This window comes from Eubalaena glacialis, chromosome 2, assembly GCF_028564815.1.
Source record: "Eubalaena glacialis isolate mEubGla1 chromosome 2, mEubGla1.1.hap2.+ XY, whole genome shotgun sequence".
Classification (NCBI taxonomy): domain Eukaryota; kingdom Metazoa; phylum Chordata; class Mammalia; order Artiodactyla; family Balaenidae; genus Eubalaena; species Eubalaena glacialis.
In genome coordinates this window covers 140,825,612-141,113,969 of record NC_083717.1, presented here as the reverse complement: position 1 = coordinate 141,113,969, position 288,358 = coordinate 140,825,612, and the positions used below count along the sequence as shown (strand labels likewise).

Here is a 288,358-nt window from a genome sequence, read left to right as displayed (position 1 = left end):
AAGAATATACTTACATCAATAGTTGTTATTTAGGCAAGTTTAGGTATTGTTATTGACATTTTATTTTGCAACGGAAGAATTTAGCACTCTTTCAACACCTCACTCCTTCACTAATTTATTCATTCTTCTCTAATTTATTCTTTTTTTTCTGTTTCCCATTTCTTTGTGGAAGGTTTTCCTATCTTTATTTCCAACCTTTTTATTAAACTTTAATTTCAGCTGTTGCACTACAATTTTTATTCCCAAAGGCTTTTTCTTGATCTCTTTTTAAATAACAACCTGTTTTTGTTTCACGGATAAAATATCTCCTCACATTCCCGTAAGGTTAGAACTATATTTTTTAAATTTTCTATTGCTCACTGCTTTGTTTCTGTTTCCTCTAAGATCAATTTTTTGTTTGTTATGGTCCCTCTTTTTAATGTAAGAACATTTACTTAAATATTTGGTGCTCTTTGCTGTCCATTCATGTTTAAAAGTGAGAAACTAAAAGACATATATGCATGGTAGGTCTTGTCCACTGGGGACTTCATGGAGTACAATCCAGTGGCAGTTGGCCATATTGATGATAGTTCCAGCTGCTGGTATGTGTATTAATCAGGATCAGCTATGACTAAAAAACACCCCAAGTTTCCATTGCTCAACACACTGGAGCCATGTGTCTACTATAGGTCAGGTGGTCTCTAGGGTAGCTGTGCTCCTCGTGGTAGCTCAGCCAACTAGGCTGCTTCCAGGTTGCAGTTCCTTAATGCCAACATACAGCTTCCAAGGTCACCACTGAAGAGTGATCCATATCACTTCCCTTCATAGCCCATTGGCCAGAAACAGTCACCTGATTCCATATAACTGCAAGGGGGTGGGGAGCATATGATTATTTTGTGAGGGGCCTTTCAGCTTCTCCATTGATCTGACTCACATGTGCAGATCTTAAAAATGAGTAAAGCATGCAGAAATGGGGTTTTAAATATTAGAAATGTTTAGAACATTCAACAGGAATATATCTGCCTTCACTCTCACCCAATTTGACAATTCTTTGCTTTTTTTTTGTTCCCTTAGGGTTGGAATTGCTCAGGAGAGGGGAGAAAGGAGAAGAAGTTCATTTTGTCTCTTTATTTGTATCTCTATACATGGAATTGCCTTTAGAAATTCAAATCAATACAGAGATGTGATTAATGTGGCTGTGACATCAAATGGATTGCTAAGGAAAGGGAAACAATGTTTTTACATTTTCAGACATATATTTTTATACCTCAATCACTACATTTATAAAATTCACTACCTTTAAGATGGAAGAATAGACATTTACAATAGTTATGTATTTCTTCTTAACAAATCACCCCAAACTTAGTGTCTGTGATGGCTAATTTAATGTGTCAACTTGAGTGGGCCATGAAGTGCCCAGATATTTGGTTAAACATTATTCTGAGTATGTTTAACATAATTCTGAGTATGTCTGTGAGGGTGTTTCTTGATGAGATTAACATTTGAATCCGTAGACTGAATAAAGCAGATTGCCCTCCTCAGTGTGGGAGGGCCTCATCCAATCCACTGAAGATTTGAATAGAGCAAAAAGGAAGAGTAAAGAAAAATTTGCTTTCTCTGCCTGACTGTCTTTGAGTTCAGACATCTATCTTCTCCAGCCTTTAGAATCCGACTTTTAGACTAGATTTCCTTCTTGTGGCCTCTCTGTGCACCTGAACGCACTTCCTCGCAGCCTGGTTCCAAGAGCAAACATTCCAAGAGAACAAGACAGAAGTGTGCTATGTTTTTATGACCTAATTTCACAGTCATCTAGTCTCACATAATACCATCTACCTTTGTGGTCAAGGCCACAAAGGCCAACCCAGTTCCAAAGGTGGAGGACATAAACTCCATCTCTTGATAGGGGAGTGACAACGTTCTAGGAAAGCATGTGAGATGAGAGATATTGTTGCCTAAGATAGAGAAACAAGTGTTTACCATCATAGTCCTGCCTAACAACTCATACAAGAACTTTACTAATGAACAGACTTTATTATCATTTACACAGTCTCACCATGTCCTGCTGAGTGGAATATTTGAAGGCCTAGGCTTCCAGAAATCAAAACCCAGCAATTTAGGGGAAATACAAAGCCAAAACTCACTGGAAAAGTGAGGGGTAGCATGTAATACTCAAAAGGTGGCAATGTTATCCATCGTCTCACTCTGGCAGTGACTAGGAGAGGAAGGAAGAGACAAATCTGTGTGTGTGCCAAGTACAGATATGATCTATTTTACCAAAGGAAGATCTACTTTTTCCATTTCCTCCAATGTCTAAAGGTCACCAGGAGAATAAGATGAGGAAAAGGATTTCACATACAGATCCTTGAGTGGAATTTAGTTGCCAAATTCATTCATTAAATTAATTTTTTAATGTGAGTTTCTACAACATAGCCATAAATATAACAGAAATAAGAGACTTCTACTCTAGTAGGTAAGACAGCAATTCATTGTAGTAAGTGCTATGCGGATAAGCATGGGGGCTCCTCAGCACAGGTATTTAGCTGGCTGCTGATAATCATTATCTATTCTGACTGGGCTGTTCTCTGTTTTGATTGCTTGGTGCCCATACCACAGCAGGTGATAAATATTTTCAATAGCACCCCTGGTGCTATTATAACAAATGAGAGGGGCACCTAACTGAGTGTCCAGACTGTTCAGGGAAATGCAAGTAATACACTAGAGCTGTAGCCTAGAATGCAAAGTGAAGAATGGGGATAAGGAGACTGGAGAAATAAACTATGATCAGCTCCTAAGGGTCTTCTTAGGAAGATCTTTATATGGGGGTAAATGAGGAGCTATTGAAGGGATCTTAATCAAGAGAGCAAGCCAATCAGATTGGCCTTTTGAAAATATTATTCTGTCTGCCTGTGAAAAATGGAGGGGCAAGATGGTAAGCAGATACTAGGAAGCAATTTCAGAATCAAGGGAAGAGAAGAGCAAAGTTAAACATGATGAGGATGGAGGAAATTAGACAAATTTCAGATATTAAGAAGGTGGAATCTAAAGAATTTTGTGATTGATGTGAAGGAGAGAGGAAGGTGGGGGAAATCAGTTTTCAAGGATGACCTTCAGATTTCTGATTTGGCGACTAGGATAGCTGCTGCCACAGGTACAACCCTGGCTGACCTATGGCCACTGGCCACTGCAAGGCAGAAAAACAGCAGTGGCAGCTCAGCTCCAGCTGAGACATCCAAGGATGACAGGAAATCATCAGGATGGTGCTCAGGTCTGGCTTGGATGGGGAAGGGAAACCAAGAAGTTTAGGCAGGTGGGCAGGATATTGTTCCCTCTTCCCCTCCATCTCCTCTGCCACATATACCCTGCCATATACAAAAACCTGAGTATTACACTTACTGTAAGAGGAAAGTGTTGGGTAAAAGACATGGAGGTTTCTTTAGGAGAACTTGTGTAGATGGGACCAAAATGTGGAGAGATTGAGCCCAGTTGGAAACAGCACCAAATTCACCAGAAAGAATAGAACCTAGGTCCTAGACATTATATCCTCCCTCAAGGAATACTTTACTAGCCCTTCTATGCCAAGAAAATTGTACTCAGTGGAGCAAGATTTAAAGAGAGGCAATAGGCTAGCATGTCCTGACCAGGAAATTAAAATTTTTATAGTTCCATTCCTTTCAACAATTGAAACCTCCTGAAATTAAAAATTCTCAGGTGGGGTTGTAGAAGTTCAACCATAATAGAGTCTTCAGGGAAGAGCTTGCAGAAAAGTATTGTCTCAGGTCTTAGAGAAACATCAATAATGAGGTTCCTGTGTGGCAGTTGCTTGTTCAGGAATTGTTTCTTCTGGGTCGTCTCTAAGTTCTAGAGCCATCCAAAATGCAGTTACATCATCATGGAATAGCATCTGATATTCTCTCTAATTCTGCAGGTTTCCCTTGAAATTATCTGATTTGCAATGCTTTTTCTTAAGTAATTCTTGGTTATATCCCAGTTCCAAATCTATTTAATATCTAAAAAATCTTCCCAGGGATTTTGCCATTTTTAGAAGAGGTCATTCTGAAGCATTGTTTCAAAGTCTCTCCAAAATTTCTGCTTAAGTCATTCACCAGATATTTCCTTCCAGTATCACTTTAAATAACCTATACAGATTGTATTTAATGTCTTTTTCATAGCTTTTGAGCAAGTACCATTACAATTTATCAAAACATCCCTCTTCAGAGACAACTTGGGCGTTTTGTGTGTCTTGATTAAGATGTGTCTCAATTTTGAACAAGAAAGTTTAATATTTCAAAAGCAAGACACTCTATCTAAGGTATTAAAATGTAAAGTGTGTCTAAGAACATGTTATTGTTTCACAGAATTGTAAAACTAGCAGTGTCTAGTACCCCAACCACTTCTTCTCAACCTCTCCTCTGATTTCAGCTGTGTATGAGGGGCCTCCACGGGTGGCTTGGACTTCACACTGACAGTATCTTACCTCAAACATGTGCTATACATCTTGGCTTTCTGCTCCCTGGAAGTTCAATTCAAAAGCTTATGTGTACAGCTCAGAAGTGCAGGGGAGGGGAGTTTCCTGGTGGTCCAGTGGTTAGTTAGGACTTGGTGCCTTCACTGCCATGGCCCAGGTTCAATCCCTGGTCGGGGAACTAAGATCCCGCAAGGTGCAAGGTGCAACATAAAAAGAAAGAAAGAAAGAAAAGAAAGGAAGGGAGGAAGGGAAGAAGGAGAAATGAAAACAAAGGAGGAAGAAAAAAAAAGAAGTACAGGAGAGGAAGCACCCCCATGAGCAACCCCGGCCTAGTGGGAGATGGGGCTGTGGATAAATGTTCCCACCTCCCTTCCTTTGGCAGACAATTCTTGGAGGGAACCAAAACTAAGACAGCTATCCTCTAGTGAAACCCATTCATTTTAATGATGAGGAAACATCTTGTACAAAAGTACAATATTTACTCACAACAGAAACTAGATCTCAAATCTCCTGGCTCTCAGAACGGGGCATTTTATTTTATTGCCTAGGGCTCCATCGAATGTCAAACAGTATGAGACAATGAGTGCTGACTTATGGTGGAATAGAACTTCAGGGCAGCTGGCACTCAGAAGGGACTGCCATCAGTGAGCACTGGTGCAGGCAGGGAAGGCTTCACAGAAACAGAAATTAAGTTGGGCCTTAAATAATTGCATAGGCATGTGTGGGACACTTCAAGAAAAGGCAAAGATGAATGAAAGTTTTAAAGTCAAAATGTGTGTATTCTTAGGACATTTTGTAGGTTAGCCTCACAAATCGCATTGAGGTATAGAGGAAATGTTGAATAGGTAAGATGGTGCCAGGTTATAAAACTTTGCAAGCCAAGCAAAGGAATTTAAAGATCGGCTAATCAAATCCTTTAGTTTCACACTTGAAATGTCAAGACATCTGCCCACCAACACTGAACTAGGAACAGGTAAAGGTAGAGGCTGATCCAGAACCCCTGTCTCTATACTTGTAAATCTTGCAGCTCTTTCTTCACTGTCCCACTCCATCAAAGTTAGCTTGACACATCTAAAAGCTAAGGATACTTTTTGTATCCTTTGTAATGTGAACTCATGGGATAAATCCAAACTCCTAAGCCTAGTTTATTAGACTCTTTGCCAACTGGACACTGTTTATCCCTCTTGCCTTACTAAATTCACTCAGCCCATACCCTATATTCCCAAAGTAGTCCTCATGGTCACTTAACACCCTCAGAAAAATTCCTTCCTCCCTTGAGGTTGTGCCATTCTGTTTTGCCACATCATTCCTCTCCTTCTTGCTCTCATTTACTTAACTTCAGCTGATTCACCCTCATTGATTGAGAACTATGACCTGGGTTCCCAGGTTCTTTTTACTTCCAATCTTCCTGAGATCCTGTACAACTTTAATACCCATGCAGAAGACCTATATAATACCATGACCTCACATCTTCATGACCTCCTGGATTTCAAGTATCTTCTACCCACTTCAACCCCAGCCTGGATGTTGTCATCAACCAGAACTGCATAATCTCTGAAATCTTAAATTACAAACTCATATTCTTCCTTCTCTTTCACTGTCTTCTCATACTTATTTATTCATTCAACAACATTCAATTCAATACCTACATGTGCCAGGTATTGAGTGGGACACTGCAGAAACAATGATGAATGAGACAAGATTCTTGTCCTCACAAAGCTGGTAGCCTGGTGAGAGCAACTAGCCAAGAAATTAGTAGAAAGAGCTATGAGAGAGGAAGTACAGGATACTATGATGGTTTATATGGGGGACACCCAACCCAGACTTGGGAGCTACTGGCTTCTCAGGAAATAATATTTAGGGTAGGCCTTCACCAAGGCTCTTCAGAAGTTCCATCTCTCCATTTTATCCTCAATTTATCACCACACTCCATGGCTTTACTTCCTTCCCTCACTAACCTAAACTCCATAATGCAATCTTTTAACTAGCTTTTAAAAGAGCTAATCTTTTAGCTCTTTTCCTAGAGCTCTCAATATACTAGTCCCTTAGTATATTTCTCCCATAGCCACTCTGCAAAACTCAAAAATCAGCCTTCTCTGATCTTATACCTGGGATGCTGAGAGCTTCTAGAGAGAAAACACACAAATATGCAGAATGAATGCACTGTACTCTGTCTCTGATCTCTGCTGGGTTCCTATTCACATGACCTTTATCCTACTCAGATTCTCTCTGGTTCCAACAAGTATTTCAGTAATTCACTGTTTCACTAATGCTGCCATCACACATATGCCAAATCCTAACAACTCATTGCAAACTTCATGTTCTATAACCTCTTTGGAGCATTTAGACACTTGGGACTTCTCCCATCTTCTTTAAACTCTCTTTTAATTTTATTTCAATGACATCACTCTCTGATGGTTCTCTGACTGTGTCCATCTTAATATTCTGTTAAGCTTTTACTCTTCTAGCCATTCTTAAAATATTGGTATATTTCACAGTTATATCCTTGGTCCTCATTTCTTCTCCTTTGACATACTGCCAGAGAGACTTCATCTGCTTTTATAACTGAATGATTACATATCTAGATCTTCAACCAAGGCATTGTCCTGAACTCCAGTCCAACAGCTACAGATGTTTCTGCTTGATTCAACATGTGTAAAACTAAGCTTAACTATCCTTATTATTTCTCCCCAATCCAATATCACCTGTTTTTTTCTCTCATATCCACTCTCTTTCAATTTGCAATCAGCAACTGCCCAACCGATGAAGACAAATCTAAGAATTATTGTATATTTCCCTCTTTCCCTCACTCCCACATTCAATGATAACCAAATCCTATTTATTCTACTCCCAAAACATTTCTTCTTCTCCATTCCCTGAAAAACGATCACGTCATTCTCTATACCTTAGTCGCACATAATTTCTGGATAATGCCTCCAAATCCAGGCTATTTTATATCTCCATAGCTTTTCTCAGTTTGTTTTATTATCTGGAATGCCCATTCCTTCTTTTTTCTATACCCATTTTTCAGGACTCAGAGAGTGTCATCTCCTCAGTTAATCTTTCCTTAAGCATCCACTGACTCCCCATACCCACCAAAACTTTATCCCCCTACTGAGTCCCACATACATCCTTAACAAAACACCTATAATACACTTATTTATTTAGGCCACTGTTTTCAATGTATAACCATTCTATTAAACCAAAAGCTCCCTCTGGAAAGAGACCATTTCTGAATTTGCTTTGTATCCCTAGGACCTAGCACAATGCCTGACTCAGTAAATGTTTGTTGAATGAATAAATGAATGAACTAGTTAATTAATTAATTCAGAACAATGTGCAGTTCCTGTAATAAATCATTTTGTGCAGCAGAGTAGACATTGAGATCATGGGCTTTGTAGTCACACAAACATAGGATTAGGTTCCCAGTTTAACAATGTGTAAGTTGTTTGTTCCTGGCAAGTTAGCCTCTCAAAATTTCAGTTTCCCATCTATAAAACAGGGATAACACTACTACCTCATCCAGTTCTTGTGAGGATTAAATGGGGAAATGTATGAAAAGAACCCAGAAGTAAACTGACATATAGCAAGGACTTAATGCATGTTAGTCATTATCATTATTATCCTATCCTCTTGCCCATACTGTTCCCTCTGCCTGGACTCTCCTCCCCAGGATACTCTTCCTTTATTTTTTAACCTAACTAGCATCTTCTCTTGTTGTAAAAGTCAAGTAGGCTATTGTCTCCTCTAGAAGTCTTCCCTGAATGCCCCCATTCCATGTGATTTAGGTGGTATTCTTCTTTTTCATCTTTCTCAAAGCACCTTATACTGTCTCTCCCACAATACACATCATACACAGCAAGTGTCTGTTTGCTTGCCCAACTCTTGCATTAGACCATGAGATTGATAAGAACAGGAACTGTGCATTTTACCCACAGAACCTAGCAGTGTACATACAGATACTTTGTACTCAATAAATGATCACCGAAAGAAGAAATGATGCCTATTAAAATACCATGAACACAGTGGCCACGCAAATATTTCTTGATGACTTGATGGGGTCAAATGTGCAATATAATGTTACTTGGAATAGATTAAATCAATTCCAGATTAATTTAAATGATGCCACCTATTACAGAAAGAAATTGGATGGTCAGCTATGATATTTCATTTCAGTCTATATGGGGATATTGCGTGTAGCACATGGTATCAAGACCCCTTATGAACAAGCTCTCGTTTGGATATATTTGCAGCTCTACCTTACAGCTAAGTTCAAAAAGTAACCAGAGAAGTCTAACTCAACATGAAGTAGAATAAAGCTTAATAGAAAACTCTTTCAGTAGCTAAGGCTAGGTACTGAAAAAGTACCTAGCTTTCTAGGCTTTTTAAAATTTTTAAATGTTTATTGCTTTATTTTGTAGTCTTCTTAACACAAGTGAATTAAGACTATGACTACAATGAAACTTGCAGAAAACAGCAAATTTTAGTTAATGTAATTTAAGGTTTGATTTCTATTTGATGAAAAATAATTCTTCCTTGAAAACAGCATGGAATCCTAAGATAATGCCTTAAAATATTTATTTATATTTGGGAAGGCAGACAGACTCTTAATCATGGCATGGCTTAATTATAGCAGCATAAGCATAATTAGCACTGTTGTAATATATTACTAATTTGTAAGATGAATGACCTTTCTCCGGTTTTCAAAATAGAAAGAGTTCTACATATTATCATATGAATACTCGGTTTAAATTATTTTTCTTCTGTATCTTGTCCAGTAAACATTAAAAATTTTATTTCTTTTCTATGCATTAAGTTAATATCTCAAAGTTGAAAGTAGAAAAGCCAAGAATACTAACCTATTAGCCATTGTAATTTGCATTATTCATTTGGCATCAACTTTCATAATCTATTTATTCACCAATTTTTTAATTTGTTTCAAATAGTTATCAATACTTGTTATCCTTGTCATTTATATATGAGCAGAAATCAGCATTATGGATTTATGCCTAAGGTATGGTGAGGTGCAGTGAGAGGAGCGGAGTAATGCCTTGAAGATTATACAAGTTAATGACTAAAAAGGTACTTCAGAGTTAATTCTAATTCTTCAGAAGAAAGTATCATTTGGTATTATTATAACAATGCCTTGCCTTTATTTTTAGGCTTAACGTTTAAAATTTATTTTTAAAGTGGCATAATTTTCTTTTAGCCATCATGCTTTAGAAAAGAGACCATGAAAGCAAAATATCACTATTTTTAATGTCACTTACTTCCAAGAGTTTTTTCCCTTCATTACTTTGCCATTCACTATAGATTATATTCCAGTAATAAACTCTAGGCCTGACATACATTGTTGGAGAAAGACGGCTATTTTAAGTTCCTTTTTCAATATGATTTTTTTCCACAAATCCTAGGCATTTTTTTTTCCTTTTAAAAAGACAGAGCTTGGGGAAGAAGAATTTGCCAATGTTGATCAGAGACCAGAAAGTCTTTACAAAACTAAATAAAGGATTAAAACAAATTTCAGGATTACCTGTATTCCAGTATATCCAAGCAAAGTGGGTTTAAGGAGTTTGAATTTGCCTGAAAGTTGACTCAGTCTTTCCAACTCACTTTCAAATTGTAGGGGTCAATATATAATGGAAGAGTTTATATATTTAAACCTTGAGAAATTAAGCATATAAGTTTGGGGTTCCGAGGTCATTTTCTGAAAACAGAAGTGTGATCACCTCATTCTGGTGGAGTCTTCATTGCCAGTCTGCCTCAGTTCAGAACTGCTCATCAGTTTCAGATCAGCTCTGCAGATAAACCTGATATATAGGCTCATCACAGATGTGTCTCAGATCAGCATTAATGAGATATTTGCCTCTGGCAGGAATTCAAGAATCCAATCTCCATGACTCAGTGCTGAAATAATTTGCTACCATGGAGATACCTGGAGAACCAAAGGAGAAAAACTGATTAAGAAATTCCATTTGAGATTAATTACAGAAATTATAAAATTAACAGAGATTAACCTAATTAGATAGTTTCTTTGATTTTTTCCTAGAGTAATATGCCATGACCTAGCCTAATTCTTCTGCATATTCTCATGACAGAGTAATACCCACCATTTACTGTAAAAAAAAAAAATGTAATTTCATCTTGAGGTACAAATATCAATTAAATATTTTCATTTGAAGACAAATTGAAATCTGTATTATTATTGATCTTTTACTTAATCTCCTCCTAGACAGTCTCATGGCTTCTTCTTGACAGTACCACTCTCAGAGGCATCAGTTATAACATCGAAGTCTAGCTTACATGGGTGAGGAAGAACATAGCTTAAAGTTGACATAGTCATATCATTGACCTTGAGTTGCTCCTAAAGAAAATGAATTGGCTTACTGAGGCAGTCAAGTGGAAAGCAAAAAACCATCATTTTCTAAAGGTTTTCAAGGTAGAAATCCGCAGGGACAATCTTTCGTCAGTGTCTAAGGCTTGATTAACTGTCTTAGTTCACTATGATTAATGATTTTTAAAACTCTGGGACACCAAGTTTCTTGTATATTGTATTATATAAACCTTTAAGTGGGATGTCCTTCAAATGAACATCATAACCTACACACAAACCACATCAACAACTGCAACAGATAATTATGCATTATGTCACTCTGTTAGTATGAAAGACACTTCCAGGTGAGGGCCCTCATTCATTTAAATAGAGATGTCAATTTCTCACCCAAAATACATATCTCATCACACAGATAATTTTCCTTTATCAATAAATGACTCTCCATTCTTGCTGTTTCCACAAGTGAAGTAACTATGTCACTTGGAAAGCCCACTAATGATTCATTTTCGTCAAACTCAGATTCAAGTCATATCATTTAAAAACCTCTTTATTTATTAACTGCTAGTGACTAGAAAATATGAAGCTGAAGAAATGAATATGAATGCATATGGAATGTCAAATCTCTGCATATTCTTAAAGATAATAAAGTTCAAGTTCCAACATACAATGCAAATTACATAAAATTTGGTGGACTGCTATTATCTAAAGTGGATAGGACAAAGTCTTCTGTCTTTAATCGAAAGTAGGATCAATCACAAGATTTTGCCACAAAACCTGTGAAACTGGTAGAAAAGTTGTATTAAAATGTCATAGTCTTTCTCTGTGGGATGGAGAGAATGAGAACCTAAAACTTTCTTCAGGCTTCAGTAGAGTCTTCAAAGAGATGCCAACAGTGACCACACTGTGGTGAACCACTTGGTCTGCCACTTTAGTCTCATTTACTCTCAAAGAGTAATTTTTTAGGTCCACAAGCACTGGGGAAAAGCAGACATGCCTCATGCTTCCAGGTTCTCCTAAGTATATCAGTATTACACAACTCAAACTCTAGGACTTACTTATCCTCTCATGCTTTAAGATAAAGTCATATCATGACAAGCAACCAAAATTAGTCAGGCACCAAAGCATTACCCCACTGACACTACTGCCTTAAAGGATTTGTTCCAAAAGCACACACTAACTTTAGAGAGAAAGGGTTGTGTCCCACTTAGGTCACAACTGGTATGATGTGTATATCAGATGATCATAAGAAGCTTTCAGAAGTTACTAAGATTGAAAAACAAAGACAGGGGAATATTTTAAAGGAAATAAAACCCTCATTCCACCAACCTCCTTCCCTTAACAAACTTAAATAACTCTAGATAGTGAAATAATTATAAATTATAACACAATTTTGATGAGTCAAGTAATTTAAATAGAAATTACCTCCTCTCTGAAGTTTGTGCATTTCATTCTAGATACAGAATTCATCATTTGAATTATTTTTCTTCTTCCAGAGTGAAATAATGAATTTAATTTTACATGTTTACATGTTTAAGATAGCTTAAAAATACCACAAGAGGCCTTTATTCATGGAAAATGAAAGTGTTTCACAGAATATATTGGATGGTCATTAGTTTTTTCCCTACATTTCTTTTCCATGTTAAGCTTACTTGATAATGTAGCTCAGCTCTTAGTAATGCAAAATTTCTTTGATGTCAATTAAAAAAGACACAAATGAATTCACTGGGGAAAGAAATGAATACACATACACATGATCTTTAGGGTGTTGATAGGTGGTCATTAATCATTCTAGGAAGATTAAAACAGTACAGCTCCCAGTAAAAATCTGCAACATTTTCTTTAGCACAAGGTCTGTGACAGATGAAAAATCCATTCTATTTCTGCCCTTGTTAATAAAATGCATGAATTATACTTCTGAAATCTTTATAGCTAAATCTTTAGTGACTGATTTTCTGTACTGTACATAAAGAGAAAATGTACAGAAGTGGAGCCTTGAGAGTAGATGACCTTGAGAAGTTTATTCATTGGATTATCTCACTCTTTAAGAGTATCATTTTGAAGAAAGTGAAGGTCCATGTTAAATAAATGTCTCTCCCTTTGTGCAAAAACCTATATAGCAAAAACGCTTATGTTAATAAAATAATATAATCCCCATAAAATACAAGATGTAAGGGACAGTTACTTTATATATTTTATTAGCTGGTAAAAGATACAAATGGAGATTATCATTCTTGAATTTGTTAGCTATTGCTAGGTTAAAAAAACCACAACAAAACTCAGTGGCTTATAACAACAATCATGTATAATTATAGTTCACATGTCTGTGAGTTTCCTAGAAGTTAGCTCAACTCAGCTGGGCTCATCTATGCATCTGCTGTGCATGATTCATGCAACTAGAGGTTGTCTATGGACTCTGCTCTAGGTCGGCCTTGTCTGAGGCAATTTAACTAGTGCAACTCTGCTCCAATTGTCTCTGATCCTCCTCCAAGGACCAGCAGGTGAGGCTGGGCATGTTCTTCTCATGGTGGTGGCAAAATTACTAGAGAACAACTGAAACACACAAGCACTTTTTCAATCCCTTGTTTATATCATGATTTCTAGAGTCCCATTAACCAAAGCAAGTAATATAACCAAACACAGATTCAATGGAAAGGGAAATATATTCTGTCGCTTGATGGAAGGAGTGATAAACTCAAGTGGCAAAGAGCGTGGCTAACAAGGAAAGATGAGGAATGGGAGTCTTTAAAGCAATCTACCACACAATTGATAAGAGCCATGGACAATAAATGGGATTAATATGAAATGTACAAAGCAAACTAGCAAACATTTAGAAAATACTGAAAATTAAGCAAATTTCTTTTTTGCCTGATCGTAAGAGTTACACCACGCCTTATAACCTCTGAAGTATATATCCCTCATTACATTACTTCAGAGAGTAACCAACAACCCCTGAAATGTAAATTCTGATTAGGGCACCTCTGATGTTAACTAACAGCTCCTTAGCTATAAAACAAAATTAACTTACACCATGTACCGCACAGTTTGTACAGAAATATTTTAAAGTAAATTACAGGCAATACAAGATATAAGGAACAATCTTCAAAATAAAGTCTGGCAGAATAATTGTATAACATTCAATAAATCTCTCCTAATACTGCTCTTTTTCATCTTTCAATACTCAGAGTCTCAATTTTTAAGACTGGCTCTTATGCTCTATGATTCTATTTATTTTGTTCATTTCACAAGCTCTTCAAACTGCTGATAAGTGCTATCTTCATTTCTTCAGTGCCCCTCAGTTCCTTAAAATCTTGCTTTTACAGTCTGAAACTGATATCTAAGATCCATTCTTTTTTTTTTTTTTTTTTGGCTGCGTTGGGTCTTAGTTGAGGCATGCCGGATCTTCATTGAGGCATGCAGGATCTTTCATTGCGGCGGGCAGGCTTCTCTCTAGTTGTAGCGTGTGGGCTTTTTCTCTTCTCTAGTTGTGGCGCACAGGCTGCAGGGTGCGTGGGCTCTCTAGTTGAGGCATGTGAGCTCAGTAGTTGTGGCATGCGGGCTTAGCTGCCCTGCGGCATGAGGGATCTTTGTTCCCTGAGCAGGGATCAAACCCGCGTTCCCTGCATTGTAAGGTGGATTCTTTACCACTGGACCACCCAGGCAGTCCCATAAGATACATTCTTAATTCTCAAAGAGAAATCTCTCTGCAGCATTTGATATTGTTGATCACCATCTCTTTTTCAACACTGTCTCCTCCAGACTTCTAACCTTCTCTAATGGTTCTTAAACTAGCTCCTCTATCTTTACCTTCCTTCATCTGAATGCCTGCACACCCATGCAGACCTCAGCACATTTGCCTCTTTGGAGAATTTTTCTCCAAATTCACTTTCATGGAGAGTTCATCTGTCTCCTCAAAGCTTCAACTATCACCACAATGTTGAAGACCACTAACTTTGTCTCTCCCACACTGACTGCAATTAAACTTCAACCCCATGTCTTCAAAACATCTTTTCTCTTGAATCCTTCCCACCAAATTAGCTACCATCCAGTCCTTTGCTGTCCTTTCCAACTGTGCCAATTCTCATTGCTCTTTACTGTTTTAATAGTTTTTCTCCTTCTCTGTCAACACAATCATTTGACAAGTATTTGCAGAATACTCACTACATGTCAGGTACTGCTCAAGAGGCTAGAGATACAGCAATCGCAATTAATAAGATCAATAAGATAGACAACTTCTCAAGTTTGAATTCCCTCCTTCACTGAGATTTTCCAGTTCCTACATTTCTTTCAAAGTGCCTTCTCATGTCCAGAAAGCTATCCTATTCTAATTCCACACCCCAGTGGTTTTTTAACTCATTCCCATTTTTCCTTGTATACAATCTGTACCTATCATCTAGTCCTTGAGTTGCATGATTTTTATAGCTGATGCACACATATATAGTCTATTTGTACATATGTATACATATTTAATATATACATTATATAACATAATATGTATAAAGGAATATGGAAAATTTCCCAACTATTTTGTAAGTTTCTTAATGGGTGACGTATTTCCAGCTAATGTTCCTAGCACGCAGTAAGAACGTTAAAATATTTAAGGAATGAATCATTGAGAATACTATAAGAGAATATCCATTTGTTCATAAATGGAACAAAGGAAAAACATCAACTTAATTCTCTATAATAATAATAAAAATAATAATAATAGGTAACTCTTATTGAATGCTTATTTGTGCCAAGCACCACTGTAAGAGCTTTACACACAGTTAATCCTCAAAGAAAAAAATCCTATGAGAGAGGTACTATTATTATCCCCATGTTTAATATGATAAAACTGAGGCAGAGAAAAGTTAAACAACTCTTCAAGGCCAGTAAATGGTGGGGTCAGAATTCAAATCCAAGCAAATTTGATTCCAAATTCAGTACTTTCATCTACACTGTTATACTGTCTTTCATGATTCTGAATCTACAGATTTAGATTTTTGGCATTATCAAATGCTTCTGTCCTGATAACCTTCATAAGTGTCTGCATATTAATGTCAAAGTGAAAGCTCCAACTGTCAATAGAAGAGAAAAATCCCTAATAAGTTCATGAATTACACTTCTGTTAATATATCAGATTTACATAAGGTGACTACAATTTTTCATCTAAATCAAGACACTTTTGGGAGTAGAGGGGTGCTGTATTTATTATATATTGCTACCTAACAAATTATCCCAAAATTTAGCAGCTTAAAACAACAAATACTCGTTATCACACACTTTCCCACAGTCATAAATCCAAGAGAGGCTTCACTAGGTGTTTCTGTCTCAGGATCTCTCATGAAGTTGCGGTCAAGATATAGGCCCAGACTGTAGTCATCTAAAGGCTTGTCTGGGCAGGAGGATAGGCTTCCAAAACTCCAAATGGCTGTTGGCAGGAAGTTTCAGTGCCCCATATGACCCTTTCCATTAAGGCTGCTCCTGAGAAGGCATCAGGCTTCCCCAAGAGTGAATGATCAGAGAGACAGAGAAGGAAAGAGAGAAAGAGAGAGAGAGAGAATCTAACCTCAGAAGTGACATACAATCACTTCTGCCTCAATTCTACTGGTCAGACAGACCAACTCTGGTGCAATGTGGTAGGGGATTACACAAGAGTGTGAATATTTGGAGGCAGGGATCATTGGGTACCATCTTAGAGGATGGCAACCACAGGTGTTATTAATAATTAAGCCAGGCCAAGAGACATAAATGAGGATGGCCCTTGACAAATCAAGGTTTATGGTCACCCTAACTTTACTCTATGTCTTCATTTACATTAATTATATCAGGAAGAAATTTTCTATCTATAAAATTATTTAGTTCTATTATTAAGCTCCTGAAACCCCATAATATCAATAACTGCCACAACCCTGTTCTCGCTCCCACCAAATCCCTCTCATGACATTGCTGTGGAAGCCACCAGGAGTCAACAACCAATAGCTTCTCAACTAGCTCCCTTTTCTACTGAAATACTGGATTGTTGCTCCTCTCAGTCCCTCACAATTTCACCCAGGCCCCCCAAACATCCATATATGTTTCTTCAACAATCTGGTTGATTCATAAATAATACGAGCTTCAGGGACCTTGCACAACATTAATAATATTGAAAATAAAGTACTTTATAATTTAAATAGGTCTCGATAAGACTAATCCTGAAATTACAACCATGATATTTTCTATAACAGATCAATCTACTGGGAGAGGAAAGCACTGAAATCGCAACAGAATTTGCTAATAATTATTGGTACTGCCTACCCTGAGCATTTTCCTTCAACAGTTAACCCGGCCATTGTGCTATCTTAATAACTTTCAGTGAACTTGGCTCTGGTGCTAAAGTCAACTCTAACTCACCTTCTGAATCTTCAAAAACAAGAACTAAAGCAAAGGGAACATAAGAATAATAGTGAGTGGCACTGTATTATTCTTCATTAGAACTAAGTTAAGTAAACCAATCAGGTCAGAAAACAATTTTTTCCTTCCAATAACCATTAGAATAAAGGCAACAAAAATTTAAAATTGTGTACATTAGAATTATTTGGGAGGAACTCAAACTATTCTTTTCCACCCTGTGCATATTACATAAGACTATCTATTCAGAAGTGAGTCCATTAAAGCTGGAGATGTGGTGGCTGTCTGAAATATAGCAATAAATATCATCATATCAAAGTCAGAGTCATAATTTGGGAGCCAAGCTTAAAACCAGAGATTCTGTTAATGACTCAGTGCCATTGATATGTTGATAAGCTGAAAAGATAGAATGATTGAGAGAGAAAGAGAGAAAACAAGCAGAGACTATACCTCCTTCCTCCTAATTGTTTTTTTCAACCTCCTGACCAGGAAGGTCAGGAACTGACTATGTGAAGAATGAAAATGACTGTAAACTTCCCATGAAAGTCAAGCAAGAAACAATGAGCCAGGAGAAATGGAAATAAAGCATTTCATGAATGTCTATCATGATTCATTACTTACATTCATCCAATTTCCAGACCATCTTGACAAGCCCTGTTAGTAAGGATAAAGGAAAGTAACTGTTTGATCAGGGTACATTAAATCGCTCTCCTTCTTCCTCCTTTCAGATGTGTTGGGGAAACAAGTTGGTTGCTATTTTCTGATTTTTTTCCCCCTGTTGATAATATAGGTTCCCATCATTTGTAAGCCCAGGTCCTTTTCCTCATTTCAGTTTTAAAACAAACCTCCTGCCAGTTGAAGCCTTGCTAAAGGCTGGGTAATTCCTCTAGGCAATAGAATATCTCATTAGTTACCTGAATGTTGTTTTCCTTAGTGGAGTCCTGTCAGCTAAATTTTTTTCTTGCTCATCTATTCCCCTCCAGTTCAGGGACCACTGTCAACTTACCCTAAGTTAAGTCAATTTACTCTGAAATTTTTCTAGCTGTGATTTGGGAATATTCATTCAGTTGCACAGAACACCCGCCATGAATCACATTTACATGTGTCTTTAATCTTAAACCTTTAAGCATCTGCTAGAGTTACTTCTGCTTCTCTCTTGTTTGCAACACACACACACACACACTCACACACACATACACACACACACAAACACGTTATTTAATGGAGAAGTAAATTGTAAACCTTCTCTTTGTCTAGAAAGGGTAATAGGTTAGACATTTCCATGCCAAGAAAATGTTTTGTTTCTTTAAAAACTGCATAAAGGAAAAGAGTATTCAATCCTATTTGAAAGAAACTGCAACTAACATTATTCCTTAGACTGTGTTTTCTAATCAAACTGAAAGAGTTACTTTTCTAGTCTGTTCTAAATTGCTCAGTTTTTCTGTTTAGATTTCCTGGACTTTATAATAATATAGCTTATTCCTAGACTGAATTTCTGATTATGGGCACAAGTCCAATAAAATTAGCTGCTGCCCATCAAACATAGTGCACTTTGCTCCTCACTCCTGGCTATCACCAGCTATATAGAATTGAAACCTGGGCATATCAACATAGAGAGGGTGCCTTGTACTTTTGCATTTCATTCCCACATGCACATTACAACTATTAGATTCATATAATAAATATGTATGGAGTACCTGATATACGCCACACAGTAAAAAGAAAAAGACACAATGTCCTTTCTCACCAGGCAAATAAAATTTCGGGAATTTTCAGTTTATTTTCCTTTCAAGCTTAACCCAGTGGTTTTCAAACTATTTTAGCTGGATTGCCATTTTTTAAAATCTAATATTACTTAATATATACAACAGATATAAACTGAAAAGCTGGGTTAGTGGCAGGCTCAGTGGAGGGCAGCCATCTGGAGCCCTGACACTCAGCCTTCAAAGCAGACAATGAAGCACCTCTGAGAAACCTGCAGCCTCATAGAGCACCTTTAAATCCAGGGACATAGCCAATTCACTTATTTTTCGGGTTATAAGACGTGACTTAGAGGCACTGTATGAGTTGCCCAAAGTCATCAGCCAGCCAGAGGCATACCCAAAACTATCCGTGTCTCCTGATATGCAGGTTCCAGGTTCTTTCCAGGGAGCCATAACCACTTCTTGCTTTAAGTAATGTAGATACTTTGTCAGAAATATTTCTTCTAAGGCTTGCTGAATTCTTAAGACAGATTTGATTACATCCTAGAAGCAAAAAAGAAAAAGCCTCCAGAATTGCTCATCTCTGATGTTAGACCTTAAAAATTGATTTTTAAAAGTCTTCTCTCCCATAAAGCAGATGGATGAGAAGAAGGTAGTTCACCAGCCCCTCACAAGTCAGAGCACTAACCACTATAGCTCAGAGGAAAGAGAAGATTTATTCACCTTCGAATCACTGGAAGAAATTCCTATTACTAATGCCTCTCCTAGCAAATAGCAATCCTACATACCTCCAGGAAAATAAAAAATTGTAGTGGTAAACACTGTTGCACGCCCAAGGCTGCTAGCCATCCCAGCCTATTTCTCTTCTTCTGTTGCTTTGCCCTTTTGTATCGTTGCCCCTAGATGCTTCCTCACATGCTCTTTCAATACTTAGAGTGAAGTTATGAAGTCACAACATTTGCCCCCACTTGCCCATGTCATGTGCCCCACTGCTAATAATGCATTCCCATTGTTAAGAATACAGTGGCAGCTACAGCACAGTGGTCAGAACAGGAAAAAAGCCTCCCACTACATCATTGTTCATTATTGATCACTGCTATGCGTATACCTGAACTACTCTAAAAACTAATTTGGGCTGGCTTCATCTCTAGCTCTTAATCACAATAAAACATTCTTTCTCACCTAATCATTTAGTATATATTCAGAGCCAGGAGTCTAGCACTTTTTCTAAAAAGTTAATTCCAATCCTTTATTTAAAATAAAAACATTAACTGTTACCCCATGCTATGCTGGTAAAACATTAAACCCAAGCTCCCGAGGTACACTGCTTTTATATTGCAGGTATTGAAATGTGACCCTTACCATTACAGACTGATTAAAAGTGAAATTTTATGGCATCCCAGCATGCAGTCTGCTTTTAAAGATTAAAAAAAAATGAAGAGTGAAGAATAATGAATTACCAAGGCAGTTGAAACTATCAAAAAGTGCTTAATTTAAAAAGCATTTCCCATAGCAGTGGTTCAAGATGTTGATGCTCATAGCTAAATTAGTTTACAACTCACCTGCATTAAATTCCCTAATTATTCAATTATTACCATATATACTGTTTAAAGAGGCCAAATAGCTTTCAGGATAATTGCTTTCCTTTTGTTTTCAATATACACTTAATTCTTTGAAACTGCTGATCAAGTATATCAACAGATTTCTTCAGTAAAGACCTTGGTTTTATGATAAAGAGCCAATATATTTTGGAAATTTTTCCAAGAATATTCAGAAGTCATGTACCTTAATACCCTTTGATTTATTATCCTCGTTGCACAATTATCTGATGTAAGGAATAGCCTGTTGGTTTTCATATTTGTATAAAATGAATCATAACATCATTTTATCATAAAAGTGTCCTCTATATTAATGACTTTGGTTTTTAACTGCATACTTAATTTTTCATGATTTTGCTACCCTTACTGGTTTAACCTCATATACGTACAAATTAGGTCTCTCTGTTTTTGATATAGAAAAAGAAGATATGCAATGTTTCACGTAAACAATTTTAAAATAGACCCAACCTATGTTATTATGTAAAGTAGCCTTACAATAAGATAAAAAGAATACAGAGTCATCCAAATGCTTTGAAAATACTATAGGCCTTTTTCACACAAGGATATGTCCTAAGACCTTCATGAATCCCAAATTTGTGAATATACTAAAGCATATCATTTCCTTCATAAAATTCAATGAAGTACAATGAAGATTTTAGGTGATTACTTCAGACTCTCAATGATTCTCATAAATATAAGACTGGAGTCATTTGTAAAACTATTAAAATGAATTCTGCCTCTAAAACTCAGCACTACATTACATCATGTCATTACTATAACAATGTGACACAAAATTAACTGAGTCTCTACATTCTTATAGCTTAAATTGGGCCTTGCCCAGGCATGCATAGCCAAGTGCTTGGGTGGGAGATGAAATCCACTTGCCAGGCTGAGTATTAGACATAGAGCTGCATCAGGCCAGCATCAGCTTACTGGAAAAGGATACTTTTTCTAATTCTCACAAAGGCTCTATAAATTCTACTGATGATCCTTCTTCTCCTACTAACACTGGACAAGCCAAAGTTCAGTAATAAATCACATAGTTAGAGCCTAGATTATCTTTCTTAGTCTATCTGTTAGCATTATTGCTTACAAGGAAACACGAAGTACCTGGAATCCTGGCCTGAGGGAAGATGACTGCTATCTGGCTTACTCCTGTACAAGGATTCAGAACAACCTAGGCAGACAGATGCATGGATTGTTCATCCTCCATGCCCCAAGGAAGGATGGGTGAGTCACTCTATATGGTACCAGGTAACACAGCTCACTAACCTGCACTGAAGAGGATGGCAGAACTAGAACAGTGCTGGTATATTCTCTGGGATGGAGTTTCTAAAAAAGATAATGCTAACTATAGGCCATTTTATATTGGATCTATTTGAGAAATCACCAGGGGTGAAGCAGTGAGGAGATCAGGGGAGAGAGTCTTCTCAGGTCCCCAAGGAAACTTTGGGGGAGATATTCAAATAATGAAACTAAAAGAGTTTTCCCCAGGGCAGGAAAAGAAGAAAGGCTCAGCATCCAGGTGCCCAAAGCACAAAGGTTTTTCTGCAAGCTTTGCCCATGGTACTGGCCAAAAAGATAAAGGCTTGGAAGGCAGAGAACCAGGAGTCTTTTTCCAAGTTTTGGCCATGGTAAGAGCCAGGATAGCTGGAGAATTAGAACAAGTGTAGAAAATCTGAAATGTAATGAGGCTGGGACAGATAATCCCTGTGCACTCTTGGCCCAAACCATTTTGACAGCAGTAATGAAAAAGCAACAGCTAACCCTGCTGAAGAGGGAACTGTGCCAAACCTCAAGGAGATCAGGGAGGACAAAATGAGAAGGAGCTTCAGGGGAAGCTCAGGAGAGCTTTTCTGAGCTCTTTCTGCTCAGGGGAGAGGGTGACTGTTATCACTTTGGGTACTGGGATGATGGGGCAGATCTCCAGGTAAGGTTCCCAGGGGTTTCCAAGTACACCTGGCCACCAGTCCAAGGTTGATAAATCATTATTCCAGGAAAAATGATGTCACAAATATTAGAAGGCTAGAGAGAAACTTGAGGCAGATTACTTGAGGAGTGATCCCCAGGTTCTGGGTTCAGTGCTTGATGAAGGAGGAATGAGAGAAGAGGGAGGCTAAGGTGGCAAAGAAAATTTTCTGATTTTTTTCAGGTAACTCTGCCCTCAGAGACAAATGGGAGAAATCTCTGTAAATTGTCACAGATACAGAGGCCCAAAGAAGCACTGAATAAATGCCAAATGTTTCAAATGGAGGAAGTATAATTAAAGCTTTAAACAAAAGCTCTATTTTACTGATGTTTTCTAAGCATAAATGAAGTTTCCAGGTAAATGTTTTTATCTATGAGCAAATCTGTATTAAAAATGCAGGAACTGACATTTAAGAAAGATAGACAAGACGAAAGGCAGAGGGCTATGTACCAGGTGAAGGAACAAGACAAAAACCCAGAAAAACAACTAAATGAAGTGGAGATAGGCAACCTTCCAGAAAAAGAATTCAGAATAATGATAGTGAAGATGATCCAGGACCTTGGAATAAGAATGGAGGCAAACATCGAGAAGATGCAAGAAATGTTTAACAAAGACCTAGAAGAATTAAAGAACAAACAAACAGAGATGAACAATACAATAAACAAAATGAAAAATACACTAGAAGGAATCAATAGCAGAATAACTGAGGCAGAAGAACGGATAAGTGACCTGGAAGACAGAATGGTGGAATTCACTGCTGCAGAACAGAATAAAGAAAAAAGAATGAAAAAAAATGAAGACAGCCTTAGAGACCTCTGGGACAACATTAAACACAGCAACATTCGCATTATAGGGGTCCCAGAAGGAGAAGAGAGACAGAAAGGACCTGAGAAAATATTTGAAGAGATTATAGTCGAAAACTTCCCTAACATGGGAAAGGAAATAGCCACCCAAGTCCAGGAAGCACAAAGAGTCCCATACAGGATAAATCCAAGGAGAAACACTCTGAGACACATAGTAATCAAATTGGCAAAAATTAAAGACAAAGAAAAATTATTGAAAGCAGCAAGGGAAAAATGACAAATGACATACAAGGGAACTCCCATAAGGTTAACACTTGATTTCTCAGCAGAAACTGAGATATTTAACAGCAGAAACATATTTAAAGTGATGAAAGGGAAGAACCTACAACCAAGATTACTCTACCCGGCAAAGATCTCATTCAGATTTGATGGAGAAATCAAAAGCTTTACAGACAAGCAAAAGCTAAGAGAATTCAGCACCACCAAACCAGCTCTACAACAAATGCTAAAGGTCATAGGAACTTACATATTGATAATTACCTTAAACGTGAATGGATTAAATGCTCCAACCAAAAGACACAGGCTCGCTGAATGGATACAGAAACAAGACCCATATGTATGCTGTCTACAAAAGACCCACTTCAGACCTAGGGACACATACAGACTGAAAGTGAGGGGATGGAAAAAGATATTCCATGCAAATGGAAATCAAAAGAAAGCTGGAGTAGCAATACTCATATCAGAAAAAATAGACTTTAAAATAAAGAATGTTACAAGAGACAAGGAAGGACACTATGTAATGATCAAGGGATCAATCCAAGAAGAAGATATAACAATTATAAATATATATGCACCCAACATAGGAGCACCTCAACACATAAGGCAACCACTAAGAGCTATAAAAGAGGAAATCGACAGTAACACAATAATAGTGGGGGACTCTAACACCTCACTTACACCAATGGACAAATCATCCAAATAGAAAATTAATAAAGAAACACAAGCTTTAAATGACACAATAGACCAGATAGATTTAATTGATTATTATAGGACATTCAACCCCAAAACAGCAGATTACACTTTCTTCTCAAGTGAGTATGGAACATTCTTCAGGATAGATCACATCCTGGGTCACAAATCAAGCCTCAGTAAATTTAAGAAAACTGAAATCATATCAAGCACCTTTTCAGACCACAATGCTGTGAGATTAGAAATCAATTACAGGAAAAAAAAACGTAAAAACACAAACACATGGAGGCTAAACAATACGTTACTAAATAACCAAGAGATCGCTGAAGAAATCAAAGAGGAAATCAAAAAATACCTAGAGACAAATGACAGTGAAAACACGACGATCCAAAGCCTATGGGATGCAGCAAAAGCACTTCTAAGAGGGAAGTTTATAGCAATACAATCCTACCTCAAGAAATGACAAACGTCTCAAATAAACAATCTAACCTTACACCTAAAGAAACTAGAGAAAGAAGAACAAACAAAACCCAAAGTTAGTAGAAGGAAAGAAATCATAAAGATCAGAGCAGAAATAAATGAAACAGAAAGAAAGAAAACAATAGCAAAGATCAATAAAACTAAAAGCTGGTTCTTTGAGAAGATAAACAAAATTGATAAACCATTAGCCAGACCCATCAAGAAAAAGACAGAGAGGACTCAAATCAATACAATTAGAAATGCAAAAGGAGAAGTTACAACAGACACCACAGAAATACAAAGCATCCTAAGAGACTACTACAAGCAACTCTATGCCAATAAAATGGACAACCTGGAAGAAATGGACAAACTCTTAGAAAGGCATAACCTTCTAAGACTGAACCAGGAAGAAACAGAAAATAGGAACAGACCAATCACAAGTAATGAAATTGAAACTGTGATTAAAAATCTTCCAACAAACAAAAGTCCAGGACCAGATGGCTTCACAGGTGAATTCTATCAAACATTTAGAAAAGAGCTAACACCCATCCTTCTCAAACGCTTCCAAAAAATTGCAGAGGAAGGAACACTCCCAAACTCATTCTATGAGGCCACCATCACCCTGATACCAAAACCAGACAAAGACACTACAAAAAAAGAAAATTACAGACCAATATCACTGATGAATATAGATGCAAAAATCCTCAACAAAATACTAGCAAACAGAATCCAACAAGACATTAAAAGGATCATACACCATGACCAAGTGGGATTTACCCCAGGGATGCAAGGATTCTTCAATATACACAAATCAATCAATGTGATACACCATATTAACAAATTGAAGAATAAGAACCATATGATCATCTCAATAGATGCAGAAAAAGCTTTTGACAAAATTCAACACCCATTTATGATAAAAACTCTCCAGAAAGTGGGCATAGAGGGAACCTACCTCAACATAATAAAGGCCATATATGACAAACCCACAGCAAACATCATTCTCAATGGTGAAAAACTGAAAGCATTTCCTCTAAGATCAGGAATGAGACAAGGATGTCCACTCTCACCCCTATTATTAAACATAGTTTTGGAAGTCCTAGCCACGGCAATCAGAGAAGAAAAAGAAATAAAAGGAATAGAAATAGGGAAAGAAGAAGTAAAACTGTCACTGTTTGCAGATGACATGATACCATACATAGAGAATCCTAAAGGTGCCACCAGAAAACTACTAGAGCTAATCAATGAATTTGGTAAAGTTGTAGGATACAAAACTAATGCCCAGAAATCTCTTGCATTCTTTTACACTAATGATGAAAAATCTGAAAGAGAAATTAAGGAAACACTCCCATTTACCACTTCAACAAAAAGAATAAGATACCTAGGAATAAACCTACCTAGGGAGACAAAAGACCTGTATGCAGAAAACTATAAGACACCGATGAAAGAAATTAAAGATGATACAAACAGATGGAGAGATATACCAGGTTCTTGGATTGGAAGAATCAATATTGTAAAAATGACTATACTACCCAAAGCAATCTACAGATTCAATGCAATCCCTATCAAATTACCAACAGCATTTTTTACAGAACAAGAACAAAAAGCTTAAAATTTGTATGGAGGCACAAAAGACCCCAAATAGCCAAAGCAGTCTTGAGGGAAAAAAACGGAGCTGGAGGAATCAGACTCCCTGACTTCAGACTATACTACAAATCTTCAGTAATCAAGACAATATGGTACTAGCAGAAAAACAGAAATATAGATCAATGGAACAGGATAGAAAGCCCAGAGATAAACCCACGCACCTATGGTTAACTAATCTATGACAAAGGAAGCAAGGATATACAATGGAGAAAAGACAATCTCTTCAATAGTGGTGCTGGGAAAACTGGACAGCTACATGTAAAAGAATGAAATTAGAACACTCCCTAACACCATACACAAAATAAACTCAAAATGGATTAAACACCTAAATATAAGACCGGACACTATAAAACTCTTAGAGGAAAACATAGGAAGAACACTCTTCCACATAAATCACAGCAAAATCTTTTTTGATCCACCTCCTAGAGTAATGGAAATAAAAACAAAAATAAACAAATGGGACCTAATGAAACTTCAAAGCTTTTGCAAAGCAAAGGAAACTACAAACAAGACAAAAAGACAACCCTCAGAATGGGAGAAAATATTTGCAAATGAATCAACGGACAAAGGATTAATCTCCAAAATATATAAACAGCTCATGCAGCTCAATATTAAAAAACAAACAACCTAATCCAAAAATGGGCAGAAGACCTAAATAGACATTTCTCCAAAGAAGACATACAGATGGCCAAGAGGCACATGAAAAGCTCCTCAACATCACTAATTATTAGAGAAATGCAAATCAAAACTACAAAGAGGTATCACCTCACACCAGTTAGAATGGGCATCATCAGAAAATCTACAAACAACAAATGCTGGAGAGGGTGTGGAGAAAAGGGAACCCTCTTGCACTGTTGGTGGGAATGTAAATTGATACAGCCACTATGGAGAACAGTATGGAGGTTCCTTAAAAAACTAAAAATAGAATTACCATATGACCCAGCAATCCCACTACTGGGCATATACCCAGAGAAAACCATAATTCAAAAAGACACACGCACCACAATGTTCATTCAGCACCATTTACAATAGCCAATAGCTTTGGACATGGAAGCATCCTAAATGCCCATCGACAGACGAATGGATAAAGAAGATGTGGTACATATATACAATGGAATATTACTCAGCCATGAAACGGAATGAAATTGGGTCATTTGTAGAGACATGGATGGATCTACACACTGTCATACAGAGTGAAGTAAGTCAGAAAGAGAAAAACAAATATTGTATATTAACTCATATATGTGGAACCTAGAAAAATGGTAGAGATGAACCAGTGTGCAGGGCAGAAATTGAGACACAGATGTAGAGAACAAACGTATGGACACCAATGGGGGAAAGTGGCATGGGGCAGGGGGTGGTGGTGTGATGAATTGAGAGATTGGGATTCACATGTATATACTAATAAGAGCCTGCTGTATAAAAAAATAAATAAAATTAAATTTTAAAAAAAATGCAGGCACCAAATCTTTCTCCCTTAGTCTCTGAGATTGCACTGAAAACCAACTGGTTTATATGTGTCCAGAGATTCCAAAATTTGCTTCATTGGGAATATATCTTTCCTTTGATGAAATCAGAAACAAGCTTTTTGAAATTTCTGCTTGTAATAGAGATATGCGGTATATATGGGGCCTGACCAAATAGACTGTTTAGATATTTCGTCTAGGTATATGGGACAGTGAAGATCTCTACATTTAATTATTTCCAGGATGGTTCACTTTCCCATGTATACTGAATTGCAATGGGCTTGAGCAAACTAAATTGTTGGTAAAAATATGATTGTTTTAAATTGCTAACATTTCTCTTTCAGGGATAAAGGGTTTTGACTTAGACCTGAATTACACACAACAGAAAGAGATAAGAGAGGATATAATTTGACAGTAATATGCCCAGAACCAGGATTTGCAAAATGTTCTTCCAGAAGCTAAGATACTACCTCCACAGCCCTTCTTTAACAAAGAGTGATTTGTTAAAAAGGATTACAGTTGTCCCTCAGTATCAGTTTGGAATTGGTTTCTGGACCCCTTGTGGACACCAAAATCTGTGGATGCTCAAGTCTCTCATATAAAATGATGTAGTACTTGCATATAACCTACCTACAACCTCCTGTATACTTTAAATCATCTCTAGATTACTTGAAATACCTAATACAATGTAAATGCTATGTAAATAGTTGTAAATATAATGTAAATGCTATGTAAATAGTTGCCTGCATAGGGACTAAATTCAGGTTTGGCTTTTTGGAACTTTCTGAAATTCTTTTTCTTTCTTGAATGTTTTTGATCCATGGTTGGTTGAATCCGAAGAGTCAACCAGGTTGGCGGAACCCGGGGATATGCAGGACCGACTGTACAGTTAACACATAGAAAGGTTTTCTACTTGAACTCTTTAGTATGAACATTTTTTAATATAAATTAAGGATAAAAGATGTAATAAAAGTGAAAAGGCAAAACTTTTTACTGCTGAGATTTTTTTTTACCCTGTCCTCCAAACTTAAAATGGAATAAAAATATTGTTGTATTTGACTCTTTCATCCTTTAAATATTATTTTCTTTTTTTTTCACTGAGTGACTATGCAATTACCACAAAATATAACATTGAGTATATGACATTTTTAGTTAAAATTATATGCATATATGTATATTTTATATTATATATAATATGTTTTATAAGGAAAATAAATTCAAATAATAGAATACAAATAGAAAAAAACTGGGAAAAGATATTAAGTAAAACTTGAAAGCCAGTGTTTGTCTTATTTTACCTCTTATTATTATCTTTTATTCAGTGTGCAGGGGCTCTGTGAAACTGGGTGGTGAAAGACAATTCTACACAGTCTCCTGCATTTCTTGTGAGCAAGGGCGCTGACAGCTTTTGCTATGGACTACCCTTTCAAGGATGCTTGTATAAGAAACATGCTGTCCAGTAAAATAAAGAGATCTCCCTCTAGGGCAAAGTTTGGGCAGGTTAGCTTATAGTTCTTTACAAAAGATTCAGGTTTCTAAACTCACATTCCTCAGCTCTGATACAAAGCACTGTCTATGCAACATCCATGTGGGCCCATCTCCATGTAACCCCCATGGGATCTGGGGGGTAAGGGGAACTGAGGGGAACATGAAGCTCATGCTGACAGCTGTGCTATAAGTAACAATGTCCTTTGTATCTGACTCAGGAAACCTGTGCCTTCTGCCAGCATTGCTAAAACTGTGCAGGCTAACCTGTGAGTTTGCAAACAAGGTAAAACCTTAAAGCCTGCACAGTTCTTGATACTGGACACACTATACTTTGGGGATTCTCTTGTACTCACCTGGAGAGAAGTTGGAATTTTTTATTATTATCATTATTTCAGAAAGCTTAGACTTGAATGATGTTGACAAAATGTCCTTGGAACCACTTCCAGGATGCTGGAGCCAAGATTCAAAAGTGAAGAAAAGAAAATGGAGACTTCAAAGCTTAAAGAGCAATACAGTAATTTAAACTTATGAGTTGAAGAGCCAAGAAGTAATATACTATATATTAAAATTAGCTGACAAGGGAAAAAGCAGTAGTTCATAAAAGGAAAGAAATAAATAATAAGCTCTTAAACTTAGTAAGAGCTGGGATAAATTGGACCCATTTATCTCCAGTCACACATGTGATCTCTTTTCTTTGAATCTCACTCTTTGTCTCATTGGGCACTGGTTTCTCTCTTTGTGATCTGACATTCCTTCTAGGCTCACAACCTTACCTAGGGACTTGAACTGCCAGCAAGAGATCTTAAGATGTCACAGGGTCAATAGACTTTCTTTGCCTGTTTGGTTAATGTGTATTTCATTTGTTTTGATATGACCTTGATTTCTGAGCTATCAAAGAAAAGTATAGAATGTGATGGTTAAAAAGAGAGACACAGAGAGCGAGAGACAGAGAAAGAGGACAGATTCATCAAGTCTACACCTCTCATTATAAAGATAAGGGAAGTAAGATCTAGAGAAATTAAAGTATATTATTCAAGTTGATATTGCTGTTATTTGAAACTCATTATGACAATCCAAGAATCCATATCGTAGAGCTCTCTGAAACAGGGGAAAGCAAGATATCATTTCCAATGTCTTTATTTAACAGTATCACTGAATTATTTTTGCAAATATTTCTTTTTTCTAATATTGTCTTCAGAGTGAAGTTGCTTACATTTGAGCTACAGAAATTCTGTTTAAGATCTTTGAGATTTGAAATGTTTTTGAAAGAGTTTTTGTTTATGGAATTATTTATTCTAATAATGAACATTGTAAAATGGTAAATTTCAAATAGTTCTTAAACTGTGCTAAAAATTGTGAGAAATTTTTAAAGGTTGCCATTGGGTCAAGAAGGAACAGTCCTTTAAAACAATGCCAGGTTATTGTTTGAATCAGCCCCACGATTGCTCTCACATCCCAATCTCCCTGAACCTTGAGAGCTTTAGGTGTTTTCTAATTCTCTTCTGGTCTACAGTTTTCAGTACATCACAGCATCTACTTATGCTCTTCAAGGTCACTTTATTTTCCCATTCACCATCTTACCTCCAAGATCACAAAATAAACCTATCGCTCATGCAGTAATTTGCAGGGCTGATACTTTGCACCAATGACTGTTAACAAAGCCAGGTCAAACGTCTTTCCTAGCTTCTCTTCTTTCTATTCTTTTTCTGTCAATGTCTTTTGTTTGATGCTTCTGACTAAATCTACCAACTATTCAACCTTAGCTCAAACTCCAACCTATTCGATTGTTTATTCTGCAGTAATACCTCCACTTTAACTTATTCAAAGTCCTCCTGCCTTAAGAGCAGCTATCACTAGTGAATTAAGATGCACCCCAATGTTCATTGCAGCACTATTTACAATAGCCAGGACATGGAAGCAACTTAAATGTCCATCAACAGAGGAATGGTTAAAGATGTGGTACATATATGCAATGGAATATTACTCAGCCATAAAAAAAGAACAAAATAATGCCATTTTCAGCAACATGGATATACCTAGAGATGGTCATACTGAGTAAAGTAAGTCAGACAGAGAAAGACAAGCATCATATGATATTGCTTATATGTGGAATCTTAAAAAAAGGGTACAAATGAACTTATTTACAAAACAGAAGTAGAGTCACAAGTGTAGAAAACAAACTTATGGGTACCAGGGGATAAGAGGGGGAGGGATAAATTGGGAGATTGGGATTGACATATACAAACTACTATATATAAAATAGGTAACAATAGGAACATACTGTATAGCACAGGGAACTCTATTCAATACTCCGTTAACAGCCTATATGGGAAAATAATCTTAAAAAAGAGTGGATATATGTATAACTGATTCACTTTGCCGTACACCTGAAACTAACACAACATTGTAAATCAACTATACTCCACTAAAAATTTTTTTACAAAAAGATATCAAGACACCAACAGCAGTTTAGTTCCTAGTCCTCTCAAGGTTATTTTGGAAACTGAATTCACTTGAAGACAAGTAGGCATCCTCTTACAATCTCTTCACTTTCTTAGGCCTTTAGATTACTCCTTCAAATATTTGTTCTATCCTTACCAGTTATAACATCATTTTCCTCACAGAGAAGATAGAAGCAAAATTGGATTTGTGAATTCTTTTTCTTTTTCATCCATCAGCTTTCCCATCAGTCCTTGGGAAAGACATGTCACTTCTTTGACTTTCTTACACCTTAAGTTTCTAAAAAGCTATTTTAGCTTCATCATATTTTTTTTACAAGACTCAACTTACTTGAAGATACAGTCCTTCCAATTCTATTCTTAAATGTCTGAAACAGTCTCACATTCATCCTCAGTCATGTGCTCTTCTTTCTCTTTTGTTCATGGCTTTTAAAATCTGAGCTCATTAGAGAATCCTCAGTGTATCAGTGCTGATTTCTTTGGGTCCTTCTTCCTCTTCTTCCTCATTTGTAATCATGTGGCAAGAATTGCCTCCTTGATAATATTCTAAACCTTTAGCTCATTTCTCTTTCAGGGACTCATGCCATGTAATTATGCCTATTTTTTTCCTCTCAACTTTGTAAAGTCTTGCTCCTAAAATCTAGGCTGTTTTCATGCCCAGTCTTCCTCTCACTGGTTATCATTAACTCTGCAGTCACTGTAGTCACAGACAATTGGCTTAGAGAGAGAAAAATCTGGATTGTAACCTCATGGTTTATTCATATCATAACTTGACCATGGAGACCAGTTCTATAACTTCTCTGAGCCGCAATTTTGTCATTTGAAAAGTAAAGCTAATATTCTAATACCTACCTCATAAAATTACTGGGAGAATTAGCAAAAAAAATATAGTGTATGTGAAGTGACTACAATGTTGCTTGTTAAATATCCTCCCTTACTCATCACCAGAAATTTTCTCTTGTTGATCAGAATTAAGTTCCCACTAGCAGATCTCTTAATTAGTTAAAGTTATCAGTAAAGCCAGTCAAGAACATGTCAAATGTTCCTGGTTTATAAGAGGCTTAGAATATTTTTAATAGCTGAAGATGCCCATCACTACCACAGGTTGCCTTTATGGATGTTTTTTGTGATCTGATCATACACACCATCCATTCGGCAATGTGATAGATCGACAGTAAAATTTTACTATAATATTATTTCTCTTCTTTTTTTTCATGGATCTTGTCATGGGTGTATTTGTAATTGCTTGCAGAAATATTTTTCCTCCTCTTCCTAATAGTCTATTATTTTAATTACATATTCTGTTACCTGACTATATTTAAGTCCTGAGTTTCAAATCACCAATGTTTATAATTTATAGCAGGCCCTCCAAATACACTGTTTTTCTGTATCCCCAGCTCTCTGCGGATTCAACCAACCACAGATTGTGTAGTACTGTAGTACTTACTATTGAAAAAAATCAGAGGTTTCCCTGGTGGTCCAGTTGTAAAGAATCCACCTTCCAATACAGGGGACACGGGTTCAATCCCTGGTCGGGGAACTAAGACCCCACATGCCACAACTACTGAGCTCACGTGCCTCAACTAGAGAGCCCATGTACCACAAACTACAGAGCCCACTCGCCCTGGAGCCCATGTGCCACAACTAGAGAGAGAAAAAAACCCCTGCACACCACAACTAGAGAGAAGCCCACACGCCACAACGAAAAGATCCCCCATGCCACAACTAAGACCCAACGCAGCCGAAAAAAGAAAAAATAGGGAAAAAATCAGCATATAAATGGACCCACGCAGTTCAAACCCATGTTTTTCAAGAGTCAACTGTATTTTAATCCATAGGACATATATACAACTCCTATTCATGATATGCGTATGCAGCTATTTACCTCCCCGTTCACCTTCTCTCTTCCTATGTATCAATATTAAGTAGGAATAAGTGTATAAATTAACAACTGAGCTCCTAATCCCTTCTGCTTCTATATGGTTAGATATTTTACAAAGGGGAAATTTTACTTTTATAATCAGGAAAATGTATAAATTATATTTAAATTTTAACTCTAAGGACTTTAGAGAAATAATCCCCTTAGAAAAGCAAAAAAGCTTTGCTAGAAAGCAAAAACAAAATCCTGTCCAGTTGAAAGTTCATGATTTATCTTTGTACAGCCACTCATAAATCAGCAAAATATCAATACCTGCAGGAACAGTTGCTGATTATCATTTTATGTTAATATACAAAGAATAATGAGAATGATAATTGGTAATATACCTACTATTTAGGTCTCATTATCTCCAATCCTCACTCAACCCCAAATGGTGGATATCATTCCCCTCATTTTCAGCTGAGGAAACTGAGACTCAGGAACATAAAGGGACTTACCAGTTGTTGCTCAACCAGTTATACGCAGAGCCAAGATTTGAACCAGGTTTGTCTAACTTATACTCTCCCCAGAATGTCACCATGCCTATCTGTGTATTGAAATGTAATATAAGATCTTGTCTGACTACTACAGACCCATCTTTTATGAGGCTACCAAGAAGTTTCATATTAAAAAAATCAAGAATCAGAATAGACAAGCTTCTCAAGTGCCATACTAGAAGCTAAAGGTCAGTGGCACAATGCCCAAAATTATTTCCAATAATTTATTTATTACTTCTTAAAATTATTTGCTAGAATTCTATAGCAGCCAAACTTTCAGTTAGATGTGAAAATAGAGCATATTTTTAACCCTTTGTGTGCATCTTCTTAAGAAGATGATATAGATGGAATACTTGATATGTTTGAACATGTTTAGAGGAGATAAAGTTATAAGTACAAAGAAAACAAAACAAAACCAAAAATGACAATTATTAACCTCAAGGAAAACAAAAAGTTGTGTATTCATGTCTACTGTATGGTTTATCTTTCAATAGCATATACAAGGTCACAGCAATGTAAACACCAAATTTTGAACTAGCCAAAATTACAATATAGCTCTATGGAGAGGATGAGGGAAAAGAAGTGTATGAGAGTATATGTACACACTAGTTAATGTGTGTTGGGGGTAGGGTTTTTTGTTTTTTGTGGGGTTTTTTGGCCACACCACGCAGCTTGTGGGATCTTAGTTCCCTGACCAGGGATCGACCTGGGCCCTCTGCAGTGAAAGCATGGAGTCCTAACCACTGGACCACCAGAGAACTGGGTATTTTTTAAAAAACAAAATCCTTCATTTAAATAGCTATCATCTTTCATAGGAGGGCGTCAATAGATAATGCCTAAAACTGAAAAACTGAGAAGTAACAAAATAAGTTTATTTGGAGAAAAATGATAGAAATAAAACGGTTAAATTGTTGAAAATGGTTGACTATGAAAGTGGTTGAGAAGCAAGAAGATAGGGGAGTGTGCTCTTTTTTGATGCAAGCCTTGGTTTACTGTTTGACTTTTTAAACTGTGTGGTTAAAAACAAAAAGGAAACTAATAGGAAGGAAGGAAGGGAGGAAGGGAGGGAGGGAGGGAGGAAGGAAGGGAGGAGAAAAGGAAGGAAGGGGGGCGGAAGAAAGAAGTAGTTGCTCTTGCTCTCAAGGTATCCATGATTTAATGGAAGACATCAAATGGTAATTGGTTTAGTAGTATTAGAGGCATGTACAAGATCTTTGGGTAGAACATAAGAAGATTCGATCATTCTTCTTCTTTGGGCAGAAACACATGGTGAGAGGCTGCACATATATTAGGTCTTCTTTGGTTAGAACCTTATAATTTTTTATTAGTGATTTTCCAGTCAGAATAAGAGGGAAAAGATATTCTAAACTAGCCAGGGAAGAATAGCATTACCAAAGGCATTGAAACATGAAAGTATTTTCAATTCTCAGGAACTCTGTGTCATTACTATAGCTGGGGCTGTGATGTAATCCAAATAAATGGCAGGTGATGGGGTTAGAGAGTTTATTTGAGTGTAGATTGCAAAAAGCCTTATATATCAATTTATAGAAAAATATTATTAAAGTCACAAATCCAAGTATGTATGATGAATGACATCGCCATCTATCTAGTGGCTTAGTCTATAACTCAGGAGTCATCCACCACATTTCCCTGTCTCTTAATCCACATTTCTCATCTATTACCAACTGGCACTCCCTCTGAGTGGGTAAAGCTTTGTGGGCAAGTGGAGATGGGAGCTGATGTGCAGTGCATTATCTACACAACTGTAGGGGGCAGCCTTGTCCACCTTAGTCCAAATGCAAACCCTCTCCTACCTAAACACTCACAAGGACTTCCTCACTAGCTTTGAAGGATGACTCCTTCTCTTTCATTCTCCACTGTCACACAGAGTGATCTCATCAAAATGCAAATCTTACCATGTCAACCTTCCTACTTAAAATACTATTGTGACTTTTCATTTCTCTTAAGATAAAGACCGATATCCTTAACATGATCTTCAAAGCTCTGCAGGGTCAGGTCTGAGCATGATCTCTACCATGTCCCCTCATGATATGGATCTCTGTCCTCCATCCACAATGGGCTTCCTCCAGTAATTTTAATCTTACATATGTCCTCAACCATTGGTCCTTTGCGTGTAAAGCTCCCTCATCCTTGAACACTCTCTTTCAGTACCTCCCACCACTCCCATCACCATTTTCACATTTGCCTCATTAATTTCTCCTCATTCTTCAGATGTGTGCCCTCAGGCACCATGTACATATTTGTGGCACTGATTATGATTGTAATTTTAAATTCACTTATAAGATTATTTGACTAAAGTCTATTTCTCTTCTTGACTATAAGTTTAAAGTGAACAAGATACGTATTTGTTTAATTCATAAATTAATAAATAGCATGCTTACTGAAATCTACAAGAATTTTGTGAAGGCTTTAGAGAACAATAGATAAATTTTTCCTACACAGCAACAATTTCACAGAAAACAAAAATGGCTCTCCAATGCCATGAATGCAAACTAAAGGGACAAGTTGTTCTGAAATAATGTCAATATAAGAAACACAAGAAAATACACAAATAAACATAAGATATAATCGGAAGTGAGCTCTGAAATGGAACACTTAAGATTTTATATCATCTAAGAAATGCAGCAGATTTTTACCATACTATAGGTGACCTACCCTTAACACTCTCTGATTTTTATTTTTGTTTTTTAAATATCAGCACCATGCTGAGAACAGACTCTGAGGAGGTTGATTAAAATACAAAACCTATTCAATAAGTAGTCTCCTCTTCCATTTTCTTCTGAGTAAAAAGAAGTGTCATTCTCACAAAGCTTCTAGCCGTCAGCAGGCCAGATAATCCATCTGTTTTTTCAATTAAACAGACTGAACATTGCTTCATTTGAATTGGACACTCTCCAATCTTTCTAAAGTTTTCCTATCCACGGAACAGCTTATCTATTAAAAGAAATCCATGAATGATACCTCATTTTTCACTCTTTTACCAAAATTAGACACAATGACTTGCCAATATATTTATTTCCTTAACCCATTTTCAACCAGATGCTATCTCCAGAAAAACAATGAATAATGTTTTAATTTAACTAACTATGGGTATTTAAGTGCTATTATGTCTTACATTTAGAGCTGAGTAGCAAGAACAAAGTTACAAACTTATCAGTAAGTAGCAGGAAAATTCCTTTATTCTATTAACAATAACTCAATAAGTCACATAACAGCTGTCATGTTCATAAAGGAATTAATTGCCCACCTTCACTCATCCATTTGTACAAAAAAGGTTTATATTAATGTCAGGCACTCTACTTAACTAGGGGAAAAAGATGAAATAACTTCCCTGCCTTCAAGGAGCTCAGAGTCTAGTCAAGGAGAAAGAAAATTAATACAGATTGACAGGTGCCAGGGCAGATTTCAGTCATGCCAGATGAAAGAAAAGAGTTGTCTTAACAAAGGAGGAGATAAGGGCAATTTAGGCTGAGGAAACTGCATGAATCTTTGAAAACTAAAGAACTATAGCAACTGTAAAAGATGAAAGTAAAGGCTGAAAAACTAAGTAGGATTTATGTAAAAAAAAATTTTGTATATCATGCTGGAGTTTGGATTTTATCCTGAAATTGAAGAGAAAGGATCATAAGAAAACCTGTGACATCAAATTTCTCATTTAGAAAAATTATATTTGCAGCTATATGGAAGATGAACTTGAAGGGAGAAAAACTTTCCATACAGTCTAAAAACAGTGGCTCCTAAAATAGAAGACAGTATCATATTACCATTAAAATAAAAAGGGTAATATTCCACTTAAGCTCACTATCTAGAGGTTTGAAATGCTCTTCCTTGCTATACAAATAATTTGCTATAGAAACTTAATAACCCCAGCTCTTTAAAGATTGAAAACTTAATCTGAAAATTATCAACAGTTAAAATCTAACTTTATTTTTGTGTGAACAAGAATGCCTTAACATTCCCTTTAGTAGGTTTCTTCCTGAACTTAGGCCCCTGACCTCTCTTTTTCTTAAGAGTATTTACTTTAGGATACTTGAAATTGAAATTTTTTTCTCTGCCCCTTTGATCTATCTTCTCCCAGCCTCTTGCCAGTTTTATAACCCAGGAACGTCTTTCTGAAGGATCTGAGAGCCACCCTTTGAAATGTAATCATCGAGAAAGATAGTACGCCTATCTCCTAGACTCTAAGGGAGGGTAGCCTAACTTTGAAAAGTACCAATTAACAGACAAAAATGGCCTAATCATAGTGACCAACTTCTACTCGAATGTCCCCCAGGACTTTTCCACTAGCTCACCCTCAATGCTTAAAAAACTCTCCTGCTTTTTGTTTCAGTGGAATTGACTCAATATCTCTCCCCTATTGCTCTGCCAAGAGCATTCTCCATATCTTCTTTGTTTTACTAATTCCTAATCATCCTTCACATCTCGGCTTGAATGCCACATCCTCTAGGAAGTCTTCGATGTTACCAGCCCTCCAAGTCCAGGTCCAGTACATTCCTCCATTTTATCTTATATCTAGAGTATTTGTTATGAGCTGAACACTTGTGTCCTCCCAGAATTCATTTGTTGAAATCTCACTCCCCAGTATAATGATATTAGGAGCTGGGGACATTTGCAAGGTAAATAGAATTAGGTGAGGTCATAAGAGTGGAGCCTTCTGAAAGGGATTAATGCTCTTAAAAGAGTTATGAGAGAGCTGGCTCCCCCTCTCTGCCACATGAAGATACAATGAGAAGTCAGCATCCTGGAAGAGAACCCTCACCAGAACTGCATTTGTCACACTTCATTAATCGCCCATTTACTTGCCTCTAGCCCCTACTAAATTAGCAACTCCATGAGGACAAGGAGCATATTTGTTATGTTCTTTTTAGCACATATAATGTTAATGAATAAATATCTGTTGAATGAAGTAATGAATGATTATGAAAATGGTCCAGCCTTCCATTCAAGCCAGGGCACTGATTAGGCTCCTGAACTTTCAAAATAGAATGTTAATTATGTCACCTTCTTGTCTGTTTTCATGCTATGTGGTCTTGCCTTCAATATTTAATAGAAAGCACCAGCACTCTATGCCGTTGTCAAAAAATACAACCTCAGATTGTCTGTTGTCCCCTTTCTTTAGAAACTTAGCCAAGAGAATTTAAGACAAATAGCCCTAGGAGCAAGCAATCTCCCTCTTCCTTTACAAGCTCTAAACTATAAAATCTAATTGAGGAAAACAGTTTCACATTACTATAAAAATAAAAGAGGAATCAAGTTGAACCACCAGAAGTCTACATATTTGGACCATACTGCTTTAGTACTTCAAAGATTCACCTGAGGCCATTGCATTTGAAAACCCCAGGGGCACTATGCACTTAGAATTCTGTGTGAAAGGCACACTCCCTCCCTGCACTCTCCTCACACACACTTTATAGTTTATTTGAATAACAACCTGTGGAGTTATATAAAGCAATGTCCTAGAATCACCTGTATTGAGTTACTCTTTGTGCTAACCCTCTGGCTTTTTTAAAAAGCTGGAAACAGACACAAGAAATTCACTCCTGCATTTTCAGTAAATATATTGTTAAGGATATTGTGCTCTTCAATAACCAGTACCCTCTACATGAAGTTCCACAAAGAAACGTGTTTAATTCATTGTATGCACAAATCCAAAGCTAGTTTCTTCAAAGAAAAGTAGTAAAATAAACAGAAAACTGTAGATTCTAAAGTATAAGTGAGGGCCCACTCACTATGTCCCTAAGGAGGAAGAATCTTGCTCTGGATTGGATTTGGATCAAATTCCAAAGTAATCTTTGGGTTACAGTTAAGTACTAGGTATCTTTGGGGAGTGTCTAACTTTCATGATGCTGGAGACGGAGACATGAAATCGAGCCCAAATATTTCACTTGCTTGGGAAGAAGTACTCTCCCCACCTATACCTCGTTGCCTTCTTCCCACTTAGAAAGCCAAGTTGGAACCACAGTAAGCCTGAGGGTAAAGGAGTGTACTTTGACCTGCCTATTCTAGGAAAAAGAAGTCCTCTAGAACTAACCTAACTCATCAGCACTCAGGACACCATTAGGTTTTGAGTCAACGCTCAGGTTAGAAAAAAATTATATTCTTTTTTTCTGGTATTGTCCTCTATGGATGTATTTCCCCTGAGGGGTGGCAATGGAAGGATGGATTGAATATTTAGTACACTGCTTTATTTCCACAGAAGTATCCATTTTGACAGATTTAGGGATAGCTAAAATTTTTCAAAAGAGAAAATTAATGAAGTTTTAAATATTAAAACATAAAGCTATAACTGTTAAAATGTGGGATTTCCAAACAGATAAATTGAACACAATAGTTTTAAGCAGGGGGGTGACATAATAGATTTGCATTTTTAAAGAGAATGTGGAGAACAGATTAGAAGAGGGCATGAGTGGACACTGGGGTAACACTTTTTAAGCTTTTGTGGTAATCCAAGGAGGAAGTGATAAGGGCTTGAGCAACGGAAATGGCAGAGGGAATGGAGATAAATGTACATATCCAAGAGATAGTTTAAAAATTAGAATCATCAGGAATTCCCTGGTGTTCCAGGGGTTAGGACTCAGAGCTCGGAGCTTTCACTGACAGGGCCCAGGTTCAGGGAACTAAGATCCTGCAAGCCATGCAGTTAGGCAAAAAAAAAAAAAAAAATAGAATCATCATAATTTGCTAGTTGATGAGATGATGGAGGTAAGAGAGAGGAAAGAGGTGATAACGGTGGGGACCTTCCTAAATTCACCACCTGGTGGATAATGGTGCCATGCACAGGGATTAGAAACATAATAGGGGTAGAAAGTTTGGAAGGAAGATCTTGAATAGGGTTTTGAGATATTTTAATGTAAGATAACTGTATAAGAAACAAATAGAGATAATGTGGTTGTTGGGTTTGAGTTAAGAGAGACTTGTAGCCTGGAAATATAGATTTGAGAGTCAGCAACATATAGGTAATTCTTAAAGCCATGATAGTGCTGAAGCTGAACAGCACCCAAAAGAATGTGTAGAATGAGAAAAGATGGATGACAAAGCTTTGAGGATTACCTAAAGAATGGTAAAGATTGGTCAAAGGAGACTGAGAAGGAGCAAGACAGAGAAACTGGATAAAAAATGGAAGAGTGATGTATCAGAGCAAGTAGGGGAAGAGAGATTTTTCAGAAAGGAGTGAGTGGGACAATGGGTCAACAGTGTCAAATGTTACTGATAGGTCAAGTAAAAATAAAAAGAACTGAAAAATGTCCATTGGATTCAGCAACAAGGAAGTCAGGACCTTGACAAGAGTAGTTTAATGAAATGAAAGGATGCTATCTGGCAAGAGATTGAGAAGTGAATGCAAGTAAGGGAACAGTAGCAGGAAATGTAAACAATAGTTTTTCAAGAGTTTCAAATATAAAGAGGAGAAAAAGGGAGAAAAAAAGGCAAGATTAGAAGAAGTTGTACATTACATGGAGGTTTTATTGGATATGATTGTTTAGTTGTTTGGTTAGTTTTTTATTGGTGGTGGTTTTGTTTGTTTTAAATGGGAGAAAATTGAATATGTTTAAATGCTTATGGAAAGGTATGGTAGCCAGCCACCAAGATGATCCAAATAATCCCTGCATCCTGATATTCATATAGGGTCTTCCACACACACATTGAATAGTACAGATCTGTGCAAGTAATAGGAGAGTGTGGAAATACTGGTGTGTGACTCTTAAAACTAAATGATAAAAGACACTGTGACTTTGCCTTGCTCTCTTGAATCACTAGCTCTGGAAGAAGCCAGATGCCATGTTTTGAGGACACTCAAGCAGCCCTATGGAGAGGTCCATGTGGCAATGAACACTCATCTTTCTTATAGCTGGCAAGGAACTGAGGCCTCCTGCCAATAGCCATGTAAGTGAGCCATCTTAGAATAGATTTTTCCAGCCCCAATCAAGCTTTCAGATGACTGTCAACTGAGGCCGACATCTTGACTGCAACCTCATGAGAAATTCTGAGCCAAAATCACTGCATTTAGCCACTCCCAGATTCCTGACCCACAATAACTGTGTGATAATAAATGTATGTTGTTTTAAGCTGGCAAACTGTTAAGTAACAATAGATAACTAATACAGAACTAATACAGAAGGTTATAGTATTAAACAGGAGAGGTTTAAAAATATAAAAGAAGGAAGAGATCATTGATATGCAAGATATAGAGGTAGAAGACAGTGTTTCCTACATGAAAAGACCAGCTTCACATAGGAGGAATGATGCCTCTTTCACTTCACAGGAAGGAAATAAAAGGATGGCTGTATGAAGTCAAGCTGTTGGTCAGCGGCAGGGAATGAGGAAGCACGCATCTGATGTTCTCAGTTTTCTCTGATAAGAAGAAAATGGGGTTATCTGTTAAGAGTGATGAAGAGGTAGAGAAGTTTAAAAGTTTGAAGAGGATAAGGAAATTTTATGTAGCTGCTGTGGAGAATTGAAAAGAGGTGACTAGGGAAATATAGAAGGATTTCTCAAAAGCATTGAGAGCCCAGCTGATGTCAGAGATCATGAATTTTTTATGTAACCAATCTGTGAATTTTCTCCAAAATAGAGGTGAGCTACAGGAGTACCTTTTGGCAAACTCTCACAAAGCAGCTTTGGATCACACTTCAAATTGAGATAAAGTTGCCTGTTCTAATGGTCTAATCACAGCTTGATGCTTAAAAATGGCAGGTGTGATTGAAGAGAAGCCCAGTGCTTTACATTTGAAAGAGATGGGAAAATTGCGTGGCTAAGGAAATTAATTAAACCCCCCAACCACTGTTGTACAGAGCTATGGCTATTTAAATAGCTTTTTTAAAAGGTCAACCAATCTTATAGTATAGGAAATTATTAGAAATATTTTCTGGGTATTATTAATGATTTATTATTTCTCACTTTTCCATATAAATACCTTTCCCTTCTCTTCTAGCCTTTTCTATTCCTTTAATATGCAATTATTAATCGAGTCTAAAGGAACTCTCTAAAATATAAGCCAAAATTACCTCCCTTCATGCTTATATGTAATAAACTGCATTCTTCAGAATTGGCCCATCAGATATGTTTTACCCATTGAACACAACATATACATACATACATACATACATACATTTACATACATATACATAAACTTAATCTAACAAATAATTTGAGAAATAATTGCTATGATTTAACCTACAAAGTAAACTTTTCTCCCTAAAATAAATACCTCATTGGAATTCAAATAGCAGAGTCATAGTATACAAACCAACTTCATTCTAACTAGTTCTAGTTTGCCTCTTTAGATACTTCTTTTAAATTCCAAGATAAACCAGGCTTAGAAACATTTATACAATCCCACCATGTATTAGCCGAACAATAAGCCATGATACCCTAAATATGAATGCAGCTCTCATGTATTAATCATATTCATTAAAGGATAAAATATTTCATACAAATAAAAGTTTTTAGGCCCCAAGGTATGAAATGCAATACTTTTCAGCCATGAATATTTTTAAAGAGGCATATTTCTGAAAATACCTTGGGCTTCATTTCAGTAAACAATAACACACACTAATGCAAACAGATACACTGCCAAGTCATTATTCTCATACTTATTAAGGCAAATAGGCAGCACCACAGACAAACCTGAAGCACTGTAAATAATGAGAGTGTTAAACTGAACCTAATGAATGATTCATAAAACCTAATTCTTCCAGTTTCTTTGGCACTTCTCTCACAGCCAGCTGAAACAATGCAGAATGATTACAAAGATGTATCATCTGTACTGCTAGGGTGTACGCCTTATCTATTAAGCTAGCTCATTTATTTAAAAAATTATCATCATCTCATGGCTACTTTGCATTCTAAATGTTTGTTTTTGTAGGATAACGTGATGCAAATGTACCTTTCTGGAGTTTAAAAATGAGATAATGTCCAGAGGATGTCTGCTTCACACTTGAGACCTGATTTACGGGTGAAGGGGAGCTCCAAGAGTAAAATGGCACAGACTGTGACTCTCCGAGGCACTGTATTGCATTCCTGGTCCAGCACTTTACCAACATGAAGGACTAGAATATCATCAAAAGGATCCTGGAGCTAAGTAAGCTGAAACACTGGTTCTATTTCTGGATCTGCCATGGCTTGATTTGACCTCAGTCATGTAAAAAAACTTCAGACGTCTAGACTCTCTTCCCTTACTTTATCACATTAGAGTATGGACTGGAATAACTGTGAGGTTCCTTCCATTCTTCATATTCAGCAATCTACGTCACCAACAAACTGATATCCCAGCTTCCAGACATATTCTACTAGATAATAAGAATCACGAAGGCACAACTAGGTCTGCTTTGTTCACCGGTGTATCCTCAGCACCTAGCACAGTGCCTGACCCATCGGAGTATTTCAATAAATACTTATTAAATAAACAAATGAGCCTATTCCAATTGAGAAACACAGTATTAATCATAAGTTTGCTTCCTCCTTCACCCAATATTTGATACAGCAAAAGTTTGGGATAGCCAAAGTCCCAAATTATTGACAGCAGCTAAAGATAAGAGAATTATTACATTCAGCAGCAAACACAGCATTTGGTTTTCTCACCAAACTACCGGAGCAACATATTTTCCAAAGTTTATTATGGAGTAATGATTGGAATATGTTTTTCTATTACTCAGTGTAGCTAGGTTTAGGACTAGCATTCTGATTAATCAATGGGCTATCGTTTTCTATAGTAATCCTATTGTAAAGGAACAAAAACTCTCCCTCTCCCAATACACACATATAAATACATATGCACATTTAAGCCTATATCTCTCCTCAAAACACAGACTCAAAGACTATACACACTAAGGAGAGATTTAAAGTAGATACCATGGAAGATTCTAGAAGGGAATATTCTGTAGCTTCTACCCACTTCTTGCTTTCCACAGTCTATCTTGTGTTTTATCCCCATTGTTTGATTCAATCTCTGTCTCATGGAATTTTGGCATTGCATCAACAGTTGAGGACTAGCACTCTGTTCCCTCCCTGAGGATTCCTTCCTGACTTAGGACAGAGTAGACGAAAGAAGCATTTTAAGTTTTGGATTCCAATATATCTGAAATTTATTCAAGCATACTATTATAACCATTCAAAATATGAAAGAAAGACATTTTATATCTAATAAGCCTCCGTAACAGATGCTTTGTACTATATTGTGCTTTGTATAATAATGATACAGTATGAAAAACTATACTGTAAGCCATAAAGTACAGCAGATAACCCCAGAACAATTTAATAAAGTAATTTTACTGACCCTTATAATATTTAGATAATCAATATTTATTCTCCCATTTAGTAATAGAAATGTGGTTTCAGAAATTTAAGCTCAGATTTGCCAATGGTTGGTTCAAGAATGAGTATGTAGTATAATTATTATCAGTTAGACACAAGAAGAGAAATGCTAGAAGTTTCTAGAAATATTATTCTTTCTTTCCAAGGCAGTGGCAAGAAACTGGTATCTCTCTATAGCTGGACATGAATAAGAAAACATGTAGCCCAGATTTCAGTCAATTAAAATCACAAACGGAACCAGCCTTAGTTTGAAGTCTGACACTACTGGTAGCATAATGGAAAAACAGAAAGAGCCTAGGTCCATGATGACATTAATGAGCACTAAAGCAGTTAAATCTATAGCCTACTCTACTTCTGGATTTTCTTTTATTTGAGATAATAAATGTTCTTATTGTTTACATTAGCTAAGTTAGGGCTTCTGTTAATTGCAGCTCAAAGAATCCTGTCTGATACACTTAGTTATCTATTTGTGGAGACCATCTACTATGTAATTTTTTTTTATTGGAGTAAAATTACTTTACAATGTTGTGTTAGTTTCTGCTGTACAATGAAGTGAATCAGCTATATGATTCCTATACCTATACCTATACCTATATCCCCTCCCTCTTGGACCTTCCTCCCCAACTCCCCCACCCCCCATCTAGGTCATCACAGAGCACCGAGCTGAGCTCCCTGTGCTATACAGCAGGTCCTCACTAGCTATCTATTTTACACATGGTAGTGTATTTATGTCAAACCTAATTAAGGTGATTTGAGACAATTTTAAAAAAACAAACAGAATTTGAAGTCCCAGTATTGGAAGTCCACACAGTATTGGTAGTCCTAGCCAGAGCAAGTAGGCAAGAAAAAGAAATAAAAGCCATTCAAATTGGAAGGGAAGAAGTAAAACTGTCACTATTTGCAGATGACATGATACTATATATAGAAAACCCTAAAGACTCCACCAAAAACCTTTTAGAACTAAGAAACAAATTCAGTAAATTTGCAGAATACAAAATCAATCTACAGAAATCTGTGGTGTTTCTATACACTAATAATGAAATATAAGTAAGAGAAATTAATAAAACAATCCCATTTACAGTTGCACCAAAAAGAATAAAATACTTAGAAATAAGTTTAACCAACGAGGTGAAAGATCTGTACACTAAAAACTGTAAGACCCTGAAGAAAGAAATTGAAGAAGACATAAATAAAAGACATTCCATTCTATGAATTGGAAAAATTAATATTGTTAAAATGTTCATACTATCTAAAGCAAATGACAAATTCAATGCAATCCCAATCAAAATTCCAATGGCATTTTTCACAGAACTAGAACAAATAATTCTAAAATGTGTGTAAAACCACAAAAGATCCCAGATAGCCAAATCAATCTAGGGAAAGAAGAACAAAGCTAGAGGCATCACATTCTCTGTTTACAAACTTTACTACAAAGCTATAATGACCAAAACAGCATGGTATTAGCATAAAAACAGATACATAGATCAATGGTATAGAGAATAGAGAGCCCAGAACTAAAAGCACACATTTATGAACAATTTACAACAAAAGAGCCAAGAACATTCAGTAGAGAAAGGACAGTCTCTTCAATAAATGGCACTGGGAAAACTGGGTTGCCATATGCAAAAGAATGAAATTGGATCACTGTCATACACCATTCACAAAAACTAACTCGAAATGGCTTAAACACTTGAATGTAAAACCTGAAACCATAAAATTCCTAGAAGAAAACATGGTCTCCTTGACATCAGTCTTAGTGATGTTTTGTGGCTCTGACTCCAAAGGCAAGGGAAACAAAATAAAAAATAAACAAGTGGAAGTACATCAAACTAAAAAGCTTCTGCACAGCAAAGGAAACCATCATCAATGAAACAAAAAGACAACCTACTGAATGGGAGAAGATATTTGCAAATGATATATCCAATAAGCCATTAATATCCAAAATATATAAAGAATTCATACAATTCAACAAAAAAAATCAATTAAAAAATGGACAGAGGATTTGAATAGTCATTTTTCCAAGAAAGCATGAAAAGATGTTCAGCATCACTAATTACTAGGGAAATTCAATTCAAAATTGCAATGAGAGGGACTTCCCTGGTGGCACAGTGGTTAAGACTCCACGCTCCCAATGCAGGGGGCCCGGGTTTGATCCCTGGTCAGGGAACTAGATCCCACATGCATGCCGCAACCAAGAGTTCGCATGCCACAACTAAGGAGCCAGTGAGCCACAACTAAGGAACCCATGAGCCACAACTAAGGAGACCGCTGGCTGCAACTAAGGAGCACATGTGCCACAACTAAGGAGCAGGCAAGCCACAACTAAGGAGCCCGTGAACCGCAACTAAGGAGCTTGCCTGCTGCAACTAAGACCCAGTGCAACCAAATAAATAAATAAATAAATAAAATTGCAATGAGATATCACCTCACACCTATTAGAACGACTATTATCAAAAAAGACAAGAAATAAGTGTTGGCAAGGATGTGGAGAAAAGGGAACCCTTGTGCACTGTTGGTGGGAATGTAAATTGGTGCAGCCACTATGGAAAATAGTATGGAGATTCCTCAAAAAATTAAGAATAGAACTACCATATGATCCAGCTATTGCATTTCTGGGTATACATCCAAAATATACAAAAACACTAATTCAAAAAGATATATGTACTCCTATGTTCATTGCAGCATTACTTACAATAGTCAGGATATGGAAACAACATAAGTGTTCACTGATGGATAAATGGACAAAGAAGATGTGGTATATATACACAGGCATACCTCATTTTATTGGACTTCACTTTATTGCTCCTCACATATATTGCATTTTTTATAAATTGAAGGCTTGTGGCAACTGTGCATCAAGCAAGTCTATCAGTGACATTTTTCCAACAGTACTTGCTCCCTTCATGTCCCTGTGTGACATGAAATCTTACCATTTGCAACAACATGGATAAACCTTGAGGGTACTATGTTAAGTGAAATAAGTCAGACAGAGAAAGACAAATACCATGTGATTTCACTCATATGTGAAATTTAAAAAATAAACAAACTCATAGATATAGAGAACAAATTGGTGATTGCCAGAGGGGAAGGGGGTGGGAGTGGGCAAGTAAGTAAAGGGGTCAATTGTATGGCAATGTTGTACACCTGAAACTTATAAAATGTTATACACCAATTTTACATCAATTGAAAAATAATTATACACAATAGCCCACTCTAAGAACATAGTATACTGAGCAAATATTTCCTATTTGATTTATCAAGTTTTTTATTTGATTGTTCACAAGGCACTTTTTTAGAAAAGTTAAACATTAAAGGCATCCTAGGAATAAAACTTTATGTTAGTCTGTCACTGTGGAAAGAACTTTATGGAAGTAACAGATAGAAAAGGCCTTTCTGATTTGTCCCTTTGCCAAGGCATGAGTTTCTTACAATATATTTTCTCATTAAAATTATACAAAGGGTCTCAATCCTGAGGTTTTAGTGAATAAGCTGACTTCTAGCTGGGATTGAAATGAGATTTTTTTTTCCCCCTGAGGAACAGTACTACAATTGTGATCAAGTGAATTACTGAGGGATTTCAACCTCCTCTATAAGACTCCTAGTCTGTTCCAGGGTGATAATTTCTAAATACAGAGAATGGGGAAAGGGGAAATGTTGTGTATCTTTAAGAGTAAACTGGAAACTCAAAAGAGAAATTAAGTTCAACAGAAAGAGTAGCTTAATGCTCTCAGCTTCCCGCCACAGCCATGGACTGATACAGATTCTGTGTGGAAGCAGACTTTCTAAAAGATCATTCCAATTATGAGGGCCATAAAAACAACCTCAATAATCTAACTTGGCCTCACTTCCCTAACACATATCAATCACACAGCAGTAGTCAAGCTTCACAGTTTCTTACAATATATTTATTCTTCCATGTTTCTGTTTGTGAAATCTCCTTTGTTTGGGATGAACTCCCTCTCCCCCCATCTCTTCTACCCTTTTCTCCTCTCCTTCCTCTCCTCTGTTCTTCTCTCACCTCTTCCCTAATCCTCCATTTCTCTTTCCCTCCAAATTCCCATGCATCATTTCAGGTCTAATTCAAGTCTGACCTTCTGCAGGAAGCCCTCCCTGAGCATTTCTCGCCTCTGAATTCCTATGAAGGAAAGTCTGCTGCATAGGATTCTAACATGTCCTGATTTAATGAGGAAAATACTATGATGAAGAGCATAGTCTTTAAGAAAAAACAGAATTCAAAGCTCAACTTTGACACTCAGTAGCAGACCCTCAATAAAATAGTACTGATTATTATTAATAGCAATAACAATGAACAAATATTAAAACTTGATTCTGCTATTTAGTAATTTTATGATCTGAGCAAGACATTTAACTTATTAGAACCACAGTTTCCCTATCTGTAAAATGAATAACATCTGCCCCACTAACCTCATAAAATTGTGAGAATTGAAATGAGGTCATGTGTGTGATAGTAACAATTGTATCAATTGTAACAATTATATAAATATCTACATGATAGAGACTAAGAGAGCTATTAAATATATTCATTAAAAGATTATTAATAATGGGGAATGCTTATGTTGTAATATCAAATGGACAGAAAAAAAAGACACAATTGTTCAACAATATGATTAAAAACTACATTAAAAGTGTATTTTAAAAAAGATTCTAAGGAAACATACCAAATCATTAAAAGTTTTCAGGGCAGGGACTAGGGTGAAGCAAGTGAGGTGCCTAGGGCACAAAATGTAAGGAGGCACTCCCTTACCTCCTGTAAGTGAAAGGTCAGCCTCCTTACATTTTGTGCCCAAGATAATACTCTGGATACCCAGATAAAGTTGCAATGCTGGGGCAACACTGATGGGGCAACAGCAAATAGGAAGGAGCAATCACTTCTCCCCACCTCCTGCCTTCCAATCTCCCTCTAGCACCTCTGCATCCTCCAGCAGATCCTAACAACTGAGGGTGGTTAGGCAGTCCCAGTCCCAGCATTACCAATCACAGAGGATCAATTTGGGGCTGAAAAACAATGGCTAAATAATTGGCACACCAATTAACTGAAACTTCCAATAGGAAGGCTATGTCTTAATTGCTGTCTTGTAATCAAATAGTTTCTAACGATAAATTCTGACAAAGGGCAAAGTCCTAACTCCCAGCTAGAAGAGAGCACAGAGCAAAGACAGGGGCCTCCAATGGATTTTAAGGCAGTCAGAGGGCTTGCCTTGAGTTGGAAGCAGAGCCTGCCTAGAATTTTTCTAGTCAATATATGATTTCATGGACATAGCATGATCAATTTTCCAAAGAAATAACTCAATGACAATACAGTTAGCATAATGTTGTGGTTGATAGCATGAGTGCTAAAGCCAGATCTCCAAGTATCAACTCCCAGCTCCACCATTTACGGGCCTAGTGACTTAAGGCAAATTACATAATTTCTTTGAGCTTTAGTTTTCTCAACAATAAGATAAATATAATAATAGCACTTACCTGATAGTGCTACTGTGAAAATTAAATGATTTAATCTACATACAGTGATTAGAGTAGTGCATGGAACATAGTAAATGTTTAATAAATCTTGGCCACTATTGGTAGTTAATGATCAAAATTCTTTCTTTAGTTTATTAAAAAAGCATAAATGCCCCTGGGGATAACACTCTAATCTATGATTGGTTATTTATATTAAAGTGTAAATAAAAGATCTGAGGGCAGATTTGGAAGAAAACATGAGTAATCAGGAGTGGAAATTTAGGAAAACATGAGAGGACTAGGTTTGTAAAAAATAAATGGTAGAAAGAATACATGGTAAGGTCAACAATATTTTGTGCATGGTTATATCCCTCACATAATGTCTGACATACAACAAATCTTACTAATCATTTGCAGAATAAATTACTTGAATGAATTTAATTATTAAGGAAAATTAAAAGTAAACAATGTAATTGACATTTCTGCTTCAGTTTAAGCTAGAAGGAAGTTGTTCAATGCTTGAGGTGAGTCCCTAATAGGTACTATATATCATTGTAGGTTGATTGGTTTAAATGTGGAACATAAGGACCTAATATTCCTTCTCTCCCTTCCACTAAATCAAATAGTAAGTATTTAGAGGAAATCTAATAGTTACCTAGAGCTATGCAAAGAATAAAAAATAAATAAAAGGTGCTCTCAGGAAATTCACTGTAGGAGACACAATTCATAATCATGAATTAGAGATTATCAACAGAGAGCATATAGCAAAGAACTAAAATGTCTTAAATAAAGAGTAAGTGCCATAGAAGTTTAGAGGTAGAAGAAACAAATCATCTACCTTACTGAGGCTACAAGGACCCATCTCTCCTGCCCCATACAACACTCCCCTGTAGCAATGGCTCCAAAGGTCGTTGGGCAACATAAATTAAGTCAGAGGTAATTTGGCAAAATCTGAGATTTTATTGGCAACATAGCATACTTCATACCATGGAGATCAAAGATGTAGCCTGACACAGACACAGAGAGAAACTTTCATGAAGATCTTCTAACTCCCCACATTACAATAACTTTATAAGTTTTCCCAATGCCCCCTCCTTTCACTATAACACCAGCATCCATGTAACATGGAGAGGGGACGAGAAGGAGGAGAAGAGGGAGTTTCGTCAGGAAAGAAAACTTACTGTCTTTTCTCCAAGAGGTTTCTAAACCTGTCTGGCTCAATGGCTGTATCTTATTCTTTGATCTTTCAAATAGGCCATGATGAGACTCCTTGATCTCACAAGACAAGCCTCACAAATCTTAAATGTATAGATAGTGAAGGAAATCAGTCTTCACCATTCCCACCTTAGCCTTGTTTTCAGAGGAAACTATAACTGATCATAGGAAAATGAGCCTCAAGATCTCAGCTAACTGGTTTTAAATTAGTAAAGTGTTTTTCAAACTGCTTTGCAACTATTTAGTGGATCATGAAAGTTGTTTTTTAAATTACATGATGTATTTGTATTTAGGCTTACATGTATTGGGTCATGATATAAAATTCTATGAATCACAAGTCAAAATATTTGAAAAACACTGGTCTAATCTATAACAGGGAAAGAGACGAACAAAGAAAATTCACCATATTGACACCTAGCCATAGTGACAAAATTTTCAGCAAACAAGCAGAGGAGATCATCTGATCTTCCAGACCTCTTTATAATATCAGAACATTGTCAATTATTAATATGATAGTTCAACTTGCCTTGTCTCATAGAAGGATCTGGAGAAAACTCCAGACTTATATGTTGGGTTCACTCTCCCACACCATTTACTAATGTAATGGTTGTCATTTTCCCAGATCTGTAAATAAAGGTATATGTCTATGGGTGCTAATGAGTTTATGTGTGTCTATATAGAAAATATGTAGGTGTAGAAGTTATGTATCTATGTACAGAATGTGTAAGTGTAAAATGGTATTTCTTGTTAATATGGGCAATACTGGATCTGCCCATAATGAAGTTTGTTAAGGAGACTTTATCTGGTGGAACACATGCAGCATAGGCATGTGGGGGAGGATGCCCTAAAGAAACAAGCTACAAGTTACGATGAGCGGTCTGTAAGCACTGGATAAAAGGCCGGCAGCCAGGTGCCCAGTAGGATAGCTGACAAGGAATACTGAGCAATGTATGTGTGAAATGGCTTCCTCGTTCATTCCTACTCTGCTGTTTCTTGCTTACACACCCTAGAAAGGTCAACCCCACTGCTGCCCAAACTGCCCTGAATATTAATCCAGGAACAGGTGGAGCAGTTGTCTTCACTGCCACTTCTGCTCATTATTTTACCTTTTGTCTTTCTCCCTTCTTTTAGATGATGTGTATTATATGTTATATGCATATATGCCAAAATGACAAATTCATAAAATTGTTTGCTACATTTTCAGTCTGTATGTATAAAGTTATTCAAACAGCATCTTCATAAAAAAAATCATTTTCTCATCCACACAGTTTTCATCCACACAAACTCTAAATCTAAGGGAAATGGAAATGCTAAGGGAAGCATACAGAACTTCCCACAGAGCAGAATAAATCGATTTCACTTTAGTCTCACCTTTTTATCCCCAAATATGGTCTATTACACTACCTAGAACTGACATAAATAGGAGAAAGAAAGGCACGAGGGAGGAGAGGCTGGGTGGAAATACTACTAAATGCAATTTTCATAGCTCTTAGCAATTTTACAAAAGCACTTACATATACATCATAACATTTAATTCAGACTACATTTTGGCTCTGTAGACAATATTATTTGTCTTCATTTTTCAAATAAGGAATGGAGGCTCAGAAATGTAAAAACAAAGCCAAGATTCAAACACAGTCCATCAGATCTTTCCATTTACACACTGCTTCTCTACTGCCTCAAGACGTTTGGAGCTTGTTCAAAATGGATGAATTGAAATCCTTAAAAAATAAAAATTAAAAAAACGTATAGGCTAATATATCCTTTCAATCCCCCATTTGACTTTACCTATAATTCTACATAATGTTACAAAGGCCTCATTAATAGCTGCTCTGGTCACAGGTCTCTGCTAACTACTAATTATCATCTTCCATAGCCATCCAAAGCAGTAGTAATAACTGTCTAGAACAGGGCCAATACTCTACTTTCCCCTGTTCTCAGCACCAAACCTAATTTCTATATCTGAACCTAACAATTAACTAGATATAATATTCAAAATTCAGGGTCAAGGGACTTCCCTGGCAGTCCAGTGGTTAAGACTTCGCCTTCCAATGCAGGGGGTGCGGGTTAGATCCCTGGTCAGGAAGCTAAGATCCCACGTGCCTCACAGCCAAAAACCCAAAACATAAATCAGAAGCAATATTGTAACAAATTCAATTAAGACTTTAAAAATGGTCCACATCAAAAAAAAAAAAATTCACGGCCAAAATCAGGAAATTTTCTCATGTTTATTCTATCTATAAATATAAATACAGGGTAACCAAAGAACCCAAGTTAGGGTTGCCCTAAGACAATCCTCCTACTTACATGAGTTTATTTACTAGGAAAATCAGTGTAGATGTGAAAAGAAACAGCTTCCCCAGCAACTCAATCTTTCCCAATCTCCTATGTCCAAGAATGTGATGGAAAGGTGTTAAGCTATTGAAAGAAGATCGCTTTGATGAATATGGCATTTTACTTAAAAAATTATTGAACATCTCTAATGTGTGTGTAAGGCTGTGCCAGTCACACCACAACAAAAATAGTGAGGGTGGTAGAGCTTCAGAGATTCTGTGGTCCAAGCTCCTGGCAAATGGACAATAAATGTTCTTTGATATCTTATCCTGATGCTCCCTTTTTTTCTCATTCTCTTGCTTTCTTACCCAGAATAACACACTATAAATCTGACTCAGAATAAAACTTCCTATTTGGGACCACTCATATGCACAGTGTCACAAAAAGAGCAACTCTGAATCACCCCCTTGCCCTGATTTAACAGGTAACATCTCCAAAGGGATTTTAAATTATGTTCAGTTATCCCATTTGGGGGGCATGGGAGGTTTGTTTGTGTCTTTGTTGTTGTTGTTGTTTGCTTTGATTTTTGTTTGGTTTTGTTATTGTTTAGTGTTTTTTTTTTACAATTGGAACACTATACAATAGAATTTAGTAATAGAAACAAATTCCCAAGAATGACATATGAGATTCCATACACACAAAATATTATAAATTCAAATTAATCAAGATCTAAAAGCAAAAACATAAAAGAGACATCAGAGAGTAAAATATACTTGTCATTATAATTAATAGAGTCTTTATTTTTTCTTTCTTACCATATTGTTATTTTCTGTCATATTAGGGATTATTCATCCTGTGATACTATTTAGTCTTTAACAAACAGAAATACTATTGTTCAAAAGCAGTTTTTATTGTGCATTCCAAACAAATTTTCTATTCTAATCATTTTAAATGAATTAGGAACACAATACTTAAAGTTATCCTGTGGTAAATATTTTTGCAAAGTGAATATTTGTAGCAAGGCATGAAGTTGAAATTTCATATATTGGATTTCATGTTGACTGTGTTCATAACTGACGGGTCATTTTGAAGTTCCATATTCACAACCAGTTGCTACACTACAAATAGGGTTGACTGTGTGTCCATAAACATTTCATGTTAAATTGACTGAAAACACCGCATAACTGTCTTGATCTATCTCATTATTGCTCATTCCAAGTGGCCCAGTGATGCGTTACAGATGCAACAAGGACTTCAACAACTCAGTATCTGCTTCTTACAGATAGTACGCCTCACAGGAAAATAAAAACTGACAACCTAAGTTGGTGTGAAAAGGCACAACCTAATGGTCTGAGATACTGCTCTTTCTTTCTGACCTCAATCTATCATCCAAAAACATTATGTTACCATAAGTGAACCAAGACTGAGATTTATGCATATTGAAAATTGCTTCGCATTTCTGGAACAGCACATGCCATAATGATGTGCATGCAAACTTCTCTGATTTAGAAGGCTCAACTTAGAGAGTTACTCTCATCAGGCTTAGGTAAAGAGATTCTAACCCATCCACACCTTATTAACTGAAAGTCTCAAAAAAACCAGCCACTTGTTTTCTTTCTTGATTCTTTCCAGAGAGGGAATGAGAGATAATAAAAGGAAAAGGGAATGGGCTATTAATCTCTCCCTTGACGAAGTTCCTCAGTGGTCTAAAGAGAGGCTGATTTTTATGCTTTAAATTCTGCTTTCCCAGGGCTGAAGGGAAAGCAAAGAGAATGAGAGAATGAGAATGAGAGAAAGCATTTCATGAGAAGATGGGAAAATTCAGAATTCCTCAGAAGGTTTCCTACTTCTCTAGGTCAAGGTCAGATTAATACAAAGTGATCTTAAATTAGAAAGGGAAGAAATCTAGTGTTGGAGAAAAGACAGAAAGAGAGACCCTAACGCCAAAAGAGAATACTCCTCCATCGTTCAGCTCCTCTTAAGGCCATGGCACATGCAAAGCCCGCTGGGCCAGCAATGAGGCAACATCCCAGAGTCGCATCTGCAAGGGGAGCTCAGGCCCTGACTTGTGCCTGACCTTGCCTCAGTGCCACAACTGTTTGTCTCCCAGCCTGAAGTGAGCTGGGCTGATATGTTTTACTAAGTAGCAGTCCCACTTCTTCAAATGAGAAAAATCTGGCATTTGGTGCCTAAACCACAGACACCAGATTAATGACAAACGTCTCGTCTCTGCTCTGCAGGCATTGCATACACTGCAATAATTCCATAAGAGCTTTTCAATCTCTCTCTTTCAGTAAGACATAATTATAAATTTAACAAACAATTATAATCAAATAAATCAGACTCTCAAACTTTTTGTTCAAATAAGGAATCCAGTAGGTTTTATGTTTTTTCTCTCAGTGTATGAGAGGTGAAGGAAGTACCAATAATTCCTTCTGATGTAACCTTTTCAAGCCTTTCAATTTTCAAGTATTTTTACCTTTCAGAAAACAGAAATGTTGGTTTAAATATTATCTTCAGAACAACAAATTCTTATGTAAGATTAACAACATAATTACAGACTTTCTAGAGGTTTACTTTCCAGAACAGAGCAACAATGCATGAAATTCAGACATTTTACAGGACTCCTTTGTTAGAAATAAAATTTGCAAGGATAGTTTTATGGCAAAAACAAAATTCTGTGTATGTTTCTGCAGATATAGAGGAAGAGGGAATATTTTATCCTTCTTATCTTGCTGAGATTTTCACCAGCTGTTAGAAGTCTCTACAGTTTTATTGCTAGTATACCAGAATTTCATTAATTAGCATCAAGAGAAAAATAAAGACTAGGGTGAGAAGCTCAAAACTTACAAAATGGAAAAGGGAAAGGACTGTATAAGATTATTAATAAGTGAAAATTGGGGCATGTAATATTTTGCATCCTCATTTGGCAACTCGGTAATATTATAGTTAGAAAAATAAAATAATAATAATTTCTCATATAAAGGGGACCCTCTTACATGGGAGAATTATGATAATTTGCATGGATATCTTAAGCTTCAAAAGTCTGACTTAACCACAGAATCTGAAGTTAACATATTAACACTAGACATCTTTTGTAAAAAAGTTGGTAAAAATACATAATGCCCTCATCTGAAATATAATTGAATGTTTAATTCCTTAAAGGGATTCTGAGTTATATAAAAGGAATTTGAGGATTAGTATGCAATTCTGAGGATCAAGGCCCTTTCTAGAAGCATAAAATATTCAATTAACTATCCTGTAGAATTTTTAATTGTGACATTGAAATGCTAAGCAGAGCATTAACATCTATTATTCTTTATGAATTAGTATTTTCCAGGACTACACACAACGTTGGTTTACAAAGCACGTTAGGGCGCTATTTAAGGTTTTGGTTACATTTCTCAATCCATGTGAAAGGGTAGTATTTAATTCTTACTAAGCTATCTTTCATAACCAATGAAGCATTGTTTCAAACCAAGAAAACATTATATATGCTTAATTTTAAAGGGGGAGTATTTTTTAATATATTAGGACAACTTCTTACAAAACTTAAAAATCATTAAGATATTCCAAATTCCCAATGCTGTGCTATAAAAAACTATTACTATAATGTGCTTCCTGGCTCATTTGTTTCCTTCACAACAAAAACAACAGGTCCTCTACCCCACTTCCAGAGGACAAGCCAGTTCTGCATAAAAGTGTAATCAGCATAGTATGGAGGTAGACTGAAACAGAGTTGTTTGTTGACACACCACCAAAAACTTAAAGTTGTTTGGTGTTGACACTCCACCAAAAACTTAAATGAAAAAAGTAATACCAAAGAGAAGAGCCTGGGCTGTGAAGGCGGAAGGTCAGACACAGCTGATCTCAATACTGGCACCACCAAGTTACTAGCTTTATAACTTTGGGCAAGTTTACTTAACACCTTTAAGACTCAGTTTTCTCATCTATGAAATGGGAATAATGATAATACCTATTTCACACGGCTGCTGTAAGAATCATGGAATAATAGTGCAGGTGTAACACTGAAGCCAGTGTCTGGTCCCTAAGGAGTGATCTGCAGATGTTTTATTTTTATTACATTAAACTCTGACCAACCATCTGGGCATTTCTAAATTCAGTGTAACTCCAGGATAATAAATATAATAGGTTTGAACTTATGTATAGCTGCCCTCAATTGGCAGCATCTGCTTGGAGCATTGTATTAAGAATAACCAATAAAAGATAGTTTCACACCAAGGAAAGGTTATATTTGCTTAATAAAAGAGCAGAGTATTTTTAATATATTATAACAACTAATTACATAATTTCAAAATCAATACGATTCTCCAAATCTAAGTCTGGACTCAGGGAAAAAGAGTTATCAATTAGTACTCTCTACTTAATGGCCCAGAATGGGGTAATAGCCATGCTTCCAACCGCAGTATAGCTAAGTATGTGCTGTCATATAGGTAATATTTCCTGTTGATGAACATTTTTGCTTTCACTTAGTTTACCTTCGTGTGAATAGGAAAATCTATCCACAAATGTAAACAAACAACTGTGAGCAAATCTGCAGAAAATTACTAAATCAGCTTTAGTCCAGGATATTCCAATTCAACCTGCCAATAAAACTTGCCAAGAAGGTTCAGCTGACTGACAAATCATCACAATATACGATTATATTTTAAAATAAATACATATGTATAAACATTAGGTCAAAATGTACACATTGAAAAATAATGTGTGTGTTCCTTTCTGAAGTGTGTGAGGGAAGCTGGAGATCACTTGCATTAAGGTAGTTTTTGAACAGTGGTGATTTTTTTCAAGAAATGAAATAAACATTTGAAAGAGATCAGCCATAAGCTCCACATTCTACCACCCTACTGCCAACTTCTTTAGTTTAAAAATAGGTATGATTTTAGAAAAGCAAGCAATGCAGAAGAGAACATAATTTTTAAAACAACTTTAAAAACAGAGCTCATCTGCTAAACTCATATTAAGTTCATTAGATTTAGAAAAAAGACGTTTTCCAACAGTTCAAATTGAATCCTGTTCAATATTTATCTTCAGCTACAGAGAATGTATCAAAATATGCATTGTGTTTCCATTAAAGTAGCACAGTTAATTACACCATCCAGTAAGACATGAAAGATTAAGCCATGTTCCCACAAAAATCTACATAAACAAAAACTCACATACCATGTTTAACTTATCAACTGAAAGTTACTGCTAATTCTAACGCCACATCCAGTATAATACAGGGGTTTTATTACAATACAATGCTACCACCCCCAGTTTGGCTAATATGCATTTTCTTTTCAATTTTTCTTATGTTGTAACATCTTTTTTGGTATATGAGCAGAACATTTCTACTATCACCTACAAATCTATATTTTCTTCATGAATGGCCCCATGAAGTACTTATTATAAAGCAAGTGGTCTAAGGAAATTTGTATGCAATGCTTTTCACTAAATTATTATTTTGAAGAGAAGAAAATTCTTGTATATTAGCATTAGAATAGATATTATCTAAGAATCATAGAATCTTAAGGTTGGAAGGCTGCTTAGAGCAGGGGTTGTCAACGTTTTTGCCACTAAGGACCCCTTTTTAATTTTATCTAATATAACTCATGTTTGAAAGCTTTCCTATATCCAAAAAAATGCATTTAGAGAAGTGATTAATTTTCCCACTCTTAATAAATATATGGAGCTATAAATGTCCACTTTCCAGTGGGCTTTAGGAAAACTGAACATAGCTCATGGGCCAGTGTGAGCATGACATGCTGATAAAGGGTGTGATTTCTGGAACCAGATGCCTAGGTTCAATCCTAGGTCCACTGCTTACTAGTTGTTATCTGTGCTTGTTTCCTTAATAGTATAATGGAAATAATAAGAGTAACTAGGTCATAGGAGTAAACACTAACACACGTAAAGCCCTTAAAACAATGCCTGGCAGGTAATAACTACTCATTTATTATTATGTTGATATTACCATTGTAATCCCTGAGAAGGGAACTGTCTTTGGAATTTATTAGTCTAAGATCAATCCAAGTATCCTTTTCTATAGCAATCTTGACAGACAACCAGCCATCCCCTTCTTGAACATGACCAACCAACAGAGAATGTGTCAGCTATCTATTACAACAATAGTGCATAACAAACCACCTAAAAATACAGTGACTTAAAACTATAAGAATTTATTTAGCTCATAATAAACAACTGGGACAGCAATTTAGTCTGGGCTTGTCTGAGCAGTCTTGGACTTAGTTGTATTCAACTCAGATGTCTGGCTGTCAGCTGGCCCTCAGCTAATTTAGGAAGCCTCAACTGGATGACTAGGATGACTCACTCTGCCTATGTGTATCTCATTCTCCAATAGTCGAGCCCAAGCATGTGCTCATGGTGCAGGCAAAGGTGCAGGAGAAAACAAACCCAGTGTGCAAGCCTATTTCAATCTTCTGCTGTGTAATGTCTGCTAACATCCCATTGGCCAAGCAAGTCACATGGCTCAGCCCAGAGTTAGGGGGCAGGGAAGATTAACCTTCCCACAGTGGGAGGAACTGCTAAGTTACATGGCAAAGGGTGTGGATACAGGGAGTAGTGAAAAGTTAGGTCATCACTGCTATCATACACAGGGAGTTTACTAGATCAAAAGTCAGTCCTTTGCAATTATCAGACAGTTAGACTTGGGGCTGAGCCAAAACTTCCCTCTCTTTAACTTCTCTTATTTGTTCTAGTTAATTCTCCAGAGCTACAACTATGTAAGTCTAATCATTCTTCCACATGACATTAAGTACCATTAAAATATTAGATCAGGTTCCTCATAAATCATCTTTTGCAAGCTAAAAAATACCTACCATTCAGTTCCTTCTATTGTATTTCATATCATTTGAAAAATGATATTGCTTATACCATCAATATTCCCCTTTAAATCATAGTACTTTCTAGGTGTCAGATATGGTCTTATGTTACTTCCATTGTTCTCATCATTCTCATTTTAAATGCATTTATTGTTTCATTTTTTAAAGCATAGGGTTTTTTGGCTGCCATATCACACTGTAAGCTCACACTAAGCTTGCAGGCAAATAAAGTCCCCTGGTGTTTTGCATGAACTGTTGTTAAGGGAAGATCCTCTTACTACAGATTTTCCACAGACTGACCTTAAAACACTTTCTTGAGTATATGCGTTAGTTGGCAAAAAAAATCAATACAGCATCATCATGATTTTCTTGTTGCCAATTTGAATTGTTTGAATTGTTGCATGTTTATAAACTCACTTATCAGTCTATCCCAAATGCTGACCCCTAGTCAACTGCCTACCATCTACTGCCAAAGCACTTACCATGTTGTGCTGTGAATTATTTTTCTATATTTCTGTCCCCGTAAGAATATAAGCTCCAATAGGCAGGAATTACATCTTATTCATCTCCATCGCCGGTACCTAGTCTAAGATCTCATACATGGCATTTTGTTGAATAAGTGAATGAATGGAAGACATTCTACACCACCCTGCATCATCACCCTGCTCTTCACCTCAACCCCAGCCTGCCACATAGGCTGACTCTTGGCAACAATCGCATAGGCGAGAGTTTGACTTGGTGCTGTCTCTTAGTGCTTTCTCCTCCTGGCACTATTTCTCCCTAACTCCAAGCCCCTATTTTGTGTCCCACTATTGACTGGCACCTCAGTCTCCTTTAAGATGTGTATTCACAACAGTACAAAGCATTAAACATAGAATATCTTCCACAAGATCCCTGACAAGTAGTTGACAAGTCTCTGTGTAAACACTTGAATTTTTAGTGATGGCAGACTTTCTCCTAAAGCAACACCTCCATTTTCAGATAATTCTTTAACCAAAGTATCCTTCTCTCTCCAACACTCTCTTGTACTTCTAGGTCTGCCTCTGAGACTTCCCAAAATAAATTTAATTCTTCTACATGACAGTCTTTCAGCTACTTAAAGATAGAATCAAGTCCATCTAAGTTTTTCTCCTCCGTTGTGTACATTTTTCATTCCCTCAACTATACCTTGTATGATGTAGTTTTAGCTCACACTTCTCTCAATGTACTCCTGTTTGTCAAAGTCATTTTCAAAATATGACACCCAGAACTAAATACAATCCACCAGATGTGAGCAATTTACAAGGTAGGGAGGGTATTATTTCCTTGTGATAGGACCAATGATTACTAGTTTGTCTTGTTTTGTTTTTCTGCAACTACATTACACTGTCAACTTATTTTAAGCTTACTGTCAACAATACCCCTCATGTGCTACATTATGCACAGGGTTTTTTGTTGTCCCTTTTTTTGCTTAAGTGCAGCACTTTACATTTAGTGTTAGGAAATTTCATTTTCTTAGACTTAACCTCCCATCTCCCATTCCAACTAGTCAGGATCACTTAGATTTTAATTCTATCTTTTGACATATTAGCTGTCTCCCAGCTTCATCATTTGCCAGTTTAATGAGTATGTCATTTTAATAAAATAATTCTAAAATATTGAATCCAACATTTTAAAAGGCACATTACCAGAGATATACCTTAGGCACTATTTGAGCACAGCCTTCAAGCCAGTTACAAATCCTATCTCTGTGTTTTTAATGTACCATGCCTTGAAAGCATGTTTGTATTTTAGTATAAAACCTTTAAAAAACCAAAAGCCTACAAGGCCAATAGAAATTAATTACTAATGATGAAATTTTAGAGCTGGAGGAGAAAGTTTTCTACTGGGAGAGTTCTTCTATTTTAGTTGTCTGTCTATTCATAAGCCTATACTAGCTAATATCATCCTTGCCTAGGTTGTTAATCCTTCTTTTCACAATGGTAGTTGAATTGTGCTGAGGATTTATTAAAAGTATTGCCATGAGTGAAACTGATTTGGGGGAGATATCACCTAATGATTTTTTTAAACATAAACTCTAATGCATGTTATTTCTCATGCTAACATCTGTGGTGAGCAGCTCCACCCAAAAAATCCCTAAGGGTTCCAGGTAATCATGCTGGCTATAACAATACAACATTAAAATGATTTCCTCATGTAAAATCTGGAAGAAGAGCTTCCAGATACTAGGCTTGGTTCATGGCATACACAGGTTGCTATGACCATTGTCTAAATTCATTTTGGATTCAGCAATTTTACTTCCATTTTTACAACTCTCTTAGTCACTGAATCTTCCCTACAATCTACAACCCTGACTCAGTGAAAACGAGGTGAATCACAAGCTATACTTGTTTTATTTTTAGTGCGAAGCATAATCTTGAGGCAGTTGCAGATGTTCAGAAACAAAAAAAAAAACCTCGTAAGGCCAAAATAACACTCCTTTACACCATAAAGAGAGTGTCTCCCATCGCCTGAATTTTAATACATGTCAACAGAGAGGGGGCAGCATGACACTTTCAGGAGAAACTGTGTACTCTGCACTTTTCTGATGCCTTTTTCAGTGTGACAAAAGGCATAAATGGCAAAAGAAGAACACCACATTCCTGAGCCAGGTGAGGAGTCTACCACACAATTTCATTTCCATTACTCACAGGCTGCCTGTGAGATGCACAGGGGAAAAGAAAACCAGAAGGTCTCCTTTCCAAACCAAACAGACCCTCTTATCGGAGATGACAAAAGTGCGCTAAAATTATGCTAAATTAAAGCATGTCAAAAAATGGGTTCCAAACAAGACTCTAAAGCTATTTTTAAAGTGCAAGCTACCTACTTGGGTAACAAAATGTTTGCCAATAATTATTTCTACTTTAGCTACCTTCTATTTGCCAGACTGTGGTAAGAATTGAATATAAATTAAACCTGAACTTAAAATATTACTGCACAGTTCAAGTGGTTTTTTTCCTTTCAAATGAATTTCATACGGATGAAATCACATAATATCAGGCTTTATTTTTACATCACAATGAATGTTTATTTGTAGGTACCCTGAGACAACTATAGCTCAGTAAAAGGTTTTTCTTTACCTTGGGAAAGTATGTAACTAGGTGGACCTAATAAGTGATGGGGACGGACGCCAAAAAAAGACAGCCTCAGCTGCCAGAGAGTGACATCATCTCAAGACATTGTGGGAGGAAAAAAAAAATCACTCAGTAAAATTAACTTTAGTGTAACTTATAAAGCGAACACAATACTCAGAAGAAAATGGTTCATTTTTAATTTAAATGGCATACTATATCAGTAGCATTTCCGGAGCTACCTGTTGGATTCATGGCTCATCTGCAAGATATGATCAAATAGAAAATTTTTTAATTGTAAATATTCATCATATAATTATAGGAATAAGATATTTGGGTATTTTTACCTGTATCATAGCGCCTTGCTACTCAAAGTGTGATTTGTAGACCAGTAGCACTGGCTTCAGCTAGAAGCTTGTTAAAAATGCAGGATCTTGGACCCCACCCCTACCTCCTGAATCAGAATCTGCATCTTAAACAGATGCCCAGGTGATTACTATGCACATTAAAGTTTCAGAAATACTGTCACAGTAGCCTTTAGAAGTCTCTTCTAGCTCTGATCTCCCACAACCAGAACCCGATACTCCCATTTAAATATTATAACTGGAACACATTAATAATAAATGTGTTGTTGAGTCCTGCATTCTTTTTAAATTAACTGGAATAAAAATTTTTAGGAAGTTGTCAAATAATGAATAACTGATTGTAGTGACAAGAATGAGGGTTACATGAAAATTGTAGTTGACCAGGGAAAACAAATCTGATGGATGTAACATTCAGTGTGCTTACTATTTGTAAGTCGCAAAGGATGCTACTAAATAAGATCAAATGAAGCAGCTATACTGAAATCAAAGAATCACATCAAAGACAAAGGCAAGAAGAAAATCATAATGTCAAATGCAAAGTTTCATTTGAAATAGGAAGCAGAATTTTTATGCAGATTATTGTGGAAATGATGGTGGGATAGAAAATTATGAGGTAAGTCTTACTAACATCCCTCCCTTTTGTGTTTCTGCCTCACCCTGCCTGTATGTTGTAGGGAAAACCCTGTGTCCCAGTCTCCGGGCAAAACTGCTCCGAAACAACCTCAAATAATTGACCACTGCAGGATTTTGTACAAACGTCTTTAATTCTTCTCTATACTATTGCCAGAGTGACTTTTTTACTGCAAAAAAAATTATTTCCCAGATTAAACTCTTCAGTGGTCCAAACCACTTAGCAATTACACAGATCCCTTCATGAGAGGCTCATGACTTTCCAGGCCCATATCCTGTCACTTCCACATGCCCCACCACACAGCCATTCCACACTGCCAACTCAAATCACTGAGCCTTTATATTGTTCCCCCTTCCTCAAAAAGTCATTGCTCTTGCTTTCCTCTAATCTTCTGGGTGCTCCTCCTCCAGGTCTCAGATTTCAGGGGATAACTCTTTCCTCTGTTCTACCAGTGTAGCAGCACTTAATATGTTGTACTTGAATTTACTGACATCTTCTTTTCTTCCACTAGGCTAGTAAGTTCCTTGAGCACAGAAATGCTTTACTGATCTTTGTAACCCCAGTACCTAGTACACTGCCAGGCACTAGGTGTGTGTCTCCATTCCTGGGTCCTCTATTTTGATGAGACCTTGGTGGAGCTTTTTTTCTTTCTTTTTTTTTTTTTTTAAGAAACAACCTAAATGTCCATTGACAGATGAATGGATAAAGAAAATGTGGTATATACACACACACACACACACACACACACACACACACACACACACACAAATGGAATATTACTCAGCCATAAAAAATAACAAAATAATGTCATTTGCAGGAACATGGATGGTCCTAGAGATTATCATACTAAGTGAAGTCATACAAATATATGATATCACTTATATGTGGAATCTAAAAAAATGATACAAATGAACTTACTTACAAAACAGAAATAGACTCACAGACATAGAAAACAAACTAATGGTTACCAAAGGGGAAAGGGGGAGCGTGAGAGAGGGACAAATTAGGAGTTTGGGATTAACAGATACATGCTACTATATATAAAATAGATAAACAAGGACCTACTGTATAGCACAGGGAACTATAATATCTTGTATAACCTATAACAGAAAAGAATATGAAAAAGAGTATATATATATTCTATATATATACATATATACGCATATATATGGACATGTATATATATAACTGAATCACTTTGCTGCACACCTGAAACACTGTAAATCAACTATACTTCAATCAAAAACAAAAAGATGTAGTGGTTAGGAGAATAGGCTCTGTATCAAACTGTCTAGGCTTAATCCTAGACAATTTATCGTGGGCTAATAATTGTTTAATCTCTCTAAGCCTCAGTTTCCCAGTCTCTAAAATGAGACTAATAAAAACACCTAATCTCATTGCTGGGGTAGGGGGAAGTAAATGAAACAAAGTATGAAAAATACATATGAGGCATTTAATGTTTGTCAAATGAATGAATGAACATATATTCTCCAAACAAAACATTTAAACATCACAACATATTTTCCATTTCAGTTTGAATAAGTTGATTCTATATTTGACTAAATTCGTGAATCAGGGTCTTTGTCATTTTTTGATACAAGTGCCTCTGTCTCGTGCAAAGACTAGATTTGAAATAGCAATTTTTTAGCTTGATGAAACTGAAAAATTGAAAGAGAATGCTTGCCATCTAGTGGAAACCTGTTAAATTCTAGTGTTGCTTCTGAGTTCTGGTAAACTCTTGGTTTCAAGTGAATTGTTCATTTTACATCTTTTGTGAGAAACTTCTTTCATATATTTTTTTGCACAGGTTTATAGGGGGAAAATGCTCTGTGGTAGAGCAAAATAACGATGATGATGAGCATCACCATCCGCATCATAAGTCTCAAACTATCCTTTGATCAAACAGGATCTGCTTTAGAAGATAACATTATGTATATTACAGTATTTTTAAGTCAGGCTTGAAAGAAAATTCCAGGAAATAATCAATAAAGACACATACTTGTTTAAGGAGTTACCAGCATTTCTTCCACAGTCCCCACGTAGAAGGGCCAAGAATGTAAGTAGATTTATGCTCCCAGGTTTCTATCTGGTTTTAAGGCCCAGTTTTTCTGTAAGTAGTCTCCATTTTTTTCTTTCTGCACTTATCTTTTTGTGAATGAAAGTCTGATCATGAAGTTCCAACTGATTTTGTCTTTTGAGAAATCACTTCCTTTTACCATCAAAACACACCCTAAATAATTCTTTTTTCTTAACAGATATCATGTTTAATAAGTATTTCTTGGTTTGAGTTTAATATTACTCCTTTAATTACCATAGAGATAAAACCCTGAAGTAGCCAAGTCTTATGAAACTAACTCACATCTCAAGAAACAAATTACACTCGTAGGATCATGAGCTGTGGCAATGATGTACAGTTCTTGGGTCAAAAATGTAATTAATCTACATGTTGAATAAGGTTCCTTCTCTCTAAAAATGAAGAAACTTGACAAAGTTATGGGTGATAATTCTTAAAAGAGGCAAGTAAGTGGATTCCATAAAACTATTTGAAAGGTTAATAGTTTTAAGATATCATGAGGCAGGAGCTATGGTTAGGAGAGGAAAAAAAAGTGCCAGTGAGACAGGTAGAAATGTATCTGTGCAAAGCATAGAGTAGACAATGGTTCCCAGGACCGTCTATCTTTCAGCATGACCTTTAAGTGAGGCTATTTTTTACTTTCATCTGCATACTGAACTGACTTATCCATAAACCAAGCTTGAGTTTTTTAGTTACCCTTCAGGTAGTCATAGAGAATCCCTCAAAGAATCATAGGCACATGATGAGGGAAGGGCACTGATATCACTACGCCATGGGGGGTCTATGATACCTACTCATGAAGCATGTTTATGCCATCTGGTCATGCTTATACTTACTCCCAAATGTACCACTTCCATCTTTCAATGTACTGTTGCTGGGCCTGTCTGACCTTATCATTTGGGGAGTCTGACAGGACTCAATTCTAGACAGAGAGTCACTTGATGCTCCATGGCCAGGCATCCTGCCTCCACCAGGGACCGGGGCATATCAAAAGGCACATAATTCTCCACTGAAAATGGCATGGCCTTGCTCCAGAACTCAAAGGGCTTACATTATGATTTGCCCATGGGGGCCTGCCACAAACTTCATGCAGCATCTTTTCTCACCAACACCTTTAACATCATAGAGTCTGCCCAATTGTATGACCCAAGTGGCAGGGCTGCTTGCACCACAGCCTGGACCTGAACTCTTTCCTACTCTAGATCCCAATTAAAGTTGTTAGCCTTTTATGTATATGGGCCAGAGAAGTATTCCTAGGTATAGAATTATGCTGCCTCCAGAACTCAAGAGCCCACCAGGTACTGGACTTTCTTCGTAATTTAAAGATGCAATAATTTGTCTTTTACTTTGGAAGAGATATCCAGGCATACCACTGATCAAGGATCTCTAAAATATTACAGATGTGGCAGGCATTTGAATCTTCATAGAATGTCTCCCACATTCCCGCACCATGTCTTATCAATGCCCCCACTGTGCTATTTCTTGCAAATCCAATCCAATCAACATAATGTCATCAAAGTAATTAATTAAAGTTGTATAGTGCCGAATGTCAAAATGGTCCATATCTTCTCAGACTATATTATGACAGAAGGCAGGAGACTTAAAACGGCCCTGGATAGGGACTTCCCTGGTGCCTCAGTGGTTAAGAATCTGCCTGCCAATGCAGGGGTCATGGGTTCAAGCCCTAGTCTGGGAACATCCCACATGCTGCAGAGCAACTAAGCCCGTGCACCACAACTACTAAGCCTGCGTGCCACAACTACTGAAGCCTGCATGCCTAGAGCCCATGCTCCACAACGAGAGAAGCCACAGCAATGAGAAGCCCACGCACCACAAGGAAGAGTAGTCCCCACTTGCCGCAACTAGAGAAAGCTGCGCGCAGCAACAAAGACCCAATGCAGCAAAAAGTACATAACTAAATAAATTTATTTTTAAAAAAATCTGCCCTGGACAAACCTATAAATGGATATTATTATCCATTCCATATGAATATAAACTGTTCGATTTTTTTCTGGTTTTTTTCCTGGGTAAAAGGAAATATTTTGGATCACCTTTCGCCTTTGGCTGAATGGATGTTTCTTAGTTCTGTTCCTCATTACACCTGGTCAAAGTGTCATTAATTCTGTGTTATGTAAGTCCCCCTATGTGGGTATCACACTTGCTAATACTACTCAGACCCAATTATCATTCAAAATATGTCAGTTAATCACAAGAGGGACCATCTGAGATTAGGAATAAAATAGGTCAAGTGTATAACTACCAGAAGAAAAGAAAACTCAAAAATATTTCCTCTACTGCAATTATTACCATGAGATACCTCAAGATCTTGAAACTAGCAAAGAAATGTTTCAAGTCCAAACATAACTTTGACCTTTATAAAAAGTATCTTATTTAATTATCACAACAACTCTACCAAGTAGGTATTAACATCCCTACTTTATAAATGAGAAAACAATTTTTCTTTTTTGCCATGCTGCACAGCTTGAGGGATCTCAAATCCCCGACCAGGGATTGAACCCGGGCCACGGCAGTGAAAGCCTGGAACTCTAACCACTAGACCACCAGGGAACTCCCAACAATTTCTCTTTTTGGCAATATGCTATTGTTCTATTGTTTGCTTTGGAAATTTCCTCATATTTTAGTGCTTTAAATTCTCAAATAAACCCATTAATTTATATAGTTGCTGAATTACTTTAAGAAAACAGAATAATTCTTGCTGTTGAACATAAATTAAAAATACAGAACAGTCCAGGGAATGCAAAGAAAACATGACAAAATTTCTGGAAACATTAACAAATATCTTAAGCGTTCAATATACATTTGACATTAGAATTACAGAGAAATTGTACAATATCAATGTTAAAAATGTAAAGGATGTCTACGTGTGTCTTGATTCTTTTTTTTTTTTTAATTTTTATTTATTTATTTATGGCTGTGTTGGGTCTTCGTTTCTGTGCGAGTGCTTTCTCTAGTTGCGGCAAGTGGGGGCCACTCTTCATCGCGGTGCGCGGCCTCTCATTATCGCGACCTGTCTTGTTGCGGAGCACAGGCTCCAGACGTGCAGGCTCAGTAATTGTGGCTCACAGGCCTAGTTGCTCCGCGGCATGTGGGATCTTCCCAGAGCAGGGCTCGAACCCGTGTCCCCTGCATTGGCAGGCAGATTCTCAACCACTGCGCCACCAGGGAAGCCCTTGATTCTTATATGTTTTTCTTTTTTTAAAATTTTTTTCACACATAGATTTCACAGTCAGAGCCTAGATATTAGTGCATGGTTGTTCTCTAATTTCCCAGGGAAATTTGCTCCTCACATGGTTCCCTCTAACACAGCATAATCTAACACTAATCATAATTGTGGGTCTCCAAATTAATTTTTTCCTTGAAGTGGTTTTGTTTTATTTTTTAATACCCCTTCACCCATTTGTCCCACCTCTTCATCCCCTACCTCTGGCAACCAGCAATCTGTTCTCCGTATCTATGAGCTTGGGTTTTTGAGGGGAGCGGGAGGGCAAGGAGGGAGTTTAGATTTCATGTATAAGAGAGATTACATGGTATTTGCCTTTCTCTGACTTATTTCACTCAGCATAATACCCTCCAGGTTTATCCATGATGTCCCAAATGGCAAGATTTCATTCTATCTATGGCTGAATAATATTCCATCATATATATTTGTGTGTGTGTGTGTGCGTGTGCATAATCACAGTTTCTTTATCCATCTATCCATCAGTGGACACAACTCATTTCCATGTCTTGGCTATTATAAATAATGCTGCAATGAACATCGGGTTGCATATATGTTTTTGAGTTAGTGTTTTCATTTTCTTTGGATAAATATCCAGCAGTGGAATAGTCAGATCATATGATGGTCCTATTTACTTTTTAAAAATTTTTTGAGGACCCTCCATACTGTTTTCCATAGTGGTTACTCCAATTTCCCACTAACAGTGCATAAGGGTTCCCTTTTCTCTACATCCTTGCCAACACTTGTTATTACTTGTCTTTTGATAATAGCCATTCTAATAGGTATGAGGTGATAACTCATTGTGGTTTTGATTTGCATTTCCCAGATAATTAGTAATGTTGAACATCTTTTCACGTACTTGCTGGCCATTTGTATGTCATCATTGGAAAAACGTCTGCTTCAGATAGCCTGCCCATTTTTTTAATAGGTTCTTTTTTTTTACTAGTAAGTTGTATGAGTTCTTCGTATATTTTTACTCTTAACCACTTATCAGATAAGTAACTTGCAAATATTTTCTCCCATTCAGTAGGTTGCTTTTTCATTCTGATGATGGTTTCCTTTGATATGAAGAAGCTTTTTAGTTTGATGTACTTCCACTTGTTTATTTTTGCTTTAGTTGTCTTTGCTTTTGGTGTCAGATTCAGAAAATCATCACCATGACCTATGTCAGGGAGCTTACTGCCTATGTTTACTTCCGAAAGTTTTATGGTTTCAGGTCTTAGGTTTAAGTCTTTAATTCAATTTGAGTTTATTTTTGTATATCGTGTAAGATAGTGGTCCAGATTGATTCTTTTGCATGTGTCTGTCCAGTTTTCCCAACTCCATTTATAAACAGACTGTCCTTTCCCCATTGTATATTCTTGGCTCCTTTGTCATAAATTAATTAAACATATATGCACGGGTTTATTTCTGGGGTCTCTATTCTGTTCCATTAATCTATGTTTGTGGTTTTTATGGTGATACCACACTGTTTTAATTACTATAGCCTTGTAATATAGGTTGAAATCAGAGAGCATGATTCCTCCAGCTTTGTTCTGCTTGCTCAAGGTTGTTTTGGCTATTCTGGATCTTTGGTGGTTCCATACAAATTTTAGGATCATCTGTTTTGTTTCTGTGAAGAATGCCATCAGAATTTTGATAGGACCTGCCATGAATCTGTAGGCTGCTTTGGGTAGTGTGCACCTTTTAACAATAGTAATTCTTCCAATCCATGACCAGGAAATACTTTTCCGTTTATTTGTGTCTTCTTCAATTTCTTTCATTAATGTCTTATACTTTTCAGTATACAGGTCTTTCACCTCCTTGGTTAAATTTGTTCCTAGATATTTCATTCTTTTTGATGCAATTATAAATGGGATTATTTTCTTAATTTCTCTTTCTTTCATTTGAATTTTATTTTATTTTTTTATACAGCACGTTCTTATTAATTATCTATTTTATACATATTAGTGTATATACGTCAATCCCAAACTCTCAATTCATCCCACCATCACCACCACCCCCACTGCTTTGCCCCCTTGGTGTCCATATATTTGTTCTCTACATCTGTGTCTCTATTTCTGCCCTGCAAACTGGTTCATCTGTACCATTTTTCTAGATTCCACACATATGTGTTAATATACTATATTTGTTTTTCTCCTTCTGACTTACTTCACTCTGTATGACAGTCTCTAGATCCATCCACGTCTCTGCAAATGACCCAATTTCATTCCATTTTATGGCTGAGTAATATTCCATTGTATATATGTACCACATCTTCTTTATCCATTCATCTGTCAATGGGCATTTGGGTTGCTTCCATGTCCTGGCTACTGTAAACAGTGCTGCAATGAACATTGGGGTGCATGTGTCTTTTTGAATTATGGTTTTCTCTGGGTATTTGGCCACTAGTGGGATTGCTGGGTCATATGGTAATTCTATTTTTAGTTTTTTAAGGACCCTCCATACTGTTCACCATAGTGGCTGTATCAATTTACATTCCCACCAACAGTGCAAGAGGGTTCCCTTTTCTCCACACCCTCTCCAGCATTTGTTGTTACTAGATTTTCTGATGATGTCCATTCTAACTGGTGTGAGGTGAAACCTCATTGTAGTTTTGATTTGCATTTCTCTAGTATTAGTGATGTTGAGCAGCTTTTCATGTGCCTCTTGGCCATTTGTATGTCTTCTTTGGAGAAATGTCTATTAAGATCTTCTTGCCATTTTTGGATTGGGTTGTTTGTTTTTTTAATATTGAGCTACATGAGCTCTTTATATATTTTGGAGATTAATCCTTTGTAAGTTGCTTCATCTGCAAATGTTTTCTCCCATACTGAGGGTTGTCTTTGTGTCCTGTTTATAGTTTCCTTTGCTTTGCAAAAGCTTGTAAGTTTCATTAGGTCCCATTTGTTTATTTTTGTTTTTATTTCCATTACTCTAGGAGGTGGGTCAAAAAAGATCTTGCTGTGATTATGTCAAAGAGTGTTCTTCCTATGTTTTCCTCTAAGAGTTTTATAGTGTCCGGTCTTATATATAGGTCTTTAATCCATTTTGAGTTTATTTTGTGTATGGTGTTAGGGAGTGTTCTAATTTCATTCTTTTACATATGGCTGTCCAGTTTTCCCAGCACCACTATTGAAGAGACTGTCTTTTCTCCATTGTATATCCTTGCTTCCTTTGTCATAGATTAGTTGACCATAGGTGCGTGGGTTTATCTCTGGGCTTTCTATCCTGTTCCATTGATCTATATGTCTGTTTTTGTGCCATTACCATATTGTCTTGATTACTGTAGCTTTGTAGTATAGTCTGAAGTCAGGGAGTCTGATTCCTCCAGCTCCATTTTTTTCCCTCAAGATTGCTTTGGCTATTCAGGGTCTTTTGTGTCTCCATGCAAATTTTAAGATTTTTTTGTTCTAGTTCTGTAACAAAATGCCACTGGTAATTTGATAGGGATTGCATTGAATCTGTAGATTGCTTTGGGTAGTATAGTAATTTTCACAACATTTATTCTTGCAATCCAAGAACATGGTATATCTCTCCATCTGTTTGTGTCATCTTTGATTTCTTTCATCAGTGTCTTATAGTTTTCTGAGTACAGGTATTTTACCTCCTTAGGTAGGTTTATTCATAGGTATTTTATTCTTTTTCTTGCAATAGTGAATGGGATTGTTTCCTTAGTTTCTTTCTGATCTTTCATTGTTAGTGTATGGGAATGCAAGAGATTTCTGTGCATTAATTTTGCTTCCTGCAACTTTACCAAATTCATTGATTAGCTCTAGTAGTTTTCTGGTGGCATCCTTAAGATTATCTATGTAGTATCATGTCATCTGCAAACAGTGACAGTTTTACTTCTTTTCCAATCTGTATTCCTTTTTCTTCTCTGATTGCCAAGGCTAAGACGCCCAAAACTGTGTTGAATAATAGTGGCAAGAGTGGACATCTTTGTCTCGTTCCTGATCTTAGAGGAAATGCTTTCAGTTTTTCACCATTGAGAATGATGTTTGCCGTGGGTTTGTCATATATAGCCTTTATTATGTTGAGGTATCTTCCCTCTATGCCCACTTTCTGGAGAGTTTTTACCATAAATGGGTGTTGAATTTTGTCAAAAGCTTTTTCTGCATCTATTGAGATGATCATATGGCTTTCATTCTTCAATTTGTTAATATGGTGTATCACATTGATTGATTTGCGTATACTGAAGAATCCTTGCATCCCTGGGATAAATCCCACTTGATCATGGTGTATGATCCTTTTAATGTGCTGCTGGATTCTGTTTGCTAGTATTTTGTTGAGGATTTTTGCATCTATATTCATCAGTGATATTGGTCTGTAATTTTCTTTTTTTGGAGTATCTTTGTCTGGTTTTGGTATCAGGGTGATGGTGGCCTCATAGAATGAGCTTGGGAGTGTTCCTTCCTCTGCAATTTTTTGGAAGAGTTTGAGAAGGATGGGTGTTAGTTCTTCTCTAAATGTTTGATAGAATTCACCTGTGTAGCTATCTGGTCCTGGACTTTTGTTTGTTGGAAGATTTTTAATCACAGTTTCAATTTCATTACTTGTGATTGGTCTGTTCATGTTTTCCATTTCATCCTGGTTCAGTCTTGGAAGGTTATACCTTTCTAAGGATTTGTCCATTTCTTCCAGGTTGTCCATTTTATTGGCATAGAGTTGCTTGTAGTAGTCTCTTAGGATGCTTTGTATTTCTGTGGTATCCATTGTAACTTCTCCTCTTTCATTTCTAATTTTATTGATTTGAGTCTTCTCTCTCTTTTTCTTGATGAGTATGGCTAAAGGTTTATCAATTTTGTTTATCTTCTCAAAGGACCAGCTTTTAGTTTTATTGATCTTTGCTACTGTTTTCTTTGTTTCTATTTCATTTATTTCTGCTCTGATCTTTATGATTTCTTTCCTTCTACTAACTTTGGGTTTTGTTTGTTCTTTCCCTAATTCCTTTAGGTGTAAGTTTAGATTGTTTATTTGAGATTTTTCTTGTTTCTTGAGGTAGGATTTTATTGCTATAAACTTCCCTCTTAGAAGTGCTTTTGCTGCATCCCATAGGTTTTGGATCATCGTGTTTTTGTTGTCATTTGTCGCTAGGTATTATTTTATTTCCTCAGTGATCTCTTGGTTATTTAGTAACATATTGTTTAACCTCCATTTGTTTGTGTTTTTACGGTTTTTTCCCCCTGTAATTGATTTCTAACCTCATAGCATTGTGGTCAGAAAAGATGCTTCATATGATTTCAGTTTTCTTAAATTTACCGAGGCTTGATTTGTGACCCAAGATGTGATCTATCCTGGAGACTGTTCCGTGTGCACTTGAGAAAAAAGTGTAATCTGCTGTTTTCGGATGGAATGTCCTACAAATATCAATTAAATCTATCTAGTCTATTGTGTCACTTAAAGCTTGTGTTTGGGCTTTCCAGGTGGCGCAGTGGTTGAGAATCTGCCTGCCAATGCAGGGGACACGGGTTCGAGCCCTGCTCTGGGAAGATCCCACATGCCGCGGAGCAACTAGGCCTGTGAGCCACAATTACTGAGCCTGCGCGTCTGGAGCCTGTGCTCCGCAACAAGAGAGGCTGCGATAATGAGAGGCCCGCACACCATGATGAAGAGCGGCCCCCACTTGCCACAACTAGAGAAAGCCCTCGCACAGAAACGAAGACCCAATACAGCCATAAATAAATAAATAAATAAACCCAAAGTTTAAAAAAAAAAAAAAGCTTGTGTTTCCTTATTAATTTTCTGTCTGGATGATCTGTCCATTGGTGTAAGTGAGGTGTTAAAGTCCCCCACTATTATTGTGTTACTGTCGATTTCCTCTTTTATAGCTGTTAGCATTTGCCTTATGTATTGAGGTGCTCCTATGTTGGGTAAATATATATTTGTAATTGTTATATCTTCTTCTTGGATTGATCCCTTGATCATTATGTAGTGTCTTTCCTTGTCTCTTGTAACTTCCTTTATTTTAATGTCTATTTTATCTGATATGAGTATTGCTACTCCGGCTTTCTTTTGATTTCCATTTGCAACAAAATCTTTTTCCATCTCCTCACTTTCAGTCTGTATGTGTCCCTAGGTCTGAAGTGGGCCTCTTGTAGACAGCATAAATATGGGTCTTGTTTTTGTATCCATTCAGTGAGCCTGTGCCTTTTGGTTAGATCATTTAATCCATTCACATTTAAGGTAATTATCAGTATGTATGTTCCTATTACCGTTTTCTTAATTTTTGAGGGTTTGTTTTTGTAAGTCCTTTTCTTCTCTTGTGTTTCCCACTTAGAGAAGTTTCTTTCGCATTTGTTGTAGAGCTGGTTTGGTGGTGCTGAATTCTCTTAGCTTTTGCTTGTCCGTAAAGCTTTGGATTTCTCTGTCGAATCGGAATGAGATCCTTGCCAGGTAGAGTAATCTTAGTTGTAGGTTCTTCCCTTTCATCACTTTAAGTATATCGTGCCACTCCCTTCTGGCTTGCAGAGTTTCTGCTGCGAAATCAGCTGTTAACCTTATGGGAGTTCCCTTGTATACTATTTGTCGTTTTTCCCTTGTTGCTTTTAATAATTCTTCTTTGTCTTTAATTTTTGTCAATTTGATTACTATGTGTCTCAGCATGTTTCTCCTTGGGTTTCTCCTGCCTGGGACTCTCTGTGCTTCCTGGACTTGGGTGACCATTTCTTTTTCCATGTTAGGGAAGTTTTCGACTAAAATCTCTTCAAATATTTTCTCAGGTCCTTTCTCTCTCTCTTCTCCTTCTGGGACCCCTATAATGTGAATGTTGGTGCATTTAATGTTTTCCCAGAGGTCTCTTAGGCTGTCTTCATTTCTTTTCATTCTTTTTTCTTTATTCTGTTCCACGGCAGTGAATTCCACCATTCTGTCTTCCATGGCACTTATCCATTCTTCTGCCTCAGTTATTCTGCTATTGATTCCTTCTAGTGTATTTTTCATTTCAGTTATTGTATTGTTCATCTCTGTTTGTTTGTTCTCTAATTCTTCTAGGTGTTTGTCCTTTAATTCTTGTAGGTCTTTGTTAAATATTTCTTGCATCTTCTCGATCTTTGCCTCCATTCTTTTTCTTAGGTCCTAGATCATCTTCACTATCATTTTTCTGAATTCTTTTTCTGGAAGGTTGCCTATCTCCACTTCATTTAATTATTTTTCTGGGGTTTCACCTTGTTCATTCATCTGGTACATAGTCCTCTCTCTGCCTTTTCATTTTGTCTGTGAATGTGGTTTCCATTCCACAGGCTGCAGCACTGTAGTTCTTGCTTCTGCAGTCTGCCCTCTGGTGGATGAGCTTAATTTCTCTTTCTTATAGTTCACTATTAGTGTATAGAAACACAACAGATTCTTGTGTATTGATTTTGTATCCCAAGTTACTGAATTCGTTTCTTAGTTCTAACAGTTTTTTGATGGAGTCTTTAGGGATTTTTTACATATAATATCATGTCATCTGTAAATAGTGACAGCTTTATTTCTTCCTTTCCAATTTCAATGCCTTTATTTATTTTTCTTGCCTACTTGCTCTGGCTAGGACTTCTAATACTATGTTGAATAAAGGTGGTGAGAGTAGGCATCCTTGTCTTGTTCCTGATCTTAGAAGAAAAGCTTTCGAATCTTCACCATTGAGTATGATGTTAGTTGTGAGCTTGTCGTATATGGCCTGAATTATGTTGGCATGTGTTCGCTCTCTACCAGTTCTTTTGAGAGTTTTTATCATAAGTGGATGTTGATTTTTGTCAAAAGCTTTTTCTGCAACTATGGAGATAATCATATCATTTTTATCCTTCATTTTGTTAATGGGGTGAGTACATTAACTGATCTGGGTATTTGAACAATACTTGCATCTCCGGAATAAATCGCACTCAGTCGTGGTGTATGATCCTTTTGATGTATTGTTGAATTCAGTTTGCTAATATTTTTTGAGGGTTTCTGCAACTATATACATCAGGGATACTGGTCTATAATTTTCTTTCTGGTGGTGCACTTGTCTGGTTTTGGTATCAAGGTAATGGTGGCCTCATAAAATCAGTTTGGAAGAGTTCCCTCCTCTTCTATTTTTTGGAAGAGTTTGAGAAGGATTAGTACTAATTCTTCTTTAATGTTTGGTAGAATTCACCAGTTAAGCTGTCTGGTCCTGAACTGTTTTTGTTAGGAGGTTTTTGATTACTGATTCAATCTCCTTCCTAGTAATCAGTCTGTTCAGATTTTCTATTGCTTCATTATTTAGTTGGTAAGTTGTATGTTTCTAGGAATCTATCTGCTTCTTCCAGGATGTCCAATTTGTTGGCATATAATTGTTCATAGTAGTCTCTTATGATCCTTTGTATTTCTGTAGTGTCGGTTGTAACATCTCTTTTATTTCTGATTTTTTGAGGGGGATTTTGGTTTGTTTTGTTTGTTTTGGGAGGCTTTTTGTTTTTTATGAAGTATAGCTAATTTACAACGTTGTGTTAGTTTGAAGTGTACAGCGAAGTGATTCATTTATATATATATATATATGTATAACTTTTTCAGATTCTTTTCCTTTATAGGTTATTACAAGATATTGAGTATAGTTCCCTGTGCTATACAGTAAGTCCTTGTTGCTTATTTTTTATATATAGTAGTGTTATCTATTAATCCCAAATTTCTAATTTATCTCCCCACCTCCACTTTCCCCTTTGGTAACCATAAGTTTGTTTTCTATGTCTGTGAATCTATTTCTGTTTTATAAATAAGTTCATTTGTATCATTTTTTTAGATTACACATGAAAGTGACATCCTATGATATATCTTTTCTTGACTTACTTCACTTAAGATGATAATCTCTTGGTCCATCCATGTTGCTGCAAATGGCATTATTTTATTCTTTTTATAGTTGAATAATATTCCATTGTATATATACCACATCTTCTTTATCCATTCATCTGTTGATGGACATTTAGGTTGCTTCTATGTCTTGGCTATTGTAAATAGTGCTGCTATGAACACTGGGGTGCTGTATCCTTTTGAATTAGAGTTTTCTCTGAATATATGCCCAGGATAGGGATTGCAGCACCATGTACTAACTATATTTTTAGTTTCTTGAGGAACCTCTATACTGTTCTCCATGGTGGCTGCACCAATTTACATTCCCGCCAACACTGTAGGAGGGTGCTTTTTCTCCACACCCTCACACCCTCTCCAGCATTTATTATTTGTAGACTGTTTGATGTTGGCCATTCTGACCAGTGTGAGGCGATACCTCATTGTAGTTTTGATTTGCATTTCTCTGATAATTAGTGATGTTGAGCATCTTCTCATGTGTTTGTTGGTCATCTGTATGTCTTCTCTGGAGAAATGTCTATTTAGATCTTCTCCCCATTTTTTGATAAGGTTTTTTTTTTTTTTTGGTATTACGCTGTATGAGTTGTTTGTATATTTTGGAAATTAATCCCTTGTCAGTTGCATCATTTGCAAATATTTTCTCCCATTCTGTAGGTTGTCTTTTCATTTTGTTTATGGTTTCCTTTTCTGTGAAAAAGCTTTTTAGTTTACTTAGGTCCCATTTGTTTATTTTTGTTTTTATTTTCATTACTCGAGGAGACAGATCCAAAAAGATATTGCTGTGATTTATGTCAAAGTGTGTTTTGCCTATGTTTTCCTCTAGGGGTTTTATAGTATCTGTCTTATTGTTAGTTCTTTAATCCATTTTGAGTCTATTTTTGTATATGGTGTTAGAAAATATTCTAATTTCTTTCTTTCACATGTAGCTGTCCAGTTTTCCCAGCACCACTTATTGAAGAGACTGTCTTTTCTCCATTGTATATTCTTGCCTCCTTTATCGTAGATTAATTGATCATAGGTGGGTGGGTTTATTTCTGGACTTTCTATCCTGTTCCATTGATATGTATGTCTGGCTTTGTGCCAGTACTATAATGTTTTGATTACTGTAGCTTTGTAGTATAGTCTGAAGTCAGGGAGCCTGATTCCTCCAGCTCCATTTTTCTTTCTCAAGATTGTTTTGGCTATTCGGGGTCTCTTGTGTTTCCATACAAATTGTAAAATTTTTTGTTCTAGTTCTGTGAAAAATACCACTGGTTATTTGATAGGGATTGTACTGAATCTGTGGATTGCCTTGGGTGGTATAATCATTTTAACAACATTGATTCTTCCAATCCAAGAACACAATATATCTTTCCATCTGTTTCTGTTGTCTTCAATTTCTTTCATCATAGTCTTATAGTTTTCAGAGTACAGGTCTTTTGCCTCCTTAGGTAGGTTTATTCCTAGGTTTTTTATTCTTTTTGATGCGATAGTAAATGGGATTGTTTCCTTAATTTCTCTTTCTGATCTTTTGTTGTCAGTGTATAGAAATGCAACATATTTCTGTGTATTAACTTTGTATTCTGCAACTTTAGCGAATTCATTGATGAGCTCCAGCAGTTTTCTGGTGGCATCTTTATGATTATCTATGTATAGTATCATGTCATCTGCAAACAGTGACAATTTCACTTCTTCTTTTCCAATCTGTATTCCTTTTATTTCTTTTTCTTCTCTGACTGCTGTGGCTAGGACTTCCAAAACTATGTTGAATAAAAGTGGCAGGAATGGGCATCCTTGTCTTGTTCCTGATCTTAGAAGAAATGCTTTCAGCTTTTCACCATTGAGTATGATGTTAGTTGTGATTTTTGTCATATATGGCCTTTATTATGTTGAGGTAGGTTCCCTCTATGCCCACTTTTTGGAGAGTTTTTATCATAAATGGATGTTGAATTTTATCAAAACCTTTTTCTGCACCTACTGAGATAATCATGCGGTTTTTATTCTTCAATTTGTTAGTGTGGTGTATCACACTGATTGATTTGCGGTTATTGAAAAATCCTTGCAACCTTCTTGATCGTGGTGTATTATTCTTTTAATATATTGCTGGACTTGATTTGCTAGTATTTTGTTGAGTATTTTTGCTTTTATGTTCATCAGTGATATTGGCCTGTAATTTTCTTTTTTGCGGTTTCCTTGTCTGGTTTTGATATCAGATTAATGGTGGTCTCATAGAATGAATTCAAAAGTGTTCCTTCCTCTGCAATTTTCTGGAATAGTGTCAGAAGGATAAGTGTCTACTCTTCTCTAATTATTTGGTAGAATTTGCCTGTGAAGCCATCTGGTCTTGGACTTTTGTTTGATGAGATTTTTTAATCACAGATTCAGTTTCAGTACTTGTAATTAGTCTGTTCATATTTTCTATTTTTTCCTGGTCCAGTCTTGGGAGATTGTACCTTTCTAAGAATTTGTCCATTTCTTCCAGGTTGTTCATTTTATTGGCATATAGTTGCTTGTAGTAGTCTCTTATGGTCCTTTGTATTTCTGTAGTGTCCGTTGTAATTTCTCCTTTTTCATTTCTGATTTTCTTGATTTGGGCCCTCTCTCTTTTTTCCTTGATGAGTCTAGGTAAAGGTTTATCAATTTTGTTTATCTTTTCAAAGAACCAGCTTTTAGCTTCATTAATCTTTCCTGTTTTCTTCATGTCTATTTCATTTATTTCTGCTCTGATCTTTATGTTTTCTTTCCTTCTACTAACTTTGGGCTTTGTTTGTTCTTCTTTTTCTAGTTCCTTTAAGTGTAAGGTTAGGTTGTTTATTTGAGATTTTCTTGTTTCCTGAGGTAAGATAGTATTGTTATAAACTTCCCTCTTAGAACTGCTTTTGCTGTGTCCCATAGGTTTTGGATCGTCATGTTTTCATTTTCATTTGTCTCTAGGTATTTTTTATATCCTCTTTGTTTTCTTCAATGATCCATTGGTTCTTTAGTAGCATATTGTTTAGCCTCTACATATTTGTGTTTTTTGCAGTTTTTTTCTTGTAGTTGATTTCTAATTTCATAACATTGTGGTTGGAAAGTATGTTTGATATGATTTCAATTTCATTAATCTTTTCTACTATCTTTTTAGTCTCTTTTTCACTTTTTTCAGCTCTAATCTTTTAAATTTCCTTCCTTCTACTACCTTTTGGCTTGGTTTGTTCCTCTTTTACCCTTTCATTGAGGTGTAGAGTTAGGGAGACTTTTCTTGTTTCTTGAGATAGGCATTTATCACTATGAACTTCCCTCTTAGAACTGGTTTTCCTGCATCCATAAATTTTGGTATATTATATTTCCATTTTCATTTGTCTCAGGGTATTTTTTAAAATCTCTTTTGATTTCTTCTTTGAGCCACTGGTTGCTCAGTAGCATGTTGTTTAATCTCCACATATCTGTAAATTTTCCAGTTTTCTTCATGTAATTGATTCTAGATTCATATCACTGTGGTTGGAAAAGATACTTGATATGATTTCCATCCTCTTAAATTTATTAAAATTTGTTTTGTGGCCTAAATATGACCTATCCTGGAGAATGTTCCATGTGCACTTGAGAAGATTGTGAAGTCTCTTGCTTTTGGATGAAATGTTCTGGATATATCTGTTAAGTCCATCTGGTATAAGGTGTTGTTTAAAACCAATGTTTCCGTATTTATTTTCTGTCTAGACGATCTATCCACTGATGTAAGTGGGGTATTAAAATCACCTACTATTATTGTATTGCTATCTATTTATCTCTTCAGGTCTGTTAATATTTGCTTTATACATTAGCAAACATTATAAGAACTGTTTCTTATTCTCTTTGCTAATTGGAATAGAAAAGAATGCATTTTCCAACTCAATGGCCACTCACCACATACCTGAGGCCAAACTAATCTATTCTAGCAAAGGTTCTTCATCAAGCACATGAAATTATCTTTATATTTATAGTACACTTTGAACCAAAACATACTCACTGTTTCAACTTTGGACAATAGTTGTCTCTGGCTTTTATTTTGCAAGGGAAGAAAAACAACTGCAGAAGAAAATCCCCAGAACTCAGCTGAAATAAATTTTACTTTTGTTCTTTTCTCAACTCCCAAGGTTAGATAATCATAAACAAAACCTAAGGAAATACCTTCTACAAATACTCTTTTTAAGATGACTCAGGTTAAAAAACATGCAGTAGGTGAGAAGTGGGGAGAGGCTTTAAAAAGTAAAACAGCAAAAGATAAGATGTGTTTAAACATTTTTTTAAACTGCACAAGGGCACTGAAATGGCTGAGTGGGACTGTGTTGAACAATTATTTGGGCATGCATAGATATGACAGTCATTGATATTCTAATCTAAACTATTGTACAGACATAAACCATTTCAAAGAAAAGAATTCTCTCACTTTTTAAAGCCTTCCAAAAGAAAAAACCTGTAAGTTTCATGTCATCTGTCAGGAAGCTTCTTTTTTTAATAAGGGTGTCCACTCCTTCTGTCACTAGGAAAGTGTATACTGACCTGTCTGAGTCCATTCCCAGAGTATAAGTCTTAGCAGGAAACAGAAGGGGCACTCAGCTGAGGTTTGAAGATATTTTAATAAAGAGACTATCTACATATGTGTGAAAAGAGTTAAGAGATTCAATAGGCATGTTGAGTACTCTGGGACTGTTACCACTTCTAGGCCTGAAGGGACAAGCTGGAGCTAGAATGATGGAGGAATTGAGGAAACGGAAACCTGTACTTGTAGAACTGCAGCCACAGCCAGAACACAGCTCCAAGGCAGCGATGGAGAGAAGGAAGGAATACCCTGATCTCTCCTCTCTCCCTCCTCTTACCCTTCAACCCCCTGCTGGTGCTTCCCATTGCCCAAACCAACTGAAAGCAAGAGGACAAGAAAGTCTAGGAAATGCAGTTTATCTGGATCCATCCCCAGGGACAAAGAGTAGGGTGGAGAAGTGTGGAAAATAAACCTGGGAAAGGGGAGCAGGGGAAACAGAAAATAACCAACCCAGCACTCAAATACCTTACCTATTAATGGCTAATTGTAGCAAGTATAAAATGACCCATGTCCTGTTCTTAAAAGGTGTCCCTGAGGAGTATCATCTCCAAGGTTCAATGATGCACATGTCCCAATATTGAGTTGCCACCTCTCACTAGAGCAGAAACAAACTAAGTCTCTAACAGCATTCTGACATCCTTTGATTACATTAGTCAACTACCTACTTGCTGCATCTACTCTGCTTCAAAGGGACAAGTCACAACCAACTTTTTTCTGAATCTCTCCACTGCTTTGAATATTAGGTTTTAACTAGATACTCTATTGTAAGCCATAATATTTTATGACAAAGTAGTTATATCAGTTTGGGGAAACTAAATATTTTAGGGTGGGAACTAAATCCAACTCACATGTGAAAACATTAACCAGAGATAAATGTGTATGGATGCCACAAAAATATAACATGAATTAAAAGCATCAGTTCTTAAAAACCACTTTTACCAAAAATAAACATTTCACATAATTTGAAACAAAAGAGCAAAGGAAAATCAAAAGAGCTATTTGTTAGGGAAATGACTCAAATAAACATACTTTAAGACATATACATTATATGGAAAAGAATATGAAAAAGAATATATATATATATGTGTAACTGAATCACTTTGTTGTACAGCAGAAACTAACACAACACTGTAAATCAACTATACCTCAATTTTAAAAAGGCATATACATTATATAAAATAATGGGAGTTTTCTTTCCATATTCAAAAAATGGCACAAAAATGTAAAGTTATTGCCATTTAAGCTACATTACCCATTTGAATTATTTTACTCTTCACATAATAATCACTGAAATAGTACATTCTGTAGGACACTTTTGTTGACAAATTAGCAACTGAAACTATCATTAATTTTGCAAGTATGAAGTACTTGATGGACTTGGGTCCTAGGACAAGCACATTATACTACTATTTGCTTTCAGAAGGCTCCCTGTGAGAGCCCTGTTTGCAGAAAGTGCCACATCATGGTTAAGAGCATGAATTCTGGAAATAGATGCCCAGCTCTGCCAGTTGTGTGTCCTTAGGCAAGGATACTTAACTTCTCTGTACCTCAATTTCCCCATCTATAAAATGGGTAAATAACTGCCTCATGGGAGGTTGTGAAGATTAAATGAGTCAATTCATGTAAAGTGCTTTCAGCAGTGTTGTGAATAAATACACAACACATATTAGCTATTGTTATCATAGTTACCCTCTCCCTCATGCTTAAGACTACTCCTTGGAAGAGCTAAGTGATTATCAGGGGACAGGATCTCTTTTTGCCATACTCTCATTTCTTTATCCTACAAATTAACCCTACTCTCAATACAAGCATTGATTTCAAAGGAGAGCACAAATATTACTAAACAGAAACATTGATTCTATCAGGAACTGCAGTTGGGCGACAATAAACAGACATAAATAAGTTTAAGCATACAAGGACTTGTTCTTTCCTGTAAGGATACAGAGATGATATGGTGGCTCCACAGAAAGCATCAGGCACCTTGCTCATTCTATCATCTCAACCATCCTCAGTGAAAGGCTTTCACCCTCAAAGTCACCTCATGAACCAGGATGACTGCTGAGCTCTAGCTATCACATTCACATTCCAAACAGCAGAAAAAGCAAATGAGTCCTCTCCCAACCAAACCAGTTCCCACTGAGAAACTTCCCAGAGGTCCCACACATCACTTCCACTGAACTTAGTCAGTTGGTCACATCTACCTGCAAATAAGTCTGGAAATATAATTTTTTAGCTGGGTGTATTGCTGCTCTGAAAAAAATTGGGATTCTATTTCCTTGCTTCAAGTATTCATACTGTGAGATCCAGTTTCTCTAATTAGAAAGACAGGCAGACAGAAAGAAACAGCTCTCAAAAATATATCAGTGATGACTCTATAGATAAAGAGTTGATGACAGTAATGCTACATAATACTCAATTTGCTTATTTGGTTGTTAGACATGTAACAAAGATGAAAAGGGAGAGTTAAACTACAAAGTTTAAAACAAGAACATCTTTCTTTTAATTTCATGTACATGTTAGGTGAAGGAGGTTTTATGACCTAAAAAAGTCAAAATTGTCTTTTTTATAGTGCATGAACAAAAGGAACCTAAAAAACAAGATCTACCCTTTAGAAAATCATAGAATTATAGTTGAAAAGGAACTTAAGGTTACCTGGTACACATATCATTCTGGTATTTTATCCTCATGATATCACCTTCTCCAGGTGACCTGGCCTATATTTGAACTTATGTGAGAACTTAATGTTTCTTGAGGCAATGCACTCCATTCTTAGAAAATTCTGACTTTGAACATTTTTTCTTATGTTTAGCCAATATGTCTCTATAGCTTCCATTCGCTAGTTTTAATTCCAACCCTAGGGGCCATGCATAGCCTTGGGGCTACACAAATACTTTTCTACAACGTATCATGTGCTCCTGAATCTCTTTTTCAGTAGACTTTGATAATAAGTTCTTATTCCTTATCTTTTTGTTTCAAAATTGGAATAACTTTGTTTTGCTCAGTATAAAATATATTCTCACTGTAAAAAACTTTTAAAATATAGATTATATAAAATATAAAGCAAAGGTCTCCTTCCTAATCCCACCTCCTTGAAATAACCATAATTAACATTTTAATGTATACAACAGACACAACTGGCTTAGCTGTGCAGTTCATAACTATTACCTCAGTGGCCATGTCCATATTACTGTTTCTTATAGAAGCAGTCCACTCCCCTGACAACAGGCTGGCCAATCATAGAATATCACCCTCATATTAACACTACTTGGTCAAAAAATGTGAGTGTATGACACAAGACTAATCAGAATCTTGCCCTGAGATTTTCACAATGGGAAGCTGAGAAAGAGGAATCCCTTTTGCCACACTGGTTTTAGAGTTGTACCATTTGTATCTGTAGAAGTAGCTGGCAGCCATGTTTCTCACAACATGGAGGAATCCTGTCTGCAGTAAGAGAGAATGAAGCCAAAACAAGATAGAGAGAGAAAGAGATGAAAAAGTAAAAATAAAAGGCTGGCAGTGTTCAGGCTCCATACGCTAGTCTCTGACTTCCCTAAAACTTCTTTGGTTCTGGAAGCAATTTTTTTTAGTGTGAGCTACCTCAGTCGTTTCAACAAATCTCCTTTTCTACATAAACTAATTTGACTAGATTTGGCACCAAAGGAGTTCTTGGCTAATTCAAAGAATATCCTTTCAGGCATCAAAAATATATTCAAATAAGTGGGGCTATAGTATAATTACTGTCCTTTACCTTGTTTTGCTTCTTAACTTTAAAATAGTCATGGATTGGGACTTCCCTGGAGGTCCGGTGGTTACAATTCTGTGCTTCCAATGCAGGGGGCACGGGTTTGATCCCTGGCTGGGGAACTAAGATCCTGCATGTCGCATGGTGCAGCTAAAAAAGAAAAACAAAAAATAAAAAAATAAAATAAAATAGTCATGGTCTTCCTTCTATGGCAAAACCTCTACATGTCTTACCAGTTTTAATGGCTGTATAAACATTCATTTGCATAAGGTACCATTTTTTATTTAATCAATCACATTGAAAAAAAATTAGATAATTTTTCATTTCATTAGTACAAATAATACTGTGCTTATCCTTATATATATATTTTATTTCATACTTGTATGATTATTTATTTAGAATAAATTACTAAAATTTGGATTGTTGGTTCAAAATATATGTACATTTAAAACTTTAATAGTTATCAAATTTCCCTCTAGAAAAATTATAAACATTTCTATTTCTAGCAACTATGTGGACAAGGGTCTACCACTTCACACCCTCACCAGCACTGGACATAATCACAATTTAATCTTTATCTATATGATAGTCAAATGTGCTGTCTCATTGCTGTTTTTATTTTCACTTATTTAATTGTTAGGAAAATTGAGCATTTTTTCACTTTGATCATTTACATTTATACTTCTTTCTCTTCACTTTTTTTTCTTCCTACTCTTCCTCTTCCTCCACCTCTTTCTTTGAAGAAAGAGATACATGAGGCCCAGAACAGGGCAGGGATATCAATCACTGCATTTATTCTAAATACTCCTGAAATTTAGAATAATGCTGCCAAATATTATATGTGGGGTTTTTTCCTCCAGCTTTATTGAGATTTTTATTTGATACACAGTACTATATAAGTTTAAGGTGTACAGCACAATGATTTGACTTATATCATGACCTAAGTTTAGTGAACATCCATCATCTCATATAGAAACAAAAGAAAAGAAAAAAATATTTTTTCTTATGATGAGAACTCAGGATTTACTCTCTTAACAACTTTCATATATAACATACAGCAATTTTTATTATATTAATCATGTTGTACATTATATTCCTAGTACTTATTTATCTTATAACTGGAAGTTTGTACCTTTTGACCACCTTCATCCAGTTCCCTCTCCTCCTACCCCGTCTATGGTAACCACAATTTGATTTCTTTTTCTATAAGTTTGTTTGTATTTTGAAGTATAAATGACCTACCTACAATACTATGTTAGTTCCTGGTGCACAACATAGTGATTAGATATTCCTATACATTACAAAATGATCACCATGATAAGTCTAGTTACCATCTGTCAACATATGAAGATATTACATTATTATTGACTATATTTTCCATGCTGTACATTACATTCCTGTGGCTTATTTATATTGTAACTGTGTTTGTACCTCTTAATCTCCCTCACTTATTTCACTCATCTTCTCCTATCCCCCTCCCCTCTGGCAACCACCTGTTTGTTCTCTGTATCTGTGACTCTGTTTCTGTCTTGTTACGTCTGTTCATTTATCTTGTTTTCTAGATTCCACATATAAGTGAAATCATACAGTATTTGTCTTTCTCTATCTGACTTAATTCACTTATCACATAATACCCTCTAGGTCTACCCATGTTGTCACAAATGGCAAGAAACTGAAGATGACACAGACAAATTTAAAGATATACCGTGTTCATGGATTGGAAGAATTAATATTATTAAAATGGCCAAAATCCCCAAAGTAATCTACAGATTCAATGCAATCCCTATCAAAATACCAGTGACATTTTTCACGGTATTAGAACAAATAATCTTAAAATTTGTACGGAAACACAACCCCGAATAGCCAAAACAATCTTAAGAAAGAAGAATAAGCTGGAGGTATCACACGCCCTGACTTTAAACTATACTACAAATCTACACTATTCAAAACTGTATGGTGCTGGCACAAAAACAGACACATACCTCAACAGTTTCCAGTCCAAAGAGCAAAATCAACCAGATGCTCCACATCAGGGACCAGAAGGAATCCAGAGAACTTGGCATCTCAGTCAGGACTTTTATCCCCTCCTTCTCTTGAAAATGGAAAGAAAGAAAAAGAAATAGGAAAAACAGAGAATTCACTAGAAAAACTGAGCAAAAAGCAGAAGTTCAGAGCACGAATTTACTGAAGATAATAAGGAGAATGTAAGCTCCCCAACCCCCACCTCCCTCCCCATGCCAAAATCCTTGGATTTCCTAAAGTTAAACAATAAAGAGTATAGACTAATTTTATTTGACTGTTAAACAAAAGGGTAACCCCAGAAGGCTGGTGATAATATTTGAGAATATTTAGGATACACATGTTACTTTTATGCCACTTTTCTATCTTACAGTTCTGCAGTTGGTTATTGTTTTGAGGAACTCAAATATAAGACCTTATTTCTACCCCAGTAAGACCCATAACTATCCCATTTAAATTCTATTTGGTTTATTTAGTTCATTACTCAAGCTTTTAGAAGATATTTTGGATCCTAATTTTATCATATAATATACTCTCTACCCTAGAGTCATAGTGATGGCACATTTGATTAGCCTTTCTTTATCATTCTCATCAAAATCTTTAATAAAAATGTTAAGTCTCACAAGGTTGGGGAAGAAAGAGCTGTCAAAATAACCACTAGTGGGTATCATTCAGCCAGTTGTTATTTTAGAAATTATACACATATCACCCCATGTTCTTAAATTTAAGAAGTTCCTGTCAAATGCCCATTAATACTGCTCTAGCATTTTCTTGATCTTCCCGATGAGTCACCCCATCAATTTAAAGATGTTTGAAATTTGTCTGAGAATCTTCTCTGCAGATAATGACTAACAGAAAGGAATCCTGAGCCAGGATTATTTTCCCTGTCAGCATGATGGTTCTAAACCACTTTACAGACTAAGATCAGAGTTTTCATTTAAAATGATATCTTCTTGATCCCAAATAGCCAAAGCAACCTTGAAAAGAAGAACACAGCTGGAGGCATCACACTCCCTGACTTCAAACTATATTACATAGTTATAGTAATCAAAACAGTAGGTATTGGCATAAAAACAGACACATAGATCAATGGAACAGAAGAGAGAACCCAGAAATAAACCTACATACATACAGTAAATTAATTTACAGACAGTCTCTTCAATAAATGGTATTGGGAAAACTGGACAGCCACATACAAAAGAATGAAGTTGGACCACTGTCTAACACCATACACAGCAATTAACTCAAATGGATTAAAGACCTGAAACCATAAAACTCCTAGAAGAAAACAAAGGCAGTAAGCTCCTTGACATCACTCTTGATGATGATTTTTTTAATTTGACACCAAAAGCAAAGGCAACAAAAGCAAAAGTAAACAAGTAGGATTACATCAAACTAAAAAACTTCTGCACAGCAAAGGAAACCATCAACAAAATAAAAAGGTAACCTACAGCAAAAACACAACCAATCCAAAAATGGTCAGAGGATCTTAATAGGCATTTTTTCAAAGAAGACATACAACTGGCCAACAGGCGACAAGATGCTCAATATGCCTAATAATCAGGGAAATGCAAATCAAAACCACAATGAGATATCGCCTTACACCTGTTAGAATGAATGGCAATTATCAAAAAGACAAAAAATAACAAGTGTTGGTAAAGATGTGGAGAAAAGGGAACCCTGTGCACTGTTGGTAGAAATGTGAATTGGTGCAACCACTATAGAAAGCAGTATAGAGATACCTCAAAAAATTAAAAATAGAACTACCATCTGATCCAGCAATTCCATGGCTGGGTATTTAACCAAAGGAAAAAAGACTAACTCGAAAAGATATTTGTACCCCCATGTTCACTGCAGCATTATTTACAATAGCCAAGACATGGAAACAACTTAAGTGTCCATTGATGGATGAATGGATAAAGAAATTGTGGTATATATATATATATATATATATATATATATATATATACATACAATGGAATATTATTCAGGCTTAAAAAGAATGAAACCTTGTCATTTGTGACAACATGTATGGAGCTGAAGGGCATTATGCTAAGTGAAGTAAGGCAGAGAGAGAGACACATAGGTTACGATCTCACTTGTATGTGGAATCTAAAAGAAAAAAACAAAAGCAAAAAAGAAAAAAAAAAAGCTCACAGATAGAGGACAGATTGGTGGTTGCCAGAGGTAAGGGTTGGGGGATGGGCAGATGGGCAAAGGGAGTCACAAGGTACAAACTTCTGGTTATAAAGTAAGTAATTCATGGGTATGTAAAGTACAGCATGGCGACTATACATAACAATACTGTAGTGTGTATTTGAAAGTTGCTGAGAGTAAATCTTAAAAGATCTTATCACAAGAAAAAAAATCAGTAGCTACGTATGGTGACAGATGTAACCTAGACCTATTGTCGTGATCATTTTGTAATATATACAAATGTCAAATCATTATGTTGTACACCTGAAACTAATATAATGTTGTATGTCAATTATACCTCAATAAAATAAATTTATTTATAAACTTACCATTAAATAAATCATATTAAAAACAAAAAACACACAGAGAAATCATATCTTCTTAAAAATGCTCAGCAGTGCTTCCTCTTGCTTATCTCTAAGTTCATCTAGATATTTAGTCTCACAAGACCAGAACAGGTCACACTTGGAGCCAAAAGGATGCAAGGACAGCAAGCGAGCAGGGCAGTATCAGGCATTCTCCTTATGTAGGAGTACTCAAAGCAATCCACCAGCCCAGGTGCTTGCCTTCCCCCAAATAACAGCTCAAGTGGAAGAGAATGTGAACCACATGGACATGTGCAATAGTCATCCTGGGTTAGAAGGCCCATGTCCCAGATAGGAACTAACATTCATGAGCATAGCTTCCAGATCCCCCGCAAAAGATATACTGAGTTATTTAGGAAAGCCCAAAGTTTTGGCTTCACACCAGGAACCTTCCTGGCCTAGCAAAATTACCCCAATCAGGGTCATTTTTACCATAAACAATATTGCTAATTAGACAGCTGACATTCTACTTTATCAGGATTCCAGAGAAACATAATTAGAAAGTTAACCCAAGGTCACATTTGCCCACAAAGAAAGAGAAAAGGTTTTGCTAACCTTTACACATTCTTTCTACAAAGCCTTTCCCAACTTCCTATTTAAAATACCTATGGGAGAATTCCCTGGCAGTCCAGTGGTTACGGCTCAGCGCTCTCACTGCCAGGGCCCTGGGTTCAATCCCTGGTCGGGGAAATAGGATCCTTCAAGCTGCACAGCACAGCCTAAACAAATAAATAAATAAATACCTATGAAATGACCAAAAAAAGACCAAAACTCATCAATACCAAAATCTAAGACTGATAGGTATTTCAATGCTGGAGTCTGAGAGACATCATACTTACTATGAGACAGATAGAATTTCGATGGAAAAAAGCACTTAAATTCTGCTTCATGAAACAGACTGCCTGAAAAGGAGTTAGAATATAATGCATACTTTACCACTGTCTGTTTCTGAAGTCAGGGATACAGGGTCTCCACCAACCCGAAATTTAGAAAATCATTCTTTTAAAAGGGCCAATCCATGAATTGACTCTCTCTTTCTTCCTTACTGTTGGGAGACAATTTTCAGTGGTCTCCTGTATTTCTGCACGTGTTGTAAAGAAGCATTGACAGCTTTTGCTCCAGACTATCTTTTCAAGGATATTTGTGTGGAAAACAGTTTAGAAAGACAGAAATGATGTCTCCCTCTAAAGCAGAAGGCAGATTTGTTTCCTGACCAGGATAGTAAAGGTAATGTTTTTAGTGAAATGTTTTAGCGAAAACTGACCTAGTGGACAGGGGATGTCAGGCACCGAACCTGCAGGGGGAAGGAAGCTAATGAGAAGTAAGTTGATTTGTATTGCAAATCCCAGAAGGTTTCAGGAATTAGAGGCTGCAGGTACATTTGAAGGCAAAGTGTGGAGTCGAGCTGAAAACAGGAGAAATGGTTGAAAGTCTATATTTTAACAAAATAGTTTCCTAGACCTCCTCCCCAGCCTAAGACTTGGGGATACCTATCAAAGCTAAGAGATTAGCTGCCATCTGAAAACAGGAGATTAATTGAACATTTTCACAATGAAAGGTGACATCCCTAGCTCTCTTGCCCCGTTCCTCTCACAGAACACTAGCAGACAGGTTTCCCCTCTGCGCTGATTGTTCTCTGTTAGGTTCTCCTGGTCCTTTACCATTCTCTGCCCTACCCTGGGAGGATAACCTCTATGGACTGCTTCACCTTGGCTTCCTTAGACTTTGGCTTTCATTTGGAATCAGCCAATGAGAAGAAGAAGAACAAAAGGTGGAAGGAGAGAGGAGTTGGGCTATTTATTCTACATCCCCCACCCCCACGCTTTTTTGGCAGTGGCCACATTCCTCTGCTTTCAGACATTGTAACTGTTGGGTGCACTCTCACACAGAGTTATAGATCTCTCCCAGCTCCAAAATGCTGTTCCTTCCCCTTGCCCCTTTAGGTCTAGGGGGGATAAACGCTTCTTTTTTTTTAGTCCTTGGGTATTTCACCATCCCTTGATGGTTATGTTGATAAATATTCCCCTTATTAAATTCTCTTCAAGGGACCCTTCTATTATTCTCTTCCATTACCCCATTGAGTGATTCATCTGTTTCTTACAGGCCCAAACAGATACATACCCCACGGAAATTTTGCAGGATGCCTCTACTGGACCTGAACTACCCCAAGATAAGACCTACAGATGTTTGTTCGTAAACAAAAGGAAACAATATGAACTAATGCCCAGAGCATGACAAAACTCAATGTGTTCCAGGAACTATAAGTGTTACTAGTTGTTATGTGTGAAATGAGGCGTGATTAGAGAGGAGGCTTAAAAGCAGACAAATGCCAACTCACAGGGTACCTTTTAAGACACATCAAGGATCTTGGACTTCACCCTGTAGGCTCTTCGGCGATATTAAAGGATTTCAAATTTGAGTTTCAGATCAATCAAGCTGGAGGTAATATGAAGGAAAATTCTGAGATGGGCAAGGCTGTAAAATGGGAAACATGATAGAGACAAACAACTGCAATAGTTTCAGTGACAAATATTGAAGGCTATAACTCAAACAGTGGCAGAAGAATGTAGGAAATGGACAGGAGATTAGTGGCCATTTGGAACTGGGAGCCAGAAAAAGGAAATGAAGGGGAGGGGGGGAATCTAGAATGGCTTTAGGATCTGATTTAGCAGTGGATAAACAGTCTTTCAATGTGATAAAGAGCAGAGGAGAAGAGAGTTTAAGATTGGGAGTTACTGAGGGGAAGCCTGGGGTGAAGGTAAGGAGGGGGATACAGAAGGGTGAGGGGAAGCAGATTGATGTAGTTCTATTGTGAATATGTTGAATTTAAAATACCTGTGGGAAATCTAAGTGAAATCTAGTCACAGGGAAAGAGCCTCCCTTCAACCCACTGAACCTGGTCAGTGTGGAGGACACTAGACTCAGTTTGCCTCTCTCCTTAACCCTGGAATCCAGATCCAAAACCACAGAAAAAAAAGGCAGATAAAATTGCCCTTACCCTTAAAGCAGCAGACTTGACCAGAATAAAAGGCTCCCAGTGCAGCCACCTATGTAACCACAAGATGGCATGAGAGATAAGCTAAGCAGAGCCCTAGTAAGACCTTCCTTCAATGGGCAAAGCTATCACTTATGGTGTGGTACATTTTGTTTGTTTCTGTTAGCAAGGAAGAGATGAAATTCCATCATCCCTAATATATTTCCTAGGAATAATCTCAGCATGGGGAGGAGATGGAAGCAGCAGTACTAGAGTCAGACAGATTTGGAGGATTTCCCCAAAGACCGGGAAGGGGCTGGGATATTGTGGTTTCCTTTGAGTGGCAGGGATCTTCAAGTGACAGAATGAGGCCAAGATGTTTTCAAGATAGCCACTATTTAGAGAATGAGATATTTGACAGACTACAGTTGGAAGCAAGGATTGGGGAAATCAAACCATCCTCTATTTACTTCATAATAATTTGAGACTCTTTAATAAACTGGCTCCATTTCTGTCTTTGACTTCAAGCAGGCTTCAGTGTAGTTTCTGTACCTATTAGTATGAACTGACAAAGAGGAACACAATACAGCTTATCAAGTCACATCATATTAAATCATAGACACCTCATTTCACTTTTAGCTATACTAAAATATTAATACTAGTTATAACAGGTATTATAGACATAGTTACTAACTGTTAATACCATCAGGCCTCTCATGTTACCCCAACCTCAGCCTACAACCAGCTAGACTATCCATATGAATAACTATTTCCTAAACTTCGGAGTCACCTAGGAATGCCCCCATCTCTGATACTCTAGTATCTCACATGCTTACCACCCAGCCTTCCAGTTCTCTTATTTGCTTAACTCCTATTGTCTTCAAGCTCCTATTGTCTGTTGACCTCTCTAACCCTCCCAATAGCCCTCTTACCTTTATTTTTAATCCCATCCGACTAAAACAAAAAACATAGTCTATCATTTCAACAGCTCTCCTATCAAAAAACATAACTCCTTTGTGTTATTATCATTCTGCTATACCCACTCCAAAATAATCCCAGCCCTGGATTAATATTTTCTCTTACAAAATGTGTTAGAAACAGAAATTGCCAATCCTGCAAACTGGTGTTACTTAAATCTTGACTCCAACTTTAGCTTGATTCTCAATACATTCCAGCAATCTCTCTGTTCTCTCAAGTCAGTTCTCTCATATTTTCCATTAACATCTGTTCCAAAATTTAACCACTCTTCTCACAGAGGAATTATATTGAAGATTAAACACTTCTATACCTCCTAGCTCTTTTAGCCAATGATCTCTTTTCCTACAACAAAGACAAAAATATAGGCCATGAGAAGGTTTTAACTTTAAGACTATTCCCTACCTAAAAAAACCCTCACACCTCTACCAACTGTTCCTTCCTTCCTTCCAGCTAGTTACTCTAAAAATAATATCCCTCCACTTGTACAAGGCTAATAATTCACCAACCTTTGCTCCAAGAAAATAATAGTAATAATAATAATAATAATCCCACCTAAGTCAAAGTCAAGTCTCTCCAACCCTGGGGGGGCTGTAGATTTTCCTGAACCCCAAATGTTCTAGTTAGGGTTCTCTCTCCTCCCCTTTACACATTTCTTAGCAAGGAGGGGAGGGGAGAAATGTCTCTGTGGCTATTTTCAGGCACTCTCTTCCCAATCATTCCCTAACCTACTATAACTGAGCTTCTGCCCTACTAAATCTGTTGTCCTAAGGCCTCATTGTTAAATCTAAAGAGTGCATTTTAGTCCTTATCACATTTGTCTTTTGGGCAGCATTTGACATTAGAGAAAATGGTTCAAAATCACAAATCTATAATAATAAAAACTTCATTTACTGAGTACTTAATATATGCCAGACTCTGCTGCTTTATATATATCACTTTATTTAATCCTCACAATTATTATATTTCATAAATGAGGAAATGGAGATAAAGTAACTTGCCAATAGATACAGAGAGAGTTAGAGAAAGAACGGGGACTTGATATCAAAAGACAAAGACAAAAACAGAATCTTGAAAGCTGTGAAATAAGAGATTTGTCACATACAAGAGGTCCTCAATAACATTAACATCTGATTTCTCATGAGAAACTATGGAGACCAGAAAGCAATGGAATGCCATATTCAGAGAGGAAAAACACTGTTTAAGAAGAATTCTATATCTGGCAAAACTATTTCAAAAATGAAGGAGAAAGTTAGACATTCCCAGGTAAACAAAAGCTGAGGGAGTTTGTCACTAGCAGATCTGCGCTATAAGGAATGCTAAAGGGAGTCCTTCAGGCTGAAATGAAGGGACACTAGATAGAAACTTGAAGCAAGAAGAAATCAAGAACTCAGACAAATGTAACAACAAAGGTGAATATAAAAGCCAGTATTATTGTATTTTTGGTTTTTAGGTCTTTTTTCCCTATATGATTTAAAAAACAAATGCATAAAACAATAATTATAAATCTATGATAATGGGCATATGGTGTTAAATGATATAATTTGTGACAATAACAACATAAAAGAGGGGACAGAGCTTTATAGAAGCAGAATTGTGTGTGCTACTGAAGCTAATTCGGTAACAATTCAAATTAGATTGTTATATATTTAGGTGGAAACAACCCAAATGTCAATGGAGAAATGGATAAACAGAATGTGATATATATTGAATATATACAATGGAATATTACTCAGCCATAAAAAGGAATGAAATACTGAAACATGCCACAATGTGTATGAACCTCAAAAAAATTATGCTGAGCGAAGGAAGCCAGACACAAGTGGTCACATATTGTATGATTCCATTTATATGAAATATCCAGAATAGGTAAATTTATAGAGACGGAAGGGGTGGGGAGAATAGGGAATGACATTGGTATGGGATTCCCTTTGGGGGGTAATACAAATTTTTTGTAGGTGGTAGTTGTACACATTCTGAATGTACTAAATGCCATTAGATCGTATAATTTAAAATGGTTAGTTTTTTTTAATGGTTAATTCTAAGTTATGTGAATTTTGTCTTAATTTTTTAAAAAGAAAAAACAAGCCCTAATCATACAGAAACATGAAAATATTCACATTGTCCTATAATTATACACAAACACTAAAAAACAGGATATATAAAAGGAAAATATCAGCATGCATTGCACACAGTAAGGGTAAGTAATGTTTCAAAAACTTTTTTTAGTTATATGTATTTTTATATTTATTAGGTTACAATGTAAAACATATCTCCTACTGTGGGTTGCAACAAAAAAATTGAAAGCCATTGAAAATAAATTCTGGGACTTCCCTAGTGGTCCAGTGGCTAAGACTCCATGCTCCTGATGCAGGGGGCCCAGGTTCAATCCCTGGTCAGGGAACTAGATCCCACGTGCCACAACTAAGAGTTCGCATGGTGCAACTAATGATCCCGCATGCTGAGGACACTTTCAAGATGGCAGAGGAGTAACACATGGAGATCACCTTCCTCCCCACAAATACATCAGAAATACATCTACATGAGGAACAACTCCTACAGAACACCTACTGAACGCTGGCAGAAGACCTCAGACTTCCCAAAAGGCAAGAACTCCCCACATACCTGGGTAGGGCACAATAAAAAAAAAAGAGACAAAAGAATAGGGACAGGACCTGCACCTCTGGGATGTAGCTGTGAGGGAGGAAAAGTTTCCACACACTAGGAAGCCCCTTCACTGGCTGAGACAGGAGGTGGCGGGGGGAAGCTTCGGAGCCACGGAGGACAGTGCAACAACAGGGGAGCAAAGGGCAAAGTGGAGAGATTCCCACACAGAGGATCAGTGCAGGCAAGCACTCACCAGCCAGAGAGGCTTGTCTGCTCACCCACTGGGGCAGGTGGGGGCTGGGAGCTGAGGGGTCAGATCCCAGGGAGAGGACTGGGGTTGGCTGCATGAACACAGCCTGAAGGGGACTAGTGCCCCACAGCTAGCCAGGACAGAATCCGGGAAAAAGTCTGGATCTGCCTAAGAGGCAAGAGACCATTGTTTCAGGGTGCACGAGGACAGGAGATTCAGAGCACTGCCTAAAAGAGCTCCAGAGACGGGCGCAAGCCACAACTATCAGCGCTGACACCAGAGACGGGCATGAGATGCTAAGGCTGCCCCTACAACCACCAAGAAGCCTGTGTGCAAGCACAGGTCACTATCCACACCTCCCCTCCCAGGAGCCTATTCAGCCTGCCACTGCCAGGGTCCCGTGATCCAGGGACAACTTCCCCAGGAGAACACACAGCGCGCCTCAGGCTGTTGCAACATCACACCGGCCTCTGCCGCGGCAGGCTCACCCCGCATTCCGTACCCCTCCCTCCCCCCAGCCTGAGTGAGACAGAGCCCCCAAATCAGCTGCTCCTTTAACCTCGTCCTGTCTGAGTGAAGAACAGACACCCTCAGGCGACCTACACGCAAAGGCGGGGCCAAATGCAAAGCTGAACCCCAGGAGCTGTGCGAACAAAGAAGAGAAGGGGAAATTTCTCCCAGCAGCCTCAGGAGCAGTGGATTAAATCCCCACAATCAACTTGATGTACCCTGCATCTGTGGAATACCTGAAGAGACAATGAATCATTCCAAAATTGAGGCGGTGGACTTTGGGAGCAACTGTAGACTTGGGGTTTGCTTTCTGCATCTAATTTGTTCCTGGCTTTATGTTTATCTTAGTTTAGTATTTAGAGTTTATTACCATTGGTAGATTTCTTTATTGATTTGGCTGCTCTCTTCCTTCGTTTTTTGTTAATATATATATTTTTTCTTTTCCTTTTTCTCTTTTTGTGAGTGTGTATGTGTATGCTTCTTTTTGTGATTTTGTCTGTAGAGCTTTGCTTTTACCATTTGTCCTAGGGTTCTGTCTGTCCGGTTTTTTTGTTTTGTTTTGTTTTTGTATTGTTTTAAGCGCTTTTATCATTGGTGGATTTGTTTTTTGGTTTGATTGCTCTCTTCTTTCTTTTTTTTTTCTTTTTATATTACTTTTTATTTTTAATAATTATTTTTTATTTTAATAACTTTATTTTATTTTATTTTATTATTATTTTTTCTTTCTTTCATTCTTTTTTTCTCCCTTTTCCTCTGAGCTGTGTGGCTGACAGTGTCTTGGTGCTCCGGCCAGGTGCCAGGACTGTGCCTCTAAGGTGGGAGAGCTGAGTTCAGGACATTGGTCTACCAGAGACCTCCCAGCTCCACGTAATATCAAACAGCGAAAGCTCTCCCAGAGATCTCCATCTCAAAGTTAAGACCCAGTTCCACTCAAAGACCAGCAAGCTACACTGCTGGACACCCTATGCCAAACAATGAGCAAGACAAGAACACAACCCTACCCATTAGCAGAGAGGCTGCCTAAAATCATAATAAGGTCACAGACACCACAAAACACACCACTGGACGCAGTCTTGTTCACCACAAAGACAAGATCCAGCCTCATCCACCAGAACACAGGCACTAGTCCCCTCCATCAGGAAGTGTACACAACCCACTGAACCAACCTTAGCCACTGGGGGCAGACACCAAAAACAACAGGAACTACGAACCTGCAGCCTGCAAAAAGGAGACCCCCAAACACAGTAAGTGAAGCAAAATGAGAACACAGAGAAACACATAGCAGATGAAGGAGCAAGGTAAAAACCCAACAGACCAAACAAATGAAGAGGAAATAGGCAGTCTACCTGGAAAAGAATTCAGAGCAATGATAGTAAAGATATCCAAAATCTTGGAAATAGAATGGGGAAAATACAAGAAACATTTAACAAAGACTGAGAAGAACTAAAGAGCAAACAATGATGAACAACACAATAAATGAAATTAAAAATTCTCTAGAAGGAATCAATAGCAGAATAACGGAGGCAGAAGAATGGATGAGTGACCTGGAAGATAAAATAGTGGAAGTAACTACTGCAGAGCAGAATAAAGAAAAAAGAATGAAAAGAATTGAGGACAGTCTTAGAGACCTCTGGGACAACATTAAATGCACCAACATTTGAATTATAGGGGTCCCAGGAGAGGAAGAGAAAAAGAAAGGGACTGAGAAAATATTTTAAGAGATTATAGTTGAAAACTTCCCTAATATGGGAAAGGAAATAGTCAATCAAGTCCAGGAAGCTGAGAGAGTCCCATACAGGATAAATCCAAAGAGAAACATGCCAAGACACATATTAAGCAAACTATCAAAAGTTAAATACAAAGAAAAAATATTAAAAGCAGCAAGGGAAACAAAACGAATAACATACAAGGGAATCCCCATGAGCTTAACAGATGATCTTTCAGCAGAAACTCTGCAGGCCGGAAGGGAGTGGCAGGATATATTTAAAGTGATGAAAGGGAAAAACCTACAACCAAGATTACTCTACCCAGCAAGGATCTCATTCAGATTCAACAGAGAAATTAAAACCTTTACAGACAAGCAAAAGCTAAGAGAATTCAGCACCACCAAACCAGCTTTACAACAAATGCTAAAGGAACTTCTCTAGGCAGGAAGTACAAGAGAAGGAAAAGACCTAGAATAACAAACCAAAAACAATTAACAAAATGGTAATAGGAACATACATATTGATAATTACCTTAAAGGTAAATGGATTAAATGCTCCAATCAAAAGACATAGACTGGCTGAATGGATACAAAAACAAGACCCATATATATGCTGTCTACAAGAGACCCACTTCAGACCTAGGAACACATACAGACTGAAAGTGAGGGGATGGAAAAAGATATTCCATGCAAATGGAAATCAAAAGAAAGCTGCAGTAGCAATTCTCATATCAGACAAAATAGACTTTGAAATAGAGACTATTACAGGAGACAAAGAAGGACACTAAATAATGATCAAGGGATCAATCCAAGAAGAAGATACAACAATTGTAAATATTTATGCACCCAACATAGTGGCACCTCAGTACATAAGGCAAATGCTAGCAGTCATAAAAGGGGAAATCGACAGAAACACAATCATAGTAGGGGACTTTAACACCTCACTCTCACCAATGGACAGATCATCCAAAAGGAAATAAATAAGGAAACACAAGCTTTAAAGCATACATTAAACAAGATGGACTTAATTGATATTTATAGGACATTCCATCCAAAAACAACAGAATACACTTTCTTCTCAAGTGCTCATGGAACATTCTCCAGGATACATTGTATACTGGGTTACAAACCAAGCCTTGGTAAATTTAAGAAAACTGAAATCGTATCAAGTATCTTTTCCGACCACAACGCTATGAGACTAGATATCAATTACAGGAAAAAATCTGTAAAAAATACAAACACATGGAGCCTAAACAATACACTACTTAATAACCAAGAGATCACTGAAGAAATCAAAGAGGAAATCAAAAACTACATAGAAACAAATGACAATGAAAACACGATGACCCAAAACCTACGGGATGCAGCAAAATGAGTTCTAAGAGGGAAGTTTATAGCAATACAAACCTACCTCAAGAAACAAGAAGCATCTCAAATAAACAACCAAAACTTACACCTAAAGCAAGTAGAGAAAGAAGAACAATAAAACACTGAAGTTAGCAGAAGGAAAGAAATCATAAAGATCAGAGAAGAAATAAATGAAAAAGAAATGAAGTAAACAATAGCAAAGATCAATAAAACTAAAAGCTGGTTCTTTGAGACGATAAACACAATTGATAAACCATTAGCCAGACTCATCAAGAAAAAAAGGGAGAAGACTCAAATCAATAGAATTAGAAATGAAAAAGGAGAAGTAACAACTGACACTGCAGAAATACAAAGGATCATGAGAGATTACTATAAGCAACTATATGCCAATAAAATAGACAACCTGGAAGAAATGGACAAATTCTTAGAAAAGCACAACCTGCTGAGACTGAGCCAGGAAGAAATAGAAAATATAAACAGAGCAATCACAAGCACTGAAATTGAGACTGTGATTAAAAATCCTCCAACAAACAAAAGCCCAAAACCAGATGGCTTCATAGCCTAATTCTATCAAACATTTAGAGAAGAGCTAACACCTAACCTTCTCAAACTCTTCCGAAATATAGCAGAGGGAGGAACACTTCCAAACTCATTTATGAGGTCACCATCACCCTGATACCAAAATCAGACAAAGATGTCACAAAGAAAGAAAACTACAGGCCAATATCACTGATGAAAATAGATGCAAAAATCCTCAACAAAATACTAGCACACAGAATCCAACAGCACATTAAAAGTATCATACACCATGATCAAGTGGGGTTTATCCCAGGAATGCAAGGATTCTTCAATATATGCAAATCAATCAATGTGATACACCATATTAACAACTTGAAGGAGAAAAACCATATGATCACCTCAATAGATGCAGAAAAAGCTTTCAACAAAATTCAACACCCATTTATGATAAAAACCCTCCAGAAAGTAGGCATAGAGGAAACCTACCTCAACACAATAAAGGCCATATATGTCAAACCCACAGCCAACATCATTCTCAATGGTGAAAAACTGAAACCATTTCCTCTAAGATCAGGAAAGAGACAAGGGTGCCCACTCTCACCAATGTTATTCAACATAGTTTTGGAAGTTTTAGCCACAGCAATCAGAGAAGAACAAGAAATAAAAGGAATTCAAATCGGAAAAAAAGAAGCAAAGCTGTCACTGTGTGCAGATGACATGACATTATACATAGAAAATCCTAAAGATGCTACCAGAAAACTTCTAGAGCTAATCAACGAATTTGGTAAAGTAGCAGGAAACAAAATTCATGCACAGAAATCTGTTGCATTCCTATACACAAATGATGAAAATTCTGAAAGAGAAATTAAGGAAACACTGCCATTTACCATTGCAACAAAAAGAATAAAATACCTAGGAATAAACCTACCTAAGGAGACAAAAGACCTGTATGCAGAAAACTAAAAGAAACTGATGAAAAAAATTAAAGATGATACAAACAGATGGAGAGATATACCATGTTCTTGGATTGGAAGAATCAACATTGTGAAAATGACTCTACTACCCAAAGCAATCTACAGATTCAATGCAATCCCTATCAAACTACCACTGGCATTTTTCACAGAACTAGAACAAAAAATTTCACAATTTGTATGGAAACACAAAACATCCCGAATAGCCGAAGCAATCTTCAGAAAGAAAAATGGAGCTGGAGGAATCAGGCTCCCGGCTTCAGACTATATTACAAAGCTACAGTAATCAAGACAGTATGGTACTGGCACAAAAACAGAAATATAGATCAATGGAACAGGATAGAAAGCCCAGAGATAAACCCACACACGTATGGTCACCTTATTTTTGATAAAGGAGGCAAGAATATACAATGGAGAAAAGACAACCTCTTCAATAAGTGGTGCTGGGAAAACTGGACAGCTACATGTAAAAGAATGAAATTAGAACACTCCCTAACACCATACACAAAAATAAACTCAAAATGGATTAAAGACCTAAATGTAATGCCCAACACTATAAAACTCTTAGATGAAAACATAGGCAGAACACTCTATGACATAAATCACAGCAAGATCCTTTTTGACCCACCTCCTAGAGAAATGGAAATAAAAATAAAAATAAACAAATGGGACCTAATGAAACTTAAAAGCTCTTGCACAGCAAAGGAAACCATAAACAAGATGAAAAGACAACCCTCAAAATGGGAGAAAATATTTGCAAATGAAGCAACTGACAAAGGATTAATCTCCAAAATTTACAAGCAGCTCATGCAACTCAGTATCAGAAAACATACAACCCAATCCAAAAATGGGCAGAAGACCTAAACAGACATTTCTCCAAAGAAGATATACAGATTGCCAACAAACACATTAAAGAATGCTCAACAGGGCTTCCCTGGTGGCGCAGTGGTTGAGAATCTGCCTGCCAATGCAGGGGACATGGGTTCGAGCCCTGGTCTGGGAAGATCCCACATGCCGCGGAGCAACTGGGCCCGTGAGCCACAATTACTGAGCCTGCGCGTCTGGAGCCTGTGCTCCGCGACAAGAGAGGCCACGACAGTGAGAGGCCCGCGCACCGCGATGAAGAGTGGCCCCCACTTGCCACAACTGGAGAAAGCCCTCGCACAGAAACGAAGACCCAGCACAGCCATAAATAAATAAATAAAATTTAAAAAAAAAAAAAAAAAAAAAAAAAAAAAAAAAAGAATGCTCACCATCACTAATCATTAGAGAAATGCAAAGCAAAACTACAATGAGGTATCACCTCACGCCCGTTAGAATGGGCATCATCAAAAGACCTACAAACAATAAATGCTGGAGAGGGTGTGGAGAAAAGGGAACCCTCTGGCACTGTTGGTGGGAATGTAAATTGATACAGCCACTATGGAGAACAGTAAGGAGGTTCCTTAAAAAACTAAAAATAGGACTACCATACGACCCAGCAATCCCACTACTGGGCATATACCCTGAGAAAACCATAATTCAAAAAGAGTCACGTACCACAATGTTCATTGCAGCTCTATTCACAGTAGCCAGGACATGGAAGCGACCTAAGTGTCCATCGGCAGACGAATGGATAAAGAAGATGTGGCATATATATACAATGGAATATTAGCCATAAAAAGAAACAAAATTGAGTTATTTGTAGTGAGGTGGACAGACCTAGAGTCTGTCATACAGAGTGAAGTAAGTCAGAAAGAGAAAAACAAATACCATATGCTAACACATATATATGGAATCTAAAAAAAAAAAGTTCTGAAGAACCTAGGGGCAGGACAGGAATAAAGATGCAGACATAAAGAATGGACTTGAGGACACAGGGAGGGGGAAGGGTAAGCTGGGATGTAGTGAGAGAGTGGCATGGACTTATAAACACCACAAAATGTAAAATAGATAGCTAGTGGGAAGCAGTCGCATAGCACAGGGAGACCAGCTCAGTGCTTTGTGACCACCTAGAGGGGTGGGATAGGGAGGGTGGGAGGGAGATGCAAGAGGGAGGAGATATGGGGATATATGTATATGTATAGCTGATTGTTATAAAGCAGAAACTAACACACCATTGTAAAGCAATTATACTCCAATAAAGATGTTAAAGAAAAAAAAAAACAGAAAAAAACAAAAAAAGAGATCCCACATGCTACAACTAAGACCTGGCACAGCCAAATAAATAAATAAATAAATAAATATGTTTTTTTAAAAAAGAAAAGAAACTTCTGTTATGACCTTTTAACTATCCTCCTATGATAGGCATGGAAGTGTGCAATTCTAGTCTCCTTTCATGAAAGAGTGTCACGGCTCTATGAAGAGTACAGCTATCTGACAGACTTTAACTGCATGGACTTCAGAATCTAATAAAGCCTTTGACTTCAATAAATGGTGCTGAGAAAACTGCACAGCCACATACGAAAGAGTGAAATTGGAAGTCCTAGCCACAGCAATAGAGAAGAAAAAGAAATAAAAGGAATCCAAACTGGAAAAGAAGTAAAACTGTCACTGTCTGCAGAAACATGATACTACACACAGAACTCCTAAAGAGGCTACCAGGAAACTACTAGAGCTCATCGATGAATTCAGCAAAGTTGCAGAATACAAAATTAATACACAGAAGTCTGTTGCATTTCTATACACTGACAACAAAATATCAGAAAGAGAAATTAAGAAAACAATCTCATCCACCATCACAACAAAAAGAATAAAATACCTAGGAATAAACCTACTTAAGGAGGCAAAAGACCTGTATGCAGAAAACTATAAGATACTGATGAAAGAAATCAAAGATGACACAAACAGATGGAGGATATACCATGTTCTTGGATTGCAAGAATCAATATTGTGAAAATGACTATATTAACCAAAGCAATCTACAGATTCAATGCAATCCCTATCAAATTACCACTGGCATTTTTCACAGAACTAAAACAAAAAATTTTACAATTTGTATGGAAACACAAAAGACCCCGAATAGCCAAAGCAATCTTGAGAAAGAAAAACAGAGATGGAGGAATCAGACTCCCTGACTTCAGACTATACTACAAAGCTACAGTAATCAAGACAGTATGGTACTGGCACACAAAACAGAAATATAGATCAATGGAACAGGATAGAAAGCCCAGAGATAAACCCATGCACCTATGAGCACCTAATCTATGACAAAGGAGGCAAAAATATACAATGGAGAAAAGACAGCCTCTTCAATAAGTCATGCTGGTCAAACTGGACAGCTACATGTAAAAGAATGAAATTAGAACACTCCCTAACACCATACACAAAAATAAACTCAAAATGGATTAAAGACCTAAATGCAAGACTGGATACTATAAAACTCTTAGAGGAAAATATAGGCAGGACATTCTGTGACATAAATCACAGCAAGATCTTTTTTGACCCACCTCCTAGAGCAATAAAAATAAAAACAAAAATAAACAAATAGGACCTAATGAAACTTAAAAGCTTTTGCACAGCAAAGGAAACCATAAATGAGACAAAAAGACAACCCTCAGAACAGGAGAAAATATTTGCCAATGAAGCAACTTACCTAAATAGACACTACTCCAAAGAAGATATATGGATGGCCAACAGACATATGAAAAGATGCTCTACATCATTAATTATTAGAGAAATGCAAATCAAAACTACAATGAGGTATCACCTCACACCAGTCAGAATGGCCATCATCAAAAAGTCTACAAACAATAAATGCTGGAGAGGGTGTGGAGAAAGGGGAACGCTCCTACATTGTTGGAGGAAATGTAAATTGGTACAGCCAATATAGAGAACAGTATGGGGGTTCCTTAAAAAACTAAAAATAGAGTTAGCATATGGTCCTGCAATCCCACTGCTGGGCATATATCTGGAGAAAACCATAATCCGAAAAGGTACATGCACCCCAATGTTCATTGCAGCACTATTTACAATAACCAAGATATGGAAGCAACAAAAATGTCCATTCACAGATGAATGGATAAAGAAGATGTGGCACATATATACGATGAAATATTGCTCAGCCATAAAAAAGAATGAAATAATGCCATTTTCAGAAACATGGATGGACCTAGAGATTATCACACTAAGTGAAGTAAACCAGACAGAGAAAGACATATATCATATGATATTGCTTATATGTGGAATTAAAAAAAAGATATAAATGAACTTATATATAAAACAGAAATAGACCCACAGACATAGAAAACAAACTTATGGTTACCAAAGGGGAAGGGGGGGAGGGCTAAATTAGGAGTTCGTAATTAACATATACATACTACTATATATAAAGTAGATAACCAACAAGGACCTACTGTATAGCACAGGGAACTATACCAAATATTTTGTAATAACCAATAAGGGAAAAGAATCTGAATAATCTTGTATAATATATAAGAATATATATATATACAAATATATATATGTCTGAATCACTTTGCTATACACCTAAAACTAACACACACACACACACACACACACACACACAAATGAAATCGGACCACTATCTTACAACATATACAAAAATTAACTCAAAATGGTGAAAGACCTGAAAAGAATGGTTAAAGAACATAAGACCTGAAACCATAAAACTTCTAAAAGAAAACATAGGCAGTAAGCTCCTTGACATTGTTCTTGACAATGATTTTTTGGATTTGACACCAAAAGCAAAGGCAACAAAAGGAAAAATAAACAAGTGGAACTAGATCAAACTAAAAAGCTTTTGCACAGCAAAGGAAACAATCAACAAAATGAAAAAGCAACCTACAGAATGGGAGAAAATACTTGTAAATCATAAACCTGATAAGTGGTTAACATCCAAAATAAATGAAGAACTCATAGCTCAATAGCAAAACAAATATGATTTTAAAATCGGCAGAGAAACTGAATAGACATTTTTCTAAAGAAGACATACAAACGGCCGACAGGTATAGGAAAAGGTGCCCAACATCACTAATCCTTAGGGAAATGTAAATCAAAACCACACTGAACTACCACCTCACACCTGTTAGAAATGTTATCATGGGACTTCCCTGGCGGTCCAATGGTTAAGACTCTGAGCTTCCACTGCAGGGGCCTCGGGTTTGGTCCCTGGTCAGGGAATTAAGATCCCACAAGCGGCACACCTGAGATAAGTGTTGAGAAGGATATGGAGAAAGGACAACCCTTGTGCACCCCTGGAGGGAATGTAAATTGGTGCAGCCACTACAGAAAACAGTATGGAGATTCCTCAAAAAATTAAAAATAGTACTATATAATCCAGCAATTCCACTGTGGGTATTTAACCAAATAAAAAAAGACTAAGATATTTGTACCCCCATGTTCACTGCAGCATTATTTACAAAACACAAGACATGGAAAGAACCTAAGTGTCCACTGATGGATGAATGGATAAAGAAAATGTGGTGTATATATATATAATGGAATATTATTCAGCTGTAAAAGAGAAGGAAATCTTGCCTTTGCAACAACATGGATGGAGCTGGAGAGCATTATGCTAAGTGAAATAGGCCAGACAGAGAAAGACAAATACTGTATGATCTCACAATTAATAGTGAAATTAAACAACAACTAAACTCATAGATACAAAGAACAGATTGGTGGTTGCCAGAGGTGTGGGTTGGGGTTGGACAGGTGGAAGAAGGTGGTCAAAACGTATAAACTTTCTGTTATAAAATAAAGAAGTCTTGTGGGTATAATTTACAACATTATGACTACAGTTACAAATATTGAACTATATATTTGAAAGTTGCTAAAAGGGTAGATCTTACAAGTTCTCATCACAAGAAAAACAAAATTGTATCTATGTGTAGTAATGGATGTTAACTAGACATAGTGTGGTGATCATTTCACAGTACATACATATTCAAATCATTTTGTTGTATACTTGAAACTAATATAATGTTATATGTCAATATATCTCAGCTAAAAAAAAAATTTAAGCCTTTGAGCCAAGGCATGTTCTTCCGATCTCCAGAATGATGGATTTCAGGACCTGCCTACTTCTGCCCACTGCGGGAGTCCTCTGATGGGCTACCCCAAAACTCCCTACTGCATTAGCCAACACTGTCAATTTGTATTGCAATCTTTGGCTCCCTCTGCCCAATTCTGCTTCCTTCTCCCTTTTTCTTTCACAAATGTCTGATTTGCATCAAAGCCTGAAGATTTACCAGGCCCAATTCTTTTTCCGCCCCTTTAAACTTTCACAGGCCTTATCTCCCAATAAATCTCTTATACTCCTAACTGCATCTCACCATCAGCTTCCTGCAGGACCCAAACTGAGACATCTTCATAGCACTTATTACAATTTGTAACCGTATGTTTATATATGTTTGTGTGTTTGTATACTGTCTCTATCACAAAATAATCTCATTGGCAGGCTTTTCTACTGAAGGGTCCTCCTCTAAAAAGCCTCAATAACCTCACTGTTGACTCCATCCTCATCCCTCCTCTAAGTCCAGAGAGGACGTAGTGGTTGCACAGTTGTGTCTTACATTGGGAACACAGCTGAGAGAGTGAGAGGCGACTAAAATCCTAATTCAGGGCTACATTTTCCAAACGTAGGATTTCTCAACCTTGGCATTATTGACATTTTAGATTTGATAATTCTTTGTAGTGGAAGAGCTGTCCTGTGCATTATAGGATGTTTCGTAGCATTCCCGTCCTCTACTCACTAGCTGCCAGTGGCACCCTTCTCAGTTGTGACATTTATATTTCCAGACATTGTCAAATGTCCCCTGGGGTGCAAAATCATCCCTGGTTGAGAACCACTAGCCTTGATGAAAGAGCATCTTTTTTATAATTCTCCTCAAAATGCTATATGGTCAATTAGTACCCCTGCTGGAACTTACCATGGTCCTAGGAATATTCTTCCAGGCTAAGCAGACCCAGATCTCTTGGCAGCAACTCCCACACAACATGAGGATTCCAGTCTTCTCCTCCTATGTCTGTCTTCTGGACCCTAAGTGGGTCTGTATGTGTTCCCAGGAGTTACAGATTTAGGACAGGTTACCCCAGGTGCCTGGCTGTGACGATAAGAAGCTCGTCTGCTTGTCTCCTGGCAGACACAAACTTAGAGGGTCCATCCAGGGCAGCATGTTGATGTCCCATTGGACAGATGAACATTATCCCTTGGCCTGTACGTCTTCTCATTGCACTTTTTATCCACAAACTGTTATCCAGTTTTCCTTGGAAAATTATTAGTCACCTTTATGTAAATTCCTGTTGCTGTTCACCCTGGAGCATGCTAGATCCTAGTTATTTCTTACATGAGAAGTGGCTAATTAAAAAAATTAAAGTCTGTGATTCTGAGGGTCTGCCCTTAATATTTCAAGGTTCCTGTTTTGGCTGAATGTGTGAGCCATGGCTATCTCCATCATCAGGAACAGAAACCTTTCATACCTCTATTTCAGATACTTTGAAGTATGAATGCCTGTCTTTTCAAAGTCCCTCTATCTCACAAAGTGTATTTCATAGACGACACTAAACATATATTTTAAGTCTGGTTTTTCCCATAAATTTGGTGCAAATCCATGTCCGGCCATTTTCTCATTATGCTGCACAGACAGAAACTTCATTTGATCTATGATTTGCTTCCCTCCTCCCACCCCCAACTGGTTTCTTTTCCTTACTTGCATTCATTCGATGTTTTAAATTTATATTTTAGATTCTGAATATTCGGTGAGCACAAGACTTAGTGGATACAAGATTTAGAAGAGGGAATCGCAGAAGTCACTTTAAAAAAATTAATCCATCAGTCCAGTCTTAACGGACAAATGCGATACATGACTCCAGGATGTTGAGAATTTTCTTGGATGAGGCAAAAAATAAACTCTCCTGTCCTAAATGCTGACTTGGGGGGGGGGGGGAGAGGGGGGCGGAGTCCATGAACAGAAGATGCAGGATTGGAGCTGGAAGGGATTTAAGGCTGAAAACACTAGTTACTCCTCTGGCTCCTCCTCCGCCAAGACTGAAACAAGGCACCCTACACAATGCTTCCAGCCAGCAACCGCGTCGTGCCGGGGCGCTGAGGCGAAGGATACACAGTACTTCGCGGTGGTTAGTCAGAGCAGAGCATCACTGGGAGTAGCCTAAGGCAGTGATAAGTCTAAACGCGACTGTCACGAACTGCATCGCAACCCAGAGTAGTATTCGAGATGATCAGGTTTAAAAAAAAAAAAAAAAAAATCACACTTCCTGGGGGAATAGCTCAAACTAAACATCCCATTGCAAGTATAACTTTGCATTCAGTCCATTATCCCCTAAGAACAAAACGTTCCTTCTCGGCCTTAAATATCTGACGGTCTGAGAAAACTAAAAGCTCTCTCAAACGTATTCAGCAAGCGAACCGCTAACCAAAAGCTGTTAGCTTTCACACATACAGCAGGAAGGTAGCCGGGAAGGGCCAAACTTCTTAAACTGCAGTAGCGCGGGGGCGCGCAGGCGACGTCTGACGTAGGCCTTCCTGCCGCAGAGCATTTCGGGAGGAGCGGCGGAACGTGGGGCTGGCGCCCCTCTGAAGAAGAAAAGAAGTCCGAGGACGACTATAGGTGCGTGCCCAGTACCCGCGGCAGCTTGGGGTTGCCCAGTTTTTATGCAAATAGCATTGCTCACGCGGAGCGGGGACCGCCCCCAGTTTTCCTGAGTCCCAGTGAGACGCACGGTGACGCAGTTCCTGGGCGCGCCAATCCCGGGCTGGCTGGGAGGGCGGGCTCTTCAAATTTGAATTCCCAAGCTGTTTAGGTGTTAGGGAACCTCACCGAGAAAGTGAGCGTCACCTGGGGCTAGGCCGCTGCGAGCTGGGGCCGACTTGGGCCAGAGGCGCGAGTCTTGGGGCGCCCAGGTCCCCCGCTCCCCAGCACGAAGCCGAGCCCAGACTGCAGCCGTCTCGCCATGCCAGGCCCTTCACCCAAGGTACGGCCACCCCGCCCCTCTTCCCTCGCCTCCTGCCTCCGGTCCTTTCTGGCGCCGCGAGTCTCAGCACTTCAGCATTCTGGGCTCTCGCGGACTTTTGTACATTTCTGGCTTTGGCTGTGGTATCACAACTACTCATTCATTCGGTGTGTATTTGTTGCGTGTCTACTGTAGTTATCAAGAGAGTAGACTACTTTCCTTCAGATTCGTTTCAGTGGTGAGCGCTCCGGGCTTTTCGTCTAAAATCACTTCTAGAAAAAAAAATTTTTTTTTAGAAGATTACCAAGTAGGAGAATTGTGTGCGTCACTGCCCTTGGAACCCAGCATCCACAGAGCTAGAGAAACAATTGATCCATCCAGCTTCTGTTTTCTTCTGATTAAATTACATATTAGTTGCAAATATTTTCAGATGTAAGTAAAATTATTTAGGTAGTGGGAGGCCCCTTCATCAAAGATAAACGCTGCTCTTCAAAGATAAACGCTGTTTACAATTTGGTATACTCACAGGTTTTTCCCCCTATGCTTATGCTCCTGGATGTGTTCGTTTATTTTTGACTTTTTTTTTTTTTTAACAGAAATTCAATTGTACGTCCTGTTCTGCTGCTTTTTAAATTTAGTGTATCCTAGCTACTTTCTATGTCAGTATATGCGTGTGTGTGTATATCCTTTTATTGAATACATAGAATTCAGTTGTATGGATGTAGCAGAATTTTGTCCCATATTGATAGACATCTAGGTTGTTTCTAGTTAGCCCGGTACTTCAGTGAACAGTAGAATTTTGTCCTATCTTGGTAGACATCTAGATTGTTTCTAATTAGCTCAGTACTTCAGTGAACATCCTTGTATAGGGCCTGTTTAAGAACTTGGGCTTTGAAATCAGATAGACTGAGGTCCTGCTCTTAATCATTGTAAGTGGGACCTTGGACTGGTTATTTAACCACTCAATGCCTTAGTTTCCTCATCTTCAAAATGGGAATAATGACAGTATTTAACTCTTAAGAATTGCTGTAAGGTTAAGTAGTATCTGATGTATATGCAGTAGATGTTGACTATTATTACCACATATATATTTGCATTCTTATGTAGATGTTTCTATAAGAAAAAGAATTTTAGGTAGAATTTCTTGACCAATGGCATGCACACCTATATTTTGAAATTAGTCTTTACCAATCTGATAAGCATAAGAAGTCTCACTGTTTTAATTTGCATCTCTTCATTTATTAGTAAAATGGAGTGTCATTTTGACTCATTTATTGGCCTTTTGTATTCCATTAATTGCCATAAATGTCCTTTGGCCATTTTTTGTGTTGATCATTTCTTTAAATTGATTCATTTGGTTTCTTTGAATGTTATCTATATTGGCCCTCAGTGTGTCATGTGCTGCATTTTTCCCCCCAAATGTATAATTTGCCAGTTAATTTACTGTTCCTCTCATTTTTTCCCCAATTCTATCTCCCAGTTTTGGTTAGTGTGCCTTGGGAGTTTTGATCCATTCCATTATAATTATTATTAATATTACCACAACAGTAAATTCCTAGAACTTTTCATGTCTTCTTAGGAAGAAGAGTAAAAGTTACTTTCAGTATCATATCCATGATAACAGTTGTTTAGCCTGCCTTTTACATACTATAAATGCTCATAGCTAGCTTTTTTATATAATGGTTTTCCCACGCCTGAGTATTTATTTTGAATAAATAGCCATTTTTTTCCTAGTACATCAGCATTTGTCAGTTTTCAGAGTAAATTATAAGTATTAGATTTTCCAATAGTTTTAAGCAGTTAATGAAGGCACAAGCATACCATTTTAGAATTCACCTTCTCTTCTTCAGTCCTGGAGTCTGAGCATCATGATTTATTTTCTTTGTTTTGCTTTTCTGTTAACTAGGAAGAGAATGGGGCTTCAGGTGTTTATTGAGTGGCCTCTACCCAGTGGCTTTTTGTTTTTCTTCTGTATCTATTCTGCAAAGCCTCTATGGTCAGAGAAGATCCTGGGTGATTTTTTTTTCTCTATATCCTTCTCTTTTCCACCAACCGCACTGAAACCTGGCAACTATTGGCAACTCTTTTCGCCTCTATTGAGTTGCTCTTTATCACATAAATAAGAAAGAGGTGCTTCTCTTTCTTATTTAAAGAGGAACTTCCTGCATCTTTTGGGGAGGGTGAGTGGAATTTGAGGATTTTCAGAATCTTGACTACACACCTCTCAATCCTACTACATGTTTGAATTGAGAAGGAAGAAGTTGGGCAACATGAAAGAGAGGAGTTGTGTGCTGGTTCTTGGAGACTTTCACTGTGATTGTAATTATCTGCCTTTAGATGAAAACAGTTCTGTGTGTGTACAGTAGGCCCCACCCCCCACCCCCATTACCCGCAGTTTCACTTTCCTCGGCCCAGGTTCAGTTACCTTCAGTCAACTGCAGTCTGAGTATATTAAATGAAAAATTCCAAAAATAAACAATTCATAAGTTTTAAATTGCATGCTTTTCTTAGTATCATGATGAAATCTCACACTGTCCCGCTAGGGATGTTAATCATCCCTATGTCCAGCATATCCTACCCATTAGTCACTTAGCAGCCCTCTCGGTTATCAGATGGACTATCGAGGTATCATAGTGCTTGTGTTCAAGTAATCCTAATTTTACTTAATAATTGCCCCAAAGCACAAGAGTAGTGGTGCTGGCAATTTGGATATGCCAAAGAGAAGCTGTAAAGTGCTTCCTTTAAGTGAAAAGTTGAAAGCTCCTGACTTAATGAGGAAAAAAAATCGTATGCTGAGGTTGTTAAGGTCTGGGTTAAAACCGAATCTTCTATTTGTAAAATTGTGAAGAAGGAAAAAGAAATGCATGCAGGTTTTGCTATGGCACCCCAAACTGCAAAAGTTTACAGCCACAGTGCATGATAAATGCTTAGTTAAGTTGGAAAGGCATTAAATTTGTGCGATAAGATATTTTGAGTGAGAGAGATGACATTCACATAACTTTTATTACTTTTTATTATTTTTTATTTATTTTTGCTGTGCCGCGTGGCCTGTGGGATCCTAGCTCCCCAACCAAGATCGACCCCGCACCCTGCCGCATTGGAAGTGCGGAGTCTTAACCACTGGACCGCCAGGGAAGTCCCTATTACAGTATCTTGTTATAATTGTTTTATTTTATTCTTTACTGTGCCTAATTTACAAATTAAACTTTATCATACGTATGTACGTAAAGGAAAAAACATAGTGTATATATAGGGTTTGGCACTATCCACAGGTTCAGGCATCCACTGGGGGTCTTATAATGTATCCCCCCCTGGGAGAAGTGGGGTGGGGGGAGGACTACTGTGCTACAGATTGGGCCTGTTCTTAGTTCTGCTAGTTTATTTGCAGTTTATACTTCCTGCTGAGCATTTCATTCGGTTCTAAGGAATTGAGATTGTGTAAACCTGCACATACTTTGCCTTCTTTCCATGCAATTGTCCCAGTTTATTCATTTTTGTTTTGAGAGCTTAAAGAGAATGGCTAGTGAGTATTACAACTCTCAGCACAGCGTTCCTGTCACTAGCACATTGCCAAATGCATAAATATATACATTAATACATATTTGCTGAATTCAGTGGTTTTTGTGTCATTCCCAGGATAACCCTTTTTTGTCAGCTCTTGTTATCAAGGAATATTTCCTTCTTTTTTTCTCTTATAAACTATCGGATAAAATGGTAATTCGTATATGAATTTTTAACTTGCATATTTGTTTCTCACAGAAGTTACTGTAGATAAAGATACTTGATGTCTTTGGTCTGATTGTATTTGTATTTTCTTAAATAGGCTTTTTATGTTTATATGATGTCAAAGACTGGTTGGAATAGTTTTAAATTCAGTGATCAGAGATGCTATAAATCTAGATTTTCAAGTTCCGAGCTCCTCAGGTTGAAATATTTTGTTAATTTACCAGGTATTACAGAATGTAACTGTATGGTTCATCACCTAGAATCTTAATTTCTAGGTGTGGGAAATAAAATTTATATGTAAGAAACAAGCTAAAACAAGTCTAAGACCATGTATGCCCAAATACATGATTTCCTCTAAAAATTCTAAGTAGCAGTAAATGTTTAGTAAATTAGAATGAATATAATTTACTTTTGATTTGAGGGTTTTTTTTAAACTGAAACCTCACAATTAAAATGTTCTGCAGCATAACAAAATCAGGATTGGAGATTATTTAACTTAAAAATTGAATGGATTTTTAGCCTTCATTAGGATATATCATTGTAGCTGCTGCCTTAAAATTTAAGTGCCTAAAAGGAAAAACCATATTGGTGAAATTTAGTCTTTTATAACTTAATGTAGTGCCATATGCAAATGTCAGTTAATGTTTTTTGATGCAAATATTAGATTGGAACTTCCAGAACTTGAGGTTCAAATAAATTTCAAAAACATATTCAAAATTCAGCCCCTAGAGCGATTAAGTAGAAGCCTTGGTGAAAGCTGCTTTTTCGTAGAGAAGTAAATTTAAAAGCCAAACTGTTTATCATTGAAAAATAGTAAAATGAGGCTTTAACAAAAATATAAAATCTTAGTCTGATTTGTGAGCTATAGATTATCCAGTGTTGTTATGAACCGATTAAACCTTTTAATTAGTATAATGTTGTTATGGAAAGCAAATAAACTTAACTTTTTCTGTACCAAAGCATGGTAAAGGTTGATTTCACATTGAACTACAGGTTCTTCTGGCCCCCTGCTGAAGGTCTATCCTGAAAATTGTGTTTAAGTGAATATTCTGTTAGAGGAAATTTGTTGCTACTGTTTATCAAGATGATTGCAACACCTTTGAAACATCCAGGAATTCACTTGTCTTCAGAGACATCTTCTCAGAGGAGAAATATGCCCATGCATGCAGTCTTTTTTGACAACATTCCTTCAGGCACACTTACTCCTGTAAAAGATTTGGCAAAATATCAGAAGTCCTCTTTAAAATGGAATGACCATAAAAAGAGTCAGTTCCTAGAAATAACAGTTTTTAATAATAAAAATATATTTCAATCTACCATGCTAGCAGAGGCTACCGCCTCTAACAGTTCTCTTGATATCAGTGCTATAAAGCCCAACAAGGATGGATTAAAAAATAAAGCAAGCTATGAATCACCAGGAAAAATATTTCAAAGAATGAAAGAAAAAGTACTACGTAACAAGCAAGAACAAGCATCAAGAAACAGTTTGTTGGAACCACCAAAAAATGAAAGTAATAAAATTTTCACTCCTAACGGAGCTGAGGAAGGAGTATTACAGCATACCTACCTCTGTGAAGAAAAGGAAAACAACAAATCATTCCAGCCAGAAGACAGTTCACTAAGAGGTTAGTTTTATTACGTGTTGGTTTAAAAAAGTGTTTATTGTGTCTGATACTGTTTTAGGCACTCGGGCGGGATACAGCAGTGAACAAAATGAACAAAAATCTCTGCCCTCGTGAAGCTAGCTTACATTCAGTTGCTGGGAGACAGATCACCAAATAAGTATTTTTTAGGGTATAATAGAAGAAAATGCTCTGGAAAGAAAAAGAGTAAGCATGATGGAGAGAGTTGGAGGAGGTTGTAATTTTCAGTGGGGTGGTCAATGTTTCAATAAGGTGGCATTTGAGCCAAAAATTGAAGGAGGCACTAGATACAGATATCTTGGGGACTGAATGGGGAAGGATGATCCTTCAGCTGGTACAAATGCCCTGAAATAGAAGCATCTGGACTAGCTTTGAGATTATCATGGAGTGAGCAGACAGAGCTGGGAAGGAGCGGATAAATAGAGGGTCAGATAATGCAGGGCCTTATAGGTGGATGTTAGAGTTTGGGCTTTTATTGTGAACAAATTAAGGAGCCATTGGAGAGTTTTGAGCAGAGGAATGACACGATCTGACTTAATTTTTAAATTTGAAATAGTTAATGAAGTAATTCAGTTGAGAGATGGTGTTGGCTTGGTCAGGTGGTAGCAGTGAAGATAATAAGGAGTGGCTGAATTCCAGATATGTTTTTGAAGGAAGAGCCAGTAGCATTAGCTTAGAGATTGGATGTGGAATATAAGAGGTATAAAGGGTGATTTTTTTGTTTGGTTTGTTTTTTTTTGCTCGAGCAACTGGAACGATTTAACTGAGGTGGGACAGACAGAGGTGGAGTGGGGTTGGGGGCTCAGCAATTATGTTTTTTGTCATGTCAATTTTGATATGTCTGTTAAAAATTGAAGTGTAGTTGTGAATTAGGCTTTTGAAAAAAATTAGTTGGAATTTAAGGAAGTGGTCCAGGTGTGAAAAATACACGTGTGAGTCATTAGCACCTAAATGGTATTTAAAGCTATGAGATTAGATGGGATCATCAGGGAGTAAGTGTACACAGAAAAAACATTCAAGGATGAGTCCTGGGGCACCCTGAAATTTAGAAGTTAGAAGAAAGAGTAGGAAGTACTGAAGGCCACTGAGAAGATGAGGAAGAAGAAAAACCCAAGAAAACAAAATGCTTTTGAGGAAGTTGTCATTAGCTGTGTCTAATGCTGCTAATCAGTCAAGAAAGATGAAGGCTGAGATTTGACTATTGGATTAGCAACGTGGAAATCATTGATGACTGATGTGGGCAGTTTTGGTGGCGTGATAGTAGCAAAAACGTGATTCAAGAGGGTTGAAGAGAGAGTGTGAGGAGAGAAATTGATGATGGTGAACATAGACAGTTCTTTTTGAGGGGAGCAGAGAAATACGGGAAATATGGTTTAAGAAGATCTTGTTGTTTTTAATGATTGGTGAAATAACATCATCTTGGTGTGCTGTCGGGAATGATCCACTAGGGAAGGAAAAACTGAGATTTGTAGTATGATATTCTTGAGTAGTTGAGAGGGAATAGAATCTAAAAGTGGATGTTTGGCCTTTGTTAGGAACATAAACAGAACATCAAACAAGAAGGTAAGCAGTGTTATGTGACTTCAGAAATAATCTGAAATAGGAAGTCAAGTCATCAGTTGAGAGCGAGAATAGGTAGCAGGTGTTGAAGTTTGAGGAGGTTTGAATAGTGTAGGAGAGCAAAAGAGTAAATGGCCTAGGCCTGATTTCCTGGGCAATGTTAAGGACTTACTTGAGATTTGTGGGCATGAATTTAGATAAGACCAATCAGTATGGTTGTGAGTTTTCCTCTAGCTGCATAGGTGCTGGTGGGGAATAGGAAGGGGGTTGGATTTTATCAGGACTGTAATTTTGCCAAATACAGGCATCCTCGTTTTATTGCAGTTCACTTTATTGCTCTTCACAGATATTGCGGTTTTTATAAATTGAAGGTTTGTGGCAATCCTGTGTTGTCAGATAATGGTTACCATTTTTTAACAGTAAAGTTGCTATAAAAATAAAAATTGCCTTTTTAGCAATAATTTTTTAAATTAAGGTATGTACATTTTTTCCTAGACATAAGACTGTTGCACTCTTAATAGACTACAATATAATATAAATATAACTTTTATATGCATTGGGAAATAAAATTCCCATGACTCACTTTATTGTGATACTCACTTTATTGCAGTGGTCTGGAACTCAACCCACAATATTTCCAAGGTGTGCCTGTAGGATGATGTGAAAAAAGGACAAAGGAGTTGGGGTGTGTGTGCAAGGGGGTGGTCACAATTGGCCATGAAATTTAAGTTGGTTAGACAGAGAAAAGAAGACCTGAAGGAGGTGAAGAAGTGTGAAGAAGTGTAGGTCTTGTTGGGATAGTCAGTGAATTTGAGAGAATGATCTGGAAAGATATAAGGTGATCAGAAATTGGGACACTTGAAATTGAGATTTTAATGAGTTGCAATAATTGATAAAGATACTTTACATGCATTATTTCTTTTGATTCTTTCAGCAAACACTATGGTTATATGCTCATTTAGTAGTCTAGGAGATGGAGCTTTTAAATATGTCACATCTACTCTGTGTCTCACAGGTAGTAAGTGATGGGCTGAGAATTAAATACAGGTATCTATTAGAAAGCCCATGCTCTTAACTACTACACAATAGATTGTGGATATATTGTTGCATTTCAAAGACAGTGATATATTTTGACACAAAAAGCAGAGTTTTCTAAGGAAGTTTAAGATAGACGTGGGGGAGTATACAAAATAATCTCATACAGTCTAGGAGAAAAGGGAGAAGCAAATGAAATAATGTATATTAAAGCATGTTTTATATGTAAAGTGGAATTCGAGAGAAGTAACTGACTACTTTGAGAATCTGATGAATCTTTCCCCAGAAAATGCACATATATACAAACACAGATTTCGTATATAATTTCAGAGATCTTTTGGAGAGTCTCTGCATGGATCCTTGGACTCTCAAATAAATGGCCCAAGTTCTGTATAGCATGTTATATTTGATTGAATTACCTACTCATCTTTACTACATTGCCTTGTCATTTCTAGTAGAATGAATTAAAGAAATAGAAACTTATCCTTCTTTTATGACACATCATTATAATAGAATCTTTATATTAAGGTTTCTAAGGCCAAAGCGGCATACTTATTAAAGTATAATCACTACCAATTTTTTCAAGTATAATATTTAAAATTAAACATATAAAATAATTCCGTTTTTCCTTCTCTGGTACAAATTAAATCGATTACCTTCCCCTTTTTGTGTGAAAGAAATTCATTTCTGTATTCAAGAAACAAAACTAACCATCTAGGATGTAAAGCAGAATAAAATGTTAAGTAATACTATTAGTTCCTATTTGTCTAGTTGATAAGCCTACCAGATTTGTGCCTTTGAAGACCTGCTAAAGAGATGTCAAAGAAGTATAAATTATGGTTTAGTCTGCTACTGAATCTCAACATTTTGATTTTTAAAGTATAAGTTACAACTTTTCAACTGTTCTTCCACATTTTAGAAATTTCCAGCAACCAGAAGCAAAATCAGAATTTTCAAGGCTGGATGGCACTTCATATATAACTTTAACACTGATTTGTGGCAGAAACAGAATGTTATTCCAGATGTCTAGGCTTCTAAGTTCAGTAGTATACTTTTGTCTAGAGTTGGCAAGTAATGTGGAGAAGTTTTAAAAAAATTCTTTCTCAGCATAATGTAGGTATAGAGAATCTGTTGAAGGCATGAGACAATAATAAAGAGAAAAAACTTAATATAACTGTCATATATTCCATAAGTATACACTATTGGTCGGATCATTACTGAACCTAAGTCTATTCCAAGATTTTTTTAAAAGCATTTTTTTCTTCTCAGTGACTAATACAACTCAACTTCTTTCTTTTAAAAAAAAACCAAAAAAACGCAGCCTCAGTCCAAGAAGTTCCTTCAGAATCATCAAATAATACTTTCCTGTCAGTCAAGCAAAAGATTCAATATCAGCAGGAAAAGAAGGCACCTCTATGCAATTTAACTTATGGTAAAGCACTTTTTGTTTTGTTTTGTTTGTTTTTAGTTTGTTATTTCAATGTATGGCTAAATGTTCTAGATAATTATTTCTCCTGTGTAGGCAACAGGCATTGACTATGGATAAAAGATTGAGTTGTAAAAGCCAGCAGCACTCAGACTGGGCAGGAGGGTGGAACATTTCTAACCTGAAGACTTTTTAATATAAACAGTTTTACAAAACAAATGAACAAACATAACAAAACAGAAACAGACCTATAGATACACAGAACAAACTGGTAGTTGCCTGGGGAGGGGGAAATGAGTGAAATAGATGAGGGAGATCAGTCATACAGACTTCCAGTTATACAATAAATAAGTCACGGGGATTTCATGGTACAGCATAGGAAATGTGGCCAATCATATTGTAATAACTTTGCATGGTGACAGATGGTAACTAGTTATTGTGGTGATCCTATGTAGTACGTTATTTGTAATGTGTAAAAATACTGAATCCTTATGTTATATACCCTGAAACTAATATTTAAGTCAATTTATACTTCAGTTTTAAAAAGGAAAAAATATTAAAAGTTTTCAGTTGTTCTGTTGCTCTCTTTTAATTTCATATTATCCTTCTGTAAATTTTGTTTGGTTTTGTATTTTTTGCAGAGCTTCCAATTCTGAACCAAGAACATGAAAATGATTCAGCTGCAGGAGTCTCAAACAAGGCATTAACTAGAGCTCAGTTGGCTAGACAAGTTCTTCACTCAAAGGAGAATACAGTTGCAACCACTAAGTCCAAAAAGGACACGTTTGTTTTAGAAGGCACTGATTCTACCTGTGAAAAATCCCAAAATACCGCCATTGAGACTCTCTGTGTTCCTTTTAAAAATGGCAGTCAATTAATGGTTTCTGATGATAGTAAGATTACAACAGAGGGCACTTCAAAACAGGAAATTAAGGAAGGAAATGAGAAAACAATGCCCAGAGAGACTGATCTTCCAGGTTCCATGAATGATACATGTAAAATTGTGCTTGCAACTCCAAGATTTCATATAGGAATACCTCAGAGATCAAAAAGCAATGCCTGGAAGCTTTCTCCAAGTACATGCCAAACTATTACAAATGGAGTTAAAAAAAATAAGGTAGGAAAACTTTTAAGGCAGATGTATATTTGTTTTTACCCCCATTCTTCAAGAGCATGAGCTCTTTTGCTTTCTCATTAACAGTATCTTCATTTTGGAGTTTTGTTATTATTTAGTGTAGAGGCAGTGTGGCCTAGTGAAAAGAGCAGTGGATTAAAAGTAAGACCTAAGCATTAACTCTTACTTTGCTCTATTACTAGTACAGTCTTCAACTCCCTTTGGGGATGAACAGTGAGGTATTCTTCTTAAATTTTTCTTTTCCTGATTCTTGGGCTTCTATTAACAGAGCAATTAAAAGAAGAGTTACAGCATCTGAAGATTTGAGAAGTCTTTCTGTTGTAATACAGAGGGATCAATGAAAGACTTTAGACCATCAAACTATGTTACATTAGGATAAGTTCTCTCAAGGAAGTGTAATAGAAATACAAGTTCAAGGAGAAAGATACAATGTAAACTTTCCAATTGGTAAAGGTTTGAGCCTTTATTTTTAAAAGGATGATTGTAGGTATCAGACTGAGATGATATTTGAATTCTGTCTAAATTTTTAAAATTTATTTTTTTATTTTACTTATTTATTTTTGGCTACGTTGGGTCTTCATTGCTGTGCGAGGGCTTTCTCTAGTTGTGGTGAGCGGGGGCTACTCTTTGCGGTGCACGTGCTTCTCATTGTGGTGGCTTCTCTTGTTGCAGAGCATGGGCTGTAGGCGCGCAGGCTTCAGTAGTTGTGGCACACAGGCTCAGTAGTTGTGGCTCGTGGGCTCTAGAGCACAGGCTCAGTAGTTGTGGTGCACGGGCTTAGTTGCTCCACGGCATGTGGGATCTTCCCAGACCAGGGCTCTAACCTGTGTCCCCTGCATTGGCAGGCGGATTCTTAACCACTGTGCCACCAGGGAAGTCCCTGTCTAAATTTTAAAGAGCTATATAACAGTTACAGTTTTGTATCTCAGTGTATTTATTGGAAATTGCATTAGACTTACGAGGAAAAGTTTTAGATGTTGTCTTAAAAATATGAGGTGGGTTAAGTAAAAGATTTAAAGACATCTCTTCTAAGAGACCCTACAGTATTAATTCCATCATCTCTATAGTACTGTTTACCTCAGCTACTACACAAAGTCCAAGCCTCCCAGGTCTCTTATCTCTATACAGTTTCGTACATGCCTTAGTATGACCCAGTCTCTCACTCATCTCTAACTCTCCCAACATTACATTGCTCTCTTGAACTCAAGTTACAGCATTAGCAAAATGTTATATTCTCAATCTTCTATGAACATTTCTTAACTTTGCTCTAACTAAAATTATGGCTGTTTCTCTTAAATGGTGGCTCTTTTTTCTCCCATATCCCATATTCTGTTGGACCTAGAGATGATATAATGTGCGTTCCTCTTGTTCCTCATTCTTGTTTCAGGTCAATTTTCCTTCCTTCTCTCTAAAACCACTCCTTCCCCCTCCCTAACTTTTGAAGCATGTGCCATGAGGCTTTACCACTCCCTCTGTCCTTTTGTAGTCATCTATAGTGCAACCTCCTAGTCATGAGCTGGCATCCTGTTGAAGTGTTTGGACACCTGTTACTTTTTCCTCTGCTACTCTTTCTGTCATCATCTCTTGTGACATCAATATCCATGTAGATAATCTATCCAACCTCCTTGAATTCTTGATTTTCAGAGATCTTCTCCCTACCAATACCCTCAACTCTAGTCATACCCATCCCTTGTCTTTGCCAGTCCATGCACCAGCTTCTCACTTTGAAGCATCCCACTCTCACTATTAAATCCTGTGTGCTCAGATCATTCTACCTCTAGTACTTCTCCCCCATCCCCACCATCAATACTTCACCCCACTAAGACAACCTTCCATTCATCAAATCTTTTCTGTCCTCATTTCTCTTACCTTACATAGAGTCCATGGTCCATCATTATAATCATCCCCTTGACTAAACTCTCAGTTCTGTTTATTGCTTTTCCTTCTGTCTTCCTCTGGCAAAATTGTAACCCTGGTTAAATTTTACTCTTTTTTTTTTTTGCTACATACCTGTACTTGAGAAGTAGAAGATGACTGGAACAAAATGCACAACGATGTTGACTAGTCTCATTTTAAATTTGACAACAAACCTTAAATGGGCTCTCAGTATTGCCCATCAGTCCTGCTAGATTTCACTTGTCAGTCCAGCCCACACTCTGACTTTCCTAGAGGAGTATGCCACTCTTATAATCTCTTAAAACCTCCAAACCTTCTCTTTCCTCCTCATTCTCAGTTCATTGAGAACCTCATATTCCCATCACCAAATCTATCAGTCTGTTTGCTGCTGTATCCACACATTCTGTGTTTCCTTCTGTTAAAATGGATGAACGGTTTGCGTTCCTTTTCAAGGCCAGTTCATTTCCTCCTACCACCTAAAGGACTTCGTCCTTCTAATTATCCCCTCAATTTTTTCCTCTCTTCTGCATCATTCCCATTAGTATATAAACAACCTGAAACATGACCTGCGTTTTTTAAAAAATATGAAGAAAAAGTCTACCTTCCTTTTACTCCATATCCCACTCCAGCTACCACCCCTTTTTTTGTTTGTTACAGCAAAACACCTTGAACGAGGTATATGTATTCACAGTGATCATTTCTTCTTACCTCATTCCCTATTGAACAAGTTCCACTTTGGACATTCATATTCACTACTCCATGAAAAATGCTTTTTTCAGGTTCACCAATGATTTCCATATCATTAAATCCAATGATTATTCTTATTCCTTATTCTGTCACTCATGGGGGAGGTTAACACAGTGAATCAGAACATCCTTCTCAAAATGGTGTATTGCTTTTTTGCTTAGGTTCTAGGAACTCTCTCCTAATTTTCTGCTACCTCACTGGGCATTCTCACTCCCCTTTGCTGCTTTCTCCTGTAACAACCTGTAAATATTGGATTCCCTAGAATCAGTCCTAGGAACTGATTCTCTCTACACATACTCTCTAGATTATTATTATGCAGTGCCATAGCTTTAAATTCCATTTCTCTGCTGATAGCTCCCAAATATATATCTCCAGCCCAGAACATTCTTGTAAACCCTACTCACATATGCAATTATCTGTACAGCTTCTCTATTGATACCTAATAGGCATCTCAAATTTAACATTGTGTCCCATATTGGTACATAGTAATACCATTTCACCAAATACTTAGGTAAAAATTTTAGGTTCATTTTGGGCTTTTTTTTCTATCTCTCTCTTTCTTTGTCTCTCTGTCTCTGTCTCTCTCTCATACTGCACGTGTAAACCATGAAGAAATCCTGTTGTCTCTACTGTCCTGAATATGACCACTCCTTATTGCTTAACCACTACCTCCTAGTCCAAGGCACAGTAATCTGTTGGATTACTACAGTAGCCTTATAGTCTCCCTGTTTCCACTATTGCCTCTCTCCCCTTCAGTCTGTTTTCTAAATAGAGGCCAGAATCTTTATATATAGGTCAATTTCTACCCAGCAGCCCCTTAATAGAATATTAAATCATGTCACTCCTCTGCTCAGAATCCTCTAGTAACTTCTCACCTCAAGAGAAATCACTGGGACTTCCCTGGTGGTCCAGTGGTTAAGACTCCACAGCACTTTCATTGGCTGTGAGTCGGGGATGGGGGGGCGCACGGGTTCGATCCCTGGTTGGGGAACTAAGATCCCACATGCCGCGTGGCGGCCAAAAAAAGAGAGAGAGAGAAAACACTAAACCTTTACCATAGCTTATAGGACTCTACATAATTCAATCCTGGAGATATCCAGCCTCATCTCATCTCTCTTGCTTACTCTTTTCAAGCTACTGTGCCCTCCTTGCTACCTACTTAGGGCCTTTGTACTTGTTCCCTCTGCCTGGAAGAATTACTCCCAGATATCCATATGGCTCATCCCTTACTTCATTCAGTTCTCTGTTCCAAGACCTTCCCTGACTATCCTGTCTAAAAAAAAAATCCTCCATTTATACTTATTTTTAATATTATCACTGCCTGGCATTTTATTATTTATTTGTCCATTTATTTGAATATCACCACCACCACCAATCTGCTTGCTTCCAACCCCATCACCAACCCTCACCACCACCACACATACAACACGAATGTTGGCTCTAAAGAGGGTGGCCATTTTATTCTGTTTCTGGATGAATCCCATGCCTAAACCAATGCCTGGAGCATAGTAGAGCTCAACAAATGTTTGATGAATGAATATTTGATTTTTTTCTTAAATAATTTATTTTTGGCTGCATTGCGTCTTTGTTGCTGTGCGTGGGAATTCTCTAGTTGCAGCGAGTGGGGGTTATTCTTCATTGCAGTGCACGGGCTTCTCATTGCGGTGGCTTCTCTTGTTGCGGAGCACAGGCTCTAGGCATGCGGGCTACAGTAGTTGTGGCTCCCGGGCTCTAGAGCACAGACTCAGTAGTCGTGGTGCCTGGGCTTAGTTGCTCCACGGCATGTGGGATCTTCCTGGACAAGGGATCAAACCCATGTCCCCTGCATTGGCAGGCAGATTCTTAACCGCTGCGATACCAGGGAAGTTCTGATTTTTTCTTTTTTTTTTTTTAACAACATAGTTTGTTTTGTTTTTTGTTTTATTTTGGCTGTGCGGGGTCTTAGTTGCAGCATGTGGGATCTTTAGTTGCTGCGTGAGGACTTCTTAGTTGCGGCATGCAGACTCTTAGTTGCAGCATGCATGCGGGATCTAGTTCCCCAACCAGGGATAGAACCCGGGCCCCCTGCATTGGGAGCACAGAGTCTTACTCACTGGACCACCAGGGAAGTCCCTTGGTATTTTATGTAAGCAGTATGATACAGGATCATGGAGCCAAAATTCCTAGATTTGTAACCCATCTGTGCTACTAACTAGCTCTGTGTGATACGGGCAAGTTATTGAACTAGACTTTACAGAGTTTCTTTATCTATGAAATTAAGATAATTGTACCTGCCTCCTAGTATTATGAGAATAACATGAGTCAATGTATCTTAGGTGCTTGGAACACTGCCTGCTGTTAGCTTTTATTGTTAATACCATCTCCATCTGATAGATTCTTTGATATATCTTATAGTTCCATATGCAGAAGTAGGAAAAAAAAAAAAAAAAGAAATTTTATTGCCTCTTTCCCAAGTCCTACCTGTAATTTTTTAAATGCATACCCTTCCATTTTAGTTTCCTGACTCAGCATAAAACTACCACAGAATAATTTGTCTTTATATGTAAGTTTATAATTTTATATATAAAATAAATGGTGACTAAAAGTATGACTTTTATGGTTGTATTTCTCATCAGAAATAGTTCATTATTAGATTGTTACACAATAAAAGCAATAATTTCATAACACAGTTGTTCACAGAAATCTTCCTTTATAGTACTGTAGGATTTTACTTGTCCTAAAATAAAGAATTCTCTGAGCTGTTCAGATGTTTGCTTTGGAATAGAATACTAAATATAGATTACTAGCAGTCACCTTTATAGGAAATTGAATGCAACTCCAAATCAACTTTGCAAAAAAAAAAAAAGCTCTAATTATATAAGGGTAAGAGTGATGGTGAAATGTATATTACACAACTGTTTTTTTCTCCAAGTTATTGGGTCTTTTGTGAGTTTTGGTATTTTAATGGATACCTTAGGATTTTAGGTGGTTTTTTTTCCCTAGTGGTTAAGGGTATTTGACATAACAATATTTAAAGTATAATTGATTCTGGATTGTAGAGCAAACTCTGCATTACAACCTCAGTTCAGTCTCTCTCCATTCATCTTTTTTTTTTTTTAATTAATTTATTTATATTTTGTTTTTGGCTACATTGGGTCTTCGTTGCTGTGCACGGGCTTTCTCTACTTGTGGAGAGCAGGGGCTACTTTTTGCTGCAGTGCGCAGGCTTCTCATTGCAGTGGCTGGCTTCTTGTTGCGGAGCACAGGCTCTAGGTGTGCGGCCTTCAGTAGTTGTGACACGCAGGCTCAATAGTTGTGGCTCGCGGGCTCTAGAGCACAGGCTCAGTAGTTGTGGCTTAGTTGCTCCGTGGCATGTGGGATCTTCCCGGACCAAGGCTTGAACCCATGTCCCCACACTGGCAGGTGGATACTTAACCACTGTGTCACCAGGGAAGTCCTCCATTCATCTTTTGTTCAATTATATATAAGAGTTTTTACCTTATTGCTATTTAAAATAGAATGTGATTCTTACGTAGTTGAACACTAAGGACTCGTTTGGATTACTCGTATAAGTTTTTTCTTTTAATTTAATGTAAATTGATTTTGTAATGCATATGCTACAAGTAATACAAAAAATAACATACTTCATTTTATGCTTAATTAGGTAGTCCAGCTACAGGAATGGATGATTAAAGTCATCAATGATAACACTGCTATATGTGTAGAAGGAAAATTGATGTAAGTGTAACTTTTCAGTATTCTTTTAATAAAATTTGTGATAAGATATACTTGTGTGTAAGAGCTTAAAAGGAGATGCATGACAAATTGCATCTTGGTACAAAATAAAGACTTTCTAATGAGGTTACAGACTGATGGCAGTAAAGTAAAATGAGTATGACCATTGTGATTGTAACCAGCTTTCTTGCTTTTGTCTGTTAACTCAAATTATTTTTAAAATAGTGACAGCTCAAATTTGTATACACAGTGCTTTATTTTTTTCAGAGGTTCTAATAAGTGAACTGGTATTATCTGCTTAATTATATACGATTAGTTAATATTTACTACATGCATTTCAGTCCAGATTCTCACATCTAAATTGGGACAACCAGATATAAATTACTGATCCAGAAAAGAAATCAAAATATATAACACTTTGCCATACAGCTACATATTAAGTAATCATTGGCACTTTCTGGTTCTCCCTAAAGCGAAAGCATCATCTGGTAAGTGGGCTTTGCCTAGTTCTGCTACTCTATTAGCACAATTTCCTATTCTTCAAAACCAATTTTCTTAGTAGTTAAAAAAAAAATTGTAATAAAAGATTGTAATAAAACAATACAGTGTATCACTGTTCAAGATACTTACCTGCAAGTTTATAAGTTAAGTGTATAGAATCTGTCTTGCTCACTTTATTTCTGCCTGCCTTGCACCCATTTCCTTAATATCCAGAGGCAGCATTGATTGCCTTTGTTGGAATCCCATTACTGCTCTTTACTGGCTATATGAGTTGGGCAAATTACTTATCCTCTTTCAGTCTCATTTTTTTCATTTGCATGATGACAATAATAGTATGACCTACCTTTTGGGTTATTTTGAGGATTAAATGAGTTAATATTTATAAGACTTTAAGAACAGTACTTTTAGAGTACTATTTAAATATTTGTTAAATAAAATAAATAAAGATAGAAAGACCAGAAGACTAGAATATTGTGTTAAAGTATAATGTATGAATTTAATTCCATTTGACCAAACTAAAGAACTTAACTTTCTTATTTATTACATTTATATTTAGAATGTTTCTTATTAGTTATCTAATGAATCAAAGAATGTTCAACATTTATCTAATACATCTCCATACTTTGTTTTTTCTATTTTATATTTATTCTTAGTTTCACGTAAGGAGGTATGAAGAGTAGATTTGTGGGTCAGTGATTTGATATTGCAGCTTGAACCTCTTTTTGGTACTTTCCAAAGAGGAAGGTAAAGACATTTGGCTATATAGTGAGGGGAAAAAACGCAAGATTAGAATAATCCAAACCATATAACTGCGTGAAAGCTAACACAGTATAGCCCCTGAGGAGAGGGACAGGGAAATCATCCTTTGGAAGCTGAGCATTAGTTGTTAGCACCAGATAGAGAAGGCTCTGCTTTCTTGCTAATGATATATTTTATACTAGGGGTATGGTTTGGCCACAATACAGTTTCTTGGTACTCTGAGGATCACATTAGCCAAGAGGTTGAGTTCTGTTGCAATGTTTGGCCCTCAAATGTTTTGTAATTAGATTAATAGTATTGTAGCTGGAGGGCAAATTTATTACTTTCTGTTATAAATTTACATGCTTATATATGTACATTGTGACTCTTGGTAAAATGTGAATGTTTTGGTTTTAACTAAGCTATTTTTTCTCCTAGAGACATCACTAACATATATTGGCACAGTAATGCAATTATAGAACGGATTAAGCACAACAAACTTAGGACTTTATCAGGCAACATTTATATATTAAAAGGAATGATAGACCGGACTTCCATGAAAGAAGCAGGTAAAAACTGTCATTACTAATTGATGAATTAGTTTACTAAGTGAAACAATTAACCATATATCTAACAGTGATATACATTTTTTTGCTTTTTACTAGGTGTTTTAAAATTATATATCAAAACTAAAAATTAAAAATAAAATTGCCAACATTATGTAAAACTGTTATGTATGTTGATCCTTTCCTCTGGTTTAATCACTCTTATTGACAGTTTAAGTCCAGTGATTTAAAAAACATTCAAGTGAAATGTTCCTTGTTTGTGAGGAATTGTAAGAATAAATTATAAGAATATAATTTAGCTCCCCAATTCCTCTCTTTGTTGAACCTGCTCGGCACAACCCCAGTCCTGATACAATCTAATTTTCTGCCTATGCCTTGTACATAGCTAAAGTGACTGAAGAAAAACACATCTTAGTAGTCCACCTTAAATTTATGATTACCAGCAACAAGTTGTGGTCACTTAGTGCCCCTTGGTATCCTACCACAGCTCCCTAATCCATTCACTCTCCCATCGTCCTTGTTAACTATTTCATATTTTTACACATCTCCTACCTCCCTCTCTCATCTGGGGGGGTAGGGGAGCAAGAAGAGGACTTGAGCAATAGGAACAATCAAAAGAAAACTTCTTGGGCTTCCCTGGTGGCGCAGTGGTGAAGAATCCTCCTGCCAATGCAGGGGACACAGGTTCGAGCCCTGGTCCAGGAAGATCCCACATGCTGCAGAGCAACTAAGCTCGTGCGCCACAACTACTGAGCCTGCGCTCTAGAGCCCGCGAGCCACAACTACTGAGCCTGCGTGCCACAACTACTGAAGCCCGCGCGCCTAGAGCCTGTGCTCCGCAACAAGAGAAGCCACCGCAATGAGAAGCCCGCGCACCCCAATGAAGAGTAGCCCCCACTCGCTGCAACTAGAGAAAGCCCGTGCGCAGAAATGAAGACCCAATGCAGCCAAAAATAAATAAATAAAAATAAATAAATCTGTAAAAAAAAAAAAAAAGAAAGAAAACTTCTCTGTCACATTTGCTCACTTGCTTGTATCTGTACCTGCTTTTATTGTGGACAAACTTTCCATGTTCCTGTCTGTGTCCACCTATTTATGCTTCAGCTCCTATCCTCTTTTACTCAAGGATATTACTCCAGTAATTCTCCCTTCTCCTATCAAAAAAAAAAAAAGAAAAAAACCCAAAAAACCCTCTTTTGAGTAAGAAATCAGGTTTGTTAGAATGCATTTGTATTTAAGAGATCATCAACTTAAAATAATTATATATATATATACTATGTAATATGTATATATACACATATATATATAAACCTCATGGTAACCACAAACCAAAAATCTGTAATAGATACACAAAAAAAGAGAAAGGAATCCAAATATAGCACTAAAGATAGCCATCAAAAGAAGAAAGGAACAAAAAACTATAAACACAACCAGAAAAACTGCTAACACAACCAGAAAACAATTAACAAAATGGCAGTAACTACTTTAAATGTCACTTTAAGTGCAAATGGACTAAATGGTCCCAATCAAAAGACATAGAGTGGCTGAATGGATACAAACATAAGACCCATATATATGCTGCCTTCAAGAGACTCACTTCAGATCTAAAGACACATGCAGATAGAAAGTAAGGGGATGGAAAAAGGTATTCCATGCAAATGGAAATGAAAAGAAAGCCAAGTTAGCGATACTTATATCAGACAAAACAGAATTCAAAACAAAGATTGTAACAACACAAAAAAGGACATTACATAATAGTAAAGGGAGCAATCCAAAAAAAAGATATAACAATTGTAAATATATATGCACCCAACATAGGAACACCTAAATACATAAAGAACAAAGCTAGAGGCACCACACTCCCTGACTTCAAACTATACTACTAAGCTACAGTAATCAAGACAGTATGATACTGGCACCAAAACAGCCACATAGATCAACTAAACAGGTTAGAGGCCCCAGAAATGAACCCATGCTTATTTGGTCAATTAATTTATGACAAAGGAGGTAAGAATATAATGGGGAAATGACAGCCTCTTCAATAAATGATGCTGGGAAAACTGGATAGCTACATGCAAATGAATCAAACTAGACTACTTTCTCATACCATGTACAAAAATAAACCCAAAATGGATTAAAGACTTAAATGTAAGACCTGAAACCATAAAACTCCTAGAAGAAAACATAGGCAGTAAACTCGTTGACATATGCCTTAGTATTTTTCTGGATCTGTCTCCTCAGGCAAGGGCAACAAAAGCAAAAAATAAACAACTGGGACTACATCAAACTAAAAAACTTCCGTATAGCAAAAGAAACTGTCAACAAAATAAGGCAACCTACTGAATAGGAGATATTTGCAAACTATATTACTGATAAGGGATTAATACCCAAAGTATACAAAGAACTCATACAGCTCAACATCACAAAAAGAAACAACCCTATTAAAAAATGGGCAGAGAATAAATATTTTCCCAAAAAAGACATACAGACGGCCAACAGATATGAAAAGATGCTTAACATCACTAATCATCAGGGAAATGCTAATCAAAACCATAATGCGATATCACCTCATGCCTGTGAGAATGGCTGTTATCCAAAAGACAAGAAATAACATGCGTTGGTGAGGATGTGGAGAAAAGGGAACCCTTATGCAGTGTTGGTGGGAAAGTAAATTGCTTACAGCCACTAGGAAAAACAGTATGGGAGTTCCTCAAAAAATTAAAAGTAGAACTGCCATATGATCCAGCAATCCAGTTCTGGGTATTTTTCCAAAGAAAACAAAAGCACTAGTTGAAAAGACAAATGCACCCCTATGTTCATTGCAGCATTATTTACAATAGCCAAGATACAGAAACAGCTTAAGTGTCCATAGATGGATGAGTGGATAAAGAAGATGTGGTGGGACTTCCCTGGTGGTGCAGTGGCTAAGAATCCGCCTGCCAGTGCAGGGGACACAGGTTCGAGCCCTGGTCCGGGAAGATCACACATGCTGCGGAGCAACTAAGCCTGTGCACCACAACTACTGAGCCTATGCTCTAGAGCCCGTGAGCCACAACTGCTGAGCCCACATTCCACAATTACTGAAGCCCACGTGCCTAGAGCCCGTGCTCTGCAACCAGAGAAGCCACCGCAATGAAAAGCCCACCTGCCACAACAAGGAGTAGCCCCTGCTCACCGCAACTAGAGAAAGCCCATGTGCAACAATGAAGACCCAATGCAGCCAAAAATAAATAAAATAAATAAATTTATTAAAAAAAAAGATGTGGTGTGTATATATATATATATACATATACATATATATATACACACACACACACACAAAAGAATATTGTTCAGCCATAAAAAATGAGATCTTGCTATTGTGACAACATGGCTGGACCTAGAAGGTATTAAATTTTAAGTGAAATAAATCAGAGAAAGACAAATAACATATGATTTCACTTGTATGTGTAATCTAAAAAATAAAACAAATGAACAAAGCGAAACAGAAACAGACTCATAGATATAGAGAACAGATGCTTGCCAGAAGGGAGGGAGGTCAGGGAATGAGTGAAATAGGTAAGGGAGGTTGAAAGATACAAACTTCCAGTTAGAAAATGAGTCACAGTGATGAAATGTACAGCATGGAGAAAGGACATGTAATCACAGTATTCTAATAGGTTCTGCAGTGAACAATATTCACATTGTTATAATGATGCAAACAATCTTTGATATAATTAAAATCATTGTAAAAAATGTGGGGAGAGGGTGAGGAAGGAGAGGTACAGATGCTAAATCTTCATCTCTTACCACATATATAAATTTTAAAATTGCTTTTTTCTTTTTATTGTACCTATATGAGATGCTAGATGTTAACTAAACCTATTGTAATCATTTGACAATATATGTAAATCAAACCATCATACTGTACACCTTAAGTTTATACTGTAATGTATGTCAATTATTTCTCAATAAAACTGGGATGGGGGGGCCCTCTTTTAACCACACTTCTTTCAGCCACTGTTGCTTTCATTTACAGCAAAACAGCTCAGACGATTTGTTATACTTAGATCTAATTCCTCTTGAATTCTTTCTCATTTTTTCTTGAATTCTCTTTAATCACGCATTAATCCTCAGTTCTTCACCGAAACAGCCCTTATCAAAGTCACTGGTGCCCCCCACATTGCTAAATCCAGTGTACACTTGACACAGTTAATCACACCTACCTTCTTGAAACACTTTCTTTACTTGGCTTCTGGAATACCATATTTTCATGCTGCCTCATTCCCTGTTCCTTCTTAGTTTCTTTGCTTATTTTTCTCTTTCTTCTTTGCCTCTAAATGATGGGATAGACTACGGCTCTTTCTATACTCAGTGCTGTGCTGATTTCTTTTAGGCTTAAATCTCATTCAGATTTTGACAAATGCCAAATTTTATCTGTAACAAAGAATATTCCCTGAGCCACTCAACTCATTTTCTGTCTGCTTATTTGACATCTCCACTAGGATGTCTACAGGTGTCTCAGAGTTAATATGTCTAAAACCTGGTCTTCTCCCTTAAATCTGTATAGGCTACAGTCTTCCCCTCTTTCCATGGTTCCAGTGGCTAGCCAGACTCCTAGGAGACACACTTAAATCCTCAGTTTCTCTCACACTCACATCTAGTACGTCAGTACATCCTACTGGCATTATCTCCATGATGTATTCAGAACCCAGGCCTCTGCTGCACCGCTGTGGTCTGGACTTTCCTCATCTTTTGTCTGAATCATTGCTGTAACCTCCTAACTGGTGTCATTGTTTCTCCCTATGTACTTCCACAGATTGTTCTCAAAATAGCAGCTAATTCAGTCCTGTTAAAGTAAGTCAAATTCTGTGACTCCTCCACTCAGAATTTTTCTATAGCTTCCCATCTCACCCAAAGTAAAACACTCGGTTTATAAAATGACCCCAAGGCTTTATAATCTCCCCCAACTACCTCTGTTACCTATCTGAGTAGCCTCTCCTCACTCCACTTCAACTACACTGATTTCCTTGTCGTTCTACAAACAAGCCAGGCACACTCTTGCCTCATACCCTTTCACTTTGTTCCCTCTGCTTCCACTGCTTTAACCCTATATTGCCACATTGCTCACTCCTTCATGTCCTTCAGGGCTTTACTCAAATGATGCTATTTCTGTGAGAATGTCTCTGTCCTTTTTTGAAAAGCTGCCTGCCCCCTTTCTCCTCCCCTAGAATGAACACACTGCTATCCCTATTCCCCTTAACTGCATAATTTTCTCCATAGCATCGATGACCACCTAACAAACGAGATGTTTTACTTATTGGTTTGCTTTCTGTTTAGAAGCCAGTTTTCATGAAGGCAGGGATTTTTGTTTGTTTTGTTAACTGCTGAATCCTCAGTATCTATGACAGTGCCTGGCACATAGTAAGCAATAAGTATATATTTTTAAATTATTTAATGAATTAATGACATCACTTTAAAATCTAGACTTTCAGGTAATTTTTGTTTGTTTATCATTAAATAGGTTACCCAAATTATCTCATAAGGAAATTTATGTTTGGATTTCCAGAAAAATGGAAAGAGTACATTGATAATTTTTTAGAACAGTTAAGGTAAAGTACCTTTTAACTTTTTAAAAAACAACTTTATTGACGTATAATTTACATTTGATAAACTATCTATTTTAGGAATAAAATTTGATGAGCTTTTACAAATGTATATACTCATGTAACCAGTGTAAAGTGGTTTTAATTTGTATTTTTGGAAATGCCAGTTTTGAAGCTGTCTTTGATCTTAGACTTTCAGAAGGCAGTAACACTTTACTAGAACTTCTGTCGTATGGAATAAATCTAAAAGGAAAATAAAACCTTTGATGTATTTCAAGGAGTCATCCACAATCACTTACCCTTTAAGAGGCATGTAGCTGTTAAACATGAGTCTGAAGTTCTTGATCTTTTTTTTTTTTTTAATAATTTTATTTTATTTGGCCGCGCCACATGGCATGTGGGATCTTAGTTCCCTGACCAGGGATTGAACCCATGTACCCTGCATTGGAGCATGGAGTCATAACCACTGGACCTCCAGGGAAGTCTGGTCCTTTTTTAATTCATTCATTCCCTCAGTAGTTACTAAGTGTCATTTGCTTAGCAGACACTGTATCAGCCTTGGGAAAACAAAGAAGAATTTGATTAATTTTTTTTTTTTAAAGCTTGGTTTATTATTTTTTTTTCTTTGTACTCTTTTTCTTTTATTTTTGGCTGCGCTGGGTCTTCGTTGCTGCGCGCGGGCTTTCTCTAGTTGCAGGGAGCGGGGGCTACTCTTCGTTGAGGTGCGCGGGCTTCTCATTGTGGTGGCTTCTCTAGTTGCAGAGCACAGGCTCTAGGCACGTGGGCTTCAGTAGTTGCAGCACGCGGGCTCAGTAGTTGTGGCATGCGGGCCCTAGGGTGCATGGGCTTCAGTAGTTGTGGCCCGCAGGCTCAGTAGTTGCAGCTTGCGGGCTCAGTAGTTGTGGTGCACGGACTTAGTTGCTCCGCGGCATGTGGGAACTTCCCAGACCAGGGATCGAACCTGTGTCCCTTGCCTTGGCAGGTGGATTCTTAACCATTGGACCACCAGGGAAGTCTGAATTTGATTAATTCTTGCCCTTAAAAACTCATAGCAGATAGGTTGTGTAAGTTGACTAATCATGTCACAATGTAATAAGGTATAACAGGGGCTGGCAGTTTTTTTCTGTAAAGGGGCAGATAGTATTTTCATGGGTATGCTGCCTCTATCACAGCTACTCGACTCTACCTTTGTAGTGGAAAAGCAACACAGATAGTACTGAAAAGAATGAATGTGGCTGTGTTTCAATAAACTTTACAAGAACAGACAACTGGCAGAATTTGTCCTGTAATTTTCTTACAATATCAGCTTAAGTGGGAAATACAAGAACATAGATAAGAAGAACTTAAGAGGTCATTAAGATGTTATACTTAAGTTGTTTGTGGGAGGAAAAGGGTAGAAGCCATGAAAGCTTAAATAATGTAAGATTAAAGGTAATCTGCTGGGGAAAAAAGCTTTATCTGAGGGAGTTTCATTTATTTATTTATGGGTTTAGTTTTTTGCTTTTGTTTTTTGAGAACCAATATTAGAGGAAAAATACTATACTTGTTTTTAGGTCTTGTGAAAAGAAAGAAGGAAAGACCAGACAAAAACAGAAAACTGAAAGAGTTGTTCCTGACATTCGAAAATCAATGAAAAATGATGCAGGGGAAAAAAAAACAGATGTCCTCCAAAGAGCCACTGCCACTTATGACCTTGATTGTGATCATTTGGGTATGTTTGCTCTTTTCTTCTCTGTTGGTATAGTGGTAAATTTTTACCTGAGCTCCACACTGTTTAATTGTTTAAATTTAGTATTGAGTTCTTGACTTACACTGCCCTAAAATTCCTGAGGTTTTTTCACTGCTTAAGAGGAGAAACTGCAATGTAGACTGCCTGTAGTCAGCATTCAGCTTACTTCATTAAATTATACCTTTTAATTAATCAGAATACCAAGAACACTGATCAACATAACAATGAAAAATGATTGTTCTTTCAGTTTTCTAGACGCAAGGTATTTAGGCTGCCAGCTTACCTCAGACCTATATTACAGATACCTATATTTTTGTACTAAATATTATTCCTGTTAATAGACAAAACCAGTTTGCTTTCATGGAGGTAATGGCATGTCTTTTTGAATGACCGTTGCTGTGAAGGTAGCTGGCTGGCAGAACTGTTCTGTGTCAACTCTACCAAAACTATAATCTGCCTCACATCCACCTGACCCCAAGCTGAAAAAAAGTATTTACAGTCCTTTCTAGATAATATAATGAGTAAAATTCCTAGACTCTGTTGTATAAATCTATGCCAATTCTACCTTGATCTTACAATGAAGAGTTTTACAGAACTTCAAGAGTTCAGGACTGCTTCTGCCAAAAACATAGCACCATACTGGATATAAATGTACCTGTATGTCACTCCCCACCCCACCATACCCTATTTCCCTGTCCCCCACCCCCATTGAAACTATGCTCATCCTTTGTAGTACAGAGAAAGGAATAAATATGTGGATGACTGCTTGCATACAGCTAGCAAAAATGCATTCCTTAACTGTTGCTACAGTTCCTTCTCAATCCTTCATTTTATCAAAAGTCATCCTATTTCTCGCAAATTAGGCATACTGCTTGTTGTCATTGCTAGACCTCTTCAGTATTCTGGAGTCCTGGGGCTACAGCACCTACTATATACTTTTTTACTCCAAAATTTAAAAGATCCTTAAAAGTATATCTAACTTTGAATTATTTATTCGTCTTCTTTAGTCTTAGGTCTTATCATCTCCCTACCCCCACTCCTTCCTTTCACTTATAGTACTGTTTTTCAGGAATTTGAGTCAAATTGTGAATATTATTGGTAAAGTATTTGAGAATACAAATGTAAAAGACTAAAGTTTGGTAATTTACATGCCAGCTGTGTCCATAGGAAAATCATTCAACAAACATTTTTAAAGCATCTTCCATGAACCTTGATCTATGTTAGCTGTTAGGAACTTAGAGATGAATAAAACGAGATTCTTCTCCTTGAGAAGCTCAGTTTAGGGGAAGATATTACTGTATTCTGTTTTGGATGTATCATTTTTCCAGTGTGATTCATTAGATCATTGTTTTATGAAACTATTAAGACAGTGAGTGTCTTCTTGTCACATACATTATTTTGAGTGGTGGTATTTGATGCTGTTACTGTTTGTATTATTATCATTATCATTACACTTTCCATGGGAAAACCACTGAAATATAAAGAAAACACATCTAACATTAAACAACTGAGGTTATGCAAAAGTGCCAACCAATGATAATTTAAGATGATATAATTGTGTGGGTGTATTTTAATGATTTACGTAAAGTTTTGTTTCGTATATTTAATGCTATAATCTATATATTATAGTATTGCTCTTAAAGTACTTTATTTATCTCTGTTATTATACTTAACGGTATATTGTAAATGATTATAATATCAGCCTTCCTCACCATACTGTAATAATCTCAAGAGCAAGGAGGACCATCCATTGTGCATCTTCAAGTACAGACTTCTATGAACTTAATACCATAATTTAGTTTTGTGTAAGTGTGGATTTTCAGAGTAATTTCATTGAAATCTTGCCTACCAGAATTTAAAGAACCTTTTCTCTACACATTAGCAAGTTTAAAATTTCATATTGAGTTAAATCCATCAGCTTAATAGCATTTTTTTCTTATTCTAGGTGAAAAGAAATGAAAGTGAGGAACATTTATAAGTGTTTAAAGAAGTAGAGAGGAAACAATACTAACACTACTAGCTTCATACAGCTTAGGTTGAAGTATCCAGAATGGTCTGAATCTTTATTCAAATTATTTAATAAAATGAATAAAAATATTCGAATAAAAAGGTTTTGTTCAAAATTAGAAAGTTCAAAATTTTCACATTTCCAATTGAACATTTGAATCATGTTTATATGAGGAATTAGAAGAAAACTCTTCCTTCATAATATGAAGATACATGATTCCATTGAGAAATCATGTAGAAACTTTCTTGATAACTTTTGTCTAGTGCCACTTCTCCATGAACTATAATTTAGAGGCTTCTTTATTCCCCAGCATTCAGTATTACCCATCAGTCTTTCATTTTGTCATTCATCTTGTAAAATGGCACATAATATGTGTAGGTTGTTGGAGTACTTCACTATGATGATTGGTGTGATAGTTTACGATTTGTATATATTTATAACTGTATAATTTAAAGTTAGAAATTAAATTAGTTTGGCTTCTGGTTTCCTAAGTTTCAAATTGGAGAGTTTCTCTCATTTTAATTTGCTTTCTTTAACCAGTGACACAGTATAATAAAGATTCCCAAGTTCTGCTTTGGTTGTTAGCCCATGATGCTTCATGGAGTTTTGGGGGATTCAGCAAAAATGTATCTCTGTGACCACCGCTGGGGATGTGTATGGGGCCATGCAGATGGAGTTCCATGTTTTCCTAACTCTCCTTAACTAGGATAGCTTCTGTTCCATATATTACATACCTAGTAAGGTTTTAGCAACCCTAGTGGTTTTCCTTATGTCTTCTTAATATTTTACTTCCAAATTTAACAAATATTTAGCATCTGCTATATATGTGAAAGACTGTACTAACTCCAGCAAAAAAATAAATAAAAAATCAAAAATGAAGACGAAATTATTACCATTAAGAATTTTTTTCAGTTGAAAGGTAAGTATGTTAATTATAATGCAGGGCACATTGTCAAACATGATATTATTTGAAAGTATTCTGGAAATTTGAAGGAGAGCTTTCATTCAGTTGAGGGAATCAAGACAAAGTTTGTGGATAGGTGGGTTAGAAAACAGAAATAAAGCAGGTTATAGAACAGGTTATTGAAGCAGGTGGTAAGTGAAGGAAACTTTCCAAGTAGAGTGAATGACATTAATGAAAGTTGAGAAGCAGTGGATTAACAGACATAGAATATCATTCAGATTTGGGTACAGTGAGTGATTAGAACTATACTGAAGACCAAGCAGAGGAACTGTGTACACTAAGTAGACTGTGAGATGTCACGGACAGATTGGTATAAAAATTAGTATATGTTTACAGTTGAAGGGGCAGTGATCTGAACAGACCAGTGCTTCAGGAAGATTACTTTGGCAGTAGTGTTTAAAATGGAGTTTGTGGGGAAAGAAACAGTATATTTTATTTGTGAAAATATTTTTTCTATATTCTGTTTGTAGCTAATTTGAAATTTTGATCTTTGGTTTTGTCTTATGAAATTAAAGAGAGAACTGAAGAATCCAAAGTATCCGTTGATATTCTAACATCAAGGGAACAGTTTTTCTCAGACGAAGAAAGAAAATATATGGCTGTTAATCAGAAGAAACCTTATATTTTAGTAACACCACTCAAATCTAAAAAAATTATAGAGCAAAAATGCATGAATTATAATCTGTCCTTTGGCACCATTAAAGCAGTAACAGATTTTGCAGTGAGAAAGCATCAAAAAGAAAGTAAATCAAACTTAAGTGAACCTACAAGTCCAATCAGCAAGCCCACAAAGACTTTAGAAAGTACATTTGAGTATAGTGTGGGTCATAAAAGTAAAAACAAGGAAGATTGTAGTGAATGTGATTTACTCACCGTCAACCAGAAAATAAAAATACCTAGTCCTAAAAAGGAACAAACAGTCACCTCTGACTTTAAGAAAAATACAAGGTTATCAAAATTGAAGAAAACTGAAAATCAAGTAACTGTGTCATTTTACAAGCATCAGTCTTCATCAGATTTGTCTAATGAAGAGAGTGAAAAAGGAAAGGAATTTAGAAGGAAAGCTGGGGTTGTTAAGAAAACCAGAGCAAGAAATACCGAAGAAATAGTGGTTCACTTGAGAAAAAGCACAAGAAAAACAAGGACAATCCCAGTGATGTCTGAATCTGAAACTGAAGAGAGTGAAAATGAACTTCATGTGAAACAGAAGAAAGCTAGATGTTCTGCTAAAGAAAATCTTCAGAAATCTGATATTAGCAATGAGCTTCCAGTTATTGAGACAGTGGGATCTGGCAAGACGAACAGGTATTCCTTGGCATGTTTACCTGGTTTAATTCAGGATGAGGAATGGAATAAGAAAGAATTACAGAAACTTCATTGGTAAGTAGTTAGATTTGACTCTCAAATATCTAGAGTGGCCACAAAACAGTTTACAACATAAAAACTTCAATAACGGGCTGATTTAATGACTTCTATTTGTTAATATGGAAGATGTCATCCAAAAACACATGGAGAGAAATTAAAATTTATATAAAGAGTAGAGGGAGAGTACAGATAACTTCTAACTAGGTTCTTTGTGGCCATCTATAGCCTACATGTGAGGAAAGTGAAAGTGACCCTCTTTTCTTTTCAGTCCCATTTAATATTTCAAGACAGTCCCCTCCCCCTCCCTCCTAAAAAAGGGTAACTGTGAGGGGACAGATGTGTTCATTAATTTGATTGTGGTAATCATTTCACAATGTATATGTATGTCAAATGATCACATGTACACTTTAAATATATACAGTTTTTTTGGTCAATTATACCTCAGTAAAGCAGGGGTAAACCATTTCAATACAGACAAATGCAGCTCTCTCACTTAGCTTCACATTTTAAGGAATATTTTGTAAGTAAATTTACTATTATAAAACCTTAAATTTGAATCCAAATTTGTAGATTATTTAATACAGTCTTTTCCCCCTCATTTATAGAAGAGAAATTAGTCTCAAAAATTCAGTGATTTGTCCAAGGTTTCTTAATTAGTGCTGCTTGATAAATCAGGTATGATGAGAATTGGATTTAGCTACATAGACTTGAAAAGCAGTTTCAGTAGTGTGGTAGTTAGTATTGGAAGCCAGATCATAGTTGAGAGATGAAGAGTGAATGAGACAGTAAAGACAGCCTAGATGGACAACACAAGAAATTTGGCAATGATAGGGAACAGAAGAATGCATAGTCATAGAAGACAGTGTGAAGATAAGGGAACATGTATGTTTAGTTGCTTGCTTGCTTGTTTGTAAGGTGACTCATGCCAGGGTATAATGGTATGTTCTTGGAAATGATCTAGTAGAAAGACAGGAAGATATGATTGATAAAAGAGGGAAGGATAACATAGAAACATGCCATGTTCAGTGTTCCATTCTCTTGTGTACCCCCAACTTTATAACATTTGGAGTTCATTTTCAACTCTACCTTCTCTTCCTAAGGCATCTTTGTGCCACTGTACTCTTCCTTTCTCGATTTCCTAAATTTTCCTTCTCTATCTTATTTTCAGGCAGAGAAGGTTTTCTTATTCTTCAGACTTATTGGTTTTGGCTGCTTGCTTTCTAGCAATAGTGTATTCCTCAGTGATCTTTTCATTCCAAAGTTCTACTTTTCCTTTTTGCACAGGGACTCCCAAATCTGTTCCTCTGGTCCTGAATTCTTGTACTTAGGTTTGTATTTCCCTTTGCCTGCTGGACATCTCTACGTAAATCTCACCTACAGCTAACTTAATATGTCAAAAACCAAACTTATTTTCCCCTGCCTGTCCACTTTGCCTGACATTCCTGTTTCTGAATATGTAATGCTTCTAGTCAACTAGGTTTAAACTCTTTATTATTATCGATTTTTAATCTAATTTTTTAAATCTAATTTTTTAAAAATTAAGAAACTACCAGCTATACTTAGGCAATATTGTGGGTTCAATTCTGGACTACTGAAATAAGGCAAATATCTCAACAATGAAAGTCACATTAATTTTTTGGTTTCCTGGTGCATATGAAAATTATGTTTACACTATACTGTAGTCTCTTAAGTGTGCAATAGCATTATGTCAAAAAAACCAGTGTATATACCTTAGTTAAAAAAATAATTTATTGCTTAAAAATGCTAATCATTTGAGCCTTCAGCAAGTTGTAATCCTTTTGCTGTTGGAGGGTCTTGCCTTGATATTGATAGCATTTTACCCACAGTAGAACTTCTTTCAAAATTGGAGTCAATCCTCTCAAACCCTGCTGCTGCTTTATCAATTAAGTTTATGTAATATTCTAAATCCTTTGTTGTCATTTCAACAGTCTTCACAGCATCTTCACCAGGAGTAGATTTCATCTCATGAAATCACTTTCTTTGCTCATCCATAAGAAGCAGTTCCTCATAAGTTCAAGTTTTATCATGAGATTGTAGCAATTCAGCCACATCTTTAGGCTCCACTTCCAATTGTAGTTCTCTTGCTATTTCCACTACATCTGCAGTGACTTCCTCCACTGAAGTCTTTAACTCCTCCAAGTCATTCATGAGGGTTGGAATCAAATTCTTCCAAACTCCTGTGAATGTTGATATTTTAATAGACCTCTTCCCATGAATCACGAATATTCTTAATGGTGAATCCTTTCCAGAAGGTTTTCAATTTACTTTGCTCTGATCCATCAGAGGAATCACTATCTATGGCAGCTCTAGCCTTAGGAAATATATTTCTTAAATAATAAGACTTGAAAATCAAGTCTTATTTGATTACAATCAATTACTCCTTGATTCATAAGCTGCAGAATGGATGTTATGTTAGCAGGCTGAAAACAACATAAATCTTGTACATCTCCATCAGAGCTCTTGGGTGACCAGGTACACTGTAAACGAGCAGTAATATTTTGAAAGGAATCTTTTTTTCTGAACAGTAGCTCTCCACAGTGGGCTTAAAATAATTCAGTAAACCTTGTTGTAAATAGATGTGCTGACCTCCAGGCTTTGTTGGTCCATTTATAGAGCACAGGTAGAGAAGATTTAGCATAATCTACCTAAGGACCCTAGAATTTTCAGAATGGTAAATAAGCATTGGCTTCAACTTCAAGTCCCCTGCTACATGAGCCTGTATCAAGAGAGTCAGTCTGTCCTTTGAAGCCAGCCATTGACTTTTCCTCCTTAGCTATAAAAGTCATAGATGCCATCTTCTTCCAATAGAAGACTGTTTTGTCTGCATTGAAAATCTGTTGGGTAGTGTAGCCGCCTTCATTGATGATCTTAGCTAGAGCTTCTGGATAACTTGCTGCAGCTTCTACATTAGCATTTGCTGCTTTGTACTTTTATGTTATGGAGACACTTCTTTCATTAAACCTCATGAGCCAACCTCTGCTAGCTTCAAACTTTTCATCTGCAGCTTCCTCACCTCTCTCACCCTTCATAGAATTAAAGAAAGTTAGGACCTTGCTCTAGATTAGACTTTGGCTTAAAAGAATCTTGTGACTGGTTTGATCTTCTATCCAGATCGCTAAACTTTCTCCATATCAGCAATAAGGCTATTTGTTATCATTTGTGTGTTCACTAGAGTAGCACTTTTAATTTCCTTCGAGCACTTTTTCCTTTGCATTCACAACTTTGCTAACTGTTTGGCACAAGAGGCCTAGCTTTCAGCCTGTGTCAGCTCTTGACATGCCTTCCTCACTAAGCTTAATCGTTTCTAGCTTTTGATTTAAAGTGAGAGACTTGCAACTCTTCCTTTCACTTGAACATTTAGAGGCCATTGTAGGCTTATTAATTGGCCTAATTTCAGTATTCTTGCGTCCTCAGGGAATAAGGAGGCTCAAGGAGAGAGAGAGAGACGGGAATGGCTGGTCAGTGGAGCAGTCAGAACACACACAACATTTATCAATTAAATTCACTGCCTTATATTCGCGCAGTTCATGGCACCCCAAACAATACAAGAGTAGCATCACAGATCACATAACAAATATAATAATAATGAAAAAGTTTGAAATATTGTGAGAATTACCAACTGTGACAGAGTCATGAAGTGAGCAAATGCTGTTGGAAATACGGCACCAATAGACTTGCTCGACACAGGGTTGCCACAAACCTTCAGTTTGTAAAAAACACAGTAAAGCAAAGGGCAATAAAATGAGATATGCCTGTGCAGCCTTTTTCTTAACACTACTCTTTTTTTCAGACCTTTAATGCCTTTTGCCTGAACTGTGGAAGTAGCCTTGTGTTTGTACTTTGTTCTCTTCATCTGAGTAATCTGTTTTATACAACTCCAGATTAGTCTTAATGTATAGTTGTGGTTCTGACACATCAAAAACCTTCACTTGCATTCTTGCTCAAATTCAAATTATATAAAGATTTCTTCTGCCTTGCATTGAGAGTAATAGTTGACCTCAGTTATCCTTTCCAGCTGTATCCCCCATTATTTCCTTTAATAAAGGTTGTCAACCTTTGCTGTATGTTCAGATGATGCAAGGAGATTTTTAAATGCCTGGACTGTGGAAATGCCAGTTCCCAGTAAGATGAGTAAGCATACTCTGCTCTGTTTCTTCTATGCAGCTGTAACACCTGGACAGAATGCTTGGAACAGCTTTTTGTTGACTCAGGAAGATAAATAATAACAGGTTGATTGGGGGAGACTAGAATTTTAAGAACCACCAAACTGGAAGTGAATTTCCAGTTTTTCCTCTAGATATTCCCCCAAGCTAAACTCAAGGCCACCTAAAACCAGGAAGGGGGCATTGAGGCAAGACAAAGAGAGCTCAAAGAGAAGCCCTTCAGTTCTGGCTTGAACAGGAAGGGGGATTACTAACACTCAGGAACAGTAGAAGAAATCTCTCAGTTGTTTCTTTTTCTTTTCTCCTTTCTCTTATAACCCAGTACCCATACAATCCAGCAGGGGCAAGCATCACAGCATCAGTTGGGGCCCACACATACCTGAAACTCTGAAAGTGTAGAACCTTCCTCTCCAGTTCGAGTAGAGGTCTCAAAAGGGTGGGGCAAACCATTTTGCAGTTTTCTCTTTCTATCCTCTGCTTGGCACTGGAGAAAGATACAATTGTATAAAGTGTGCAGCAGAGCTGGGTAACTAAAACCCCAGGTTTCTGCCAGAGAATCAAAAATGGGAACCCTAGGGAACCAAAGATTGCAGAGAGGGAGGACCTAGGGAAAGCAACCCTATAAAGTTGTTTATGAACTTTTAGGCTCACCCTTGAGTTGCCCATTTGTGGATCTGATCCTAAACAGCATACCCAAGACTTTGAGAACTGAACTAAATGGTAGACCACCACGCAGTTTCCAGGCCAGCCACCCAGTGTCCAACATGCAGTATATCCTAATAGCACTGCAAAGCTTTAAAAATGGAACTGACACTGAAACTGCAACCACAGAAGACTGACTGGAATTTATAGCTCAGGTTACAGCCAGGTTGGTTGCCTGCTACAACAAAATATTAATATTCTCTATAAAATATATATAAGACCCAGAGTTTTGTCATTCAAAATGCTTAGGAAATAATCCAAAATTACTTAGCATACAAAGAACCAGGAAAATTTCAACTCTTATGGAAAAAATAATCAACAGATGCGAATGCTGGGATGACACAGATGTTGGAACTATCTGACAAGATTCTGAAGCAGGTATATAAAAATGCTTCAGGAACTAAAAGCAAACATTCTTGAACAGAAATTTATAATGTCTCAGCAAGAAATAGAAAATGTAAATAAGGATCAAATGGAAATTTTAGAACTGAAAAATAAGATAATCAAAATTAAAAACTCATTGGATAGGCTCAATAGCAGAATGAGATGAGATGAGAGAGGAAAGAGGCAGTCAGTATCAGGAATGGAGGAATAGGAAGACAGATGGCAACTCTGGGTAAATACAGTAGACTTCTCTTGAGTTCTTGTAAATATTTCGCGGTTTAAGGCAAATATTACATTGCATGATGGAGTTCTTCAGTATTTATAAATGTGATACAGAAGACAAATGAGGAAGAGGCTTATATGATGGTAAGATTTTACTTGAAGCAGTAAGATACTGATTCTAAGTTGACTGTTCAGTATGTATATAGTAAACCCCAGAGCAGCCACTAAAAAACTACACAGATATCTTCAAACATATAATAGATAAATTAAAATACTAAAAAAGGCAGAAAAAGGAAATAGAAAACAGGAGGAACAAAGAAAAACAATTACATTAATTATGTTAATAATCTAAATGCACCATTTAAAAGACAGATTGTTAGAATGAATTTAAAAACATGATCCCACTGTGTTGTATAAAGGAAACTCACTTCAAATAGGACATAGGGAAGTTAAAAGTGAAAGGATAGATACATACCATGCAAACTCAATAGATAGCTGGAGTGGCTATACTAATACTAATCAAAGATTTCAGTATGAAGAAAATATCGAGGATAAAGAAGGACATTACAAAACGATAGAAGTTCCATTTCACCAGGAAGACTTAACAATCCTAAATATGTATGCACCTGAGAACAAAACCTCAAAATACATGAATCAAAATCTGACAGAACTAAAAGGAAAGTACTGAACTGAAAAGAGTCAAATCCACAATTATAGTTGGAGACTTCAGTGTTCTTCTCTTGGTAATTGATGGCAGTAGTAGACAGATAATTAGTAAGGGTATACAAGAACTGAACAACACCATCAGCCAACTGTGCTAGCTGACATTTTAGAATAGTGTACCCAACAGGGAAAAAACACATTATTTCTAAGGATAGGTGGATCATTCACTAAGAAAGAACATTTACTAGGTCATAAAACAAATCTTAATGAATTGACTATAACTGAAGTTATATAAAGGGTGTTCTCTGGCCATAATTGAATTAAACTACAAGTCAGTAAAAGAAAACAAACAATTCCAAGTGGTTGAAAAATAACACGCCTATAAATAATCCATGGGTCAAAGAGGAAGTCTCAAGGGAAAATATTCTGAACTGAACAACAAAGAAAATATATCAAAATTTGCAGTGTGAGCCCAGAAGTTCATAAACAACATTACAGTTTGGTTTTACGTAGCTCATTTCTCTGCCTGATTTTCATGATACTTTCTTCATAAATGAAATTGTGGTATGATCTTATAGTGAATGGACTACTGAGTAATAAAAAGGAAGAACTATTGATACTTGTAACCACCTGAATGAATTTCAGAGGTATTATGCTGAGTGAAAAATGCCAGCCCAAAAGGTTACATACTATATGATTCCATTTATATTATGTTCTGGAGAAGACAAAACTAAAAAGAAAGAAAATGGATCAGGGATTTCCAGTGGTTATAGTGGTGGACCACAGAGGGGTAGCACTGGGAGTTTTTTTTGGTCTGATGAAACTGTTCCATCTGTTCTGTTATATATCTGTTAAGATTCATAGAACCATACCCAAAAAGACAATTTTACTTAAAATGTTTAGAAAGTGCCTAGACTGCATACTATTAAAATATTCAGGTATGGCAGGTTTGGGTTTGGGTTATGCTTCTCTAGCTTTTTACAGCTTTGACCTGCAGCCATTTCTTTGAAATTTACTGTACTATAAATATGAACTATTTATCATTCCCTAACCATATGTAGTTCTTCCTTGTCTTCATTTCTTTGCCAATATTGTGGCCTCATTTTCACCTGTTATATTTTTATCCATCCTTCAAATTTTATCTCACATGTCACCTCCTCCCTGTAACATTTCCTTGTTATCACCTATTCCTACTTTCCACTCAGTTAGATGTAATGCCTCTTTCTTACAAACAACATAAAGCAATTCTAATGCTGACTTCAAAGCAAAATAATCACATGAGGAGCTTTTGGAAAATGCAAAGGATTGCCGCCCCAGACCTACTGTATTGAAATCTTCAGGGATAGCGTCTATGAATCTGTTTGCTTATTTTACTTGCTTGCTTGCATTTTGCTATAAGCTCCTTAAGTGATTCTTGGTTGCAGCCCACTGTTTTGTACCCCCCATCATGCTTATAACCTAGTAGGGTAGACAGATACTTAGCAAATAATCCCTGTAAGAAGTTTATGACAGTATTAGGGAAATCTGACTTAGTTTAGGCAGATACTAGAACTAAGATTTGAAGGTTAAATAAGAAGTATTTAAGCCAAAGATTCATGATAAGTACGTTTTAAATTAAAACAGTGTATGTAAAAGTAGAAAGAGAGCATATTTAAAAATACTAAAGGCCAAAATCACTGGCATACAGAAAGTGAGGGAAGAGCAGTAGAGGATGAGAATAGACAGGCAAGGAAGAACATAGGTCATATTTCGGTTTTTATGCTTAAAAATGATGAAGTGATTTTTAAGTAGGACTGCAGTGATATGATTACATTTGCCTTTTTAAATTATCTGGGATTAACTAGAGGAGATGTGTTCATTACAGACTAATTTCTTATTAAGTGCATTAAGTATTTTTATTATGACAAAATAGTCCTTTTAGGCAATCATAGACTTGCATGTTAGCTATGTACACAGATAGGGAAGCTTGAGCCCCCTCCCTATAGTTCTCCACTTTAGAACACATGTGGAATGATTAGTTATGCAAGAGTAGAACATTTGTTAAGTGTTCAATGCCCATAAGTATTTGTTCTCCTTTTATGCATCGAGTGAGTGGTATTCTGTAGTTAGATCATATCTGTTCACAAAAGTTGATTCTTAAATTTTCAGGAATTTTACAAATTAAATGTTTCAGAATCATTATTAAAAATTAAATTATATAAACTAAAGGTTAAATAAATTTATTAGAAACAAACTAAAACTCTAAACTCATCACTTCCTAATTATTTTACTATATTTTATTATCTGTGCCCTTGAGGTTCTTTACATCTGTCATATCTGTGTAGTGGAAATTCTATATAATTGTGTGCTGTTGCACATTTCTTACTCCATGTTGGTAACTTGAAATCAGCCACAATAGGAGTATTTACAATATGGAAATTGACAAACACTACAAATCAGGGCTTTTTAACCCCAGAGAACTAGTTGTTAAAAATTTACCAGCATAACACTGCATAGGTTAATTGGTGAGTTAAATAGATCTTTTCTGGCAGAACTATCAGCCTAACCACAATATATAAAATCTCTTGGAGGGGGAGGGCAGTAATATGTATACCAGGTTCTAAATACAGTAAGTCCCCTACATCCGAACCTTCAAGTTGTGAACTTTCGAAGATGCGAACATGTGTGCACATGTCCAGTCACATAAGTTAGTTCACATGTCTGGTGTATACGGTCACGTGTGTGCATCCAATAATTGTGCTTTTGTGTGCTTTACTGTACAGTACTGTATCGAGTACAGTAGTACAGTATCTTTATTTCAAGCCCAGGATGTCCGGAAGCAAGCGTAAAAGCAGTGGTGATGTAGCTGGTACTACTGTACTTTTCAAGGTACTTTAGTGTAAGAGTAAAAATGTTTTCTTTATTTTTTGTGTTTGTTTTTTATGTATTATTTGTGTGAAAAGTATTATAAGCCTATTACAGTACAGTACTATATAGCCAATTGTGTTAGTTGGATACCTAGGCTAACTTTGTTGGACTTACCAACAAATTAGACTTAAAAATGCAGTCTTGGAACGGAACTCGTTCATATGTAGGGGACTAACTGTAATCATTTGCAGTGAGATTTTAGAATGTAACTCGTTTGTTAAATTGGGGAACTACCTTATATTGACTTAGTTTTTTTCTATTTCAATTTTCATTTCCCTCAATTAAGTATTATATCTAAAATATTGTGTTCTATAAATTATAATAGAATGAAAGCAAGCGTAACACTTTTTAATAAGAGTTTGTAACATGGAATATATAGAAACTAGGAGCTTGTCTTCCAATAGTTAGCACCAGTAACATTTGTGCAACAGTATAGAAAAGTTAGTCATGCTAGAGTCCCCCCAGAGATCTAATCACTGATTAGTTGGACTTAGGAAAAAATATAGAAAGATTGGGCATGGTTTTTCAGGTTTAATAGACTACAACAAAATAGAAGGCATCTACTAGATATGTACACTTGCGTCTTTGTATTTTAAGCATTACAGTAAGTTATTAAGTGGAGAGAATACTATCTTCTTCCTAAATAGTTATCTAGAATGATTTTGATAAAATTCCTTCAGCTCAGTAATTCTCCTTGATTTAGTGGTATGCCTTCAGAAGGTTATTTTTTTTACTGAGTTGAATTTCTTGTTCTTTAACTGTTTTTGGTCTTCCATAGTGCTTTTGCATCTCTTCCAAAGCACAAACCTGGTTTCTGGTCAGAGGTGGCTATGGCTGTAGGTTCTCGATCTGCTGATGAATGCCAGAGGAAATACATGGAAGATCCCCGAGGAAAAAGATCTCAGAAACATATCACCAAGAAAAAGCCAGTCAACCCCAAAGGTAACCTTCGTAAGAAATAGTTTTTTCCTAGTTCTCAGTATCGATTTCTTTTTTTTGAGTTTTATTTTATTTATTTTTTTATACAGCAGGTTATTATTAGTCATCCATTTTATACACATCAGTGTATACATGTCAATCCCAATCTCCCAATTCATCACACCACCACCCCCACCCGCCACTGCTTTCCCCCCTTGGTGTCCATACGTTTGTTCTCTACATCTGTGTCTCAATTTCTCCCCTGCAAACTGGTTCATCTGTACCATTTTTCTAAGTTCCACATAGATGCGTTAATATGCGATATTTGTTTTTCTCTTTCTGACTTACTTCACTCTGTATGACAGTCTGTAGATTCATCCACGTCTCTACAAATGACCCGATTTCGTTCCTTTTTATGGCTGAGTAATATGCATTGTATGTATGTACCACATCTTCTTTAATCATTCGTCTGTTTAGGGGCATTTAGATTGTTTCCATGACCTGGCTATTGTAAATAGTGCTGCAGTGAACATTGGGGTACATGTGTCTTTTTGAATTATGGTTTCCTCTGGGTATATGCCCAGTAGTGGGATTGCTGGGTCATGTGGTAATTCTATTTTTAGTTTTTTAAGGAACCTCCATACTGTTCTCCATAGTGGCTGTGTCAATTTACATTCCCACCAGCAGTGCAAGAGGGTTCCCTTTTCTCCACACCCTCTCCAGCATTTGTTTGTAGATTTTCTCATGAGGCCCATTCTGACTGGTGTGAGGTAATACCTCATTGTAGTTTTGATTTGCATTTCTCTAATAATTAGTGATGTTGAGCAGCTTTTCATGTGCTTCTTGGCCATCTGTATGTCTTCTTTGGAGAAATGTCTATTTAGGTCTTCTGCCCATTTTTGGATTAGGTTGTTTGTTTTTTAATATTGAGCTCCATGAGCTGTTTATATATTTTAGAGATTAATCCTTTGTCCGTTGATTCGTTTGCAAATATTTTCTCCCATTCTGAGGGTTGTCTTTTCCTCTTGTTTGTAGTTTCCTTTGCTTTGCAAAAGCTTTTGAGTTTCATTAGGTCCCATTTGTTTATTTTTGTTTTTATTTCCATTACTCTAGGAGCTGGGTCAAAAAAGATCTTGCTGTGATTATGTCAAAGAGTGTTCTTCCTGTGTTTTCCTCTAAGAGTTTCATACTGTCTAGTCTTACATTTAGGTCTCTAATCTATTTTGAGTTTGTTTTTGTGTATGGTGTTAGGGAGTGTTCTAATTTCATTCTTTTACATGTAGCTGTCCAGTTTTCCCAGCACCACTTATTGAAGAGGCTGTCTTTTCTCCATTGTATATCCTTTGCCTCCTTTGTCATAGATTAGTTGACCATAGGTGCATGGGTTTATCTCTGTGCTTTCTATCCTGTTCCATTGATCTATATTTCTGTTTTTATGCACCTACTGTATTGTCTTGATTACTGTAGCTTTGTAGTATAGTCTGAAGTCAGGGAGTCTGATTCCTCCAGCTCCGTTTTTTTCCCTCAAGACTGCTTTGGCTATTCGGGGTCTTTTGTGTCTCCATACAAATTTTAAGATTTTTTTTGTTGTAGTTCTGTGAAAAATGCCATTGTTAATTTGATAGGCATTACATTGATCTGTAGATTGCTTTGGGTAGTATAGTCATTTTCACAATATTGATTCTTCCAATCCAAGAACATGGTATATCTCTCCATCTGTTTGTATCATCTTTAATTTCTTTCATCAGTGTCTTATACTTTTCTGCATACAGGTCTTTTGTCTCCCTAACTAGGTTTATTCCTCGGTATTTTATTCTTTTTGTTGCAATGGTAAATGGGAGTGTTTCCTTAATTTCTCTTTCAGATTTTTCATCATTAGTGTATGGGAATGCAAGAGATTTCTGTGCATTAATTTTGTATCCTGCAACTTTACCAAATTCATTGATTAGCTCTAGTAGTTTTCTGGTGGCATCTTTAGGATTCTCTAGGTATAGTATCGTGTCATCTTCAAACAGTGACCATTTTACTTCTTCTTTTCCAATTTGGATTCCTTTTATTTCTTTTTCTTCTCTGATTGCCATGGCTAGGACTTCCAAAACTATGTCGAATAATAGTGGCGAGAGTGGACATCCTTGTCTCATTCCTGATCTTAGAGGAAATGCTTTCAGTTTTTCACCGTTGAGAATGATGTTTGCTGTGGGTTTGTCATATATGGCCTTTATTATATTGAGGTAGGTTCCCTCTATGCCCACTTTCTGGAGAGTTTTTATCATAAATGGGTGTTGAATTTTGCCAAAAGCTTTTTTTCTGCATCTATTGAGACCATATGGTTTTTATTCTTCAATTTGTTAATATGGTATATCACACTGATTGATTTGCGTATATTGAAGAATCCTTGCATCCCTGGGGTAAATCCCACTTGATCGTGGTATATGATCCTTTTAATGTGTTGTTGGATTCTGTTTGCTAGTATTTTGTTGAGGATTTTTGCATCTATATTCATCAGTGATATTGGTCTGTAATTTTCTTTTTTTGTAGTATCTTTGTCTGGTTTTGGTATCAGGGTGATGGTGGCCTCATAGAATGAGTTTTGGAGTGTTCCTCCCTCTGCAATTTTTTGGAAGAGTTTGAGAAGGATGGGTGTTAGCTCTTCTCTAAATGTTTGATAGAATTCACCTGTGAAGCCATCTGGTCCTGGACTTCTGTTTGTTGGAAGATTTTTAATTACAGTTTCAATTTCATTACTTGTGATTGGTGTGTTCTTATTTTCTATTTCTTCCTGGTTTAGTCTTAGAAGGTTATACCTTTCTAAGAATTTGTCCATTTCTTCCAGGTTGTCCATTTTATTGGCATAGAGTTGCTTGTAGTAGTCTCTTAGGATGCTTTATATTTCTGCGGTGTCTGTTGTAACTTCTCCTTTTTCATTTCTAATTTTATTGATTTGAGTCCTCTCCCTCTTTTTCTTGATGAGTCTGGCTAATGGTTTATCAATTTTGTTTATCTTCTCAAAGAACCAGCTTTTAGTTTTATTGATCTTTGCTATTGTTTTCTTTGTTTCTGTTTCATTTATTTCTGCTCTGATCTTTATGATTTCTTTCCTTCTGCTAACTTTGGGTTTTGTTTGTCCTTCTTTCTCTAGTTCCTTTAGGTGTAAGGTTAGATTGTTTATTTGAGATTTTTCTTGTTTCTTCAGGTAGGCTTGTATAGCTATAAACTTCCCTCTTAGAACTGCTTTTGCTGCATCCCATAGGTGTTGGATCATCGTGTTTTCATTATCATTTGTCTCTAGGTATTTTTTGATTTCCTCTTTGATTTCTTCAGTGATCTCTTGGTTATTTAGTAACGTATTGTTTAGCTTCCATGTGTTTGTGCTTTTCACGTTTTTTTCCCATAATTCATTTCTAATCTCATAGCGTTGTGGTCAGAAAAGATGCTTGATATGACTTCAATTTTCTTAAATTTACTGAGGCTTGATTTGTGACCCAAGATGTGATCTATCCTGGAGAATGTTCCGTGCGCACTTGAGCAGAAAGTGTAATCTGCTGTTTCTGGATGGAATGTCCTATAAATATCAATTAAATCTATCTGGTCTATTGTGTCATTTAAAGCTTCTGTTTCCTTATTTATTTTCATTTTAGATGATCTGTCCATTGGTGTAAGTGAGGTGTTAAAGTCCCCCACTATTATTATGTTACTGTCGATTTCCTCTTTTAAAGCTGTTAGCAGTTGCCTTATGTATTGAGGTGCTCCTATGTTGGGTGCATATATATTTATCATTGTTATATCTTCTTCTTGGATTGATCCCTTGATCATTATGTAGTGTCCTTCCTTGTCTCTTGTAACATTCTTTGTTTTAAAGTCTATTTTGTCTGATATGAGTATTGCTACTCCAGCTTTCTTTTGATTTCCATTTGCATGGAATATCTTTTTCCATCCCCTCACTTTCAGTCTGTATGTGTCCCTAGGTCTGAAGTGGGTCTCTTGTAGACAGCATATATATGGGTCTTGGTTTTGTATCCATTCAGCAAGCTTGTGTCTTTTGGTTGGAGCATTTAATCCATTCATGTTTAAGGTAATTATCGATATGTATGTTCCTATTACCATTTTCTTAATTGTTTGGGGTTTGTTTTTGTAGGTCCTTTTTCTTCTCTTGTGTTTCCCACTTAGAGAAGTTCCTTTAGCATTTGTTGTAGAGCTGGTTTGGTGGTGCTGAATTCTCTTAGCTTTTGCTTGTCTGTAAAGTTTTTGATTTCTCCATCGAATCTGAATGAGATCCTTGCCGGGTAGAGTAATCTTGGTTGTAGGTTCTTCCCTTTCATCGCTTTAAGTATATCATGCCACTCCCTTCTGGCTTGTAGAGTTTCTGCTGAGAAATCAGCTGTTAACCTTATGGGAATTCCCTTGTATGTTATTTGTCATTTTTCCCTTGCTGCTTTCAATTCTTCTTTGTCTTTAATTTTTGCCACTTTGATTACTATGTGTCTCAGCGTGTTTCTCCTTGGGTTTATCCTGTATGGGACTCTCTGCCCTTCCTGGACTTGGGTGGCTATTTCCTTTCCCATGTTAGGGAAGTTTTCGACTATAATCTCTTCAAATATTTTCTTGGGTCCTTTCTCTCTTCTCCTTCTGGGACCCCTATAATGCAAATGTTGTGTTTAATGTTGTCCCAGAGGTCTCTTAGGCTGTCTTCATTTCTTTTCATTCTTTTTTCTTTTTTCTGTTCCACAGCAGTGAATTCCACCATTCTGTCTGCCAGGTCACTTATCCGTTCTTCTGCCTCAGTTATTCTGCTATTGATTCCTTCTAGTGTATTTTTCATTTCAGTTATTGTGTTGTTCATCTCTGTTTGTTTGTTCTTTAATTCTTCTAGATCTTTGTTAAACATTTCTTGCATCCTCTACATCTTTGCCTCTATTCTTTTTCCGAGGTCCTGGATCATCTTCACTATCGTTTTTCTGAATTCTTTTTCTGGAAGGTTGCCTATCTCCACTTCATTTAGTTGTTTTTCTAAGGTTTTATCTTGTTCCTTCATCTGGTACATAGCCCTCTGCCTTTTCATCTTGTCTGTCTTTCTGTGAATGTGGTTTTTGTTCCACAGGCTGTAGGATTGTAGTTCTTCTTGCTTCTGCTGTCTACCCTCTGGTGGATGAGGCTATCTAAAAGGCTTGTGCAAGTTTCCTGATCAGTATTGATTTCTGATCACTCATTAGATGTATTTTCTATTTATCAATGTGTTTTATTATAGGTATTTTTTGTTTTTGTTTTTAAAATTTTAAAGCTAGGAAGAACTCCAAGGATCATTTGTTTAATTTTTAAGTCTAACCTAGCTACTTACTTACATCAATAGTAGCCTTAGCAGCCTTGTGCTTTGAGTTTTTTCTAGGAAATCTGCAGTTGGATCCAGAGATTTCAATAACTGGATTATTGTTCTAAGGGTCTAAGTTAATTTGAGGCCACTTGGGTAGGGCCCCCTAGTAATTCATAAGAAAACTCAGAATAAATTTAGTTTTTATAGTCCCCAGGAGTACACACTCCTGGCCAGGGTTTCTGCCAGAGAAGTCCTATACCAGGCTTTAGGGAATATTCAGTATCCCTGTCCTAATTCAATAAGGTTTATATTTTAGCAAAATCAATAATTTAGGTAGTCAGCAAGAGAAGTGTGAGAGGTAACCTCTCTCACAGGTAAAGAAGCTTTTCAACCTCACGCTACCTAATCCTAATGTAATTTCTTCCTGAGTAGTCTTGTAATCTAATCACATTGTGCAGATCCCAGTGTAGAAAGAATCATTTGTTATATCGGAGGCTTGGAAATATTAACAACAGAGGCTGAGTTTATTTAATGTGAATACACAATTCAGAATTTGCAAAGGCTGTTCACTTTATAGAGCAGTTACTATAAATGACTAAATCCTTATCAAAATGTTTTGCTGACTCTTAAGGCAATATCAGTGATTCTGATAAGAAGCAAACTATTAAGATAACTGCCAAAGTGGGAACTCTTAAAAGGAAGCAGCAGATGAGGGATTTTCTGGAACAGTTGCCAAAGGATGACCATGATGATTTTTTCAGTACAACACCTTTGCAGCATCAAAGAGTACTGGTAAGTGTCTTAAATGTATGAAATCATTGTTTTCTTTATATTGACTTTTGTATATTTCATTTGATGTATGGTTAGTGTTCATCCCTAATATTTAGGCCAAGGATTGATAGCCCTCACTGATATGCCACAGTATAGTATAGTAAAGTATAGTATAGTATAAGAAGCAGTCTGATGCCATTCTCATCGGTGGCCAGAGTCTCCCCTTCAGTGGGGTTCAGAAGTAATGGTTGTAGAACCAAATAGAAAATCCAGAGATAGACCAAACACATATATTTAAAATTCATATGCAGTGAGGCAAGCTTAAAAAGGGGGGGTGATAAGAAAAGATTATTACCTACTGCATAGTAAATTGGGAGGAGGGATTAAGTGACAGCATAAAATTGACAGATTTGAATGTATACAAGAATTTTTGTAGTATGAAAAATCACAAAACTAAAAACTTCAGTGACTGGGATAAAATATTTGCAACAGATAAAGACAATAATATGTATAATATGAAGAACTCATTCAGATGTTACTGGAATAATAAAAAGTATCAAGCTCACAGGAAAAAAGCAGGCAAGAAAAAATTCAAAAGGCTGAATGAACACTTAGGGTCATTTTAACTAGCTATCAAAGGAAAACAAAGTAAATTATATGTATACCTTCTAAATTACAGAATCTTTTAAAAAAATAAGTTAAAATATTCACTAACAAAAAGCAGTAGGCATGTTGATATAGTCATATGTCAGTGTATACATAATTGAATCTTACCTTTGGGAAAGCATTATGGCAATATATGAGAGCCATAAAGATTATATCTATTCATGGGAGTTTATCCTAAGAAATTCAAAAGAAGGCAAAAATCTTCACAAAGATATTCCTTGTACGTTTATCTTCACAGCAAAAAACTGGAAACAATCTATATATCCAGTAAGGATGTACTTCATAAACACAGTTAAATATAGTGCAAATATTAAGTGCAAATCTGAGACTTTCTAGACTCTAAATATAAATGTTAAGAATATTAAGATTAAAGTAATACAAAAATTGATGGATACAGACAACTGGACTTTTAAGCATAAAAACTGAGATTTGTTTTAGTGAGCTACACTTAAGGGTAATTTTTTTCATCTACCCATTTCACAATGTTGTTAAATCATCTCCAATTTTAAAAGGCTACACAGTGCTTTAAGAATTTAGTAATAACATCATTATCTGGGCTGTCTTTTTGCCTACACAGGTTATGAAGGGAAGTATTTTAAGGGAGCCATCTGAGACTCTTACTGTGTTCTCTGCACAAAAACCATGGTCTTTTAGGCATTGTACCCTTTATATTATTCCCCCATCATTTCAGGTTCTATATATGTTTTGGCCTAAATGCAACAGTAGCAACATTTTAAAAGCAACAGAAATAGAAAGCAGTGAATTAGTTCATTTTCTGTGGCAAAAGTCCACTTTTTCTAAGGTTTTAATATAAAGGTAAGTAAAATCTTAATTAAGGATTGAATTGCTGTTTATTGGAAATATATGCACACAAAAAGTTTAATACTGCTTGAGTGTCTTTTTAGTACCAAGAATAATAGTAAATCAATTACAGTTTCGTTTTGTTCTGTCTACACAGAGGTCAGTATACTTGGTGCATAGGCCAAATCTGGCGTATCACCTTTTTTTGTAAACAATATTTTATTGTAACACAGACATGTTAGCTATGGCTGCTTTCCTGCTTCAACAGCAGAGTTGAGTAGTTGGAATAGAGACTGTATGGACCACAAAACCTAAAATATTTTCTATCTGACTCTTTACAGAAAACATTTGCTGACCCCGGTCTACACAGTGCTAGAAATGTGTGTCCATTATCTCTGTTTTACACAACAGAAACTAAGTTTTTTAGAGGCCAAGTCTCTGTTCTCTACCTACTACTATTTTTAGTTACTCAGTTGTGAAATTATAAGACAGAAAACAACTTATCATCCCCCCAAAAAAACAATTTGTGATAATGAGGAATTCCGTTTTTAGGAGTGCCTGTCAGTAATATATATTTGCTTTCTAGTTACCAAGTTTCCGGGACAGTCAAGAAGAGGATGATGTTCTGCCAAATATGGACAGAAATCCAACAACTCCATCATCGGTTATCTTTCCACTGGCAAAAACTCCTCAGTGTCAGCATGTCAGTCCTGGCATGCTAGCCTCTATAAATAGGTAAGTATTTGTGCATATGATACTGTAATTCTCTGCATCAACTTTTAACATTCCATGAGTTGAAGAGAGTAGATGTCAGTAATGAAAGGAGTCATCATTATTTTAAAAAAATCATGAAAGAATAGTTCCTAGAAGTCAAGGATGGACAGTTTCCACAAGGAGGGGTGTTATTCAATAGTGTCAGTACACAAGTGACACTTTACATTAGGATAAATTCCAAATGGGTCAAAGTTTTGCCTGTAAAGAATTAAACTATAAAATATACCTTAAAAACACCTTAGAGAATTATTTTATAACCTCAGAAGAACCAGAAGCCACTAACAAAAAGTATGATAAAGTCAACCATACAGAAAATAAAACATTTTACCTGGTACCAACCACCATAAACAATCAAAAGACAAATGACAGTCTGAGGAAAGAATTTGTGGGACTCATCACAGGAAAAAGGCTAATTTCCCTGTTATAACACTCCTACAAATAAACAAGAAAAGGAAAGCCATTCTCATGCATTCCTAGTGAGAAGGTAAATTAGTTCAGTCTCTGCAGGCAGTAATTTGTTGATATCTATCAAAATTATAAATGCATATGCTCTTTGACTTAGCAGTCCTACTTCGAGTATTGTTAGTGTACAACTAATTCATTGCAGTATTGTTTATAATGACAAAAGACTGGAAACAAATGTCCATCAATTAGGGACTAATCAAATAAATTCTGATACATTATGTAGCCATAGAAATTAATGAAGAAATTCTTTATGTACTTATGTTAAAATGTCCAAGGTATATTAAATGCAAAAAGTTACATGTGGTTAATTATGTGTTACCATTTGTGTAAATCGGGACTGTGTGTGTGTATATACTTGTGATTGCTTTTATGTGATTAAATATAAAACATAATTGCTTTTATGTGATTAAATATATTGCTTTTATGTGATTAAAATCACGTAATTGCTTTTATGTGATTAAATATCTCTGAAGGGATACATAAGCAACTGAAAACATTGGTGATCCTTAGGGAGAAGAACTAAGATAGCTTGGGACAAATAAGAGGAAGACTTTTTTGAATTTCACACGATTTGAATATAAGCATTATTTTGAAATATAAATAAATAAAATTAAGAAAACATATGGGTGGCCAACAGTCATATAACACAGAGAAAAAAATGGAAAATGGTAAAAATGAGGCCTGAAAATAGGCTATTCATTTGGCAATTAAGCAGGCCAGTGCTGATCTTAAGAGCAATTTCCATGGGGTATGAGAGATAGAAGCCAGGTGATCATGACTGAAAAAAAAAAAGCACTTAGTACTCTCATGAAGCTTAGTGAAATTTTAATTTGCATTTATTCAGCAAAAACATAATTTTTCCCTAGCAATCCACAAACTATTTTTTATTTTTAATTTAGTATTTAGTGCAGGTGAAAGTATATTAAGCATATAATTTTTTTAATTTTATTAAAGTATAGTTGATTTACAATGTTAATTTCTGCTGTACAGCAAAGTGATTCAGTTATACATATATATTTTCTTTTTCACATTCTTTTCCATTATGGTTTATCACAGGATATTGAATATAGTTCCCGGTGCTATACAGTAGGGCTTTGTTGTTTATCCATTCTATATACAATAGTTTGCATCTGCTAATCCCAAACTCCCAATCCATCCCTCCCGCACCCCCTCTCCCCTTTGGCAACCACAAGTCTATTCTCTATGTCTGTGAGTCTGTTTCTGTTTGGTAGATAGGTTCATTTGTGTCATATTTTAGATTCCACATATAAGTGATATCATATGGTATTTGTCTTTCTCTTTCTGACTTAACTCCACTCTGTATGACAGTCTCTAGGTCCATCCATATTGCTGCAAATGGCGTTATTTCATTCTTTTTCATGGCTGAGTAGTATTCCATTGTGTATATGCACCATATCTTCTTTATCATTCATCTGTCGATGGACGTTTAGGTTACTTCCATGTCTTGGCTATTGTGAATAATGCTGCTATGAACACAGGGGTGCATGTTATCTTTTTGAATTATAGTTTTGTCTGGATATATGCCCAGGAGTGGGATTGCTGGATCATATGGCAACTCTATTTTTAGTTTCTTGAGGAACCTCCATACTGTTCTCCATAGTGGCTGCACCAGTTTACGTTCCCACCAACAGTGCAAGAGGGTTCCCTTTTCTCCAAACCCTCTCCAGCATTTATTGTTTGTAGGTTTTTTGATGATGGCCATTCCGACTGGTGTGAGGTGATACCTCATTGTAGTTTTGATTTGCATTTCTCTAATAATTAGTGATGTTGAGCATCTTTTCATGTGTTTGTTGCCCATCTATATGTCTTCTTTGGAGAAATGTCTATTTAGGTCTTCTGCCCATTTTTCGATTGGGTTGTTTGTTTTTTTGTGGTTGAGTTGTATGAGCTGTTTGTGTATTTTGGAAATTAAGCCCTGTTGGTCACATCATTTGCAAATATTTTCTCCCAGTCTGTAGGCTGTCTTTTCGTTTTGTTTATGGTTCCCTTTGCTATACAAAAGCTTGGAAGTTTGATTAGGTGCCATTTATTTATTTTTGGCTTTTATTTCTGTTGTTTTGGGAGACTGATCTAAGAAAACATTGGTATCATTTATGTCAGAGAATGTTTTTGCCTATGTTCTCTTCTAGGAGTTTTATGGTGTCATGTCTTATATTTAAGAGTTTAAGCCATATTAAGTTTATTTTTGTGTATGGTGTGAGGGTGTGTTCTAACTTCATTGATTTACATGTAGTTGTCCAACTTTCTCAACACCACTTGCTGAAGAGACTTTTTCCATTGTATATTCTTGCCTCCTTTGTCGAAGATTAATTGACCAGAGGTGTGTGGGTTTATTTCTGGGGAGCATATAATTTTGGACAAAGTTTTTGGTAAGCACTTTGGCCAAATCATTAGCTTTAAAATAGTCATCCCTTTGGCCCTTGAATTTTATTTCTGAGGAAATGTGAGGTTTGGGCATTTATGTATGCATATTTGTATGAACAAAGATGTTCACCACAAAACAATACTGAAAATTTGGAAATGACCTAACTGTCCAACAATAAGGAAAGTCAAGAAATTAGGACTTGTCGGACTTCCCTGGTGGCGCAGTGGTTAAGAATCCACCTGCCAGTGCAGGGGACACGGGTTCGAGCCCTGATCCGGGAAGATCCCACATGCCGTGGAGCAACTAAGCCTGTGTGCCACAAGTACTGAGCCCACACTCTAGAGCCCGCGAGCCGCAACTACTGAGCCCATGTGCCACAACTACTGAAGTCCACGCGCCTAGAGCCCCTGCTCCGCAACAGGAGAAGCCACTGCGATGAGAAGCCCGCGCACCCCAACGAAAAGTAGCCCCCGCTCACCACAACTAGAGAAAACCCGCATGCAGCAACGAAGACCCAACGCAGCCAAAAATAAAAAATAAAATAAAATAAACTTTATAAAAAAAGAAATTAGGATTTGTCCATATAATAGAATAATATATAACAATTTAAAATGATGCCTTCAAGAATTTTTAATGACATAATGTTCAGTGGATAATTTTTAAAAGCTAAGAAAACTACATACAGTATGATCCCAGTTTACATAACATGTATTCATAAGAGAAAGGAAATTTCTTGACCAAAAACATCACCAGCCATTATCTCTGTATTGTAGAATTACACTGATACAGGTTGTGATGTTACTTTTTTATATGTATCACTTTTACAATTAAGGAAAATGGCTTTTTTTTTCTTATAGAGCATATGATGGGCTCATTTATATCAAGAATATATTTCCTAAAACTTCTTTATTTTTAAAATATGAGTTTCCTAGACCTCTTCAATCTCTTGACTTCACCAACTCTAGCAGTTAGTTTCCTTTTCATAACAATATTAAGTAACAAAACAGTTTTTTTTATTAATCCCAAAGTCTCTGGTTTGTTCAGGACAACAGACTCATGAGGTGCTGATCCTGAACCACTGGCTAGGCTTATTCACTTGCTATTCAGCAGAGTTTGTGGTTCACATTAATATCTTAATATGTCACACATTTACACATTTCTACACATCATACCTTTAAGGTTGCTCCCAAATAGTCATAAAGGAAAGGATAGTCAATCATATAGGATCTTGAAGCCAAAAGAGAGAATTAGAATTAGTGTTCAGCTGGATTTACTGTCATAAGTAATTGTTGGGGAAATTGAGAACAACATTCCATGTGGCTTCAGTTTTCATCTGTAAATTATGAGTCAAGCTTATTTGCAGAGAATGAGAAGGGAGAGAGGTAAGGTAAAAAGAAATGAAAAAAAAGTCTTAGTTGGTATGGGGGATATAAGAAAGATGTAACTATGTAGAAATAAAAGGCTTATGAGCTGAACTGAAGACTAAACACAGTTGGAAGCCATAAATTAATTGAGGGCTTTCATCGCCAGACTTATCCTTAAAATGATCAACTTTTAAGATTCAATCTGGAGAGGGAAGGAAGACATGAATAAGAGAAAGGAGTGAAAGGTATAACAAAAGCGAATCAAGGGACAAGAAGTCTCTGAGTTTTAGAAAAGACAGGCAGCAAGATAGAGATTGGAAAGAGCACAAATGGGACAAAAGACAATGGGTAAACCATCATTTTCCAAAACAGTCTTAGATTGAAGCATTTTGTCTGTTTCCATCGGTACATGATTGCCTTTTTAAAAATGGAAAAGAAAATGTACTTTTTAAATATTGAAACATTTTAAATTCATTTTGTCAGTTGCTGTTCAACTTGTGGATAAAAGTATGGTAGTTAATGTTGACTTGTTATTTTATATTTAAACAGGGCTGACTGTGATAAATATGTTTTTCGTATGCAAAAAACCCATAAAAGTAAAGGTGGCACTGTCTGGGGCAATATCAAGAAAAAAACAGTAAGTATTTTTATTCACCATTCATTTATTCAACACATACCTATTGAACAACTATAATATATGGCAAATTGTTGGAGTTATAAGTTATATAACAGTCCCTGCCTCCCTTGCTTACAGCCTAATACAAGTAAATTATGAGGCTATGAGTGAGGTAAGTACGTAAGTGCTGTAGGATTACAGATGGCAGCTCATAGACTGAAGCATTTGAGCAAGGTGAGAATTTTCATTTGAGGAGTCAGGCAGAGTGGAAAGAACACATATAGGTTAGAGACATTTCACACAAAACACAAAAGCATATCTATTCAATGATTGGGGAATAATCCACACTAACTGAGTTGTGATTGTCATAGAATAAGAAATTTCATTAAATCCTCTGCAGATTCAAAATGGTTTCAAATTTTTTCAGATTCAGCTACTTGATTTTATGTATGTGTGTATGTCAATAACAGAAAAAATTTTAACTCAAAATTGCCTTACAGAGATCTGTATCCCTTTGAGAAAAGATTAGGAGAATCCTCTTGAATTAATTTTTAAATTTTTAATTTCTGATTTTAATCTGAATAATTTATATCCAGATAAAACTATTAAGTATTCTGGAAAAGCTAATTCACCTCAAATTTCCTCAAAGTAAATAGCCATTCTTAGAGAATGATAATTTCTGGATGGAGGTAAAATGGGAGACTACCTTATTGCCTGAGGGTATATTCCTTCTGACCAGGTTATGGCCATCTTTCTCCCTCACCCACGCTGCAATATTTATATTGCACACCTGCTAGAGTATAGTTCCTCTCAGAGAGTCTCTAAACTTAACATTAGGATTACCTAATCAGACCTAATCTTTGTAGGCTTTATTTGTCCATAGGAAATGGTAGATACCTCTGGGAACCCTGGTTTAAAATCAGCCTGGAGACTAAATTCTTCAAAAGAAACCTCTACTCCATAATTGAAGGTGTGGGCAGATGCCCTCTCAGTGTTTCTCAGATTTTCTTTTTCCAGTCCATTCCTTACAAGAATGAAATTTTGGTGTCATTTGTAGCCAGTGAGTGTGTGAGGATAGAAAGAGCAAAGGATTTAGTATTAAAACTTCTGATTTCAAGGTCTGACTCCATACCAGCTTTATGACAAGGCAAGCTACTTGAGCTTTCTAATCTCATTTTATTCATATGTGGTATGAAGTGGGGATCATGATGATATTGTATCATTTAGGATCTCTGTTGCCTTATTGATTTTCTGTCTTGAAGATATGTCCATTGATGTGAGTGAGGTGTTAAAGTCTCCTACTATTATTGTATTCCCATCAGTTTCTCTCTTTATATCTGTTATTATTTGTTTTATGTCTCTGGGTGCTTCTATATTGGGTGCCTATATATTGACAAGTGTAATATCCTCTTCTTGTATTGATCCTTTTATCATTTTATAGTGTCCTTCTTTATCTTTCTTTATAGCCTTTGTTTTAAAGTCTGTTTTGTCTGATAATGACTATTGCGGCCCCTGCTTTCTTCTCATTCCTGTTTCCATGAAATATCTTTTTCCATCCCCTCGCTTTCAATCTATGTGTGTTCTTTGCCCTAAAGTGGGTCTCTTTGTAGGCAGCATATTGTAGGTTCTTGTTTTTTTATCCGATCTGCCACTCTGTGTCTTTTTATTGGAACATTTAGTGCATTGACATTTAAGGTAATTATTGATAGGTATGAATTTACTGCCGTTTAAACCTTGTTTTCCCATTGATTTTATATTTCTTCTTTGTCCCTTTTTCTTTTTGTTTTTCCTTTTGCAGTTTGATGGTTTTCTTTATCCTTGTGTTCTTTTTGGTTTTTGTGCATCTATTGTATGTTTTTGATTTGTGGTTACTCTGTTTTTCAAGTATGTTAACCCCTTCCTATATCTACTTGCTTTAGACTGATAGTCATATAGGCTCAAACACATTCTAGAAAAAAAAATGTACATTTTCTTACTCTCCTCCCCCACATTTTAATGATTTTGATGTCTTCTTTTACATCTTCATGTTAATCCTTTTGCTGTTCATTGTGGTTATCATCGCTTTCACAGAAATTTTTTGATGTTTTTTTTTTTTTAATCTGTGTCCTGGCTTATTTAATTGATTTACTTTCCAATTGTGATTTTCTCTTTCCTATAGATTCTTGCTTCTTTTCTATTTAGAGAAGACCTTTCAATATTTCCTTTAGGATAGGTTTAGTATTGCTGTACTCTTAGTTTTTGCTTGTCTGAGCAATTCTTTATCTCTCCTTCTATTCTAAATGATAATCTTGCTGGGTAGAATATCCTAGGTTGCAGGTTTTTCCCTTTCAGGACTTTATATCCTGCCATTCCCTTCTGGCCTGCAATGTTTATGTAGAGAAATCAGCTGATTGCCTTATGAGGGTTTCCTTATAATTAAATCTTTGTTTTTCTCTTGCTGCCTTTAGAATCCCCTCTTTAACTTTTGCCATTTTAATCATGTCTTGGTGTAGGTCTGTTTGGGTTCATCTTGTTTGGGACCCTCTGTGCTTCCTGTACCTGGATATGTTTCCTTCTTTAGGTTTGGGAAGTTTTCAACCATAATTTCTTCAGATACATTTTCAATCCCCTTTTTTCTTTCTTCTCCTTCTGGGATCCCTATTATGTGTAGATTGGCATGCTTTATATTATCCCATAGGTCTCTTCTGTTGGTTTCATTTTTTTTTCATTTGGCTCTCTGCTGTTCTAATTGGATGATTTCTCTTATTCTTTCAGATCACTTCTTTGTTCCTCTGCATTATTCATTCTGCTATTCATTGCCTTTAGCTCAGCTTTCATCTTGGCAAATAAGTTTTCCAATTCTTCTTAGTTCCTCTTTATAGTTTCTAGTTTCTTTTTACAGTAATCTTCATTTCTATCAATAGCCCTTCTTAATTCCTTCAGTATTTTCATTATTTCCTTTTTGAACTCAGTGTCTGTTAGACTGAAGAGGTCTGTTTTGTTGTTTGTTCTTTCAGGAGAATTCTCTTGATCTTTTAATTGGGAGTGGTTCCACTACTTCTTCATTTTACTTTTATTTCTCTGACTCTGTGAGCTTAGGAGAAATATTTATTTACTGTGGCCTAGAAGGGCTATTTTTATGTCGGAGCATCCCTGTGTAGCCTGCATGAGTCTAATATTTTTGGTGCACAGGCTGTTTCTAGTAGAGATGCCTGCTGCATTTTCCTTCAGTGTGTGCTGGCCGGTGTCCCTTTCATAGGGGGTATGACTCGTGTGGTGACCAGAGCCTGCACTGGATATTGAGCAGGGCCTCTTCTTTGCTCTCTGGTTGTCACAGCCCTGTTGGGGGCAGCATCTGCTCCCCAGTTGTTGGAGTAGAAGCCCCTAGATCCGTTTCTGAGCTGCAGTGTGAGGTAGGTGAAACTGGAGCTCTCCCGCTGAGAGAAGAGCCACTGAGTATTCCATTGCTCGAGCTGTCCACTGGGGAGTACGCTCTGTGTGTCACCTGTGCAAGCCCACAAAGTACACGGTCACTGGCACTGCCCTTGGCCCCGCCTCCACCGTGGGAATGCAGGTAGTCGGCTGTGGTGTCCCTCAGACACTGTTCACAAAGCCGCCAGCACAGATCCACTAAAGTTAGGTACCAGGACCGCAGCAGTCACATACCTGGACCCACCATGGGAGCTATGGAAGCAGCCCAGACCCCAGCCCTGCCTCTGCATGCAGTCACACACAAAGCCTACAGCTGCGAGGCTAGTCCCATCCCAGCCACAGGAGCACCCATTGTCCTGCTCCCAGAGCCCAAGAAAGAGGCTGCTATGGCAGGCCCCGCCCCTCTCTTCCTTCATGCACCCCACCCCTTAGCAACAGTGCTTTGCTTCTGTGGCAGCCTGGGCTTCTTCCACATACACCCTCGGTTGCGGCCCTATAACTACTCTCCAGCCCCTTCAGGCTGTCTCCGTGCAGCCAACCCCAGTACTCTCCCCAAGTGTGTCCTCTGAAGCCCAAGTTTCAGCACCCAGTCATCCCATTGTTCACCCCCCCCACACACACACACACACCCCGACAGGCGACCATCTCAGGCTGGGGATTGCAGCAAGGTAGCACAGATCCTCTGTGCTAGTCTCTGTCTGTTCTGCCTGCCACCAGCTGGCTGCTGTGCTCTCTTCCAAGCCTGTGACGCTCCTTTCTGTCCCAGCTGATCTTCCCACCAGTTAAGGGGTTTCCCAGGGTGCGGGAACGTTTCCCCTTTTCCAGCTCCCTCCCAGCGCCGCAGGTCTCATCCCAATTCCTTTATTTTTTCTTTCATCCTACTGGGTTATATGGAGATACTTCTTGCACTTCTGGGTGTCTGATATCTTTTGTCAGTGTTCAGTAAGCTATCCTGAGAAAACTGCTCCCCATGTAGATGTATTTTTGATGTATTTGTGGGAAGAAGTGAGTTTCATGTCCTTCTATTCCCCCATCTTGGTTCCTCCTCTTGATCATGATGATACTGGTTTATCTCATTGAATGATTTTTGAGGGCTAAATGTTGTAATCGTGTTTTGACTCATTTCACAGGAAAAAATACATTTCCGTGGCAATCTATGAACACTAGTTTGTATATCAAAAGTTTCTTTCAATAATACTTATCCTTAGTACAGTGGGTATACTCTGTCATATTTTCTCTTCTATTCTATTCATTTTCAGTTTTTAAAGATAGCCATGGCCAGTAGTTTAAAAAGCACTGATGTATATATAAGCATGCATTATATACTTAAAACTTGCCATATAATTTTAGCCAAGAATTTAAAGTACAGAGAATTCAAATTTTGCTAGTGTAATGGAATAAGTACTCAGTAGATTTTGGCAACTTTCAGAGGCTGTCCTTTAACCACTGTAGCATTAGTTTGTAATGTTTTATTGGGATAAAGCATGCTGAATTTTGTCTACATATGAAGCAGGCTTCAAAGGAGGCATCACTTAGCTAATATGAACTCTCTTGTAGATTGAAAGTGATTTTTCAACTCCACCATCAAGAAGAAAAACCCCATTTAACAAAGGTAATATACTTATATCTTTCTTTTGTAGCTCTGTTCTATTATAGGGTAGTCTCTTTATTAACATAGTATTAAAATTAATTGCTCACAAGTGGGCAGATCTACCAATTGGTTTCCTGTTGTTATTTTCAATTTCATTGAAATTGTTTTTAGAAATATATTAATCTTTTTATTAAACTTCTCTTTACAGAATTAGCAGAAAACTCTGGTATTGGAAAACTTTTCACTAATGCTATGGAGTCTTTAGAGGAAGAAGAGAAAGATTCTTATTTTTCGAACTCTGATTCTGCATAGTAAAAATGAGAATATTTCGAGGATGTTTATCAAGAAGCAGATAGTGTATTTGTATCTTCATTTGAAGGATGTATATTTTTTTTATAATGTAGCTTCATATGATATTGCAGACTCTTTTTCAAAGGTTTCATGTGTTATATATATAGATGTCTCTCATAAGCATCTTAGTCTGTTTACTTTAAGAAAATCATGTTCCATACAGATTTTTTTTTTTTTAGAAGCATTCAAGAAAATGTTGCTATCCTTAAGGGGAGAGGTGGGGGAGAATTAAAAAATAGATGGTATTGGTAGCTACTGAGTTCATGAAAACTTTAGGTTACCAGTCGTCACCACTTGGTATAAAAGCCAGAGTTGATCTAATGTTTCAGTTATCAGTACATGTTGTTTAAACCATTTGACAAGCTTTCTCCTGATTGTTTTTCTTAAAACTTGTGATTGGCACATCCATGAAACCTATGTAAATTTAATTTACTGCTTTTTCAGTATTTTTATTAGGTAGAATAAGAGAACAGGTTTTGTTGTATTCTTAAGCAGACAGACATGGCGTAAATTTGGTCTCAATATTTAAAAGACTGGATTAGACGTTCAGGTTATAGCTCTTCTATTGTAAGGAGTCAAGTTACTATGTCATGTCATAGTAAACACTGTTTTCCTTTCAGACAGCTTCTTTAGAAATAAACTTCTTTTAGCATATTATGCCATTATGCTTTAAAATTTGACATAGAATTTTTTTCCCTCTGGTTATAGTACATATTTACCCACTCTTTCTCTCCAGGTAGGTTGTTCAAATAAAGTAAATTTGCTTTTATAATATTCATGTTTTGGTTGGTTTTTCTAATTACTGGATCATAGAAAAAATGCATTTTGTTTGTTAATGGTTAATTTCCTTGAAAAATACCAGAACTGTTAGAAAAAATACACTTTCTTGTTTCTTAAGAATTTAGTCAGTAATAATCAGCAGCTAAAGAACTACAGGATTTGTAGAAACACAAGATTTAAGAAGAATAGTGCAAGCAAACAGATCACTCTCCTTTAAACTACCATGATAGTTTCTGCCACAGAGATTTTTGATAGATGAAGGATGAAACAAATGAAAGGGTTATTTTAGAGTAGCTCTAAAAAATTCTGTTGTAGAACTCTTAAGTTGCCAATATTTGGTGTAATACCATGCTGCTTGATGTTAATGGATAGTGTTTTAAGAATTAGAAGGTATTCACAACATTGTAAATCAACTATACTCCAATAAAAATTTTTTAAAAAAAGAATTAGAAGGTAGTTAAATTCTGTAATACGAAACAAAAAGATAATTTTTGAAATAATAGCATATACTTGACACAAACCACAATGTACCCCCACTCCCCATATTCCATGTGTCCTATCAAAACTATTGTATCCCACCTTCCAGGTACCTGGTTATTCCCGTTTCTTTCCATTGGGTCATTAGATAAACTAGTAAGGTTTAAGGTAACCTCCAAAGGAGACTTAAAAGTGGAAAAGAAAGACTTGAAGGGCTCAAAGACAGACAATAAGATGGATCAATAAACGATAGGGTCGATAGTTAAGTGCAACCTCTGAAGAGTACAGAAAGAGGCTGTTGCAGCTTAAATATGGATAGAGGTCTCTACACAGCAAGCATAAATAAATGAAATCCTCTAGGTTCTGTCCCTCAAACCATATCAATTTATGAAATATTTTGTCTGTTGTTGGGTGAACACACAGAATCTGAGGACATTGGTGTCTGCATGAGATGTGCTACAAGGAGGTCATCAGTCCAGGGCAATGTGAGGTTGTTGAGGGACTGCATGCTTCTGGTGTGCAGCCGGGGCACAGAGCTCCACCAGATGTCCCTACCCAATGCACCAGTGACACCATGTAACAGGAGTGAGTAGCAGCAAAAAAACAGCACACTGGAACCAGAAAAAGAAGCCCCTTTCCTCCTCCTACTTGACAAAGCTTAAATCATGCTCACTAGGGAGAAATGCTCAAAAAGGCCAGTCCATTATAATGGAGCGAGATACTGAAGGATGAATTTGAACCTGAGAGAGAACAAATTGAGAACTGCACATGAGCCAATAATTTATAGAACTTCTTTTCTCTCTGGCTTTGACAGAATTATTAAACAGCAGAAATAAGAGATTAACTGCTTTAGAAGAATTCAGAATTTATACTATCCCAAAAGAGCTAAGTTCACAATCAGAGCAACTTTTTTAGTGAAAGAAAACTGTATCTAGTTCCTGGGTTCTTGTTCTAGATTTCCCAGTCTAAACTTGAGTAAGTCACTTGTTTCTGGGCCTCACGTTTATAATCTGATAAGAAAGGAAAGAGAAAAGCAATTTGAATTAGATCAGCTTTGAAGTCCATGCCAAGTCTAAGTGAAACCCTCTGCTGTGAGGTTGGTTCAACTACCCAACAATTAGTAGCATAACAGACACAATGTTATGGGTCACGATGAAAGTCCACATTCCATAGCTCATTTATACTGAAATTTTCCAACTCCAAGATATCACTTCTTTGAATATGGTACTTCAACCAAAAAAAAAGTATAGATTAGAGTTCATACTACTAGGATTAGACTGTTACTAGGATTCAGTTAAATTTTCTACATTCCTAGTTACTGGGGCATTATCTCACAATACACCTACCACCCACATCTATTCAATATAGTTTATATATGAGAAAAATTGTTTATGACCATTAAGCTGGCAGCAGACACATCAACCTATAATGCTAACAAATGACAATGATAGCACTATAATCTTTGGGAAAATTCTAAAATATATCTTTCACTCTAGCTTTTACTTAATAGTACCTTCAATAAGCTTTTTCAATAAAAAAGTTTCATTATCTAACCAAAATGATTATTAAACATCAGATGTTTTCTTTTTTAATAATTATATATTCTATATAAATAAAAATGTACACAGTGTAAAATAATAGATATGGAAATATTCTCTTATTTATATATTTTAAACTGATAATCACAAACCACAGCAATGATTATTGAAGTGCACTTAGTATTGTGAGGGTTCTTTGATAACCCACCCTGAGCAGTCTGATCATGCATCAGATTTAAAACTACCTTGGTTAAGATCATTTGGCAACATTTGCATGTCAAATGTATAGTGAATATATCTATAGATCTCCTCAGCTTTTTGATGAGTTACTTGTGCATACATGGAGATTTCCTGAGGTGAGCTGAAAAATAAACAAAAACATTATACTAAAACTTCTGACTTATAAAATTCAATATTCTTGCTTAAAGAATACCAAACATGAAATCCTTTAAGAAAATCATTTTTTCCCAAGTTTTCTACATTCAGTTGATTATGTCTTAGCATTAGTTTAAATAAAACAAAAGCCTATTCCCTATATTTAAAATCATTTATAATAATAATTTCAACATCTTAATTGAGCCTTTAGTTTAACCTATTTTCTAAAGCCTTCGTTTGATTTTCAAGCAATGTAATCATTAAAGCCTACTAAAATTTTCAACTTGAATATTTTTCTAGTTACAGAACTAACCAGCCCAGAAATGTGAGACTGCAAGATCAAATTAAGTGCTGTCTGTCTCCCTCCTGACAGGGCTCTAAGCTACTCAAAGACAATGCCTACGTTTTTTTTTTCCTTCCATTAATGTCCTCAGCTTAATGCAGTGACTGATACATGTTGACAAGCAAAGTCTTTACTGAATGAAAGAATCTAACAGGCACTATACCTCTTTATTTTTAAAAATATTAAAATTCCTATGAAATGCCTTTAAGGATGATTTTAAAGTAACCATTTAAAAATATTAAATCAGGGACTTCCCTGGTGATGCAGTGAATAGAACTCCGTGCTCCCAATGCAGGGGGCCCGGGTTCGATCCCTGGTCAGGGAACTAGATCCCACATGCATGCCACAACTAAGAGTTTGCATGCCACAACTAAGGAGCCCACGTGCTGCAACTAAGGAGCCCGCCTGCCACAACTAAGACCCTGCGCAACCAAATAAATAAATATTAAAACACATACCTATTTGTCATCTTTTTCACAGATGAAAACTGGTGACACATATTCAGTGCAGTTATATAACTTATATTGGGAATACTTAGATAAAATTGAAGTGCCTCGCATTTATTACTGTTCACCACTGTTGAAACATGAATACCAACATTCTTTCTTTCTTCCACTAAAGACAATTCCTTTAGCAAATCTGCAGTTTCTTCTTGGCAGGAACTGAAAAGAATTCGGATTCCAGCACCAGTTAAGGTAGTCAGCAGGCTGTCATAGCTCTTTGTTCTCCTAAACATCCTGGATGTGTCTCCTAAATATTTTACATTTAGGAAAATGCAAACCTTAGTAAGTTACAGTAAGTAGGACCATTAATACTATATATTATTAAAATCCCAAGATCCACATCATTAAGCAAACTAGTGCCACATTATGCTAATGAGAAACCCTACTGCTAAAAATTTAAAGTGATTCTCAAATAGAAAATAAGGAGAACTGTCTTTATGAGTGTCTTAAATTGGAATCTACAGAAGAAGGTGAGTAGGCAGGGGAGAGTTTATATTCCTAGATAATTCATTCCTAAAGGCCAAGACCATATTACTTATCTCTAAAATTCATAATGGTAGCATTGCCGAAGGGTTCATTAAGTATTACTTCTAACTGATATAAAATTATCTTATGTATTTATTCCAAGAGTAACTCAATACCCTGCATACCCATTATAATAACTTTAACTCCTGCCTATTAATTTACTTCCCTACTTTTCCCATTCATTTTCTTTCCATGTTCTACCTACATCCTTTTTTTGACATTCTTCCTTAAGCCAAAAAAAAGATGTTTTTCCATAACTTTTGCCACATTACTTTCCTTTTTATTCCAAATCTATTTCCTTTATAAAGGATATGTTAGTAAAGAGTAAATTATAGAATTTTAACACTAGAAAGACCCAAAAGATCACTTAATCTAAAGCCCTCACTTGTCAAATTAAAAAAGAAAAAAAAATTGGGTTACTGAAAGACAGAATGACTTATCCAATGTCACATGGTTCAGTAGTGACAGTGGTGATGAGAAGCTACGTTGCTCAAATTGAACCAGTGTTTTATGTAAACTACATTATTTTCTTTTACATAATGACAATAATCCTTGAATTCTTCCATAATGGCTTTCAGCTGCATGATTTCACTTAATCCTCATAACACCCCGGGATGAGTAGGAAAAGTATATTATTAACTCCTCAGAGGGAGTGATTTGTCAATGCAATGTCACATAGCTATAGAGACACCAGAACTCAGTGCATCTTCTGATCCCATATCCTATGATCTTTTCACTATTCTCAGGGGCTCCCCATACAATTAAACATTACCCATAAAAATGCCCTAACTGAAGCTCCAAGCCTGCATTTTTTAATACATCCTAAGCATCCATTTTAGTGACCCATTGAGAACTCAGCATATTCAAAATTAAACACCTCTTTGTCCCTCAAATCTGCTGTTTCTCTGATATGCATAACTTCAATGAACAGCACCACTACCTAACTGCCCAGTAATCAAGAGATTGGTCAGCTCAATAGTAATTCTTGATTGCTCCCACTTACTCCTGCTACCTCCTGATTTCACTTACCTCCTGATTCCCTCTTTCCCCCACTGCTGCCTTATTTAGGGCCCCTCACCCTTTCTGGGGCTCCCAGAAAAAGACTTATGATTGGTTCACTTGCCTTCAATTTCTCACCCTTCGATTCTCACAAGCTGCATTTAAACACAATGACTAATGAAAAACATTATGGCATTATGTAAATATGAAATGACATTCATGAGTCAGTTATTTAAATTTTAAGAGCTTCCCACATCCTGACAGGATAATGAACCAAATAATAGGTTCCTTTACAGCCTTATAAACAAAACCATTTAAAAATACAAACCTGTTTTTTCTCTGTCCTTTTCCACAATCACACATATTCTTTCAAACATGCTCTGTAGGTACTGGATCTGGTCAATGAGCTTGTTCTTATTGATACTATTTAACATCTCAGATTGAGACCTCCTTTCCACCACCATGCGGTTACTCACGATATAATCACAACCATTAAGAGGACAAACCTCTACCTGTAAGCCATGAACTGCTCTTAGGGAAGAAATTACTTCTGAACCAGAAGTGATTTCACGACTATCTACAAGAATACAAGTTCTTTGGCCTTCCTGTGGAAGTCTAAGAGAAGCATGTGTGCCAGCCAAGTGTGGTCGTGAGTTGGAACAGTATGCCACTGAAGTGCCAGAATCCTCCAGAGCACTAGTATCCTGAAAAGCAGAAAACATCAATCACGATCAGTTATATATATGTTAGCGCCATAAACTTCTAACACCTAGGCTGATTTTTCTTATTGATACTTTTTTTTCTTCCTTCAACATCAGCAAAGTGACTATGTAGATGAAGGACCAAGCTACCACTTAACACCTCGTAGGATGGCTAGAATTTTTTAAAAAGGAAAATGTGTTGATGAGAATGTGAAAAAACTGGAATGTGCATTGCTGGTGGGCATGAAAAATGGTGAGGCCACTGTGGGGAGAGTTCTCAAAGTTAAAGAGTTACCATATGGCCCAGGAATTCCACTCCTAGGTAACATACCCATAATAATTGAAACCAGAGACTCAGATACTTGTATGCCAATGTTGATTAATTTTGGAAAATCCTCAGCCATTGCTTGTTCAACTATATCTTCTACTTGCTCTCTTTTCTCCTTAATTCCAATTACGTGTATCTTAGAATACTGCATACAGTTCCACAGCTCTTGGATGCTCCATTCTGTTTTTTCACTCTTTATTTATATTTCTGATTGGGTAATTTTATTGACCTAGCTTTAAGTTTGTTGGTTCTTTCCATGGCTGCATTGAGTCTACTGATGGGCCTATTGCAGACATTCTTCATCTTTTTTACCATGTTTTCCATTTCTAGCATTTCCACTTTATTGTTCTTTATATATTCCATTTCTTGGATGATATTCCCTTTCTGTTCATGCATGTTTGTTTGACTTTTCTACTAGAGCCTTTAACATGTTAATCATGGTTATTCTAAATTCCCTGTCTGATAGTTCCAATGTCTGGGTCATATCTGAGTCTGGTTCTTGAGAATGTGTTTTTTTCTTCCTTCTATGTATCTTGTAACTTTTGGTTGAAAGCCAAACATCTTGTGTAGGAGAGTAGTGACTGAGGTAAATATGAGCTCTACCAAAGTACAGAAATAGCTTTGGACCCATGACAAAACATCACAAAGTCCTTTCAAACTGAGCTGAGGTCTGGGCTTGTTTGCCAGTTTCTAAATATTCTCTTAGTTTTAAGTGTTCTTTGTAAACCTGTGCCTCAGAGAGTTTTTCTCCCCATACTCTTGTCCCTCTCTCAGCAGTAGATTGCTTTTATTTCTCACTTACTGCTTGCTAGCCTGGTTGGAGGGAGTGCTAGGAGTGTGGGGACAGGCGGGGGGAGGGGGGTTTCTATTGTCCTGGTTCAGCCTGTCTTGGGCAGGACTTGTGTCCCTGGATCTAAGAGATGGGAACTTCTCAATGATCCTCCCCCCTTCCCTGCCCCAAATGGTTAGAGATCTCTAATGCTCTAGGCCCAAGATGTTTTCCTGCCCCTTTCTCAGATTGTAGAGCATTTCTCTCTTATTCCTTTCCTCCATCTGCAAAGGGTCTTCACCTAAGCCCTGAAGGCTGTAGGGTTTGCTGTTCTTCCCCCAGTAGTTTAATGCTTTTTGTTCCATAGGGGAAATAGGGGAGAAGGAACTAGATGGGGTTTGGTGCCTTTTCCACAGTAGCTTCTGGTCACTTCCCCAAGGCCTGCACTGGGAAGGAGGTTTTCTCTGATTCTCAATCTTTCTTGTGAACACCTGATGACTCTGTGGAAAAGAGCCCACAAGTGGTTGTGAATTACTCTTCTCTCTGCAACTCCCAGGGGTTCTAAACCCTCATGCTATCCCGTTGCCTTTTGCAATTCATTAACGTTTTAGCTGAATTCTTCTTACCAGATTATATAGTGCCCAGTGACTGTCCCAAATCAGCAAGTCTCTCCTTGGAGGCACTTGTCTCCTTAGATATCAGGCTAATTGGCTGTCCTGCAACCTCAGATCCAAATAAACATGATTTTGTAGATTATCTGGCTTTTTTTGCTGTTGTTACAAGGATGGGAGCAATGCTCTTTCCAGCTTTCTGTATTCTAAGCTAAAGAGGAAGTCCTAATCACTCAGAATAATCTTTAAAATATATGTAATATTCAATTTTTTAAGAAAATGAATAAATGTAATGAAGGAAGAAATGAACACTAAAGAACCAAAAGAAAATATTGGAAATACTTAGTTATCTTGGAGTACAAAATGGCCTTTTTAAACATGACACTAATGTCAGAAACTATAAAGAAAAAAATTGAAACTGTATAAAAAAGTTAAATTTTCCTGTGGCAAAACCCACTATTAAACAAAACAAAGGTAAATGACAAACAAGGAATACTGTCTGCAATACACATGACAAAATAAATATTAGCATTTTTGTATCTAACAGTTTTTGACAGGATATTTAGTCTATTTTCTGTCTTCTCAAATTTATCTCAAATTCCTTCCCCTCCTAATTTGAAGAAGAATCATAATATATGTACAGTATTAGATAGTAGAAGAAAAGTTAAAACACATTTCTGTTAAAACTCGATTTATCCTTTTTCACAGTCCTCAAAATATTACTAGCCTATATCTATTTTTTTTAGTTACAGCATGGCAAAGTAGAAATGTAGAGAGTGCTTACTGGTTTTGAAAGTACTGTGCAAGTATTACCTACCCTGACCCTTGGGATTACTATCTTTCTAATACAGCTGAGAATACCGAGGCTCAGGGAAATTAAGTACTTTGCTGTTCTCCAATCTATTTATAAGACTTAATCTAGTCAATTTTATCTAATTATGCCTTCCAGAAATAACTTTGTGCAAAAAAAGCCTGGAGATAATTTACAACTAGAAATGCCAATTTGAGGGCCATTGTGTGGACACTGGAGCATGTTGCTAAGGTGGAATGGGCTGAAACACCTGGAATAAAAGAGAAATCTAAGTCTAGGTCTAGGGATTCCTATTACTATGACTTTAACCCCTATTTTAGCAAAACTACTGCAACTATGAACTCTTAAAAACTGAAAATGATTTTAGGGATTATTTCAGCAATAGTAACCATTCTGGCAGGAAAGAAATTCAAAGGAAGGAAATCAGGTGGTACCCCTAATCTCCTCTCCCCAATAAGTAGATGAGAGTTACATACCAGAAGCCTTCAGAGGGGGAAAGAAAAGTTAATCTGGGGAAACTAGTTCTGAGCTTTAATTTCTGTTAATTTTACCTTGTAGGAAGCCCATTTCCTATATCCTTTTTATAAAATTAGCAGGTTTCCTTACAGAAAACTATTAACACATTTTAAAAATAAGCATCCTACAAATCAGCTAGAAAATTTAGTGTGCTGGTTTCTTGTCTGAAGAATTTTATCACTTGCTAATTTTTCTTTGACCTAGTTATTTAACACGAAAGAAAGAAAAACAAAACAAAAAAAAACCTTTCGGTAAACATACAAAGGCTTTTTTACTCTAATCTGATTCATACCTTCAACTGAATTGGAAATTTTCTACAGTCTTTCTGTGAATCAACAGTAGTGAATGATGATGAGGTAGATTCAATTTTAGTACGGCTCTGAGGTTTGAAGTCTGAGACATCAGAAACTGTAACCTTTAAATTAAGTGGTGTCTGTTGTCTCTGGTTTGGCGACTGATTAACAACTGGATTAGAGTGGTCCCTGGACTGCAATGAAGACCCAGAAGGCACTAAATTCAAACAGTGGCTTTGTTGTTCACTCTTGGTAACTGCACTTGGATTAATCACAGTGCTGGATTCCTGTTTATCATTTACATCGTTTTCCTCCTCACTTGAATCATCTGGTAAAATAATTCTGCATAATTTTTTTTTTGAAGATGCACAGTTTTGTCTCATCTTCATTTGTTTTAGCTTTACTGCACGTCGGGTTTTATATTTTTTCCTCCTACTTGCAAAGCAATCTTCAGTTATTAAGTTAAAATCAACACAGACTTCTTCACTTGATTGGCTTTTGCAAGACTCCTCTTCATCAACACAAAAACTGTCTTCTAAATAGGTTTCATCTTGCTCAGGAATCTACAATACAAATACAAAATAAGAATATTATAAATTTCATAAAATCAGCATGTTCTAACATATTCTTTTAAGTTCATGATATCTTTCTGAATATTTATTTCACTTACATTATTAAGTCAGTCACTTGCTCACTAACATATATTGAGCATATTCTTTTTTTCTTCCAGTTTTATTGAGATATAATTGACATACAACACTGTATAAGTCTAAGGTATACAGCATGATGATTTGACTTATTACATCATGAAATAAGTTTAGTGAACATCCATCATCTCATACAGATACAAAACTAAAGAAATAGAAAAAAAATTTCTTCCTTGTGGTGAGAGCTCTTAGGATTTACTCTCTTGACTATTTTCATATTTAACCTACAGCAATGTTAATTATGTTTATCATGTTGTACATTACATCCCAAGTACTTATTTATCTTATAACTGGAAGTTTGTACATTTTGACTACCTTCATCCAATTCTCCTTCCCCCTACACCACTCCCCTGCCTCTGGTAACCATAAATTTGGTCTCTTTTTGTATGAGTGAGTTTGGGTTTTTTTGAAGTATAATTAACCTACAATACAATGTTAGTTCCTGTTACATAACATACATTTCAAAATGATCACCAGGATAAGTCTAGTTATCTGTACAAAGATATTACATAATTATTGACTGTATTCCCCACACTGTACATTTTATACCTATGACATTTATCTTGCAACTAGAAATTTGTACCTCTTAATCTCCCTCACCTATTTCTCTCCTCCCCCAACTCCCCACTGGCAACCACCTGTTTGTTCTCTGTGTCTATGATTGTTTCTTTTTTATGTTGGTTCATTTGTTTTTCAGATTCCACATATAAGTGAAATCATACAGTATTTGTCTTTCTCTGTCTGACTTCTTTCACTTAGCGTAATGCCCTCTAGGTCCATCCATGTTGTCACAAATGGCAAAATTTCATTCTTTTCTATGGCTGAGTAATATTCCATTTTATATATATACCACATCTTCTTTCTGATTATATTCTTTATGGAAGAAAATAGGGAGTTTGGGAATAAAAAAAGAATGATTTACCCTCTAGAAATTTACAGTCTAGTGCAAGTAGCCAGAAAATAAACAGTAATTTATAAACAATGTGATAAATGCTATATAATAAACACAATGAAAGTACAGAGATAAGAATGACCATATTTCCAAGGTGAATATGGCAATTTATAAGTAAATAAGGCTAATATGAAATTGTTATCCATAAATGAAAAATAATCTATAATTTTTAGGATATACCATTTTTATGAAAAAATTAATTTTCAAGAGAAATATGACAACATAGAAGAATTAAAATTTTAACTAGTAGATGATAAAGTTCTATTCACTTCCTTTAAGTATTCTCCTAATTGGAAAACAATTTAAGAGTATATTCTAATTAGCTCAAGTTAACGAAAGGATAATTTGATCAAATTAGGACTAAAAGGGATTTTGAGAATTCATTTAGCCCACCTTCCTTACTCAGGGCAGAAATTATTGCAAATAGTTCTGATGGTCCAATTTTAGAAACAAAATGAAGGCTTCATTAACAGGAATATATTTCAACACCACCACCAGGAAATTCTCCACTATATTTCTATAGTTCATACCTGTGAGAAAATGTTTACATTGTTATGTTTCTTATGGACCATTTTGTACCGATTGTTCATCAGTGGACTTCGCACAGATTTCATGTAAACAGCTCTCATTTCAGTATCTGTGTAGAGATAAAAAAAAATTTCAAATAGCAAAATTATTTAAATGAAAACTAACAAAGTATTTAACTTTGACCTATCCCAAATTCACATGATTCAAAACTTGTGGAATTATTTTACACAGAAGATATTTAATATATATTGAAACATGTCTAAAAACAATTATTCAAAAATGCAAAGTTAGGAGTTTTGCCTTTGACAGACCATCTAGTTGGGTGATCATGGACAATTTATTTAAGCTCTCTGCCTTAGCTATCTCTCTCCTCTGATAACGAAGATTAGGAGAGTGCCTTTTCATGAAAAATAAATGTACACAAAGACCTTAGAACTGTATCTGATTTATAGAAAGCATTCTATAAAACTAAAACATAAAAAATCCAGGCAAAAAAAACCTATACTTAAAAACATCAAAAGCCACAGCCAATAGTAAGTATGTTTCATAATTTTCAGTCAAGCAAAAACTAGGAAACACAGGTTTTTATTTATGCCTATCTTTTTTTTTTAAGGTTGTAATCAGAAAGCAACTTTATTTTTGTCTCTCATTTCCCCTTACATATTTTTAGAGTGATTAAATTAATTAACAGGTTATTTTGAGGGATAACATTGCTAATTTAATGACTATCATGCTTGGGACAAGATGTATAAGCTTTTCTTTGAATAATATTTCCCTTATCTCCATTCCATAGCTAGCTTCAACTATTAGATATTCTCCTGACTTAACTACCCACTTCTTACTCATGATAAATCCCTACAAAATTTAGTGAGATCTTTATTTCCAGTTTACTGTTCAAAAGACCTCAAACAAGGAGCTTTCAGAGACTTTTTTCGTTTGTTTTATAGATTTTTTTTTTGGTATAATGCATATACAATAAAATTCATCCTCTTTAGGGTATAGTTCTGAGTCTTGACAAATGCATAGTTATGGCAACCACTATTCTATTTGCTGTCACTATAGTTTTACCTTTTCCAGAATGTCATATAAATCAAAGTATATAGTATGTAACCTTTTGAATCTGGCTTTTTCCAGAAAGCATAATTCATGTGAGATTCATAGGCCTATCATTTTTTAACGTTATATAGCAAAGAGTACCTAAGAAATGAGGCTAAAAAAAAAAAAGATAACATGGATTTTGAGATTTTCTTAAAAAAAAAAAACTTTGAAATCCTATGTTTCAAACGTACCATTTCTAAATGGAGTTTCAGATCTCCCTACTCTCCATCCCAACTGCTCCACCTTCAACCTTCCCAATTGCAGCAACTAAAGTCCTTCCTGCTGCTCAAGCCCACTGACTCCCTCTTTTTCTCTCTAATCCATCAGAAAATCCTGTCAGCTGTACATAGCCAGAATCCAATCTTTCTCACCCTCTCACTGCCACCACCTTGGTAGAAGCCACTAACATACCTTGCTTAGATTCCTGCGATGGCCTCCTAAATGGTCTCTTTTTCCACCTTTGCTCCCAAATAGGCTGTTCTCAACACAGAAGCTAGAGCGATACTACTGAAATAATATGAGCTGGCTGCTCATTCATTACTCTCTGATCTCACTTCCTACTACTCCCCTTCTCACTCATTCAATTCCAGTCACAATGCTGTTCCCTTGAACAAGCCAGGCACACTCCTGCTTCAGGGCCTTCACACTGGTTGTCATCTTTGCAACAACATTCTCCCACCAGATTATACAATACTACAGACCTGCAACAGAAACCTTATTCTGCAAATCATATCAGTATCAGCGACATAGTACCAAGAACTTTGTATTTAAAGCCTTTTTTCTTTAAAGTCACGGACCTTGGGAAACTTTGCTGTTTCAAATCATATCAGGCACTGCAGGAGCAGAATAATGGCAAGGTTTGTGAAAGATACGAATACAGAAGAGCCCACCACAATCTTTCCCATTTCTATTAAAGCCAATCTGAATCATCTGCTCTTAATATATTGTATAGAAGACCTGCTCAAGCATTGTTTGGGGAAACTGTTTTCGAAAAGCAGATCTCCCTTACCTTAGCAAAGTTAATAAATTTAGCTTTGTGTCTCAGCAAATTTAATAAATTTAGCTTTGTGTCTCGGCTAGTTTTAAATTTAGCTTTGTGTCACACTGCTGGATTCCTCATCTCCTTCTAGTCTTTGATTAAATGTCACCTTCTCAATGAGGGCTACCCCTAATTACCTTACTTAAATTTGCAGCTTGTCTGTTAATACCCCTAACTGCTGCCACTCCAAATCTTCATCTTACTCAACTCTTTTTGTTTTTCTGTAAAGTTTCATCTTATACTAAATAATTTAGTTATTATGTATATTGCTTGTCTTCTTCCATTCAAATGTAAGCTTCATAAGGGCAGGGGGTTTTGTCCATTTTGCTCACAGATGCAGCTTTCTCAAGAACCTTACATAATACTGGGCACATAGTAGGCACTAAATATTTGTTTAAATGAACATCTGACACTGAGCCAACTAGGTCATTCTGGAGAGACACAATCAAATTAGCAGAAGCCTATAAACAATCAACTCTCACATAAAGCAAATATTAACAGAATTTGAATGAAAATGACCAAGTATTTTACAAACGACAAATTTAATTCCCTTTAAAGTCAAAGTTCTTTGGAAACCGACTAGAATATTTAAGTATAACCACATAAAAGGCATTGAAAATTAAAAGAAAAAGAAGCATCATTATATCACTTACCATTTATAGCCTGTGACAGTTGAGTCTCATCATTTAAAAAGTCAAGTAATGAGGAATCTTGTTCATTTTCTGACTCATCATTTTCATCTGATGAAACACGTTCTGCATCTTCTTGGGAAAGTTCTGCTTCATCATCTAAAAACTTCCTAGCTACAAGCTAAGATAAATGAGAAAAAAGGAAGATGTCTCTAAGAAAATCATTTTATTTCTTCAAATAATTGGAAACAGTTCTGGAAAATGGATTTCTTGCCAGTGCTTTTAAGATCAAAAATAATAAAAATAGAAAACTGCAAGAAGAAATAATAAAGTAGTATACCTATTTAAAATTTCTTCTTTTAATTCTGTTATGAATAAAATAAAGTACAAGTCAGCATGTCAGCTTGCTGAATGTTTCTTAATAAGCATAAAGTCTCCTGAGTCTTTCAGCTAATTAATTTTTGCCAGGAAAAATACAGTACCACAGAAAGACTGATCAGACAAAAAGGTGCTGAGAATTCTTTTCCAAGAATGTGAATACTGGATAGAGATAAGAAAAACAATATAATTATTACAAAAGCAAATATTCTAAAACTCAGATTTCTGTCTCTATATTTTCTTCAATTTGAATATTAAATCCTCAATACACTAAAGTTTCTTCATTTAGTCATTCAAAATAACACAACACTGCAAGATAGTTTCAAAACACAAAGGGAAACTAAAATACCACAACTTAAGATTTTAATTCCAATACAAAAAGTAAAATTCGTGTGAAAATATTTTTTAATTTTGGGATTTTTTCCTATAAGAAATGATAGAGAAAAATCTACTTCTGTGTAAAATCTACTGTTCTTTACTAATAAAAAAAATACATAGTATATTTATATAAAAATAAGAAACTGAAAAAAGTTTACCTTTAGGTGACTCAGTCTCTTTTGGACTTTGATGCCTCTTTTATTATGATCCTTGAAGTCTGCTGATTGTGGATGTCGTTTGCTAAAATTCTCACTCTCATCACTAGATGATAAATCTAACTAAAATTCAATAAAATTCTTGCATGAGAAAATATAATTGGAGTGTTGCATCTTAATGTGTTTCTCAAGGGTTATTGCTTCTGTTTTCATTTTTCCTTTTTAAAGAGTTGACCTAACATTTTCTTGTTAGAAAAATAAAATGCTCTTACAACTCAGAGCCATGTTATAAATACACAATACTTAAGAATTTAAAAGTTAGGTAATTCTAAGTACTAAAATAATAAATTAGGTAATATAAGTAATACTAGTATAGTATTCATTCAATTTTGTATGAAGTTGAATGTATCTGATGAAAACTTGTGTTTTTAGTTTAACACTTTCCTTTAGAAGACCCTGAAGGGCTTCACACACAAAAAATTAAGTCTGTAAATACAGCTATCAAAATCAGTCCAAACATACATGAGTCCTTTCAAACTAAGAAACCAATATAACAACAAATTTTGACTATGAAACCTACTATAATATCTCTTACATAATAATATAAAACCAATCAAAAGAATCAAAAGAAATTTATCAAAATAATTTCAACTAACAGGAATAATTTTAGGTTAAAGTAGATTGAGCATCAGCATTATCAATATTTTAATTCACTTCTAGTAAGTCAATCAGACATTCTAGTTCAAGTAGCAAGTTAAAGCAATTTTTCTAATGAAGTTTTATATGAGTGTACAAAGTTAATATGGACTGATTGCATTTTCAATTAATTTTGCACAAATTACACTAGTTTGTATTAGAGAATTAAAACACACAAGATTTCCTAATCTCAAAATTTAGCTATCAGCTATAAACTGATGACAAATGAATACTATTAGCCTTAAGACCTGTCCCCCGACCCAGATTTCACATTCTCATAGTTGTCAATGCCTGCCAGACACTGTCACTTTACTATCCCACATGAACTTCAAACATGTTCAACACTGAACTTACCACTCTTTCTTGTTTTCTCTAAAGATGTGACACATCTGCCAACTAGCCCAAGCCAAAACCAGAGAGTCATCGTGGACTCCTTCTTTTCCTTCTTTCAAGCCCATTCAGTAAGCAAGTGAAAGAATAAGGCCTTCCAAAAACTCATCCAGATTTTTCTCCAATTTTACTTCCTGGTACTTTTTGTCTTTACAATCCAACAACAAGAGATGCTGTTTCCCCACTTTGTGTCCTTCTTTAAGCTGTTGGGAATGCCTTCCGTTCTCCCTTCTCTTCCCTAACTGCCACAGATGCTTTAAGATTTAAGTAAGGTGTTATCTTCAAGAAGCTTGCCAGAACTCCCAAGGTCTAGGTTAAGGGTTTATCTTTTCTTATCACTTAACTTAAAAAATTATATGGAAATTATCCACTTACTTATCTATCCTTCCTATTAGATTGCAGACTTAACAGTACGAGGAAATAATCTTTACAGTATCCCCAACATCTTATACAGTAGATACAAAGTAGGTATTTAATCTGAATTGCTGGAGTGTACTGACAAAAATAGGAATAGTTTTTTGAAGGAGTTTAAAATTAAAATAGAAATTCCAGTCACATAGGATTTACTATCTATTTTTCTGTTAAACATATACCCATAAGATCAAACATACCTATGGTCATCTATACACATATTTCTCTTGTAATATTTATTTCAAAAGGAATTACTATACATTATTTGTTATTTACTTACTCTGTTTGGAGGAACCCTGCGCTTTTTGACAGCATGAAGTGGAGAATCAACTTCGCTATTTTTCTGATTCTAGATAAAGTAGATAAATAAAGTAAAAAGTTAAAAAAAAATAGTTTTAAGGGGAACAAAAGGACTTCCCTGGCGGTCCAGTGGTTAAGACTCCATGCTTCCAAGGCCTGGGGTGTGGGTTCGATACCTGGTTGGGGAACTAAGATCCCACATGCTATGCGGCGTGGCCAAAAAAAAAAAATAAGAGGAACAAGAAACTTTATGTGATCATGTTATTGTGATTATTGAATGACTCACCTCAGGGGACTCCAAAACATTTCCTTTTGTCTTTTTACTTTTTCTTCGGAAAATCTCATCATCTTCACTTTCACTGCTTGTTAACTGTTCATCTATAACTTATTAAAAAACAATGAATCTGGTCAACAGATTTAAGTTTATCCAACCACAACTATCTATTTTATTGATGGGTCCAATAAGAATTGTTTCTGGCAATCTCAACATTTATTCACTCTCAAACAAGATAGTTTTTTAGAAATTTGGCCCAAAAATCAGCATGGGAAAAAACAGAAAAATAAAAACAATGCCAGTGAAGAAATTAAGACATGATAACTCTTGGTAATAAACATATATTTAACTCAAGTTCAGTTTTACAAATTAACTGAAAAAAGTCCAGAAGAGTGCAAAATACAATTTTATTAGTCTTATTGGTTCTAGAATTCATCTCTAAAACCTACTATAGTCTTTCTGCCCTTTGTGTCTTATTCTCTTTCTAGTTGAAGGCTACAAAACAATATATGAAAAGATTTTTTTAATGTATGTATGTACATATGTGTACATATACATATGTGTTTGTGAGTAAGTGTAAAATAAAAATTGGTAGTCACCCAAATGTTGTAATTGGAACAAGACATTCGGGGGTAGAAAGAATGTTAAAAAACAAAACACTCATGTGAAATCAAATCCTTCAAGTTTTCAGGTACTTAAAGAAAGTTCTATTTCTGTACTTTCATAAAATTTTGACAGAAGACACCTTTTATGTGTTTTTATGAAACCTTGTATAAAAGCCCTGTGGTTGTTTTAAGATATGTTCATAAATCCTCTGATATGCCTGCCTTTCAAGAGTTGGATCATAATTCTTCTACCCTTGAGGGTGGGCCACACTTGGTCACTTGCTTCTAACAGAAGAATATAATGGAAGTGAAGGTGTGTTACTTCAGAGTCTAGGTCATAAGAGGTCTCATCCTTGCTCTCTTTCTGGCCTCATTCACTCTGGAGGAAGCCAAATGCTATATAATAAGAATAGAGGAAGTAACCCAATGGAGAGGCAAACATGGCAAGAAACTGAGGCCTCTTAACCAATGGCAATGTGATCCTCCAAGCTTATTCAAGCCTTCAGATAACTGTAGCCCTGGCCAACGTCTTGACTGCAACCTCATAAAATATCCGTAATCAGAACTCTCAGCTAAAGAGTCCAAAGAAACGGTGAAATAATATATGCTGTCCAAAGGAACGGTGAAATAATATATGCTGTTTTAAGTCATTAAGTTGTGGAGGAAATCTGTTATGCAGCAAGAGATAAATAACACAGATTTTGGTACCTGGAAATAGGGAATTACCATACCAAAACCCAAAACTGTGGACATAAATTTAGAACTAGAGAGTGGGCAGAAGCTGAAAGGATTTTTGAGGAAAGTTTTAGTGAAAGCTTGAAGAGCCTCAAAGGAATCGTTTGTAGGAAGATTAATGGCCATTTAGGAGGCCATGGGTGAGGGCTTAGAAAGAAGTAAGAAAAACCTTATTAGAAATTATAGGAAAGAGGATCCTTAATGTAGTGCCAAAAAGTTTAGCAACATTGTGGTAACACAGGCACTAGAAAATGTACCTAATGGGGCTTCCCTGGCGGTCCAGTGGTTAAGACTTCGCCTTCCAATGCAGGGGGTTCGGGTTCGATCTCTGGTCTGGGAGCTAAGATCTCACATGCCTCGTGGCCAAAAAAAAAAAACCCAAAAACGAAAATATACCTAATGAATGAGGTGATCTAAGTAAGGAGATTTCCAGACAAAATGTTTAAGGTATTACCTATGCTTCTTCCTGTTTAAGTAAAATGTGAAAGGAGAGAGAGCAACTAAAGAAAGTACTGTTAAACAGGAAACAGTTGAGACTTGCTGGTTTTGAAGATTAACAGCTTCTCCAGCTGGCAAACAATATTAAATTAAGAAATGTTCCAGGCAAAGATCTAATCTAGAAGACTGCTAAGAAGCTATTGTGCAAATGGTGCTGAAGGTGTAACTGTAAATGCTTTAAGACCTCAGAAAGATCAAAGGTGGTACCTTAGAGTACCATTCAGTCAGATAAAAGGCCCTCTAAACATTTTAAAGATGTCTCTTACATTTCCTCTCAAACAACAGGCCTTCTAAGAAGATTAAGGAACTATCTCTAGACATCTTAGGAGAAGCCAAAGGTAGAGAAGGACCTACCTCCAAAAGATTTGTGGGCATAGCTAGTGTCTAATGGAATGAACCTCAAATAAGATTCACAAGAGATCCACAAAGATTTATGAGAATTATATGTGAAGAAACACAGCCAGCTACAACTAAAAGGGGCAGAGACAGTACGAAATGAAAAGAGGCCTTTGGATCCCCAAATTTTCACTAAAAGGAAGCAGGCTAAGAAAACTCCACAGGTGCTACCTGTTATGAAATTGAACCGAGCATCCAGAGGACAAAGCCAAGAACCATGGAGAATTATTACCAGAGTTTGAGTACTAATCAAGAAACTTCCAATCTCAGCTCTGCTAGATTTTAGAATTGCTATGGACCAGAGATTCCTGTGTGCCTCCCATCACCCTCCCCCACTTTCAAATAAGCCATCTTGGAAGCAGATTCTACATGCCCAGTCAAGTCTTCAGATGACTGCAAACCCAAGTGAAATCTTGACTATAACCCTAAGAGAAAGCCAGAACCACCCAGTTAAGCAACTCTCAAACTCCTAAACTACAGAAACTGTGAGATGTTATTTTAAGCCACTAATTTAAGGGGAGTAATTTTTTACACAGCAATAAAAAACTAATACAAACTCACAGAGTAAATTTCTCCTCACACTCTATACTAATAAAACATCTACCCAGACAGATAAACTTGAATAAATCCTTTTTGTAGATGATCACTATATAATCCAACTCATTTTCCTTTTTTCATTATCTTCTATGGAAGCCACAGTTAAATGCAGGGCTCAGCTACAATAAGCAAATCATTCCAGGAGGCTTTCCTTTTAACTGCTTTAGTGGTGTTTTAATCAACTATTATCGTATACATATATAACATGGCAAATTATCTTAAGTCTTCTATTTCAGTTAAGTGGAATAATAAATAACTAAGTAAATATTCCCTAATAAATTGTTCCTTAATGTATATGTATTCAGAATTATATTGCCCATGGTTAGTTGTTAAGTACAATGCTAGAAAAAATGTTTTAATGCAAATATGACACAAAGAAAAATTATCTCACCCATTAACACAGACTTAATATAAAGGTGTTAAAGCAAATACTAAAGGATCACAGGCAACACACTTAGTAAAAATACACATGTCAGAGTACCTCCAGAACTATGCAGAATACTCAGTTTTTAAAAATCAACTGTATTTCCAGAACTTATTTTAAATAAGTTTTTATCTTAAATAAAACATTCATGAATCATGCCCTTGATGCTAATGAGAACAGATAAGAAAAAGATTTACAAAGGAAATTCTCATTTTACCCTACAACTATTCTTTTTCCTCAGCCATAAAGAATAAAATTCATAAATGGCCTGCTATAATAATCTATACACAAACTAGATTTGGGTTCTATAACAGGATTTAAAGGATATTTAAATCATTTTAATACTAAACATCTATTTTCTGGGTTTTCTGTAGAATTAGATCACAGAAATCCAAAGATTCCTATAGATCTGCTATGGTCTTATCTCAATCTTCCAAATACAGTCTTATTTCTAAATTTTGCTATATAAATCCTCTACTTTATACTATCCCACCAAAATCTTACACTTTCCTTCTTTCCCTTTGTTCTCACCATTTTATAACATCCAAATTCCCTCCTGATTATTTTCAACATATCCAAATCATGAATATTCCTGAGGAGCCAAAATGAAAACCTACCTTTAAAGTCAACATTTCCAATCTAATCCAGTTCAAAATGTTTTCATCTTCTGAACCTCCTAAATGTCTGCCATCTTATTATTCACTTGGTAGTTATTTCCATGTTTTACTGGTATCTTTTCAAATGTATATGTCACACAGTTGTTTGTGTTTTACAACAAAGGGCTAGAGCCAAATTTTACACTTCTACATTTCACAGTGTCTAGCATAATACCTTTCCTATGGCATGCATGCCATAAGTATATGCAGATAAAATAAATACTGTATCAGTAAGCATCAACTTCAGAAATATATAGTACATCGATTATCTAATTCAATACACCATATACTGAGAAACTACATTTTGAAAAATTATAGAATATGATCCAAAGTAATCATTCTAGAAAGATTTGTATTTTATAAAGATGGAATCTTACCTTTAGCAGAACAGCAGGATTGATGCAGATTGATTTGTTCCCTGCTTTTAGCCTTTTCTGTAGAAAGTCCCGAATCATCAAAAGTTGAATTCAATGTTTCTTTGAAACTTTGTAGATTTATTTTTCCCTTATTAGAATCTGACTTCCTAGCCATTTCTATTCTCTTCTTAGAAAATGAGTTCGGCATGTTTGACTGAGAAAATGGTGTACTCATAACTTTCTCTCCTACTGGCAATGAAAATTGAGAATAACCAGGAGACATAAATTCTTTATTTTTTGTTGCATTCATTGGAAAACATGCAAAAGTTGGACTCCGCTTATCTTCACTTGATGGGTTAGTAATGGTTACACTCGTAGAACTATCAACATGGTCTCTTGATATTACTGCTTGATTTGAAACATAATTTGCATCATTTATCTCCTTAATGTCTAAACACCCTCCAGATAGATCATCTAAAATTTTATTCTTATTTGTATCTGATGCATGTTCTAGTATTTCATCATCAGTATCTGGACAACAAAATCCTAAATCAAAGGTAACAGAAAATAAATCCTTAGAGCAGTCAAAACCATATTCATCATTCTTCAGTTTTTCCTCATGTACACCTCTCAAATCTTCATGAGATTTCCAACTATTCGTATCACCGATAATTTGATCTTGGTGTTCAGAATTATTGCCTAACAAAAGTTCATCAGAAATTAAGAACTGAGAGCTCAGTGCCATTTCACTTACAGCAGTTTTGTCTGACAGACATAAAGATTTGCATTTACTGTTCAAGGGAGGAAGGTTCACGTCATTACACTCTGTATTAACATCCTCAAATAATAGCAAGCTCTCATCCTGATCAGTATGCAATATTTGGAGGCCACTGTTATCAACATCATGATTCTTTTCTTCAACAAAATACTTTGGAGGGCCAGTGTTTATTTGAATATGATGGTTGGATACTAAATGTTCATTTTTAATATCTTTATGTACTTTATCATAGTAACAGAAGCTTGGTTCAGCAGAAATCTTATCATTAATTGTACCATAAAGGCAACTTTTTTCAGAAGGATGAGTAATAAATTTAAGTGAACTCAATTCTAAATTCTGTTGAGAATTTATAGTTGAATGTGACATCAAACAGGTGGATTTGTCATTTTGTAAACACTCTGTGTAGGGTAGAAAAAGCAAGTTCTCAAGTGCAGAACCCTTAGAAATTTCATATTCCAAATTTGAGAGTGCACTAAGAGGCGGAGGAGAATGAGATAAAAATATCTCTACATTAGCTAGCACCTCTTTTGTTAATGAATGACAATTATAAAATTTGTCATCTGTTCTAGCTATATAAAGCTCATCCTCAAATGGAAAAAATAAGCTAGAAGAAAGAGATTTTTCATCACTGAAACTGTTATAACCAGAATCTAAAAAATTTCCAGTAAATGAACTAGTAGATTTATTTGTAAACTGACAATCTGCTAATAATCCACATGACTGATTACCTACATTTTCACTGATAGCACATGTGGCAGCAACTTCATCTGTATCTGATACCCTTTTATCATTTAGTAGGTCTACCTGAAAAATATTTTCAGCAGTAGAACTGCCATCAGTATCTAAAGGCCCCAGAACAACCTCCTTATGTTCTTTTTTAGGTTGATCTTTTTTCAGTTCTTTGGAAGCTTTTTTTTTTAGAGAAGCAATTTCAGTTGGTTTGATACGAATTTGTTTAAAATTTTCAGCACATTCTTCATCAGATTCCGTCATTGAGAGTGATTTGCCTCGATTTATATTCTTTGTAAATGAAGATTTCTTGTTACTAGTAAAGGTGCCACTGGCAAAAGGATTACATTCATTCCTGGGAGCACTAGATGTTGAGCTAACATCTTCCATTTGTAAATAAGATTTAATTTCCAATTCATAGCTGCATTCTCCCTATAAAGAAGGAAAATGAAAAAGTCACAGGAAAACAAAACAAAAAAAAAACAATTTTAAAGATGAGTTTTACTCTGCTAAAATATTTTCTAAACAATACTACATTATTCAAATGATTTTTTATACCTTAAAAATTTATTCCAAGTCAAACAAAATAGAAATGACACTACTGCAAAATTATCATAAATTATCTTTTATCAGTTAATATTTTTGTATTCCCAGTACCCAGTACGTGAGAGACCCATGATAACTATTTGTAGAAAGTACAAATTAATACATAGAATACAATTATAAACACTGTTTTTTCACTTCTGACATTTAATTGAACAATTATTCTAATTTCCTAAAAATAGATATTTAAGAAATTAATATATATAAATGAAAAACACGCATATGTATGTAAAATTTACTCTCTTGATGAAGGTAAACTAAGAACAGCTTTTAAAACATCTGAAAAAATGGTACCTGTATGTCTTCTAGGCTGTAAGCTAGAATATACTGTTTTTAACAAATTTCCCAAGAACTCTTCTAGTGAATTTCCAAGTCTTACTTACCTCTAAATCTAAAACTACGGTCCCCACCATCCCTGACTCATCTTTCCCTCTTGCCCACGAATGCCACTTTAGTCAGGATTCCTCTACTATTCAGGGACTTAAGCAATTAATTCTCCACTTTTTGAAAAATAAATGCAGTAAATATTAATGTGAAAATGTCTGTCTCCCTGCTAGGATATATGCTCCCTATAGAATATTTTATCTGACTTCCTCACCAATGTAGCCACAGGGCCTAGAACAAACCATGCCATGTAGAAGGCACTAAACAAATGTGTTACTTTGATGCATAGGCTTTGCTGGGATCCAAAAATAATTACTTTATTTACATGTATTCATGAACAACAGCTAATAAAAATAGCAGCTACAATCTATTGAGTAATTACTATGTGCCAGTTTCTATTCTAATTGCTTTATGTGTATTAAGCCACTCATCCTCACAACAATCTTATGAAGAAAGTATTATCATTATCCCCATTTTACAGATAAAACTGAGGCACAAAGAGGTTAAGTAACTTACAGATGCACAATTAGTAAGAGGTAAAGTTGGGCTTCTAACCCAGGCATTTTGGATTTCACACTCATAATAGGTTCATCATTCTGACTCTCTCAAGGAAGAATAATCAGGAAACTGCTCAAGAAATCACTAAATCTCTAAACTACTACCAGGATAAAAGAGACATACCAAATGACCTATATGATAGAGAACATTTATGCAGATCCCAATCTAACAATAATCTTAAATTAGCTTTACAAACAGTTTATATAAATCATTAAATGGGAATTCCCTGGAGCTCTACTGGTTAGGACTTGATGCTTTCACTGCTGGGGCCCAGGTTCAATCCCTGGTCAGGGAATTAAGATCCTGCAAGCCATGCAGCACGGCCAAAAAAAAATTTTAAGTAAAAGAAAATTTTAAAAAATCATTAAATGTATTAAAATTTTACTCTGGTCTATCAATATTCACAGATGACATTCTTCTAACTAGGCCTACTTCTCCTAAGACAGAAAACTAGTTCCTCACTGAGATCACAAGAAGCTATATAGAAAAACAAAAATAGTCTATCTATGACTATTTATAATAAATACTTGTTTCTTATAATAAAGACTTCAAATTAAGAAGAATAAAGATTAAGTATTCTAGTTTCACTGTCATACCAGCAAGAGAAAGTTACAGTAGAACCCTACCTCTTCATGTCTCATTCCTTCTATCATTTGCATAATGTTTATGAAATGGTGACATCGATCTGAATGGTCAACTTGATATGTAGGCAAAGGATGATCCTGCCACAGTCTCCATTCAGAGAGAGAGAGTTGATGAATTCCAGTGGTTGGTTCTTGAGTCTTGATTAATGATAATTTAACATAATAAAAACACACATACTCAGATTTCACACACTGATTTAAAAAATACTTAATATACAGATAGTCAGCCTACCATAAATAATTTTAATTCATTTAGGTATTTTCAATTAAAATCTCAGGAGAAAAAAGAAAATAATTTTATAAAGTACAAAGATGCCCTTTTAAATACATTTTTAAAATAACTGTTACATGTATTGCTTGTAAAATTAGAAAGAAAACAATAAATGTCATTAAAAATGAAATACACAAATAAATAAATGTTATATGAGTTACTACTTGGCCATATTCCTGTTTATATAGTCCCATGTTAACAGCAAATATTTAAGAAAATGTGTGGCTTCAAAATTACTATCATGCTAGATTTATATTCTATAATCTAATAAAGAGGCAGTCATAATCTCTCAGTGATACTGATCCCAATTCTTCATGCCTATTGCCATTTCTCATTTTCCCTGTTAGTGAATAAAATACAAATTCTCAAGAGCCATATATTTCTAGCCCTATAAATTTTCCCAAAGGAATCTTCCTTGAGGGTGTTTTTCTAGTTCTCTAGGTTCATATGTAACCTTTGCTCAATTCTCTTGACTTTCATTAAGTTCATCAATAATTTGCTTATAATAAACAAAATAAACAAGTTTAAGATCCAATTTAAAGTTTTACTGTAATTACAAAACAAAAATTGAAAACAACTTTGTACAAAGATGCTCATGACAGCATAATTTTATATTAGTAATATACTGAAAATAATTCTAAAACACGACAGGGAAAGAGCCAAATTATGGTATATTGCAGAGTAACATAACAATCATATAAATTACACCTACACAGACATGTTCATATGCAGAAAGTAATAAGAAAAGTCAGAAATTATGTAAATATATTACAGTCATGTAAAAATATATATACAATAAGGAATACAAGAAAATTAGTAGTTTTACCAAGTTAGAGTTTAGTATTCTCTTTTACACTGCTTACATTCTTAATTTTTACATAAGTTGACATTCTGATCATGAACATTCATTCTCTTTACTTCCAAAGCTATTGCACAGTCGCTATAAAGAGCATCTGAAAACATGTTCAACTTACTGGTCTGTTCTCCTCATTTTGTAAAGATAGAAACTGAACTTGAGGCAATGTTATTTCCTTAATTTCATCAGTGTCTCTTAATCTGTATCGTCTGTTCCATAACTTAAATTCTTCTTCTGATAAGAACCAATCATTCTTTGAATTACTCTGCCTCATTCCTATAAGTTTAAAAAATAATTGAAAAGAGGTTTAAAAAAATCTGCCAGGCAAACACAAAATATATGACATCAACTCAAACGCTCTACCTGTTTATGTCTACTCGTCTCTGCTAAACCACTGATTCTATACCTTAAAATTAGTGTTCTTCATATAAACACTCTGGTTATCACTTCCTGCTTCTACATATCTCCTAAACTTCTCTCACTTCTTTGAAAGTACTAGTGCACCCTTCCACCTAGAGCTAACCTTTTGTAATGACTTCATTAGCAAAACATCACCAGGCAGCTAGGCTCTCAGTCCTGGTTTCTTTTGGACTCTCTCCATTTTGTTGTCTAAGACCTGGCAGGAAACAGATAACTCACAGATGAAAACTAGTATCATGATTCTAGCATAACATTATCGGAAAAGTTATCTGAAACTGGTGTGGGGGCGGGGGAGATGCCAAGACTAAAGTCTTAAATGGGAGGGGGGGGGCGTTGAAAGGGGATAGGAAAGACCTACTGCTTTAAAAAATGACATAATAATATACTTTTTAAAAAATGTATAGTAAATTAACCCTTTTTTTTAATTTCCATAATCTCTATGAAGGAAAACAATCACCAACATGGAAAGGATAAAAAATACAAACCTATAACTCTGGTCCCAATACAGATGAGGGCAGGAAAAAAAAAATCAGAAAGACTACTGAATTAGGAATCAGGAAGCTTCTGTCTTAGCTAGTCCCAAATATTATATAGAAAGCTTTTATAAAATAAGGGGTTTGAACTAGGTGATCTCTCAGGTCCCTTTCAGATCTAGCAATCTGAGGCGCTAAGGCTTTTGAAGTAGAAAGGTATTCCAGTCTCCTAGTCACTTTAAATAAACTCAGACCTCTAAGCCCAAATGAATTATATACTAATACATAGAAGATTACATTCATACACACTATCTTGGCAAGATGAATCACTGACACTTGAAAAATCAGAGAAAACGGAAGAAAAAAAGCACAGAAAAATGAACATGAGCTAATATTATCTCAATTTTTAAAAAAGGACAGGTTCTAGACTTTTACCATCCATCCCTAGTAACATTTTATAAACAATCATTAAACATATGGTTAATTAACATTTATAAAAATAAAATGATCACTAAGAAAAATGTATGCCAACCTAATCAAGTTTTTTAATAAATTCAAGAGAATTCAAAACACATACTATCTTTTCATTTTAACCCAAAATTTAGCAAAGTCTTGTAAAATGACAGGTATATTCCTATTAAGTGGATTTGCATTAGGTTTAATAGGCATATCCAAAAAGCACTGATTAATGGTTCTGAGTTAAGGGAAAGAACATTAACAAATTTAAGTGAGTGAGTCCAAAGCAGGTGCCTAGGAGGGAAAGAACTTTGCAACTTCATAGTAATGAAAACCAGTAGAACAATCAGTTGAACAAACCTGAGAGGTACTGTCTTCAAATATATAAAGGACTGCCACCTACGTAAACCAAAGATCAAATCCACTCTTTGGGTCTAGAAGCTGTTGGCAAAGAAAGTTGCCTGCCATTTCAGTAAACAAAGGATGATGGGGCCATCAAGCCATCAGCCACTGCAGCTGCCCCCAAGGGGGTTTCAGCATGGAGAAAAACAGGATACTGGCCCCAGACAGTTAAGATGTATATCAAAGGTATGATTTTAATGAGCCCAAACTCTTGCATCTTCCCATACATAAAAAAGCACTAAAATCATTAACTTGAGACGTCTGTTTTTTGTGATTAGCAGTAATCTTTTGATGCTCGACTACTAGGGGTTTTTTCAGCAAAAACTCCTACATATCCTGGCTCCTCCTATACCTCTTTGGAACAGTCCCTCAGAGCTGTCTGAGAGGCTGCCTTCCCGGGCTATAGTCCTCAGTAATACCCCAAATAAAAACATAATTCTCAACTTTTACATTGTGCATTTTTTTTCAGTTGGCAAAGCCAAAACTAAATCAATGAGCAAAAGGTACAAAGCCAGAATTTTTTTTTCAACAGAGTGACTTCTTCTATATGGACTATTCAACAATGGAATGAACCCTCATAAAAGAATACAATTTCCATTAACAAAGATTTTCAAGTTGAGGCTGGATATACATTTAACAAGAATGCCACAGAAAACATCCCTACCTTTGTAAGTAATTGGACCAGATGACCCCCAAGGTTTCTTCCAAATGTTAGAATATAACTACATGATTTTATGATTCTTTAAAAGCTTACCTTAAAGATTAAGTAAAATTTAAAAAAAAAAAAGTTTTTGTTTCTCATTTTTATAGTGCTAATAGTTCCAGATATTTTCTTGATATCACCAAAATCTCTGCAGTTCTTAAGCTAGCACTCTCATTACTATGCTCCCTGGCACCAAAGTATTTTTTTTCTTACTGACTCAATATCACCAACAACTTAGTCTAACTTCACCACTATCTGGTGTAACAGTAAATTGAAAAAAAAAGGGGGGGGTGGTATTTCACTGATGGTCCAGTGGTTAAGAATCCACTTTCCAATGCAGGGGATGCGCGTTCGATCCCTGGTTGGGGAACTAAGATCCCACATGCCGCAGGGCAACTAAGCCTGCACACCGCAACTACTGAGCCCGTGTGCTCTAGAGCCCGCATGCCACAACTAGAGAGAAGCCTGCACGCTGCAACGAAAGATCCCACATGCCACAACTAAGACCCTGTGCAGCCAAATAAATAAATAAATATATATATATATATATATTTTTTTTTTTTTTTTTAAAAGAAAGAAAATTTTCTCCTTTGCAGAGACGGAAATAAACAATTCCCCCTCCCTTTTTCTGGGAGCAATTCCAGAGATACCTAATGTTCCTAAATCCTTTATTTAATCCTTTGATATTTATGCAAATCGTTGTAAAGGCAAAGCAAGCCTCTAGCCAGCTTTCCAACCAGAAATGATTTTCTTAAGGACCTAGGAGCCATCTCTTTGAAATGTAAACATCAAGGAAGATAGTGTCCCTATCTCCCATACACCTGCAGAGTTTAGCCTTGGCACCTTTCTCTGAGCTGTCCTTATCTGCTTGTCATAGAGACAGAGAAGTTTTATTATTTCTTTGGATAAAGGCAACTAGCTAACACAAATGGCTACCTCAATTACCAGGTGAATTTGGAATGAACTATGAAAGAACATACAGCAAATGGTGCTGTCCTCTTATATGAGGACAAGTTACTGTTAATCTTAAGAAAATCATGTAAAGGACTGTGACTGCTTGGATGAATAGGGTAGAATTTCTTTCTGTCTTTGTATTATCTCAGTGGATTGCTTACAATGCACATTGTAATTGGCTTAATGCTTATTCAATAATAAAACTATTTTCTTTCTTTTCCACAATTTGTAAAGAGGATTCTCTGGGCTGGTAAGATATTTTTAATTTTCCCAACACTGAGTTTCTTTCATTCTGTACTGCCAGTGTCTCCTTCCCTTTGCCTCATTAATCATCTCTTATCCTTCTCAAAGTGAACATCTATAACATCCTAGAATGTATGTTGAGTTTCTCATAGAAGAAAAATATCAATATATGACCTGCTAATGAACAAGAGGAAAACAAATGCATGTCTCAAATGTGAAAAATTTTATTTACCCTTCCTATAGGAAAAGATAGATGACTTTCGCTGCAAGTTCCGAGAAGGCTTCTCTGGTTCATAGATACCATGCGTGATGAACATCTTATGTAATTGTGGATTGATTCCATCAGGAACCATTCGTGGACTTCCTTGGTAAAAATGAAGGACCTGCCTATTACCTGAAATAGCTTTATAAATACTTCTTTTGTTGCACTGACTTTGATTATAAGTCTGCAAAAACAAATAAACATCAAATCACATTATTTCTATAATAATCACCACGACAAACAGTTATTATATTAGTCTGAGTTTATTCTAAACAGTAAACTCTGATCCACTTAAATACTTGAAGAATGGAATATCTGTTGTCTTAAATTTGAAGCCTATTTAATTAACTCTTGATGAAAATCATTTCAAAATTCATTATTATAAAAGCTTAACTTAGTAACTATATTGTACAAAGGAAATCTGTCTTTTATTTAGTATCTTGCTATTTTTGATTAAGGCTGATGTTTATATATAAGTGTAAATTGCTTTTTAAAAAAATACTATTCTCTTATTTCAGCTTGTTACTTCATCTCTCTACGTGTCAATTTTCTTTACTGTATACAACAAGAAAAGCACTCGTACTGCCCTTACAGGGTTGTTGACAGGATTTAAACAAAATAATGCATTTGAAACTTTTGCAACACTGTCCAGTACAGAGTAGGTACTCACCAAATGTGGGCCATTATGACTACTTAACAGATAGGAAAACTAACACTTGATATCTAAACTAACAACTAACAACTCATTTAAGGCAACTCACCTTAAGTGAGTTGCCTAAGGTAATACAATTAGTTAGAATCCAATTCCACTCAGTGATAATACATAGACTTTTAAAAGCTGCCAGACATTTCATTTATTGGAATCATTTTATAGATAAACTGGATGTTACATAAGAATATGCTATAATCACATGAAAAGTATTGGGGGAAAAAATTCATTTTTCAGGATGATTTTTAAAGGGTTTATAAAACATTTTAAATCAATTTTTTAAAACTATCACAATTAATGAAAAAATCTTTAATGTAAAACTATTTACTTAGCCACAGAAATAGTCCCACTCAGTTACAAAAGTTAATACTTTAGTGTACATACACAAAATAATATTATGTATTGATACAACATCGTATTTAGGAAGACCTGTCACCCAAGATTACAACAAAGTATGAATATCATTCAAGTCCCTTATCACTTAGAATAGGCATCAGCAAACTTTTCCATAAAGGGCCAGAAAGTAAATATTTTAGGCTTTGCAGGCTACACATTATCCCTGGTGCATATTCTTGTCGGTTGGTTGGTTGGTTGATTGATTTAGGTAATTCTTTAAAATATAAAAAAAACCATTCTCAGCTCACTGTAGTTAAAAAACAAAAAACAACGAAACACAAAAAGCAGGCCTTAGAAACACAGGGAAATAGTAACATAAAGTAATACATATTGATTTTTGTATCCATGTGTCTCTAAATTAATAACACTGAAGTACAAAAATGTGTTTCTTTATATGGATAAAAATATTAAGACTGAATCCAGTCTAAAATTCTCCTAATTACAAGAAAAGAACAGGCAGAATCTAATAAAAAGGAAGACAGAAATCAATCACAATTACCTACAGATTGTTTGGACTTTGAATGTTAACAGATTGATACTTGTCTTCAGGCTCTGTTTCTCAAATTTCAATTGTCAAATTACGTTTCCACAAGTCTACTTACCCGTTCTTCTCGTCCTTCAGCAAGGATAACAACAATCCTGCCTTGACGTTTGCGGCCAGTTCTACCCATTCGTTGCACAAGACGAATTGGGCTCTTCTGGGCATCAAAACATATTATAAGATCAACTTCTCCTATATCCAAACCTTCTTCACCAACACAAGTAGAAACCAATGTATTGTAACCACCACTACGAAATTGTTTCACTACCTAAAATTAAAATGATTTAAAAATAACTAGATGCAAGTATAAGAGAATTGTAGATCAAAGCATACTTTTTCCACTTGTCCCTGAAATTAGATTCAAAATCAGCACCCAAAGTACTATCAAATAGGAAAAGAAGTGGCAAAATGGCAATATAAGCCAAAAGACATTGTGGTAAAATGCAAAGGGCAGTCCCAATTTCTTTGCTTTAATAACGGTTATGATTCCAAAAGGTTTTGCTAACAATTTACACATGAATGAGAAACCACAGATACTATTTTTAGCATCACTAAAAGGGGTGTAAAAGCAGATAAGTGGCCCAGAGCAATTACTGTTATTTATCATGTCCTAGACCTAAATTTATTGTTAGTAAATTTAACAATAATAGTAAGTTTAATAATTAAACTATTGTTAAAGTAAGATTGTTTTATTACTTCTAGAATTCATATTGTAAATAGAAACAGAATGAGGGACATAGAGAACAGACTGGTGATTGCCAAGGGGGAGGGGGTTGGGGGAGGGATGGAGTGGGAGGCTGGGGTTAGCAGACGTAAGCTTTTATATGTAGAATGGATTAACAACAAGGTCCTACGGTATAGCACAGACAACTATATTCAGTATCCTAGGATAAATCATAATGGAAAAGAATATATAAAAAAGGAATGCATATATATATATAACTGAATCACCTTGCTCTAAGCAGCAATTAACACAACATTGTAAATCAACTATACTTCAATAAAAAAAATTTTTTAATTAAAAAAATAGAATTCATATTTTACCTTTTATACTGTTATTCCAGTGAAGGGTAGCAGAATATGCCACCCCAAAATATGACTGTAGGAGTTTAGAACATGCTGCTCCAACCTATGCTGCTTTGGTATATTGATTATTTTGAGCTATAGGCACTCGAAAAACAGCAAATGCAGGGAGAGGCTTTCTCTGAACTCCCCTTATCTGTCTAAAAGCAGATCCTCCAGAAGGAACTCAATTGTCATAAATCCCCTCCCCAGGACTTTCATCAACCAGGGAAAATTGACTCAACAAGTCACTGAAAGTCCACACTACATCCAGACAAACTTTATCACAAACTATCATACTTCCCATCTTTTCTTTTAGGGCTCCATTCATCTTCCCTAAAAATCATTTACTCTCCCCTGTGCACCCCCCCTTCTCTTTCCCCATAAGATGATATTTAAATCTGTATTCTAAGCCACTTCAGGGAGTTACTCATTTTTCCCTCAGTATCTCCTATGCATACATGAGGTATACATGTTAATAAGCTTCTGTTTGTTTTTCTCTTGTTAATCTTTTATTACAGAGGTCTCAGCTAAGAACTCGTAAGGGTAGAGGAAAAATTTTTCTCCCCTTCACCAGGATTTCTCTCTGATCAAGTTAATGAAACTACATTAGCATGACAATGAGTTAATGAAAAAGTCAACAAATATTTTGAAAAGTTTCCTTAAGCCTTATAAACTTAGTTCTCAACTGCTCTGAGCCTGTTTCCTCATTTACATACACACACACACACACACACACACACACACATATATACACCCACATCAGTGTTGCAGGTTTATGGATGGTGGAATAGTAGTAGTGGTGGTAATTAAATAAGATCATGGTCAATAGATAGATAGAGAATAGAAATAAAAATTAAATGATGGTATTCCAGAGGAATCAGTCATGCTTTTGACTAATACCTTTATAAATGCCTATTAAAATGTAAGAATGCCTGAACAAAATGGCTAGTATGAAGGACAGTTATCAGACCTCGTATCTAAAAAGTAAATTTCAGGAGAAAATATTAGGGGAGTATACACAAAAAGGAAATATGAACTCTATCAAAGTATAGACATAGCTATGGACCCATGACAAAAGACCATAAAGTCGTTTCAAGCTCAAACATTCTACTATTCTATAAGTAATAATAATCATCAGCATTTAAACCTAGGTCTCTCTGACTCTAGAAACCTATTATCTTAATCCTTAAGCTAGTTCTTTTGTTTAAAACAACCACTTTAAAAGTAGGATAATAAATATAAATTTATCATGTTAAATCCTCTTAGAAACCTTTCCAGTAACACTAGTCAAAGAGTTTTCCTTCAATTTGGAAAAACAGAATACAGGGAGAACCAATGGTCATAATTAAAAGTTAAGAATAATTCATTTCCCTTTGGAATCTGTAATGACATTAAGCCAAGGAAAGACTGACCTAACATTACCTGTATGTAACTTAAAACAGATGTCCTTTTTGTCCAGATCAAAAAAAAAAAAAGCCCACAGAGCTAGAGTTGTAAAAAAAATAATTCTTTAATATAAATAATTAATAAATTAATAAAGGATGTCAAAGAACTTTCTTTTTAGTAGCAGGTATAAGCTAAATTGTTATTTATTTGCCTAGGATTGATATTAATTTCCCTAGAGTTTGAAAAATAAATATGAACCAGAAGTTGTTTAATTAATCAAAGAAAGGAATAAGTGATTAAGTAACTTCCACCAGGACTTATAATCTACTGATCCTACCTTTTTTTTGCTGCTTACACTACACTCTAGCTTACAACCCACTCGCTTGCTTCTCTCTCCTCCATTTTCCTAACTAAACTGCAACACTGATTATATCCCACTTTCCACTGGGTCTGTATTTACACAGTTGAATGTGGCTGAAGGAAAACACCAACCATGCTGACTGGTTTAAACTCATAATATCTCACCTTGAGTGAGTCCTTAGTGCTATCTGAAAATCATCTCATATTTCCCTAATCCATTCACTCTCCCCATTCTCCTCCTCACTCCTCTCTCACCAAACTTCCAACATTTCCTCCCCATCCTCACTCTCAGTTGGTGACATGACAAAAACTGAGCAATCAAAAAAGACCTTCCGCAAGGTATCACTGCCACATGTACATACCCACCTCTACCTGTGCCTGCATAGTTTACCTTCCCCTCCTATTGTTTTGGACAAACTATCCGTGTTCTTAACTGAGGTCACCCCCCATAGTTTTATACTAGATCCCATCCTTTTCCCTTAACTACTCAAATATCATTCCAGCAATACTCTTCTCTCTGCTCTATCATCAATTTTTCTTTCTCAACTGGTCATTCCTATCAGCATACAAGCATACTATTATGTATCTCAACATAAAACAAACAAACAAAAAACTACTTCCATCTCTGTGCTCCTTTTAGTAATAATCCTTGAAAGACTTGTATACTTGCTATCTCCAGCTCTTCTCAATGGTGGCTTGTCCCACCATTCCACTGAAAATGTTCTTTTCAAGGTCATTTGCCTTCTCCTCTCTTATTCCAATAGTCAGTTCCCAGTTATCATCTTATATGACCCACCAGCAGCATTTATACATTTAATCACGTCCTCCTCCAAGAGATACCACACTCTCCTGGTCTTTCTCCTATTTCACTAGCCACTTATTCTGATTCCCCAGGACTCAGTCTATGGACATCTTCTCTGTCTTCATTCAATCCAGTCTCATCTACATGATGATGATTCCCAAATATATATTTCCATGAACCCACGAAGTCAAGACATATATTCAATTGTTTACTTAACATCGCTACTTGATGTTTAAAACAGTGTAACTCAAAGTACAATCCATGAAGTATTTATTACTGGTGCCGGTACTGGTTCACAAACTGTTTACTACCAGCTGACAAGACTACAAAAACTAAGAGTAAGAGTTTAGAAATTTGACAGAGTAGTCCCCATCTGTTGACTCTAAAAAAAAAAAAAAAAAATTTAGACATGAACTTTGTTTTTCATTAAGCTTATTTTTCCAGTAATTCATTTTTGTTGTAATGTTCAAAGCTCTGACAAGCTGCCGGGCATCCTCAAACCCGGCGCCTCGGCCGCAGGCAGATGAGCCCACTGCCCCGCCTCAATACCTGCAGGCCGTTCTTCTTAGGTTCCGTCTCACGGGTGTTTTAATTTATTTTCACTGTCACATGCATAAATCCACGAGGCACCAAGGCTTGGGAGCACCGACAATGGATGTATTGAATGTACATCCAACACATCCATTGATGTATTGAATGGAAATAAACTGGTCCTCCATCAGTTTTGACAGTTTGAAAACCACTAATCTCATAGGCATGCCAAAGTTAATTTGTCCAAAACCAAGCTAATATTCTCTACAAAACTTGCCTTTCCTGCAGTCTTATCCACCTTAGTTAATAGCCACTCTTTTCAGTTGCTCAGGCCAAAAACCTTGGAGTCAGCCTTCACACTCCTTTATCTCATATCCCGCTCTAATTTGTCAACAAATCCTGTCAGCTTGACCTTCAAAATATATCCAGAATCCAATCATTTCTCACAACCTGCTACCACCTTAGTCCAAGCCACCATCATCTTTAGCTTGAATTATTGTAATAAGTTTTCCAATTGGTCTTCCTATTTCCACCCTTAGCCCCTATAGTTTATTCTTAAGACAGCAGCCAGTGTGATTCTTTTAAAATATCAATCAGGACATGACCCTCCTCTGCTCCAAATTCTCCAAGGTCTTCTCACCTTACTCAGAGTAAAAGCCAAAGTCATTAAAATGGAAATGTAAGGTCCTAAACAATCTGGCCCCCAACTTCCTCTGTGACTTCATCACTTGTTTCTAGATAAATGAATAATTCAATTACAACTATTTGCTTGAAAGCTTATTTCAGAATGAAACTGCTGTTATGAAAGCAATTATGTATAGGAGTAATAAAAAGGATTGTTACCCTGGCCTACATAAAAATATTATTGATAAAAGTGAGTAAAAGACAAAGTCAATAAAATCTATAAGGTTTCTTATGGTACCTGACAAACCCAGGAAATGACTCTGGGTAATAATGAAGTTGGTCAGAGACCAGGTTGGGGACTATGGGTATTTCAAAATGCTTGACTTCCTAGGTAGAAATTCACTTCATTTTTCACACAGATATTACTAATCACTAGCGTGATTATTAATGTTAGTAATAATCACCCACTAGATGCCTGAACCCTTTAGAGTACTTATTAGACTTGAGATAGGGAAAAGTGTTACATTCGGACTCAGGAAAACCTCCTAGACTCTCTCCACCAGATCCAGTTTGCTTAAACAGACTCTTTTGAGTACAGTGGGGACTGGTATAAGAAGTATTTAATAATAGGAGTCCTCATCTATTAATGTTGACAGAATCAAGAAAGGATCTTTCAAAATGATTTAGACATTAAAGACATACCTAACTGTCAGAGGCTACTCAAGTGTAGACCTATAGCTAACCTGAAAAAGCCTGTATACAGCTTATAAAAATCTATAGTCTAAAATTTCCCCAAAAACATCATAGCACTCAAAAATTTATGACCAATATTCAGAGCATACAGCTACCTTAAATACCACCATGGTTTCCTCTGACCATATTTTTAAGTTAAGATTTTTAGATAACAGAAAAAAGTGTAAGCTTATTATTTGTTTGGAATAAATAACTAAAGTGACTTAAGATAAATAAATAGTAAACATTTCTTGAAGGCTCTACAGTACGATTTCATTTAATGCTTACAATAGCTCTACAGGGTATGTTTACAGATAAGGAAAACTGAGGCACAGGAAGTAAAGAAACTTATAAGTGGAAGAACCAGGATTCCAACCTACATAATATGAATCCAGAGCCTTTCTGCTTAACCATTATACTTTTAAAACAACATTTCAAAATCCCAAAAAAACCCACTTTTTTTTGGTCTTTCAAAATATGCCTAGTTTTATTTATATATTTACTACAAAATTATCTTTAAGATGTAGCCAACTGACCAGTGAGTTAAAACAAAAAAAGGCATAAGTGCAAAGCTAATCAATTTTACTTTTATATTCATCATCTCCAAAAATAATTACCTCCAGTTGCTCCTTCTGGGTAAAACCCTTCATGCTTTTCCCTGAGGCATGGCCAACAAAAGTCATTACTCTAATAATTGGCTGATGCTGTAAAAGCATTTCTGCAATTTCTTGAACACTATCTCGAAATGAAGAGAAGATCATAACTCTGGTCTCATCACATTTCTTGTCAGATGTCTTTTGAGCTATATAACAAAAATACTTTAATTACAACTTTTATAAAAGCATTTAGATGAGAACTAATTCAAAAGACAAACCTGAAACTATATACTAGTGAGTGACAATTCTTTCAAAAAAATAATTTAAGGCATCTTAAACAACTTTGCTGGTTTTCCTCCTACCTTTTCTAGTCATCTTAATAAACCTGGCTCCTTATCTCTCATTGGCTGTCATAAAATAAAAACCTAAACAAACCAAATAAAAATTACCTTTTGACCAGTCCTTCAATTCATGCATGATGCCTGTTATTCCCCTTTACCTTCTAAATCAGAAGCACAGGACTGCAGAGCTCTCACTGATTTTGTATATCTTCCCTTTCCTTTCTGCTCACTAAAGGCACTGTCTTAATCCAGGCCATTGGTATTCTGTCCCCGAATTATTGATATGTTCAAATTCTCCAAGGAAACTGAAGAATATACCCAACAGTCAATCACAAAGCTGCTCCCAATGTCTCTGTGCTTGGGAGGAGTAGAATGCATAAATAAAAACATGACTTTGAGGCTGGACCACTTAGTCTCTGGGCGATGTGTGACCATGGTAGTCATTTAATCTCTTTAAACTTTAGTTTCTTAATATCTAAAATGGATTGAGGTGATGATTAAATGAAACAGTAAATATAAAGTATGTAGACTTGCATATAGCAATTGGTTAATAATTGCAAGTTGTGTATTTTGTTATTTGCTTTCTTTTGTTTTTTAACCTTGCATGGGACTTTGACAATCCTTCTTTCTTAAACATGATTTATATTATGTTAATCATCATGTGTGTGCCAGAGACTACACTAAGCGTTTTATATATGAACTCATTTAGTCTTCATAACAACCTTATGAATTAAATGACTTAATACATATAAAGTTAATGTCTAATACATAAGGAAAAAGAAGCAGCTGCTGTTGCAAGGAAAATTATTCCAGATAAACCTCCTTTGAATCAGCATAGCATCAAGACTCTACATCTGACCAACTGCAGATCAATAGCTATTTTCAGTGCAAAGCCTATCTCCTTCAACAGGCCGCAGCCTGCCTTTCTATCTTCATTCCATTAAAGCTGCTCTACCAAGGTCATCAATAACTTTATATTGCCAAACTCAGTGGATGCTTTTTAGTTCATCTGACCACACCTCTCAGTAGTATTTAACACTATCCACTCCTTCCTACTGAAATAGTCTCTTCCCTCAGCATCTCTGATAATTCACTTGTCTGGTTTCTTTCTCAATCTCCTTTGTGGCATTTTCCCCTCTGAACTCTAAATGTTGGTATTCTGCAGGACTAATTCCCGGCCCTTTGTCCCTAAACTGTATTCCTGGTGATATGATCACATCCATTCTCTAAACTTTAAATATTGCCTTTATGCTGATAGCTCTAAAATTTATTTATATATATGTAAATAGATAAAAATATCCCAGACCATTCTTCTGAGACCCAGATTCACTTATCCAATGCCTACACATCTCAACTTAGATGTCTCAAAAGCATCCTAATATGTTTGCTCTTTCTTCTCCATGTTGTTAGTTTTCTCTTTGTTCATATAATCATCTGCAAACACACACACACACACACACTCCTACACTTATGATTTTTTTTCTCATACTCTATGTCCAATCCATCAATAAACACTGTTGGCTCCAACTTCAAAATATATCTAGAATCTATAACCACTTCTCAGAACCACCTTGCTGCTTGGTATTACTATCTTGATATAAGCTATCATCATCTGTTATCATCTTAGACTATTACAATAGCCTCCTAATTGGCCAACGTCTACAAGAGTGATCTTTTAAAAATATAAGTCAGATCACATCACTCTGCTGCTCCGAACGCCTCTGTAATAGTTTCACAAATCACAAGCATTCACAGAATAAAATCCAAAGTCTTGACATGGCCTACAAACCCTACATGACCTGGCCCCTGGCTATCTCTCCAACCTCTGCCTACACCACTCATCCTCATTACACTACTCCAGCCAAATTGGTTTGTTTACTGATCCTTAATCTTACCAAGCACCCTACTGCCTCAGGGCCTTTGAATCTGCTATTCCCTCTGCCAGGAATGATCCTCCTACAGAAATCCACAAGGCTTGCTCCCTTCCTTCCATCAGGTAACAGCTCAAACATCACCCTACAAAGAGGTCTGCTCTAAAACCCTATATAAAATAGCCTCCTTCATGACTCTCTATTTTCTCACCTAGCTTACTTTTCCCTACCATTATATTATACATTGTTTTATTATCTGCTTCCCTTATACTGCCCCAGGCTGACTTTTCTTTTTCACATAATACCCTATTCTTAACATTTCCACCATTCCCCTGGTGCCTATGCTCCCAAAATTTCTCAGAGCTTTTTTATATTCATTATCCAGAATAATTAAAAGCTCATCTTCTTCATAAGAAATGTTAGCACAAACTAATGAGTCAGAGTTTTAGCTTTTTCAGTAACTTTGCCTTGCCTTGAGTCTATTAAATACGACCTACCATTCCATGACTTGAAGTGTTCAACTACAACTTCTTCTAATTTCTGTAATTTTGGATGACTATAGCAGAACTTTTTATCTTCATCTCCTGTAAAAAAACAAAACACAAAAAATTTTTCTGTATTTTTCCATATTCGATTACATTAATGTATTTTAATTACCCTTTTCAAAATGGATTCGTTAAAACATTTCTTTTTATTTAAACAGTAAGTAGCACCTGGGTAGCACACAAACCTTACTGTAAAATAAACTTTGAATTTTTATGAAAATTTCATTCTGAGAAAGACTCCAAATGAGAATCAGCAGCAAAGAGAAGGGAAAAATTCACATTTAGTTAAGCTATAAATCAGTTTTTGGTAGTTCTGAGAATTTTCACTACCAGTAACAACTACTACTAACTTCTATTATATATTTAAAGTTTATGAACTGCTTGAATATATATTTATCCTAAGTTGAAGAATAAGATCTTTTAGCATTTAACAGGTCTATTGCTACAGAAATATAAGTAGGTATAAATAGACATGTGGATCAATGGAGCATAATTTTAAAATTAACCTTGATAAAGAGGAAACAATATAAAATTTTAAAAGAAAAACCAGACCTTTTTTGATAGCAGAAATGCCACTTGCTGAAGTACTACGTGTATGTGCAAACATGCACTCTAGATGATTATAGAGCTTCATGAAGTCCTCATTTCGGCTAAGTTCTTTTTTTGCCCGAGTCATTCCTTCAGAAATTAAGAAAATATTTTTCCAATAAATTTAATAGCAAAACTAATCAAATGTATCATTTATTTAAAAGAAATTAAACTTTAGCAATGAATGCAAGTTTTTCAAATTTAAAAATAAAAACCAGCAACTTTTTCCAGTTCCACATTCACATATGTATTAATGAATGGCTTCCTTTCTTCCAGCAATTTATCAAAATCAAAGAAACATGGGCTGGCACCTTGATCTTGAACTTCCCAGCCTCCAGAACTGTGAGAAACATATGTCCATTGTTTAAGCAAAAAAAAAAAAAAAAAAAAAAGAAGAAGAAGAAGAAGAAAAAGAAAGGAAGGAAGGAAGGAAAAAAGAAAGAAAGAATCTGTTACATAACTATTTCATTGCTTTTTATTTTATTTATTTATTTATTAAGCTGCGCTGGGTCTTAGTTGCAGCATGCGGGATCTAGTTCCCTGACCAGGGATCAAACCCGGGCCTCCTGCATGGGGGAGGACCACCAAGGAAGTCCACTGGACCACCAAGGAAGTCCACTGGACCACCAAGGAAGTCCCCTTCACTGCTTTTTAAAATAAAGCACCTTAAGTAATCCAAACTGCTCAATACATATCGTTAACCAAAATAATACATGTCAGCACTTTAAAAAATAATTTCATATAATTTACCTTTAGCTCCATCCATAATTCCACAAAGGAAGAAATATAATGATCTCATTCCCATTTGCTGCAATAATTCATAACCATGATATAAACTAATACAAATAGCAAACTCTCCCTCGATTATGCCTTGTTGCAGTCCCTAGAAAAAACAAGCATGTATCAAATTTACCCAGAGAAAGAAATGAAGATACATGTTCCATGCAGAACTTATTGGTTCTACTGAATGTCCTAAGATGTTGCTATGGAAAGGTGTCAATGTACTTTCCATATACAATCTGCCCCTTTATTTAATTCAACATGAAACTTACATTTTAAAGAGAATAAATGAACAGGGGGATATTTATCATATGCTGTTTTTCTTTGCAGGTAAATTATTAGCAGTATATAGATTTATTTGGTCTTTCAAAACAATTTAATAAGCACCTACTATTTGCCAAGCACTGAGCTAGACATTTGGGATACAAGGGAAAATAAAACAGATATGGGCCTATCCTCATAAATGTTTCTGACATCAGGACAAATATTTAATCAAACTGTTTAACACTAACATTTAACACCAAGTATACCTGCCACAGTAACATCTGACAGGGAGCACCAGACACTGTTATAAGCACACTACTTATACAAACTTATTTAATCTTAACACCTAGGAGGTAGGTACTATTGTTATGCCCATTTTACAGATGCGGAAGCTCACGTAGGTGATAAGTAGCAGAGCCAGTATTTGAACCTAGGAAATTTGGCCCAGTGTGCTTGTGCTTTTAACCACTACTCTCAAGGAAAAGTAAAGTACATATTCCTTTTATAGGAGCATACAGTCGGTATATCTATACAATAAGATACCTTTAAATGACCATTGAGAATATATTTTAATTATTTTCCTTTATTAGAGATGAAGACTATTATTTAATACCTTACATTTTTAGTAGCATTTAATATCAGTTACACTCATTTTAAATGTTTCCAGGATAGTGATAAATGCCTTAAAATGGCACCCTAATTACCTAAAAGGGTAAAACAACATCTCTGTAAAACATAAACTCTCATCAGTGAGATCAAGTTCAACAGGTTTAGATTTATGATTTAAAATTTTAATGAACCTTTAACTCCTAGCAGAAACTTTAAACATTTTATTAATGTTTAGTATAATATACTGCAATTTCACAGAAAATTCCCTTTGTGGTTTCCCAGATACTATAAAGTCCGTATTTCTAGTATAACATTTAAAGCTACTCCCAGGTGGTCACAACCTAGATCATATCTGACTCCCTCAATCCTTTACCTCAGTCAAATTGGTTTTCTCACTGTCTCCTTTATACCTTCATTCAATTGCCTCTGTTCTTTTGCACACGCATTCCCTCTCAGTTCCAAGAATGACTCAGTGCCTTTTCATGCTTGTGAGCATCTCTTTTGACTCTGGACCTAACTTGATGGATATGTTCCTACCCACCTATTTTTTTCCTATAAAGATTAAAAATACAAAGCTTACTGTGATGCTTAATCCAACCTCGGTATGGAGATTTAAGACTAAATGCTATGGGTCTAAAAGTTAGTTAAAATCTACCCTCTTATGACCCTTTGACTTTGCAAAACAGAAGTGAACTAAAAGACCAATTCTTAATTAAAAGTTATAAGATAAATTTATCTTAATTCCCATCATTAAACTGTATTTCTGCTAGATCTTTTTCATGTTTTTATAAACTATATAAACCATCCCTGAATTCTTGATGAGCTAATATATACCAAAAAACAATCATTATTTACATTTCATCCTGGTTCTGAGTAAAAACGTAGTCTATCAGCAAAATTTATTTTAAAATACCTACCACAATATTTGGAGATGGGTTTTTCCTAAATTGATCTCTTGCCAGAATTATCTGGTATTTTGTTAGATTGGGAATATCCCTTCTCATCAAAACATTCCTCTGAATCAAAGAACTGGCAAGTGCTTCCAAAATCTGCAAATTTCAAAGAAATTTAGTTTAAGTTTACTTTAAAATCCTTTTTCAAATACATTTCTGCACATACTAAAATAGTTTTATATATTAAATTATATATTAAATGAAGTTTGTCTTAAAATGAATTTTTAAGTAAACACAGAAGAGATGATAAAATTTTAAAGTACTTGACAATTATCTCCAGATAATCCATGTGAGAGTCAGCACAAGCAATTATTAGATTCAACGATAATTCAAGAACATATGTGTTGGGCTTCCCTGGTGCGCAGCAGTTAAGAATCCGCCTGCCAATGCAGGGGACATGGGTTCAAGCCCTGGTCCGGGAAGATCCCACATGCCGCGGAGCAACTAAGCCCATGCACCACAACTACTGAGCCTGTGCTCTAGAGCCGCGAGCCACAACTACTGAGCCCGCGGGCCTAGAGCCTGTGCTCTGCAACAAGAGAAGCCACCGCAATGAGAAGCCGGTGCACTGCAACGAAGAGTAGCCCTTGCTCGCCGCAACCAGAGAAAAAGCCCGTGCACAGCAACGAAGACCCAGTGCAGCCAAAAATAAAATAAATAAATTTATTAAAAAAAAAAAAAAAGAACATATGTGTTTATCTGTTTATTTCTTAACTCTCCTCCTCTCCCTCCAAACTAAGCACAATGAAAGGAGGGCCTTGATTTTTTCTCTGTTGCATCTTCAGTGCCTAGAACAAGTCTAGCACATAGGTAAATATTTGCAGAGGGATGACTAAATCAAAATTCCTTGAGTACATTTAATTTCATTCACTGATTCATTCTCTCAAAAATATTCATTAAGGGACTTCCCTGGTGGTCCAGTGGTTAAGAATCTGCCTTCCAATGCAGGGGACGCGGGTTCGATCCCTGGTTGGGGAACTAGGATCCCACATGCCGCAGGGCAACTAAGTCTGCACGCCGCAACTACTGAGCCCACGTGCTCTGGAGCCTGCGTGCCACAACTAGAGAGCCCGCGCCGCAACGAGAAGCCCACGCGCCATAATGAAAGATCCTGCATGCCGCAACAAAGATCCCGCGTGCCACAACTAAGACTTGACATAGCCAAATAAATAAACAAATAGATATTTTAAAAAATATATTCATTAAGCATATACTATATATCAAGCATTGTTCCTGATGCTGGGGATATTGTGGCTGAGACAAATGAAGTTTCTGCTTTCCTAAAGTTTACATTCAATAGAGGGAAGAAAGGAATAAAGAAGTGAACAAAGAAAGTAGAGAATGTTGATTATGATAATGCATTTAAGAACCTAAAACACAGTAATGCTTTGTAGAGTAGAGTCTTTGATGGGAAGGAGGTCACTATTATATAAGTGGACAAAGAGGGTTTCTTTCTTTCTTTCCTTCCTCCCTACCTCCCCCCTTCCTTTCTTTCTTTCTTTTTTTTGGGGGGTGGAGGGGAGGAGCAGCAATTGTGCTGCCCAGGCACCCCCTGCCTCATCCCTCGTCCAGCCCCAGGATGCAGAGGAGCGGGCCCTTGGATTGTGACCTTGCCAGCGCCCTTCCACCTCTGAGCATCCCGTTTCCCACACTAAGGTTCCTGGCTGGGGATGGACCGCTCCAGGCCAGGGCTGCCTCCGGTACCAAGCAGCAGGAGAGACAGTGGTCCGGGTTGGGCAAGCAACGGAGCCTACCGCTGCATGGGTGACAGCAGGGCGCTCTCAGGGGAGAACTGGGCATCCAGGCTCCCACAGTTCTCCACGTGTTCATGCCACCAAAGACGGTTTCTTTTAAGAGGTAATACTTGACATCTGAATGATAAAGTATGCTTAGCCTGAGAAGTTCTGAAGACAGAGCATTCCAGGCAGAGGAAACAGCAGACAAAAGGTCCTGAGCTTGATGTCATAGTGAAGGTAAAAAGCGACCTCCAGATGAAGACCTACTACAGCAATATGTAATTTGCCTAAGTTTCATTTCCTAAAATATAGCTATTTTAGTACATTTCAATCTTTCCTCTCTTCTAGCTTTGCTGATCAGCTTTGCTGACCACATGTGCCTAAAGAAGTACTCTAAAAAAATCAATAAAATTAAATTATTATATGTGATTATACAAATTACAACTTTCATATTCTTATAAATGGAGTGATTTTAATCATAACCAAATGTATTAGCATTTATGAGATGATTACCAGAAACACTTTGCCATATCTTAAATTATTAACACTTAGAATTTTGTTACAAATAATTTAAAAACAAAAAACAAACCATATTTCTATAAAACTTCTCTTTAAGAAAGACTTATTAAAGATTGAATGATAGATAAACTTTCTGGTTATTCATTCCTGAATAACAAACTACTTCAAAACATCATAGGTTAAAACAACAACCATTTCATTTGCTTGTGATTCTTTTTCTGCAGGGAAGAATTCAAGCAAGTAACAGAGAGGGCCTAGAAGGGATGATGACACAGTAACAATGAACATATCTAGTGCCCATGTCTTGGTTTCTAAATACAACTCTTCCATAGAAGAAATAAGGATTCCTTGGAGAAATGGTTGATTCTATGGCTGGGACAGGACAACTACTAAATGAGCATAAAATATCTTGTAATACCAGAAAGTTAGGAACTAGTCCTCCCCCAACCACCCCCTGCCCCCAACAAAAAGTGCATGTCTAAAGGACACAGGGGCCATCTTAAAGGAACTCCTAATGGCCAAAGCTGGAACAATCTAAGCAACAAAATTAATAATGATAGTATAGAACTTAACCCACAGGAAAAAATAATTATCCATTAATATAATAATTATCCATATTAATATAAAGAATTGAAAAAGTAAATTGGGGAGAAGAAACAGCTCTTCATTATAGAAGAATTCAAATTAACAAATGTAAAAGAAATGAGGGAAACGAAACAATGATTAGGCAAATACTACAGGAATAACTGTTGTAGGCAAGAACCATCATTATATGCTAAAGTTAGTGGACAAAATATTTTGAGAATCAGGGTATTTGCATAGTCTCAAAGTATATCCCCACTGGAACTCTCTATACTATTTTTGCAAATTTCCTAAAAGTCTAAAATTATTGCAAAACAAAATACTAAAAATAAAAAAGAATTCTGTTAGGGCATTGCAGTGACAGCTCGTCTCTGCTCGTGATGTCTAGAGTCTCAGACAGCTGGGAGCTTGCTGAAATAGCTCAACTGAGGCCATGTGTCTGCACCCTCAGTTCTAGCTATCTACTGGCTCCTCCTTTCTCCTCAGCATGGTTAACTTGAGGCTCACCATGGCTAACTTAGGGTTCACCACATTCTATTGGTCAAAGTCAGCCTAGGGTAAGCCTAGATTCTAGGGAAGGGGAAATGTATCCTGCCTCTCAATGGGAAGAGTAGCAAAGAATTTGTAGCCATCTTTAATCCACAGCAATGAGGATATAAAAACAAGGTTTTCTCCTAGCGTGACAATAATTATGAACTTTAGAAAACCAATTGCTACCCCAAATTTCTCCCATTGAAAGTGATAACTGCCTAAGCAGTTGTCTTACAGCTACAGTATTGACATTTGGACCAGATAATTCTTTGTTGTTGGGGGGGCTCTCCTATCCATTGCAGGATGTTAAGCAGTATTCCTGGCCTCTATACACTAGATGCCAGTAACAAGTCCACTCCCCACACCCTCCAGTTAGAACAATCAAAAATGTGTCAATGGGCTTCCCTGGTGGCGCAGTGGTTAAGAATCCGCCCTCCAATGCAGGGGACACGGGTTCGAGCCCTGGTCTGGGAAGATCTCACATGCCGCAGAGCAACTAAGCCCATGTGCCACAACTACTGAGCCTGCGCTCTAGAGCCCGCGACCCACAACTGCTGAAGCCCGCACGCCTACAGCCCGTGCTCCGCAACAAGACAAGCCACTGCAATGAGAAGCCCGCGCACCGCAACGGAGAGTGGCCCCCGCTCGCCGCAACTAGAGAAAGCCCGCGCGCAGCAACAAAGACCCAACGCAGCCAATCAATCAATCAATCAATCAATCAATCATGTGTCAAGACATTGCCAAATGCCACCAAGTGGGCAAGATAGTCCCCAGTTGAGAAACACTGCTGTACAAGGGATCAGGGAGGAATATACTGAAAATATATTTCCTTACAAAGAAAGTTCTGGTTGAATCTGGATACATGTTTTGGGTGTGTTCACTATGTGAAAATTCACTGTGCTGCACACTTACATTTAATGCACTATGCTGTTCATATATGTTTGGGGGGGCTGGTTATACTGCAATTAAAAGGTTTACTTAAGAAAATACAAAACCACATAAGGCTATAATTGGCTTTAGAAATGGTCCATCATTTTGTATTTCCTCTTTAATAGTTTGCCAGTACATATAAAACATGGCACTCATACTGAAAATTTTCATTTCAAAGAATTTTTTACCATATTAATTATATAAATGATTATAACTATATATTCTCACAGTCAGACTCTGTTAACTAAAATAATTACATTACCAGTTCATTCATTAAAACCCTGAATTATGATAAAAATGGCTTACCTGTATATATGCCTTTTGGATAGCTCCAAGTTCTTCACCAAGGGGAACAACAAGCTTTTCAACTCGTCTTTCATGAGAGTATGGCAAAATATCTGGAGAATCTTCAGAACGAATCTCTATCTGCCCAATTAGTAGATTAGTAATAACCTGTTGCACAGCCTACAGAAAATCAATTAAGTATGATTATATATTATATTGTTAAATTTTTTAGTTTGTCACTAACAAAAATAAAATAGCAATAAGTTTTTGAAAAAAACATTAGAAATTTATATCATTAAATATTTTTAAAAACTACAAATTATAGCACATCAGGAGTGGCACAATAGGGGAAAATGCTTTTGAAACATCTTTCTTGCATGCCAAGCATCCAAGAGATAAAATGTCCAACAAGTTCCTCAAATGTATTTTGTGTTTTCCAATGGTAGTGTTATATCCTGTCAATATTTATAAAGACTCAGACAAAAGAGAAGTTTTAGATTAGCAAACCAAATCCCCAAAACATTATATAACAGTCAATTTTAGAGCCAGAACTAAAACCCAGATTTCCTGATGCCCTGGCAAATACTTTTTTCCACTGATTTTTTATGGGGAAAACAGAAGTCCTGTTACTACTAAGAGATACAAATGTACCTTGGGAATACTTTACAAACTGACTTGTTAAGAAACTGAGGGCACAGGTCCTACGCTAAATCAATTATTATAAATGAGTGGAGGGAATTCCCTGGCAGTCCAGTGGTTAAGACTCCACGCTTTCATTGCCAAGGGTGAGGGTTTGATCCCTGGCCGGGAACTAAGATCCCACAAGCTGCGGGTGTGGCCAAAAATAAAAATAAATAAATGAGTGGAATATTTTCCATTTAAATCAATATATATGATGTGAATGTATTTCTGGAGCTAAATTTCATTCACCAGAAGCTTATAAAGGAACTTAATTGTAAAAATAGGGAATTTAAGAAAAAACAAAAAACCTGTTGGTATAAACAACTGCTGTACCATTAGACCACAGTACTACTGGGTGTGATGAAAAAAAGAAAGGAAGGGAGAGATAGATGGATGGAGGGAGGGAGGGAGGGAGGGAGAAAGAATCCTGAAAGTATCCAGAAATTAAGAACTCTTTTTTTTTAAACTAGTAAAGCCTCATGGGCTTAGTTTCAGACAAAAAATCCTCTAGGGCAAGAATCACATCTTAGTCACTTTTGTATTCCCAACACCTAGTATAGTGCCCAATACAGCAGTACACTATAGTTACTGAATGTCCACATACATTCAAACTCTAGAGTAAATATATGACCATTTTATAAAATTGACTAAGACTTCAGTATTTTTTTTTCCTTTGGCCGCACGGCATGTGGAATCTTAGTTCCCCGACCAGGGATTGAACCCGTGTCCCCTGTGCTCGTAGCACGGAGTCTTAACCACTGGACCGCCAGGGAAGTCCCAGGCTTTAGTATTTTTAATCATTCATTCATTCAAGAAATATTTGAGTAATTCCCATATGCCAGGTATTGAATTGGTGATAGAGGTATAACCAAGATAGACATAATCCCTACATTCATGTAGGTACTATTTTAGTGGAGCAAAAAGACAACAAATAAATGAATAAGCAAAAGAATGACAGATTGTGATAGATATTAAGAAGAAAATAACAAGATAGGAAGAGTTGACTTTTCATAGCTTAAGAGTGAATTTTTCTGAAGAGGTGATATTTAAGCAGAGACTTGATGACTAAAAACAATCAAGCATGTTTAAACAAGGTTGGGCAGAAATGATAGGATAGAAATTTCTAAAACTAATCGAGGCTATGGACAGAAAGAAAAAAGTCTATGGCTTGGCAGAAATGAAAACTACCTTTGAAATTATCCAGAACCTAACACAGAAGACCATTCAGAGCTACTAAATTAGAATGTCTGGGATAAGGCCCAAAATCTGCATGGGATAGGGCTCAAAACTTTTTACCATCCTCCAATAAAGGAAACCTGAGCTCCCTGGAGAAATGGTGGATTCCATAGTAGGGACAGGAAAAATACTAAATGAGCATAAAATATCTTGTGATGCCAATAAGTTAGGAAGTGTTCAAAACAAACACACAAACAAACAAAAGTGCATTCTAAAGGACACAGGAGCCATCTTCAAGGCACTCTCAATGGCCCAATCTAGAACAATCAAAATTATTAATGATAGTATTGGATTGTAGCCCATAATATATATATATATATCCATTAGTCCATATTGATGTAAAGACCTGAATTAAAAATAAATGAGGAGAGAAGACAGCTTTTCACAACAGAAGAATTCAAATTTTAAAATGTAAAAGAAATGAGGGAAAGAGGAAATAATGATTCGGCAAACAGCACAGAAATAATTGTTTCAAGCAAGAACCATCACTGGATGCTAAAACAGAATATTTACATAGTCTCATAGTATCTCCCCCACAACAGACTTAATTAAAAAGGGAAAAACAGTAGTTTTACAATGCAGAAACCAGAAAGTCATCATCTGAACCAAGTCAAAATGAACAGCACCAGTAATAAGACAAATCATCATGTATTCTCAGATACAATGCACTAAGAAAGGTACAGCATCACTTCTGGGGTATTCTTGCCCAAAATGCATACATAACCTCACTCCAATCATAAGAAAACATCAGACAATGCCAAATTGAGGGATATTCTACAAAATAACTGGCACCTACTCTTCAAAAGCATCAAGGTCATGGAAGACAAGAAAAGAATGAGAACTGTCACAGACTGGAAGGTACTGAGGAGACGTGACAACTAAATGCAATGTGGGATCACAGACTGGACCCCAGAGCAGGAAAGCACCCTGGTGGGAAAACTGGCAATAGTCAAATAAGATTTGTAGATCAGTTACTAGTACTGTACCAATGTTAATTTCCTGGTTTTGATAATTTTACTATGGTTATGTAATATGTTAACAGGGGAAGCTGAGTGAAGAATATACAGAGACTTTAATTTTTTCAAATTTTCTGGAAGTCTAAAGTCATTTCAAAATAAAACAGTATTTAAACAACAGCTTTAGGTGATTCTTTGCCACACTTAAGTCTGAAGACTCTAATGTAGATAGTCTCCTACAACCATAGAAGAAAAGGTAGGCATCTTATATGAAATGCTGTACTCCTGATGTTAAACTAAATACTAGAATGGAAAACTGATCTGGTCACATACAAAAGTTCTTATTTTCTTAAACATTAATAAATTTTACTTACCTTTATATCACTCCCTGGTGTGGCACTAAGAGCCAAGATTCTAAAGTGATTTGTATATTTGACTAGTTCTCTTACAACCTTAAAAAAAAAAACAACAATTCTTTAGTTTCATCTGCCCAATACAAAAATAAAAATGATTCTGTTAAACAAGGTATTATATCTGATCCACTATCATTGTTCCTTATTTAGAGTATTGATGGGCTGGCAGATGGAACTATCATGTTATCTGAAGAGCAAATGATTTAGGTTTATACTCTATCCCAATCAAAAACACTTTAGGGTTTCTTCTATACATAAAGCTACCACATCAAGGCCTATACTGAGGCAAATCAAAATATTCAAAGGGCTAATTCAAGAGCAAATGGTAGAAAAAGATCAAGTTTATTCTCCATTGCTTGGGCCACAGTCTAGGCTTACAGCTATATCCATATGCACACTTGCCAGATTAAGATAAATCATAACACAAAACTAGAAAAAAAATTAAATACATGGACTTTCCTGGTGGCGCAGCGGTTAAGAATCCGCCTGCCAATGCAGGGAACACGGGTTCGACCCCTGGTCCGGGAAGATCCCTCATGCCGCGGAGCAACTAAGCCCGTGCGCCACAACTGCTGAGCCTGTGCTCTAGAGCCTGTGAGCCACAACTACTGAGCCCACGTGCCACAACTACTGAAGACCGCGAGCCTAGAGCCCGCGCTCCGTAACAAGAGAAGCCACCGCAATGAGAAACCCTCACACCGCAAAGAAGAGTAGCCCCCGCTCGCCGCAACTAGAGAAAGCCCACGCGCAGCAATAAAGACCCAACACAGCCAAAAATAAATTAATTAATTAATTTTTAAAAAATTAAATACAAATGTGAAATTAGATTTGAAATGAAAAAAGTTTGTTTTAGGAAAGATTTTAAAGAAGTTAGATTTCATGTGGAAAGCTCACAATTTTTAAATTAAGTTTATTCATAAAAGAATAAGGCTGGGGCTTCCCTGGTGGCGCAGTGGTTGAGAATCTGCCTGCCAATGCAGGGGACACGGGTTCGAGCCCTGCTCTGGGAAGATCCCACATGCCGCGGAGCAACTAGGCCCGTGAGCCACAACTACTGAGCCTGCGCGTCTGGAGCCTGTGCTCCGCAACAACAGAGGCCGCGATAGTGAGAGGCCCGCGCACCGCGATGAAGAGTGGCCCCCGCTTGCTGCAACTAGAGAAAGCCTCACACAGAAACGAAGACCCAACACAGCCAAAAATAAAATTATTTAATTAATTAATTTAAAAAAAAAAAAGAATAAGGCTAATTTGGGGTAATTTTTAAAATCTAAATTCCCTTTTAAATCCTAAAACATTTTCCAAGGGGTACCAAAGCATCACTCTAGGCTTTACAATTTCAACTCAACATCCACTTCTGGTATAATCAATACTGGATAATTTGCCAGATTCCCATATGCCCCAGTACAAGGAAAAAGGACCCCTAAGTAAACTGAGTCACAGGAACAGCTCTTAGTATCCCATAGTTCCACATTAGATGTAGGAAACTAAAAGCAGATTATTTTTTTTTAATTGAAGTATAGTTGATTTACAATACTGTCTTAGTTTCAGGTGTACAGCATAGTGATTCAGTATTTTTGCATATTATATAACATTATAGATTATTACAAGATAATGGGCATAATTCCCAGTGCTCTACAGTAAATCCTTGTTGCTTATCTATTTTACATATAGTAGTTTGTATCTGTTAATCCCATACCCTAATTTGTCCCTCCCCCCTTTCCTCTCCCCTTTGGTAACTACAAGTTTGTGCTCTATGTCTGTGAGTCTGTTTCTGTTTTGTATATACATTCATTTGTATTATCTTTTTAGATTCCACATATAAGTGATATCATATAGTATTTGTACTTCTCTGTTTGACTTATTTCACTGAGTGGCAAATGACAATATTTCACTCTTTATGGCTAATATTCCAGTGTGTGTGTGTGTTATATATATATATATAGATGCGCCACATCTTTTTAATCCAATCATCTGTTGATGCACATTTGGGTTGCTTCCATGTCTTGCTATTGCAAATGGTACTAAAACTAGATTATCTTAAAACTGCTCTGATTTCAACCCATGTCAAAGATGAATTCAATGAGACTCAAACTGAATATTGATTAATATTCAAAAAATATTATTTATGGAGTTTTTTAAAACATGATACAGAATACATTTAAAGATAGAACATTATAGGGAATTCCCTGGCAGTCCAGTGGTTAGGACTCTGTGCTTTCACTGCCAAGGGCCCAGGTTTAATCCCTGGTCGGGGCACTAAGATCCCACAAGCCACAACCCATGAGGCACGGCCAAAAAAAAACCAGAACATTATACTTAATGGATACTTGAGAACAATCGTCCTAATTAAAAACTGATACAAGACAAAATGTCCCTGATACATTACTTTTTTTCCAGGAGGGATTCTCAAGCATTTTATAGAAGTGGTGTTGTGTTTGTAACCCAGGAAGCTACAGTCTTCAACAAGCTGTGTGCCTGTTGGAAACTATATCTGGAATATTCAGTGTAGTATAAACTCTTAGTGCTATTTAGATATTAAAGAAGTCAGTCATGTCTCATTGTACTCAGTGAAAGCATAAGCCTTGTAGTTAAAAAAAAAAAAATCACCTAACGTGTAGAAATTTTTTGAAAATAAAATAAAGTTGCTAAGGGGAGTTCTCTGGTGCCTAGTGGTTAGGATTCTGGGCTTTCACTGCCATGGTCTGGCTTCAATCCCTGGTCGGGGAACTGAGATCCTGCAAGGCGTGCAGCACAGCCAAAAAAAAAAAAAAAAAGTTGCTAAATATAAGATAAGTGTACAAAATGAATTCCATAGAGTTAGAATAAAATTTTTAAAATGCTCCTTTCAAGCAGAAACGTTAACACACTGGGTATTAATTTAACTTGGAAAAATATGAATAAATGGAAAAATATATATATTTCCTGGCTGAGATCAACTCTAGATGACAATTCTGGAGAAGATAATACAGAGATATAATAATATTTAAAAGTCCCCAAGGAAACTGCTTTACAAAATCACAAACTGGCAGTGAAATTCATCTCTTTGCACTAAATGAAACAAACTTTTCCTCTACTCTTACTCTATACCCTCTCCCTAGTATCACCACCTATTATTGTTTTAACTACCTACCACTATATAGTAGTAGATCACTGCCTCAACGAGACTCTCATCATCTACATCTGACACTAATAGTCTTGTTAAAATTTAAAAAACAAACAACAGCAGAGACACTGATTTGAATGAAGGAGAGTATTTCCTATCACCATCTGTTGAGATAATAGATATAAGGCTTTTCATAGTAATACGATCAGTAACTTCCATCATTATTAATTATTCCCCAAAATGCTCTCCATCAATGTATTTACACTATAAAATACTTTTTAACAAAATTACCTGGCAATAAGCATAATTTCCAAGAGCTTTATGAGCTTCATCAATAACTAGACACTTTATTTCAGCAGCAGGACAAGCTCCTCTAGAAAGATCATTTACCATGACTTGAGGTGTAAGAAAATGGACTCTTTTACTGCCCCATATTTCCTTCCTGGTGAAAGCTTGAGTAGATCCTGTAAATAAAAGTGACATTGCACATTCTAAACTCCCGACTGTTATCTGTAAAATATAAATAACCTGGCCTATTTTCAGAATGCATTCCTGCTTTGGTAATGTGCTTTCGAGATGATAATTGGACAAATCATGGGAATGCATTTTAAAGATTTGTTGTGGTCCAGATGTCAATGCTGGCTTTTACCGAAAACCACGACTAGACTGCCATTAGAGAATTCTTACAAAATGACACAATATTTGAAGAGAACAAAATTCTTCAACTGGGAAATCCTTCTGCGGAAGAAAGTCAGGAAACCTCATGTTCACTTACCGATGGGGTATACACACATAATCACTTCAGAATGCTTTGACAAGATACAGGAATTCTCTGAAGATTGAATAAAGCAACCCTATTCATTAGAGCTGGACTTGCTACAAGTAGATGATATTTCAAGGGAGAAGACGTAAAATAAGCATATTGTGATCTAGGGACTATTCCACACGGGTCAGGAATTCCTTTAACGCTATTTCCCAGAACGCATACTTTTCCCTGGGTCCCAGCTCTTAATTTCAAATTAGCCCACTGTTTCTAAGATACCTGTCATTTCGGCCATGTGGGACTGCGGGATACCCATCACCCGGTAGCAAGCCTCGATCTGCTGTGTCACCAAAGGTTTCGTGGGGGCCATGAAGACAACCTTGCCGGAGGGGAACCAGCGGTAGAAATTGTACATGACCACGGCGGCAATAAAGGTCTTTCCCAAGCCGGTAGGCAGACACACCAGCGTGTTGCAGAACAGAGCGGTCCTGGCGATGTGCAACTGGTAGTCCCGCACCGGGCAATTAGTAGGGTAAATCCACAGGGCGCCCGCTGAGGTGCAGAACCCGCCATTCTCTAGACTCAGCTGCCGCTCTGCTTCGTACACCGCGACCAGCAACACATCATCGTCCGACTCGGGCTGAGCCTCTGCCGCCTCCGCCGCCTCTGCTGCCTGTGCCGCTGCAGGAAAACTCACCCCGGAGATGCCAGGGCTCTGAGGCCGCTCAGTTCCAGAGCTGCAACTCGGAGCCCCAGTGGATCGGGAGACTCTTGAGCCCCACGTCTGAAAAAGCGTTCTTTGCCGCCCGCTCATTAGGCCAACGACCACCGAAGGCTTCGCTCAGACGCCAGCAGCTGCTGCAGCTCAACAGCCTCCGTTCCAATCCCCATCGGTTATCTTCGCATAAAAAACACTAGAACTAGAAGGCGGGACTGAGGCCTGTTTATCCAGTTGAAAGTGCCGCCAATGAGTTTGCGTGGGGAAAATGATTGGCGGGCTTCCCGGAAACCCCGCGGCCCTCTCGGAGACGCATGCGCGTTGTTATGGAGCCACCCCAAATTTGGTCCCCTTGTCAATTTCTTATCGACTCTAAAGTTGGGTTCCGTTTCTAATGACGAGGTGTCCGGGCATCATTGCGAAATTGATGCCTCTTAAAATGATACAATAAATAAACTTGAGGTCCAGAAACAATGGATACCCTTTTTTTTTTAACTTAACGTTATTGAGAGTCTAACTTGCCTTATTCCTTGTGGTTGGCCATGTTTTTAAATCGGAAGATGAGGTGAAAACAAACGTGTTTAGATAAAATTAAATAACGTGTCTTATTTCTCTATCCAGGCTGAGAAAACAAAACGCCAGGTCTCTTTCAGGAGTGGCAACCCATTATCTTAATATTTTGTATTGTTAAAAGGGAAGTGAATGGTTTGGTCCTGATATTCGTTGGAAAATCCGAAGGAAAAAAAGCAAGGCGTCCTGATGCTCCACCATTATATCTTCATAAATGATATAGAGCAGTAAGCGTCGGGGTGATATTATTCTACTCTAGCGATAGCATTCTACCTCAGACTTGGATACAATTCCCGGCTTCTCCCCTCTAAAAGTGGCGACTTCGAGTAACCTCTGTAGATTTGTTTCTTCGTGTATTGAGGAAAAGTACACACACATCACGAGGTTGTTTGGACCACTAATACTGTCACCTCTTCATCACCACCATCAGCAAGCGCCATCCTGCGTGTAGCCACTTTACATTGTTTTATATGGTCAAGTGTCTGGACTTGCTTTTAGACAAACTGTTTATCATATGTTTGTATTTGGAAGGGGGAAGGGAACCGGTTGTATTTTAGTTTAATTTGTGTGAGTTTTAAAAGGAAAGTGGTGGAATATAGGTTGTTCTGATAGACAAGGACTGAGCCAAGTCAGATGTGAATCTTTAGGCTAGAACTAGATAAAATGAGATTAGATGCCTGAATGCTTTTGTTTCCTTTAAACAGATTAAAGACTTTAAATGCATAGCAGCTTGTCGGTAATAAACAAGTGTGGGTAATGGATGGTAAACAATCACTACCATCGGAGGTCGTCGCCTCACACGGGTTCCAATTAAGAGCAGCTGACAGCTTGCGGCTTTCTGCGTAGTCAGTTGCCGGGGCCACATCGGCTGGTTTTACCCCGGACTCAACAAAGAGGCCCGCGGAGCACAGCCTTGACGTCACTCAAACACTGGCCCCAATCCTGCCGGGTAGCGCCGTGACCCCGCCCCCTCGAGCTCCGAGCAGGGTCCGCGCCACGCCCCTGGGGCGGGGCGATGCCGAACCCAGGCGGGCCGGCTCAGTAAAGCGGAGGCAGCGGGGGAAGATGGCGGCGGTCGTTCCGCAGCGGGCCTGGACCGTGGAGCAGCTGCGCAGCGAGCAGCTCCCTAAGAAGGACATTATCAAGTTTCTGCAGGATCACGGTTCAGATTCGGTACCGGAGGCGGCGGGGCGGCCGGGCTGGTGCGGCTGAGGGACACTTCACCCCCCCGTAGATGCCCATACATTCCGTATTCCTCCGTGCCCCCGCCCTCGCTCTCCAGCGGCCGGTGGCCTGGAAGGCCGGAGAGGTCCCGTGTGCGCTCCCGAACCACGCTCCCGCCCCTCGGGCCGGCCCTACTTGGGCGGGTGGAGCAATTTTACCTCTTGGGGCACGCAGCAGTAGCAGATTTAGAACCTCATTAAGATGCTTGAGTGAGGTGGAGGCTGTGAAAAAAAAGGAACCCAGGAGATTTTGGAGGTTGAGGCGGGGGCCCGAGGACTGGAGGCTTGCATGAGATAGATCCCTGGCGGGGAGTGTGGGCTGTTAGGGAAATGAGAAGGGATGTGAAGATTTCGGTGGGAACGATGGTGCGATTTGCTTTTCTCATCAATTACCAAACACTGAACACTAATAAGTGTGATTTTTTTACAGTCTTGCTGTTTAACTTTTAAAATATGGACCCTTTAAATGATCTTTTCACCTTTATATTTAGGGGAGTTACATGAGTATTTCGGGTACAGTGGTCTCCCATTGTTATAAACAAACTAAGAAATCTATTTGGCATTCTTCCTACTTTTACGCCCTGCATTTTTCAGCACAGTCTCTATCTTAACCACCCTCTGTAGTCACAAGTTATTTTTGTCAGACGGCTTTTTTTCCTTCGGAAATTAATATAATTCATATCTCCTTAAATTGCTGAACGACTGTACAGTTTGTGTGCCCGCAGCATCTCCCACTTATCAGAAATAGAAGCAGTGGTCTAAATGTGGTTTATCTACGATTTTGAACTTAATTTCCAATAATTTCCCTCCTGAATAATAATTCTGACATCAGCAAATACTTATACAACATCTACAGCAAGAACCATACTCAGTGTTTGGGGATACAAGGGTGAAAATGAAAGACCATGCCTCAGAGACACCATTTTATACCATTTTAGTGGAATTATTTTCTCTTAAGCCAATCCACATTTCACTGAAACAATAGAGTAAATATATCATTTATTAACATGTAATGCCTCAATACTGTACTATATTCATCAAATTCTTATAAAACAAATCATCCCAAGGTGGAATCTAATGTAAAACTGGCCCACGTTGTACAATTTCAAGAGACTTGGCTTGTCGAAATACTAATATACTAATACTAATATACTAATCTTTTAAATGCATATTCTCCAGTGTTCATTCACATATGTAAACCTATATTTGACAATCACTGTTTTATTGATCATAAGATATCATGGAGATGTTTATATTTTGGATATCTTTCTGAAAACTTGCTAAAGAAATCACAACAGTGCTAAAGTAACTGATTGCTTCTATTTAATCAAAATAGCCTTTCCCATGAGCCTTTATCGTTTACAACATTTCTCTAAGAGTGAGAGAGAAAAATGCAATAGTGATAGTTTCAGAAAAACTGCTTTATTGTAAGGTTAGAAGGTTAGAAAGGTTAAAAGATGCCAGAGGACAACTTTGAGAAAGTAACAAAATGAGGAATCAAGCAAGGACCACAAGGTAGAAAAGGAAGAAGAATAAAGTAAGGGAAACATGTACATGATTTTGAGATGAAGGTATTTTGGTATTCATCTGACAATTTAGTCTTATATTTGAGAGAAATGGAATTCTACTGTTAGAGTTATTAAATACATTATTTTATTAATCAAATAGGTAATATGTATTGAGTTCTTACTGTGTGACTGGAAATGGCTTATTACATTTACCCTTATAAGAAGCCTCTGACATAAGATGCTGTTATTAATCTTTCACTGTGATGCAGAAATGGAGTCTTTAGGAAAGCTTAGTCCCTTGTCTAAAATCAGACAGCTAGGATTTTAACCCACATGGTCTGACACCACAGCCTATACATTTGAACACTATATATCCAGCATTGTGTAACAGTGTTTCTGGGTGTGCCAAGAATGGGTTACACATATGTCAAGATAGAAATACCCAACATGGCTGGAGGCTCCCAGGGCACAAGCCAAGTAACATCCTGCCAGGAGCAGCTTTGCCCAGTTACCAAAATGTGCTTGCTGTGTAAGTGTGCTCTTCCGTGAGTTCCATGATGGGAAAAGGGTTAGTACACACCAGTGTAACCACTATGCAATATTACAGTTCTAATCTTTGAATATTTCTTATAATTACCCAATATGGTTTTTTTTAATATTCCTTAAATCTTGTTTTTGTTATGTAGAGTATAAAATGTAATGTTTCATTTCTTTTATCAATAGTATGATTGAAAACATAATTGCTAACTCAAAAGTTCATTTTCTAATTTTTTGGGAAATTATTTTGACTGACCAGCTTTTTTCTTTATAGTTTCTTGCAGAACATAAGTTATTAGGAAACATTAAAAATGTGGCCAAGACAGCTAACAAGGACCATTTGGTTACAGCCTATAACCATCTTTTTGAAAGTAAGGTGAGTATTGTTACATTTTATTACCAGAATATCATTTTAGATATTTTATTCCCAAAAAGAAGCTTTAAGTGCATTTATTTGCAGAATATGTTGACTTTTTCCACCTGCACTTTTTCTTAACTATAATCATAAATGGACTGTCAAATTTAGCATGGCTAATCTGTAATATGGCAGGATGTTTTGATATTTTGAAAGGGAACAGATTTTTTTTTTTAATTAATTTATTTATTTATTTATTTTTGGCTGTGTTGGGTCTTCGTTGCTGTGCGAGGGCTTTCTCTAGTTGCGGCAAGCGGGGGCCACTCTTCATCGCGGTGCGCGGGCCTCTCACTATCGCGGCCTCTCTTGTTGCGGAGCACAGGCTCCAGATGCGCAGGCTCAGTAATTGTGGCTCACGGGCCTAGTTGCTCCGCGGCATGTGGGAGCTTCCCAGAGCAGGGCTCGAACCCGTGTCCCCTGCATTGGCAGGCAGATTCTCAACCACTGCGCCACCAGGGAAGCCCGGGAACAGATTTTTAAGGGCACTGAAAAGTTTTAAATCTAAAGTAAGTTGCATTTCATTAATGAATTTAAAGTCTTGGTTAGACCTAGGCTGAGCCTTTAGAAAAGCAAATTTTAAGAAATTCTCCAATATATGTTAACTATGAAATGACCACCTTCCACACACAAAAAAAGAATCTTTATTAAGGAATTGATTGGATAGTATTCATATCTCTGAGTCTGAATTGGTCTTTCTAAAGGTTACAGGTCTCATTACAGAATTTATTTTGTGAGATAGTTTGAGATTCATAATTTGTTGATTAAAATGCTTAATATAAGATTCTTCCTTTGTTCTTAGCCAGACATGAATATGATAAACTTTAGACCATTTTCCTTACAGCGTTTCAAGGGTACTGAAAGTATAAGCAAAGTGTCTGAGCAGGTGAAAAATGTGAAGCTTAATGAAGATAAACCCAAAGAAACCAAGTCTGAAGAGACTCTGGATGAGGTTTGTATAGAACATTCTTACTTGATTTCACATGTGAATTTGAGAAAAAGTATTTGCTTTACAGCACTGAGTTCTCATAATAAGGGGTGGTTGAGTATGGCCACTTTCAGTGAGCCAAACACTAATATGGAGTGGGTTATCTCCCTTGGATGTACTCCATAAGGAAAAAAAACCCTAAGAACCAGTGCTTTACAGTTAGTAAGCCTTTCCTGTGAAATACCTCTAGCTTTGTTTTTTTTTTTAAACATGTTCTCACTCATAGGGCCAAATCAGTACATTGTTTTTTTGTTTGTTTTTTGTTTTTTGTTTTTAATTAATCAATTTATTTACTTTTGGCTGCGTTGGGTCTTCGTTGCTGCGCTTGGGCTTTCTCTAGTTGCGGTGAGTGGGGGCTACTCTTCCTTGCGGTGCGCGGGCTTCTCTTTGTGGTGGCTTCTCTTGTCGCGGAGCATGGGCTCTAGGCACGTGGGCTCAGTAGTTGTGGCTCGTGGGCTCTGGAGCGCAGGCTCAGTAGTTGTGGTGTACGGGCTTAGTTGCTCCACGGGATGCGGGATCTTCCCAGACCAGGGCTCGAACCTGTGTCCCCTGCCTTGGCAGGCGGATTCTTAACCACTGTGCCACCAGGGTAGCCCTAGCTTTGTATTTTATATTGCCTCTATGTCTGGCCAGAACTTCTGAGCTTTGAAAGCTATTTTAAGGGTCTGTTCTATAGCCAAGTTGGACTGAGTGAAAGAAACTTCCTTTTGATTATTTTTAGCTTTTTCTGATGTACATGGTGTCCTAGGCAATATAAATAGTTAATTCGGGCCTGGCTGCAGGGTGTGGGTTCATCTGTCTCATCTTTCCCAACCCAGGTTTTATATTTTGGTACCAAGGTTTAAAGAGCCAGATAAAACTATTTATTTCTGAAATTGGGAGATTGGGATTGACATACATACACTAATACGTATAAAATGGATAACTAATAAGAACCTGCTGTATAAAAAAATAAATGAAATAAAATTCAAAAATTCAAAAAAATAAAACATTTTTCCACCAGTGTCTCCATAAAAAAAAAAAAATCAACTATTTCTATAAACAGACAGCCTTAGTAGAGCTAAGGACAGCTCTTTGAAAAGCCTCAGTAGAGCTAAATTGATGATTATCTTGCCACTTTTGATAATATCTTGCTAACAACTAAGCTCACTCATTCCTAGCAGTGTTAGTATCAGTGACAATAATAATAATAATTTGATAACTGTTTTATATACTGGGCAAATATTGAGCAGCTACTAAGGTAAATAGAGGTATAATAATTATTAGAAGGGTTACAAAAGCAGTTGGCAACATAGTTTATCTTCCAGAAAGAGTATTCCAGAAAATTAGAGTAAGGGATGTATGAGGTAGCTGATAGTATATCAAGAGATTAAGAAAAAGAGCATTACAAATAAAAGTAAAAGCTGTAAGGGCTGGAGGCAGTTTAGAGAGATTTCGTGAGAGTCCTAAACTATATCCTTTTCTTTAAGACCTCTTTTCATTTCATTTAACTGGTCAGTGTGAGCCCTCTTTTTTATGTACTCATTGTCTTCCTGCCTAGATTCCATAGCTTCTTGACCAATACTTTGCTGGTCTCTGCTGTCTGCTTTCTCTGTTCATGCTTCAGGACTGCAGAGCAAGTATTGTGAAGAAAAATAATCATCAAACTTTTTACTGGGCTTTGTATAAATTAATGCTTAATATCAGCCAAGCATGTTTTCTAGTTTCACTACTACTCAGCAGCTTTCATACTATCCCTCGCTCAATTCCCCATCCACATAAACTACTTGACATTTTTCCAGAAGTTCTCAACCTTCTCTTATTCCTTTCTCATTATATACTCTTGGGTTCTATTTTACCAAAATATTAACATACATAGTTGTAACCATTCTCTTCTTCCCAGTTTAAAAATTCTCTGATCTTTGGTTTTCTTTTTCCTTTTCATGTCTCCCTCAGATCTAAGGCTCTCAAACATCTCCTTTTTCACATCTTCATCCATTCCTTTTTGATTCTCAAGCATTCCAAGGCCTCAGACCTGGAGTGTGGGAAAAGTCACTAATCTGCCTTCATTCTCTTTCATCATCATTCAGCCACAAAATGGCTGTTCTAGTAAGCTTTCTAAAATATTTTGCAAACCACACCCTACTCAAAAATCTTCAGTAATTCTATACTGTCAAGAACTGCACTGTCCAATACAGTAGTCACTAGCCATACGTGGCTGCTGAGCACTTTGGGGCTACTCCAAATTAAAATGTGCCTTAAGTATAAAATATGCAATTTCAAAGTTTTAATATGATTTTTTTTTTAAATGTAAAATATCTCAACATTTTTATATTGATTACATGTTGAAATGTTATTAATGCAGCAACTAGACAACTTAAAATTACATTTGTGACTCTGTTTTTCTATTGGATTGCATTTTTGGCATTCAAAACCTTCCAATATCTGGCCCCTGCCCAGCTCCATATTTACTACTTTTATAGAAATATTCTTCTTCGGTCACAGATGTCTGCCCATTGCCTACTAAACTGTCCATACTTTTATTTCTTGCTTAGTGTGTCTCTCCTCTCAACTTTCCTATTTGTCAGTTCTGTGTCCCCTTCAAGACCCAGGTCATGGGCTCATCGCTTCCTCTGAAATTTTTACCATCCCAGACTTTACATAACTGCCAAAAATTTCTGTAGCACATGGTTATCTATATTATTTACCTCTACCTTATTCATCTTAATGCAGAGAACCTTGTCTAATAGCTCTTACTGGACTTTAAATAAATCAGTCATAGTCAATATATTTATTACCTATTATGTATTAAATAGTGTTGAGGAAAGTTTTCAAGTATGAATGAACATTGGACAGGAGAGAAAGTATAAGTTAGGTCAGGAACTCACACTCAGACATCAGAAATGACTGTAAAAGTACTCAAGCCAAAAACTTGAGATTCATCCTTCATAACTCCTTTACATATAATCATCACCAAAGTCTGTTGATTCTGCATAAATATATCACAAAACTGCTCATCTTTTGTCATCCTCAATGTTGGCACCCCAGCATAGACCTAGACTACTATACTAACCTCTTCCTATCAAGTCTCCCCACTTCCACTTTTGAGTCCCTATCCATTCCTCAACTAGGTCAAACTGATCTGTTTAGAACACAAATCTGATTTTGTAACTTCTTCATTTAAAACTGGTAATTGGCTGCTCAGTGACCTAAAGATAAAAACCCAGATTCTTAACGTGTGTTGTATGTCTTTCCAGCCTTATCTCATACCATTCTCTTTTCTTTCTTACCTTGCAGACTATACTATTTTCATGCTCTTCCCTGCTATGAAAATGCTATTCTCTGTTGTAAACCTTCCCCTACTACCTGAGTGACCTTCTTTTGTCCTTCAAGATACAGTGTAAACATTACTTTAGAGAACCCTCTCCCAGCCTATAGCCTATACTGGATTACGTCACTGTGTCATTCTCATGTTAGCACCCTGTGCTTCCTCTTTAGGTCTCATAACACATACCTATACATACCTGTACATATGTCTCATATACATACCTAGAGGGAGGGCCAGAACCATGTCTGCCAACTCAGCTATGTATCTCTAGTTCCTAACATATAGAACATGCTCAAATATTCCTTGAATTAAGAATAATTATGTAATATACAGTTGACCGTTGAACAACATGGGTTTGAACTGCATGGGTCCTTTATAATATGCAGATTTTTTCCAGTAGTAAATACTGCAGTACTCCATGACCCTCAATCCTTAGTTGGTTGAATCTGCGGACGCAGAACCACAGATACGGAGGAATCATGTAAAGGGAGGGCCAACTATAAGTTATACATGGATTTTGGACTGCAGGAAGGGTTGGCACCCCTAACACCCAAAGTGTTCAAGGGTCAACTGTACTCTCATTTTTAGAGGCTATGCCGTGATCTAGTTAATTGCACCTATGATGATTACTCTCAAAAGTTCCTTTATCTCTGTGTCTAGAAGTTTCTAGCTCAGAGCCAGTCTCAGGAATGTAGTTCTTTTCCTCACGCTGGACTAAGAAATTGCTGCAAAGCCAGGAAATTACCTAAAAGCCAGGTCCATTCAAGCACATTAACTCCAGGATAGCTTGGGACTGATCTGACCTTCCACCATGAAGCAATCAGGTTCTTGCAATGAAACCCAAAATGAGATCCACCATTTTACAAAGTGTGTTTTATAGGTCCCAGAAGTTCCAGGTTGTTTTCATGTGTCATCAAAAGCTGTACCTTGTGTCTCCTACTTGAAGATTCACAGTGTATATTAGCTAATGCATAATTAGCTCTGAGAAGTTATGCAAAATAGAGGCATATTTAACTTTAATGCAGTATTTCCCAAACTTAATTATATTAGGCCCTTTTCTAACAATGCCAAGGTATGGGTGATCCATAAAAGACACTTTGTGAAACACTGAAATTGAGGCCCCAAGTAGGCAGATTGAACCTTCACTGTTAAGACTGAGATACAGCCACCAATTTATTGTGTTTGCATTATTCTAGGACCTCTAATGTAGGTAACAACATGCCCAAGCAACGTGGTACAACAAATGGGAAAATAATGGAATGACATTAAGTTTTAAAATGTGGCTATTATTTGCTAATCGTACCTTATCCACTCAATAGTTATCTGTAATTTCTTTAATAAAGTCTTGATATTCTGATATTCTCACATAATATACGTATGTTGTCATCCTCATTTTGTGGCTTTTAAATGTTTTAAATTAAAATTATTTTCAAATTTGGGATATATGTTAACAGTTTTTGTCAAGTCAACTATATTCCTTAAAAATCATTTATTTTTCTGATATAACAGAAAAGAATAGAGAAAACATAATTCCAACACCTAGAAATGAATGTTTAACATTTCAGAATATTTTTGAATATTTTCTATGTGTATATTTATTGAAATAGTTGAGATTTTACTGTAGAACTTTCTGATTTTTCTCATAATCTTATAAGAATTTTTCCACATTACTAAAAACTGACTATTATATTACCATAAATGTGTGGTTTTATTTTGCCATTATGTATAATAGTGTATGGAGTAACTGCATAAAGATTTTTTCCTAAGTTTCAAATTACTTCTTGAGTATATATTTGTATAAAGAGAACTATCATACTTTTAACATTTTAAAATCGCATTCCAAAGAGATGGCACCAGTTTACACTGCTAGCAGTAGACTTCTAAAGTAACGTCTCACTAAAACAAGCTTGGAATGGGTCAGGAAGAAAGTTAATGCTTACTTTTGTAATATACTTTGTATTCAAGCTATAGATGTGACTTTCTTTTGACTTAGGGAGGCAGCGTAGCTTTAGCTGAAAGTTCTAATCCTTAAGACTCTGAATTGGATAGGGCTTTATACCCTATCCAGGCCTCACTACTTTCTCTATAAAAGATGGGGAAAGAACTGCCAGGTTGCTGTATGGTTAAATGAATGGACATAACAAAATGACTAGTATAATACCTGACATTCCATATGTGCTTGAGAGGTAGTAAAGTGGTTAAGAGCTTGGACTTTATAACCAGGCTGCCTGGTGTCCAATCCTACACAGCCACTTTGGAGCTCTAGGACCTTAAGCAAGTTACTTATCCACTCTATCCTTTTGTTTCCTTATCTGTAAAACAGGGATAATAATAGTACCTACCTCATAAGGGAGAGTTAGTTTCTGTAAAACATTTGGAATGTTCTGTAGTATAAAATTCTATATATTCTTAAGTTTGCCTAAGAAATTGCTTTCCTCTCATAGATTCCTCACTAATGATTAGATTAACCCTTAGCTTTTTTAAAAAAAAAAAAAAAGACCCTGATAATCCTGCTTTATTCTAGGAAATATGCCTCTTATGGTAATTTCTATAGATAATTCCATTCATTGTGTGAACTTATTTTCAATTCAAGTCCAGGAACATGCAATATTACTGGTATTTATTCTAATTGGATATAATTCAAATATTTAGTAATGCCAATTATTGGTGCTAACACAACTCAAATCTTTGAAAAGATGTCACAATGATTTAATGCCTTATAATTTTATAGGAATTAAAATGTAATGATATTTCTAACCTTGGGAAATAACTGGATTCATTTTATGGTTTGATGAATAATTAATCTTGTCAAAAGAACATTGTTTCCAAAGAAGCTGGAAGTTATTTGAAATTATAGGTGTGCTAGTTACTAATATTCTCATCACAGACTTGAAATGAGATAGTGAGTTTTTTAACTCAGTGGTGAACCAGAGGCAAAATAGTTTGTTACCAAATCTGTGAAATTCTTGTGACTGGACTTAGGTCACAGTTGGCTGTGTAAGTATTGTCTTTGTCATCCTTCTAAAAAAAGGACATGAATTAACAACTCTATGTGTGTGTTGTTTTTGTTTCTAGGGTCCACCAAAATATACAAAATCTGTTCTTAAAAAAGGAGATAAAACCAACTTTCCCAAAAAGGGAGATATTGTTCACTGCTGGTATACAGGAACACTACAGGATGGGACTGTTTTTGATACTAATATTCAAACAAGTAAGTCTAAATGTAATCTTATCTCTTTGGCTTTAGGACATGCCAAATATTTGTGTTGGCAGTACCTTTTTCTTGGCTGTCATTTTTTTTCCAGAAGTCTTTTACACCTGTGATTTACTTGTAAAAAGTTTTCAGTTCACTATTTGGCTGGGTGTAAATGAAGACCTTTTGGTCATTGAAAAGCAAAAAATAAAGCAGCTTAGTCTAAACTTTGTTAATGCCCCAAATTCAGGCTTTTGTATTTTAATATAAAAGGCAGAATAGTGTTATTTTAATGGTGTAAATATAGGTCCTTTCCGTCTCCCTCCTTTAGACCATAATTATTTTTACATCCAAAATTTTCTTGATGAATTACTTGGCTTTCTGAATTTTTATTTCTTTTCAGATGCACAGCATGGTAAGTTCTGAAATCAATTTAAAGACTTAAATCACTGTGTTTTTCAATTGGAACTTAACTTCATTATTAATTATAAAGAAAATCTGTTTTACAGGTTCGAAGAAGAAGAAAAATGCCAAGCCTTTAAGTTTTAAGGTTGGGATAGGCAAAGTTATCAGAGGAGTAAGTAAAAACTGGCCATGAACCAGTAGATATTCTGGCACATGCGACTTGTGGTATGGTAACATAAAGAATTAGGTTTGAGAATAAGATGAAAACAATCTTTCGAGTCTCACGAATCAAGTGCTATCATTGCTAACTGATCTAGCACAAATTACGTTCTCTGGATCTCAGACAGTACAGCCTACCTCAAGGTTGCTAAAAGATTAAGTAGGGGGCTTCCCTGGTGGTGCAATGGTTAAGAATCCACCTGCCAATGCAGGGGACACGGGTTCGAGCCCTGGTCCAGGAAGATCCCACATGCCGTGGAGCAACTAAGCCCGTGCGCCACCACTACTGAAGGCCGCGTGCCTACAGCCTGTGCTGCACAAGAGAAGCCTCCGCAATGAGAAGCCCCCGCACCGCAACAAAGAGTAGCCCCCGCTCGCTGCAACTAGAGAAGGCCCGTGCACAGCAACAAAGACCCAATGCAACCAAAAATAAATAATAAATAAATATTTTTTAAAAAAAGATTAAATAGGTATAACTTAAAGCACATAATAGAGACTCAAATATTATTTCCTTCCATGCCTGCCCCTTTTATTATTTTTTTCTTCATAATTGCCAGAATGTTTGGCTTTCTAAATTTGATTCTTATATTAAATAGCTGTTGTACCACTTATACATGATTCAGAAAGGTAAAATATCTGTTCCACTGAAGTACTGATAGAAACTTCTAGGAGTCTTTCCTGTGGCCCTCTCACAATTTAGGCTCAAACACCAAAAATATCTTTCAAATGTTAAGTATGCCTTTACCCACCCTTACATGTGAGAGATAACAGAAGGAAAACTCTGAAAAAAGGGGAAGTTAGGCTTGAGCTGTACTGACCATTGCAGTGTACAGTACAAAAGGAGATGAAAGAGCAGGACATCAAACATTAATAACCAAAATGCCTATTTAAATGCAGTTATGAGAACCCTTAATGTGTTATTCTTTGTACTGTGGTAAAACCTAAAATATTGTTCAATCATAACCAGAGCCCAAAAGAGAATATAAAACACCTTGAAACTAAAGGTTTAGTTGAAAATCACTTTTAACTACTATCTGATTATACCAAGTTGATATATCAGGTTGAGCTATTTTTCTGTTTCTGTAACTAAAATGTTTACTGGTAAATTTGTTCTAGTCAACCACACTCTTAATTTCCAGTATGTGACAGATCTATCATTTGAGCTTTATGTAATTGTTACATTTCAACAGAGTATATGATACTAGTAATATATTCTGTATCCTTGCATCATATTGTTTTTGGTAATTTGGCTTTAAGATCCAAATTTGTACAAAATGACATTATATCATTTTGAAAAGTTCAAGTATTTACACTAAAAAATTGTTTAATGTGTCCTTAACTTTTTTCATTGAGGAAATAAAGGACAAATTTAGAGACTCACCCAAGGACATTACCTTAGGACATAATGAAATCCTGTAACAGAATGCTTTGTATGTAATCTTGCCTTTCTTCTGGCTTTGCATGCTTTTGTAAAGTATCATTAGTTTTGATTTTATGTTCTTGCCTTTAGTGGGATGAAGCACTCTTGACTATGAGTAAAGGAGAAAAGGCTCGACTGGAGATTGAACCAGAATGGGCTTATGGAAAGAAAGGACAGCCTGATGCCAAGTATCCTTTTTTCCTTTGTAATTAAAAGAAAAAATCACTAAGAAAGATCACTTGAAGGTATGTAAATGCTGTCTAGGTTAACCTCTAGATCAGAGATCCTGTCCAGACCAGTCTTCCTGATATTTAGATGCTTTTGTGTCAACACCGCCAATATACACAATATTTTCTACTGTTACAAAGTATTCTAACTTGAGCTGGAGTCTTTTTTTCTTCCTATTTAAGCTCTTAATTTTCAAGACCTAAACTGAGGTTTAAGTTTCCATCTTTGAAAAGCTACTATTAATTTTTGAAGGGTTTATTTCAGGGAGTTAAGATGCTCAATACAAACAACTGTAGCAAATTGTAGGATTCAGATATGGCTCATGGTAATTTTATGCTTCCATATGATTTCAGGCAATTAATTGGGTACTCAAAGCTTAGAAATGGAACACGTTGGGGATCACCAGTTGTGAAATGAAGGCGACCACAGGTCCACATCATAGTGTAAGCATTTGTGATTATAACTAGTGACAGTACTTTTCTGATAGGCCCAATTTGTGAACATTAAAAAAAAGAGAAGAGCCATGACTCCAGTCTATTATGACCAGAACAATCCAATAGCTAAGTAGGAAGGTAGTTTAGTTGTTGGTTCCATTCCCAGTGGACTAGTTGGACCAGTTAGAGTGAGTTTGGGGATAAAAAACTTGGAAGTCCTTTCTAGTCTTACCAGTTACAGTTACTTGGGAATATAACAGCCTTCTTCTCAGCCTATCAAAATCCCATGGCCAACTGCAGCTCCCTCTCGTGAAGTATCTCAAGACCAGTCAGATAAAAATCACTGTTCTCTGAATTCAACATCTGAAAATTCACAGCAAATATCAGGTACTACCTCATATGAACTTTGATTTAATGTAACTTATACAACCAGCTAGATGGAAATCACTTGGGGCAGGGGTGGGGAGTACTGAGTAGCAGCCTTCATCAAGTAGTGGCTAACTTGGCAGTACTAGAGAGGCATCCAGGTAAGGAAGATCCTAGTTCAAGCTGAATTTATCTAGTCAGCCTTTATTGACAGGTTATGACCTCCATTCACAAAAATACTTTCAGGAAGCTCTAGGTTCTTATGTACTAGCCCCTGAGTCAACTATAAAGCCCTCCCTTTGGAGTTAATTACCAGTATTCAGTATACATAATTCTAATTTTATTATTTATTTATTTTTATAAATTTATTTTTGGCTGCGTTGGGTCTCCGTTGCTGTGCGTGGGCTTTCTCAAGTTGCGGTGAGCAGGGGCTACTGTTCATTGTGGTGCATGGGCTTGTTGTTGCAGGGCATGGGCTCTAGACGCGTGGGCTTCAGTAGTTGTGGCACGCGGGCTCTAGAGCACAGGCTCAGTAGTTGTGGTGCACAGGCTTAGTTGCTCCGCAGCATGTGGGATCTTCCCGGACCAGGGCTCGAACCCGTGTCCCCTGCGTTGGCAGGCAGATTCTTAAGCACTGCACCACCAGAGAAGTCCCGTAATTCTAATTTTACACTAAGGGGAATGAGGGGAGAGGCAAGTTTTATCAAATAAATTTACCTTGACTTCTTCAACAGAATTCCACCAAATGCAAAACTAATTTTTGAAGTGGAATTAGTGGATATTGACTGAAATAGTAAAGACATCAGCAACAATAAAACACGGCCTTGAAGAAACTTGGGTGTCTAGAACTGGTTACTATTGTAAGGGAAGAGTCAACTGGAAAATTCAAGAAGTTAAGTTAGAACTTGTTTACTTGATCCCCAACAACTTCTAAGAAATGTAATCCATTATAAATCCTTGAAGTTTAAAATATTTTACTACAGCTGTGTAGAATATCACTTAAAGAGAACTGACTTGCCTTTTACCTCATGTTGTAAACTAAAAGGCTCAATAAAAATTTATCCTATGTCTTGATTTGTGTTGTGTAAATATATTAATGTTCTGATTAGGTTAACCAGTACTAAGACTTCATCAAACCTGGGAGTAACAGTAAAATTGTCTGGACAGCTTTGCCAGAGACAATCAATCATTTTAAAATCTTTAAATATTTGTGTATAAGGAAGGCAAAAGCATAGAGATTGAGAGGAAGCAAAAGGCTAAAAGGTCTAAGAAATTGTCAACAATAGATGAATTCAAGAAAAGTATACTTCAAAACCAATAAACCACTAATACTGGTGAATATAAAGTTAATATTATTAGGTGATTCCCCCCCCCCAATAAATTCATAACAATTATTGGATGAGTCTTCAGTTTTATTACAAAAATGAAGATGATCAGTTTGATCAAAATGAAAACTTGCTCACAAGTTTTACATGAATATTCCAAATACAAAGTCTCCTGAAACAACAGTTTTGATATGATTTTCATTTTTTTAAAGGGATGCAAACATTCCATTTCCTCATTTATAATCTCTATGCCAAGACAATATTTTAATAGGTATCTTCTGCTGTTCGATCCAAATTCACAAGGATAATTGAACCACACAGACAATATCTTGTCAGCAAAGGTTAAAAAGCCATTTTTTTTTAAGGAGGAGGTAAATCCTTAATAACCAGCCCTTATGTATTTTCAGAGTCTTGTACTACACTGACATGATTTGCAGTCAGTTTTTTTCCCCTACCCTTAAGGCTACAAAACTCTGTTGCAAATGCATTGCAAAAGAATTCTAGACCACTTAATGCAAAAATCAAAAAAATAGTTCTCCAATAAAAAGTAAATTTTATAAATGGTAGGAAATAGTATCTGTGGTAAGCTACTAAGTGACATTTTCCCCTATTACTGAACAAATCATGTTACACAGAAACAAGGAAGACAAGTTATCAAATACAACAAGCTTATGCTATGTTTACATCCCTCATTAAAAAAAAATAATTTCAAACTTTTCACACACTCCATCTGATATTTAATTTTCCCATCAGGTTGGAGGGGGAGGATAATACTGTCCATAATTCCAAGGATTCTGATAATTGTACTGAAAGGAAAAAGCAAACATGTTAGCATACAAGAACTATGGCTGAGTTCTATATATAAAAATGTAATTAAAGCAGGTATATTTAAGAAAACAAGCATGTGTTCACTGCTGAAATTCCAAGTCTTAACCAGAAGACAATGTATTATACAATCTGCAACCGAAGCGAAGAGTTGTTTTTTCTAAAGGAAAAAAAAAGACTATCCTAATTTATGCATTTCTAATAACATTAACAAAAAATTCAATTATAATTATGTAAACTCACTTGATACCAGGCACTATAATTATATGCAGCTTGATTTGCCTGTAAATCACCATCAATCATCTGTGTAGATGATGAAGTTGTATCTTCTGTGTGTGCTTTCTTTTCCTCTGGTTCTTCTGATCTAAATAAAGGTCAAAATGGAAACTTTCAGAATTCCCAGAGATAAGTACTTTTAACAAATGGATGAATGTCACCTGTGTACATTCATCTGAAGTTCTTGACCACTCTGTTTTATATGATTTCAAATCATGAAAATAAATTACAACAGGAAGGTAATAATTATCTTTAAAGGGATTTCCACAATGAAATGTCTTCTTTTAAGCATCCCTTCCTGATTCAGCAGGAAGTTACATACCCATTTTCTGCTTTCCTTTTTAAAGAATCCTGTTCTTTTAGGAGTGTTTGATGTTCATCATAAGCATTCAGAAGCCTGAGAGGGAAGGAAAAACAATCCTTTGGAATACATAAAAGCCAAACTTAAATTTTTAAAGTTTTTAAGTTATTTCCACTTAGGGAAACAAAAGCATGTTGCAATGAACATCCTTTTGGGAAAAAAAATGATCCAGCAGGCAAAACTGCCCCCAGCTACCTTTTCTATGTTATTTGCTTTGGCAAACCACTGCCTTGCACTTCCCTTCTCGGTCCATGTGATTCAAATGAGGCTTCAGAGATACAGGCCTAGCCAATTACCTTACTACGTATCTCTGACCAATGACTGGTTTAGAGGTGATCATGTGACTCAAACCAGGCTGTCAGTAAGTCCCAGGATTTCTGACTGAGCTACTGAAAAAGTGCCTGTTCTCTGTACTACAGTGGGCTAAAGCTGATGGGATACTGGCCAAGAGCTACCCATTTTTATTATTTGTAACACATGGGGAGAGCCCGACTAAGGAGCTATCACACAACAAAGACAGTGACCTTGACAATATGTTTTCATCCAATGCAACCACGAGTCCTGACAGTTACATAATTTGTATACTTCTGAGATCTAACTTAACAATGCTTCTTAAAGACACCTGCCACCAGCTAGGATAAAGTGTAAACTTCGGCCATGTGATAAACTGAATTAGAACTAAAATAAAACTACGGTATAATTAGTTATCATTGATTAAAAAGATAATTTTTAATAAATAATGTGATATGTATTATAGGTCTCACCTGGAACTTAGAACTTCAAAAACAATGTCACTTGAAGCCAAACTGACTTTAAAATCATAATGATTTTGTTTTCCTTTTACCATTTTCTTTTTTTTTTTTGAGCGTGGAGTCCTAACCACTGGACCACCACGAAATGCCCTCCTTTTACCACTTTCTTAAATATTTTTTAGAAAGACAAAGATGGCCTTATTTAAGGTAATCAGAAACCCGAACACAGATAATTAACATTTCTGTGGAAATGACCTTGATGTTTACATGCATGTTCAACTTCCCTGGACAGCCTGCATATGTACACAATTAACAGTAACACTGGTCCCAAAATATTCCAGGGGCAAAAACTGTCAATACCAGTAATCTCTGGTTCAGTGTTTACTCAACATAAAGGACTTTAAATGGACTAATTTCCTTAAGACCTTTAACAACTCATGGGTTGGCAACAAGAGACTCAATATTCATATGAGAAAATCTGAAAACTGAGGAATACAAAATATTAAGCGAGAGCTAGGATTTAATCCTATATTTGTCTGACTTGAACATTAATTCTTACCAATTCATTACACTGCTACCTAAATTTCTAAGCGACTCATTTATTTTCTATATCACTCCCTTTTAAAATTTCAAATACAACAATCTTAGACCCGATACTCAGACCCTCCATAACTATATTTGCAAGGGCCTAATTGGCATCCTTGTGTCGAACCTCAGATTTGTCTGTATATTACTGCCAAACTTAAATATGTCATTTAATCTAATTCAAAACTCTAATAGCTTCCTACTGTCAACCGTGTACATGTGCTCAGAACTCAGTCTAGCTTTTAAGACACAGCACATTTAGCATCAAGCTTTTACCGCTTCATAAAACCCTCCAATCAAGCAGATGTTCTTCTACATGAACTTTAATTTGCTTCCACCATTTTATCCTCTCCTTAGCTTATCAGAATCCAGTAATAACTAAATGAAGCCCCACCTCCTCTATGAAAGATGCCAAATACATTCTGTTCCAGAGAGATCACAGCCTTCTTAACAGTTATATGCTACCTCACATACTTATGTACAGCCTCTCTAGTCACCATACCATCCAACTAGACTAAAAGCTAGAATTACATATGCCATTTCTTTTGTATACTTTCTTCAGTACAAAACAAAAAGAAGACACATACAGCACATGAGGTGGTTAAGAACACAAGCTCCGAAGTAGGTTCTAATCCCAGCTGCACAATGTAATAGCTAAGTGACCTTGGAAAAACTGCCTAATCTCTCTTTAAGCCTCTCTTTGTCTATCAAAAGACCAGTACCTCCTCCCCTCATTAGACTGTTACTGTACTTTACATTAGGTAATTATAAAACTTTTAATGTGCCAAGCACATATATACAGTTGTATTAAAATGTAACTCATATTAAATGTTTTTCAGTTTAATTAAAATCTTACTCAGCGGGCTTCCCTGGTGGCGCAGTGGTTGAGAATCTACCTGCCAATGCAGGGGAGACGGGTTCAAGCCCTGGTCTGGGAAGATCCCACATGCCGCGGAGCAACTAGGCCCGTGAGCCACAACTACTGAGCCTGCGCATCTGGAGCCTGTGCTCCGCAACAAGAGAGGCCGCGATAGTGAGAGGCCCGCGCACCGAGATGAAGAGTGGCCCCCGCTTGCCGCAACTAGAGAAAGCCTCACACAGAAACGAAGACCCAACACAGCCAAAAATAAAAAATAAATAAATAATAAATAAATTTTTAAAAAAAATCTTACTCAGCCATCAAAAATGTATACACACTTGCCTAACAGGAATTGGGGTATTTCCTTACTAGAACCAGGTAAGAAAGGAATGGCAATGGCAGCAATGCTCTAATCAATATTTCTACTCTTCTATTTTGCAGATTTAAATTTTAAACTTGTCCTTTTCCCCACCCTCATCTTTTAGCCTTTTATAATGCATGAAGATGAGGTCATTAAGGCATGATCTGTAAAACCACACCCATCCTCTTCTCTAATCTGAGATGGCATTCCTATTCCAGAAAACCCCATCTACCTTTGGTGGTCTATATATAAAATGTTTCTGTGTTTCAGGATTCAATCCTTCACCCATTTCCTTTTTCATAGAATTCCTGCCTCCTGCCTTCTCTCATCTACTCACTGTTTAAATTACCATGCTAAAATTCTGAAAATAATTTTGAAGGAAAGACAAACCATATGTCCTCTCATTAAGCACATAGACATTTGCAAAACTGAATTTACCCCCACATATACCCAAGGAAAAAGAAACCTAGGAAACGTTTTAAGTTTAACAATATATTATTTTGTACTCATCATCAAATTCCCATCCAAAATTATCAGTGCTCTATTACTATTCAGACAGATAATAATATATAATTAAGATCTTACTTATCAACATCTGAACCAAAATCTTCAAGAAATTCCACTTTTCTCTGAGAAAATGTAATTCTCATTTTCATAGGTAATGAACCATGTATAGCTTTGTCAAAACAATTTAGGATATTTTCTTCATTTTGTTTGAGGTCACCACTATATTCCATTTCAAGTAAATTGAGGTATAACTTTGTGTTCTCCTGTGTAAAAAGCAGTACCAATTAATCATATCTCTAAGATATTTTGATTAGACCAGAGATATTTTAAATGCCTTAATTTTTATGTCTCAACTTGAAAAATTCAATATTGAAAATTGTATTAAAATGTAATTCATGTTAAATTTTTTCAGCATACATCTAATAAACAGGTAAAAAACTACTAAGCACATTGGTAGGTAGAGACATCATCCTAGCATCTCCTAAACTATGCAAATTGTTAAATGCCAATAAATTAAAACCCTATATCCTATCTTGGGTTTAATGTAGCTTGACCTACCATAACAAATATGAAGTAAAAAATAAAAAAATGATCTCTACAGTTCCCAGTAATCTAAATCTTCACAACCATAGATAATCTTCCTCAACTGCAGCTGGAAGCAAACCTCTTATAAACCTGTGTCTTAAACAGACCTGTCATTAGCCGAAAATCTAAAAAATGAGAAATTTCCTAGACACTGTCTTTTGACATCAGTTGATATATAAAAGGAAATACTTTAGAAAAGGAGAATAATCTCACTGCTACATTTGCTACAATGTAGGCAACTGCCATACTTTTGTTTATAAAGTGTTCTCAGGCCCTCTACTCTACTTAATAATCAATAAACTTGCTGTAAAATTTCTAAATGTGGAGAAAATAGAAAATCCAATAATGTTAATTTTCTCAACCTTTTAATGCATAATAATTTGAAAATTTTTTAAAAGAATGGCAACATCAGTTTAGAGGGACTGTTGTCTTCATTTAGTAATAAAATATATTACATACAGACCAAACCTTTCATCATAGTTGCCAGAATGAAAACAACAACAAAAAAGACTACTTTTTTTTTTATGGAAGACATTCTAAAAAACACAAATACATACTTTGTCTCTTTCAATAGCTTCCAAAAGCACCTTTCTTGATTTTGGAAGGTTTTTTTGTATTTTGAAAAGATGCCGGGCTAGTTTGATAGCATAAAATGATGATTCATTATTTGATTTGGCATTTTTAATGGCTTCCTGAAGCAAACGTTCAGCTTCTTCCATATTTCCAAGCCGTCGTTCTAAACTTACTCTTCTCAAACGAACCATTGCCAATCCTAGAACACATTCTTCAAATGTTCTCAAGATATTCCTGGCTTCATTAATATTACCTAGAAATAGTAATTAAATGTTCATGCTTTTGTTTAAACTTATGAAATATCCTTTATGCCAGGTATTGGCAAATAACAGCCCACAGGCTAAATCCAGCCCTCTGGCTATTTTTTTTTTTTTTGAAATGGAAAACAGCTATGTTCATTTTTTTATGTATTGTCTATGGCTATTTTGGAGCTACAGTGGCAGAGTTATTAGGAAAGAGACCATATGGCCTGCAAAGCCTAAAATATTTACTATCTGGCCCTTTATAGAAAAAGTTTACCTGACCTCTGCTTTACACCATCCCTCAAGACTCAATTCCTATAACTTTATCCTAAAGTAACTTAAATCCCAAAATATCAACTGAATTTCCTCATTCTTACCCTGCTGTTCCTCAAAAGCTGCCCAAAGCATATGCACCATGGGTTTCTTTGGGAGATGAATTGTGCAAGCTCTGCTGAAGACATGCCTCACTCCTTCAATGCTATGATTTTCCATATACTTGGCATACTACATACAGAAACAGAGGAAATACTGAATAATTTACAGTTGAACAAGCCATTAAATATGTGACAGAACGATAAAATTCTATTTTTAAACCCATTCAGCACCTTTATTGAACCACTAGACTAGTTTCTGTAAGGAAGGACGAAGAGAGGCAACGAGGTTGGCATATGCAGCAGTCAAATCTGGTTGCAAGCAGACCATCTCCTAATGCAACAGATATAGTTATATGAACAACATTCAACAGAAGTACAAAAAAGGTTAGTCACTAGATCAATGTTTATAATATATTCAAGTTTCAGAGCATATAATTTTCTTACCTTAATCCAAAACTCCTCATAGAGGGCACATGATATGACACATCTTTCAAAGAGAACCACAACTCGTTCATGAGTCCCATTTTCAATTTCAAATTCTAAGTATTCTTTCCAGTTTTTCAGTTGTGCCTTTTCCAATGGTTTCACATGAAAATAAGGTCTTTTAATCTATAATAAAAAGCATGACATGACAATGATAGTAAACCAGTACCAACACCAAAATATGTATGACTACAGTAATACAAATTATTTAAATTATAAATACAATAATGAACCAAAAAATTTTAATCACATCTTATGATTAAAGAAACTTCTAAAATTAAAATCCCTTTAATTACTTAGGCTTTATAAATTGAAGGAACAGAATGTATTTTCCACTTACCCAGTCATTTTAACAGAACTACACAATTTTATGTTCAGAAAACTGTATTCTTTGCTGAGTATTTTAGAATTGAACAATTATACAACAGTAACAGAAAGCAGATCAGTGTCCATCCAAAGATGAATGGATAAAGATGATGTGGTATATATACACCAATGGAATACTACTCAGCCATAAAAAAGAACAAAATAATGCAATTTGCAACAACATAGATGCAACTAGAGATTATCATACTAAGTGAAGTTGGTCAGAAGGAGAAAGACATACATATGCTATCACTTATATGTGGAATCTAAAAAATAAAACAAACTAGTGAATATAACAACAAAAAAAAGGAAAGTAGATCAGTGGTTGCCTGGGGTAGGAGTGCGGTGTAGGTTACTGACTGAAAAGGGGTTCTGAGGTGACAGAGTAGTTCTATATCCTGATTGTTGTGGTGATCACAATGCATATACATTTGTCAAAACTCATTTAACGAGCCAGTCACAAAAAACCACATACTACATGATTCCATTCATGTGAAAAGCCAGAACAGGGAAACCTATAGGAACAGAAAGTAGATTAGCGGTACCTTAGGGCTGGGAGTTGGGGGCAGTAAGCAGATGAGGGAGTAGAGGGGTGAAAGCTAAAGAGTAAGGGATTTCTTTTTGGGATGATGAAAATGTCCTAAAATTAACATCAATTAAATGTTCTAAAATTAACTGTATGTACCTATCTGTGAATATACTAAGAACTACTGAACTGTACACTTTAAATGGGTGATCTATATGTGGCATGCGAATTACATCTCAATAAAGATGTTTAAAAAAAACCAGAAATAAAGAATTAGAATTCTGAAAAAAAAAACCACCTCATTTTACTGTACCTAAAATAGGTACATTTTGTTGTACATAAAACTCAATGAAACTGATTTTAAAAATTGAACAACTGTAATAAAATGGTTCAAATTAATAATGGAAAACTGATAATGGTAGCCATAAGTAGGACAAATATCTCATTACTTAAATAAGCAAAAATAAAAGGCAGAGACATCACTCAAAACTAAAAGAAAAATACATTACTCCTAGCTGCATTTTGAAGCCTATAACGACAATAACAAAAAAGCAAGCACTTACACCTTCTTCAAATGTCCACCTTTTACTAACTTCATGTTCATTATAATTAAACATTTCTTGATGAATTTCAATGATTCTATGTCTCATGTTTTCTATTTCAGTAATTAGCTAGGGAAGAAAAAAAATTTTAATCACACAAGTTATATACTAAAATTTCAAATATCACTGCTTACATTTAAGTATCAACCACCCATACTATAGTCTTAGAATAGTGATGGGTTTTTAACCGTTATCAATTATGTGCAAAGTACAATTAACAATACTGAAATCTGTGAAAGTATTTCCTAATAAACCACTTTCTCATATGCCTTTTTAAAAACAAAAAACAGGGCTAGTACATCACAACATAGGCCAAATAATCCTTCTAAGCTAACAGTTTCAGGTGTCTCATAGTAAAACACATTATCTACTCTAAATCAAGCTAGCTAAAGAATTCCCACCTGCCTTAATCAGAAATTGATTTTATATGAGCTACAAGTCATACCACACATGCAGTCAAGGGACATAAAAGTTTAGTTTCTCATGCACTGAAAGATTTTTTTTAATAAGTCTGGTTACCTTTGCTGGATCAGTTATGTCTTCAATTCCTGACGGTAGATCATCACCAGGAGGACCATCATCACCACTATGCCCATTTACAGAAGCTAATTCCCTTCGCAGCTGAATAAACTGTTCACCAGTTAGAAGATCTCTAGGTAGGTTATTCTGTATATGTTCTTTAAATCTAAAGGAAAACAATAAAAATACAAGCTCTATATATGAAGTATAATTTTAGATCCCACGTTACATTTCTACTACACATTACTCTTTCAAAGGAACTCTGATTTAAAGAAGCCAAAACACCACACCCTTTCTCCTTTTCTACAGTAACAACCTACCACTTGATAAAACAGTCTACAGACATCTTCATTTCCTTCCTGCCTTTGCAGTGGAATGAAGAAGGCGTGGACAAGTCATACATTGAAATCCTACTTCTGTCCATTACTAATTATTTGACTTGCAGGAAGTTTTTCCCTTCTCTAAATCTTGGTTTTCTCATCTGTCAAGTGACTATAAAATTAAATACAGCAATCCATGTTTAAATTATAAATGATTACTTATAAATGATCAACAAATTTTGCAGTTCCTTCCTCACCTACCAATTACTCCTGAATTCACGTGTCTGTGCCAAACACTCCAATGAAATTGCCCTAATTAAAGTCACCAAGTACCTCTTACATGCAAAATTAAATGGATACTTGTTTTATAGTACAGCCTCTATCCTAATAATGTCCTCAATACTTAAGGCTGTTAACTAACCTTCCTTTTAGAACCTTCTTCACCCTGGGCTCCGAGTTACCACTTTCTTGGTTTTCCTCCAAGTCTCTGACTGCTCCTTGATTCCAGCCTGCCCCCAAATGCTAGTATGCCCAATGATTCCGCTCTGCATTTTGTTCTCATCTATTTTTATATACTTTCTGTCCAATCTTATTAATACAGCTTGAAATAATAAGCATACTATGACTTTACAACTCTATCTTAAGCCCAAACCTTTTCCCTAAATTTCAGCTTAGTATATACAACTGCCAACACTCTGCATAAAGAAATATAGATTTTAAGCAAAGAGTGTTTTGAAAAACATGTCATTTATCTACACACACTAGTGTGTGTGTGTGTATATATATATATATATATATATATATATATATATATACACACATATACAAAGTTTAATCAAAAACACCAAGTTGAGGAGCTAAAATATCTACACCATCTCAATTTGGAACCTTATATACAACATGTCTATAAGTGTGTCACTTTCATCCACAAACCAACACCCTCAGCATTTCTAATCTTTATTTTTTAATATTTATTTATTTATTTAGGCTGCACAGGGTCTTGGTTGCAGCACGCGGGATCTTCGTTGCGGCATGTGGGATCTTCAGTTGCGGCATATCAGCTTCTTAGTTGCAGCGTGTGGGATCTTTAGTTGCAGCATGCGGGCTTCATAGTTGCAGCATGCAGACTTCTTAGTTGTGGCATGCAGACTCTTAGTTGCAGCACGCGAACTCTTAGTTGTGGCACGCGTGTGGGATCTAGTTCCCAGACCACGGATCGAACCCAGGCCCCCTGCATCAGGAGCATGGAGTCTTACCCGCTGGACCACCAGGAAAGTCCCAACATTTCTAATCTTGATATTGTCAACCACTAAGTTGCCGAATCTCTTCCACCTACCTTATCTCTTACATTCCACTGGATACTAGGTCCAATTTAGTCTACCTTCTAAATATGACTTCATGCCCTCCTCACTACTCAGCTAGATAAACATAAACCGGTCTTCCAGCCTCTAGTCTCACAGCTTCTAACCCCACCTCAATACTGCTATCAAAAATGTTATTAAAAAGTAAACATGAAAAATAAAATAGTAAACAGGATCATATACCACCCTCATGCCAAAATGACTTCAATGTTTACCCTGCATTCAGGTTAAAATCCAATCTCCTTGAAGTCTTTCATATTCTGACCTAGCCTCTGACCCAGACCTACCTCTTCAACCTAATTATCAGACATGTTTGTACATGTACCATATGCTCTAACCTTATGGATTTTTTCCTCAAGTTTCTTAAAATTGATTTAGGCTACTGACACCTGGATTTTTATGGATTTTAAGACTTTCACAGGGACTTCCCTGGCGGTCCAGGGGTTAAGACTCTGTGCTCCCAATGCAGGGGGCACAGGTTCAATCCCTGGTAGGGGAACTAAGATCCTGCATGCCGCATGGCATGGCCAAAAAAAAAAAAAAAAAAAAAAAAAAAAAACTTTCACAAACGTGAATAACATTGGAAACTAATTTAAATTTTGCAAAATCAATGAATACAGAGGCTTAACTTGACCTATTTTATCACCAGGAGAACAAAAATACAGATTGCCTTATTAAAAAAATTTTTAAATGAGGAAGTAACTCTCAAATGTGCAGTATGAAAATGAATACATTTAATACTCAAATAAATATTAAAAGTAAAAATTGTCAAGACATAGATAAGAAACTTGAAATAAGGTAAAACTGAAAAATAACTACTTATAGAACATAAATTTAAAATAACTGGACTTCCCTGGTGGCGTAGTGGTTAAGAATCCTCCTGCCAATGCAGGGGACACAGGTTCGAGCCCTGGTCCGGGAAGATCCCACATGCCGCGGAGCAACTAAGCACCTGTGCCACAAGTACTGAGCCTGCACTCTACAGCCTGCGAGCCACAACTACTGAGCCTGCGTGCCTAGAGCCCATGCTCTGCAACAAGAGAAGCCACCGCAGTGAGAAGCCCGCGCACCACAACAAAGAGTAGCCCCTGCTTGCCACAACTAGAGAAAGTCCGTGAGCAGCAACAAAGACCCAACACAGCCAAAAAATAAATTAAAAAATAAAATACAATAAAAATAAATAAAATAAAATAAAATAATTGCCACATTATATATATAAACTTCTTTCACATGGTGATAAAATATGCATAATACTGAACAGTAATACTCCATTAGCTTTTTCTACTATAAAGCTAATTTATTCAATATAGAATGGCTGAGTGCCTAATACTGGGTTGGCTAAAAAGTCTGTTTGGGTTTTTCCGTAAAGGAAAATACCTATTCCTAGGTATTAAGGCCAAAAAGAATTAAAAATCCTCAGAAAATGACAGACATGTGAGGATACAAGAGACATAAATTCAAAACAGTGTTATCAGTGCTAAGATAAATGAAATAAATGTAGGTAGAGTGCTGGCACAAAAGACAAAACAGACACTTCTGTTTAGGTGAACTGGAAAAAGTGTCACCGAGAAAACATTAAGCTGTATGGGTCTTAAGGAATATGAGTTCACCAGACAAATGCAAAGTGGAAAAGGTATTACAGTCATAAAAGCATAAAACATCACTGCCCTTTGGGAAATTATCAGTACTCAGGTTATGTCTAGAGTTTAAGAACTACCAGGGACTGGGCCTGAGGAATTAGATCATATCACAAAAGTACTCATGCTAAGGAGGATTTTAAATTAGATATTTTCTTAGAGATAATGTTCAGTGTACATCCAATATACAAGCCTACACAATAGAAATATTTCTATTACAGCACTTAGTTCCTTTAGCACATGCTTCCTCTTCTACACTTTTGAGCAACTTGAGGGCCAAGTCAATGCATACATATCTTCTTTGGGCCTTTATTCCTACAACTTAAATGCATATCATCTGGTACATGGCAAGCGCTAAATAACTGACTTTAAATAGGAGAAGTATATTTGGCAAAAGAAAACATTTCAGCAGTTCTCAAAGCAATTAGTCATGTGAATTAGTTTACTTACATAAACTGTAAGATTTACTTATACCAACACTACTTCTGAGTTTGCTATACTCATAAGGAAAGTGGGTCTCATTACATTAAGTGAAAAAGAGTAGATTAAAAAGCAGTATGTGTAATGCAATCCACTAATCTCTATTATACTCATACATGCATTTTTAAAAGCCCAGTGAAATATTAAAAAAAAAAAAATACTACACCAAGAACTTTGGGGCCACACTGTCTAGGTTCCAATCAGCTTCCAACCACTTACTAATTCTGTGACCTTTTGCAAATACTTTAATCTTTCTTTGCCTCTACTTCCATAAAATGTAGATAAATAATAGTACCTATACCTATACCTGGTTTATTGTGATGATTAAATGAGTTATAAGGCACTCAGAACACTATCTGTATAACTGTTTCCTAGTCATATTTTTTCTTACCAACAATTATTATAATCATATATTTTATCTATATTTTAGACCCTAGAAGAATTGGTTTATGAAAGGAACCCACTTTGTCCCAGATAACTTTTAAAATCTTTTTTAAAGGCTTTTAAAAAAACATTAAAAATATATTTTTAACTTTTTTAATTCAGTCAACAAATATTCACCAAGCGTCTCCACATGCCAACCCTTGTGTTAATAATCTCTTTCAGCAAGTGTCTCCCTAGGTCATTATACCCTAGAAACCTGCCCACCTCCTCTATTTCATGAAAAACAGAGATGGTATATTCAGAACCACATGCTTTCTGTTTCTAACCTGGGTCTACATAGCTTAGCAAATTGATCCACAGTTCTGTACAAACGTTTCATAAAGTTTTCTAATTTGTTAGTAAAGAAAAATTTAGAAAATCACTTACTTAATAACTACCTAAAGTTTACAGACTCTACCACAATAGTAGTTATAAAAATTATGACAGAAATATGGCAGTTAAGAATAGCAAACATTTATCATTTATCAACACAGTCCTCATAACTTTCTTGTTCAGAAAGACTAAGTCCGTATTAGTGGGATCCTTATTAGTGGGATACTTTGAATACATCAGAAACATGGAAATCACAGTACACAGAACTAGTTGTTTTAACAGCACTCATTAAAACGAAATGATACCAGTCATAACAGATTATCATAGTAGAAAATTAAACTGAAATTATTTTTGATTGTTTGAATATAAACAGGACTTACTACATAAAATACATTTTTTGCTCTTTTGGATATAAGATGTTTGTGAATCACAAGAATGGACCTTTAGTAAATCATTATGTTTTAAATAAGCATCTATTATGTGCCATGTACTGCGTTAACCATAAAGAATAATTAAACTTAGATTCTTTTCTCTCATTCCTTCATTACTCTGAAATATCTTAGACAAAAAACAGGAGTCCTATCGTTTCCTCACCTATAAAACAGATAAAGAGAACCTTCTGTCTAAAACCAGTAAAGTTCCTAAACATTTTATAAGCTATACTGAAAATGTCAAAATTTAAAAGTGTATAACTTGTGATTATCGAGCAAGAAAATTTATTCCTGTTTGCATCTAATAGAATCTTACATTTCAAGAGAATAAGTATCCTCATTATTGGAAATTAATTACCTGAGTAATCACAAAAAAATTTTAACGACCTGGTTTTTCCACTCACCTCTGAAAATGATGACTATACAGCTGTGTTGGAATACCAAGAATACGATCATATATAGCTGTAACTTCTCTCAGGTTTCCCTGTTCATTTTCCCAGTTTATATACATTTCCCAGAGTCTGTCAGATCGGAAATCTGTTCCTGCAGCTAGAACAGCATGCTCAAAAGTTCTGAAAAATTAAATTACCTCTAAGTTATCTTTCCAAGATAAAATCACTTTAAAAATATTATTTCTACACTTTGCAATGTATACAAATATCAAATCATTGTCATACTCCTGAAACTAATATGTTACACATCAATTATACCTCCATTTCTAAAAAAGCAAAAAAATAAAAATAAAATATTTCTAAATTTTAGAAGATAATGCTAAATTCAAAATTATATTCAACTTTATACAAGTAGAGATTAAAAGGAAGAAGGAATAGTAGAAAAGTGTATGATAGTTGTTTAAAAAAAAGAGAAAACATAAAGGGAATAGGTAAATGTAATTTTATGTAACTATATTGTTTTATATGATATAAATTTGCAATGCAAATTACACTGCAAACATATAAGAGTAACACAGTAGACACTAAAATACTCGTTAAACTTGAAATGTCTGTTGAATAGATTCCTTTAGGGCAAAAGACAAAGAGACAAAGTTTATCTCACTTTAAGAAATAATTTTCTGGCAAAACAACTCTCCAACAAGGGGTCCAGCTGCCTTGTCAGGTAATGAGAAATATACATATATTTTAAAACTCTCAAAATTCTCTAATTATAAAATTCCACAGTTACAGTTTACTACAAAATCATTTATTTTAAAATACTTAGCTCATCTGAAGAGATTTCTGTAAGCAACTTTAATCACTGGATTTGATATCCCAATGGGATAAAATTTTAGATACATGTTTTCAAAATAAATATTAGAATCAAGAGGGATTTTTAACAGTATAAACTACACTACCTAAATTAATCTACAACTTTAACTGAATGCCAATCAAAGCTCTAAGAAATTTTGGATGGAAGAGAAAAAAACAAATTCTAACATTCATCTAGCATACAAAGATGCAAAACATTTTCGTAAAAGTACAAAGCAGCAGGCATTTTCCTGAAAGGTACCAAAAGAAACTAGAAAGCTATAATAATTAAAAGTATGGCACTGGCCCGGTATCAGAAAAATGGATTAACAAAACAGTTCCCAAGAAAACAAAATAGATCTATGTATATGTGAGAATTTAGTATATGATAAAGTATTTTAAATCAATGCACAAAAAAAATTTTTTTAATTTAAAAAATAAAAAAATAATAAATCATTGTAGAAAAGATAGACTATTCCAAATGGAAAAAATAAAAGGTTAATCTGTGACTTGCAAAAGACACAAACTAAGGTTAATCTGTTTCACAAAAGACACAAGCTAAATGTCAGATAAGTGAACTATTAAAAAAAGCCTATAAAAAGAATTAGAAAAAAATTCAAGATTTATATATTCTTGGCAAGATAAGCACAAAACTCAGAAACCAATAAAAGATTGCAAATTGAACCACAGTAAGAAAAAAACAAAAACAAAAACAAACCTCTATATGATAAAGATACACTAAACAAAGATGTGCCAAAACTGGGGGAAATATGTTTAATACACATAAGGCATTGAGAGAACATGCATGTGTGTGTGTGTGTGGTACGTGCACAAACGTGTATGTTTGTGTTTGAGATTTTCAAGAGAGTTAAAATACATGTTATTCCTCTGCAGAATCCCAAAATGATTCAGGAAATTAATGCACCAGACACTAAGAAAACTGGAGGTAACTGGAAGAGGAAGGATGACAGGTAATGAACAAAATGTTTAGAGGAAGGTTTGCTTAATGAATGGTAAGAGGCCTTGAACCCACTTTCCTGCTCAGCTATGGGATTTCAGAAGCTAGGTATATGCTCCCCAGGCAGATCAGATGATCCTTCAATGAAGAAACTGCTTGGTATAGGAATAAGATATAAGGATTCCAACACTGGGAGTCCCCCAACAAAAACCTGAGTAGCCACCTGATCATGCACTGTGAAGCCCTTTATGCCAGCTAACAATGTAGTACAGAACTTCCATTCAGTTTATTAGTATTGAATCTTTAACATGAGCAGAAATCCAGAGATCGAACGTATCAGATATGAAAACAAGCAAACAAACAAAAAAGAGAAAACAGTGCTGAGGGCAGACAAAATTTCAACTATCCTTAATACCCTCAAAGAAATGTTAAAAAGATATGCAGCCAGGGACTTCTCTGGTGGCCCAGTGGTAAAGAATCCACGTTCCAATGCAGGGGACGCGGGTTCGATCCCAGGTCAGGGAACTAAGATCCCACATGCAGCGGGGCAACTAAGCCAGCGCCTCAACAAGAGAGCCCGTGTGCCTCAAACTACAGAACCCACGCACTCTGCAGCCCACGTGCCACAACTACAGAGCTCATGCGCCCTGGAGCCTGCGCTCCACAACTAGAGAGAGAAAACCCTCACACCACAACTAGAGAGAAGGCCGTGCACCGCAACAAAGAGCCCGCGTGCCACAATAGAAGATCCCACAGGCCTCAACGAAGACCCCGCGTGCCACAACTAAGACCAGACACAACCAAAATAAAATAAATAAATAAATATTTAAAATAATAATAAATATTTTAAAAAGTAAAAAATATGGATATTAAAAAAAAAAGCCATATAACAAGAATAGGAGGCTATAAGAAAAGGAATATTCAAAGAAGAGGAAAGATTCTTAGATACTAAAAATCCTATGGCAGCTATTAAAAATCCAATACAAGGTTCAAGGAAATACCTCAAAAAGTCAAACAAATCCTAGGAGATTGAGAAAAAGGAAAAAGATAAGAAAATTAAATGATTAAAACAGAAGGTCCAATATCCAACTATTGAAAACAACAGAGAAAACCAAGGGAAAGAAATTATCAAAATAAGAATGTACACAATAATAACATTTCTAAGACTAGAAAGATGTGCTTTAAAGCATCCAGATGGAAAAGGCCTACTAAGTAAGCACAATTAACTAGAAAAAGAAAGTCCACACCAAAGCATTACAATTGCAGTTACAAAGATAAAGAGAACATTTTAAAAGCTTCCTTGAAGAAAAACAAGTCACATAAAGAGAATTCAAAAGAAGAATGGTATAATACTTCTCAAAAGCAACACCAGAAGATAGATGGAGAAATGCCTTCAAAGCCCTAAAGAAAAATTACTTTCACCTCAAAATTCTACACCCCACCGGACCATCAATTGTTTCAGACATAAAGATACAAAAAAATTTTTTTCATTCTAAGCATCCTTTATCAGAAAGTTATGGGATGTACTCCTCTAAAAGGCAGGCATGAACCAAGAAAGAGTAGGATCTAACAAGCTCTAATAAATAGAGCTTGAAACCCAGGAAAAAGGTAAAGACATCTCCTAGAATCATGATAATGAGGAAATCCAAAAACTGCTGTACAACAGAATCAGAATACAGCAACCAGTCCAGATTACAGAAGAGGAGGTTCCAGGAGGGCTATCTCCAAGACGGAGGAAAAAAAATGGAATTTACATTTCTCAGAACATAATTCTCTTTTTGTAATGTTCAGATTAAGTAGAATAACACTAGATACATACATTTTTTAGTTTCAAAAAATAACTTATATAGCATTTGTACGTTGTGGAAAGTCAGTATTAGTACTGACTACTGAAAGTAGCTGTTGGAGGGGGTAGAAAATTTTAAATGTTTAAAGAAAGCCAGGCAAATGGGAAAAAGGGGGGAGAGAAGGAAAGGGGTAATTACAGGAAAAACAAAAAGCTATGAAACCTATCCATGCTGGAAAGATGAGGAATGGGAAGACAGGGTATAAGTGAACTAAAAATTCTCATCTACCATAACAGAATGATAATGTCTATAGGCAGTGAGAGAGAAGCAGAAAGCAGTAGAGTGCTACTGTTATAAACATGTTGGAAAATATCAGAAGAAACGGCTAAAATATTTAAGGAGAGGTGGAGGGATCACTTTTTGTTACAAGCAGTTTAACATTAACTTTTTAAACTACATGTACATATAAATAATTTGATGAAAATAAAAACCAAAAACACATTTTAAATTCCTATAATCAGTAACAAAGACAATCCAAAAGTAAAATGAGCAAATGACATGAACAAGCAATGTAAAAATGCCTTATACAGACAGCATTTGAAAAGATGGTAAACCAGGATGACCAACCTACAGATATGTGAACTAAGATAATGAAATACTACTGGAGGTTAAAAAAAAAAAAAACATGGCGTGACTATGGGAAAATGACTACCCTCATACACTGTGGGAGTTTAAAATTGGTACCACTTTTAAAAGAACATTTGACAAAACATAGCTGCGATTCCCTTTGACAGAAGTTCCATTTCTAGAGTGCTTTACATAAACATTGACTTGTAAAGAGATGTTCACTGAAGCACTAATTATTTCCTATAAATAAGAATTTGGTCAAATAAAATATACTACCTTGATACTATAAAACACTCTTGCAATGGTTAAAAAAAATGGTAGGGAGAATTTCTAAAACATTCTGTTAATTTTTTTAAAAAATCAAACAAAAATGTATAATATATATACATACATATATGTACATCTATGTGTATCTAAAAGAACACACCCCAAATAATTAACCATGAGAGGAGAGGGATTGGGGACATAAGGGGGTGTGGAATGGTGGAGGACTTTGTTATGTACATTTTTTAATAATCATGCATAAGTTTACTATGTGTATCATTTTTTTTAATAGTGAAAAAGAAAGTTAAACTTTTAGTTTAGCATTCATGAGTAGTTCTATTATCAATATCAGAATACTTGACTTATTTATATCTTTAAATACATTTAAGTATCAGTGTTTCACATACCCTCTTATTGTACTGTTTGTCTCAGGATCACCAGGGTCCAATGTTTCTTTTAAGAAGTTTATATAATGTATCCAAAGGTCAACACTAAGAGGTATTGCCTGAAGCCCCCGGCGATACACCTAAGAAGAAAACAACAAACTGTACTTCAAATATTTAATTATTTCTTAACAGAGAGGCAACACTGTGTTATCCGGTGAACCTTAGAAATACTAATTACTGGAATTTTGTTTAAATAATCTACCATTACCATTTGGGTGGAGGTTGGATAGAACATGGCAATGTTCTGATCCCCACGTGCAGAGTCTTGATCTTCAAAGCGCAGCAGTCCCTGCATTCTGACCGGGTTGTGTGGGCAGGCTTTGGGTTACAGACCATAGGGCACAGACCCATTAGAGCATCAATGACAGCGTCTGACCAAAAATGCAATAAGACGTAGCAAATGTGACTAGCAAACCAACTATATTGTTTGGAAAATGAGAAATAAATGTAAGTGAGAGAAAAGCCCTGCCCTACTTGTTAAGCTGCAGTGTAATACAGAGGCTTGCACTGCAAAGCTTGACAAACTGTAGAGGTTTAACGCACCTGCCAACAAAGAGAGAAAATATTAGCTACAAATGCCACAAGAGTGACAAATGCAAATAAAATACCCTATAAAATTGTTTGACCATAAATCGTAGGTACTGCCAGCCAAAAAAAGTCTCTGTTTTGTTATTATTTGGCTTACAGTACCTAATGGAGATAACTTTATTCAGTAATGTACGCACCTCATCTGATTGTTTAATGTTGTCATGCCGCTTTTCGAGGTCTGCATACTTTTTCCAATAACCATAGCAGTACGGATAGTGTATGAAAAATTTGTCAAACGCTTTCCTGGCAGCCATCAAGTGATTCTGATGAAAATAAAACAAGGTGTTTAAACATCTTGGAAATTTTTGTCACAAAAACTATTATTCCTTTCAAATGTACAGGCATACCTCAGAGATATTGCGGGTTCAGTTCCAGACCACTGTAATAAAGCGTATTATCGCAATAAAGCAGGTCACACAAATTTTTTGGTTTCCAAGTGCACACAAAAATTCTGTTTACACTACACTGTAGTCTATTAAGTGTGCAATACCATTATGTCTAAAAAAACAATGTACATACCTTAATTTAAAAATATTGCTAAAAAATGCCAAAACAATTACAATAGTAACATCAAATACCACTGATCACAGGTGACCATAACAAACATAATAATGAAAAAGTTTGAAATACTGCAAGAAATACCAAAAATGTGACAGAGACAGGAAATGAGCAAATACTGTTGGAAAAATGGCATCAACAGACTTGCTCAATGCAGGACTGCCACAAACCTTCAATTTGTAAAAAACGCAGTATCTGTGAAGCTCAATAAAGTGAAGCGCAATAAGACGAGGTATGCCTGTTATTATCTCAAAATAAACGGCAGGCTTAAAAACCACACACACAGCAGCCCTTTTTCCTACAAATGCAATCTTATCCTTTGAAACAGAAGGAACTAATTCTGTCAAACAGCAAGGTAATTTTTTTATTTCAGCAATTTTATACACACATACATACACACACCAATTATTACAAACATTAGACTTTGATTCTAATACTTTCCATAATGTACAAATGCTATGAAAATTATTTTTGAAGCTAAAAAAATATTATCTAAAATGTTCTTCAACTTAATCTGAAAATTATAAAAGAGGCAACTTTAATTACAAAACAATAAGGCCTAGTCTGATATTACTTGATTATTCTGTCCCCTCTAATCCCATTTAAATAGTTACTAACCTCCTGTTCTACATATTGAAGCAAATATACCCAGCCTGTAAAATCCTGAGGATTACTTTCTACAGTTTTCCAAAACTTTTCATATTCTGGAGGGAAATTTGCTTCTGTTTCTGTCACTGGAAGGTCCACAGTATTTGCTATTTCATTTTCTTCCGTAGTTGTATTCACATTAGGAGATCCATCAGGTGACTGTTCCATTTCTGTAACATTCATAATCTCAGTACTGAAATCAGTAGACTGATCTACCACTACCTCTGAACTGTTGCCTGTGCTGCCATTATTGGAATTTCTGTACTCATCCATGTGAGAATTTTGCATGGCTGTTTATTTTTTCTTCAGTTAATGATCTGTGGAAACATAAAGAGAAACATCTTCCAAATGTTTATTTGGCATCATCAAAACCACCTTTTAAAAGCCCAAGTTATCTATTAAAGGAATATATTAATTTGATTCTTGAGCTCTCCTGTAAGTCATAATCAGAAGGTTTATTAGTTTTTATATTACAAATTAAATTTTATAACAAATTTTCCAAAATTCTGCCAGTTTATTGTTGACTGAGTAAAAACTAGCTCCTTCATCTATAAAACAGTGAGTATTGAGCGTGCTCCCTAAAGAAGCAATCATATCTAGAATTCAGTGTTCCTTAGCTAGCTAAGAATCTAAATTTTAATGTCTGAATGCTATCTTGCTACCAATCCTGAAAAACAGCAATATCTTTAATATCTGTTCTGGAGGCTTTAGCTAACAAAACAAATTCTGGTCATGGATATAAATGTTTCAGAGGGAAATTCATAACTTAGCTCAGGATAGATTTTTAAGAAGGTTATACTGTTGAAATATATCTATAAATTTTAAATCCTAGCAGCTAGGTTTGATTTTATTATAGAAGATACACATTAAGGTTTTAAAATTAAAGTGATTTTTAAAGTGAATGTGTTACTAAAAACATAGCTATAAAAGAAATAATAATAAAAAAATAAAAATAAAAACCCAGTTATAAGGGAATTCCCTGGCAGTCCAGTGATTAGGACTCTGTGCTCTCACTGCTGGGGCCCCAGGTTCGATCCCTGGTCAGAGAACTTAGGTCCCACAAGCCACGCAGCCAAAAAATAAAAAATCATAAAAAATGTATTTATGAAAGTTTTACCATGTGGATGGTTACTTCATAAAATCTTTTAAATTAAGTCATCTTATGGTTAAGGCCATAAAATAATAAGGAATTATTCTTTTATCCTGTAAGGTAATACTACAATATATTTTCACAATTCACTTCATCTCTTCCACTAACAGTTTAAATGGAAACTGAATCATTAAATTACAGGGCATGTCTTCTTTTTAAATAGGGATTATTCTCAAAACTAAACAGACCATAAAATTGATTTACTCCTAAAATACACTCAGAATACATGATTAGTTAATATAGCACAATATAATGTAAAAAAGGATTAAGACTAAATGAATTCAAAGAAATAAATGCAAGTGTGACCAATAAATATATGAAAGGACTGAATCTTTACTAATAAAGATGTAAATTAAAACAATGAGATATCAAATTGGCAACAAGTAAAAAGATGTTTCTGGAGGACAGTCGCACAAAATATACCAAATGGCAATTGTGCATATTTTATGTTATGTAAATAATCAGATAAAAAACATTTATTTGTTTAAAAGCATTCACTAGAACACTATTATAGCGAAAGAAGAGGGTAGTTATTAAGAAAACTGCTTTAGCAGGTGGCATATTTGTACAATGGAATAATAATAATTTAAAAGGAAATATGTGCACCTGTCTTGATATAGAAAGATAACCACTACATATATATTATATGCATGCTACACACAGATCTGTAAGGATTTATACCAAATTAAAATACACTAACAATATTAGTTGGTGTTAATGGCTGTTCTCCCCATATAACTGGGCTGACGCTTTCTTCTTCTGGCTTATCTGCAGTTATTTAATTGAAGTATTAAAAAAAATTAAAAAATTTTAAAAAAAGGAGGTATTTTGTTTCATTTGTTTTGTTTTTAAGAAAAACCAGCTCCAGATATGACATGCCAGTGGTTGGCTGGATACAAAATTTTTTTTTTTGCAATTTTATGCCTCCTTTAAAAATCTGGGTTTCTCTATAGTCTACACAACCTAGCTCCACATAATAGTCACTTAATAAGCTATTTTTTAAAAAATACTAATTCATTGGCCCCAACGCCAATGATTCTGAGTTCTAGGCTCAGGCCCAGAAAGTTGTACTTCTACCATGTTCTCTGAATGATTCAAAGGAACAGAAACTTATTCATGGGTAAACTCTGAACAATGGAACTGTTGCATCAAAGACCTGTGTATATTAAATTTGGAAATACGCTGACAACTTATCTTTAGGAAAGTTGTACCAGCCACTTGACAAGACACTTTTAGTTGACTATCCAACATTCCCTCTCACCATCTTCCTAATAAAACATTGTTTTGGTTCAGAGCAGCAATATACCTAACCCCATGTAAGGATTACGAGTCTGAAAAGCACATCTGCTGCAGAGCTCTGGGAACAATTTTGCTTTTCTGATAAAAGGGACAGTCAACAAATAGTGTAGGCTCTACCACTTTCTTCTTACTTTGAATGTGAACATATCTGAAACAACTTGTATTCACAAGCAGTCAAAAGAACTGGCCAGGAAAATTAAGAAATGCCAGCCCTGACATCATCAAGCTGCTAATAACACAATGCCAGCTTCATACTGTGTAAGAAAATAAGTCCCTATTTGCTTAAACTTGTATCAATAGATGAGTTTTTCTATTACCTGCAGGCAAATGCATTCCTAACTAACCCACTAATGAGATATGGACATGAGAATGTCCATTTTTCCATCTCCTCTTGTCAGCACTAGCTATCATGAAACAATTTTTGCTCATCTGATTAAAAAAAGGAAAAAAGCAAGTAGTACCTCATTTTGATGTGCACTTCTTTAACTACAAGGATGTTGAATTTCCTTTTTTTCCCTTAAATACTATTTCACATCCTTTGTCTATATTTTCTTTTTTCCAATTTATTTATTTATTTATTTATTTATTTATTTTTGGCTGAGTTGGGTCTTTGTTGCTGCACGTGGGCTTTCTCTAGTTGTGGCGAGTGGGGACTACTCTTCGTTGTGGTGCGTGGGCTTCTCATTGCGGTGGCTTCTCTTGTGACGGATCATGGGCTCTAGGCGTGCAGGCTTCAGTAGTTGTGGCTCGTGGGCTCTAGAGCGCAGGCTCAGTAGTTGTGGTGCACGGGCTTAGTTGCTCCGCGGCATGTGGGATCTTCCTGGACCTGGGCTTGAACCCGTGTCCCCTGCACTGGCAGGCGGATTCTTAACTACTGCACCACCAGGGAAGCCCTGTCTATATTTTCTACTGCATTTTTTATGAATGGTTTGCACAAGCTCTCTGTAAACTAGAAAATGACACACATTGTAAAACATTTTTGAGTTTGTCTTCTTACTAGTTTTAGCTTTTTCTGTGTGTATTGAAGGCATCTTTTAAATTGTCATGTAGATTTGAAATCTTGATTTTAAAATATGTCCATTATTTCAAAATGCAGTATGAAGCAAATTTTTTCCCAAGAAAGGATAAATTTAAAATGTTAAATCAAGTGAACTTTGAGGCTGAATGCCACTGGAAGAATTAGTTATAACCAGGTAAATCTAGGGAATATTTTTTAAAAAGGAGAAGAAGAAGAAGAGGGAAAGGAGAAGAAGGAAAGTGGGGGAAGGTCAGGTGGGGACAAAAAAAAGTTTTCAACACTTGATGCATATCCAGCACTATACTACATTCCTTGTAGAGAATACACAGGTATAAGATAAGGTCCTCATTCTAAGGCTTATTAACTATTAGTAGTTGGAGAGCGATAAAAAAACCATGCAAAACAATTAGAGAGACAGACAAAATTTCAAATGAAACAAAGTCAAAGTTTAGAAAAATCAACTGAAAATTATAGGCATCTAGCAAACCTTCATGAAATACAGAATTTGGTCTTCACTTTGAAAAACTATAGATTTTGGAACAATAGCGAAAGAATGATAAATTATTCCAAAATAGCGAACAGCCCACTTGACTTGACAGAACAACCCTTCTTATTAACAGTAGACAAGAAGACGCAAATTAGGACTGGTTCCAAGACAAGAAGGAAATAAGACTGACCAGAATGAAGAGGGTCTGCATTGGGGAAGTGAAATGAAAGTAAGCAGCGTGGAGAGCAAGAGGAATCTGAGAAGAAATAATACAACCAAATCTAGTTGGTACACAATAAAGGACAATCCCAAAGTTTCAATATTAGACTACCAGAAAAAATAGTTCCCTTCTACTTGAATGACTGATTATTGTCATAAACTTTTCCAGGTTTACCAGTTGAGACCCTAGGAAAAGGCACAGAAGCTTTTCAACTTATTTTGGTCTCTTTTGCCCCCCCTTTAAAAAAAAGACACATTTGAAGACTAATTTTCCAGATACAAATTAGTCATTATTTTGTATCTTTTTATTTCAAAGCATACTGTCAAAAAAACAAATGGAAAGTTGTTAGTTGATACATTCTGATTCATTTACTACCTGTCCTATTCTAACTGCATACTTAAGTGGGACATAAGGGTTTCTTCTGGAATCAGCAAATTTACCACACCCCTGCATCTTCAGAAATGATCAATTACTCCACCCCCTCCAATTACAGTGTTATAAAAAGAGTTAAGAACGCCAGCCTTACCCTTAGGGAGATCATTTTTCTGATTACTTCAAAAAATTACATGGCCAAAAGAAAAATACACTAAAGTTATTTTTTAATAAGTTATTCTAACATATACTTCATAATGTGGCAATTACTAGTACCAGTTTATTCTTAACAACCACCAATAACTTCTAACTAGCAACATAAAATGGCAAAGGGGTAAAAAACAACTATAAAAGGAAGAAAACAACAGTATGGTATTGGCATAAAGACAAACAGACCAATAGAATAGAACAGAAAGCCCAGAAATAAATGTTGGACAAGGGTCCCAAGATCACTCAATGGGGAAAGGACAGTCTCTTTAACAAATGGTGCTAGGAAAACTGGATATTCACATGCAAAAGAATGAAGCTGAATCCTTATCTTACAGCATATACAAAAGTTAACCCAAAATAGATTAAAAACCTAAACGTAAAACCTAAAACTATAAAACTCCTAGAAGAAAACATACGGGAAAAGCTTCATGATATTGGACTTGGCAGTGATTTCTTGGCTATGATACCAAAAGCACAGGCAACAAAAGCAAAAACAGACAAATGGGGCTACATCAAACTAAAACTTTCATGCATCGAAGGACACAATCAACACAGTTAAAAGACAAATAGCAGAAGAGGAGGAAATATTTGTAAATCTTATATCTGATTAGTAGTTAATATACAGAATAAAGAACTCCCATAACTGAACACTCAATTAGAAAATAAAAAAACAACTTAAATAGACATTTCTCCAAAGATGATAAACAAATGGCCAACAAGCACATGAAAAAATGCTCAACATCACTAATTATCACAGAAATACAAATCAAATTCACAGTGAGATATCACGTCAACACCGATTAGGATGGCTACTATCAAAACAACCCAGAAAATAACAAGTTTTGTCAAGGATGAGGTGAAACTGGAACCTTTGTGCACTAACTGTGGGATTATAAAATGGCACAGAAAATCAAATGGAGTTTCCTCAAAATATTAAAAATAGAGCTACCATATAATCCAAAAATCCCAGGGACTTCCCTGGTGGTCCAGTGGTTAAGACTGCGCGCTCCCAATGCAGGGGGCCCAGGTTCAATCCCTGGTCAGGGAACTACATCCTGCATGTCACAACTAAAAGATCCCGCAAGCCTCAATGAAGATCCCACACACATCCATGAAGATCCCGTGTGCTGCAACTAAAACCCAGCACAGCCAAAATAAATAAATATTAAAAACAAAAACAAAAATCCCACTTGAGTATATATCCAAACTAACTGAAAGCCAGGTATCAAAGAGCTATCTGTATACCCATGTTCATAGCCGCACTATCCACAACCACCAAAGGAGCAACCCAAATGTCCACCAACACATGAAGAAGTAAATAAAATGTGATATATATATATAATGGAATATCATCACTCTTTAAAATGAAGGAAATCCTGTCATACACTACATGGATGAACCTTGAGGTCATTATGCTAAGTGAAATAAGATAGTCACAAAAAGACAAGTACTACATGATTCTACTTATATGGGGTATCTAGAGTTGTCCAATTCATAGAAAAAGAAAGCTAAATGGTGGTTATGAGGAACTAGAGAGAGGGGGAAAAGAGGAGTTGTTGTTTTAATGGGTATAGTTTCAGATTTGTAAGATGAAAAAGTTCTGGAAATCTGTTAAACCACGTGAATATACACAACACTACTGAACTGTACACTTAAAAATGGTTAAGAAGGGACTCCCCTGGTGGTCCAGTGGTTAAGACGCTGCACTTACTTCCACTGGAGGGGGTGCGGGTTTGATCCCTTGTCGGGGGGGGGGGGGGGCGGGGGCGGAAATAAGATCCTACATGCTGCGCAGCATAGCAAAAAAAAAAAAAAAAAAAAGATTAAGGTAAATTTTATGTGTTTTTACCACAATAAAGCTTTTTTTTTTTTTAAAGGAAGAAGACAGCTAAGCTATAACTAAATTAGAAAGACAAAATACAAGAGACTAGGAATTAGAATTTCCAGATCTTTCTTTCACCATAAGAAGACAAAGTATAGTGTGCTAAATATTAGAAAGAACAAAGGGGTAGAGGAGGGTGAGTCCTACTTCTCTCCCTTAATAGCATGAGATTCTAGGTCAGTCTTACTTTTCTCACTTCCAAATAAGACTAGTAATACTTGTATTATCTGCTTCACAGGGCTATTGAAAACTTCGGATGAGATAAAAGCATGTGAAAGTCTTAAAAACTATAAATTCACATAAATGAAGATACCACTGCAAACAATTCCCTGGAAATTGTTATCCAAACTTAAGGTGTTATACTTTAAAATTAATAACGAAAATAAAAATGAACTTTACAATGCATTTAGAATTTGTTTTGCAGAGGTTTTAAGAGGAGGAAGAAAAAAATCTGTTGACTTTAACTTCAAAAAACTGGTAATCAACACAGCGTTTATCTGAAGGCATTTATTTCTTGACTTTTCCATTTTAGATCTTTTTTGCTATTAGAGACGATACGGGTTTAGTTATTATTATACATGCACAGCTTTCCTCTCATGTGCTCCCAATACAGTTCTATCAGGTTGGGCTTAAATCAATATTCAAGTTTACATTATTATGACCAGGTAAACATTTTTTTCAAGCTATCTTGTACACTACAATTACATTTGCTTACTCTCTTTCTTTAAATCTTTCCTCATTTTCATATGTTTCGTTGCCTTTGAAAAATGACCCCACATCCTTGAGGTCTCATAAAGGTCCTTCAAAAACAACTGTCACTCATACTTATCAATTCTATTTTCCCTTCCAGAGCCATCCTTTCTGAAACCATCTAATCTTCTGCAACAATTTAGACTGGCTTGTCCTGTCTAGGTTTGTCTCTTCATTTCGATCCAAGGAATTCCTTTCACTTGTCCCCTTGGTTGAATCTCATTTATAATAAAATCTTTTTCTTTGTTGACTTACTTAAGGCAACAAGCATTCTGGGAACAAAGAAGACAAACAGGGCTGGTGATTTCACCATTCAATACATAAACTTTCATTCAACTTCCCATTTTCGCTAAGACCCTTCACCCCTGCCCCACCTCCCACCAGCTGTGCCAACTTCTCTGCTTTCGTCCTCTTCAAATAACGAACATCCAGTTTTTTGCTGGCTATGCTAGATGGAGAAGGAAAATCTAGGGTCTAAACTACTCTAGACTTTTAACAAATCTTACAATTTTTAGTTGCATTCAGCACTCCCATCTTCAGAGGCCCTTGGAACCTGAAATTCCTGAGCCTTTCTGGGATTTTGTGGGAATATCCATCTTGTTTCTTATTAACGTCCCTCTCTGCAGGCACAGAGCTGAACGCAAAAAAATGAAAATCTAAGTTAATCAGTTAAAACTGGTCCATCTGCTTTCTTCCAAAACGCTGAATTCTCATCTGTTGATACCTCCTCTTCTGTTCTTTATCCTTTTGGGTTTATTCTATTTTATTTCTTTTTTACTTTATCTGATTTATATTTTTCATTTATTTTACTGAATTGAGGTATGCAAATTACTCTATGCTGAACCCCTTTTATTTAGTATTTTTAAAAATCTCTAACCAATATCATTTCCTAGTGTAATAATATTCATTCAACAGATATTTAATGAGCTAATTCTGTGTGTCAGACACTACTATTCTAAGCACTGGAAATTTAGCTGTGAACGAAACAAAGTCCCTGCTCTCAAGGAGCTGACATTCCAGTGGGGAGATAGAGACTTTTTTAATCTAACTACATTTCTAATATGTATGTGGTACCAAGTGCTAAGAACAAAACAAAAGAGGATGAGGTAGTAAGAAAGCCAGTCATGCAGCTGTCTGGAGGAAGAAAATTACAGGCAGCAGAAGGAGCAAGTTCTGAGATAAGTAAGTGCCTTGTCTGGCATGTTCACAGAAAAACAGATCAGCAAAAAGGGCAGTATGGCTGGATTTGCTTAAATATTCCTCAATTTGACTTGAGTTCTTTCTAAGATTTGTCTTTACTAAGTATATCACAGTAAACTCCCTCATGTAAATGCCTATTTGTAAAAAGCAATTTCCTTTGGGTTATATTCTCAAAATTCAGTATGTAGCATAAACCTTAAAATTAAGCATAGCTTTGACCTATGTTTAAAAGAAAATAAAATATTCTAGAATTTTCTCAAGAAATAATGATGAATCTACAGGCAAATTATTAGAAGTATTAGACTTACAAAGTTATTGGCTAAAAGAGAAATATGTAAGAATAAGTAACATTTCTATCATTAGAAATAATTTTTTAAAGGCCATATGAAAGAATTAATCATGAACAAGCATGTTCTACTGCAGTATTTTTCCTAAGAAAATAACCATTTGTTAGTACACTATGTAGTCCAGCCCATATCACTCCAATGAAAATACTGATTTCTCATATTGACCTAGCTGCCACAACCAACGGTGGGTCAGGCTTTATCCTCCTAGATCTCCATTAATGCCCTATTTCCTTCTTAAAATTCTTTATACCTCCAAGAAGTAAATCTATTATGTCACCAGTCTCCCAATCCCCTCACCTCTTCTATTTTTTATTATTTTTTGAAATTTCTATTTTATATTGGAGTATAGTTGATTTACAACGTGTATGTTAGTTTCAGATGTACAGCAAAGTGATTTAGTTATATATATACATATATCTATTCTTTTTCAGATTCTTTTCCCATATAGGTTATCACAAAGTATTGAGTAGTTTCCCTGTAGTGTACAGTAGGCCCTGTTGATTATCTATTTTACATATGTAGCGTGTATATGTTAACCCCAACCTTCTAATTGATCTCTTCCCCCTCACCTTTCCCCTTTGGTAACCGAAAGTTTTTCTATGTCTGTGAGTCTATTTCTACTTTGTAAATAAGTTCATTTGTATCATTTTTTAGATTCCATATATAAGACATATCATATGATATTTGTTTTTCTCTGTCTGACTTACTTCACTTAGTATGATAATCTCTAGGTCTAGGCATGTTGCTGCAAATGGCATTATTTCATTCTTTTTTATGGCTGAGTAATATTCCACTTACATGTACCACACCTTCTTTAACCATTCCTCTGTCCATGGACATTTAGGTTACTTCCATGTGTTGGCTATTGTAAATAGTGCTGCAATGAACACTGGGGTGCATGTATCTTTTCAAATTATGGTTTTCTCCAGATACATGCCCAGGAGTGCTTTTGCTGGATCATATGGCAGCTCTATTTGTAGTTTTTTAAGGCACCTCCATACTGCTCTCCATAGTGGCTGTACCAATTTACATTCCCACCAACAGTGTAGGACAGTTCCCTTTTCTCCACACCCTCTCCAGCATTTATTGTCTGTAGACTTTTTGATGATGGCCATTCTGACCAGAGTCGAGGTGATACCTCACTGTAGTTTTGATTTGCATTTCTCTAATAATTAGCAATGTTGAGCATCCTTTCACGTGCTTTTTGGCCACCTGTATGTCTTCTTTGGAGAAAAGATCTTCTGCCCATTTTTTGACTGGGTTGTTTGTTTTTCTAATATTGAGCTGCATGAGCTGTTTGTATATTTTGGAGATTAATACCTTGTTGGTCACATTGTTTGCAAATATTTTCTCCCATTCTGTGGGCTGTCTTTGCGTTTTATTTACGGTTTCCTTTGCTGTGCAAAAGCTTTTAAGTTTAATTAGGTCCCAATTGTTTATTTTTGTTTTTATTTTCCTTATTTTAGGAGGTGGATCCAAAAAGATATTGCTGCAATTCATCCTGAAAAGTGTTGTTCTGCCTATGTTTTCCTCTAAGAGTTTTCCCTCACCTCTTGTATAATCTTCCCTCCCTTTTGCTCTCAAAGTATTTGTCCTGTACCCCTATTATAGCACTCCTATAAAAGTTGAAATACATAACCATTATGTGTCTTTTGCTCTCTAAGTATTTGTTCTGCACCTCTATTATAGCACTCTCATAACAGCTATATTATTTGTCCTCCTCCTTACCTTGGTCACAATGGATGAAGTATCTCTGCTGCTACGAAAGGTCAAACCCTGAACTCATGACTTGGATCACTTCTCCCACCCATCTTCTCAAGAATGTTGCTTCTTGGGCTTCCCCGGTGGCGCAGTGGTTGAGAATCCGCCTGCCAACGCAGGGGACACGGGTTCGATCCCTGGTCTGGGAAGATCCCACAAGCTCGTGTGCCACAACTACTGAGCCTGTGCTCTAGAGCCCGTGAGCCACAACTACTGAGCCCGCGTGCCGCAACTACTGAAGCCCGCACACCTAGAGCCCGTGCTCCACAATGAGAGAAGCCACTGCAATGAGAAAGCCCTCGCACCGCAACGAAGAGCAGCCCCCGCTCGCCGCAACTAGAGAAAGCCCACGCGCAGCAACGAAGACCCAACACAGCCAAAAATAAATAAATTAATTAATTAAAAAAAAAAAAGAATGTTGCTTCTTAAATTATCTTCACTCTCTCCTTATCAGTTTCTCTCAGTATATATTACTTCCATTAGCCTTCAAACATGTAAAAATATCTCTCATCTTTTATATAATAATTTATAATATACATACTATAATTTAGTTTAAAAACAACCAAAGGGCAATCATAAGCTATGTTAAGGATTTGGATTTTGTTCCAAGTACAACGGGAAGACAATGAAGTTGTCTACTTCTACACCCTCCATTTACTCGTAAATTTGGATTCTTCTTTATCACTACTCTGACATTCCCCCAAGATCACAATCTCCTTGTTTATAAATCCAACTGGGCATGTTCTGATTCATCTTTCTGATCTACTCTTCACAGCATCCAACAGTAATGATGACTTCCTCCCTGAAAGGCTCTCTCTTCTTGCCCTTTACTGACATATCACAGTCACCTAGTTTTGTTGTTTTCCAGTTCAGCTCATTTCAGCTTCAAGGCCTTAGTGTATGCAGTTTCTTCTACCTGGAATGCTCTCCCACCCCTGTACCTCACCCCCACACTCCCACTCAGAGCTTTCAACCTAACTGAAGCCCACTCATTAATCTGGGCACATTTAAACATCCCTTCCAGAAAAGTATTCCCATACCCCCCAAATTAGTTAGGTTCCCCCAATGATGCTTCCATAGCATCCTTTTTCCCCATAGCACACATCACATTTGTGATACTCATTCAATGTCTATCTTCCCTTGTCTCAAATTCCCTGAGAATAAGACCCAGGTCTACAAATACGTAGAGATACAGTACACACGCAGGCCTAGTACGCACTTAATTCATTGCATAATAAACAAAAAGCATCACAGGCCTTACCCTCCACCCAGAGTCCTAAACCTAGTTTATTACTTTCATAATCAATTGGAGAGTTGTATAATAAAGTGCTTGGGCTTTAGAGCCTGATAGAACTGAATTAAAGATCTGGCCCAGTTTCTCATTAGGGAACTTTGAGCAAGTTACTTAACCTCTCTAAACCTCATCCACAAATAATCACACATACCTTGCTATAAAGATTAACTATCCTCTTCTTTTATACTGCTACTGTTACAATATAAATAATTATTCTCTCCCCTCTTGAATAATGTTTTTCAAACATTATTCAGAATGCTTCAAACCAGCTTATTTTTTTTTAAAGGAAAAATACAGAGTAGAAAAAATACATCAGAGTGCAATGCACACGTTAAGGGCATACTGTTGAAATACACACAGAATTCAACTATTGGATTATTGGATTGAAATGTTACATGTACATCTTATTATGGGTTGCAGTCAAAAAATTTGAAAAACATTGCTACACTATTGCTACAGATAAATTAATATTATTGGAATATTAAATTCAGTGAGAACAGGGCCCTTGGTTTTGTTCACTACTATGTCCCTAGAACCTAAAATAGTGTCTAGTATAAAACAGCACAATAAATATTTGTTGAAAGACTTGAATGCTATATCTGGTCCCAATTTAACTTTTCAAACGTATTAATCCTACAGTATTCCTTACTGTCATTTACAGAGGACAACACATTCTCATGCCTGAGCCTGGGCTCATGCTATTCTCTCAGAATAACAAAAGTTTCCTCCTTTTCTCAACTCACCAAGCCAGTCCATGCCCTTTTACTACTCTGTACTTTCATATATAAAACCATATGAGAGGCATAAAGTCCACAAGTATAAAAGAAAACATGATATATTAAAAGTGAATATGCAGTACATGAAAAAATACAGTTCTACATCAAGTTCATACAGTTCAAGTTTTAGTTCAGTTATGACATACATCTAACAATTCAGCATGCCATCTTAAAATTTAAAAGCTCTTTTGAAGGATGACTTAAATAACCCATACTCAATTAAAAATGAGAAGTGTGATGTATTACCTTCTTTTCTATCTCTCTATAGGCATTTATGCTGACAGAGGTACTCAAAATCATACCACTGATTATTCTTTTCATAAAGAGGGCAACACATAAAAATCTGAAGTCATCACTAAGGACTGAAAGTCAGGAGTTTGAGTACTGCAAATCAACTAGCTCTGCAATCCAGAAGTCACTCTGTGCCTCATCCACACATAAGCCAATTTGAAAACTCAAAGTGTTTAGAAGAAAAGAGGCTATCATAACCACTGGTTTTGGAAATTGTTTTCAAAGGCTGAGCAGAATGTTCACAGATTGACCTTTTTAAAGTTTCCACGTATTAAGCACTTACTATGTTCCAGAAACTGGACTTTATTTACATAAATGTTTCTATCATCTTTGGTCTTTGGAAAAAAAAAACACCATTTGGCTGGAACTACTTTCTTCCCCCTTTGGCTACTTTTCAAAAAAAAAATTAAAATCCTATGTTTTACGCAGAATTATTTGTTAGCATACCACAGAAGGTTCTGTTCTTTCTCTCTCTTCTTTTTTTTAGGTTATTACAAAATATTGAATGCAGTTCCCTGTGCTACACAGTAGGACCTTGTTTATCTATTTTATACATAGTAATTTGTATCTACTAATCTTTCTCTTGAAAAAAAGCCACACACACACTTTTTATCTTTCCCATATTCAACTACAAGTAAGCAAGTAAAAACACTACCAAATATTCTGACACTAAAAAAATTCTGCTTTTCAATTCTCACTTCAAATATCTCTCACCACCTACTAATTAGCCATCTTTGGTAACCCCTAATTATTCCAGAGTTCACAATCTTAAAAACTTGTCTTCTTTAGTACAACTCCTTTCTTCACTTTATCCCTACCAGAGGCTGAAGAGTGGAAAATTCCAACTTTTGCAATTTTAGAATGAGGTTATAAAGGGGGGGTGGGCAGGGACACCTGACAGTAGTTGCTTGTTTTTTTCAATCCACTTAAGCTCTCAAAGCCAAAAACACTTAAGTTCCAACATGAGTTTCATATTTCCCTGTATGAAACTTGCTTTCTTAGGTTTCAACCTTTACAACTGTAAAAAGAAAAGTGTTACGTATTTCTGAACAAGGATCAGTTGTCAAATAACCTGATGTCCTCAAAGAAAAGGCAACATGAATATTAAACTAAAATTTTAGTCGGCATAAATATAGTACATAATATGGTACTTAATAACACATTAAGAGCAGTACTACTAATTAACTTAAAGACGTGATTTTTGGAACGAGAAAAACACCAGTGTTGGTCTCTGGCTACAAAAGGTAAACATTATTCTTTAATGTTTGGTTTTTCTGCTTCTACCCTATCCTGCCAAAAGCTTTAGCTGATCTTTGGGGTGCTGTGACTCAGGGTCCCAGAGTGTGGCTTTGGTTAGAACGCGGAACGCGCCCTACAAGGCGCCTAAAACTTTAACACAATTTGTATTATATTCTCCCAATCCTCTGGGTCCCTTCCACTTCCAGTCGTCCCAGCCACAGTGATTCCGAACTCTCGGGAAAGCATGGGCTTCAGACTTACCCCCAAACCTCTTCCTAAATCAAGGTGGAGGCCCACATTTCCCCTCCCGTCCTGAAGCACCCGCAGAGAAACGTGTGGTCTAAGAAAAGAAACCTCGCACCGCTCCACCCAACAGGTGGGAAGGAGAAGGGATGGACAGCTGGGCCCCGAGGCCAAGGCAGGCCTCAAACAGGGCGGGAGAGGGAGGCCGCAGCCTGAGCGCGGCCTGAAACAAGGCAGGCCCCTTGCTGCCCCGCGTACCACCCCCTCCGGCCAATTCCAAGGCGCCCGCGCAGCTGACCTGACGATGGATGCCACTCAATGCCATGAGCCGCAATCTGGGCCAACCGAGCCGAAGAGGGCACTTCCACCGTCTCTGTCCCCACAGACACCAGAGCAGACGCCACCAGCACCACAGCTGCCTAGTCGAGAGTGCGGCGCGCATGCGTCGGTGTCCCCGGAGGCGAGGAAGTCACGTGGTTGCGCAGCGCGCAGGCCTCGCCCTCCGCGGGATCCGGCGGGGGCCGGTCCTGCCCGGCCACGCCTCGCCCAGCCCAGCCCCACCTCGCCCAGCCCCGCCCCAGCCCCCGCCCCGCCGCCACGGAGGGCGGGGCCGCTGCTCCAATCCAGTTTTTCCTTCTCTGCAGGGACTTGCAGAGCAGGAAGAGAGTGTTCAGCGCTTTCCACACCCCTGATTTTTAACGCAGACAGCGCCCCGCCCAGTCAAAGAAAAATACTGTTACTATTTTTGGGCAAACAACTGCCTAGGCTTCACGCCTCTACCTAAAAATGGTCAGAAATTCAGCCTTAAACTCCTAAATCTCACGATGGTTTGGACTCTGGGTCCACCCAGGTTTCCTGAAGGTGAAACAATAGTGGAGTTAGGGGCTTGAGGAACTGATTATTAAAGGGATATGTAAAATTATTCCCTGGACAAATGAAGGCTGCATTATTTTGACAATCTTAGCAGTACTCTTCAGCTGTACTCCCATCCTCAGTTTAAAAAAAAAACTTTTTTTTTTTTTTCAAATCTGGCCTCTCTCATGTTTATATTTCGAGGTTCCTGAATTCACCAACCATTTACCAGGCAATCGCTTGTTCAAGATTCAATAGTATCACAACTGGGCTGCAATTTCCTCCTCTGGAATCTGTCTGCTTCCAGAAATATTTCTCTGCAAGATGATGTTTTCTGTCTATTACCCTGTTAATCATAAATCCCCTCAACAGCCCCTTTGCTTCCAAATATCAAAACCAGTCTTATCTTTCACTTACATCAAACTGCATCTAGTTGCAGCTTTCCCTTTCCATTGCCTCTTCTACTCTTCAAGCTAACGTTTTTGAATTCTCTGACAGTGCAGCCATGCTTTTTACTGGTGTAACCAGTGACGTTTATGTTCACTATGGGAAGGAGCAGTTAAGGGTCTCTGATATATTGGGAAGGCATGCAGACTTTGCCACAAACACTGTCATTCAGTGGCTCTGAGTGCCACAGCTTTCACTCCTCTCCTGGTTCTTTTCAAACTTTCCTAAAGTAGTTTCAAATTCTTCATCAGTAAATAAGATTATCTTTGAGATTCTCATCTCCTCTAAGAGCCATTTTCTAAAACTCTACCTGCTTCTTCAGCTTTATTCACTGCAGATTCATTGTTTCCCTTTATCTGGTTTTCTACATCTTAACCTTTCAAGCCAGTGCTATTGCTTTCACGGTCCTGCTTAAAAACCTTCACTGGGTTCCCCCAATGCTTTTAAGAAAAACCTAAACATTTTAGCATTGAAAATATAGTCCTTTGTAATAACACCAGCCCTCTTACTGGTTTCTGCCTTCCCATAAATTTACAAAACCCACTGTTCCTTTTTAAGTGTCTATGTCCCTTTTATGTGTTTCGACCTTTCAGTGTGTTTTCCTCTGTCTACAGTGCTTGCTCTCCTCACAGGTGAAAACTTAATTTTTTTTTTTTTTACTTGATGTAGCTTTAGTTGACTTTAAAGGAAATTGTATGTCACAATTACAAGCTTTGGGAGGAAAAAAAAGATATTATACCAAATAGTGCAGTTTACAGGGTGACAAGTTCTAGAATACAGTATTTAAAGTCAGGTGATTCAGAAACAGAACAAAAAGTTGGGACAGATGGGAAAAGGTGTTGTTTATTAATGTAATGGATTTCTTCCATTTGCCTCTCCGAATCAACTGTCCACCCTTCTCTACCTTGACCTTTGCTCCCTGGTTTCTGGTTGGGTCTGGCCAACACGGTCCTGGAAGAACAGAAGGGAGGAATGAGGTCAGAGTATTTATTCCCCTAGCTCCTTCCATGCGGTCTCTGTATCACTTTCTTCTTCCAGATTCCAGGTTTCCCTAAACTATTGTAAATAGTCCCTTATTAACCACTTCTCAAATTACCCTGATGTTGATAAGCCATGTATTTCCTTCTGGGACTGTGACTGATAAAAGAGCAAAAAATTTCTTATACCCTCTGTTAGTCACAGCTTCTCTCTGGGCTATTCAGTAAAGATTCCTGTTTATTCTGTTCAAAATGTAGCATGCAATGAAAAAGCTCATAAAACACCACATGGCTCATTTAATTTACAGAACATATTTTCTCTAGGGAATGCTATTTGTTCATTTACATCATAAATAAATCCATCATTGAATAGTGGTGGCTTTTGTATTAGTTCAAAACATTTAGACTCCTGTATTTAGTGTTCTTTCTTACTGATTAAGGCAAATAAAATTGTGGCTCTAGGAGATTTAAATCCAAACACAATATGGATATTGTCCCTCTCTACTATTACATGATCTGTGAGATTTAGTTCAAATGGTATCGCCTCAGTTCAGTCTTCCTGAGAGTTATTTGGATCCTACAATGCTCCAATTTCTGAATAACTTATTTTTTATTTTATTATTTATTTTGGCTGCGCTGGGTCTTCTTTGCACCATGCGGGATCGTTTAGTTGCGGTATGCGGGCTTCTTAGTTGCAGCATGCATGTGGGATCTAGTTCCCTGACCAAGGATTGAACCCGGGCCCCCTGCATTGGGAGCCCAGAGTCTTACCCACTGGACCACCAGGGAAGTCCCCTGAATAATTTATTAAATTGTTAATCTGTGTAATGGTTTCCCAGCTGTAGAAATGTCAAAATGAAAGAAAGAGGGAGATTTGCATTTTAATTTCCCCCACCCCAGCCCCAATTTCCCTATTCCAAGCCTTTTTGTTCTCTTGTCACAGGGCTATGAAACTGTATCTGTAATTGGTCATGACCTCCTATAGCAGGTCCTAGGGGATAAAAATCCAAATCCTTACGTTTACCATTTTGTTCTTGTTCTTACCTCTGCTTTTATCTGGAACCTCTCTGTCCTGCTCACTGTGACACATGGAAGCTTGACTTCTTTCATCTTCTTAGTTCCTGATCTTTGCAGGTACTTAGAATGTGCTTTTTCTTTCTTTTCTCATTGTCGAATAACTCAATCTTCAGAACTTATTTGAAATGTTGCTTCCTTAAAGATATCTTCTCTGATCCCACAAGCCTGGGTTATGATACTGTTATTTTGCCCATTAAAAATCATGATACCTACATTTTCATTATGGATTGTATCTTTACTAGACATGGAGAGTTGGATATAGTATGTTGCAAAATTGAAGTAAGGCTGTGTGTTAAGTTATAAGTTAAGGACTAGGACATTTCTACATTCTTCACAAATAATGCTGCAAAAAGAGAATAATGTGAATGCAAGAAGAGGATAGGGGTTATTCTTTCAGGGTGATTGAGTTTTCAGGCTTTAATAGCTAAATCAACTGGGGTACCATGAACGGCTTGTGAAAGAGATTGCTGATATTTGCAAATATATATTGTGTGTGTATGTGTATGTGTATTGCTGCTTAGCTACTGTTTATGTATTCCATGTATATTCATACATACTACTCTTTGTTTTTTTTTCTTTATTTTTGGCTGTGTTGGATCTTCGTTGCTGCACGCGGGCTCTCTCTAGTTGCAGCAAGCGGGGGCTACTCTTCGTTGCGGTGAATGGGCTTCTCATTGCGGTGGCTTCTCTTGTTGCAGAGCACAGGCTCTAGGCGCGCGGGCTTCAGTAGTTGTGGCACGCGGTCTCAGTAGTTGTGGCTCGCGGGCTCTAGAGCACAGGCTCAGTAGTTGTGGCACATGGGCTTAGTTGCTCCGCGGCATGTGGGATCTTCCAGGACCAGGGCTCGAACCTGTGTCCCCTGCATTGGCTGGTGGATTCTTAACCACCAGGGAAGCCCCATACTACTCTTTTAAGTATATTCATATTGCTGTGTTAGGTATATATTTTGCTTTTTAAAGTTTTTTTTTTTTTCTTCAGGTATCAGGTAATAATGTGCCCAACTCCAGGAGTTGAATCATAATCAATACAAACCAATTGTGGTAATCCCATTCCAATGAATGATTTTGCCAATGAATGATTGAGGGATAGAAGGGGTGACCCAGTTCTTGTCAACGAGACATAATGAGAAATTGGCTGTTTCTATGGGTGAAGGAGAGAGAAACTAGTTCTAGACATTATTTGAGCCCTGAATCAAGCCAGCTTTGAAGCCAGAGATATTGACTTCTGTTATAAGCATCAATAAAAAAAATTTTCCTTTTTGCTCATGCCAGTTGGGTTTTTTTTTTTCCTTTTCTCTTTCTTCTCTTCCCTTCCCTCCTTCCTCCTTCCTTTCTTTTTATCCTCTTGGCCATAGATTTAATAAATGTAAAGCTGTAATTTAAATTCAGAACTCTGCCGGGAATCCCCTGGCGGTCCAGTGGTTAGGACTCTGTGCTTTCACTGCCGATGGCCCAGTTCGATCCCTAGTCGAGGAACTAAGATCCCACAGGCCTGGCGGTGCGGCCATAAATCAATCAATCAGTAAATCAATCAATCAATAAATTCAGAACTGCCTTCAGAGTCTGTTCTCTCACAGGGGTCTGAAAGCATTACATTCCTCTTTTCTCCACCACCTGCTTCTCCTCCAGTGTTCTCCATTTCAGTTAATGGCATCAGCACTCACCAGTCTCTAGTGTGAGAAACTTCTTTAACTTTGACTCCTTTATGTTCCAAATCTAAGTATGTCATCAATTTAGTCAGTCCTGCCATCAGAATACCTTTCAGATCTATTCTTTCCATTCTCACTCCTTCTGTTATACTATTCTTTAGACCTTTACTATCTAGAATCCAGCTCTGAGCCCTGGATAGTAAGTAGATCACTATACTCTTTCCTATTGAAACTTGCTAGAACCTCACAATCTTTTTCAACACATTGAACAGGCAGACCTTATCTATCCATTAGGCTGGGACATCCTATGAAATCCATTTGCCACAGGAGGCCTTTGGATTGGTGTTTCCATCCAACTATCCCTCTTCTACTAGTTAACTTTTAAAATACACCACCTCCACCCTTGAAAACATTGCTCCAGAATAAATTTCAAACGTATATAACATTTTACTCAAGTACTATTTATTCAGCACCCAGTATAGGCCAAGGCACCCAGTATATGCATAGAGGTGAACAAATTCAAGACTGGTCATACTACACCATAGTCTTCATCTTACATAACAATTGTCTTACACATTACATGCTCCAGTATTTAAAAAGAAAAAAAAAAAAAGACTATTTGCTAAACCTACAATTCACTTTGAAATCTGTGTTTATCCCATTGTTGCCCAGAGAAGAGTTTAAGTATGAATTTAGGTACTCTTTTACAGAACACATTATGAGACTTGAATTCATTAATGTTGATATAGTACTTAAATGATTTTGCCTTCGTTTGATGTATTTAACCTCCTAACCAGCAATGAAATAAGTAGGGTTAGCTTATCTTGGCTCTAAAGATTTCTGTAGGGTTTCTGCCCATCTCTCCTCAACTTCATTTGCTGCTGGGAATAAGTTACCTTTGTACAGAATCTGAGGTTTACAAATGCTTTCTTATACATAATCCCATGTTAATTTTGTACCTCACACCAACTGCAGGATATATATGTAAGGTTTAACAAGTAATAGTAAACCTGGGTTCCAAATCCATGCTTTCTGAATCGAAGTCTTACGCTCTTTACCTTCACAATTTCTTGCTTCCCTTTCTTCTCATCTCTCTTCTAGTCGTATCACTGTCTACCTCCCTTAGCACTTTGATATTCACTACTGTCTCTTCTTTGCCATGTTTTCTTCTCTTCACGTTACCCTTATTTTCAGATTCTCTTCAGATTACCATATTGTATTTTAAACTTTATTATACAGGCAATACATGTTGCTCATTTCTGAAAAAATAGAAATTGCAGAATAGTGCCCTGAAAATATTAAAATAACTTCTTTACCCACAGATTACCACCATTAACATGTCAGTGTATATAATTCCAGTTCTGTTTTCTGTGTGTATATATTTAATAAATAGAGACACTGTATTTTGTAGTCAGGTTTTTTCCCTTTAACACATTGTGAACATGGCCCTGTGATTAAAATGATTAACATTTTTAGTAAATATATGCTATCAATTCCATTGGGTAAATATGCCATTTAAATTTTTTGTTGTTTATTTTTTAGTTGCAGTGCTGGTGGGGTTAGACTTTTATCACTATCGCTGCTTGTAAAAAAAACCAAATTCCTTTATTTCAATTTATTCAAGCCTTCAGCTTTTCTTTAGTTCTTTCCATCAGTGATCAGTCTCCAATTCTTTTTGATTTCTGGGTTGGTAACAGTTCTTGGCAACAGAATGCTAGACTTCTGAGTGCTCAATATCAAGAAGTTACTAATATAGAGAAAAACTTTTAGGCATGGGACTCTGTTACATTATGGCTATTTTCTTTATAATAAAAACACACAGATTTTGTGAAGTAAAGTTTCCACATTATTAGTAGCGATATATTTACTGTACTTTTTTCAATGCAAAATTCAAACTATATCTACTGAAAAGAAGGGATGATTAAGCTTTATATAACATAGTGCTCTTCTTTGGCCTTTGAAATTTATGTATTTCAATATATCCAACAATCAATCAATGCAAATTTACTAGGCACATTTGCAATGAAACAAGGGCAGTGGTAAAAATTAATAAAATTTAGAATCTGTAACTATTGTTTCAATAATGAATATCACAAAGGTTGAAGCAAAATTTAATAATGATTTCAGCGTTACAACTGAAGTCAAAAGAATCTAAGCCAGGTGTTGGCAAACTATGCCAGAGGCCTGAGCCAAGAATTTTTTTACATTTTTAAAGGGCTGTAAAAAAACAAAAACAAAAACAAAGAATATGCCAGAATCTGTGGCTTACAAAGCCAAAAATATTTATTTTCTGGTCCTTTACAGAAATTGTTTGCCAACTTTGGACCTAAATTATAGAAACATAATAAAATACATTTAGAAGAAAAGGAATTTTAAAAGTATGTATTTAATTATAAAACAGTGTATATAAACAGAAAAGGTAGCCACATCTTTACTCTCCTTTCAGATTAGCTTCAAACTTTTTTTTTTTGCTTTTTTGCTCAGAAACTGCAGATAATACAAAGAATCACAATTTAAAAAGTAGCCAAATATCAATACATTAGAAAACTAGTCAGTGACACAGAAGTGAAAAAGAATGAAGGTAGTTCACAATTGTAATAAAGTGATCTTAGAGTAAACTACAACATAGAATCACAGAATTTTAGAGCAAAATGGAACCTTAAAAATCATCTAGTCCAGTCCTCACATTTTAGAGATGAGAAAATTGAGGTCTAAATCTGGCAAGTGACTTGCCCAAGGTCACAGAGTGAATTTTCTGTAAAGCTAGAACTATAACCCAGGTCTATTGTTAGGTCAATAGAGATAGGTCAATATTTTATCAAGTATAACAAGTGAAAATGATAGGTCAATATCATAATACATATTTTCCCCATTTTAACAAATACGGAGTTGGAAAAATAGGACACCTCTCACACATCTACAGAAATAAATCCTTTTATTTTATAACATTCCTTTTCTTTTTTAAGATGCATACAGTACTTGTTGCCCAAGAATTCTGAGAAAAGCTATAGAAGACCTGGCACTATATTTGAGAATTACACAACTGGGCAGCAAAATAACACCTTTATAAATGTCAGGACATATAGAAATAAAATTTAGTGTTTGCACACAAAAATAGGGAAATTACATTCAGCACGTTTTCTTAAACGTGCATTTAAAATGTTTAAATGTTTTCTAAAACTTTGGTCGTCATGCTTTATTATAACTTGTTAAATTTCACAATTATATAG

The 288,358-nt window shown here is 36.4% G+C and overlaps 4 protein-coding genes and 1 non-coding gene across 10 annotated transcripts; 2 read left to right on the top strand and 3 right to left on the bottom strand.

The window, feature by feature from the left end:
• The first annotated feature begins 117,887 nt into the window (after nucleotides 1–117,887).
• Nucleotides 117,888–171,860, top strand: MIS18BP1 (MIS18 binding protein 1). Its single transcript, XM_061182500.1, has 14 exons — nucleotides 117,888–118,428; nucleotides 122,363–122,473; nucleotides 123,109–123,584; nucleotides 129,889–129,962; nucleotides 131,637–131,767; nucleotides 137,268–137,355; nucleotides 138,903–139,060; nucleotides 142,566–143,430; nucleotides 153,256–153,438; nucleotides 159,345–159,495; nucleotides 161,528–161,676; nucleotides 166,480–166,567; nucleotides 171,515–171,569; nucleotides 171,757–171,860. Exons 1-14 carry the CDS (start codon nucleotides 117,888–117,890, stop codon nucleotides 171,858–171,860), a joined length of 3,174 nt encoding a protein of 1,057 aa, XP_061038483.1.
• A 2,988-nt stretch (nucleotides 171,861–174,848) lies between these two features.
• FANCM (FA complementation group M) lies at nucleotides 174,849–228,680 on the bottom strand. 2 transcript variants are annotated; one of them, XM_061182498.1, is made up of 23 exons: nucleotides 228,114–228,680; nucleotides 227,363–227,535; nucleotides 223,930–224,007; nucleotides 220,704–220,862; nucleotides 216,064–216,195; nucleotides 214,244–214,376; nucleotides 213,458–213,583; nucleotides 212,858–212,944; nucleotides 210,170–210,354; nucleotides 204,114–204,320; nucleotides 202,377–202,590; nucleotides 198,612–198,769; nucleotides 197,349–197,504; nucleotides 193,692–195,609; nucleotides 189,416–189,507; nucleotides 189,110–189,178; nucleotides 187,336–187,455; nucleotides 186,446–186,602; nucleotides 183,658–183,764; nucleotides 181,468–182,031; nucleotides 177,768–178,143; nucleotides 175,871–176,162; nucleotides 174,849–175,055 (listed from the first exon to the last, which is right to left on the bottom strand). In XM_061182498.1, the coding sequence occupies exons 1-23, from the start codon at nucleotides 228,646–228,648 to the stop codon at nucleotides 174,917–174,919; spliced, it is 6,177 nt and encodes a 2,058-aa protein (XP_061038481.1). In that variant the 5' UTR covers nucleotides 228,649–228,680; the 3' UTR covers nucleotides 174,849–174,916. The 2 variants fall into 2 exon arrangements, with proteins under 2 accessions (XP_061038481.1, XP_061038482.1); XM_061182499.1 differs by lacking the exon at nucleotides 223,930–224,007.
• A 1,483-nt stretch (nucleotides 228,681–230,163) lies between these two features.
• Nucleotides 230,164–244,426, top strand: FKBP3 (FKBP prolyl isomerase 3). The gene is made up of 7 exons (XM_061182496.1): nucleotides 230,164–230,295; nucleotides 232,665–232,766; nucleotides 233,647–233,754; nucleotides 240,173–240,308; nucleotides 240,800–240,867; nucleotides 242,425–242,522; nucleotides 244,097–244,426. The coding sequence occupies exons 1-7, from the start codon at nucleotides 230,188–230,190 to the stop codon at nucleotides 244,149–244,151; spliced, it is 675 nt and encodes a 224-aa protein (XP_061038479.1). The 5' UTR covers nucleotides 230,164–230,187; the 3' UTR covers nucleotides 244,152–244,426.
• Nucleotides 244,427–244,847: 421 nt separating this feature from the next.
• Nucleotides 244,848–280,574, bottom strand: PRPF39 (pre-mRNA processing factor 39). 5 transcript variants are annotated; one of them, XM_061182491.1, is made up of 14 exons: nucleotides 280,426–280,515; nucleotides 265,559–265,905; nucleotides 264,520–264,645; nucleotides 263,756–263,874; nucleotides 258,873–259,040; nucleotides 253,484–253,649; nucleotides 252,926–253,033; nucleotides 251,432–251,596; nucleotides 250,991–251,117; nucleotides 250,356–250,624; nucleotides 249,292–249,476; nucleotides 246,111–246,185; nucleotides 245,756–245,876; nucleotides 244,848–245,493 (listed from the first exon to the last, which is right to left on the bottom strand). In XM_061182491.1, exons 2-14 carry the CDS (start codon nucleotides 265,874–265,876, stop codon nucleotides 245,437–245,439), a joined length of 2,004 nt encoding a protein of 667 aa, XP_061038474.1. In that variant the 5' UTR covers nucleotides 265,877–265,905; nucleotides 280,426–280,515; the 3' UTR covers nucleotides 244,848–245,436. The 5 variants fall into 5 exon arrangements, with proteins under 5 accessions (XP_061038474.1, XP_061038477.1, XP_061038475.1 ...); XM_061182494.1 differs by lacking the exons at nucleotides 265,559–265,905; nucleotides 280,426–280,515 and adding exons at nucleotides 264,003–264,165; nucleotides 264,269–264,337 and having other exon boundaries at nucleotides 264,520–264,572; XM_061182492.1 differs by lacking the exon at nucleotides 265,559–265,905 and having other exon boundaries at nucleotides 280,426–280,574.
• LOC133086091 (small nucleolar RNA SNORD127) lies at nucleotides 250,199–250,284 on the bottom strand. The gene has a single exon (XR_009699871.1). It is a non-coding gene; the product is annotated as a small nucleolar RNA SNORD127 (small nucleolar RNA).
• Nucleotides 280,575–288,358: the final 7,784 nt, after the last annotated feature.

Bases quoted from the DNA above. Each gene is read 5' to 3' on its own strand.
- MIS18BP1 (XM_061182500.1), top strand. From the start codon at position 117,888: ATGATTGCAACACCTTTGAAACATCCAGGAATTCACTTGTCTTCAGAG. The intron at 139,061-142,565 runs GTATGTTTGCTC...ATGAAATTAAAG, and splicing joins CCTTGATTGTGATCATTTGG to AGAGAACTGAAGAATCCAAA. The intron at 166,568-171,514 runs GTAAGTATTTTT...ACTCTCTTGTAG, and splicing joins GCAATATCAAGAAAAAAACA to ATTGAAAGTGATTTTTCAAC.
- PRPF39 (XM_061182491.1), bottom strand. From the start codon at position 265,876: ATGCAAAATTCTCACATGGATGAGTACAGAAATTCCAATAATGGCAGC. The intron at 246,186-249,291 runs GTAAGATCTTAA...CTTCCCTCTCAG, and splicing joins TTTGGTTCAGATGTTGATAA to GCTTCTGAATGCTTATGATG. The intron at 245,877-246,110 runs GTATGTAACTTC...ACCTTTATTTAG, and splicing joins AAAAGGAAAGCAGAAAATGG to ATCAGAAGAACCAGAGGAAA.
- FANCM (XM_061182498.1), bottom strand. From the start codon at position 228,648: ATGAGCGGGCGGCAAAGAACGCTTTTTCAGACGTGGGGCTCAAGAGTC. The intron at 186,603-187,335 runs GTAAACTTTTTT...CATTTATCTTAG, and splicing joins AGAGACTGAGTCACCTAAAG to CTTGTAGCTAGGAAGTTTTT. The intron at 176,163-177,767 runs GTTTGTATTTTT...TAAAATATTTAG, and splicing joins AAAGGACAGAGAAAAAACAG to GAGACACATCCAGGATGTTT.
- FKBP3 (XM_061182496.1), top strand. From the start codon at position 230,188: ATGGCGGCGGTCGTTCCGCAGCGGGCCTGGACCGTGGAGCAGCTGCGC. The intron at 232,767-233,646 runs GTGAGTATTGTT...TTTTCCTTACAG, and splicing joins ACCATCTTTTTGAAAGTAAG to CGTTTCAAGGGTACTGAAAG. The intron at 240,309-240,799 runs GTAAGTCTAAAT...TCTGTTTTACAG, and splicing joins TGATACTAATATTCAAACAA to GTTCGAAGAAGAAGAAAAAT.